Source organism: Bos taurus, chromosome 16, assembly GCF_002263795.3.
Source record: "Bos taurus isolate L1 Dominette 01449 registration number 42190680 breed Hereford chromosome 16, ARS-UCD2.0, whole genome shotgun sequence".
NCBI classification, from domain to species: Eukaryota; Metazoa; Chordata; class Mammalia; order Artiodactyla; family Bovidae; genus Bos; species Bos taurus.
In genome coordinates, this window is record NC_037343.1 from 40,454,234 (window position 1) to 40,721,035 (window position 266,802).

Here is a 266,802-nt window from a genome sequence, read left to right on the forward strand (position 1 = left end):
CACTTTAAATATTTACCAATTTATTTTGGGTACTTTATTTAGACAGAGAAATATTATTTTATAATTTCTGAAAATATTAACCAATTAATTTAAGATAATTTTATGAGATTTGAAAAATAAACAAAAATACTAAAATATAAACTATTATTCATAAACAAGTATAAGAAAAATGATTCTCTAACCAAATACTTTCTGAAGAAATGACTTGAAATTAATTGTAGCCTCAAAAATTGAAAAACAGTCTCATGATATGCAGAAGTCACATATTTTTTAAGACAGTGACTGGAAAGGTTTTTGTTTTCAACTAATTTGTGATTTTAACCAATTTGTTTTAGTGCAAGTCTTTTGGAGAAAGTTTAGTCATAAAGTCTATACAGGGAAGTCACTCATTTTACCAGATGTTGATACAAGGTCAAGTGACTTTCATGTATTTATGATTTCCAAAGTGACTAGTGAAATGTAGACATAAAGACCTTGGATGTGATGATGCGAGTCTTAATTCCCTTATCTGATGTGTTAGGCTTCTGGATGTCCCTGTATCATGTGATTACTTGCTTGTTGGGCAAAGAGGACATCCATGTATGGAGAGATGTTCCTTGATCACAATTTCATCACAATTTCCTGCAGTGGTCCAATCAGGCCTGAATGGGTGATGCAGAGGAAACTGTCTTACATGCTTTATATAAAAGATTTTGATGCTGTGGTCTGTGGATTGTTTCCTGAAGGAGAATAATAAGGTCAACCACAATAAAGCACTCAGGTGAACAAAATAGGGTCTGCACAAGCTGCAGAACAGATATGGGTGTGTCAAAAACTGAACAGATATGGGTGTGTCAAATACTATCGTATTATTTATATTCCAGATTCCGTTGGTGGAGACAGAGATGTAGAGATGTTGTTGCTCAATTGCTAAGTTATGTCTGACTCTTTGCCACTCTATAGACTACAGCATGCCAGACTCCTCTGTCTTCCATTATCTCCTGGGGTTTGTGCAAATTCATGTCCACTGAGTCAGTGATGCTATCTAACCGTCTTATCCTTTGTTTCTCCCTTTTCCTTTTGCCTTCAATCTTTCCCAGCATCAAAGTCTTTTCCAATGAACTGGCTCTTCACATCAGGTGACTAAAGTATTAAAGCTTCAGCTTCAGCCACAATCCTTCCAATGAATATTCAGGATGTAAGGATACTTAACTTGAAAAGTGTGAGAGACAGAGGCAGAGAGAAAGAGAGTGAGACTTGAGAAATCTTTATAGACTATTTTATTTAGTTCTCTCAGGCTCAATAACAGCAAAACTAGAAAGGACACTTGGGCAAATTCTGAGTCATAAAAATACTTGTGGCTGTACATTTCATATTACTAAATTAGAGCCTATTAGAGGTTTTATGACTAGTTCTTGGCAAAAAGATCAGAGAATGTCCTTTCATCTGCCAGTGCTAACTGAAAAGGCAGTAGATTTTTATAAGCAAAGGCAGCGGGCTGAGCATGTAAATTTCCTGAAGGGTGCCTTTGACATTTGCAAGTAAAACTCTGTTAGAAGCCTAGATGTGTCCAGTGAAAAACAATATGTGAGCTGTGAAACTGCAAAACAATGTTGTGGATCATTTGGTCAAGTCATTTCTTGATCCAGTCTCCATCAGTACTGCTATAATATTTACAAGATTACTCTATTGGGTGTTTTCTTTATTTTCTCTTCTTTGGATTGCTCATGAATTAAGATTTCCATAAAATAAAACTTTTGGTGATAGGAATGTAGTCATCATGGTTTTTATATTTATTACATTTTCTACTTAAAAAAATAACTTATGAGGGTAATGAATGCTTGATGTAGTAGTCAAGCAAATACAAGTGAATAGACCACTGTCTCCTTTGCCAGTCCTCTGCCAAATTTAACAGTATCTTTCCACGCCTTTCTTTATGTCCATAAAATGTATTACTTTGTAAAACTGGTGTGACATTCTTCTCATCCCTGTATACACTCCTTTTTGCAGTATGACTTTGTGGCTCCTCTCATTAAGAAGTCAAGTCCACTTCTTCACCCTTGAAGCTGGACTTGCCAGGAGTGAGTTCCCTTGATCATTGGGGCACGACTGACAAGACACTGGGAGATCAAAGGACAGAAATCTTTTGCCTTTGGGAATTTTCTGAGCACCACATGAGTTTTGTCACATGTATAGTTATGCATAGAGCTCCTCAAAACTATGAAACAAGAACAGTACATAGAGAAAGGATTTATGAAAAAAAAAAAGAAGAAGAAAAAATGGATTTCTGAAGTCTTTGCTTAACGAGGTGGGTGTTTTATCATGTTGTGTGATCTTAGGGAATTTATATGCAGTATAATCTCTTAAATTTCTTTATCTCTTTGTGCAAATATATGCTTTACTTTTCAAACTGAAGTAGAGTTGATTTGCAAAGTTTTGTTAATTTCTGCTGTAGAGCAACATGATTCAGTTATACACATATATACATTATTTTCTATATTCTTTTCCATATGGTTTATCACCAGGTGTTGAATATGGTTCCTGTGCTATACAGTAGGACCTTGTTGTTAATTCTATATGTAATAGTTTGCATCTCCTAACCCCAAATTCCCAGTCTGTCCCTCCCCGCTCGGCAACCCCAAGTGTGCTCTCTGTGTCTGTGAGTCTGCTTCTGTTTTGTAGGTAACTTCATTTTTGTCATATTCCACATAGAAGTGATAGCATATGATATTTGGCTTTCTCTTTCTGACTTGCTTTTCTGTATATGATAATCTCTAGTTGCATCCATGTTGTTGAAAATGGCATTATTTTATTCTTTTTTATGGCTGAGTAGTACGCTATAAACATGTACCAAATCTCTTGATCATCCCTCTGTCAGTCAGTGGACATTTAGGTTATTTCTATGTCTTGGGTATTGTGAATAGTGTTGCTATGAATATAGGGGGACATGTATCTTTTCAATTGTGGTTTTGTCTGAATAGATGCCCAGGAGTGGGATTGCTGGGTCACGTGTAACTCTATTTTTAGTTTTTTGAGGAATTTCCATATTGTTTTCCATAGTGGCTACAGCAGCTTATATTCCCACCAATAGTGCAGGATGGTTCTCTTTTCTCCACACCCTCTCTACCATTTGTTATCTATAGACTTTTTACTCATGGCCATTCTGAGTGGTGTCAGGTGGTACCTCATTGTAGTTTTGATTTGCATTTCTTTAATAATTAGCAATGTTGGGCATCTTTTCATATGGCTGTTGGTCATCTGTATGTATTCTCTGGAGGAATCTCTATTTAGTTCTTCCCTCCATTTTCAATTCAGTTTTCTGTTTTTTGCTGTTGAGTTGTTTGAGCTGTTTGTATATTTTGGAAATTAAACCCTTGTCAGTCGCATCATTTGCATAAGTTTTCTTCCATTTCAGTAGGCTGTCTTTTCATTTTGTTTTCCTTTGCTGTGAAAAATCTTATAAGTCTGATTAGGTCTCATTTGTTTATTTTTGCTTTTATTTCTATTGCTTTGGGTGACTGACCTAAGAAAACATTGGTACAGTTTATGTCAGAGACTGTTTGCCTATGCTCTCTCCTATTATGTCTAATGTTTAAGTCTTTTGTGCTTTACCTTTTAAAAAGTTGTCATGCTTTTACTTTTAAGAGCGCAAACATATGAGAATACATGACCCTCTTTTATTAAAAATGATTTTAATCCTTTTACTCTAGCTGAAAAGACAAAGGCATTATAGCTGTCATCTCTCACCTTTCTATACTCTGTTCTCAGTCTCATTTTCTCCTCCCAAGTTCCTGACATTCCCATAGTTGCTCAGTCTTCTGTTCTGTAGGGATAATGTAGGAGAGTGTTCTACTAAGTTAATTTATACTACTGTGATAGGAATTTATAGGATTATCTTTCTGATGTGGGTAACCTGAAGAGAGACTAGTCAGAGTTTATTACAAAAGCTTGAATTGATAATGGTGGAATTTTAGGCCAGAAATATCTGAAAGTTGAAAGTTTACATACAACCTCTTCCATCTCAACCAGTGTATCTCTAATACATTCTCAGAAATATACCTTCTCAGGAGCAGGTATTTACTGCTTTTCTTTACCTCAGGATTCAACCGGATATAACCAGAGATAGAATACTTTTCCATCTTATCAACAGAGGTGATACAAGAATAGAAAGAATCATAATAGGATATTCATGATTAGGGTCAGGATATTGATTACCAAACATAGTCAAAAGATTTTTTTTTGTAAGTGGCAAGAGAGAGAAAGAACCATGTGACTCAGCTAAAACTATGTACTATACAAATCTCTTCATATACTGAAGCTTCCTTGGTGACTTAGATAGTAAAGAATCTTTCTGCAATGCAGGAGACCCAGGTTCCATCCTTGGGTTGGGAAGATCCCCTGGAGAAGGGAATGGCTACCCACTCCCTTATTCTTGCCTGGAGAATCCCATGATTCTCCTCTCCCATTACAGAGGAGCTTGGAGAGCTACAGTCCATGGGGGTCTGCAAAGAATTGGACATAACTGAGTGACTAACACTTTCACTGAAGCATTGGGACTAATCAGGTCATTTTTTAAGATGTATGAAAAATTACAAGTGTCAACTCCTCATAATCTGTTCCTATCCTTTCTGGAAACTTATACCATCAACTTTCCTTTTCTCTTTTTCTTCAACTTTTCCTTCTCTACATCTTTTTTCTACTACTATGCTTTTTCTCTCTGAGCAGTTCTTTCAGTAACCTCTTTAATAATTCTTTCTTCACCCCCAGGTCATGAATATACATGGAATCAATGAAATATGTTGTGTGAAATAAAGATCATTTCACATTTTTCATATAGATGTTTAATTGCTCCAACATCATTTATTGAAAACAATATATTAATACTTTTCCCTACTTGTTATGAATCTAATGTCCATATAAGCATCTCTTAGTCTTATAATTCTTCTCTACTTGTTAGCTGTCTGATACCATCAGGGAGATTTACTTGGGGGTTGTCATTAATGTTCTCAAATTAAATAGCTCTTTTTTAAATTTGCTACTTAAAAAAATAGTCCCCAGTCTCTGCTGAAATTTTTGATAGTATCTATTCAGTTCAGTTCAGTCGCTTAGTCGTGTCTGACTCTTTGCGACCCCATGTATCGCAGCACACCAGGCCTCCCTGTCCATCACCAACTCCCGGAGTTCACTCAGACTCACGTCCATCGAGTCAGTGATGCCATCCAGCCATCTCATCCTCTGTCTCCCTGAAAATAACAAGCAGAATTATTCTAAAGTTGTGTTTGGCAACCATATTTAGAAGCATATTTAGAAGCATTATTTCTGTTGTTTCTCACCTGTGTTATCTCGTCTCCCCACACGTATGATTAATTTTTATTATCTGCTAGACTTTGACAAATTTCCTGTTTGAGGTCTAGGATAGTGTCGTCATTCTCAAGAGAGGTTTGTTTCTGTTAGGTTCCTGAGAAATTTGAAACCTGGCGTCACTGAAATCCAATATCAGGTGTTGATCTGATCTGAATCTGGGTTGGTTGCTGTATAAGGACCATTCTGCCCCTACTTCACCCTTACTCCTGAGGCATCCTGCCCAATCAGCGAGTTTGTAGGAACCATGCCCTTGGTGAGCCCTGTGCTCTTTCCAGAGAAATGGCGTTCTTCCACAACAACAACTTAAAAAAAAAAAAAAGTAAACCTTAATGTGAAAATCCCAAATATAAAATAGATAAAAGCAACAGTGCTCTGGTTGAAACTAGACAGTAGGGCCTGGGACATGAAATTACATCTTCTTAGTCTTATCATGTCTCCTAAGGTGGTTCCCAAAGTACCTCCAATGAATTCATCTCTTTTAAATATCTTTTTAAAAACCATCGAATTTTAGGGGGGGAAAAAAAGCACTTCAATCTATTTTTATAAAGCTGGGTGTGGTTGGCTCAAGAAAAGGCCTAAGCCATGCATACAAGCCCCTTACATCTAATTGGTTTTATTTACACCTGTAGTCTCAGGCTGCACCCTTAAACTCAGGCTTTTATGAATAAAATTTGAGCCAAAAGTAACAAGAGACACTGAAGGTACAGTTGGCTCAGTACAAACCAGAAGTAGTCAAATAACGCTAAACCTCATGTCCTTTATAGATGGACAGAATATTTCAGTTTTTATTTATCCATTTATGAAATACTTTTGAAGTACTTACAGTGTAGACTTTGAAGATACCATGATTAAAAAAGAAAAGTGTGCGATGTGTTTCTGATCTTCTAGGCTTCTACTTAACTATGTATGAAGGTTGGTTTTTTTTTGTATTATGCTTTAATGTTATGTGCAAACACCAGTCTCTCAGTAAGTCTATATTTTTATCTCTTCAGTAACACCTACACTTAAATTTCCCCTTTTTCCACTTTTTAAAAATCCAGATTCTTTATTTATTCACCTCTCTTATCAATGATACCACTTCCTTTGAAACCCCCTCGGACAGAAGCACTATCATAGTATCTAGAATCTCGGACAGATTCTATCATAGTGTCTTCTTTTGGGCCTGGGAAACCGTCTGCTTTCTTTGCTCACTCACAAATTCTTCTTGACTGTGCCCTTAGTTCAAAAGCCTTTACTCCACTGAAAGCCACGCCATCTATTGTACCACTCTTTTTACCATAAAATGCATGCAACAAGCAATTTCATGCACCATGTAATTTAAATAATATATTATGACTTGAAACTGAGTTTTCCCACTTTTATCACCACTTGTTATTGGCCCAGCTCAAGGTTGGGCTTTCCCTGGGGCTCAGTGGTAAAGAATCCACCTGCAATGCATGAGACATGGAGACACGGGTTTGATCCTTGGGTGGAGAAGACCTCCTGGAGAAGGGAAAGGCTACCCTCTCCAGCATTCTTGCCTGGAGAATTCCATGGATATGAAGAGCTTAGCAGGCTATAGTCCACGGGGTCACAAAGAGTTGGACACAGCTGAGCAACTAACACTCACTATAGTTAATAATGTTGTGTTAACTTCAGGTGTACAGCAAAGTGATTCAGTTATACATGTATCTACTCTTTTTCTAATTCTTTCTCCATTTAAGTTATTATAGAATATTGAACAGAGTTTCCTGTGCTATACAGTAGGTTTTTGTTGGATATCTATTTCAAATATAGCAGAGTGTATCATTTCAATCCCCAAATCCCAATCTATTTCCTGTACTCCCCCCAACCACCACCAATGTGAGTGTGTTTTGTAAATAAGTTCATGTGTATCATTTTAGTTCCTTTATTCTTTCTCAGCAGCTTCTGTTCCTATTCCCGTTAGAGACTACCCGGAAGTTTTCACTCTACACAAAGCCTCAGCAAATGACCCAGGTTCCTATTTCACTGAGAAAAGAAACACTATCAAGTAAAAATGTTCTTGGTTCAAACCTGGATCTTCACCTACCTTTTTCTTTTCCTGAAATGGAATAAAAATTTCTTCTGAATCACTAAGGTGATTCTTCTACATATATTTTTGATCCATTTCCTCCTGCATCCTTAGAGTTTTTCTTTTATCAGTAAGCTTCATTCTTGCATCTCTATTTATTTCCCTCTCTTTACGTAAGTTCCAAATACTCAACCCACAAAGATGTTTGTTATTTCCCCTTTCTGAAAAACTCTGTACCACCCAACTTTCTCCTCCTCTTCACTACTATTCTCTTTCCTACCCAGTTGATTAAAATAAGCCTTACTTGCCTCTTCTGCTCCTTTACCTTTCATACATTTTTACCCACTCAAATTTGACTTCTGCCTCTTTTGATCCAACCTTCTCAAAGGTCAACAGTGAAAAATCCTATTTCCCAAATCCAATGCCGTTTTTTTTTGCTTTCCTCATTCTTTGAATCTGGTTATGGTATTTAACAATATTGACCACTTCTTCTTTCTTGAAAGTCTGTTCTCCTTCAGCTTTAAGATAGATTCTGTTTCCTTTTATTCTCTTCCTGTCTCCTTGATCCACTCTCTCAACCTTCTCTTTCCACCTCTCGATTGTTGTTTATCAGAATTCCAACTTTGTTCTCTTCTTGCTCTTCACTCTTTCATGGAGTGTTTCCAAACATTCTCTTTTCAGCTCTCCCCTATATGCCTTAGAGCAGCAGTCCCCAGCCTCCAGGATCTTTATGATCGTAGGTAGAACTAAGGTAATAATAATAGAAATAAAGTGTACAATAAATGTAATGCACTTGAATCATCCTGAAACCATCTCCTACCCTGCTTCAGCCCATGGAAAAATTGTCTTCCACAAAACTAGTCATTGGTGCCAAAAAGGTTGGGGACTACTGCCTTAAAGCCTGTCTCGCCTTCTTTTGAGCTACAGCTCACCTCTAATGGCATACTGGAAATCTCTGTCCATTGTCTTACTCCTGCAGATATACCTCTACTCTCACTGGAACTCTTCTAAACTCTCCTCCATTCTTACACCCCAAAGAAACCTTAAAAGTCCTGTTTCTCATCTTACACTCTTTCTCTGTTTCTAGTCTCCTCATTACCTCCATTATCTAAGTTGAAAACCCTGGAATCACCCTCACTCCTCTTCTTTCCTCATTCCATTAAGTCAATAGGTCAGATCATCTCCATTTTGTCTTCGAAGCATTTTTTCTTTTTTTAATCAGATGTGACTTTCTACTTCCCCTTTGGACCCTCTTCATCAAGGCACCCCTGACTCTTTAACTTACCTGTAGGGTAGCCTTGATGAGTCCTGGCTTTCTTCACTCTAGAACTCTCTTACTCCTTCCTTCTCTCAAGTTGTATTTTTATACTATCTGACCCAAATAACACTCAGTTACTGGATTCTTCAAGGAGTTTATAACTACATAAAAAGTTATTCCCTTCTACTAATTAAATGAGCTATTAGTGTGCACATGACACTTGCATATCAGAATCTCTGAAATTAGTGTAGGGTTCATTAAGGATGCTTTAGTGTCTATAAGATGGACTTCCCTGGTGGCTCAGATGGTAAAGCGTCTGCCTACAGTGTGGGAGATCCGGGTTCAATCCCTGGGTTGGGAAGATCTCCTGGAGAAGGAAATGGCAACCCACTCCAGTACTCTTGCCTGGAAAATCCCATGGACGGAGGAGCCTGGTAGTCTGCAGTCCATGGGGTCACAAAGAGCTGGACATGACTGAGTGAATTCACTTTCACTTTCTTTCAGGGTCTATAAGATATAAAATGAGGATGCTTTAATATGAATCAATGAAACTCTGAAGTCATATTTACTTCTTATTGTGACTATTTATCAGTACTCTCTTCCATCAGAATTTTCCCAGTCATTTATTATAGGAGTGGGGGAAAAGCAAGGGAACCCTGCCCACCACAAACTAGACAATCAAGAGCTAACTCTTTTGAATTGTTTCTGTTAGAAAGTCTTTAAAATATTTGTTCTCTTCTCCATGGTTTGGAGACTTTTAAATTTGTATCCTTGCTCAAGAAAGCCTTAGAAAGTAAGGTATATGAATCAAAAAGATGAAACTTAGTTTTCCTATTTGTTAGAAGTTCTGATTGAACCACAGTATTGAGAAGAGGGTGCAATACATAAATCAAAGGACTTGAGATTTTAAGCAGAGGCTAATTATATGTAGATTCATTTGTGTTAATGACTGAAAGTTGACAGTTGGGATTCTAGTTTTTTTACTTTAACATAGTTTTCATAGATAAAGCAAAGCTCTGGTGGTGCTGAATTTTTCTAAAAGTCTACTTCTGATGTAAAAAAAAAAAACCCTGAATACTTAATAATACATGAATTAAGTATGGAATCTGAATAAAATTCAGTGTTCATTTTTTTTTACTCTGAATTATCTATTCTCATGTAACAGCATTCTACACAATTGCATCAACTTAGATCACAATAAACTTAGGGAAAAGAAAATAATGAAAGGATTTTATTTTGAATGAGATTTCATATCTAGATCTGGAACTATCAACTCAGTTATATCTGTTTATTGTGTGTGTGTGTTATAAGGTATGTACAGCTTCCCAGGTGGCTCTAGTGATAAAGAATCTGCCTGCCAGTGCAAGAGGCACAGGCAGGAGACTCAGGTTCAATACCTGGGTCGGGAAGATCCCCTGAAGGAGGAAATGGCAACCCACTCCAGTATTCTTGTCTGAAAAATCCCATGGACAGAGGAGCCTGCCAGGCTACAGTCCATGGAGTCGCAAAAAGTCTGACACAATTGAGTGTGCACATACCCACCCCCCTCCCCCCAACAACACACACCTCAGATTCATGAATGTGGAAGTCATTTGAAATGAATTTTTAAATACAAGTAAGTATTTTCACAGTGCTTTGAAATTTTGAACTGGCCGTGTAGGACTATAAAGCAAACAAATGATGTCTTCTCTAAAATATATGTTTGACATTAGGAAAGAAGTAATTTCTGGACATTCCATGCACTACCACCAGTGTGTTGAGCTCAAAATCAGGTTATTTAGTTTCTCTTCTATTAAATGTCATGATGAAATTGTGGTGCAGCATTGACCTTACAAAAGGTTTAAATACAATTCCTGTGGTAAAATTAAATAAACCTCTCTTGTTTCAAATGGGTTTCAGAATGTACACTAGCCAGTTTTAAGATCCAGTGACTAATACTTATTAATTTGTGTCTTCCAGTGACAATGTTAGTCATTGTGTCTTTGATTGTGTCAAGATACATAAAGCAGCTGTAGAATTTTTTAAAAACCAAATGTGGCAATGTTTTCATTCTGTGGCAATATAGTTTGTGAGACAAAGATTTTCGTAATTTCATATTTTGTATGATTCATCTAATTTTTCAGAAGACTGAACCCAGTGCAAATAGCAAATCATTTTCTGCTGTTTAAGCTTTTTTTTAAATTAGATAATGGAGCTGAATTGGTTTTTTGTCAATTGTATTTGAGATGGCAGCCACTTTAGAAAATGACTCAATTATACGAGACAATTTCAATTTCATGTGATTCACTGAAGACAAAATTGTCTAAAGATATTTCACTCAAGTATTCTGACAGTGGTATGATAGTATATGAGTTTTAGAAATTAACACAAACTAAAAAAGGCTGATAAGGGCAGTAATATTTGAAATGGAATTGAAAATTGTTCTTTTATGAAAGTAATATGTTGTACAAACGTATTTAATACATATGTTTGTCATAGGTTACCTCTTGGAAGGAGGGTGACTACTTTGGCTGAACTGTGACAGTATGCTAGCCCTAGAAAATAGCTTGAACCAGAAAATATATAATGAGATAATATTTTTATGGGCTGATATAATTATTTTAGTGAACCTTTAAGACTTAATTAAACTTATAAAAATCTTTTCATATATTCTTAAGAAGTGAAAGTTAAAGATTGGCCAAAGTATATAACCCTCTAATTAAAAAGAAATGCATTCTTTTGTGGCCATTGTTAAACATAAATATTGTTTCTCTGAGTTCATTTTTGAAATGCTTTTTTGTGGTTTTCAGAAGAATTCTTGAGGATCATTACTTTTCCTTCCCAATCCTTCAAGTTTGAATAATTTAATCTCCAGCTAGGGAAAATTTATTTATTAAAACTGAAATAGGGATTAAGAAATTTAGTCACAACCAATGAGTCTTTTGATGGAGAAAAATCTGAAGGGAAATTCACCATTAATTTTTAGACTAGTCAAGTCATAACTCTTATACCCATGGGAATTCCATTCTTGCCCTTAAGGACTTTTTACCCATCCGATAACATGTCTTCATTTAACATTGTTAGTCTGGATTGGGTTCTTCTTAAATGCCACTCCAATTTTAGTCTATCTAAATGAACGACTGGCTCTATATCCTTTTTGTTACCATAAAGAACATTTATTCCTTCTCTTTCTGAAAATCTTCATGAACTGGAAGCAGGTTTTCATTTTTTCACATCCTTACTGTGCTCCACACTCAAAGTGATATTATTTGAGTCCACAGGGTTTGAAAGCTGAACGGCCAACCTAGTATTTTAGAACATTCCTGAGATACTTTGCTCAGGAAAGTGGAACAAAGGGAGGTGGATTTCTGCTTCCTTGAATGGAATTGGTACTCACAGTGTTTCTAAAAAGCAAAAATACTTTGAGTTGAAATTAAATGGTGTTTTCATGGTTATTTATCTAGATGCTGAACTGCACAAACCTAAAATGTCAATCACCCAGGATGAAAACTTTATTGTTTATTATTTTGTATTTTATGGACTTTTGAAAAATTAATTTTTAAAATTGAGGTTTGGCTGGTGTAACAATATTGTACAATATTGTATTAATTACAGGTATATAGTATAGTGAATCACAATTTTTAAAGGTTATACTCCATTTATAGTTATTATATAATATTAGCTATATTCCTTTAGGGATGCTTTAAATCAAAGAATTTGGAATTCTTAAAGAACACCAAAAGTTGAGTCCTTTTGGAAATTTTCCTGATGTTTGGAAGAAACTAGCTATCTTTCTTAAATTGGAGAATGTTTTTCGGTTGCCTGGAGGGCTTTACCTATGCTATCCCCTTGATGTAGAATGATGCTACCTTTCACCTCCATCACCCAATTAATTTTTTGACACTTAAGATTCAGCTTATATATTGCTACCTTGAGGTTGCTAACTCATGACCCCTCAGCCTAAGTCCTGATTCTTGTTATATGCTCTTGTAGATCTTTGCAAACATTACTTGAGGCCCTTACCACAAGTAGTACTTGGCCATTTCTTTTGTATAAGTGATTAGTTTTAATGTCTTCCCCAATAAACTCTAAAGTTCTATCTGATTTGCTAATTCCACCCAGTTCCAACTGCCTAGTAGAGTACTTTGTATATATTGCAGATGCTCAATGCATATTTGTGACTAAAATGTAAGAACAAATATAGGGATGAAATACTTTCCCTCAAAATTAATGTGTGCTTTCCTGATTGTAAATTATGCATTTCTAATGGCTAATTTTCTCCAGATCTCTCTATACTCCAGCATCAATTTGTTCTAATCCATGAAAACCACACTTCAGGTGTTTCAATGACCTACTCGCTGCCAAATTTAGTATAGCTTATATATTATTTTAATCTCTTAAACTCCAATATAGTTTTGCATATGTTGAACTCCCAGCAACATATTGTTTTTAAAATGTAGATGCCTTCTTTTAAAATTGAAATATAGCTGATTAACAATATTGTGTTAGTTTCAGGTGGACAGCAAAGTATCAACATAATTTTTAACACTGGCCTCTGTTGCATGACTGTCTGCACTTCTCCTTTTCTGGTGATTCTTATCTACTCATATTAGAAGCTATCTTAGGTTAGATTTTTCATTCTAAGTAAGGGATTGGGGAAAATAGGATAGAGAGAGGGGAAGTAGTCAAGCAAGGGTAAAATTTTAGGCAAAGTACCCTAGAGAGTAGCTTAGTCTTATCCCAAGGGAAACTCTGGGGTCTGAGTTATGTAAGAGAGTTGTTCTTTCATTGCTCCTGCACTGGGCAGTCATGGGCTAACAGTGGTTGCTTCCCCAGGACTTTGGCTTTCTATCCTTACAGGAAAAACAGCTCTAGTAGCTAGAGGACTGAGGGGAATCTCATATATGGGCTCTAGAAGAAAGAGAACACAAAGCTGGTAAGGCTGCATAGAAACACAAGAAAAGACTGAAAGGAATCTGGGAAGAGCACCAACAGTATCTGTTATGGAGACTCAACCAGAAGCATCATCCCTATCAACGCGAACTATTTCTGTGCTCAATTGTGTATTCTGTAATTTTGGATCCATCTGTTCAGGGCTTCCCTGGTGGTTCAGTGGTAGAGAATCCGCCTGCCAATGCAGGAAATCCAGGTTTGATCCCTGGGTTGGGAAGGTTCCCTAGAGAAGGAAATGGTAACTCACTCCAGTATTCTTCTCTGGGAAATCCCATGGACAGAGGAGCCTGGTGGGCTTCAGTCCATGGGGTTGCAAAGAGTCAGATACAACTTAGCAACTAAACAAAAACAACCATCTGTTCAAAAAAGACATGCAAATCTACTTATCCTTCCCTGAACATTACCAGGCGGCTGTGCAGCACTGGAGTGGTGAGCGGCAGAGAGAAGATACCCTACGTCCAAGGTCAGTAGCAGCAGCCACGAGGAGATACCCCACGTCCAAGGTTATGTTAGGTCCATGAATCAAGGCAAATTGGAAGTGGCCAAACAGGAGATGACAAGAGAAAACGTCGACATTTTAGCAATCAGTGAACTGAAATGGACTGGAATGGGTGAATTTAACTCAGATGACCATTATATCTACTACTGTGGGCAAGAATCCGTTAGAAGAAATGGAGTAGCCATTATAGTCAACAAAAAAGTCCAAAATGCAGTACCAGGATGCAGTCTCAAAAGGGACAGAATGATCTCTGTTCGTTTCGAAGGCAAACCATTCAATATCACGGTAATCCAAGTCTATGCCCCAACCAATAATGCTGAAGAAGCTGAAGTTCAATGCTTCTATGAAGACCTACAGTACCTTTTAGAACTAACACCCAAAAAAGATGTCCTTTTTATTATAGGAGACTGGAATGCAAAAAGGAAGTCAAGAAACACCTGGAGTAACAGGCAAATTTGGCCTTGGAATACAGAATGAAGCAGGGCAAAGGCTAACAAGAGCTTGCCAAGAGAACACACTGGTCATAGCCAACACCCTCTTCCAACAACACAAGAAAAGACTCTACACATGAACATCACCAGATCGCCAAGACCGAAATAGATTGATTATATCCTTTGCAGCCAAAGATGGAGAAGCTCTATACAGTTAGCAAAAACAAGACTGCGAGCTGACTGTGGCTCAGATCATGAACTCGTGATTGCCAAATTCAGACTTAAATTGAAGAAAGTAGGGAAAACCACTAGACCATTCAAGTATGACCTAAATCAAATCCCTTACAATTATACAGTGGGAGTGAGAAATAGATTTAAGCGACAAGATCTGATAGACAGAGTGCCTGATGAACTATGGACGGAGGTTCGTGACATAGTACAGGAGACAGGGATCAAGACCATCCCCAAGAAAAAGAAATGCAAAGAAGTAAAATGGCTATCTGAGGAGGCCTTACAAATAGCTGTGAAAAGAAAAGAAGCCAAAAGCAAAGGAGAAAAGGAAAGATGTAAGCATCTGAATGTAGAGTTCCAAAGAATAGCAAGGAGAGATAAAAAGCCTTCCTCAGCGATCAATGCAAAGAAATAGAGGAAAACAACAGAATTGGAAAGACTAGAGATCTCTTCAAGAAAATTAGAGATACCAAGGGAACATTTCATGCAAAGATGGGCTCAATAAAGGTCAGAAATGGTATGGACATAACATAAGCAGATGATATTAAGAAGAGGTGGCAATAATACACAGAAGAACTATGCAAAAAAGATCTTCATGACCCAGATAATCCCAATGGTGTGATCACTCACCTAGAGCCAGACATTCTGTAATGTGAAGTCCAGTTGGCCTTAGGAAGCATCAGTATGAACAAAGCTAGTGGAGGTGATGGAATTCCAGTTGAGCTATTTCAAATCCTAAAAGATGATGCTGTGAAAGTGCTGTACTCAATATGCCAGCAAATTTGGAAAACTCAGCAGCCATTGGTCACAGGACTGGAAAAGGTCAGTTTTCATTCCAATTCCAAAGAAAGGAAATGCCAAAGAATCCTCAAACTACCACACAATTGCACTTGTCTCACACACTAGTAAAGTAACGCTCAAAATTCTCCAAGCCAGGCTTCGACAGTACGTGAACCGTGAACTTCCAGATGTTCAAGCTGGTTTTAAGAAAGGCAGAGGAACCAGAGATCAAATTGCCAACATCTTCTGGATCATCAAAAAAGCAAGAGAGTTCCAGAAAAACATCTATTTTTGCTGTATTGACTATGCCAAAGCCTTTGACTATGTGGATCACAATAAACTGGAAAATTCTGAAAGAGTTGGGAATACCAGACCACCTGACCTGCCTGTTGAGAAATCTGTATGCAGGTCAGGAAGCAAAGGTTAGAACTGGACATGGAACAACAGACTGGTTCCAAATAGGAAAAGGAGTGTGTCTGTATATTGTCACCCTGCTTATTTAATGTATATGCAGAGTATATCATGAGAAATGCTGGGCTGGATGAAGCACAAGCTGGAATCAAGATTGCTGGGAGAAATATCAATAACCTCAGATATGCAGATAACACCACCCTTATGGCAGAAAGTGAAGAACTAAACAGCCTCTTGATAAAACTGAAAAAGGAGTATGAAAAAGTTGGCTTGAATTATCCTCAATGGTGAAAAATTGAAAGCATTTCCTCTAAAGTCAGGAACAAGACAAGGGTGCCCACTTTCACCATTACTATTCAACATAGTTTTGGAAGTTTTGGCCACAGCAATCAGAGCAGAAAAAGAAATAAAGGAATCCAAATTGGAAAAGAAGAAGTAAAACTCTCACTATTTGCAGATGACATGATCCTCTACATAGAAAACCCTAAAGAGTCCACCAGAAAATTACTAGAAATAATCAATGACTACAGTAAAATTGCAGGATATAAAATCAACACACAGAAATCCCTTGCATTCCTATACACTAATAATGAGAAAACAGAAAGAGAAATTAAGGAAACGATTCCATTCACCATTGCAACGGAAAGAATAAAATACTTAGGAATATATCTACCTAAAGAAACTAAAGACCTGTATATAGAAAACTATAAAACACTGGTGAAAGAAATCAAAGAGGACACTAATAGATGGAGAAATATACCATGTTCATGGATTGGAAGAATCAATATAGTGAAAATGAGTATACTACCCAAAGCAATTTATAGATTCAACGCAATCCCTATCAAGCTACCAACAGTATTCTTCACAGAGCTAGAACAAATAATTTCACAATTTGTATGGAAATACAAAAAACCTCGAATAGCCAAAGCGATCTTGAGAAAGAAGAATGGAACTGGAGGAATCAACCTACCTGACCTCAGGCTCTACTACAAAGCCACAGTTATCAAGACAGTATGGTACTGGCACAAAGACAGAAATATTGATCAATGGAATAAAATAGAAAGCCCAGAGATAAATCCACGCACATATGGACACCTTATCTTCGACAAAGGAGGCAAGAATATACAATGGATTAAAGACAATCTCTTTAACAAGTGGTGCTGGGAAATCTGGTCAACCACTTGTAAAAGAATGAAACTGGACCACTTTCTAACACCATACACAAAAATAAACTCAAAATGGATTAAAGATCTAAACGTAAGACCAGAAACTATAAAACTCCTAGAGGAGAACATAGGCAAAACACTCTCTGACATACATCACAGCAGGATCCTCTATGACCCACCTCCCAGAATATTGGAAATAAAAGCAAAAATAAACAAATGGGACCTAATTAACCTTAAAAGCTTCTGCACATCAAAGGAAACTATTAGCAAGGTGAAAAGACAGCCTTCAGAATGGGAGAAAATAATAGCAAGTGAAGCAACCGACAAACAACTAATCTCAAAAATATACAAGCAACTCCTACAGCTCAACTCCAGAAAAATAAACGACCCAATCAAAAAATGGGCCAAAGAACTAAATAGACATTTCTCCAAAAAAGACATACAGATGGCTAACAAACACATGAAAAGATGCTCAACATCACTCATTATCAGAGAAATGCAAATCAAAACCACTATGAGGTACCATTTCACACCAGTCAGAATGGCTGCGATCCAAAAGTCTACAAATAATAAATGCTGGAGAGGGTGTGGAGAAAAGGGAACCCTCTTACACTGTTGGTGGGAATGCAAACTAGTACAGCCACTATGGAGGACAGTGTGGAGATTCCTTAAAAAACTGGAAATAGAACTGCCTTATGATCCAGCAACCCCACTGCTGGGCATACACACTGAGAAAACCAGAAGGGAAAGAGACACGTGTACCCCAATGTTCATCGCAGCACTGTTTATAATAGCCAAGACATGGAAGCAACCTAGATGTCCATCAGCAGATGAATGGTTAAGAAAGCTGTGGTACATATACACAATGGAGTATTACTCAGCCATTAAAAAGAATACATTTGAATCAGTTCTAATGAGGTGGATGAAACTGGAGCCTATTATACAGAGTGAAGTAAGCCAGAAGGAAAAACATAAATACAGTATACTAACGCATATATATGGAATTTAGAAAGATGGTAACAATAACCCGGTGTACGAGACAGCAAAAGAGACACTGATGTATAGAACAGTCTTATGGACTCTGTGGGAGAGGGAGAGGGTGGGAAGATTTGGGAGAATGGCAATGAAACATGTAAAATATCATGTAGGAAACGAGTTGCCAGTCCAGGTTCGATGCATGATGCTGGATGCTTGGGGCTGGTGCACTGGGACGGCCCAGAGGGATGGTATGGGGAGGGAGGAGGGAGGAGGGTTCGGGATGGGGAACACATGTATACCTGTGGCGGACTCATTTTGATATTTGGCAAAACTAATACAATTATGTAAAGTTTTAAAAATAAAATTAGAGGAAAAAAAAAAAAAAAGAAAAAGTTGGCTTGAAATTCAACATTCAGAAAACTAAGATTATGGCATCTAGTCCCATCACTTCATGGCAAATAGATGGGGAAACAGAGGAAACAGTGGCTGACTTTATTTTTCGGGGCTCCAAAATCACTGCAGATGGTGACTACAGCCATGAAATTAAAAGACGCTTACTCCTTGGCAGGAAAGTTATGAGCAACCTACACAGCATAGTAAAAAGCAGAGACATTACTTTGCCTACAAAGTTCCGTCTAGTCAAAGCTATGTTTTTTCCAGTAGTCATGTATGGATGTGAGAATCGAAGTATAAAGAAAGCTGAGTGCCAAAGAATTGATGCTTTTGAACTGTGGTGTTGGAGAAGACTCTTGAGAGTCCCTTGGACTGCAAGAGATCCAATCAGTCCATTCTAAAGGAGATTAGTCATGAGTGTTCACTGGAAGGACTGATGTTCAAGCTGAAACTCTAATACCTTGTCCACCTGACTCATTTGAAAAGACCCTGATGCTGGGAAAGATTGAAGGCAGGAGGAGAAGGGGACAACAGAGAATGAGATGGTTGGATGGCATCACTGACTCAATGGACATGAGTTTGAGTAAACTCTGAGAGTTGGTGATGGACAGGGAGGCCTGGTGTGCTGTGGTCCATGGGGTCACGAAGAGTCAGACACGAAGAGTTTATTCAAATTCATGTCCATTGAGTCAGTGACACCTTCCAACCATGTCATCCCCTGTCACCCCCTTCTCCTCCTGCTTTCAGTCTTTCCCAGCATCAGAGTGGCTCTTCACATCAGGTGGCCAATTATTGGAGCTTCAGCTTCAGCATCAGTCTTTCCAATAAATGTTCAGGGTTGATTTTCTTTAAGACTGACTGGTTTGATCTCCTTGCTGTCCAAGGGACTCTCAAGAGTCTTCTCCAGCACCACAGTTTGAAAGCACCTTCTTCAGTATTCAGCCTTCTTTATGGTCCAACTCTCACATCTGTACATGACTACTAGAAAAATCATATCTTTGACTATATGGACCTTTGTCAGCAAAGTGATGTCTTTGTTTTTTAATATACTGTCCACATTTATCATAGCTTTTCTTCCAAGAAGCAAGCGTCTTTTAACTTCATGCCTGCAGTCATTGTCTGTGGTGATTTTGGAGCCCAAGAAAACAAAATCTGTCACTGCTTCTACTTTTTCCCCTTCTATTTGCCATGAAGTGATGGGATATTATGCCATGATCTTAAGTTTTCTGCATGTTGAGTTTTAAGCCAACTTTTCTACTCTTCGCTTTTACCTTCATCAAGAAGCGCCTGGCATACTTGATTCCCATCCAGCCTGGTATTTCGCATGATGTACTCTTCACAGAAGTTAAATAAGCAGGGTGCCAATATAGTCTTAACAAACTCCTTTCCCAATTTTGAACCAGTCTGTTGTTCCATGTCTGGTTCTGTTGCTTCTTTACCTACATACAGGTTTCTCAGGAGGCAGATAAGGTGATCTGGTATTCCCATCTCTCAAAGAATTTTCCAGTTTGCTGCTCTTCACACAGTCAAAGGTTTTAGCATAGACAATGAAGCAGAAGTAAATGTTTTTCTGGAATTCTCTTGCTTGTTCTATGATCCAGTGGATGTTGGCAATTTGGTCTCTGGTTCCTCTGCCTTTTCTAAATCCACTGTGTACATCCTGAAATTTTCAGTTCACGTACTACTAAAGTCTAGCTTGAAGGATTTTGAGCATTGTCTTGCTAGCATGTGAAATGAGTGCAATTGCATGGTAATTTGAACATTCTTTGGCACTGCCCTTCTTTGGGATTGAAATCAAAACTGACCTTAGCCAGAAACAACTTAGCATCTCATAGCTATACTGCTCAAGTGAGATACACGAACATGATGCCTACTACCTGTGTTGAGTTCCTTCTATGTCAGCTCCTAAGTTGTTGCAAATCTTCTCAGAGTTCCACACCACCAGTGCCAACCCATGAGAAAAGAGTAAAGTAAATGCTGACTTTGCTTTCTGCCTTAGGGTGACTTACTGTCTGCTGGTGCTGAGGTTCATTTATTTCTCACCAGCATTCAGAAACTGTCATTTCCTTTTCTACCTGCAAGGCCTAATAATCACTTTTAAAGCCCTGTGTATTATTCATCACACATCTGCTTCTCAGATATGGGCCTGAAAGCTTGCTGAGGAACAGCTTCCAGTTTTCCTCTCTCCTTTCACTGTGGAGAAACTTAGAAGTTTGGCCATACTTTGTGATGGAAGGACAAGGAACTAGGTAAATTGCTTGAACTTGATAAGCTTTCAGATTTTTAAACTGTACTTTCATTCTTGAAGGATAAAAATGTTCTCACAGAATTTAACAAAGCATCTTATATTATTAAGGTTTTTATTGTTTGTTTTTTTTTTTTTTAATATTTGCTGTAGTCACTGTAGATACTTAGCAAAATGTCTCTGCTGTGGTGAGTGGATCTCCAGGATTTAGAGTTTCTGTTGTGGCTTTCACCTGGTGGGGTTACTACAGGACTGGGTCTTTTATCATGAATCCGTGTTACAAAATATATATTCAGTTGGGATATGGTAGTGGTACCTGGACAGTGGTGAGGAGTATGAAACAGAACAGAGGAGAGGGGAATGCTACTCTTGGTTTATCACCTCAACTGGAAGTGAATTCACTGGGTTTTATTACCAATGGTACTACAAAAAAAAAAAAAAAAAGAGTTTTCACTGACTACAAAGGTCTTAACTGTAACTCATGGAGGATTAGCAAAACTGTTCATTTAAGCCAGGAGTTGTACCTCATGAAAATGAATTTGTTCTGTCTTGATCCAGTGGTGGTGTTGGAAGGGCCAAGACTCAGGAGTCCAGACTTGATTATTTTCACACAGAATAGATCCAAATGCCACATAGTCAAGTAAAGTACAAATATGAGATTAAAATGAGCCTGTGCTCTGCTGGCCCTTTGAAGTTTAAGAAATTACTAACCATGTCCACTGTCCCAGGTGCCTAAAGAGATTCAAACACCCACAACTGAGTGCATTTGCCAGAGCTGCAAGCAGGTTTACATATTTTATGCCAAAACTTTAATGGCAGTGTCTCCCATCCTGAACTTCCATGGAAGCTCCCTCTCATCAATCTTGGTTCTTGTTTTACTCAAATCCTTAATTGAAAAAAAAAAAAAAAAAACAACTTTAGAGGGCAAAGGACAGAATATTTTTCTCACTCTTTTCATATTCCCTGGGTGACTAAATTCTCATTCAGCATGGGAGAGAATGTTTATTCCAGAACTGCTGGTGGTGGTCTAGAACGACTCCAGAATATTCCACCTACATCTGTGTAAAGGTTTTTGTGCCGTGACCAGATGATAAGGGTTGGAAAACAATGAGAAGCATGCCACTCAGCCTGCAGGAGGGTTGTGGGTAGCTGGGGCTGAGTCCTTCTGTGTCTACTTGTCATCTCAGCTCATCATTAGTCTGGCCTCTGAGTTATGCTTGGAAAAGACTGCAGCCACTGAGAATGCTCACAAAGATAACCTCTTGCGGTTTCTGCAACTTTGGCCTGAAGTCTAACTAAATCGTTTACCTAATGGAGGCCACATGTTGGCCCTTCTTGCCTGGGTGTGTGCCTCTTCAGCTGCATGGTAGTCAACTTCATCCAAAGATGGGGTTTGCCAAACTGTTATGCTATGAAGGGCCAGATACAGTTCTGAGTTTCTCAACCAAAACAAAAATGAATTAATTAATGACTCATGCTTTATACTCATTTCCTGAGGCACACCCTTTGTTTCTCCTCACTCTTGCCCTTATATCTTACACTCAATTTATTTTCTTGGTATTGTTTATGCTATTCTTCTTGCTTTTCTCGCTGCCTCTACCTTAGTTTTTTATATATACATATACATGTGTGTATAAAAAAATCCAGCTTCTCTCCTAAGCTTATAATGCCACTCTATTCACTTCACGTTGATTAGTTTGTGTGTTTGGTATTATTTAATTTTTTTAAAACCTTAATTTTAATGTATACTTTTTAGTCTTTTTCTTTTGGTTTCTGGATTGGATTTTGCTTAAAAAGGCCTGCCCTATTATAAAATCAACTTTTGTATTTTCTTCTGCAAATGGAATGAATTTTGATATAAGGGGTGAGGTAGCAATCTAGTTTTGCTTGATTTTCTTTTCTCTAAATGGCTGGCTGTTTATCTCAACGTCATTTATTGCATAATCCATCTTTCTCCGCTGACTCAAGTACCATCTTTTTCTGTTGTACTGATTTCCCTTGAGGATTTGGTATGGTTCTAGATTCTCTGTGCCAGTCCATAGATCTTCCTAACTCTACCAGAACCAGTAGTTTTCATCATTCTGGCTGAAATTCATTCTGTTATGCCCGTATCCAATATATTTATAGAGGGCCTACTATATAATTGACATTCTTCTGTGTGTTAGGATTATACTGATGACCATTTTAATCCCTAGTAATATTTCTTTTAATCTCTCATTATTTTTGTGGATGGGAATTCTTGGTGTAGAAAAAAAATTCTTGGTGTGTATCACTTTTTTGTTATCATATAAATTTGTTTGTTATCATATAAATTTTAGAATCAGTTTACCATGTTAAAGATAGTCTTCCTGGGATGTTTATTGGGGTTGCTTTGAATTTCTACCTTAGTTTAAGGAGAATTGGTATCATTTGAATATTACTTCTAGAAAATAATTTCCTATTGATTCAAGACTTCTATGTTCCCTTATAGAATTGCAAGCTTTGTTTAGATAGGACCTGCATATTTTTTGTTGAGTTTGTTTCTAGGTATTTGTCTCTCTTGTTTTTATCGTAGATGGTATCTTTTCCCCACTATAGTTTGTCATTTACCTCTGTATTGAGAAACTACTGATTGTTGTGAATTATTTAATCAGTCACTATGTCGATTTCTCTTAGTATAATATTTTTTAATCAGTCCCAATGTTTCTAGGTATGTATATATATATGTGTATATAAAAAATTGTAATTTTATCTGTTATGTTTTTTTTTTTTTTCTCTTGCCTAATTACTTGAGATTGTGATCCCAGTAATGATGTTGAAAATGGTTATCTTTATTCAGTTTCTGATTATAATGGGAACACTTTTAGTACCTTATCATGACAGGGGGTCTTGATTTGAGCTGTGAAACTGTTTTTCACAGAAGAAACTAATTCATTAATTTTTATTTTGAATTTTATTACCATAAAGTTGATTTAATTATTTTTTTCTTTTTGAATATAAATACAATGGATATATTCATAGATCTTTTTGTTTAAAACATCTTGTCTCTCTTCCATTATATTTTAGGTTAAATCATAAAGAGGTAAATTATGTGGCTGATTGCCACTAATTTAATTCTGTTTTGGCTTTTTTAAAAACTGTGTCTGGGATGTTAGCCAAAGAGTCAAATATTTTTCTCTCTTCTTATTTCCTTTGTCAAAATGAGCAAAAATAACTTTGTTTGTGTGTATGGATGGATGGATATAGATACATTCTTAAAGCAGCAATAAGACTAAAAATCAAAAGTCACAGTTAAAGATGTGCTGTTTTAAAAGCTTGTCAGTTTAAAATATCCTATTAGAAAGAATTCCACAGGACCTCTGGCCCAGATTTGCCTCCCCTATAAGTAAGACCCAAGAGTTGAGCACTAGTGTTTCAAATGTTTGTTTGCCTTCCTGGATCTAACATCAATAACAAAATTGATTTGAATGATTATTCAATAAGTATTAAACAGATCAGCTGGTCTGACCTTAAACCAAGTCACTTACAGATCTCACTAAGAATTCATTATCCAGTTTCTAAAACCTTGAAAATCAAATGGCAATCCACTCCAGTATTCTTGCCTGGAGAATCCCATGGATGGGGAAGCCTGGTAGGCTATGGTCCATAGGGTCGCAAAGAGTTGGACACAACTAAAGTGACTTAGCCTGTAGGGTAAGGGAGTTAGAGAAGGCAAGGTTCAGAAAAAGAACGAGACTGGCACTTTACAGATCACTTTTAATGAGGCGAGAAGGGGCAGAAGTCAGATTAGTGAGCTGCTGCCTAACCCAAGAAAAAAGTAAATATGTATAGTCTTATATGTGGAAAGCTACTGTCTTAAGGGGGCCTCTTCTCCAAGGTTGTTCGGAGTAGTTATCTCTTAAATGGCTGGGGCAAGGAATTTTGGAGATGAGCCAGAGGCTGAACCAGCTGGGAGCTGGGCTCAGCCTTAATGTCCATTTTTTTTTTTTCTTTCGGGTGAGAGAGTTCTTTGTTTTGCATAGAATGGTGGGGAGGACCTGGAGGGGAGTTTTAACTCCAGGCTATTTTGAGCCATAAAACTTTCCTTCATAGCACACGTGCACACAGAAGGCAGTAGAGAACTTCTCTGTAGGACATAATACAGTAAACTCCCAACAATATTTTTGGGTCATGTCTTCTTAGCTCCCGAGTTTCATTTATGGTGGTTAGTAAGAATCAGTCCTTCTCTCCAAATTCCCTTCTCTACAGTGTCTTGAGAGCAGTACTATTTTCTACTTGGTTCCTCCTTGCTAGTCTGACCCAGCAGCCTCTTCCTTCCCCCTTCTGAAAAGCCTGTTTCAGGAAAGGTGAAACTTCCCACCATCCTTGCAAAAGACAGTTTTTCAAGAGGGATAGTTCCTGCCACAATTCTAGCAAATAAAGTCTTTCATCACCTTAAAACTACATTATTGCTGTCACAGCCGCATTTCTACCTCTTAGGTAGGAGTTATCAAAGAGAAAGAAATACTGTGAGCCATCAGAGGGAGGAATAATTTCAAACAAGCACCTACTCATGCTCCTTCCTTCCTGGGAGCACTAGAAAGTTTTCATAGGCAACATTTTGAGGGACTTTTTGTATAGAAATTACCCTGATCACATAAAAGCATTCCTTCTATAGGCTACTCACTGGGACAAAGATATAGATTTAGAATATGGCATTCTATTGATACTTTGATCTTTCCCAAACCATTAATGTATTTCTTACAAATCAATGCTACTTTTATGTAAATAAATAAATGGTTGCTGTAGCTTTGATGCAGAACCTATTTGAAAAATTTTTGTGAAGTTCTCTGAATTTTAAACAAAAGAGATAGTTTTATGCATCATTTGAACTCTTGGGAACTTAATTAATTGATTTATTTTCCTATCAGGAATTCATAATTGAGGATAAAAGAAGTTACAGAGAGAGCCAATGGGTTTTTTGGATCCCATTATATCCAAACAAGACCAGAAGGAAAGAGTATTTTTCTCCCAACCCTTCTTCAGATGATGTTTTGTGTACTGCAGAGGAGAAAGGATAAATAAGCTGGGGAAAAAATGGCTTAGTGAGGAGTTAGGCTGGAGGAGGTACATTTAGTTGAATAGTGGAGATTGCCTCTTTATCCACTTTAGAGAAGCAATTTCCTTTCTCACTGGAGTTTGGTTACTGAGGAACAAGGCTTCCTAAGCAAGTACTTCACCCACCCCTTCCCCATGAGAGTGACTTCATCATAGGAAAGGTGTTCCATTATGTCACAGTGGGGTTCTCAGTCAAATCTGTGATAAGAAGTGGTTTATTACTGCAAAATGAAAACTGAGCTATTAAGAAGTGAAGCTGGGGACCTCTGAGAGCAAACTTGACTGTTCTCCCAGACATTATGTTTATTCCCTTTCAGTTCAGTATAGTTTAGTCGCTCAGTCGTGTCCAACACTTTGCGACCCCATGAAGCGCAGCACACCAGGCCTCCCTGTCCATCACCAACTCCCAGAGTTTACCCCAACTCGTGTCCACTAAGTCGTGATGCTATCCAACCAACTCATCCTCTGTCATCCCCTTCTCCTCCTGCCCTCAATCTTTCCCAGCATCAGAGTCTTTTCAAATGAATCAGCTCTTTGCAATCAGCTCTTTGCATCAGGTGGCCAAAGTATTGGAATTTCAGCTTCAACATCAGTCCTTCCAATGAACACCCAGGACTTATCTCCTTTAGGATAGACTGGTTGGATCTCCTTGCAGTCCAAGGGACTCTCAAGAGTCTTCTCCAACACCACAGTTCAAAAGCATCAATTCTTTGGTGCTCAGCTTTCTTTATAGTCCAACTCTCACATCCATACATGACTACTGGGAAAATCATAGCCTTGACTATAAACCATAGCCATGACTACTGGATAAACCATAGCCTTGATCTTTGTTGACAAAGTAATGTCTCTGCTTTTTAATATGCTGTGTAGGTTGGTCATAACTTTCCTTGCAAGGAGTAAGCGTCTTTTAATTTCATGACTGCCATCACCATCTGCAGTGATTTTGGAGCCTCCCAAAATAAAGTTATTCCATTTATTGGAAGCATTTGTTTCTGTAACTCCATCAAGGAAGCGAGAATCAGGCTTGACTCTAAATATTTCTTTTTGAAAATTAGTCAGTTAAAAATAGAATCATAGGAATTAAAAGAACTTCCAGGTTGTTTTTTTTTTTTTTTTTTAAACATTCCTGTATTTCACAATGGCCTTCCTAAACCCTTCCCCACATGTATCCTGTTTGCCCAAACACTGAGGATGTAATATCTCATGGTCTATTTCAGAGTTCAACATTGTCAAGAGCAGGGAAATACTCCCCAACCAATCTAAGTGTATTCAGTCCAAGTCTGCATTTTTTTCTACCTCAATGCTAGAGCTAATAAAATGATCTTAAATTGTAAAAATTTAGCAGAATAAAGGCCTTAAAACTCAAGTGTTTCCCAACCAGAATTCTACTCCAGGCTGATAAAGTAATGAATGTCTGCCATTGGCCCTAAGCACATAGGAGAAGAAAGGTTTTGTGGGAGAGGGCAAGAAATGACAAACATTCTCTACATGGACAGAGAACAGGCTCATTTAGACCAGTGGTCACCTATGCCAGGTTGACTTCTGGTGCCTAGAGAGCTACATTTCAGATCACTTGGGCTGCCTGTGAAGAATCCAAGTTTACAGACTCCCCTCTCCTACCCTGCTGCTGCTGCTGCTGCTAAGTCGCTTCAGTTGTGTCTGACTCTGTGCGACCCCATAGACGGCAGCCTACCAGGCTCCCCTGTCCCTGGGATTCTCCAGGCAAGAACACTGGAGTGGGTTGCCATTTCCTTCTCCAATGCATGAAAGTGAAATGTGAAATTGAAATCACTCAGTTGTGTCCGACTCTTAGCGACCCCATGGACTGCAGCCAGGCTCTTCCATCCCTGGGATTTTCCAGGCAAGAGTACTGGAGCGGGGTGCCATTGCCTTCTCCTACCCTAGATCCTAATTTAGTAGATCCATATTGTTGAGTGCTACTCTGAGTTCAGAATCTGTACTAAACCAACACCCCCTACCCTGGCCAATGTAGGAAACCTGCCTGTGTATCTAGCCCAGCTCTGCTTCCATGCCTCTAGTGATGGTGGTGAGCAAGGGGCGGGGCAGGGTGATGTCCATTACCTAATGAAGCAAGCAATCTCTTTTTCAAGCAATTGTAATTATTACAAGCTTTTCCATGCACTCATTTGAAATCAACCACTCCTTGACTCTCATTCATTGTTTTCACTTATATGACATAGAAGAGAGAGCAAGCAAATATAAGTCTCTAACAGATTAGCTCTTCAATGTTTGTTGATCATATGCCATGTTTTCTGTTTTATCTTTTTTCTTTTCTAACAAACAGAACAAAACAAATCACCATTCTCTGAAATCCAGGAAAAGGGAGTGCCTGGAACTCTCAGCCAGGACTTTCCAGCCTCACACCTTGATCCAGGTCACCAGTTAATTAGCCAACTCATAGTTCATTTTGAATTCATACTTGCTTGTTCAGAATGACTTTGTAAATGCCTCCCCTGTCCCACTCTTACTGTGTAATAAAGATCTAGGAAGTCTCAGATTTATCTTATGTTATCTTTGAAAACCTTTGCATCACCCCACATTCCTCTAGCTCTCTCAGCTTCAATGCTTTGGGTCTGAGTGGATATCAGAGCCTCAAGAAGTCCCTTGTTGAGGGACTGCAGAACCCTGGAGGACCTGAGCTGAGTCACAAGGTCAATTGGTATAGGTTTTACCCAGAATAAGTTACATATCCCCCATTCTATGAATTTTCTTCCTTCTCCCTTCTCTTTTGCCTACCTCTTATTTTCACATCTCAGCATAGATCTTACCTCCTTAAAACAATGCCCACACTGGGTAAGGTTGCCTACCCCATCATGTATTTCCATAGTATCTGTGTTAATCATAACAGCTACTACATAGCAGGGGCTTCCCAGGTGGGGCTAGTGGTAAAGAACCTGCCTGCCAGTGTAGGAGACCTAAGAGATGCGGGTTTGATCCTGGGTCGGGAAGATCCCCTGGAAGTGGGCACAACAACCCACTCCAGTATTCTTGCCTGGAGAATCCCATGGACAGAAGAGCCTGGCGGGCTACCATCCACAGGGTCACAAAGAGTCGAACATGACTGAGGTGATTCAGCACGGCACCACATAACTTGGAAATTATCCAAGTAGTTGTCTGGTGGCTTGTTATTACATTACAAATTAGCTCCTTGAAGACATGGACATTGTCTTATTTACCTGTGAACCTTAGATACTTTGTAACTGCTCAGTTAATAATTGCTAAATAAATAACTAAATGGATGGATAAGTAGATGAATGCATTGACCTAAAGAGAAGCTTGAAGAATTCTGAGTGAACAGAATTTGCCTTCCCCTTTCACTTTTTTGGGTGGTTTCTTAGCCTTTTCTCCAAATGGTTACTTGAGAGGTCTCCAGTTTTGTGATGAGGTGGTGTTCATTGCATTTATTATTTATTCACTTGTTTCCTCCATACATGGAGACTCCCAGGAAATACTGCCAGTAAAGTTCCCAAGCTGATCTAGAAAAGCAGCATTAACAATGCATTTAGTTTCTCACCCTTGATACTAAAAGTTGTCCTATTTTCCAGTCAGTAGGTAGGTTGGGAAATTTTTAAAGCTTATCCTAAACTCATCTTGACACTCCTAACCTTAATTAAATATTACAAAGTGTCCTATCTCCTGTCAAAGACACTCCTGTGATGGAGATCGATAGGCAAAATTCCTTCCATTCCTGTGTTGCCTGAGAACTCCCAAACTGTGTAAAGAATCTGGTATTTTCTCATTAGCAAGTGTTCTCCCATCAGCCATGCTCTTCCCACAGAGCTGCATTCTTCTTTGATGAGTAAAACATTCTTTTAATCATGTTCTGCCAGTGAGTCATTGGGACCCAAAGCAGTTTAGAGGAGAAATACAGAACTGAAGTTGGGCATGTGATTCTAAATATTTGATTTACATTTTATGTTGTGACTAAGTAGGCTCAAGGCATATTCCGGCAGAAAGCACCGCCTCCACCCAGAAAAATGAAATAGTTCTTGGGTCTTTCCTATTTATTCGTACCTTTCATGCCTGATATCTCTCTTCCAAAGTAATTTCCATTTAACATTTTCTCATATTTAAGTGACAGTGCTTAGTAAATTACAGTTTTAAAGTGAATTCATGAGAAGGATAACATATAAGCCAAAAAGTGACATGTAGAGAGATTATGAGATAACAAGTAATCTTAGTCTCACTGGGGATCAGTCCCATTACTTCACAGTCTCCTTAGTTAACTCAGAAAATAATCAAACCATACATCTCTAGTTTTACTTCCGAGTTCTTTTTTAGGACAAGACAACACGGTAAACTCAAAAGAATACAGAAAAATCAAATGCTATAAAGTATTCTATGATCTTGTTGCATCTTGTTCTTTGGCTTATAGTCATTGGAACAAATAATTGGCCATCTGGGGTTTACTTTATTTATTTTTAAATTAATTTTATTGGGGTATGGTTGATTCATAATATGTTAGTTTCTGCTGTACAGCAAAGTGAACCAGCTATGCTAATGCTAAGTCACTTCAGTCGTGTCCGACTCTGTGCGACCCCATAGACAGCAGCCCACCAGGCTCCCCCATCCCTGGGATTCTCCAAGCAAGAACACTGGAATGGGTTGCCATTTCCTTCTCCAATGCATGAAAGTGAAAAGTGAAATTGAAGTCGCTCAGTCGTGTCTGACTCATAGCGACACCATGGACTGCAGCCTACCAGGCTCCTCTGTCCATGGGATTTGCCAGGCAAGAGTACTGGAGTGGGTTATACATATACATATATCCACTCTCTTTTAGGTTCTATTCCCATATAACTAATTACAGAGGACTGAGTAGAGTTCGCTGTGCTACACAGCAGGTCCTTATTAGGTATCTATTTTATATATAGTGATGTGTATATGTCAATCCCAATCCCGCCCCCTCCCCTCTCCCTTGGTAACCATAAGTTTGATTTGTACATCTATAACTCTGTTTTTCTTCTGTATACAGGCTCATTTGTACCATCTTTTAAGATTCCACCTATAAGTGATGGCATATATTTGTCTTTCTCTATCTGACTTACTTTACTCAGTATGACTCTAGGTTCATCCATGTGGCTGCAGATGACATTACTTTGTTCTTTTTATGGCTGAGTAATATTCCATTATATATATGTACCATATCTCCTTTATCCACTCCTCCATTAATGGACATTTAGGTTACTTCTATATCCTGGTTATTATAAAGTGCTACAATGAATATTGGGATACACATCTCTTTTTGAATTACGGTTTTCTCAAGATATTTGCCCCAGAGTGGGATTGCTGGGTCATACGGTAGCTCTATTTTCAGTTGTTTTTTTTTTTTTTTTAAGGAACCTCCATACTGTTCTCCATAGTGGCTGTATCAATTTATATTCCCATAAACAGTGTAGGAGGGTTCCCTTCTCTCCACACCCTCTCTGGCATTCAGTGTTTGTAGATTTGTTTACTTTAAATGTCTGTCTTCCACTAAACTGTAAAGTCCAGGAGGACAGAGGCAGTGTTTGTTTACCTAGAATCTAAAACTGTGCCCTGTAGGTTGTAGGCACCCGGGAGTAATTGGTAAATGAATAGAACCAATTACTGTCTAGCATCTAGTTGAGAGAAAGCAAGCCTGAAGAGTTCCTTTTAAACCTCTGCAGTTATCCCATGGCAGGAGAGAAGGGCAGCGCAAAGAGCTCTACACCACTCTGTTGAGAGGACCCCTCCCACACCCCCAGTCTTCCTAGCTCCGTGCTCAATACTTCTCTTCACCTCGCCACTACACATGGCCTGAGGACTAAATGCAGGAAGGCACTGTGGTCAGAACTGAGTGTTCTTCTTCACCAAAGAGTCTTTAGGGCTTGCCTTCATGTTATTCCACATCTCCTCACGTTGCTCCATATTCCCTGCTTGAACTCCTTCTCCAAACCTCTCAGTCAGATTCCCCAAACCCTTCTTTTGGACTATGTTCTCACAGTCAAGCCTCAACAAAGACTCCTATATACACAACCTCTTTTTCCATTACTCCTTCATTCAGTTCAGTTCAGTTCAGTCACTCAGTCATGTCCGACTCTTTGTGACCCCATGAATCCCAGCACGCCAGGCCTCCCTGTCCATCACCAACTCCCGGAGTTCACTCAGTCTCATGTCCATCGAGTCAATGATGCCATCCAGCCATCTCATCCTTTGTTGTCCCCTTCTCCTCCTGCCCCCAATCCCTCCCAGCATCAGAGTCTTTTCCAATGAGTCAACTCTTCGCATGAGGTGGCCAAAGTACTGGAGTTTCAGCTTTAGCATCATTCCTTCCAAAGAAATCCTAGGGCTGATCTCCTTCAGAATGGACTGGTTGGATCTCCTTGCAGTCCAAGGGACTCTCAAGAGTCTTATCCAACACCACAGTTCAAAAGCATCAATTCTTCGGCGCTCAGCCTTCTTCACAGTCCAACTTTCACATCCATACATGCCCACTGAAAAAACCATAGCCTTGACTAGATGGACCTTTGTTGGCAAAGTAATGTCTCTGCTTTTGAATATGCTATCTAGGTTGGTCATAACTTTTCTTTCAAGGAGCAAGCGTATTTTAATTTCATGGCTGCAGTCACCATCCGCAGTGATTTTGGAGCCCCCCAAAAATAAAGTCTGACTCCTTCATTAGCTTGTCGTAATCAAAATCTAGGTCTCCTTTAGAGATTTCAATTCTTCCACATCCCTTGAAAGTGAAGGCAATTTTTTTTTCTTCCAACCTTTGTGCCATAGTGCTGGAGGTGAATATTTGATTCTTAGTACTTCCAAATATTGTTAACCATTCTTTTTAAACAGTTTTCTGAAAACACCTACCATTAGAGTCTATGCACATCCTCATCTATCTCCTAAGCTGTAGGTCTCTCCCTTTTTTCAGTAAGATTTCAATTTCTGTTTTTCCCCACTCCCACTCCTGTCAAAAATTCTGATGCCTCATTATCCACTGGAATAGTCCATCTTCTACTTGGTCTTCCAGTACCTTGATCTCATTTTCTGTGCTCCTAACCTCCACCACACCTCATCTCAGTCATTTACTCCTGTCTAAAACAGGACAGGAAGCCCAGACGGAGTCACTTACGATAAGCCCCATGTTACCAAGCTGAGATGGAACATATTTGCAGTTTTGACTGTTTCAGAAATGGACTCTTAAACCAGTAAATTAAGAATCTCTTGATCAGCACTAGTGAGCACCTGTGCCTGACAGACCCTTGCCTATCCCATAAGGGAAAGTGACCACACTACAACCAATCCACTCTTCACTGGTATGACTCTCTTGATCTTGCTCACTTCTGACTACAAAAGTCTTTCATTTTATTCAGCTCCTTGGAGCTCCTTTCTACCTTCTAGATTGGATGCTATCTGACTCATGAATCATTGAGTAAAGCCAATAAGATCTTTAAAGTCCACTCAGTTGAATTTTTTTTTTTTTTGACACTTCCTACACTTATACCCTAGACCATGTATTGGGATGGCCAAAAAGTTCATTTGAGTTTTCCCAACCCAATATTTTGCAAGCACTGAATCTTAGTCAAACTGTCTGATCACCACTCTTACATCTCCAGTTCAATTCCTCTTACTAGAGGAATTCAATTCAATCAATCAATTCAATTCAATCCAATTCAATTCCTCTTACTAGCCCTCCTCTACTCCCCAGAGATCCTTCTCCCATTCACCCTCTCCACTTCTCACTGCCTATTATCTCCTCCATAGCCAGTCTTCCCTCCTTACCCAAATTAGTTCATTGGTTTATTCTCATAATTACCTCTGGGATATACTTTTAATCCCTTGCCCCTTTAGGTTCTGGTTATGTTTACCAGGTTAAATCCAATTCTCCACCCATTTTTGTTTGCACCTGAGGTGGTGAATATGGTTGGAAAGACTATATAACTAGGCAGACTGATATGTTTGAAATTCAAGAGTATTAAATGACACGAGCACACTACACTTACCAGCAAGTCTGCTCCTGCTTTCTTGGGTCTTTAGTTCTTACCTTTTCCTCTCTCTTCAAATCTATAACAGCTCTATTCTTGCTCCCTCTTGACTGTTTACTGTGCCTGATATTTCACTGCAGAAATAAAGAGTAATCAGATAAAAAGCTCCTCATCTCTTCCCAACCAAATCTCTCTCCTCCCTGTGCCTTTTATACCCATAGAGTCTTGCCTCCCTACGTATTAAGAAGAATGCATTTTCTGTCCCCCTTTTTAAGACCAACCATTCCACCTGTGTCCTGGATCATTTTTTTTATTAATTCACACTGTGTTAGATTGATTGATGCTCTGCTATCTTAAGAGGGAATGATCTTCATATTGAGACCAAGACATCAAAACCTAAAGATTTTAGCCAAGAAGAATTGTAGGAGAAAATCCTCAGTGGAAATGGGGTTAATTATTTAAATAGACCTTACTCTGATGGCCCAAGTTTCATTTCCTCCTTGAGATTTTGTCATGTTTATTTTTGCAGCCACTACCTTATCCTATACTCAGAGGCCTACTGTTCCCCTAAAATTTTGATCTACTACTGCCACAACCAAAATTAATTTTGGTCTTGGCATAACTGAAGTGTACTGGATTTTCCCAAAGGTCTTTTACTAGAAACTAAAGAAAAATACCTTAATATTTTGTGACAGAATTTAGGTATAGAAAAGATACATTTGTTTATTCATTAATTCTTCAGCTATCTATTAAGTCTCCCATTATACTTGGCACTGAGGTTAAAGTCAAAGGTTTTAGCACATGGTATGTATTTGCAGATGGCTCTGAATCTAGGAGAGAAGACAATAAGAAAGAAACAAATAATTGCATAGAATTTAATAATATACAAATGTGGTGTAGTGGTTGGACAGATTGGGATTGATTTTCTGTACCTGAAGAAGCTGGGAAGGTGCATTGAGGGGAGGGTGTTTAAATTTGGAGAACGTAAGCAGGTCAGTGTAGATGGAGTATTGACGTGAGGCGGGAGAGATGAGGAAGGGACTAGGAAAACAGACAGGTGCCAGTCCTGGAAGATATTAAACATAATACTAAAGGGTTTAGACTTTATCCTGAATATGCAAAAGGAGATCTTGACTTTTTTAAGCATTAAAGTTTACATATTAGGTAGTTTTCATTTGTACGAAGACTATTTAGGAAGTCAAGTGAGAGAGATGAGGACCTAAACTTAAAATGTTTGAGTGATAGTGATTCAGTCGTGTCTGACTCTTTGAGACCCCATAGACTATAGCCTGCCAGGCTCCTCTGTCCTTGGGATTCTCCAGGCAAGAATACTGGAATGCATTGCTATTTCCTTCTCCAGGTAACATGTTTAGAAGTCTGAATCATTAGGTCCTAAGGAACAGTTGGATGGAGGAAGGAATAGTCAAGGATGACTTACCTGTTTCTAATGTGGATGTCTAGATGAATAAGGGAAGAATGCACCATTGAAAGGGATGAATAATTTCCAGTGGGAAGTGTTTTGACTACATCCTTTGTGAGACTAGCATTAGAAGTGAATTTTTTGCCTGCAAAAGAATCGTTTGTGACCTTTTCTCTAAACTGGATTAATGAATGACACTACCTAAAATCCATTGTGTGTACTATATTATTACGATTTTTAAAAACTAAGCAAAACTATATGCAGGATAATAAACCCATCACCATGACACCTGAGCACTTAGTGAAGATATCTGAAGACTCTTTCTAGAGCCTGCATCCAGACGAATACGATTTGAAAAATTCTATTCAAATTCTTCTTTTCTATCAACATTAGTTTAACAGTGTTGTCTTTTTAACTCATTACTCCAGGAAAGATACAACAGCCAGGCTTATGCAAACATGGTGAAATAAAACTTACAAAACTTGCTCAAAGCAGTTAATTTTCCTGAAGTACCAACTAGACATTTCTATGATCTTAGGGTGATTGTTTCCAATGAAGAAAATCAGATCATCTGAAAGATTTTAGCTGTGTCTACTATGATTATATAGATTGGGCCATAAAATTTGTCCTATGGCTACTGATCTTGAATCCCATAACTTGAATCTGATAGACAGGTATATGCTATCTGCCTATCCATTCATGCTATTACCCTTTATTAGGGAGATAGAAGGTGTTATACAAATGATAAACTCCATATGGAATTGATTAGAAGTATAAATAAAAATGAAAAAGTAAAGTGGCTTTGAAAATTTTAGGTGGTAAAATTATAAAAATAACATTAATAATAGTGCTTACTCTTTTCCAGGCAGTATTCAATGCTGTGCCTCTATGATCTTATTTAATCCTCACTATGATCCCATGGGCTAAGCACTATAACATCAGCTTTACACACAAAGCAGCTGGATTTAGTGAGGTTAAGTAACTCATTTCAAAGAAGCAGTCAATAAGCAGAAGAACTGTGATTTAACTCAAGGGTCAGTGGAAACCCCAAGAATTTAAGAAGAATGGACTTGAACCCAAGTCTTTGTTCCAGATTTGCAGTGTTGAACTGTACCTAAGACTAATCTTAGGGCAATGATATCAGCCTCCAGTAAGCAGGGCAGATACAAAGACATCAAGAAGATGTTTGTTATTTAGAATTCTTTACGAGGTACACACACATACACACACACAGATAACAGATGGAGTTTTTTCCTAGGAGATCTGGCAACCCTAAATTCTGACCACTAGTTAGGCCTCAGCATGACAAATGCTGGTCCTAATGTACTAAAAGATAGGATGCTTAAGTGTGATGTTTTCAAAGACTTTGCTTACATAATCTCTAAAAGACCTTTGTAAAATGATCTAGAGCCATGTAGTTACCTCTCACACTCTTAAATTACCAGATAAAATTCTTCATTTAAATTTAAATAATTGCTGAGTATGAAATTTCCAGTGCCCTATAAATATTGGCGTGAAGTGCTCAGTTACTCTGCCATGTCCTACTCTTTGTGACACCATGGACTATAGCCTGCCAGGCTCCTCTGTCCATGGAATTTCTCAGGCAAGAATGCTGGATCAGGTTGCCATTTCCTTCTCCAGGGGATCTTTCCAACCCTGAGATCAAACCTGTGTCTCTTGTGGCTCCTGCACTGTCAGAATCCTCCTGGATTTTTTACCGCTGTGCAACCTAGGAAGCATTACTTATAATTAAACTGTGAATTCATTCTTCCAAGTATATTCAGTGAAATCTAAATACCATAGTGGTTTGATACTGTCACCCACATTGAAATAGATGATCATGTTCTATAATACATGAAAGTTTTGTAATTATCTTTGAATTAATACTTCCTTTCTCACTGTTTTATCCTCATATAACCTATTTTAGCTTTGAAGGTCTCTCATTGATTACCCAATCATTTGTTTTTGTAGCAAATAGATGTATATAAATGGAAATTTCACTATTTAAAAACTTTCCTATACTTACCATACAGTTTATTAGTACAGAATGGTTGAAACATGAATATACAACATGTGGGATGCAATGTAATTGGACAAAATTTTGAACATTTTTACTTTTTAAAAGGGCTTCCCAGGTGACTTTAGTGGTAAAGAACCCATCTGCCAATGCAAGAGACATAAGAGATGTGTGTTTGATCCCTGGCCTGGGAAGATCCCCTGAGAAGGAAATGGCAACCCACTTCAGTATTCTTACCTGGAGGATTTCATGGACAGGGAAACCTGGCAGGCTATAGTCCATAGAGTTGCAAATAGTCAGACATGACTGAAGAGACTTAGCATGCACTTAAAAAAAAAGTAAATGGGAGTTTTTTATCCAATTGTTTCAGATATTCTGTTCATAGACAGATTTCTCAGTACTAGAATGAGACAAAGTTCATCAATTTACTCTTATTTTTTTGTTTGTAAATGTATAAGCACTGGGAAATCTTGTTCACGTGGTTATGTAGAAATGTCATTCAATTAATAATCCTCCTTTTGTGTTAAATGCCAATGTTTATATCAGGACATTAAATAAACAGTTTATTATGCTCTCTTCAGCAGCATATATACTAAAATAAAGTATTTAGTGATCTATCAGCTGACAGATTGGTTAAGTCTTCCTCCAATTTTGAAAAACTCAAAAAGCTGAAAACCATCCAACTTGCAACAGATCCGTCATAAACAGAGTCATTTGCTTTCTCAATACCAGCATCACTATTTTCAAATGTCTCTTTGTTTGTCACCCAGTAGTCTTTTATACTCTGGAGCAATGAGCCAAAGAAACTTTTGGATGGATAATGGGTGGTTCTTTCTTTTGCAAAGTGGACAAAGTTATTATGAAGAGGTAGATGGGAAAGAAAAAAAACTATGCTTTTTTCATAAGCATTTTATGGAAGCTGAGAATAAATTAGTGCTTTGAAACCATGTACATCTGCATATGCTCAGAAAGTTTTCAGACACCATCAGAATCTAGGCCACACTTTGAATCCCACTACTTCAGTGCCCATGCTTGTATACAGGAAAATCATGGTATTTTGGGTCATATGGGTTGTCTTTATTCCTAAAGATAGCTGAGTACCTAATTAACGTCATTTGAAGTGTGTGTGCATAAGTTGCTTCAGTCATGTCCAACTCTTTGTGACCCTATGGACTGTGGCCCGCCAGACTCCTCTGTCCATGGGATTCTCCAGGCAAGAATACTGGAGTGGGTTGCCAAGCCCTCCTCCAGGGGATGGAACTTGCATCTCTTGCACCTCCTGTGTTGGCAGGCGGGTTCTCTACCACTGGCACCACCTGGGAAGCCCCAGTTTGAAGGGTACCAGTATGTTTTTCTGGATTCTAAAATTCCCCCAAAGCAGTGGTTACTGTTACCCCTCTGAACAAAAACCTCTCAAGTATGGAACTGAAACTGACTGGAAGAAGTAATGGATAGTGTTTACTGAGTATGTATTATGTGCCAGATATTTAAAATTTTTGCATAAACTAAATACTACTTACAACCCTATGAAGTAGATGCTATTAGCCCTGGTGTACAAATGAGAAAAATTAAGGCACAGAAAAGTTAAATAACTTGCCCCTGGTTTCACCATTAGTTGGTAGAGCTGGCCTCCAAACCAGGCAGTTTGTCTCTGAAAGCTACTAAGCTTAACCACTAGGCTAAAAAACTCTCAATATTATTCCTATCTTTACACACTAGATTTCTTGGGTTAATTTTCTAGACATACTTTGGGGCTTTGAGAATAAGGGGCAGAGGACAGACCTGGATTTGGGTGTTTGTTTTTTGGAGGGAACTATAGGTAATGCTACAAAATGCAAGTCTGAGTGCAGTCTTTCAGTAAGGGCTGTGGACAACTAAATGGATGACTGAAGGTATTGAGTCTTGGGAAGGGAAGACGGGGGTTCAGAACCAGGGAAAGCAGACTTCAGAGAGAAAAAAGAGATAATGACTTTGTCATAATGGTTCTCTGCCTAGCCCCACCGGGAATTTGTTAAGCTAAGAGAGTAATGGTCCATTTGGTCAGTGACAGATGTTGAATATCTTGTGCATCTAGCTGCATATGGGAAACCTACAGGAAAGCCTGTAATGCTAGTTACTTCATTCACTGGACACTTGCTTAGTGATTGCAGCCCCTGTGCATAGACAGTAGCATACTCAAGATGTCCAAAAAAAAAAAAAAAATCAGGATTATAAATGCCTTAGATCATAAAGTGTGATAATCACGGTAAATTCCTAAATCAGGAATGTTTCTGTCTTAATTTCACACTGTTCCATTCTACTTGCCAGTAGCAAGTTTAAAACAAGCCAGGAAGGACCTAGTTAGATTAGATCACCTCATACTTTGGGGTGAATACTGAAAAACACAAACCTTAGGGCATGCCTTGGAGGTCAGAAAGTCAGCATTTGTGAGAACGAGAGAAGAAACAATTCCCAAGGTCTTGGCAGGAAATGTTTCGGCCATCTGGAATCACAGTTCTGCTGTTGCTGCACTGTATTTAACCCTTTATTAAAGTGTGGCTATTGTTTAGATGGGAAAAAAGATAAGCAGACAAATTAGCAACTGACCAGGGAGACTTGTGGGTTAGCATTTGAGTTTGTACCTGGAAAGAAACGAGAGGTTTGACAAGCTGCCTTCAGGTTCCCTGCTCTTTGTTCCTGGAAACCTCTTTTTGAGGGCCAGAATATTATAACAAGATTTTCTGATAAAGAGCCATCAAAGTCAAAGAACCAGAATAGATGATTAAATGTTAAACCCACCTAGAAAGTACATCAAGTAAGAAGGAATTCTTGCCTTTAGTGGTAACTAAACTGAAATCCTTGAAAGTCTAGAAAACCCCAAGTTAACCTAATTATCCCTGGTCATTGTGTACCCTTCTGTAAAACTTGGCAGAGGATTTAGGACAACACTAAAGTGAGTCTTAATCCATATGTTCTAAATATGAGTCAACTGTGACAAAGCTGTCAAAACCCTAACTGTCTTATTCTGGGCACAGGACCAAAACAAGGAGAACGACAGCATTGTATACCATGAAACAGTCAAGCCATTTGTTAAATGTTCGGTTTCCCTCTGGAATTTACATTTTAAGAGGGATATTGATCAATTGGGGGCATCCCAGGTGGTACAGTGGTAAAGAATCTGCCTGCCAATGCAGGAGACACAGGTTTGATCCCTGGGTCTGGAAGATCCCCTGGAGGAGGAAATGGCAACCCACTCCAGTATTCTTGCCTGGAAAATTCCATGAATAGAGGAACCTGGTAGGCTATAGTCCATAGGGTCACAAAGAGTTGGACACAGCTGATCACACAAGCACGCACATTGATCAATTGGAGCATATATAAAGGAATAGAACGATAATGATAGGGTCTTGGAAACAATGCACAGAAGAAACAGCTAATGACTAATGAGAAAACTTGATCTGGAAAGAGAAAAAGGAAGAATGCATATGGTTTCATGTTTGAAGGAATGTCATGTGGGAAAGGGGACAGACTCATTTGTGTTGACCTATATAGCAGGCAGATAGGAAAGATTTAGAGGCGGATTTAAAGACATGTTTGGAAAGAATTATCTTATAATTCAAACTTTTCAATTGTGGATTGGGTTGTCTAGTGAAGTAATAGGCTGGAGATGATCAAGGATAAGCTGTCATGGATATTACAGAATATTGCAGGGGTCCCTGCACTGGGTGACTTACATAGCACTGGCTCTCGAAACCTGGAACCTCTGCCTTCAAACCATTTATTTCTGACACAGATTTTTTTAATGAAAATTGCACTTGGAAACTCACTGTGTTTTTCTCTTTTACCTTAAAGATAAGCCCACTGCATGAGCCAAGTAAATCTTCTTGCTTATTGGGTTACACTTACTTATTAGAGAATATGAATATGGTTTGCAAATTAGCCTTCTATGGAAGGTGGGGGAGATATTATCTAAATTTGAATCACCTGTCATACTACATTCCAGGGTCCAAAGACTTCACAGTGAGCAAAAGGAAGTGGTTGATACTTTTCTTCAAAAAGATTTTTTTTCTATTTGATGGTTGGAAACATTCCTGCTCTGTGAAAGGATAATAAACTTTTAATACCCCTTTGCACACCAATATTCTATATTAAAAATATGTCTAGACTTCCCCTGAAGAGAAAAAGTTAAAATTTTACATAACTTCCTTCTCCTTCTGCCTCTGTAACTCAGCTTGCCCCTTGCAAAGTCTAGATCACGTAGGTCAGGTAGTCTCAGAAAGTGGGGACTTGTAATACTAGGAAATGGAGTTTATCTCACTCACCTTGTCCCGCTCTTCGCAATTGCCCAGCCCCTGCAAACCTGCTTAATCATGCCTGTCCAGGCCAGGCATCCCCCTCTCCATCTTGACTGCTATTCCCATGCGTGAGAAACCCAGCCTATTAACAGCTAGTGCTGCCCACTACAGCCTGTCTATAAAAACTCTGTAATCCCTTTGTTCAGGACTCAGAGTTTGGAGTGTTAACTCCTTTGGGCCCGCCAGCGTAAAAAAAAGTTAGAGTTCTCTAACTCTCAGACTGTGGTGCTTGGTTTCTCAAGTACTGGTTTCTGTAACACCCCTAACTAATTCAGATTTTATAACATGATACTAGCTAATGATTCAGGTTTACTAGCACCTTATAAATGATTAGTTTTTTTAAGGAAAACTTTATATACTATTATTCTTCAAAATATTTTATGGCATATGCATTTATTCACTTTTATATATTCATAAAATGTTTATTATCCTATTACATCTAGAAATACAGGAATGAACAAGACAAAAAATTCCCCTGTTTTTTGGGAACTTAGATTCTAGATGAGAGGTAACAGAAGAAAAACGAAGTCCTTAAGAAACAACATGCAGAAAAGTGAATGGATAGATATATACATTGATACATGTGCTTAGCTAGTTTTAAATGCTACATAAAGAGTATAACAGCAGCAGTGTAAGGATTGCTAACTGAGTATGTGCTCATGTTTCCTGCAAAAGTTAATGTTTGACTTGCTGCTGCTGCTGCTAAGTCGCTTCAGTCATTTCCGACTCTGTGCGACCCCATAGACGGCAGCCCACCAGGCTCCCCCATCCCTGGGATTCTCAAGGCAAGAACACTGGAGTGGGTTGCCATTTCCTTCTCCAATGGATGAAAGTGAAAAGTGAAAGTGAAGTCACTCAGTCATGTCTGACTCTTAGCGACCCCATGGACTGGAGCCTACCAGGCTCCTCCATCCATGGGATTTTCCAGGCAAGATTACTGGAGTGGGGTGCCATTGCCTTCTCCATGTTTGACTTGAGACCTAAATAAACAGAGAAAGTGAAAGTCACTCAGTCATATCCAACTCTTTGTGACCCCATGGACTGTAGCCCACAAAGCTCCTCTGTCCATAGGATTCTCCAGGCAAGAATACTGGAGTGGGTAGTCGTTCTCATCTCCAGGGGATCTTCCCAACCCAGGGATCAAACCTGGGTCTCCTGCATTGCACGTGGATTCTTTACCATCTGAGCCACAAAAACCATGTGAAAATACGGAGAGGACCTTTCTAGGCAAGTGAGCAGCAAGTGCAAAGACACTGTGGTGAGAAGGAGACTGACTTGTTGAGGAAAAGCAAGACCACGGTGACCAGAGGATAGTGCCTTGAAAGGGAAGATAGTGGCAGAAGAAGCAAGAAGGTACAGGGGAGCCTGAAGACTTGCAGGCTTTTGAAATAAATTTAGGGTTTATTTCAAGCACATTTAAAGTTATTAAGAGAGTTTTAAGGAAGGAATTATGTAATACAATGAGATATTCTTTTTGAAAGAATCTTTTGGCTTCTGTGTAGCAAGTAGATGGGAAGAAGGTGAGAGCCAGAACAAGGTATATTAGGCCACCATGCAAACATGTAAAAATAAAAATAAGCTCCCCAAGTGAATGTTAGGCCAGTTGTTAACAAGAACTATCATAATATTGTCCTCATAGAATAAATAAATATTTATTGATGAGTTAAGTGTCTGGGACTGAAGCCAAGCTCCTTGTTCTTTCCATGAATTGTGCCTTTTTATTTGGCTCCCGGCTAATGAAATTACAAGCGCTATGTACATTCATATTTTGGAAGACTTAAGGCAGAGAGCTGCTGCCTTTGAGAGGACATATGTTCAAAATTGGAACACGTATATCTCCAACAGATAGCTGTTTAACTGAAGGAAAATCCATGGATACAGAGGAGATAGAAGAGGTTGGTGGAAAGCAAAGCAGAAAGACACTTAAGGGTCATGGTCCCTTTAGCCCCCTGATGCTAACAATGCTTATGTTGCTCTAATTATTTAGCCTCAAGGCAGCTTCTGTGTCCTGTCATAACATTGCCTCCAGGTTCTCTGTACCTCTTCTAAAGGCTCTATGCTGACTGGTTGGCTTTGAGCTTCACAGCAGTGAAGCACTTAATCCAGTGCTTCTTGCCAGAGCAATGGTTTTCAAGTTCTAGCATGTGTCAGCATCACCTGCAGGTTTGTTAAAACACAGACTACTGGACTCCACCCCTAGAATTTCTGGTTCGGCAGGTGGGTCCCAGGAACCAACATTTCTGTGCATTTCCAGGTAATACTGATGCTCGAGGTCTAGAAATCATGCTTTGAGAATCTCTAGCCTTTAGGCGTAGAGTGTAGGTGAGGAATGAGATAGAGAATGACAGTGATTAGAGAAAACCCCTGTTTACAACACCTGTGCAATAGATACATATAAGATAAAACCAAATTAACTTGAACCTCAAAGGTATCTTAATTGGGGAAAATGTCAAAAGGAGGAATTACAGCTGAGAGAATGGAATACAGCTGGAAGAACGGTTTTACTCTTTGCTTGAAGATGGTAGCGGAGCTGAGAGCTTAGGGTTCTCGAATAATTACATGGAATCAAACTGCCCGTGAACAGTATGAAAAGGCAAAATGATAGGATACTGAAAGAGGAACTCCCCAGGTCAGTAGGCGCCCAATATGCTACTGGAGATCAGTGGAGAAATAACTCCAGAAAGAATGAAGGGATGGAGCCAAAGCAAAAACAATACCCAGTTGACTCACTGGAAAAGACTCTGATGCTGGGACGGATTGGGGGCAGGAGGAGAAGGAGACGACAGAGGATGAGATGGCTGGATGGCATCACTGACTCGATGGACGTGAGTCTGGGTGAACTCCGGGAGTTGGTGATGGACAGGGCGGCCTGGCGTGCTGCGATTCATGGGGTCGCAAAGAGTTGGACATGACTGAGTGACTGAACTGAACTGAACTTGAGTTAGAAATGTTAGGATCATCTGTCTCTTTCCTCTAGCCCAGTATTCATTGGAACAGTTTTTTTTAAAGCCTTTTTATTTTGTACTGAGGTATAGCCAATTAACAATGTTATGATAGTTGCAGCGATAGTTTCAGGTAAAAAGCTAAGAGACTCAGCCTTATGTATACATTATCTATTCTTCCCCAAATTCCCCTCCCAACTAGGCTGCCATGTAACATTGAGCAGTGTTCCCTGTGCTATATAGTAGGTCTTTGTTGCTTATCAGTTTTATATAGCAGTGTGTATCTATCCATCCCAAACTCCCTAACTATCCCTTCCCCACACCCTTTCCTCTAGCAGCCATAAGTACCACATCTCTTTTTATCCATTCCTTTGAGGACATCTAGTTTGCTTTTGGAAAACACTGATGCTTGGATTCCATGCACAGAAATTCTGATTTAACAGGTTGAGGATGTAACCTGAGCATCAGAATATTAAAGTGCTTTCCAGGTCATTGTACAGCCGTGTTCCAGCTTCTGCCTCTTTCTGTTTGCAATCACTGGCTGTCTTTACTCTGGTCCAATTCTTCATTTCCCAATGCGGAACAAGGTTGGCTTAGTCCTACTATTATTATTCATCACTGTCAGCCTAAGAATAGGAAAAAACAGCCAGAAAGAGGAATTCAGGTGCAACTGGACCAGCTGGATCAGAAGTGGCTCTCAGTTAGTGGCTCTAGAAAGTAAGATATTTTTAGATATTGGAGGAGGGGTCATTTAAAAAAAAAAAAAACCTCTATACAATTAACTGTTTAAATTATCATTTTATAAAAAATGATAGCAGTTTATGCTGTATAACACAGGGAGCCGAGCCCGGTGCTCTGTGATGACCTAGAGGGGTTGGATGGGAAAGGGGGGAGGGAGGCTCAAGAGAGAAGGGATATATATATGTATTGTTGTTGCTGTTTAGTCATTAAGTTGTGTCCAACTCTGCCACCCTATAGACTGCAGCATGCCAGGCTTCCCTGTCCTTCACTATTTCCTAGAGTTTGTGAAAACTCATCTCCATTGAGTTGGTGATGCTATCTAATCATCTCATCCTCTGTCACCCTCTTCTCTCACCCTCAATCTTTCCCAGCATCAGGGTCTTTTCCAGTGAGTCAGCTCTTCACATCAGGTGGCCAAAGTTTGGGAACTTCAACTTTAGCATCAGTCCTTCCAATGAATATTCAGGACTGGTTTCCTTTCGGATTGACTGGTTTGATCTCCTTGTTGTCCAAGGGACTTTGATGGGTCTTCTCTAGCACCACAGTGTGAAAGCATCAGTTCTTAGGCACTCAGCCTTGTTTATGGTCCAACTCTCACATCCATACATGACTACTGGAAAAACCATAGCTTTGACTATACAGACCTTTGTTGGCAAAGTGATGTCTCTGCTTTTATACTTATGGCTGATTTCTGTTTAGTCGCTCAGTCGTGTCTAACTCTTTGTGACCCTGTCCATGGAATTTTTCAGGCAAGGATACTGGAGTAGGTTGCCATTTCCTCCTCCAGGGGGTCTTCCTGTCCCAGGGATTGAAACCATCTCTTCTGTGTCTCCTGCATTGCAGGAAGATTCTTTTCTTTACCCATTGAGCTATCACATTGTTCTATGGAAAAAACCATCACAACATTGTAAAGCAAGTACACTCCAATTAATAATTTTTTTTTAATGATAGGAGCTTAGAATTCTTTCAAAAGTAATTACTTAGTTCTTTGGCCCATTTTTTGATTGGGTCATTTATTTTTCTGGAATTGAGCTGCAGGAGTTGCTTATATATTTTTGAAATTAGTTGTTTGTCAGTTGCTTCATTTGCTATTATTTTCTCCCATTCTGAAGGCTGTCTTTTCACCTTGCTTATAGTTTCCTTTGTTGTGCAGAAGCTTTTAATTTTAATTAGGTCCCATTTGTTTATTTTTGCTTTTATTTCCACTATTCTGGGAGGTGGGTCATAGAGGATCCTGCTGTGATTTTTGCCGGAGAGTGTTTTGCCTATGTTCTCTAGGAGTTTTATAGTTTCTGGTCTTATGCTTAGATCTTTAATCCATTTTGAGTTTATTTTTGTGTATGGTGTTAGAAAGTGTTCTAGTTTCATTCTTTTACAAGTGGTTGACCAGTTTTCCCAGCACCACTTGTTAAAGAGATTGTCTTTTCTCCATTGTATATTCTTGCCTCCTTTGTCAAAGATAAGGTGTCCATAGGTGCGTGGATTTATCTCTGGGCTTTCTATTTTGTTCCATTGATCTGTATAGAGACATTTCTCCAACGAAGACATACAGATGGCTAACAAACACACGACAAGATGCTAACATCACTCATTATCAGAGAAATACAAATCAAACCCACAATGAGGTACCATTTCATGCCAGTCAGAATGGCTGCGATCCAAAAGTCAACAAGCAATAAATGCTGGAGGTGTAAAACCCTCTTACACTGTTGGTGGGAATGCAAACTAGTACAGCCACTATGGAGAACAGTGTGGAGATTCCTTAAAAAACTGGAAATAGAACTGCCTTATGACCCAGCAATCCCACTGCTGGGCATACACACTGAGGAAACCAGAATTGAAAGAGACACATGTACCCCAATGTTCATCACAGCACTGTTTATAATAGCCAGGACATGGAAGCAACCTAGATGTCCATCAGCAGATGAATGGATAAGAAAGCTGTGGTACGTATACACAATGGAATATTACTCAGCCATTAAAAAGAATACATTTGAATCAGTCCTAATGATGTGGATGAAACTGGAGCCTATTATACAGAGTGAAGTAAGCCAGAAATAAAAACACAAATACAGTATACTAACGCATATATATGGAATTTAGAAAGATGGTAACAATAACCCTGTATACGGAGACAGCAAAAGAGACACAGATGTATAGAACAGTCTTTTGGACTCTGTGGGAGAGGGAGAGGGTGGGATGACTTGGGAGAATGGCACTGAAACATGTATAATATCATATGTGAAAAGAATCGCCAGTCCAGGTTCGATGCAGGATACAGGATGCTTGGGGCTGGTGCACTGGGATGACCCAGAGGGATGGTACAGGGAGGGAGGTGGGAGGGGGGTTCAGGATGGGGAACACATGTATTCCCATGGTGGATTCATGCTCATGTATGGCAAAACCAATACAATATTGTAATTAGCCTCCAATTAAAATAAATTAAATAAAAAAATATAAAAGTAATTATTTTCTGGTCTTAACATAGGTCATTAAAAATTTTTTTTTCAGTTGCCTTTGAGGCCCTGTTTTCGGGTGTATTCTTAACTTATTATAATAGAAAGCATTTGGGTTTTTTTCCCCTGTGTCACCACTTTTGCTAGCAAACCGTTTGTAGCATTTATATCTTATTAGTCTATCCTTGTCAGATTTCAGGCAACCTGAGAGATGGAAGGAAGGGGATAACAGGGAATCATCAAGACCTGGAAGCCCTCATGGACTTAGGCTGTGGTTAGGGTGCTTGCTAGAAATACACCAGAGAATGGAGGGTGAGTCATCACTAAGCTAAAACATGTTAGCTAGATAGCCATCAGAAGGATTTCCTGTTTGCCTCTGTGGGATGCAAATGAGAAATTCATCTTTTTGACTGATTTTACCCATTTTTATTGCAAATGACTCCATAGATGGGAGGTCTCTTAGCCCTCTATCAGAAGGCTCTTGCCCTGTTCACCCAAATACAGAAAGAAAGATGGGCCTTAGGATCATCCTTGATTGAGTCACTCTTAATGGATGAGTTTGACACAAGAAACTTTCCCCTTGAGTAGAGAAAATTGCCAGGCCTCCCCCATGGGGAACCGGGACTGGGAAAGACTGCTTCGTGCCCTTCTGCTGGGTCCTGCAGTCCCCAGAGGTTAGCAGTGGGGGAGAGAAGAGCACAGTTAGTTGCAAAAAAGACAGAGTCAATGCCACATTCAGAGATGCAGCTTTCTGAGCCCCACAGAGTACTGTGTCATTAAGATTCAGATCACACAGATTTCTCTGTCCAACATGCCTCAGAAATACATCAGATTTATTGATCTATCCTGGAAAAATGAGATGATTTAGACTGCTATTGACTTTTCAAATGAGATTCATATGCCATAAAAATCAGTTTTAAAGTGTACAGATAGTTTTTAGTATTTTCATCAAGTTGTGCAAGTATCAGTGCTATAATTCCAAAATATTTTCATCACCCTCTAAAGAAACTCCCATTCTCTCTCCCCTACATTCCCAGGAAACCACTAATATACTTTCTCTCCCTGTGGATTTGCCTAGTGTGGAAATGTCATACACATAGAATTGTACAACCTGTAGCCTTTCGTAACTTTTGTAACTGGTTTCTTTGGCTTAGCTTGGGATGTTTTCAAGGATCGTCTGTATTGCAGCATGTATCAGTATTTCATTCCTTTTATGGCTAAGTAATAATCCATTGAAGGATATACCACATTTTATTTATTCACACATCATTTAATGAACATTTTGCTACCATTTTTTGGCCATTATGTGTAATGCTGCCATGAATATTTGTGTACACATTTTGTATGTTTTCCTTTCTCTTGGGCATACATTAGAAGTGTAATTGCAAGAGTATATGGTTACTGTATGTTTCATTTTTGAGGAACTCAGACTATTTTCCAAAGTGGCTGTACCCTTTCACATCCCACTAGCAATGTCTGAGAGCTCTAGTTTCTCCACATCCTTGCCAACCCTGGTCGCTACTGCGTGTTTTAGATTATAACCATCCTAGTATATGTGGAAGTGGCAGCCAAGTGTGGTTTTGATGGCATTTCATTAATGACAGATGATGTTGAACTTGTTTATATATCTTTAGAGAAATGTCCACTTAAATTCTTTGTCTGTTTTTAAATCGAGTTCTTTTTATTGTTGAGTTGTAAGTCTTCTTTATATATTCTGGGTGCAGGTATCTTGTAGTATCTGCAAATATGTTCTCTCATTCTGTGACTTGTACTCTCAATTTCTTGGTGGTATTATTTGCAGCACAAAGTGTTTCTTTTTTTTTTTTTCACTTTTGATGTAGTCCCTTTTTTCTTCCTCTCTTCCTTTGTCACTTGTGATCTTGATGTCATATCTAAGAATCTACTTTCTAACCCAAAGTCATGAAGATTTAATTCAATTTTTGGTCTAGGAGTTTTGTTTTCACTTTGACATGTGAGTATATGATCTGCTTTAAGTTAATTTTCGATGTATAATGTGAGTTAAAGATCACATTCATTCTTTTTGCTGAAAATCTATCTACTACAAATGTATTGATTTATACGTGGGTCCTTTGCATTTCTGTATAATTTTTAGGGTTAGCTTGTCAATTAATGCCTTTTTTTTTTTTTTTTTTGCATTTCTTTTCCATGGGGATGGTCTTGATCCCTGTCTCCTGTACAATGTCATGAACCTCAGTCCATAGTTCATCAGGCACTTTATCTATCAGATCTAGGCCCTTAAATCTATTTCTCACTTCCACTGTATAATCATAAGGGATTTGATTTAGGTCATACCTGAATGGTCTAGTGGTTTTCCCTACTTTCTTCAAGTGAAAAAGTTGGCTTAAAGCTCAACATTCAGAAAACAAAGATCATGGCATCCGGTCCCATCACTTCATGGGAAATAGATGGGGAAACAGTGGAAACAGTGGCAGACTTTATTTTTTGGGGCTCCAAAATCACTGCAGATGGTGACTGCAGCCATGAAATTAAAAAACGCTTACTCCTTGCAAGGAAAGTTATGACCAACCTAGGTAGCATATTCAAAAGCAGAGACATTACTTTGCCAACAAAGGTTCGTCTAGTCAAGGCTATGGTTTTTCCTGTGGTCATGTATGGATGTGAGAGTTGGACTGTGAAGAAGGCTGAGCGCCGAAGAATTGATGCTTTTGAACTGTAGTGTTGGAGAAGACTCTTGAGAGTCCCTTGGACTGCAAGGAGATCCAACCAGTCCATTCTGAAGGAGATCAGCCCTGGATTTCTTTGGAAGGAATGATGCTAAAGCTGAAACTCCAGTAGTTTGTCCACCTCATGTGAAGAGGTGGACTCATTGGAAAAGACTTTGATGCTGGGAGGGATTGGGGGCAGGAGGAGAAGTTGGTGATGGACAGGGAGGCCTGGCGTGCTGCAATTCATGGGGTCACAAAGAGTCGGACACGACTGAGTGACTGAACTGAACTGAACTGTCAATTAATGCAAAAAAGGAGCTGAAATTTTAATAATTCTTTGCTTTTTCTCTTTGCTACCATATCTCTCTGATGCTTTGAAAATGATTTTTTTGTAATGTATCCAACATTTCCTAATTTTCACCATGAGGCCTTTGTCTTGCCTTGATCTACTACATCCTTCTTAAAAGTAAAAGTTCTCAGCTTATTTTTGTGGCTATATTGGTATCTCTCACATACAATGATCTTGATATAGGAGTGTTTGCATTTAAAATATAAATATGCCCTATATTTGAGTCATGTGTCTTCATCTAGAATGTGAAAATATATGTCTCTTCTACATTTACTTCTTGTAGGGAAGCCTTTTTTACTGCTTTTTCCTGACAGATATAACCATGAATGACATTTCTTCTTCTCATTTACACATATGATTTAATCATTTTTCATTTTTGCTATTCTTTGGGTCATAAAATCCCTATCTTTCTGACTATCAGAAATAATCAGTTTTTTCTCAGTAGGAAAAAGAAGTTAGAGGAAATGAAGTTTTGAAAGGGGAGCAGTTGCTAGTTTCAGGTTCTGAATGTCATTCTCATTCTGAGAGTAAGATTTCTTAAGCCTTAGGTTTCCTTCTATTCTCCCCACAATGAAAGAACTGCAATTCAACAGCAATCTTTGCATGATGCTATTTAATGTGTACAGAGCTGTCCCTGAGTCCTTCCAACCATGTGATCACCCTCAAACATATTTTTCAAACATAATTTTCAAACATAGTTTTAAATAGGCTAAATTCTAGAAAACTACAGAAGGAACAATCTCACACTTATTTTCTACAGTTCTTTTATTCAAGCTTTCCTTTTGAATTCAAGTATTTTCCCCACAATTTTACTGATAAAATCAAATGTAGTTAATATGTTTAAATAGTAGGCTTGTTAAATTATCAAATTATTTTTAAACTTATTCATTTAATGGTTTGTTGACATGTACATGCTTTATTTCAACAAATGTTTATTGAGTTCTGGACCCCGAGATACTTGTGATTCAAAGATGAATAAAATTTAGATCATGCCTGTGAGGAGTTAAAAATTTAGTGGGAGTGGGGAGAAATAGACAAAAAACATACAATTTTAAAATAATTTAGTGAACTCAATGATAGTACAAGGTGTTGTGGATCACTGACGAAGGACAGGAGTTGTTGTTGTTCAGTCACTTAGTTGAGTCTGACTCTTTGCAACCCCACGGACTGCAGCAAGCTAGCTTTCTCTGTCCTTCACTATCTCCTGGAGTTTGCTCAAATTCATATCCATTGAGTCATCTCATCCTCTGCAGTCCCCTTTTCCTCCTACCTTCAATCTTTCCCAGCATCAGGGTCTTTTCCAATGCTCTGGCTCTTCACATCAGGTGGCCAAAGTATTGGAGCTTCAGCTTCAGCATCAGTCTTTTCAATGAATATTCAGAGTTGATTTCCTTTAAGATTGACTAGTTTGATCTCCTTGCAGTCCAAGGGATTCTCAAGAGTCTTTTCCAACACCACAGTTCAAAACCATCAATTCCTCAGTGCTCAGCCTTCTTTGACTACTAGAAAAATTATAGCTTTGACTATTAGGGCAATTTAAATAATTCAATGAAGTCAGTGATAGTACAAGGTGTTGTGGATCACTGAAGAAGGACAGGAGTACTAAGGTGAAAAGAGAACCATGAGGCATTAAGGCCTTGGAAGGAGAGGAAGGTAAAAGCAAGAAAGGACCAGAATATTCTTGGCGGTAAAACTTAAGGGGAAGTAGTTCTGTTATCCTTAGATGGATACCTAGTGAAAGCTCAGTCATTGTAAAAAGGAACATCATCCCTTATTTTTTCACCTACTTCACAAAATTGTCTTGGAACCATTCAGTAGTCAGGTTTCTCTTTTTCTCTGATCAGTTCATGGGGCTTCCTTGACAGCTCAGTTGGTAAAGAATCCTCCTGCAATGCAGGAGGCCCTGGTTCGATTCCTGGGTCAAGAAGATCCACTGGAGAAGGGATAGGCTACCCATTCCAGTATTCTTGGGCTTCCCTTGTGTCTCAGCTGGTAAAGAATCCGCCTGCAATGCTGGAGGTCTGGGTTCAATCCCTAGGTTGGAAAGATCCCCTGGAGAAGGGAAAGGCTATCCACTCCAGTATTCTGGTCTGGAGAATTCCATGGACTGTATAGTCCACAGGGTCACACAGAGTTGGACACAACTGAGTGACTTTTACTTTCCCAGTTCAGTTACAAATTCTCTGATGCAGAAGATTCCTTGTCTGGGCAATGCATAGCTTATAATTAACAACCAATTATTGTACTCAAAAAGAAGGAAGGAAGGATGTCACTGCACTTCACTGAAGACCTCTAATCTTACCTTCTCAGTGAGTTTTATTTCCTTTCTGCCACTAGAGGGAAATGTCAACATTTTTTTTTTTTTCTTCCTATCACCAGAGGAAATCTTCCTGAAGAAAAGGCCCTGCCCCCATACAGCTGGAGCCTATTTCTCCTGGAGAATTTTCAACATGAATCACTGTTCATACTTTATCCAGCTAGGTTCTTGGAACATAAACTAGCATCTTAATAATGGAAGAAATATCACCAAATAACATAGCTCCATTTTAACTGTTCTCGTTATTTTCTCTTTTCAGTCCTTAGAAACCAAATTCTATTGTAGCTGCACCCTCTGTGTGTGCACACTGACACTCACACATGTACATACACACACACTCCATGTTGCAGGCTTGCAAGGAGGTATTTTCTCACTTTGTGCTTTAATCTCTTCTCAAATAAGACTGAGAACTCTGAGGGAAAGAATGCACATTTTCTTCCCCAGATATTCTTACTTAAAATGAACACATTTAAAAATATGTTTAATATTTTATCATATTATATCATAATATGATAAAATAAAATATGAGGTCCCTTAATCATAAAATATGATGTCCCTCCTAAGTTTTAGGAGGGACATCAGGATGGCCAAGGGGTCTAAAGTGAAAGTGAAGTCAGTTGTGTCCAACTCTTTGCAACCCCATGGACTGTAGCCTACCAGGCTCCTCCATCCGTGGGATTTTCCAAGCAAGAATACTGGAGGGGGTTGCCACTGCCTTCTCCAGGAGATCTTCCCCACCCAGGGACTGAACCCAGGTCTCCAGCATTGAAGGCAGATGCTTTACCATCTGAGCCACCAGGGAAATACTTGTTGTTCAGTTGCTAAGTCATATCCAACTCTTTGCAACCTGATAGACTGCAGCACACCAGGCTTCCTTGTCCGTCACTATCTCCTGGAGTTTGCTCAAACTCATGTCCATTGAGTCTATGATGCCATCCAGCCATCTCAATAAATATAAATAAAGCAATGAAGAACTCCTACTTTGGTAGAAAACAGGAATTTAAATTTAAATTTTTTGGTAACCAAAAAAGAAGATCATATTTGTGGTATGTCAACATCACTAGGGGGTGTCCTCATGGCTCAGATTGTAAAGAATCTGTCTGCAATGTGGGAAGGTTCGATTCCTGGGTCTGGAAGATTCTCTGGAGAAGGGAATGGCAACCTACTCTAGTATTCTTACCTGGAGAATCCCATGGACAGAGGAAGATGGCCAGATACAGTCCATGGGGTCTCAAAGAGTTGGACACAACTGAGTGACTAACACTTTCAACATCACTAGAGACCTGAAGGAAGTGAAATGCCAGAAAGGTCAACGTGTTTACTTTTTCCCTACCATTAATGAAAATTTGCTATTTGCTAGACACTGGTCTAAGATTACATGCATTATTTTAATCTTAAATACCACCCTATGAAGTAAGTAATAATACCACCCCATTCAGGTCGGATGAAACACAGGCTGGAATCAAGATTGCTGGGAGAAATATCAATAACCTCAGATACACAGATGACACCTCCCTTATGGCAGAAAGCAAAGAGGAACTAAAGATCCTCTTGATGAAAGTGAAAGAGGAGAGTAAAAAGCTGGCTTAAAATTCAATTCAAAAAACTAAGATCATGGCATCCAGTCCCATCACTTCATGGCAAATAGATGGGGACATGATGGAAACTGTGACAGACTTTATTTTCTTGGGCTCCAAAATCACTACAGATGGTGACTGCAGCCATGAAATTAAAAGACGCTTTCTCCTTGGAAGAAAAGCTATGGCCAATCTAGAAAGCATATTAAAAAGCAGAGACATTACTTTGCCAACAAAGGTCCATCTAGTTAAAGCTATGGTTTTTCTAGTAGTCATGTATGGATGCGAGAATTGGACCATAAAGAAAGCTGAGCACTGAAGAATTGATGCTTTTGAACTGTGGTGTTGGACAAGACTCTGAGGGTCCCTTGGACAGCAAGGAGATCAAACCAGTCAATCCTAAAGGAAATCAGTCCTAAATATTCATTGGAAGGACTGATGCTGAAACTCCAATACTTTGGCCACCTGATGTGAAGAACTAACTCATTTGAAAAGACCCTGATGCTGGGAAAGATTGAAGGCAGAAGAAGGGGACAACAGAGGATGAGATGTTTAGATGGCATCACTGACTCCATGGACATGAGTTTGAGCAAGCTCTGGGAGTTGGTGATGGACAGGGAAGTCTGGCATGCTACAGTCCATGGGGTTGCAAAGAGTTGGACATGACTCAGTGACTAAACTGAACTGATGAATTGCGTATTATATGTCCCTTGGGACTGAGCTTAACTATATTAAGGTAACTTAGGTAAGTTTCCACAGCTAGTAATGTGAAGACCTGAGATCTGAACTCAATTTTCTTTTCTTTTTCTCTGATGTATTGCCTTCTATTTATAAACAAAGTTCTAGACCTAAATCAAAGGGATCTCTGACTGTACTGCCAAAGTGCTCCCAACAGAATCCCTTTCCCTTTACTCCAATGGGTAGAGATAGAATATGGGAAAATTAGGCCAGTATTTCCAGTGTTGGTCCATCCTATAACTTGTTAGACTCAGACTTTGCCTATGATATGGTCAAAACAATCAGTGACTTAAAGTTCCGGGCCTCAGTTTTCTAATCCATAGACTAGGCTTAATGATTCCCATAAACTGGACTGCTGTTAGGTGCAACCTAGAGAATTTATGTAAAACTCTAGGACAGTTCCTTACTCTACCGTCATGTGCCCCCAGATATACACTCCTTCAGACAAGCTGCAAAAGATGATCTCCAAGTCGTTTGTATAGAATTCTCATGGGACCCAATCAAAATTCAGATTTCTGAGTCAATTAAAGTAAAATACAGTATAGAGCTTCCTCAAAAAATTGAAAAATAGAACTACCATATAATCCAGCAATTCTACTCTTGGATATATAGCCTGAAGAAATAAAAACACCAGTTCGAATATGTACATCCACCCCAATGATCACAGCAGCTGTATTTATATTTGCTAAGAGGTGTGTGTTAGTTGCTTAGTTGTGTCCAACACTTTGCGACCCCATGGACTATAGCCTGCCAGGCTCCTCTGTCCTTGGGGATTCTCCAGGCAAGAATACTGGAGTGGCATGTCATTTCCTTCTCCAGGGGATCTTCCTGACCCAGGGATTGAACCAGGGTCTCCTGCATTGCAGGCAGATTCTTTACCATATGAGCTACAGGGAAGTCCTATAATTGCTAAGATATGGAAGCAAATAAAGTGCCCATCAACAGATAAATGGGTAAAGAAGACATGGTATGTGTGTGTGTGTGTATATATATATGTGTGTGTGTATGTATGTATATATTCAATAGAATATTATTCAGCCATAAAAATGAAATTTTGCCATTTGCAACAACATGGATGGACTCAGAAGGCATTATGCTAAGTGAAATATGTCAGACAGGGGAAGACAAATACTGTATGACATTACTTATATGTGGAATCTAAAAAATTAACAAACTAAATGAATAATAATAATTTAAAAAGAAGCAGACTCACAGGTATAGAGAATAAACTAGAAGTTACCAGTGGGGGGAGGGAAGGGGAAGGGACAGTATGGGAATAGGAGGGAAAAGGGTTATTAAATGAAATCATATGTGTGAAACTTTGGAAAATTGTTAAGCACTATAGAATTTAAAGAATATTTCATTCAATAAAATAAGAAGGGTAAAATAAAGTTCCAAGGCTTCTCCATTTAGGTTTAGATAATTCATAAAAAAGGCCTAATTCAGTAAACAGCAAGGACTTTAAACTAGAAATTGATATAATCCTCCCTGCCTCTTAAAACACTATTTTTCCCCTCCTTACTACTGTTGGTTGCTCTCTCATAACTACAACATTCTTCATTTTACAGTTTGGCGGTGATTTTTTTTTAAAGATTAGTTCTCAAGTTTTTTCCATCATTTCTCAAGATGGAAATTCTTCAGTTTGAGGGTATCATTATTGTCTATTATTGTCGGTTTCATTTTGCACTGCCCTGAATCTTCACATGCAAAATCAATTTCATCTTGTCTAAAAATGGAACCTTTGAAAACATAACAGTTGGCAGCTTGCCTCCATTTCTAATATCTGAGACCACCTTAGTATATTGCAGCACCGTTGGAATCCATAACTTTGGAGTCTCAAGCAGAAAAACATACTTACCATTCTGCATATTAATCTTAAATTTAGCTGTTATTAAGCAAGAAAGATAAGGGTCAACAATTAGAGTCTTAGAGCTACATATGGGATTGCCAGTGTTTCAGATAAAGTGGAAATTTATAGAATCAGGTTTTCTTAATGTTTACAAGAACTTCTGATTATTTTGACCTTATTTCTTGATAATCTTTTCCTCTCTCTTGCTCTGTTTTCTTTATATGACCCAGAATTGAGAATTGGGCTTTTTCGTAGGTTGTTTCTGCATGGAATCTATAGAGAAATCTATATTTGCTGGCGGGCGGGGATGGCTGAGGCAGCCCTATACATCTTTGACATGATTGGTTACTGTACCTTGATCTGGTGAATGTCTGGTGCCTCCAGAGCAGGATGAATTTCTAATGGGGATGCAAGTTAGGGGGAGTCCTTGATCAGGGCCCAGATGCAGAGGTGTCAGGCTGGACAAAGAGTCTTGCTTTTTTCAGACATTTGCAGAGTATTTGAACCCACCCAGTCCTTGTACTAGGAACCAGATGGATCTCCTGAGTTGATAAGTGTCTTCACTCAGGTTCCCAAAAGCAGACTCTGAGACAGGTTTTTATGAAGGCAATTTATTGAAGATGTGCTCTCAGGAGAAGAGAAGTGGGATGCATGCGTGCTCAGTCGCTTCAGTCGTGTCTGACTCTTTGCGACCCTATGGACTGTAGCCCACCAGGCTCCTCTATTCAGGTAAGAATAGTGGAGTGGATTTCCATGCCCTCCTCCAGGAGATTTCCCAACTCAGGGATCAATCCCTCATCTCCTGCATAGAACAGGGAAAGAAAGTAAGGATCTGATCTCACTTGGAATTAACTTCAGTCTATGTCCCACAAGGAGTTCTGGAGCATGAATTATACCATGGTTTAGTTGCACTTTGAGGCAAGGGAGCCAGAACTATATAGTCCCTGTCAGTTACTGGTGGCGGACTGTCTTGGGGGAGGGATGGCTTCTCTCAGAGGGCGGTTCTCTGGAGAAAGAGCATCTGGGTACCCTTAGTGGTGATGCTCAGTGCTACTGGGGGATGGATGTGCCCACTCAGTGCAGGGGATGTGGCAGGCTGGCAGCAGCATCCACTGCAGTAAGAAATGTCTTTCTCTTCTCACCCTATCTTAAGAACATAAAAAAATGCAGGTCAGTTCCTTTGCTTTTATTTAAGGAATTAAAATGATGCTCTGAATATAAATGGGTGTCTACACTGTCAGCCAGAGAAAACCTTAGCTTTCAGCTGCAGTTGAAATCTTGATTTGCTAGATATTTGTGGTTATGCATATTTAAGAAATCCCAAAGTTATAATTTAGGTGGATTACCACAAAACAACAGCAGAAATTAGTTATATACACAAAAAGCTTTTCTTCATCACCTCCCACCTCTGCCAATACCAATTTTTCCACATAATATTCAACTTTACAAATCCACTCCTTTTACTTAGGATTATTCATTTTCTCACTCAGATGAGCCACATATTGTTTTCATAGAAGCTTGGTTCACAGAGACTGGGAGATGACTAAGGGATGAAATTGGCCTAGAGTCAGATGATAACTAGCAACAGATACTTGGAATAATCAGCTATGTATTCAACTGCCCAGCAAAGTGGAGACTATCTCTCGCCTTTAGTTCAACATTGCCGTGAGAGAAACAACGCAGTGACTCTATTTTTTTTTCCAGTTTTTGAAAGAAGAAGTGAAATTTTAGGTTTTCTATATAAATAACCCCATTTAAAATGTTAGAATAAATTCATATTTAAAATACTGTGGAGGCCTACTCTGTAGAGGTCAACATAGCCTCAAGTCCTGTGAAAGTCTGTCTGCCTGCACATTGCTATAAGATTTTAATCCCCTAGGATGAAAAATAGGAGTCTTATTTACCTTTGTATCATATCCAAGAGGGAGTTTTGCATTTAATACTCAAATATTTATTAAATGATTTGTTGAAAAATTGTGGAGACTCTTAGCATTTACCAACATTTAGGAAGATCTACAATTAATCTAGAATCACTGTGCTAAAACTGGAAAAGAGAGAAAAGATAGCATTCTTACCCTCCAGCAGCTCACAGTATATCTGACCAGATAAAGAGATATGGAGAAGATAGTCACAGTCTGTGGGGGTGAAAATAAAATAAAACAAAAAAGTGAACAGTTTCAAGGTCTTTGAGAGAAGCAAATACAGTAACACCTAACTGATGAAAGTAAATTTATCAATAGGAGCTAATAGAACAAAGTTTTGAACGACAAGTTGTAGTCAGCCTATCAGTGTACATATGGCAAAAAAGAAAGGCTTTCAAAGCAGAAGAAACTGTGTACAAAGCCATGGAACAGTGATAGTTCAGAAAGCTGCACCTTTGACTAGTACATAGAGTGAAGGATGAAAAGATAGGAGAGGACACATCAAAGGTAAATCAACAGCCAATTTGGGTTGGGAAGTGGGACTTACATGTCATGCTAGGAAGTTTTTCAAGACAGTGATGGAAAACTGCTGAAAAATCAAAAAAGGAAGAGGGTAGTATATTTTTCAGGAAGGCATATGAGTAGCTACAGTATGGCCTCAGCCTCATCCCCAACTAAGGCCTGCTAAGAGCAGTACCTCCCAGCCCTCTCTATGACTGGGTTCATAAAGCTGACACATCTGTCCTTGCAAAAAGAAGCATTTCCAGTTATCCAAAGTCCATCACGTGACCTTTGGTGTGACCCAGGGGCCTCAATGAAACAAGAACTTGGCATGGCATCACACTCACTTCACCACAGTGAGCTGAGTTGTGCTTATTGCTAATAGGAAGCAGAGAGGGGAAAAGGACTATTGCGAAATTTTTTGGAAGCAACGCCTCTGGCAACCTGGTATCCTTTGAAATGTCTAGGATACCCTTGTAGTGAATTGAATAGCTGGAGAATAAAGCTGAAAGAAAAGCACTTCTCTCTATCTTACATTTATTTTTTTTTTAAAGCAACTAAAAATGAGATAAAGACTTGAGTGTAAGACCTGAAAGCACAACACTCTTAGAAGAAAATATAATGGAGTAAGCTCCTTCATAAATGCATAAAGAAAGAAGAGATGGCAAGAAAACACAGAACAACTATACAAACAAGTTCTTAATGACCCGGGCAACCCCTGTGGTGTGGTCACTCACCTAGAGCCAGACAGCCTGGAGTGTGAAGTCAAGTGGGCCTTAGGAAGCATTACTACAAACAAAGCTAGGGGAGGTGATAGAATTCCAGCTGAGCTATTTCAAATCCTAAAAGATGATGTTATTAAAGTGCTGCATTCTATACGTCAGCAAATTTGAAAAACTCAGCAGTGGCCACAGAACTGTAAAAGGTTAGCTTTCATTCCAGTGCCAAAGAAGGGCAGTCCCAAAGAATGTCCAAACTACCAGACAATTGTGCTTGTTTTGCATGCTAGTAAGGTTATGCTCAAAGCCCTTCAACCTGCGTTCAGCAATATGTGAACCAAGAACCTCCAGATGTACAAGCTGGATTTAGAAAAGGCAGAGAAACCAGAGATCAAATTGCCAACATTTGGTGGATCATAGAGAAAGCAAAGGAATTCCAGTAAAACATCTACTTCTGCTTCATTGACTATGCTAAAGCCTTGGACTGTGTGGAGAACAACAAACTGGAAAATTCTTAAAGAGAGGAATACCAGACTATCTGTCTCCTGAGAAACCTATATATATGTGGGTCAAGAAGCAACAATTAGAACCGGACATGGAACACTGGACTGGTTCAAAATTGGGAAAGGAGTATGGCAAGGCTATATATTGTCACCCTGTTTATTTAGCTTATATGCAGAGTACATCATGCAAAATGTCAGGCTGGATGAATCATAAGCTGCAATCAAGATTGCTGGGAGAATATCAACAACCTCAGATATGCAGACGCCACTCTAATGCCAGAAAATGAAGAGGAACTAAAGAGCCTCTTGATGAGGGTGAAAGAGGAGAGTGAAAAAGCTAGCTTAAAACGTAACATTCAAAAACTTAAGATCATGGCATTCAATCCCATCAGTTCAGTTCAGTTCAGTCACACAGTCGTGTCCGACTCTTTGTGACTCCATGAATCACAGCATGCCAGGCCTCCCTGTCTATCACCAACTCCCGGAGTTCACTCAAACTCATGTCTATCGAGTCGGTGATGCCATCCACCCATCTCATCCTCTGCCGTCCCCTTCTCCTCCTGCCCCAAAATCCCTCCCAGCATCAGGGTCTTTTCCAATGAGTCAACTCTTCTCATGAGGTGGCCAAAGTATTGGAGTTTCAGCTTTAGCATCAGTCCTTTCAATGAACACTGAGGACTGATCTCCTTTAGAATGGCCTGGTTGGATCTCCTTGCAGTCCAAGGGACTCTCAAAAGTCTTCTCCAACACCACACTTCAAAAGCATCAATTCTTCGGTGCTCAGCTTTCTTCACAGTCCAACTCTCACATCCATACATGACCACTGGAAAAACCATAGCCTTGACTAGACGGACCTTTGTTGGCAAAGTAATATCTCTGCTTTTTAAAAGGGGAAAAAGTGTAAACAGTGAAAAATTTTATTTTCTTGAGCTCCAAAATCACTGTGGACAGTGACTGTGGCCTTGAAATTACAAGATGCATGTGGCTTGGAAGGAAAGCTATGACAAACCTAGACAGCAAATTAAAAAGCAAAGCTATCACTTTGCCAACAAACGTCCATATAAAAAAAAAGCATAGAAAGCTATGGTTTCTCCAGCAGTCATGTACAGATGTGAGACTTGGACCATAAAAAAGGCTGAGCACCAAAGAACTGATGCTTTCAAATTGTAATGCCAGAGAAGACTCTTCAGAGCCCCTTGGACTACAAGGAGATGAAGCCTGTCAATCCTAAAGTAAATCAGCCCTTAATATTCATTGGAAGGACTGATGCTGAAGCTGACTCTTCAGTACTTTGCCCACATGATGTGAAGAGCCAACTTATTGGGAAAGACCCTGATGCTGGGAAAGATTGAAGGCAAAAGGAGAAGGGGGTGGCAGAGGATGAGATGGTTAGATAGCATTACTGACTCAATGGACATGAGTTTGAGCAAACTCTAAGAGATAGTGAAGAACAGGGAAGTCTGGCATGCTACAGTTCATGGAGTCACAAAAAGTCAGACACAGCAGGTGAACTCACACACAAACTCCTTGATAGCAGTCTTGGCAATGATTATTTAGATTTAACACCAAAAGCAAATGCAACAAAAACAAACAAGTGGAACTATATTAAAAAAGCCTCTGGACAGCAAAGGAAACTATCTGCAAAATTAAAAGGCACCCTATGGGACTGGGAAAATATTTGAAAATCATGTATCTGATAAGGAATTAATACATAAAATATATAAAGAACTCAACTCAATTGAAAGATTAAACAATCTGATTAAAAAATGAACAAAGGAACCAAATAAACATTTTTCTAAAAGAGGACACATGAAAAGATGGGCAACACTACTAATAATCAGAGAAATACAAATCAAAAGCCCAATGAGGTGTCACTGCATACCTGTTAGAATGGCTGTTATCAGGAAAGACAAGAAATAACAAATGTTAGTAAGGATGTGGAGGAAAAAGAGACACTTGTGCATTGTTGGTGAGAATGTAAATTGGTACAGCTACTATGTTTAATAGTGTGGAAACCCCTCAAAAAATTAAAAATAAAACTACCATACAATTCAACAATTCTACTTCTAGGGTATATTTCCAAAGAAAATGAAATCACTATTTAGAAAAGATTTCTGTACCCCCGATTCATTGCAGCATTGTGCACAACAGTTAAGACATGGACGCAAGTATCCATCAACAGATAAAGGGATAAAGAAAACAGATAAATATATTTCTACACACACATATACACACAATTGAATACTCTTCAGCCATAAAAAGAAGGAAATCCTGCCATTTGTGGCAACAAGGATGGAACCTGAAGAGCATTATGCTAAGTGGAAGAAGTCAGAGAGAAAAACAAAAACTTACATTGGAATCTTAAAAAATAAAAGCACTCTTCTCTTAAATCAAAGATCTCCAGCCACTTGAAAATTGTAAACTGTTGACTCAAGAGCCAGAGGCAGATTTAATTGCCCACAAACTGTTGCCTGCAATATGTGAAAGCAATTTTTAAAAATTAATTGTCATTGAAAGACTGGCAAGTTAATGTTAGAATCCTCTACGTCTCTTGTAAATAATGCTACTGTGAACATTGGGGTGCATGTATCTTTTTGAATTAGTGTTTTCATTTTTTTCTGATTAAATAGCCAGGAGTGGAATTCCTAGATGATTTGCCAGAGAGGAGAGAAGTAGGGGAGGAGATAAAAATGGGTGAAGGGAGTTAAGAGATACAAACTACCAGTTACAAAATAAATGTCACAGGATTATAAAGTCATGGAGAATATAGTCAATATTTTATAACTACTTTCTATGGTGTGTAATCTATAAAAATATTGAATCACTATGTTGTCTACCTGAAGCTAATGTAATATTGTAAGTCAACTATATTTCATTTAAATAGTAATCTCCATGTCTGGTTTATGTTAAAAATCCTGAACTATCTGGAAATACTAGGCCCATTTTAGTATTTTAATTAATTGCTTGCCATACTTAAAACATGTCTTCAGCCATGAGGCTTAGTGTTCATATAGAAGTTAGAGAAGACATCCTGGGTAACAGAGACACTGGCATGATTCATTTGTTTTATGCATGCCTTTACAAAAAGAAAAATGTGTGTAAGTAATATAATGAACCAAGAAAACTGAAGTTCTAGTCTTACAGCATGCATGCTGAGTTGCTTCAGTCATGTCTAACTGTTGGCAACCTCATGGACTGTAGCCCACCACAGTTCTCTCTCCATGGGATTCTCCAGGCAAAAATACTGGAGTGACTTGCCATTCCCTCCTCCAGGGGAGTCTCTCTGACCCAGGGATTGAACCCATGTCTCTTACATCTCCTCATGGGCAGGCAGGTTCTTTACCACGAGCGCCAAGTTGCTCATAACCTACAATATCATTGGGATGAGAAGATTTGCCTTCCTAAATTCAGCTTTCCTATACATAACTCTTTGTGTGTTAACTTTTTTTATTTTTGGTGATATACACTTTGTTTTAGGGTCAATTTGAATTAGCGACCAAACAAGGTAAAACTTCACCTTTAAAAAAAAAAATCGAAGATGGTTACATAATTCATTTGCAAACTAATGTATACCTGAGACAACCAAATACAATTTAAGGCAATAATGGGAATATAGGAATTTTGTTGGTACCTTCCCAAAAAATAACACATAGTCAACTGTGAAAGGACATTATTTGTCATCAAGGATTAATTTGTGACTATAGGACATGCTGTTGTGAAATGTAGCTTGTATTAAGTAAAAAAGTTTTCCTGGAATCAAAAATGTTTATGAATGACAACTTATAGAAGCATGTCAGTTGTTTGAGCAGAAATGATGTGTACCAGTCAGGAATGACCATTTGGAAATGGAAATCTAACTGCACATATTTCTTATCATTTTGAAGACATAACTAAGAAACTATAGAAAAAGTTTTACGAAAATAATACCATCTTATATTTTGAATAATACCATCTTATTTTTGTACAGGCTTCCCAGGTGGCAAAGTGGTGAAGAATCTACCTGCCAGTGCAGGAGACTTGGGTTTGATCTCTGGGTCAGTAAGATCTCCTGGCATAGGAAATGACAAAATGGCAACCCACTCCAGTATTCTTGCCTGGGAAATCCCAGGGACAGAGGAGCCTGGTGGGATCACAAAGAGTCAGACACGACTAAGTGCACACGCGTGCACACACACACATATCTTATTTTTGTGGTGTTGATGAATACTTTTCCATTACTAAATAACTTTTGGGAGAGGCCCAGGAGGGGCACATCTCAGAAATGACTTCTTTATGTGTTGAGAATAGTCTTGATTTAATGCAGACTACCAAGAAGTACTAAGTGTGACTTGAAATAGTACTCTTATGAGTATAGTTGGTACTTGGTATTAATATTAGATTACAGTGAAACTTAAATCCTGGTGACATTGTTTTACAGAGACTGGGAACTCAAATCTGCCTACTACATTTTCTCAGAAATCATTTTGTGCTAGGAATTTAAAATCTCACCCAATGTGGATGTGGTTTTTGTTCTAGGAGCTGGACATGGCACTGTGCTGGAGCCTTAGACAATGCAATACTTGGCTTATGAAACATAATGTCTATAGAATGACAAATTAGGTGTCCTGGTCATTCATTACATAGTGCTAAAAACATGTTTTGACTTCTTGGAGGGAAAAAAAGACCTGACTTATTCCTGTTATTCAAAGGGAAATTCTAGAGAAAAAAAAAATGTATGGGTGAGGTTAGAGCTCCCTTTTAAGTTCACAAGTACATGGTAGCAAAGACAACTTAAGCTCGTCAGTTTAAGGTTCCTTCCCTCTTTCAGCAGACATGTAGATCAGTCCTGAAAAACTTACATAAAGACAGACATCAAGTTGCAGGAAAACATCATTTGTCCCACAGGTTTCTACTGCGATTCCATGATTCAGCCTGGTCCCTCAGTTCTTAGTCCATTCAAGTGTCTGTTGAACTTTCACTTCCTCTTATGTAAAGGCTGGCAAATTTCCTCATATATTCTGGGCCCCGTTGTGAATCATGTTTCTGCCAACAGATTGTCCTAAGAACTATGGCGTTCTCTTGCCTTGATCCACCACTTCTTAAGTCCTGTTCTCTGGCTCTGCTTTTTTTCCTGCAAGGTGTAGATTCTCTCTACTCCCCTAAATCTGCCAGGGGTCTTGCCTTCTCTCTGGGTCTCTTCCCAGAAGGCAGAGTATCAGACCTCTCTCTCTGGGGTCTACCCACTTGTTGCTGTAGTTGTTTAGTTACTAAGTCATGTCTGACTCTTTGCGACCCCATGGACTGTAGCCACCAGGATCCTCTGTCCATGGGATTTTCCAGACAAGAATACTGGAATGAGTTGTCATGTCCTTCTCTAGGGGATCTTCCTGACCCGGGAATTGGACCAGCATCTTCTGCCTTGGAGGCGGATTCTTTACTGGTAAGCCACCAGGGAAGCCCACCCCAATCTTTTTGGCACCAGGGACCAGTTTGGTGGAAGATGATTTTTTCACAGACCCAGAGAGAGGGGATGGTTTCAGGATGATTTCAAGCACAGTGCATTTATTGTGTACTTTATTTCCATTATTATTATATCAGCTGTATCATAGACCATCAGGCATTAGATCCCAGAGGGATCCCTGCCATACATCTCCCCAGCCTGGAGAAGCTTTTTCTTGTACTAGAGGGAATGTTATTCTCCAGTCCTGTTCCTCATACATTTTAGATGAACCCATAACTATCTGTTTCCCTTGCAGAGCTGAGGATTTTAGAAACAAAGCTAAGAAATAGCTCTCGGGATACTTTGGCTTTCTACCCTGTCCCATTCCTCCTCCAAGGCAATGAAGACAAAGGCAATAATTGGGTCTAGGAACTTTAGATGTAAGAACACAGGAATGGGATGGAGGGAGCAGGGAGGGGAAAGAGACAGAACACTTGTAGAACAAAAGAGAAGAGAAAGTTCAGAATACTGTTCCAGGAGACAGTATTTTAAAAGCACTCCAGATGGTCTGAAAAATTAACTAGTCAAAGGGCAGATGCTCCAGATGTCTGGAGGGGATCCTCCCAGGCCTTTTCTGTGTTATTACCATCCCAGAGCTCAGTGCATTCTGCAGCACTGTTATTTAAAATTAAAAGCAAAAAAGCTGTAAACACCCTCACTTGTGACTTGCCTTCCTTGAAAACAAGTTTCTCAATAGATTAACCATTGATTGCCAAAACACATTCCTTGGTCAGTTTTCCTGAGATGCCTCATGAAAATTAATTCTTTGCAGGGTTAATTTTCTCCCACTGCCAGGTTACTGTGAAACTTTCCACTGCCAGGTTTGAGCTGTTTATCCATGAGGAGTGTGGTAATTTGTCTCCATCCATCTGCCTATTTTACTCACTCAACATTGGATGGGCACACACACAAGGAAGTAGGAATATAAGTAAGGATTAAATATAGTCACTGCCTCCAAGGATTCAGCCTATTGAGGATGGCAAAACTATACACAGACAGTTTCAATATAGTGTGGTAAGGGCTCTGCCAGAAACTGCCCAAGGACTTCTCTATCTCAAAAGTAGCAGAAGAATCAAATAGCCAGTTACTCTACTAGCTATCAGTAGAGATAGCAGGCCTGCCTAATGGCTCAGATAATAAAGAATCTGCCTGCAATGCAGGAGACCTGAGATCCTGGGTTGGGAAGATCCCCTGGAGGAGGGGATGGCAACCCACTCCACTATTCTTGCCTGGAGAATCCCATGGACAGAGGAGCCTGGTGGGTTACAGTCTATGGAGTTGCAAAGAGTTGGACATGACTGTACAGTACTGGACAGTACAAGTACAGCTACTTGTACTCCTTTCCCTGGGCAATGGCAGCTATCCTAAAGATATTTTGTCTTTGTCAACTGCCTAGTATCTTTTATTTATTTATCTAAGTAGGCACAGGCAGAGAATTGAATTGATAATTCCCTTTAGTTCATGGATCATTAAGCAGTTAATCAGTCAACTACCAAGTCAGTTGTCAAGAGGCTTAGCCTAGCAAGCTAGCTGAAGACAGGGGCACACAGACTTTGCAATGGTAGTTTTAAATGAGAAGGTTAATCTTTCCTACTGTACATTGCCTACTTGCTTGAGTTGCTGATTCACCACTTTATTCCACAAAGGATAGAAGACCAGATGGTGAGAGTAACTTAGATCCTGCACTCACCAAGGTCAATAGTAATCCTTTCTGGGTAGTCTATTTGTCTAGATTTGAAACATTGAAGAGGAACACATACCTCACAAACACCAGTGTTAAACTGCTTTTGACAAAAACTTTTATTTCTAAAAACCTGAAGTATTTCTGAGCAGAAAAGGATTATCAGCTTAATTCAGAACATTTAAAAAATTCTATTATTGGAGTATAACTGCTGTATAATGTTGTGTTAGTTTCTGCTGTATAACAATGTTGATCAGTTACATGTATTCCCTCCTTCTTGAGCACCTCTCCCACCCCTCTAGATTGTCACAGAACACCTTGCTGAGTTTCCTGTGCTTTATAGCAGGTTCCCATCAACTATCTATTTTACACATGGGCTCCCCTGATGGCGCAGAAGGTAAAGAACCTACCTGCAGTGTGGGAGACCTGGGTTTGATCCCTGGTTGGGAAGATCCCCTGGAGGAGGGGATGGCAACCCACTCCAGTATTCTTGCCTGGAGAATCCCTATGGAAAGAGGAGCCTGGCAGGCTACGATCCATGAAGTCGCAATGAGTCAGACACGACTGAGCAACTAAGCACAGCACAGTGTATATATGCTGGCTCAGATGGTAAAGAATCTGCCTGAAATGCAGGAGACCAGGATTCAATCTCTGGGTCAGGAAGATCTCCTGGAGAAGGGAACCGCTACCTAGTCCAGGATTCTTACCTGGGAAATCCAGAGGATCCTGGAGGGCCACAGTCCATGGGGTCACAGATGAGTCTGACAGGACCGAGGGACTAACACTTCCAGTGCATATATGTCAATGCTACTCTCCCAGTTTGTCCTACCCTCCCCTTAACCTCACTGTGTCCACACGTCTGTTCTCTGGATCTGCGTTTCTATTACTGCTCTGCAAATAGGTTCGTTTGTACCATTTTTCTAGATTTCACATATATGTGTTAATATATGATATTTGTCTTTCTCTTTCTGACTGATTTCACTCTGTATGACAGAGTTTAGTTTTATCCACATCACGAAAAGGACCCAGTTTCATTCCTTGAGCTAAACAGTTCCACCTCGCCTTTCTTTCAGTCAGTTCAGTTCAGTTCAGTCTCTCAGTTGTGTCCATCTCTTTGTGACCCCATGGACTGCTGCACGCCAGGCCTCCCTGTCCATCACCAACTCCCAGAGTTTACCCAAACTCATGCCCATCAAGTCGGTGATGTCATCCAGCCATCTCATCCTCTGTTGCCCCCTTCTCCTCCTGCCCTCAATCTTTCCCAGCATCAGGGTCTTTTCAAATGAGTCAGCTCTTTGCATGAGGTGGCCAAAGTATTGGAGTTTCAGCTTTAGCATCAGTCCTTCCAATGAACACCCAGGACTGATCTCCTTTAGAATGGACTGGTTGGATCTCCTTGCAGTCCAAGGGGCTCTCAAGAGTCTTTCCCAACACCACAGTTCAAAAGCATCAATTCTTCGGCACTCAGCTTTCTTTATAGTCCAACTCTCACATCCATACATGACTACTGAAAAAACCATAGCCTTGACTAGATGGACCTTTGCTGGCAAAGTAATGTCTCTGCTTTTGAATATGCTAACTAGGTTGGTCATAACTTTCCTTCCAAGGAGTAAGCATCTTTTAATTTCATGACTGTGATTTTGGAGCCCCCAAAAATAAAGTCAACTACTGTTTCCACTGTTTCCCCATCTATTTGCCATGAAGTGATGGGACCAGATGCCATGATCTTCGTTTTCTGAATGTTGAGCTTCAAGCCAACTTTTTCACTCTCCTCTTTCACTTTCATCAAGAGGCTCTTTAATTCTTTTTCACTTTCTGCTAGAAGGATGATGGTGTCATCTGCATATCTGAGGTTATTGATATTTCTCCTGGAAATCTTGATTCCAGCTGGTGCTTCATCCAGCCCAGCATTGATAACTGCATATAAGTTAAATAAGCAGGGTGACGATATGCAGCCTTGATGTACTCCTTTTCCTATCTGGAAGTTTCTATTCTCTATCTCTGTCCCTCTCTTTCTATTTTGTCATAACTTCATCCTCAGAAAATCACCAGTTTGTTCTTTGGACCACATAATTTTACCATTATTCCTCTTGGAAGACTCTCTCTACCATAGGAGTTAATGTGTTGAGTTAATGGGAGTTAACGCACCATATGAGTTATTGAGTTATTCACAAAATAAGCATTTCTCTACTAAAGTAATGCTGTTTCTTTTTTTGACATGTCAGGACAAGTATAACTAAATGAAAATGAAAGGTATTGAAATGACATTCAATTCAAAAACATGTGTTATGTTACAGTTGTTTACATGTCTATCAGCTTTGTGAACCTGGAGTCTGGAGGAAGGAATGTGGACTTTGGTATTAAGTAGCTTTACGGGCTTCCCTGGTATCTCAGATGGTAAAGAATCCACCTGCAATGCAAGAGACCTGTGTTCGATCCCTGGGTTGGGAAGATCCCCTGGAGGAGGGCATGGCAACCCACTCCAGTCAGTATTCTTGTCTGGAGAATCCCTATGGACAGGGGAGCCTGGTGGGCTACATAGTCCATGGGGTCACAGAGTCGGACATGACTGAGCAACTAAGCACAGCACAGCACAGCTTTACTTTAGTTCCCTATAGAGTAATTCAGGAGCTATATATCCTTGGTCAAGTTCCTTAGTGTCTCTAAGCCTCAATTTTTTCATCTGTTAAAGCAACAAGTCATGGTGGCCTTGTGCTTTCTGCTTACTTTGTACTTGGCATCTCCCTCTACCCAACAAGCCTCTCCTTTCTCTCTACTTCCACTTACTCTGAATCCCACCCATCCGACAAGTCCAAGTTCTAGTCACTATTTCCCCAGTTGCTCTGGCCCACTGTGACCTCTGCTCCTTTGAACTTTCTAGAGTAAATAAATACTCCTTGTACTACTCAATTAGCACTTACCACACTACCTTTGTAAAACATTCTTAAGGAGAAAGGAAAAAGAGTGCAAGAAGTAGGTCTAGATCAAACTACTTTTTCACCAATTTTCTGGTTCAAGCCTCCATGAAACACATCTTGATCATTTTTTCCTTTGTAATTTAATTTAATTTATTTATTTTTGGCTGTTCTGGGTCTTTGGGACTGTGCATGGTCTTTCTCTAGTTGCTGCGAGCAGGAGCTACTCTCCAATTGCTGTGCATGGGCTTACTGCAGTGGCTTTTCTTGTGCGGAGCACAGGCCCTAGGGTGCCAAGACTTCAGGAGTTGCAGCACGTGGCTCAGTAATTGCAGCTCCCGGGCTCTAGAGCACAGGCTCAATAGTTGTGGCACTTGGACAGGGCTAGTTACTTCAAGGCTTGTGAGATCCTCCCAGATCAAGGATTGAACCTGTGTCTCCTGCATTGGCAGGTGAATTCTTCACCACTGAGCCTCCCGGGAAGCCTTATCTTGATCTTTCATTAGTCAGATAGATTGTTCTTAGATATTGCTCTTGGAATTCTTAGATATTCCATTGCAATTTCTCTGTCCATCCATCTAGTTCTAGGTTGAAAGGGGCGGCGGGGGAGGGTTAAAATGCCATCAGACACTGCTGTTCCACCAGGAATGTGAACCTTCTGATGCTTCCTTGCCATTTTCCTTAACCTACTCTGAACCAGGGGAATTATGAGTTTCTCCCCTTAACAACTGAGGTCAGTGTCACCATTACTGTCAAATGACAAAACAGACAAATTTGGCTAACCCAAGACCTGAGTTGCTGCTGCTGCTGCTAAGTCGCTTCAGTCATGTCCGGCTCTGTGCGACCCCAGAGATGGCAGCCCACCAGGCTCCCCTGTCCCTGGAATTCTCCAGGCAAGAACACTGGAGTGGGTTGCCATTTCCTTCTCCAATGCATGAAAGTGAAAAGTGAAAGTGAAGTCACTCAGTCGTGTCCGACTCCTAGCGACCCCATGGACTGCAGCCTACCAGGCTCCTCCATCCATGGAATTTTCCAGGCAAGAGTACTGGAGTGGGGTGCCATTGCCTTCTCCAAAGACCTGAGTTAAAACCTACAAATTTCCACCTCTGCTTGCCTTGAGCAGAAACCTTCTTCAAATCACTCAAAACTACAGCCAGTGCTGTTTTCTTGCTCTCAGCATTCTGACCAGGTGATTTTAAATGGTTATCCAAAAACTTTGCTCCATTTCAAAGCCCTTTTCCAGACAACAAACAACTTCTTCACTCTGGCTGTACATTTGGCTCTATTCCCTCTGTCTGGAACTGTGTTTCAGCTTTAGTTTGAAAGCAAGAGAGTTCCAGAAAAACATATATTTCTGCTTTATTGACTATGCCAAAGCCTTTGACTGTGTGGATCACAATAAACTGTGGAAAATTCTGAAAGAGATGGGAATACCAGACCACCTGATCTGCCTCTTGAGAAATTTGTATGCAGGTCGGGAAGCAACAGTTAGAACTGGACATGGAACAACAGACTGGTTCCAAATAGGAAAAGGAGTACGTCAAGGCTATGTATTGTCACCCTGCTTATTTACCTTATATGCAGAGTACATCATGAGAAACGCTGGGCTGGAAGAAGCACAAGCTGGAATCAAGATTGCCTGGAGAAATATCAATAACCTCAGATATGCAGATGACACCACCCTTATGGCAGAAAGTGAAGAGGAACTAAAAAGCCTCTTGATGATAGTGAAAGTGGAGAAAGAAAAAGTTGGCTTAAAGCTCAACATTCAGAAAATGAAGATCATGGCATCCAGTCCCATCACTTCATGGGAAATAGATGGGGAAACAGTGGAAACAGTGTCAGATTTTATTCTTCTGGGCTCCAAAATCACTGCAGATGGTGACTGCAGCCATGAAATTAAAAGACGCTTACTCCTTGGAAGAAAAGTTATGACCAACCTAGAGAGCATATTCAAAAGCAGAAACATTACTTTGCCAACAAAGGTTCATCTAGTCAAGGCTATGGTTTTTCCAGTGGTCATGTATGGATGTGAGAGTTGGACTGTGAAGAAGGCTGAGCGCCAAAGAATTGATGCTTTTGAACTGTGGTGTTGGAGAAGACTCTTGAGAGCCCCTTGGACTGCAAGGAGATCCAACCAGTCCATTCTGAAGGAGATCAGCCCTGGGATTTCTTTGGAAGGACTGCTGCTAAAGCTGAAACTCCAGTACTTTGGCCACCTCATGCGAAGAGTTGACTCATTGGAAAAGACTCTGATGCTGGGAGGGATTGGGGGCAAGAGGAGAAGGGGACAACAGAGGATGAGATGGCTAGATGGCATCACTGATTCGATGGACGTGAGTCTCAGTGAACTCTGGGAGTTGGTGATGGACAAGAAGGCCTGGTGTGCTGAAATTCATGGGGTCGCAAAGAGTTGGACACGACTGAGTGACTGATCTGATCTGGTTGAACGTTCTCCTTGAATCACATTCCTCAGGATGCCTAGTCCTTATCACAGTGTTCTACAGTGTCTTTTTTTGGATTGCATTGTTAAGGATGTCATCATTCCATTAACTGAAAAATTGTATTATTCTGCTTCTTATCAATGAACTCATCATTTTATATATATATATATATATATATATATACATACTTGGCCAGCATATTATGTCTCTAGGTCATGGAGTCTGTGCAGACTGGGTCTAATTTTTTTCTTCCTTGGGGATTTAGGAGCCTGTTAAACATACAGTATCCTGCTATATATATTTACCAATTGCTACAGTGCTACGTTTTCCTGGACAGTCCCTGATTCTAATACACTGTCTAAGCTTTATGTGCATATTTTTTATGTATAGGTCCTATTTTGAAGTTTGGAAACCTCAGATTCATATAATCTGATCCCAGTTTTCAAGAAACTTTCCATTCTGTGGTTTTAGGGCACAACCACAAAACAAAAACCAGAAGACTGTAAATAAAAAGGGTCAACCTGATCAAAACAGATAAGAGCATTATATCATTTCAGAGTCATTTAGGGTTGGGAAGGCAGGGAGATCTCACTTGGAAGTGATATCAAAGTCAAGGCCTTTGCATATATTTCTACTCATTCACATTTTTTAAGTAATACACTTGTTGACATCTTAGGGATATATTGTCTCAAAGTTTGGGAGATGTGATGGGCTTGAAGGAAGATGTTCCCAGCATGGTGAGTCTACTTTCTGTAGGCCTGCAGGCTGCTGGATGCTGACTGAGGCGTCTCGGTGTGGCCCACATGGCTCTGCATGGAGCATAGTCAATAGAGAGTCCTGTGCTTTCTACTCACAATGAGCCTGCTGTGAAGCAGAAATGATGACAGAGGTGGTAAAGCCACTGAGTTGGCTTACTCACTGGGAGGGTGAAATTCAAGGTCAGTCAGCTTCTGTTATCCTAGCAACCCGCCCCCACTTCCTCTTGGCAAATAAATCACACAACATGAAGTGTTTGAGTTAGGGGAGGACTGCAAGGCACTAAAAAGTTGGTTAAGAGGCTTCTGTTCTGACTCTGCTTCCATTGCATCAAGGTTCCTGGGCAATCCATTTATTTAGTCAAATAATTAGGGTGCTGGATGGTAGAGAATTTCTGAGCAAAGGTAGCTTTTTTTTAATACAGTCATAAAATTCCATTACATTCCATTGCCAAAGAAATATTAAGAACTTTGTATAGCTATAGAAAAAGCAACTAATTTTTTAAAGAGTCAACATTTTAAAGTCAGCAAAACAGAACAACTTTGCCCCCTGCAAAAGAAGGTGATTGGAGCAGATAGGTGGTGTTTTATGCTTTTTAAAAAGCGCTGATAGCCTGTTATCAATAAAATCTCATACAAAGCCATGATATATCAAAGGGACGAAGCAGAAACTGGTTGAAGTGGCAGAAACTGTCTACATAGCTTTTAAAACCTAAGCCGAAAAGTCTGTGTAGCTTCCCTTGCACAGAGCGTGAGGGCACTGCATAGCAGAATCTGAAACTGCTGGCCTCCACGCCTCCACACTGACTTCGGCTCTGACATTCCAAAAGGGAGCAATGTTCCCAATTTTTTTTTTTCTTTTTAACAAGGAAATATTTAATTCTACTTTTCTGGTGTGAATAAAAGGAAAAGGCAGTATGGACAAGGGCATGGTCATGTGTTAAGCAGCTTTCTTTTTGTTCTTCTTGTATCATGAAGGTTTGAGAGCAGACGAGAGGTAAAGGGAAGTTCTGTACCTCCGAGTAATCAGCTCTCCACTCTTCCATTAAGCAACAAAACAAATGAACATAAAGAAGATACACTGTGTTTCATGACCAGGCACTGGTCCTGTCTCCCTCACCCCATCCCCTCTCTCCATGAAAGAGTTGGGGGGTCTCTGAGCTCCTCTTTAAACCACACTGCTAAACCCTGGAAGGGTTAAGGCAGAAGATGGAAGTGTGGTCTCAGGGGGAGATGGAAGAGGAAACATCAGTGTATGAGATAAGGAACTTCCAAGAAGGCAGGCTGAGTGTTGACTTGGGAAGGCCAGTCTCTGCATACTTGGACATCTTCCTCAGGGCCCTAATGGTGGCTGGTCTTGGTCATCCTCCCCACTGTAAAGGCATGATATTAAGATCAATGAAATAATCCCTAGGTATACTCAGATTCCACAATATATGCTGTCACGAAGTGCATGATACCATGCAATTCACTAATTTTCACAGGCCCCAAAATGAGGGTTCCACTATCTACTTCACAGGAAGCCTACATTTCAGAAAATTTAAAGTACTATAAAAATGTACATAAGCCCTCTGGGATATCCTTTCCCCTCTCCTCTCATCTTTTGTATACTTTTCCTCATCGTCTTATCAAGAGATGGAGGTAAAGGAAAGGCATTATGTGAATTTGTTGGAAGAGGTAGGTAAAAGCAGAGGAGAATAACCATTCTTCCCTTTTAAACTCGCCAACTGCCATTCCATTCAAGTCCTATTTCTCTCTAGTTGAGGTGGATATTTGCGTCTTCTCTATTTCCTAGACACATACTACAAAAAAAGAACTTTGGAAGTTTCTAAGCATTAGACAAAGTATAAAGTAAAAATGTTACTTAGTTCAGAGAGAACTCAACTTATTTAATGAAAGCATAATGAGCCTGAGATGTATTGTTTTCATTCAACAAATTCCAGGAACGCATGTAACCTCATGCTAAATCCACCTTAAAAAGAAAGAAATGTCTTATTCAGTGTTAAGTCACTTATCTAGTTTGAAAGATCCACAGAAGGCTCTTACTATAATGAGGAATCTGTTGGAGAAATCAGGCATGATGTATGTACTACTAGTAAGAATTGGCTCTATTCTTAAAACCAGAAAATTAGCCATTAAAGAATGTATAGACCCATGGAAAAACATTTAGAGGGAAAGGAAACTTAGATGTGTAACAAACTATGACAAATCCAGTGACTTCAAACAACAATCACTTACATAACTCATGAAACTGCAATTTGGGCAGGGCTTGGTGGGGAAGACTTGTATCTGTTCCATGTGGCATCAACTGAGGCTTCCTAGGGCCTGGAGGATCCACTTGTAAGTTGGCATACTCACATGCCTGGCCTGTTGTTGGCTGGGAGCTCAGTGAGGGCAGGAGGCTGGAGATCTCTAGTCCCTTCCACTTGGGAGGCTCTATGAATTGCATAGTGGCAGGGTTCCAGAACTCAGAATCCTACAGGATAAGAAGTGGAAGCTTCTAGTTTCATAAGGCCTAGAACTAGAAATAACCACAGCAGCTTTTAAATTTAATTAGTCTAATTTGTTTATTTTTGCTTTAATAACTTTTACTCTAGGAAGGAGCAGAAATGAATCATGCCATCTGGAGAAGAGGGATGCTAATATGGGTAGGGAGACTGTGTAGGAAGCTTCTCTAAGTTGTGCCCTGACTACCTGTCTCTCCACTATGATCCAGGTCCTTCCCTAGGATTGCAACAACAAGATATCTGTGGGCCCCTTGGAAAGGGCTTGGGAATGGTCACGAGGCTGAGCCATCTGCCAACCAAGCCTATGTCTGTTGACCGTGGTCATCCTTTCATGGTGGCTGGATCAGTGACTGGTGTTGGTCACTGATCAGGACTGAAGGGTAAACAGGGCTCAGAGCAGGCCCTGCACACATGTGAGGAGTCTGTTTCTGGTGAACCTCCCACTTCCCAAGCTTTTGGCCTATTCCCCAGGGCCTTGATCTCTTTAGTCCCAAGATCCTCTTCTACAAATGAGGCAGGTTCTATACAGCCCTGAGGAGAATGGGGAATCAGTTAATAACTTGGCAGATGAGGGATTCAGTTCAAATATTAGTATTTGACCAAATCTCTCCCATCAACTCATGAGTTCACCTTTTCTTTAAAGGATTTCCAAAAGCCAATGTTTCAAGCCCAACCAAGAGGAGCACTGATACTCTTAACCAAAAGGATTCTCATTATAGCAAGAGTACTATAAACTTCCTCAGATATAGTCCCAATTTAGGATAGCATTTCTCTGTCAATTTGCCATCTCACAACATCCACTTCTGAATAGTCTTACACATCACCATGAGTTCAACATCTGTCCCAAGGAATGAGACCCAGAGATGGAGTTTAGAGAATGTTCTTTTAATAATAGGGTAATATATGTCCCATTGTTCCTATAATTAACATATGAATCTTACTTTTTTTCCAGTTTAGATTAATTCCACTAAACTGGAAATCTGTCACTCAAAATAGTCCCTGGTTCTTTATTTGCTGTTAAGCCAAACATAAATAATTGCTTCTCACTTTCCTAGAAAGTAAGAAGGGGGACATAAAGTCATCTCAAGGCATAGCCCCAGAAAACAGGCAAGTCTGGGAGTTGGCCTCTATCTTTAGCAACATTGGAGGGTGTCACAAGTGTTAGCATAGACTGCTGGGAGAATATGTCTCTGCAATATCCATGTATCCCCGCTGAGATTTCATCATGGTAGGTTCAAATTTTTGAGAAATAAAATATTATTTATAGATGTGAAATATTTTGTGCAGGCCACCACAATGGAGATAGGTTGGTGAGAGTTATTTCTGTAGAAATTTTTCTATATATCAGCAATAGTAATAATAGTAAATAATACAAATATTTCTTACAATGTGTCCAACATTATTCTAAGCACTTTCTATGTGTTTAGTCATATGATCTCTCCATCCTATAGGATAAGTATCACTGTCATTTCCATTTTATTGATGAGGAAACTGAAACTCAGAAAAGTTTAGTAATGTGCCCAAGACTAGTGGTAAAGAACACGCCTGCCAATGCAGGAGATGTAACAGACACAGATTCGATCCCTGGGTCAGGAAGATCCCCTGGAGAAGAAAATGGCAACCCACTCCAGTGTTTTTGCCTGGAGAATCCCATGGACAGAGGAACCTGGTGGGCTACAGTTCATAGGGTCACAGGGTCAGACATGACTGAAGCGACTTAGCATACACACACATAAGTAGAAGAGTCAGAATCTAAAAAAAATTAATATATAGCAATATTTTATATGGTTTTAATGTTACATATATGGTATCATGTTGAATGCATCCTTTATAACTTTCTTTGTAACTTTATATTTATGTTAATATGCATGGCTCTTATTCATTCATTTAAAGTGCTATACAGTACTTCATATGGAATATATTGCTATTCCACATTATGTTGATCTATTCTACTATTCTTGTCCCTGTTATGATTTATAATTTTTCCCTATTATAAAAATAGTGTATTAAACATAAAATATATTAAAAATTTGTATGAAAACACCAAAGACAGACACATATATCAATGGAAAACAATAGAAAACCAGAAATAAACCCACATACTCATGGTCAATTAATCTATAATAAAGAAAGCAAGAATATGTAATGGAGAAAAGACAGTCTGTTCAATAAGTCACATTGGGAAAACTAGACAGCTATTACATAAAAGAATGAAAATAGAAGCTGAGCAGCTACATGTAAAACAATGAAATTAGAACATTATCTAACATCATTCAGTTCAGTTTAGTTCAGTCGCTCAGTCGTGTCTGACTCTTTGCAACCCCATGAATTGCAGCACACCAGGCCTCCCTGTCCATCACCATCTCCCGGAGTTCACTCAAACTCACATCCATCAAGTCAGTGATGCCATCCAGCCATCTCATCTTCTGTTGTCCCCTTCTCCTCCTGACTCCAATCCCTCCCAGCATCAGAGTCTTTTCCAATGAGTCAACTCTTCGCATGAGGTGGCCAAAGTACTGGAGTTTCAGCTTTAGCATCATTCTTTCCAAAGAACACCCAGGGCTGATCTCCTTTAGAATGGACTGGTTGGATCTCCTTGCAGTCCAAGGGACTCTCAAGAGCCTTCTCCAACACCACAGTTCCAAAGCATCAATTCTTTGGCGCTCAGCCTTCTTCACAGTCCAACTCTCACATCCATACATGCCCACTGGAAAAACCATAGCCTTGACTAGACGGACCTTTGTAAGCAATGTAATGTCTCTGCTTTTCAATATACTATCTAGGTTAGTCATAACTTTTCTTCCAAGGAGTAAGCGTCTTTTAATTTCATGGCTGCAGTCACCATCTGCAGTGATTTTGGAGCCCAAAAAAATAACATCATATACAGAAATAAACTCAAAATGGATTGAAGACTGGATACTAAAAACTCCTAGAGGAAAACACAGGCAAAACACTCTTTGACATAAACTGCAGCAATATTTTGGGGGAGGGGAATTTGTTTTCAGCTATTCATGCCACTGTCACCCTAAGTCACTCCTGCTTCATTGCAGTGAAAGGCAAATCATCAGGTTCACTCCAAGGAAAATGTATTCTCTTTTTGCAGGCTTAGCTTTCTCCTTACCTGCAGTTCCTCCAACCAATCTCAATTCTCTTCATCCTTCAAAGAGCACTGCAAGGTTGACCTTTATTGAGGTTTATATGTTTTATAATAAATGTGTGCTTTATACATTTTAGTTCACTTAGTCCTTACAATAACCCTACATGGTTGGTATTATTATTATTATTATTTTCATTTTAGAGATGGGAAATTAAGTTTCAGAGAGATTAAGTTCCAGAGTTACACAGTATATGGCAGAATGAGTATTTGAGGGCGAGTCTGTGAAGAAGGCTGAGCGCTGAAAAATTGATGCTTTTGAACTGTGGTGTTGGAGAAGACTCTTGAGAGTCCCTTGGACTGCAAGAAGATCCAGCCAGTCCATTCTGAAGGAGATCAGCCCTGGGATTTCTTTGGAAGGAATGATGCTAAAGCTGAAACTCCAGTACTTTGGCCACCTCATGCAAAGAGTTGACCCATTGGAAAAGATTCTGGGATGCTGGGAGGGATTGGGGTCAGGAGGAGAAGGGGACAACAGAAGATGAGATGGCTGGATGGCATCACTGACTCAATGGATGTGAGTTTGAGTGAACTCCAGGAGATGGTGATGGACAGGGAGGCCTGGTGTGCTGCAATTCATGGGGTCGCAAAGAGTTGGACACAACTGAGCGACTTAACTGTTAATTGAATTCTAAAACTTCTGCTTTGTGACTAACCTATGTGGGCCCACCCATCATAAGAAGCATTCCCTAGTTACTTTGAGAACTAGAAATACAAAAATCACAAAGGAAAATACCTCTTAAACACATAACTAGGTCCTATTAATACCATGTGAAGAATCTTCATAAAATAATAATTATCAGAGGATACATATCTTGTCAGGGAGAAATGAATAATAATAGAAAATGAGTAAAACTTGGAAAAAATAAAGCTAAGACCTGCTTTGCTTCTTCAGGGTTCCTAAGGTATTTTTGTAGGTGTCCTTTCAGAATCTTCCCAATAATGTGTTAACACTTGTTTTGCCTTAACATCTGTGATAACTATCAGGATGGGACTTCCAAGCTATGACACTGAGAATTCCTACAAAGTACTGAATAATGACTGATTAATGAGAAGGGGATGTTGAAAATAACTATGAAGATAAATGCACCAGTTAAAGAGAATATAGGTCAGGAAGTGACATTTGGTGATTCCCAAGCTAAGACTTAACAGCCAATTAAGAGCAAAATAAAAGATGTAGAGCATTCTGGGGCTTCCCAGGTGGCACTAGTGGTAAAGAACCTGCCTGCCAGTGCAGAAGACTTAAGAGACTCGGGTTGGATCCCTGGGTCAGGAAGATCCACGGGAGAAGGGAATGGCAACCCACTCTAGTATTCTTGCCTGGGAAATCCCATGGCCAGAGGAGCCTGGTGGGCTACAGTCCATGGAGTTGCAAAGAGTTGGACACAACTGACGTGACTTAGCACTCACACACAGAGCATTCTAGACTTGGTAAACACCAGGAGCAAAGGGATTGAAAGCAAGAAATAGCATGGGATGAGTGATAACTACAAAGAATTTGGTTTTCCTGCACCATGAGTGAGAAAATTGAGGTTAAAAAGACACACAGGATTCAGAAAATGGAGTCCACTTGGGGGCACGTTAAGGAGTTTGCAGTTTATTTAGCCTGTGGATGGTGAAATGATATCAAATGATCTTAGACAAGTGATCTGATTATATTTGCATATTTAGGCAGATGGCTCTGATAAATGGGTAAGACTTTGAGGTAGAAACCCAGTAAAGAGACTACAGTTGACCCTTATACAAGCCAACCTTCCACACAGTCAAAATCTGAGTATGTCTTATAATCAGTCTTCCATGCCTGTGGTTCCTTCTTGCCTGAGGTTCCTCTTATCTACAGTTCCATTATGCACAGATTCAACCAACAGGGGATCCATGTAGTACTAATATTTACTATTGAAAAAAAATCTGCAAATAAGTGGACCCACATACTTCAAATCCATGTTGATCAAGGGTCAACTGCATTATAATCTTCCAGGAAAGACATGAGGAGGGATTGGCATAAATCCATGACAATGAAATTGAGAGTGGGGTAAACTAAACAGATGATTGGAAATTTGAATCCAAGACAACATCCTACAGGATGTACGAGTTCTGTGAGAAAAAGAATGATTTGGATCACAGGCTGGGGTTTCCATATTGGCTACTTAAGGGACAAAAACCTGCCTTGTCCCTTTCTCTCTTCTGATGCAGTGTGAGAGCTAGTTCATAGCATCTTCTCTCTTTACGGCCATGGCAGTTCTTTAGAAGTCTTGTCACCCTTCTTTGCCACAAAGCCTGGCTGGGAGACAATTCTGCTTTACCCCGGTAGATCTTCCTACCTCAAAAACCTCAGGAATAGGTACTGGGGTTTAGTCACACTCTCACTTGGAAAGATCCTCAGGAAGTTCAGACAAGTTGCCTTATCTTCTGCCCAGAGCTTGGCATCCCATGAGGCTGAATTCCTTTAAAAACAGGCCAATAAAAAAAGTGGCATTAACCCTTTCTCCAAAATAAGAAACTGTCTGGTATATAGCTAGGCGTCCGAAAAGAGACTCCAGGTGACACTTTAGCACTGCTAGCCCAAACTGTACTTCACTAAAGAAAAAAGAAAAAAAAAAACCATGTCAGCTACATCAGCATCTTTGTAACAACTAAAACTGTGAAAGTAGATGAGATCATTCAGAGTGAAATGTAGAATGAGAAAAGTGGCATGAAACCACCAACTTTTGAAATCCGTGGGCAAAAAAAGCTAACACTGAGATGAAAGTAACAGGAAAATCAACAGAATATTTAGTATACAAATCCAGGGGTAGAGCATTTTAAGAAAGAAGTTGTCATGAAGAGTCAAAGTTCTACTAAGCTAAGGTCACTGAAGAGTCCATTGTAATTGAATTTGTTGTTGTTAAGTCACTCATTCATGTCCAACTCTTAAGAACCACACGGACTGTAGCACTCCAGGCTTCCCTGTCCTTCACTATCCCCTAGAGTTTGCTCAAATTCATGTCCATTGAGTTGGTGATGCTATCTAACCATTTCATCATCTGCCACCCTATTCTCCTTTTGCTTTCAATCTTTCCCAGCATCAGGGTCTTTTCCATTGAGTCAACTCTTTGCATCAGGTGGCCAAAGTATTAGAGTTTCAGCTTCAGCAGCAGCCCTTCCAATGAATATTCAGGCCTGATTTTCTTTAGGATTGACTGGTTTGATCTCCTTGCAATCCAAGGGACTCTGGGGAGTCTTCTCTAGCCCCATAATTCAAAAGCATCAAATCTTTGGCACTCAGCCTTCTTTGAGGTCCAACTTTCATATCTGTAATGATTATTGGAAAAACCATAGGTTAGACTATATGGACCTTTGTTACCAATGTGGTGTCTTTGCTTTTTAATGTGCCGTGTAGGTTTGTCATAGCTTTTCTTCCAAGGAGCAAGTGTCTTTTAATTTCATGGCCGCTGCTGCTGCTGCTGCTAAGTCGCTTCAGTCGTGTCCGACTCTGTGCGACCCCATAGACGGAAGCCCACCAGGCTCTCCTGTCCCTGGGATTCTCCAGGCAAGAACACTGGAGTGCATTGCCATTTCCTTCTCCAATGCATGAAAGTGAAAAGTGAAAGGGAAGTTGCTCAGTCGTGTCCGACTCTTCGCGACCCCGTGGACTACAGCCTACCAGGCTCCTCCATCCATGGGATTTTCCAGGCAAGAGTACTGGAGTGGGGTGCCATTGCTTTCTCCAAATTTCATGGCTGCAGTCACCATCTGCAGTGATTTTGGAGCCCAAGAAAATAAAATCTGTCACTGTTTCCATTGTTTACCCATCTATTTGCCATGAAGTGATGGGACCAGGTGCCATGATCTTAGTTTTTTGAATGCTGAGTTTTAAGCCAGCTTTTTCATTCACCTCTTTCACCTCCATTAAGAGGCTCTCTAGTTCATCTTCACTTTCTACCATTAGGGTGGAATCATCTGCATCTCTGAGGTTGTTGATATTTCTCTCAGCAATCTTGACTCTAGCTTGCGATTCATCCAGCCTGGCATTTCATATGATGTACTCTGCATAGAAGTTAAATAAACAGGATCACAATATAAAGCCTTGTCATACTCTTTTCCAAGTTTTGAACCAGTGTATTATTCCATGTCTGGTTCTAATTGTTGCATCTTGACCTGCATCCAGGTTTCTCAGGAGACAAGTAAGGTTGTCTGGTATTCCCCTCTTTAAGAAGTTTCCACAATTTGTTGTTCTCCACACAGTCAAGGGCTTTAGCATAGTCAATGAAGCAGAAGTAGATGTTTTTCTGTAATTCCCTTGCTTTCTCTATGATCCAATGAATGTTGGCACTTTGATCTGTGGTTCCTCTGCCTTTTCTAAATCCAGCTTGTACATTTGGAAGTTCTTAGTTCATGTACTGCTGAAGCCTAGCTTGAAGGATTTTGAGCATACTCTTGCTAGCATGTGAAATTAATGCAGTTGTATGATAACTTGAACATTCTTTGGCACTGCTCTTCTTCAGGATTGGAATAAAAATTGACCTTTTCCAGTCCTGTGGCCACTGCTGAGTTTTCCAGATTTGCTGGCGTATTGAGTGTAGCACTTTCACAGCATCATCTTTTAGGATTTGAAAAAGCTCAACTAGAATTCCATCACCTCCCCTAGCTTTGCTTGTAGTAATGCTTCCTAAGGCCCACTTGACTTCACACTCCAGGATGTCTGGCTCTAGGTGAGTGACCACACCATCATGGTTATCTGGGCCATGAAGATCTTTCTTGTATAGTTCTTCTGTGTATTCTTGCCACCTCTTCTTAATTTCTGCTTCGGTCAGGTCCTTACCATTTCTCTCTCCTTTATTGTGCCCATCCTTGCATGAAATGTTCCCTCAGTTTAGTTCAGTTGCTCAGTCATGTCCAACTCTTTGTGACCCCATGAATTGCAGCACGCCAGGCCTCCCTGTCCATCACCAACTCTCGGAGTCTACCCAAACTCATGTCCATCAAGTCGGTGATGCCATCCAGCCATCTCATCCTCTGTCGTCCCCGTCTCCTCCTGCCCCCAATCCCTCCCAGCATAGCTCCAATTTTCTTGAAGAGATCTGTAGTCTTTTCCATTCTATTGTTTTCCTCTGTTTCTTTACATTGTTCATTAAAAAAGGCTTTCTTATCTCTCCTCGTTATTCTCTGGAACTCTGCAATTTTTCCCTTTTTACCTTGCTTTTCACTTCTGTTCTTTCTTCAGCTATTTGTAAAGCCTCCTCAGACAAACACTGCCTTCTTGCATCTTTGTCTTTGGGAGGATTTTGGTCACTGACTCCTGTACAATGTTATGAACCTCTGTCCACACTTCTTCAAGCACTCTATCTACCAGGTCTAATTCTTTGGATCCACTTGTCACCTCCACTGTATAAATCATACAGGATTTGATTTAGGTCATACCTTAATGGCCTAGTGGTTTTCCCTACTTTCTTCAATTTAAGCCTGAATTTTACAATAAGGACCTGATGATCTGAGCCACAGTCAGCTCCAAGTCTTGTTTTTACTGATTGTATACAGCTTCTCCATCTTTGGCTGCAAAGAATGTAATCAATGTGATTTCAGTATTGACTATTTGGTGATGTCCATATGTCTCTGGTCGTGTTGGAAAAGGGTGTTTGCTGTGATCAGTGTTTTCTCTTGACAAAATTCTGTTAGCCTTTGCCTTGCTTCATCTTGTACTCCAAGCCAACCTTACCTGTTACTCCAGGTAACTCTTGACTTCCTACTTTTGTTTTCCAATCCCCTATGATGAAAAGGACATTTTGGCGGGGGGGAGGTGTTCTAAAAGCTGTTGTAAATCTTCATAGAACCAATCAACTTTAGGCTTTTTGGCACCAATGGTCGGGGCATAGACTTAGAGTACTGTGATGATGAATGGTTTGCTTTGGAAACAAACCAAGATCGTTCTGTCGTTTTTGAGATTGCACCCAAGTACTCCACTTAGGACTCTTGTTCACTATGAGGGCTATACCATTTCTTCTAAGGGGTTCTTGCCCACAACAGCAGATATAATGGTCATCTGAATTAAATTTGTCCATCCCCATCCATTTTAATTCACCAATTCCTAAGGTATCAAAGTTCACTCTTGCTATCTTCTGCTTAACAATGTCCAATTTTCCTTGGTTCACAGACTTAACATTCCAAGTTCCTGTGCAATATTGTTCTTTACAGCATCAGACTTTCACTACCAGACACATTCACAACTGAGTGACATTTCTGCTTTGGCCCAGCTGCTTTATTTTTTCTGGAGCTTTTAGTAATTGCCCTCTGTTCTCTCCGAGTAGCATATTAGATGCCTTTCAACCTGGGGGCTCAACTTCTGGTGTCATATCTTTTTGCCTTTTCATACTGTTCATGGAGTTCTCATGGCAAGAATACTAGAGTGGTTTCCCATTCCCTCCTCCAGTGGGCCACATTTTGTCAGAACTCTCCACTATGACCTGTCTGTCTTGGGTAGCCCTGCACAGCATGGCTCATAGCTTCATTGAATTATGCAAGTCCCTTTGCCATGACAAGGCTGTGATTCATTAAGGGGTGTTCCTGGATACTGATGTGCTTAACAAGAGCTGTTTCAGTGGATTTGTTAGGGTAGGAGTTAGATTATATTAAATTGAGATTTTAATGGCCAGTAAATAAGTAGCTGAGAAGGAAATTAATCATGAGGTACACAGAGGGAGAAGTTGTGTATAAGCATGGATACACAGTGAAGCAAAGGAGCCAGTGAAGAGGGCAGGCTGAGGATGAAAGACAGAAACACTAACCGATGGAGCTGGTCCTCTGGGACACAGGAGGAGATAGGGTCCAAAGTACAGAGGAGTGTGTTTGCTTTGAGCCTGAGAAAGAACAATCTATTCTGCTCTACAAATAAAGAAAAGGGAGGAGAAAAATTATGAATGTAGGCAAGTATGTAGTAGATAGGAAGTTCAAATATTTCATGCATGCTTGCTTCAAATTTCTCAGAGAACCAAGTAGTTAAAGCATCTGCTTAGATGGGCTGGAGAGATATGAAGCTTTGAGATTGTGACACAGTCAGATCAAAGACAAATAAGAGAGTCAATATTTGTTATTAATTCTCCCACTGATATTATAAACAACTAGCATTGTGTAGCCACACGTTCTGGGAAACAAACTCACTCAGAAGGACAATGCAGTTTTTTGTTTTTTTTGTTTTTTTTTTTTTAATTTTTTTTTACTTTGCAAAATTGTATTGGTTTTGCCATACACCAACATGCATCCGCCATGGGTGTACACTTAACTAGGCTTAAGACATGAATCACGGGTTAACTTTGATTGTATCTTTCTTGTGCGGGCCCAAGGCAGAGTCTCCTCTTAGCCAAGGACCCGGACCAGTTTTTATAAAAACCTTACATCCCCTAAGCATAAGTGCCCAAACCCACCTCTCCAAATTCCCTGAAACTAGTCTGAACAAAGGAAAAAGAAAGATACAATCAAAGTTAACCCATGATTCATACGTCTTAAGCCTAGGTAGTTAACAGTGGACAATTATCAATAGGCCTGTGATCATACTCCAATAAGCATAATAGAATGTTATGATTCTATTTGGTTACACAGATAATTAGGGTATTCGACAGTCCTGGGGCTCTTCCTTCCAGAGGCCTGGTTTTCCAGTTGGTCCTTCCAGGGGCCTGTTTTTCCAGTTGGTATGTGTGAACACTGTAACTTTGGGTTTCATTTAAGTTAACTGAATCTCTACCACCAAATTTAATCACACGGTGGCCCACCACTTACATTATTCACCCCACATACACTCCACATGTCAGTATTTTTCATTTGTATGTGGCTTTTTTTCAGTATAAAGAAGTTTTTGATTGTTCTTCTTGTGGTAAGGAAAGGAAATACAGCTCTTTTGACAACTTTATTTTCTTTTGACAAATGTATCTAAAGTCAGTCCTATATAATTTTTGTTTATTTTTACATTAGAGGATAATTGCTTTACAATGTTGTGTTGGTTTCTGCCATACATCGACATGAATCAGCCATAGATATACATTTTCCCCCTCCCTCGTGAATCTCCTTTCCACTTCCCACCCCATCCCACCTCTCTAGGTTGTCACAGAGCAGAAATGTGGTGATAGAGAAGACTCTTGAGAGTCCCTGGATTACAAGATCAAACCAGTCAAACCTGAATATTCATTGGAAAGACTGTTGCTGAAGCTCCAATACTCTGGCTGCCTGATGCAAAGAGTTGACTTATTGGAAAAGACTCTTATGCTGGGAAAGACTAAAAGCAAAAGGAGAAGGGGGTGGCAGAGGATGAGATGGTTAGATAGCATCACTGACCCAGTGGACGTGAATTTGAGCAAACTCCAGGAGTTAGGGGAAGACAAAAGAGTCTGGTGTGCTACAGTCTGTGGGGTTGCAAAGAGTCAAACATGACTTAGCAACTGACCAACAAATAAAGAGGGTGATATTTTTTTTTAATGCCAGTGGATAAACTTCTATTCAGTTCTGGGACTGAGAACAAGTTAAAGAGAATGAAGAAAAATGGAAACTAAAACATTATGGAAACTTGGTTCTTGATCTCAAGTCATTTTCATGGAAATTGGAAGGGCAAAACTTATTCCCTAAACCAGGGATCCCCGACCTCTGATTCCCATAACTCATGATCTGAGGGGGAGTTGATGTAATAATAATAGAAATAAAGTGCACAATAAATGTGATGCCCTTGAATCATCCTGAAACTATCCCCCTGAAGACAATTTTTCGTGGAAACCAGTCCCTGGTGCCAAAAAGTTTGGGGGCTGCCACCCTAAACAATTAGCCTGTCAACAAACACTATTTAATAGAATTCCTAGTCTGTGCTTAAGTCTCAAGCAGAAGTCTTATGGCAGATTTTACAAAACTAGAATTTTACATTCATTTAAAGAGGAGTTGGCCTCTGAATGAAAGGTTCCTTTGATTAATGTCAAGTTAATTAATTTCTACTCAAGATTAATCAATTAAGAAAACAAAGCACTAGTCTGGTTTAAACAAATCTCATAAATAGAACAGTTTATATCTTTCTCACATAGCATTCAGATATATTGACTCGAATTTATACATGAAGAACCTTATTTAAATATGTTAGGCCATCAATAAGAATTTTTTGATCATTTATAGTGCCACAGGCCATAAATGCAAGGACATCTATTTCCAATTTGTTTCTATATGAAAACAAAGCAGGGGGGAAAAACACAAATGATGAAAATTGAAATGAAAAGAGGAGGATCTGAGAATCTGGATTTTAATTTGAAATCACTTTATGCCTGCTGCTAAGATTCATAAAGCTGAGTTGAAACTATGGGATACTGTAGACATCAGATCAGATCAGTCGCTCAGTCATGTCCTACTCTTTGCGACCCCATGAATTGCAGCACGCCAGGCCTCCCTGTCCATCACCAACTCCCGGAGTTCACTCAGACTCACGTCCATCGAGTCAGTGATGCCATCCAGCCATCTCATCCTCTGTCGTCCCCTTCTCCTCTTGCCCCCAATCCCTCCCAGCATCAGAGTCTTTTCTAATGAGTCAACTCGTCACATGAGGTGGCAAAAGTACTGGAGTTTCAGCTTTAGCATCATTCCTTCCAAAGAAATACACTGCTCTTAATGTATAGCTGCTTGTAACCATATCTAAGTCAAAAATCAACTTGTTAAAAAAGGAATTTTCAACCTCAAGGAAGCAAGACTTGATTTTTTATCTTGTCCTTCACGGGTATTAGAAGAGTTGTAAGGAGGCTGATGTCCTGAGCCAACCATTCCAGGTTCAGGAGGGAAGAAAGAATGTGAGAACAGGACTTGGTGGCTAGTGGTTTCAAACCCTTGGTCAAGAGAGTATTACTTTGGTAGTCTGATGGAGAGCAGGGAACAGGAAGAAGCAGCAGCATAAGAGAAATGCTGTCAGACCTCAGATGTCAGTGAATCTGGGGCAACAGTTCAACTGGCTGCATTTTCTTTCATTTAAAACACACATCTGCCCAGACTGGGCTGGGTGTTAACTTGTCTGGTAACAGGGCTGAGAGTCCTCAAAGAATTGGACACGACTGAACGTCTGAACTGAACAGAACTGAACAGGGCTGGAAAGAGAACCAGCTATTTTTCAAGGTCTTTTCCAGCTCTGAGATTCATCCCATCATTTGCTGCCAGGGGAAACACAGGCTGAGCACAGGGATCATCCAAGCATTGGTATAAGCACACCAGGGAGCATAGTTCTGGATGTGGACAGTCAGCAGAATGGAATTTGAGGAATGTGGTAGCACTAAAATGTGAAGCTAGAAAAGTTGACTTACATTAGAGAGATCATTGTTTAGATTCCTTAAGATTTTGAATACTTGAGGGTACACGCCTAGGTTAAGGGAAATGAGTTTCAGTGGAATTCAAATTGGGTCAGGCTTTTCCAGATGAAGCAGAAAATGCTAAAAGCCATAATGAGCCTAGAGGAACTGGGTTCAGAGTTTTCTTGGGTTCAAAGCTACTTCTGTGTTCCTCTCCTGGGATTTTGGAGAGCACATGGATAAATCAGGCAAGTGTATTCTCCTCAGTTCTGTCTCGTCTTAACAAAAAATTGAAGCGCCGGACATTAGAGCCCTCGGCGTGTCATAGCTCTCGGGTCTCAGACAGACAATGGTATAGCTCTCAGGTCTCGAACAGATCGTATTATAGCTCTTAGACAAATCAGTGTTATAGCTCCGTGTTACAGCTCTATTTTATTTAGAAAATAGCAGGAAAATCCACCCTCAAGGTGTGAGGGCATGCCAACCCAAAGACACGAAGAGAAGGAGTGGGGCGCGGGGGCGGGGCACGCCAGCATGCGGGAGAGACAGAGAGACAGAACGAGCACGCACACAGGACAGAGAGACCCCTGGCCATTTGGCTCCTCTTTTTATATGTTTTTTCCTCTCCCTGGGCCTGTCCTATGTAAATTGGGCTAGCCAGGAGTGCTGTTTGTTCTACCTAAGGTCCTCTCTCAGGTCCTCGGTCCTTGGACCTTCCTTTGTTCTATTTTCGCGGGCTTTTCCCTCCCTTGTCTTTTAGCTACCACCATTCTGGACTCCATTTCCTACTCTAACTACCTAATAGATATAAACCATCAGTGCAGAAAGAACACATGTAAACCTGCTTTGACATCCCTGCCTTGACCATGCTCAAAGTAGAAGCTTTTCCTCACTCCACCTCCTCCACTCCGTTGCATCTCAGCCCATTTTCATCACTTTGACTCTCAAACTCTCTTCTCTACCTTTGCCTTCTACAGCCTTCATCCAAACCATTTCACTTGGGTCCACTTCCCTTGGGCTCTTTGGAACATGACTTTGCCAAGGGGATACCCAAAATACAAATGCTTCTTTACAGAAAAACCTACTAGGCTTTTTTTTAGTCAATTAAAATATTCATACTTGTAAACCATATCTCAGTAAATCTGGTTCTCGGCAACCAAGATAAATCTTAGAAGTTTCTTTCTTTCTTCAGAGTTAATGATTTACATCTTCTCACTCTCCTTTTATAGCAACAATTGTGGGAAGTTTCCCTCGCCAAAGAGCTTGTGAGTGCCAATACAGTCAACTGTTGACTTTGAGTTTGTCTGATTCTCAGAGCAGATTGAAGAAATTGTTGTTGTTCAAAGCAAATTGACGCAAATTATATAATTTCCTTCCAGATGTGTGTGAATCTAAGCATTTCTTAGATAGACAGCAAGATGTCAAAATCATTCCCACTTGGATAAACAGGAACCTCTTGAATTTGGGGCAGATCATCCTCTCATTTTTGGCTCCACTGACACTCTAAAGACAACGAGAGCAGGCATCCTCCCATCGAGGGCAGCCCCTTTGAGCACTGATCTTGCCCTAAGTGTGTACCGTGTATAAATGGTTATGAAGATACACAAATCAATGTGTGCATAACTGATATGAGTTTAACACATGGGTTTCTGGATAGTTACAGTGTTTTGCTCCCAGAAGGAAATCACCAAAATTAATTCCAATTTTGTTTTTGTTTTTTGTTTTTGAAGAAACATCCCACAGTGCTGATTTGTTCTCTATTTCCCACAATCTACAGCAACAAGTGACTCATTTTAAAACTAGCTCTAGAGTTGCCCATCTAAAATAACTCAAGTAAAACACACACACACACACACACACACACACACACACACACTTGTGATGTTTGTCACAATTAATCAATCTTACAACACAATTCCAGAACAATTAAAAGTTAAATAAGATATAAAACTATAAGAATCTTAGAACAACAAATGTGTGGAAATTTTTATACTTCTCAAGTGGGAAAGGTATTACTAAGCATTGTATCAAAGGCAGAAAGCATTAAGAAAATGAACAATAGAATTGATTTCTGAAAAAAAATTAAAACTTTTACAAGGCCAAGAACTTTGCCAAATATTAAAAAATATAAATTAGGGAAAATATTTGCAATCCATAAAGAGCAGTTAACATATAGTTTTTCACAGTTGCATGCTAGACAAAGTCATGAGAAGACAATTCACAAAACAAATGTCCAGTAAACATATAAACATGTTTGACTTTACCAATAAAGCTTTCCTTTATTCTCCAATGGTTTACTTCTCTAGTATTAGCTTTAAAAATTTTTTTCATTATTAAAGAAAATAAAAAAGCAAACACTTTTCTTAAGCAGGTCTTTTGTTCAGAGGATTGAAGACCTCTGTGAGTAGATGGCAGCAAAGCCCAGTGAAATTTGGATTATTACTATTAATATTATTAGTGCTAGTGACATGGAAAAATGTAGGTTGTATCAGTGCTCACAGTTCCTTGACAGGCACTTAGGAAAAGCTCATCAAAAACAATTTAAGTCAGTTGGAAATTACATCAGTGAAATAAGGGTATGTATATTTTGTGTGTGTGTGGTGATGCCCTGTAGGACTCTAGAAGCTAGGAAACTACTGCTTTCATTATGACTCTGTTTGTCTCTCCTTCATTCCATCTTTAAAGTGGGCTTTTCTGTAAGACTGTGTTCTGAGTTTGTTTGGATCTTAATGTATTGTTTATTGTTAAATTTTCTTTCTTTGTGGGAGAGATGGGGACTGAAGGAAAGGTAATGTCAAGTATGTTATCATTTTATCAGAAAGCATGATTTAAGATACTTCAAGTCATGCATTTATAACCTTGCCAATGGATACAGTTGGAATTAGATGTGGCAGCAGCCAGATATGAACACTGAAGTGACTCCTGGAGAGAGAGTGGACTCTCGAGCAAACCACTGCGTTCAGAACCTGGCTCTAAGTATACTAGTACTGTAACTGCAGGGAAGTTATTTAACTTCTTGAAGCCTTAATTTCCTTATCTGTAAAAATGACTAAAACCAGGACTTGCTTCTTAAGTCTCTTGTGAGTCTTACTACTTGTAAGCACTAAAAATGGTATCAGAACAAAGTACGTGCTCAAAAGCTGTTAGTTACATACATATTTTCTTCAGTTTTCTGGGTTCAGAGATTTTTCTTCAATTCTCTGGCTGGCTGTCGTTCTTCAGATGTGAATACAGATTACAGGAAAGAGGAGAGTCATGCCAAGAAGTGAGAGACTGGAGAAAATGATGCATTCTCAGGAATCCTCTGAAGATGTTATAGCAGAAAGTTCAGAGAAAATTTAAAAACAACCCTGATCTCTTGGATAGAGATGAAGAAGAGCTTGGTTTGGACCAGCTGTTGGTCTTTTTGATGAAAGGAAATTCCATAGTGAAAGAGTGTTCTCTGGAGGCCTGGAAAGTTGAGAAAAGCATTGACTGCAGAAGGTCCTTGGGTGGAAGAAGCCTCACTCGGCTGTGAGGAAGGCACCTCCTTCAAGGAGCACAGATGCCATCTTCCCAATGCCTCCTGACCACTGTGGTTTTGATTCCAGGTCTTACCTTCTTTCTATCACCACCCGCACTCTCAGTCTCTCACTCCTTGCTGTAATTTTTCTCCATTGTAGTTATTCTAACGTATTTAACACTTGCTTGTGTATCCATTATTTAAGGTCAGTCTTTCTTCACTTGAAGTTAAGTTACACACGGGCAGAAAAGTGTGTCTTTTTTGTTCACTGATGCATTTCTAACACCTATACATAGTTGGGGCTCCTTAAATATTTGTTAAACAAATGAATGAATCACTGGATGAATGGAACACAGGGAGATAGAATGGTTTTAACACAGTTCCTCAGTTTTTCACTACTTGGGACACACATGCTTACAAGGCCCACCCTGACACAGCAGCTCATAGAGAGAGAAAGGAGAAAATTGAAATAAACAAATGGAAACAGAAGATAAATAGAAGCTCTGCTCTATAATGCTCTCAGTCTCATTCAAAAGGTGATGTTTAAACTTAGCCCCTTAAGGAAAATCCCTGCATCTCAACCTTCCCCTTCCCCAGTCCCTGAACAAAGCAGCGTAAAAAGGACTGTGCAAATCTTTGTTTGCTCTTAGCACCCAAAGAGGTGTATAAGAATGTATGGGAAGCAAAGCTGAGGATGAAGTTTTTCTCAGACACACCTCTTCCTTTGGGTGGAGATTGGTGTATGTGGTGTAAAACCTTAAGCTGTATTAAACAGAGCTGTGTGGGTTCCTCTAGGGGAGGTGCTCAGATTCTCAGAGTCCTGTCTTAGAATGCTTTATCCATTGACTATATCAATCTATCAGTGGGTTTCAACTGTAGTTTCCTTTGTGGTAAGTGCTGGTGAGAAAGTAGGATAGTTCAGTCTAGTTGTTTCTAGAAGATGAGGCCTGCCCATCACTGACCAGTGGAAAAACCCACAGTGAGGAAACAGTCCTGTATAAGGTCTGTATCTCTAAAATAATCAACTAACTGACTAACTAACAAACCCTTCATCTATCTAGCTAGATGACTAATAGGCAAACCACTCAGTAGCCAGAATAGAGCTGTTGAAGGCAACAATTCAAAGCCATGTATATATATGTGTATATGTACATGAGCTTCCCAGGTGGCGCTACTGGTAAAGAACCCACCTGCTAATGGAGGAGACATAAGATATGTGGGCTCAGTCCCTGGGTTGGGAAGATACCCTGGAGGAGGGCATGGTAACCCACCCTGCTGTTCTTGCCTGGAGAACCCCATGAACAGAGGAGCCTGGCGGGCTACAGTCCATGGCTTTGCAGAGTCAGACATGACTGAAGTGACTTAGCATGCGAGTATGCATGAATGCGAGTATGCATGAATGCAATTATGCACGAATGTCCCACTGCAGTACTCTTGACTGGAGAATCCCATGGACAGAGGAGCCTGGTAGGCTGCAGTCCATGGGGTCGCGAAGAGTCGGACACGACTGAGTGACTTGACTTTCCCTTTTCACTTTCATGCATTGGAGAAGGAAATGGCAACCCACTCCAGTGTTCTTGCCTGGAGAATCCCAGGGACGAGGGAGCCTGGCTGCCGTCTATGGGGTCACACGGAGTCGAACACGACTGAAGTGACTTTGCAGCAACAGCAGCATGCATGAATGTATATGCATGTTTGTGTGTGTGTGTGTGTGTGTGTGTGTGTGTATTGTTGTTGTTTTAGTCACTAAGTTGTGTCTGACTCTTTGTGACTCCATGAACTATAGTCTGCCAGACTCCTTTCTCTATGCATATATAGAGAGAGTTGAATTTCGTTAACTCATTAGCCATATACAAACTAGCCTAATTACCTCTGCAGCCTATTTCCTTCTAGTTAGATCACAAATAGATCACACAGCAATTAGGCTGTGTCTTTCATTGTTTTAACTTCTGCTTAGTTTTAACTTCTGCTTAGTTCCTGTCAGCCTATCTAACATATCTAAAATCCTTGGATCTTTTATGCACCAGTTTAATTTCTTGATCTGTGGCTTCATTCTGGGTAACTCTGGTTTCTCTTATGCCACCCTCCTCTACACAACACTTCTGCCCATATCCCAGAACCTTAAACTCAATAGTCTTGTCCTGCTCCAGGTTGGTTGTATTTTAAGTGGCTAGCACTGTCACACTGGACAAGTCATTTCTCTTTCTCAATTTCTTTTTTCATGTTTCTCCTCATTAACAATAGCTTCATCTTTCACATTCCTATGCTAGAATAATTGGGTTCAAAAAATAAAGTGACCCAGTCATTCCTTGTCTTTTTTTATTGGGATATAATTGCTTTACAATTTGCATTAGTTTCTGCTGTATAACGAAGTGAATCAGCTGTATATATACATATATGCCCTCTCTCTTGAGCCTCCCTCCCATCTCACTCCCAATTCCATCCCTCTAGGTCATCACAGAGCACTGAGATGAGTTCCCTGCACTTTATAGCAGCTTCCCACTAGCTGTCTATATGGTAGTGTACATATGTCAATCTCAATCTCCCAGTTAATCCCAGCATCCTCTTCTCCCTCCCCCTGCCCACATGTCCATTCTCTATGTATGCGTTTCTATTCCCGCCCTGCAAATAAGTTCATCTACCATTTTTTCCAGATTCCACATATATGCATTAATACATGATATTTGTTTTTCTCTTTCTGAGTTACTTCACTCTGTATGATAGACTCTAGGTCTATCCATATATCTACAAATGATCCGATTTCATTCCTTTTAGTGACTGAATAATCTTCCATTCTATATATGTACCAGAGAAGGAAATGGCACCCCACTCCAGTACTCTTGCCTGGAAAATCCCATGGACAGAGGAGCCTGGTAGGTTGCATGCAGTCCACGAGGTTGCAAAGAGTCAGACACAACTGAACGACTTCACTTTCACTTTTCACTTTCATGCATTGGAGAAGGAAATGGCAACCCACTGCAGTATTTTTGCCTGGAGAATCCCAGGGACGGGGGAGCCTGGTAGGCTGCCATCTATGGGGTCACACAGAGTAGGACACAACTGAAGAGACTTAGCAGCAGCAGCAGCAGCAGTAGCAGCTATATATGTACCACATTTTGTTGATCCATTCATCTCTCATTGGACATCTAGGTTGTTTTCATATCCTGGCTATTGTAAACAGTGCTGCAATGGACATTGGGGTACATGTGCCCTTTTGAATTATGGCTTGCCCAGTCATGGGATTGTTGGGCCATATGGTACTTCTGTGTTTAGTTTTTTAAGGAATCTCCACACTGTCTCCCATAGTGGCTGTATCAATTTACATTCTCGCCAACAGTGCAAGATCCTTTTCTCCACACTCTCACCAGCATTTACTGTTTGTAGATTTTTTGGTGATGGCCATTCTGACTGGTGTGAGGTAATTGTAGTTTTGACTTGTATTTCTCTAATAATTAGTGATATTGAGCATCGTTTCATGTGTATGTCTTCTTTGGAGAGATGCCTATTTAAGTCTTCTGCCCATTTTTTGATTGGGTTGTTTGTTTTTTTTTCTAATTTTAAATTATTTTTTCATTGAAGGATAATTCCTTTAACAGAATTTTGTTGGTTGCTGCCAACATTGCCATGAATCAGCCATAGGTATACATATGTCCCTTCCCTCTTGAACCTCTCTCCCATCTCCCTTCCCATTCCAACCCTCTAGGTTGTTACAGAGCCCTGGTGTGAGTTCCCTGAGGCATACAGTAAATTCCCATTGGCTATCTATTTTACATATGGTAATGTAAGTTTCCATGTTACTCTTTCCATACATCCCACCCTTTCCTTCCTCCCCCTCCCCATGTCCAGATATCTGTGTCTCCATTGCTACCCTTAAAATAATTTCATCAGTACCATCTTTCTAGATTCCATGTATATGTTTTAGTATATGATATTTGTTTTTGTCTTTCTGACTGTCTTCACTCTGAGTAATAGGCTCTAGGTTCATCCGCCTCATTAAAACTGACTCAAATGTGTTCCTTTTATGGCTGAGTAATATTTCATTGTATATATGTACCACAGATTCTTTATCCATTCAACTGTTGATGGACATCTAGGTTGTATTATAGCTATTGTAAATAGTGCTACAATGAACACTGGGCTACCTGTGTCTTTTTCAATTTTGGTTTCCACAGGATATATGCCTAGCAGTGGAATTGCTGGGGCATATGGTGGTTTTATTCCTAGATTTTTAACGAATCTCCATACCATCTTCCATAGTGGCTGTCCCACCAACAGTGCAAGAGGGTTTCCTTTTCTCCACACCCTCTCGAGCATTTATTGTTTGTAAACTTTTTGATGATGGCCATTCTGACCAGTGTGAGGTGATATCTATTCTATATAGTTTTGATATCAAAACTATTGTAGTTTTGATTTGCATTTCTCTAATAGTGATGTTGAGCATCTTTTCATGTGTTTGTTAGCCATCTGTATGTCTTCTTTGGAGAAATGTCTCTTTAGGTCTTCTCTCATTTTTTGATTGAGTTGTTTGTTTTTATGGTATTGATTTGTATGAGCTGCTTATATGTTTTGAAAATTAATCCTTTGTCAGTTGTTTCATTTGCTATTATTTTCTCCCATTCTGAGGGTTGGCTTTTCACCTTGTTTATAGTATCCTTTGCTGTATAAAAGATTTTAAGTTTAATTAGGTCCCACTTGTTTATTTTTATTTCCATTACTCTAGGAAGTGGGTCATGGAGGATCTTCCTGTGATTTATGTCATAGAGTGTTTTGCCTATGTTTTCCTTCAAGAGTTTTATAGTTTCTGAGTTTACATTTAGGTCTTTAATCCATTTTGAGTTTATTTTTGTGTATGGTGTTAGGAAGTGTTCTGATTTCATTCTTTTACACATAGCTGTCTAGTTTTCCCAGCACCACATTTATTGTATATTCTTGCCTCCTTTGTCATAGATTAGGTGGCCATAGGTGTGGGGTTTATTTCTTTCCTTGTCTTTTAAAGTTTTTGCTTTCCTCCTGTTTCCTACAAGGTAGAATCCAAAAGGTTTAGCTTAGAAGTTAAGACTCTTCAATATCTAATTTCAACCCACCATTTTATATTCTTCCTCTGCCCTCCCCCAATAACCTGTCTCTTATATTTTGCTCTTTGTAGTGTCACTTTGTTCTCTGAATACCGTAGGCCTTTTTACATATAGTTCGCTTTCTTTGTAATATCCTCCCCACAATATTTACATATTCATCTTTTAGAACTCCAGTTCAAAAGTCACCATCTCAGTATTTCTATACAACTTTGTTCATATTTCTATAATTACAGTTAGTACATCTCTTTCTTATAACACCACACATAACACTTCAGCAATATTCCAGACATTTATTGGACATCTATTAGTTTTAGGGACAAGTACTAAGTGCTAGAGATGCTGGTGATAAAAAATACCTCAAAAAAGTAAAGGAAGTCTCAGTCCAATGAAAAAAGTGACAAGTAATGAACACGGAGGGGAAGGCAGCAAGTCTCTTTTGAATGCAAAAGAAAAAGGGAAGTTTTTATGGCTGAAATGATAACTATTAACACATCTGTTTCCCAGTTCAACAAGGGCTGGCACTATATCCTGATTAGTTTCTGTCCCTAATAACTAGCAGTGTACCTGAAGCAGGCTTATTGAATTAATTAATTAGTAAATAAAAGAGGCAGGACTAAAGTGATTTGAAGTAACTTTCAAACTCTAAAACCATAAAAGCTATCTTTGTGGAATTCCATAATATATTACAAAGACAGTGCTTTATTTTATTTTTTTGAATTTTATTTTATTTAACTTCACAGTATTGTATTGGTTTTGCCATGTATCAAAATGAATCTGCCACAGGTATACATGTGTTCCCCATCCTGAACCTTCCTCCCTCCTCCCTCCCCATACCCTCCCTCTGGGTCGTCCCAGTGCACCAGCCCCAAGCATCCAGTATCATGCATCGAACCTGGACTGGCAACTCGTTTCATATATGATATTATACATATTTCAATGCCATTCTCCCAAATCATCCCACCCTCTTCCTCTCCCACCGAGTCCAAAAGACTGTTCTATACATCTGTGTCTCTTTTGCTGTCTCATATACAGGGTTATTGTTACCATCTTTCTAAATTCCATATATATGCGTTAGTATACTACATTGGTGTTTCTCTTTCTGGCTTACTTCACTCTGTATAATAGGCTCCAGTTTCATCCACCTCATTAGAACTGATTCAAATGTATTCTTTTTAATGGCTGAGTAATACTCCATTGTGTATATGTACCACAGCTTTCTTATCCATTCATCTGCTGATGGACATCTAGGTTGCTTCCATGTCCTCTATGACCCACCTCCCAGAATATTGGAAATAAAAGCAAAAATAAACAAATGGGACCTAATTAAACTTAAAAGCTTCTGCAGAACAAAGGAAACTATAAGCAAGGTGAAAAAACAGCCTTCAGAACGGGAAAAAATAATAGCAAATGAAGCAACAGACAAACAACTAATCTCAAAAAATATACAAGCAACTCCTACAGCTCAATTCCAGAAAAATAAATGACCCGATCAAAAAATGGGCCAAAGAACTAAATAGACATTTCTCCAAAGAAGAAAGACAGTGCTTTAAATTGAGAGATTAAAGTAAGGATTTCAGAACACAAGTTTTTTTCCAGTTTAGAAGTAGCCCTGAAAATAAGAGTAATACAAATTTCACACAGGGCTGCAAAAGTGAAGGGCAGAAAAGCCCTGAAGGAGAAGAGAGCAGTGAATCTAGGAAGTGCCTTGGAAAGAAAGGTAAAGGAGAGAAAGGAGAAAAAGATGTTGGCCCGTAAGACTAACTAAAGTTCTTCTCCGCTTCTTTTAAGGAAACAAATATGATGACACAAGCCCCGGGGGATGTATAGTCCAAGCTTTCAGTTTACTAGAAGTATAGGATTAGAGCAACAAGTTAAAACATTACCATGAGAAAACACACAGACACATCTAGAATATAGTACATTATATGTGTCTACGTACTGGTCCTATCTAAAAGTCAATTTCACAAAAACAAAACCAAACTAAAATGGTGTGAGATTGAAATTTTAAAGAAATTGAACTCTACAGGATGCTTGGGGCTGGTGCACTGGGATGACCCAGAGGGATGGTATGGGGAGGGAGGTGGGAGGGGCTTCAGGATGGGGAGCACGTGTACACCCGTGGCAGATTCATGTTGATGTATTAACCAATTAACCAAAACCAATACAATATTGTAAAGTAATTAGCCTCCAATTAAAATAAATAAATTTAAATTAAAAAAAAAATTTTTTTAAAGAAATTGAACTCTAGTCACAAGACATTTCTAAGGCAAGTGGAGCGATTTTGTTGGATATAAAAAAATACTATGAGATTACAGGTAATGTTTTAGGTATGTTCATGCTACTGTTTATGTAGAAGAATATTCTGATTTTTAGGAAATACCAGCAGAATAAGTTCAGATGAAATGTCATGATGAATTTAGTTTCAAATGAATTCAGGAGAGAGAGAGAAGCAAAATTTCCAAAATGTAATCAATTGGTATACCTAGTTGTATATATAACTATGTTTACTGAATTAGTCTATGATCTTCTCAATATCTTTGAAAGTTTTTAAAAACTAAAATATGAGGTAAAGAGAATAAAATATTAATAATATTTTATTATAAATAAAATTTATATTTATTATAAATAAAATATTTATAATAAATATAAATTTTATTATATTTTATATTTATTTATTATATTTACATTTACTTACATATTATATTTATTATATTTTATAATATAAAATATTATATATATTATAAATATATATTTATAATATATATTTTATTATAAAGTATTGATAAGGAAAATTTCTTAATGTGAAAAAGAAAAAAAGAAAAATCAGACCAAGTAGCCAACTCACTAATCCATTGAGCTATACTAATGGATTAATCTATTGGATTTTAGAACACAGTAATTCTGTCAGCCAAGTTCAAGCCTCTAGGGATCCTTCTTACACTTAGAGGAAACAATAGTTTTGTGATGAGGACTAAACTGAACAAGTTCTATAGCGTTTCAAAGAGATAAACTGTGACACCTGAATTACAAAGATACACACATCTCCAATTCGGATTTATGGGAAAGACAAATAGCTTTTGCAGGCTCAAGTTATGAAGGAACTCTCATGTGTATGTGTAAGTTTAAACAAACTGTGTATTAGATATAATGTATTTCACAGTATTTTCTATTAATAAAACTTGTTAATACAATTTTTCAACAAGTGCTTATCCTAAACTGTAGAAATTCCTAGGAGTGCTAAAATATTAGGCAAGAGAAGTCAGTCAGTCCTAACATATTAGGCAAGAGAAGTCAGTCAGTAATTTCCTCAAGAAAACCATGACCTTGAAATAGAGAAATGTATTTGAATGCTAATTAACCTGTGTTTCCAGAACCTAAGAAAAATTAACTGCTTCAGTTCAGTTCAGTTCAGTCGCTCAGTCATGTCCGACTCTTTACGACCCCATGAATCGCAGCATGCCAGGCCTCCCTGTCCATCACCAACTCCCGGAGTTCACTCAGACTCAAGTCCATCGAGTCAGTGATGCCATCCAGCCATCTCATCCTCTGTTGTCCCCTTCTCCTCCTGCCCCTAATCCCTCTCAGCATCTTTTCCAATGAGTCAACTCTTTGCATGAGATGGCCAAAGTACTGGAGTTTCAGCTTCAGCATCATTCCTTCCAAAGAAATCCCAGGGCTGATCTCCTTCAGAATGGACTGGTTAGATCTCCTTGAAGTCCAAGGGACTCTCAAGAGTCTTCTCCAACACCACAGTTCAAAAGCATCAATTCTTCGGCACTCAGCTTTCTTCACAGTCCAACTCTCACATTCATACATAACAACTGGAAAAACCATAGCCTTGATTAGATGGACCTTTGTTGGCAAACTAATGTCTCTGCTTTTCAATATGCTATCTAGGTTGGTCATTGGAGAAGGCAATGGCACCCCACTCCAGTACTTTTGCCTGGAAAATCCCATGGACGGAGGAGCCTGGTGGGCTGCAGTCCATGGGGTCACTAAGAGTCAGACACGGCTGAGCGACTTCACTTTCACTTTTCACTTTCATGCATTGGAGAAGGAAATGGCAACCCATTCCAGTGTTCTTGCCTGGAGAATCCCAGGGACAGGGGAGCCTGGTGGGCTGCTGTCTATGGGGTCGCACAGAGTCGGACACGACTGAAGTGACTTAGCAGCAGGTTGGTCATAACTTTTCTTCCAAGGAGTAAGTGTCTTTTAATTTCATGGCTGCAGTCACCATCTGCAGTGATTTTGGAGCCCAAAAAAATAAAGTCTGACACTGTTTCCACTGTTTCCCCATCTATTTCCCATTAAGTGATGGGACCAGATCCCATGATCTTCGTTTTCTGAATGTTGAGTTTTAAGCCAACTTTTTCACTGTCTTCTTTCACCTTCATCAAGAGGCTTTTTAGTTTCTCTTCACTTTCTGCCATAAGGGTGATGTCATCTGCATATCTGAGGTTATTGATATTTCTCCCGGCAATCTTGATTCCAGCTTGTGCTTCTTCCAGCCCAGCATTTCTCATGATGTACTCTGTATAGAAGTTAAATAAGCAGGATGACAATATACAGCCTTGACGTACTCCTTTTCCTATTTGGAACCAGTCTGTTGTTCCATGTCCAGTTCTAACTGTTGCTTTCTGACCTGCATACAAATTTCTCAAGAGGCAGGTCAGGTGGTCTGGTATTCTCATCTCTTTCAGAATTGTCCACAGTTTATTGTGATCCACATAGTCAAAGGTTTTGGCATAGTCAATAAAGCAGAAATAGATGTTTTTCTGGAACTCTCTTGCTTTTTTGATGATCCAGCGGATGTTGGCAATTTGGTCTCTTGGTCCTCTGCCTTTTCTAAAAGCAGCTTGAACAACTGGAAGTTCACGGTTCACGTATTGCTGAAGCCTGGCTTGGAGAATTATGAGCATTACTTTACTAGCGTGTGAGATGAGTGCAATTGTGCAGTAGTTTGAACATTCTTTGGCGTTGCCTTTCTTTTGGATTGGAATGAAAACTGACCTTTTCCAGTCCTGTGGCCACTGCTGAGTTTTCCAAATTTGCTGGCATATTGAGTGCAGCACTTTCACAGCATCATCTTTCAGGATTTGAAATAGCTCAACTGGAATTCCATCACCTCCACTAGCTTTGTTCATAGTGATGCTTTCTAAGGCCCACTTGACTTCACATTCCAGGATGTCTGGCTCTAGGTGAGTGATCACACCATCATGATTATCTGGGTCATGAAGATCTTTTTTGTACAGTTCTTCTGTGTATTCTTGCCACCTCTTCTTAATATCTTCTGCTTCTGTTAGGTCCATACCATTTCTGTCCTTTATCGAGCCCATCTTTGCATGAAATGTTCCCTTGGTATCTCTGATTTTCTTGAAGAGATCTCTAGTCTTTCCCATTCTGTTGTTTTCCTCTATTTCTTTGCATTGATCATTGAGGAAGGCTTTCTTATCTCTTCTTGCTATTCTTTGGAACTCTGCATTCAGATGTTTATATCTTTCCTTTTGTCCTTTGCTTTTCCTTCTCTTCTTTTCACAGCTATTTGTAAGGCCTCCCCAGACCACCATTTTGCTTTTTTGCATTTCTTTTCCATAGGGATGGTCTTGATCCCTGTCTCCTGTACAATGTCAGGAACCTCCATCCATAGTTCATCAGGCACTCTGTCTATCAGGTCTAGTCCCTTAAATCTATTTCTCACTTCCACTGTATAATCATTAGGGATTTGATTTAGGTCATACCTGAATGGTCTAGTGATTTTCCCTACTTTCTTCAATTTAAGTCTGAATTTGGCAATAAGGAGTCATGATCTGAGCCACTGTCCTTAATGGGAATTAAATGGTTGACCCTAAATTTCTTTTTATATTCTTGGCATTTGTTTCTTATTTTCCCTGGAAAGAGCTAATTGTTCATGCTGGCAGAGCATGTGTAGACTCCGACTCCTTGTCCTGGGAATAAAGAGTCATGAATGCGAACTTCCCATTGCTTCCTGTTGCATGCTAGAAGATGTTTCACTCTGAAATGCTCCTTCATATGACCCTGGAACTGGATTTGCTAAAATGCCTCCTTCCCCACCAGAGGGCATCAAGATTCACTGCTCACTGGACATTTCCCCCAGAACTGAGGCTTTCTAGGCTGTCAATGTTCTGTCAAGCCAGGGAAGACAGACTTCACCTGGAAAACAATGAGGGAAATTCTACTCATGTGAGTGGTTTTTCTCACACCAAAAACACATGTGCTTTGTTACTATTCTGTCTTGAGAAAGTGGAAGTTCAATATATCCCTTTGAAATTGAAATATTTGAGGAAAGTGATTAATGTCCATAGAAGCTAACTCAGCCTAGGAGGTGAGTTCTTTCCCATGCAAGCTAATCCTCCCTGATTTAAAACTTACCATCAAAGTCAAATGTTTGGGGCTCTATGTATATTCAAATATATATTATATATTGAAGTCAGTCATGTCCAACTCTCTGCGACCCCATGGACTGTGGCCTATCAGGCTCCTCTGTCCATTGGATTTTCCAGGCAAGGGTACTGGAGTGGGTTGCCATTTCCTTCCCCAGGGTATATTCCCAACCTGGGAATCAAAACCAGGTCTCCCTCATTGCAGGCAGATGCTTTACCATCTGAGCCACCTGGGAAAAGTCAAGTATATAAACTTCCAGTGCTCAGAGATTTTCATCTCTTATGGCTCTTCTGGCCCAAATTTTGTAACTAGTTGACAAGTATGGTGGTTGCACATTTCAAACAATTCATTTATCTTTAGTCCCTGGAACAGGGAACAGACCCCATGGAGAGACCCTGTGTCTGGCACCCTTACACCAGTTGTTGTGCTGGTTATTAACCTGGCCTGCCATTTGCCTCTGATAGCCAGCTCCCTCATCTGAAACTTAAGAGCTGGCCAGACTTCCAAGACTCTCCCTGAGACCCAGGGCAGGGAAAACAAAATGTCTATTTTCCAAATAGCTTCATTTGGTTACACAGTGTCTAAGTAAGAACAATGGCCACGATGAAGGCTTCTCAGTTTTGTCATGATCAGAAGGGAAAAGGTGAATAATGACATTGAGGCCACTGAGGGTTTGTCCTCCAAAACCGAATGTCTCCTAATTCTGCCTCTTCCCCCCACTGTCAAATCTCAGTTCACTATTCTTAAGCAGACCAGAGAATTCATCTTTATTCATTTTCATAGCTTCTTTAAGTTTTTTTATTCTCCTTTCCTGCATCCCAAGGAACAGATTGAGTTTTTGTCTGCTATTTCAGATGTTGTATACCCTATTTTTTTCTTATAACATTCATACTCTTATTCATATATCCTTATTAGTTGTTTCATGTGTTAATACTTCTATTTTACATTAAAATATTGTTTTATCTCCATATTAATCTATCATGTTGTCTAAATTTTAGTTCTGGGTTTGATGCTTCCCTTTTTGTTTTTCTCCGGTTCTAGGTTTTAAAAAGAGAACAATAGACTTTACCAAGATATTTGATTACATTCTTTTTTCATCTCTTGTAGCAATTCCTGGTTTCTCTTCTTTAGAAATTTCTTATTTAGAACTTTCTTCAAAAGCACATTCAAGGTAGTATCTTTATAAGGTAAACATGAGGCTGTGTATGCCTCTTTTTTATTAAGCCGTTTTTTTAAATGAAAATGTAACTTGATATAAAATTCTTAGTCCAAATTTCTTTTCCATCAATACTTTACATACAGAATTTCATTCTCTTTTTGCATTTGCTATTGCTACTGACAAATCTAACGACTACTTTGGGGGGAACTTGTGTCCTTCACTTGGAAGAAAGTACATCCAGAAACACTTTGTCTCCTCAGCAGCATTGAACCATGAGTAAATTGATGTCATTACCTAATTAGACCAAAACTTTGCTCTAACACCAATCTTTCCCCACACATTAAATGCCTATTTTGACTTAAGTACTGCTTTAGGCTGTTGGTATGTGAACATCCTCTTCCAAGAACACAAGAAAAGACTCTACACATGGACATCACCAGGTGATAAATGCTGAAATCAGATTGATTATATCCTTTGCAGCCAAAGATGGAGAAGCTCTATACAGTCAGCAAAAACAAGACCAGGAGTTGACTGTGGCTCAGATCATGATGAACTCCTTATTGCAAAATTCAGTCTTAAATTGAAGAAAGTAGGGAAAACCACTAGACCATTCAGGTATGACCCAAATCAAATCCCTTACGATTATACAGTAGGAGTGACAAATATATTCAAGGGATTAGGTCTGAGAGAGTGCCTGAAGAAGTATGGATGGAGGTTCATGACATTTTACAGGAGGCAGTGATAAAGACTATCCCCAAGAAAAAGAAATGCAAAAAGGCAAAATGGTTGTCTGAGGAGGCCTTACAAATAGCTGAGAAAAGAAGAGAAGCTAAAGGCAAAGGAGAAAAGGAAAGATATAAACATCTGAATGCAGAGTTCCAAAGAATAGCAAGCAGAGAGAAGAAAGCCTTCCTCAGGAATCAATGCAAAGAAATGGAGGAAAACAATAGAATGGGAAAGACTAGATATCTCTTCAAGAAAATTAGAGATACCAAGGGAACATTTCATGCAAATATGGGCTCAATAAAGGACAGAAATTGTATAGACTTAACAGAAGCAGACGATATTAAGTAGAGGTGGCAAGAATACCCAGCGGAACTATACAAGAAAGATCTTCATGACCCAGATAATCACGATGGTGTGGTCACTCACCTTAAGCCATACATTCTGGAATGTGACGTCAAGTGGGCCTTAGGAAGCATCACTATGAACAAAGCTAGTGGAGGTGATGGAATTCCAGTTGAGCTATTTCAGATCCTATAAGATTTGAAAGTGTTTCACTCAATATGTTAGAAAGTGCTGCACTCAATATGCCAGCAAATTTGGAAAACTCAGCAGTGGCCACAGGACTGGAAAAAGTCAGTTTCATTCCAATTTCAAAGAAAGGCAATGCCAAAGAATGTTCAAACTACCACACAGTTGCACTCATCTCACACACTAGCAAAGTAATGATCAAAATTCTCCAAGCCAGGCTTCAGCAGTTCGTGAACCATGAACTTCCAGATGTACAGACTAGATATAGAAAAGGCAGAGGAACCAGAGATCAAATTGCTAACATCCATTGGATCATTAAAAAAGCAAGAGAGTTCCGGGAAAACATCTACTTCTGCTTTATTGACTACACCAAAGCCTTTGACTGTCTGGATCACAACAAACTGTGGAAAATTCTTCAAGAGATGGGAATACCAGACCACCTTACCTGCCTCCTGAGAAATCTGTATGCAGGTCAAGAAGCAACAATTAGACCTGGACATGGAACAACAGACTGGTTCCAAATCAGTAAAGGAGTACATCAAGGCTGTATATTGTCACCCTGTTTATTTAACTTACATACAGAGTACATCAGGCAAAATGCAGAGCTGGATGAAGCACAAGCTGGAATCAAGATTGACAGGAGAAATATCAATAACCTCACATACCAGGTGACACCACCCTTATGGAAAGCGAAGAACTAAAGAGCCTCTTGATGAAAATGAAAGAGGAGAGTGAAAACGTTGGCTTAAAACTCAACATTCAGAATGGCACCTGGTCCCATCACTTCATGCAAATAGATGGGGAAACAATGGAAACAGTGAGAGACTTTATTTTGGAGTGCTCCAAAATCACTGCAGATGGTAACTGCATCCATGAAATTAAAAGATGCTTTCTCCTTGGAAGAAAAGTTATGACCAACCTAGACAGCATATTCGAAAGTGGAGACATTACTTTGCCAAAAAAGGTCCATCTAGTCAAGGCTATGGTTTTTCCTGTGGTCATATATGGATGTGAGAGTTGGACTGTGAAGAAAGCTGAGAGCTGAAGAATTGATGCTTTGGAACTGTGGTGTTGGAGAAGACTCTTGAGAGTCCCTTGGACTGCAAGGAGATCCAACCAGTCCATTCTGAAGGAGATCAGCCCTGGGATTTTTTTGGAAGGAATGATGCTGAAGCTGAAACTCCAATACTTTGGCCACCTCATGCGAAGAGTTGACTCATTGGAAAAGACTCTGATGCTGGGAGGGATTGGGGGCAGGAGGAGAAGGGGATGACAGAGGATGAGATGGCTGGATGATATCACTGACCTTGATGCACGTGAGTCTGAGTGAACTCCGGGAGTTGGTGATGGACAGGGAGGCCTGGCGTGCTGCGATTCACGGGGTCGCGAAGAGTCGGACACGACTGAGCGACTGAACTGATGCTGAAAAAGATTGAAGGCAGGAAGAGAAAGGGATGACAGAGGATGAGAGGTTTGGATGGCATCACTGATTCAATGGACATGAGTTTGAGCAAGTTCAGGGAATTGGTGATAGACAGGGAAGCCTTGTGTGCTGCAGTCCATGGGGTCACAAAAAGTCAGACACGACTGAGCAACTGAACCGAAACTGAATGTGAAAGTTTAAGTTTATCAAAACAAGCTCAGTTATGAGAAATCAATGGGCAGAACCTGCTCATATGATGCCAGGAAGTAGTAATGTGTCGCATACAATTCACTGTGGCAAAGCTAGCATGTACAGGCTAATAGAGACAGAGTAACAGCTAAGAAAAGCACTTGACTTCTAATTCAATATTCTCCCTTGAGGTAATCTCAAGACCCAAAACTGTGATGATACACAAGAGACACACCTTCAGAATGTCCTTGTGTCCCTTTCAGTAAGACTGTATGGACCTCAAATAAGGGATGTGGATAGTGTGATGCAAGTCAATGACCACTGTCAGTAGGGAGTCCTAGCAGTATAGCCAAACTACTATTCACTTATTCATTTATCTATCCATCCAGTCATCCACTCATTAAAAGCGGTCTTGTGTCTTTGCTGCATGTCAAGCCCTGTGCCATCAATATGCCAGGGCTATGAAAGAGAGCTTGACTATGTGGAGTTGACCAAATGGTGGAGGGGAAAGGTATGAGTCAAGGAGACTCACCAACGCATGCAAGCTCGTAAGTATGAGGAATGCTCTTAAGAAGAGAGTACATGTCCTTCAAACTGACCTGGTCAGCAGGACCAGGGAAGTTTACCTTGTAGAGGTGATGGCTGAGATTTGAAGGCTGCGCAAGAATTGAATAGACAATGACAGGAGGAGAGAATGCTCTAGGCAGAGGGTACATTATATGAAAAGAATGTGGCAGGAGGGATGGTTTGGAGTCCCAAGGACAGAAAGTAGGCCAATGTAGCCAAGACATTGAACTCACCAGGGAACACCCTGTGACACGAGGGTGGGAATGGGTGGGGATCAGAATGTGTGAGACCTTTTAAGCTATGTTAGGAATTTTGGTCTTTGCCCTGCAGGCAACGGAAAGCCTTGGGGTTTTTAAGTCTGGAAATGGAGGTGGGATGATCAGTGTTGCAAGTGGAAAATATTACTGTGGTTGTAACATGGAGGGTGTATTACTGTGGGAAAGTGTTGTCAATAGCAGCAGCTGAGCACTTCCAGGCATTGGAAACATGTAACATGTAACAAAGCTTTCTCACATATGTCAGTTTACCTTGCTTTGGAAGATCATTGCCTGTGTGTGTGCATCAGCATAAATTCCCTTTCCCTGATTAATTTTTTTTTTTTTAATTTTGGGCATTTGTAACTATGCTGACCTCTGTTTAGAATAGTCCATCTGCTATCATGCAGAGCTCTGATCTGGCCTCTTTAAATTAGGTTCCCTGTGGTTGATCACCTGAAACTCATGGCACTGTTTCCCTGAGGTAAGGTTTTTCATACCTAGTTGCTGTTGTTTAGTCGCTCAGTCGGGTCCAACTCTCTTGCGACCCCATGCACTGTAGTCTGCCAGGCTCTCCTAACCATGGGATTTCCCAGGCAAGTATATTGTAGTGGGTTGCCATTTCCTTCTCCAGGGGATCCTCCCAACCCAGGGATTGAACCTGCATCTCCTGCATTGGCAGGTGGATTCTTTACCACTAAGCCACCAAGAAACTGGCCTTCTCATATTTTAGGCTGTATCAAAAGCACTTGGAGCACTTGTTAAACCATAAACAGCTGGGCCCAGCACTCCCAAAGTTTCTGATTCAGTAAGGCTATGGTAGGAACCAATAATTTGCCTATTTAACAAATTATCAGGGGATATTGATGATGTTGGTCCAGGAACCACACTTTGAGAACCACTGCACCTAATGTGTTAGATCCCATCTGTGGCTGCACATTAAAATCACTTTGGAAGCCTTACCAGTACCAGTTTAGAGGGACCCCAGACCCAAAAATGTGAATATTCCCAGTGATTCTAATGCCCATACATTAGATTGGAAAACACTGATCTGGTTCCTTAGATGTTGAATACTAAGCCTTAAGTTGCATTACTCTGTCTCTTTTTCCCCTTTATTTCAAGCTAACTCATTGAATCCTAGCTATAAGGCAATTTGGAGCTTTCAACAGAAATAATTTTGAGATGCATACTATTTATGAAAAGTTTATCTGAGTTTTGTGTGCAACTATTTACATATTTATTTACGAAATGAGATCATACTATTCACACTGCATTTTAGTGTTTTTAAATATATTTTCCCACTCATCAACAAATTTCCATATTTCCATATCAACAAACAACAAAATACTCTTTATTTTTTTATTTGGGTATAGTTGCTTTACAATGTTCCATTAGTTTCTGCTGTACAAAGAAGTTAATCAGCTACATGTATTCATCTATACCCTCGCTCTTGAGCCTCCATACCACTTTCAAAATATCCCCTTTAAAACATCATTTTTAATGTTGATGTATTACCTCATTGTGTAAAGAACACAGTCTCTGAAAACAATGCTAGTGATATTCTTGAAAAGTACTAAAATTAGAATTACCTAAAATTAGGTAAATGAAATTTTTATTTTGATATTTCTGTTTTATATTGCCAAACTGATCTATAGAAAAATGTATACAAATTTATACTCTCTTGTGAGTGTCCATTTCCCCACACTTTAATCAACCTTTGTTAGTTATCACTAAATCTACTTTTTAATTTACTAGATGAAAAATTAAAATAGTTAAGAATTTTTAAAAGTTTAAAGTGAAAGTCACTCAGTCATGTCTGACTCTTTGCAACCCCATGAACCATACAGTCCATGGAATTCTCTAGGCCAACCTACTGGAGTGGGTAGTTAGCCATTTCCTTCTCCAGGGGATCTTCCCAACCCAGGAATTGAACTCAGGTCTCCCACATTGCAGGTGGATTCTTTACCAGATGAGCCACCAGGGAAGCCCTTTAAAAATTTATCTGAGTTTAATTTTAAAATGCCTACTCCTGGGAAGGAAAGTTATGACCAACCTAGACAGCATATTGAAAAACAGAGACATTACTTTACCAACAAAGGTTCGTCTAGTCAAGGCTATGGTTTTTCCAGTGGTCATGTATGGATGTGAAAGTTGGACTGTGAAGAAAGCTGAGCACCGAAGAATTGATGCTTTTGAACTGTGGTGTTGGAGAAGACTCTTGAGAGTCCCTTGGACTGCAAGGAGATCCAACCAGTCCATTCTGAAGAAGATCGGCCCTGGGATTTCTTTGGAAGGAATGATGCTAAAGCTGAAACTCCAGTACTTTGTCCACCTCATGCAAAGAGTTGACTCATTGGAAAAGACTGATGCTGGGAGGGATTGGGGGCAGAAGGAGAAGGGGACGACAGAGGATGAGATGGCTGGATGGCATCACTGACTCGATGGGTGTGAGTTTGAGTGAACTCCGGGAGTTGGTGATGGACAGGGAGGCCTGGCGTGCTGTGATTCATGGGGTTGCATAGAGTCAGACATGACTGAGCGACTAAACTGAACTAGCCAACATCCATTCGTTTCTCAGTCAACACAACTAATGAGAACTTACAGTGTATACTGCATGTGAGCATCATTTTGGTCTCTAAATTAATATTTTTGTGCACCTATGTGGGAGTGGTTGATAATGAAGGTACTATATGATCTTTTGATTGTTTCTATTTTCATCACATGATTCCCACTGGATATTACCATCCAGATCAGTGTATGTGTGTTTGTGTGAGTGAGTGTTTACAGTCATGACTCATGTCCTAAGAGGTGAACAACATTGGCTTCAGCAACTTAGATGCTGATGAAACCTCTATTATGCAATTTCCTGTAGCACAGATTGCAGTCAGCAGGACAGGTTTTCATGACTCTGCTCTCCACTCCCTGCTTCAACTGCTTCCCACAAAATGTTCCCACAAAACGAACAGCTTTATCCCTGCCATGCTAACTGCTCCACAGCCAGTTTCCACCCTCTTCAAATTTGTACTTGCTTCAGGGACTAAGGAGCCTGGTAGGCTACAGTCCATAGGGTTACAAAGAGTCGGATATGACTGAAGCAACTTAGCACGCAGCCTGCACACAGGGAAGGGTAGATTTCCTTTACTACATGATTTTGGTGTGCCCAGGGTAGAAAGCAGGAGAAAGATTCCCACTAGCCCAGCAAACTCCTTCTCCCAGTTTATCAGTTCTTGTCCCTACTGCTGTTGCCACATCTCACTGCTGAGGATCTCTCAAGGAAGCTTCCCAAGGCTCAGGGTGTGCTCTTTACCAAGGAAAGTTATAGCCCCGGAAGTTGGCTGGGCTTCAAGAGAGGGAGGATTTGGTCTATGCTGTGTCATGAGTTATTTCCAAATTAATACAAAGGGTAAAGCTCCTCACTCGGACAAGCTGAAAGGCAGCCTCTGAACAAGTCAAGCAGTTCAGCTGGGGGTCTGACATTACTTTGATCATTCTTGTCTTTGCTATCTTTATAGCAGCTTACCTAAAAGCATTTAAATTGATCCCACTGAAGCTCAAAAGATTTATGTGTATTTTTCATATGTGGAGAAACTTCCAGTTTGGAATAACCTGGGATTTGCACTGGCACACACCTTTCCTTTCGCCTGAAATATGCCTTCTAAACTTGAGAGATGGTGCTTCTCTTCATAAAATATAAGGTAGGAGTTGGTCACTATTACTCATCTCCATACAGAACATGACCTTTAGTATCTTTGATTCTTATAGGAGTCATTCCTTAAGTTTACCCTGAATCTATATTGCTATGTTTTCTCCTGACTGACATACCATGATAATCAAGAGAGTCAACCAAAATGATGTCCAGACATGTAGAAAAGTGATCAGTACTCAAAGGCACATATTCCAGACACCAGCCTGCAGGAAAGTGGTATGCTTCATAGGGTACTGTGGAAGAAGTTCGGACAGGACGATCTTTAAATCCTTTCCCATTCTAAGATTCTATGTGCTTAGAACTTCCCCATGTTAGTATTAGGGAAAGAAAATAAAAAGTTGTCCCTATTATCTTTTCTTAATTCTATGTCTAAACACTTTTTATTAATGTATGACTTACATAGAATGAAATACATGATCTTAAGTGTATAGCACTTAAGCACTTGGCTTCCCTCATGGCTCAGATGGTAAATAATCTTCCTGTAATGTGCAAGATGTGAGTTTGATCCCTGGGTTGGAAGATCCTCTGGAGAAGTGAGTGGCAACCCACTCCTTTCTGGAGAATCCTATGAACAGAGGAGCCTGTCAGGCTATAGTCCATGGGATCACAAAGACTCGGACTGAGAGACACACTCAAAGAATGAAATACATAGATCTTAAGTGTATAACATTTAAGCATAACTCTGATTAAAACTAGAATAAATAGCAGTCCTCATGAGAGGTTCTCTCATGCCCCTTTCTGATCACTATCTCAAGGATAATATCAATTTTATACTCTATCACCATAGATTAATTTTTGCCTATTTCTGAATGTCATATTAATGGAATCACACAGTATATACTCTTTCATGTCTAGCTTCTTCATGCAATATTACGTCTGTGAGATTCATTTGTATTGTTAAGGATGGCAGTGGTTCATTCTTTTTCATTTCTTGTATGCTGTATGAACATACCACAGATTATCTATTCTATGGGTGAATATTTGAATTGCTTTCAACTTTTTGCTATCATTAATAAAGCTACTTTGAACATTCTTAAAATATTTTGCTACACACAGCACTCATTCCTATTGGATATATAGCCTGGAATGGAATTGTGGTAGGATCATGTTTAGTTCAAAAGATATTGCCAGTTAATTTTCCAAACTGGCTTTACCAATTTATATGGCCACCAACAATGTAAATCTCCGTATTCTCACCAACATCTGATTTTACTGTCCTTTTAATTTAATTCAGTCTAGTGGGAGAAACTGGTATCTCTTTAGTATTAATTTGCCATTTCTTGAAGGCTGATGATGTTGAAACTTTTCATATGCTTCTCCAATTATTATTTTAAATAATTCCAATCAGGTTTTTCTCTCCATTACCAGTGGAACTGCTCTTGATAAGTAACAAATGGCCTCCATATTAGTTCTCAGTTCTTATCTTCTTGACTCCCCAAGTAAGATGGTAGGCACTGAGAGAGGGCATGAGAGGGCATCAGAGGGCAGACAGACTGAAACCATGATCACAGAAAACTAGCCATTCTTATCACACGGACCACAGCCTTGTCTAACTCAATGAAACTATAAGCCATGCCATGTGGGGCCACCCAAGACAGATGGGTCATGGTGGAGAGGTCTGACAGAATGTGGTCCACTAGAGAAGGGAATGGCAAACCACTTCAGTATTCTTGCCTTGAGAACCAATGAAAAGTACGAAAAGGCAAAAAGATAGGACACTGAAAGATGAATTCCCCAGGTAGGTAGGTGCCCAATATGCTACTGGAGATCAGTCGAGAAATAACTCCAGAAACAATGAATAGATGGAGCCAAAGCAAAAACAACACCCAGATGTGGATGGGACTGGTGATAGAAGCAAGGTCCAATGCTGTAAAGAGCAATATTGCATAGGAACCTGGAATGTTAGGTCCACAAATCAAGGCAAATTGGAAGTGGTCAAACAGGAGATGACAAGAGAGAACGTCGACATTCTAGGAATCAGCAAACTAAAATGGACTGGAATGGGTGAATTTAACTCAGATGACCATTATATCTACCACTGTGGGCAGAAATCCTTAGAAGAAATGGAGTAGCCATCATAGTCAACAAAAGAGTCTGAAATGCAGTACTTGGATGCAATCTAAAAAACAAAAGAATGATCTCTATTCATTTCCAAGGCAAACCATTCAATATCATGGTAATCCAAGTCTATGCCCTGACCAGTAACGCTGAAGAAGCTGAAGTTGAATGGTTCTATGAAGATTTACAAGACCTTCTAGAACTAACACCCAAAATAGATGTTCTTTTCATTATAGGGGAACGGAATGCAAAAGTAGGAAGTCAAGAAACACCTAGAGTAACAGGCAAATTTGGCCTTGGAGTACAGAATGAAGCAGGGCAAAGGCTAATAGAGTTCTGCCAAGAGAACACACTGGTCATAGCAAACACTCTCTTCCAACAACACAAGAGAAGAATCTACACATGGACATCACCAGATGGCCGACACCAAAATCAGATTGATTATATATCCTTTGCAGCCAAATATGGAGAAGCTCTATATAGTCAGCAAAAACAATACCAGGAGCTGACTGTGGTTCAGATCATGAACTCCTTATTGCCACATTCAGACTGAAATTGAAGAAAGTGGAGAAAACCACTAGACCATTCAGGTATGACCTAAATCAAACCCCTCACAGTGGAAGTGAGAAATAGATTTAAGGGACTAGATCTGATAGACAGAGTGCCTGATGGACTATGGATGGAGGTTCATGACATTGTACAGGAGATGGGAATCAAGACCATCCCCAAGAAAAAGAAATGCAAAAAAGCAAAATTGCTTTCTGAGGAGGCCTTACAAATAGCTGTGAAAATAAGGGAAGTGAAAAGCAAAGGAGAAAAGGAAAGATATACCCATTTGAATGCAGAGTTCCAAAGAATAACAAGGAGAGATATGAAAGCCTTCCTCAGTGAACAATGCAAAGAACTAGAGAAAAACAATAGAATGGGAAAGGCTAGAGATCTCTTCAAGAAAATTAGAGATACCAAAGGAACATTTCATGCAAAGATGGGGTCAATAAAGGACAGAAATAGAAGGGACCTAACAGAAGCAGAAGATATTAAGAAGAGGTGGCAAGTATACACAGAAGGACTATACAAAAAAGATCTTCACGACCCAGATAATCATGATGGTGTGATCACTCACCTAGAGCCAGACATCCTGGAATGTGAAGTCAAATGGACCTTTGAAAGTATCACTTTCAACAAAGCTAGTGGAGGTGATGGAATTCCAGTTGAGCTATATCAAATGCTGAAAGATGATGCTGTGAAAGTGCTGCACTCAATATGTCAGCAAATTGGGAAAACTCAGCAGTGGCCACAGGACTGGAGAAGGTCAGCTTTCATTCTAATTCCAAAGAAAGGCAGGGACAAAGAATGCTCAAACTACCACACAATTGCACTTATCTCACATGCTAGTAAAGTAATGCTTAAAATTCTCCAAGCCAGGCTTCAGCAATCTGTGAACCATGAACTTCCAGATGTTCAAGCTAGTTTTAGAAAAGGCAGAAGAACCAGAGATCAAATTGCCAGCATCCCCTGGATCATCGAAAAAGCAAGAAAGTTCCAGAAAAACATCTATTTCTGCTTTATTGACTATGCCAAAGCCTTTGACTGTGTGGATCACAATAAACTGTGGAAAATTCTGAAATAGATGGGAATACCAGACCACCTGACCTGCCTCTTGAGAAACCTATATGCAGATCATGAAGCAACAGTTGGAACTGGACATGGAACAACAGACTGGTTCCAAATAGGAAAAGGAGTACATCAAGGCTGTATACTGTCATCCTGCTTATTTAACTTATATGCAGAGTACATCATGAGAAACACTGGGCTGGAGGAAGCACAGGCTGGAATCAGATAGACGGGAAAAATATCAATAACCTCACATATGCAGATGACACCACCCTTATGGCAGAAAGTGAAGAACTAAAGAGTCTCTTGATGAAGGTGAAAGAGGAGAGTGAAAAAGTTGGCTTAAAACTCAACATTCAGAAAACTAAGATCATGGCAACCAGTCCCATCACTTCATGGGAAATAGGTGGGGAAACAGTGGAAACAGTGACTGACTTTATTTTTGGGGGTTCCAAAATCACTGCAGATGGTGATTGCAGCCATGAAATTAAAAGACACTTATTCCTTGGAAGGAAAGTTATGACCAACCTAGACAGCATATTGAAAAGCAGAGACATTACTTTGTCAACAAAGGTCAAGTTGTCTAGTCAAGGCTATGGTTTTTCCAGTAGTCATGTATAGATGTGACAGTTGGACTATAAAGAAAGCTGAGTGCCGAAGAATTGATGCTTTCGAAATGTGATGCTGGAGAAGACTCTTGAGAGTCCCTTGGACTGCATGGAGATCCAACCAGTCCATCCTAAAGGAAATAAGTCCTGAATATCATTGGAAGGACTGATATTGAAGCTGAAACTCCAATACTTTGGCCACCTGATGCGAAGAGCTGACTCATTTGAAAAGACCCTGATGCTGGGAAAGATTGAGGGCAAGAGGAGAAGGGGACGACAGAGGATGAGATGGTTGGATGGCATCACCAACTCAATGGACATGGGTTTGTGAACTCCGGGAGTTGGTGATGGATAGGGAGGCCTGGCATGCTGCGGTTCATGGGGTCGCAAAGAGTTGGACATGACTGAGCTACTGAACTGACTAACTGAACTGACTAACTCCCCAAATCACGCATCCTTTGTTTTCCTTCTACCCCACTGGCTATTCTTTATCAGTCTTTCTTTTTGCCAGTTCTTCCTAATCTCCCATCGTTTTAACACAGAAGTACCCTAATCAACTTCATCCCTCCTCTGACGCCAACCTCCTTCACCCCCTTTCCCTATTTTATTTTTGTTTATATTAATTATGACCATTTATAATATATATAGCATGCCAAGGTATTTATTGCTTTAGCCTTATCATAATAAGGGATGAAAGCTCCAGGAGGAAAGAAATTCTTGCCTCTTTTGTTCCTTTGATATTTTCCCTATATCTAGGACAGTCTCTGTCACATAGCAAGTACTTAATAAGTACTTGATGAATAACTGAGTGATGGACTGAGTGAATGAAGCAATAGAGGGGAAATGGTAAGAAGCATTGGAAAAATACATTCTCCCAAGAAATATTTAATGAGTGACTATTACAAACAGAGCCCTATTTGGACCTGTACACTCTAGACGGTATGACTTGTGTCACCAGAGTTCAAGTTTTAAAGGCAGGTGCCTTTGAGTTTATGAGTGGCATGAAATTAAAAGACACTTATTCCTTGGAAGGAAAGTTATGACCAACCTAGACAGCATATTGAAAAGCAGAGACATTACTTTGTCAACAAAGGTCTGTCTAGTAGAGAGGAATCAAATCCTTAAAAACATCTGTGGCAAGTGTCAAGATGACTCAAAGGAAAGCACCAGAAACAACTGCATAATCAGTTTACACTGCAGTGTAAACTGAGGATGGGTGTGGTTTGGCAGCATAGTGTTATGTCTCTTTATCCACCTCTACCAGAAGCTTCATTGGAACATGACAGCTTCTCAGTTGGTAGCTAGGGCATAACTGAAGCCAGCTGGAGCTTTCATGATGGGTCAGCTGGTAAAGAACCTGCCTGCCAAAGCCAGAGACAAAAGTTCGATTCTTGTGTTGGGAAGATTTCCCTGGAGAAGAAAATCGCAACCTCTTCCAGTATGCTTGCTTGGGAAATCCCATAGATAGAAGAGCCTGGTGGGTTACATTTCATGGGGTGGCAAAAAGTCAGATAAGACTGAGTGTGTGTGTGCGCGCACACACACACACACACAGCTGTAGGCAGCTAACAATCTGGACTAAATTCTAGGTTGTAAAACAAAAGTAGTTAGTAAGCTGGACGAAGTCTCTGTGGCCAGAACAAACATTCAAACAAGTTTAGCACAAAGAAAGGCCAAATCAGTGCGTTTAGAAATTCCTCTCTCAAAAAATTCCTGAGATCTCTGGACTTTGACCCAGGGAACGCCAAGAGATTAGAATACAAGTGAGAAATGCAAGCCCATGACAAGTCAAGAACAAAGTGGAAGGCATACACAATTGTGACATTTAGCAGTCATTTTTGGCTTCTGGGATCTATAGCCTGGATCTCCCAAAGGTCTTTGTGGTATCCAGTGCTGTGTTGGCTGGATGCCACCAACAGAGGCATATTCCTAAATCCTCACTGGAAACCTAAATCTGAAGACCAAGAACAGAATAAAGGGAGGTGGAAAGCTTTGCTGTCAAAGCTGGAGACTGTTTCCAAAATAGGCAGATTCTTCCTCAGATTCTTGGCTATCAGGCAAATTGTTCAAAGGTAGTAGATGTCAGCTCATGGCCCAACTCTCTTCCTCCAGAAGTACAAAAAGATATTTTGGCCAACAAGCCATTACATGAATGTTTCTGTTTAAAAATTAGTTATTCATTTTTTTATCTTTAGCTGCACTGGGACTTTGCTCCTGCACGCAGTCTATCTCTATTTGTGGCAAGTGGGGGCTACTCTTCATTGTGGTGCTCAGGCTTCTCATTACCATGGCTTCTCTTACTGTGGAACATGGCCTCTAGGTGTGCGGGCTTCAGTAGTTGTAGCACGTGGCCTCCGTAGTTGCGGCACATGGGCTCAGTTGCTCCGCCACTTGCGGAATCTCCTCAGACTAGGGAATGAACATGTGTATCCTGCCTTGGCAGGCAGATTCTTATCCAATGCACCAGCAGGGAAGTCCCTACATAAATATTTCTATTCTTGAGTTACTATGTTTTACCTTGTATGATGGATATATATGCACTGCAGTCATGTCTGACTCTTTGTGACCCTACAAACTATAGCCCAGCAGGCTCCTCTGTCCATGGGATTCTCTAGGCAAGAATACTGGAGTGGGTTGCCATGCCCTCCTCCAGGGGATCTTCCCAACCCCAGAGACTGAACCCGTGTTTCTTATGTCTCCTGCATTGGCAGGTGGGTTCTTTACCATTAGCACCACCTGGGAAGCCCCATTCTTCCCTTTAGATTATAATTAATGAGGACAATAGAAGCTATTGTTTACCCATCTCTAAATCTTCCCTCCTACCACTATGTCCACCTAATCCAGTGCCTTGAACATGGCTGAAATTCAAAAAATACTCTTGATTGAATGGAATTTCCCTCAAATGTGTGAGAATGCATATTACCCTTAGGGCATATTGAAACTCCTGCACTGTGATTTTTCTCCTATCTACCATCAGCACGACTGGACCAAACTGGTTTGCCCACACTTCCTGCCTAGGTAACTAGAGGTGAACTTTTGCTGACCTTAAATATTTGTCACCATCTCTTAAGATCCTTACATTCCTCACAAGATTAATGGAAATAAACTTGGGTTTATTAATGGTTGATAATTGGAAATATTTGGAAGTATCTGGGAAGTAAGCAGAGCCAGAGTATGTCCTATAAACCTCAAACATCTCTCTATAAATCTTAAAAATATCCTGCTTTGAAAATAAATTAAAAAGAGGTGTTGGGCAATTGTGTACTAAATTTCATTTAAATGAATCAATTTTTTCCCACGTCATTGAGAAGAAAATAACTGTAGACTTTCATGCAGTGGAGCAGAACTGAAACTCTTACTTCCCACAGTCATTTCTCAGCTATAAGTCATAAAATACAGTCTCTTTTCTGCCTATAATCTGTTTTCTTTCTTAAAGACACTTAAATTTTTTTTATTATATCTGTATTTCATCAGCAATATTTGATAAGAAAGGGAGCAGGGAAGAAGGAGAAGTAGGTAAAAAGGAAGCTTAGAGTATTAAGACAACCCCATAATAGAGTAGACTCTCACCTGGTCAGAAAATACTGGGGGAAAAAAAAAAACTGAAGAAACCGATGTAGAATGAGTTTGCCTTACTTTGAGATTTTAATAGCTATAGCTTTCTGTCACTAAGGAGAAAGTTGCTAAGGATTTTTTTTTCTGCCATACAAAATAAGCAGTACCATCTTTATTAAACTCTAAGGGTGGAAACAGTGATGGTCAATTTTATGTGTTAACTTGACTAGCCCACAGTACCTAGCTATTTGGTGAAACACTAGTCTAGATGTTCCTATGAAGTTATGTTTTAGGTAAGATTAGTATTTAAATTAATAGACTTTGAGTAAAGCAGAATATACCCCACAATATGGGTGGGCCTCATCTAATCAGTTGAAGGCTTTAGGGGAAAAAGAAAAAAAAAAAAAGACTGATCTCTCTTAAGGAAGAAGGAATTCTGTCTCCACACTGCCTTTTGAATTGAACTGTAACATCAAACTTCCTGTGGGTCTCCAGCTTACTGGCCCAACCTGCAGAATTGAGACTTGCAGGGTCACCACAATTATATGAGCCAACTCCATAAAATAGATTTCTCTCACATAGATAGATAAAGTAAAGGTATACATATAGATAAAAACCTGCATTTTATTCAGTTTCTTTGGAAAACTGTGACTAATAAAAATAAAAACCACACAGGTTAGCGTTGGACTTCTTGAAGCCAATAATACAGGTATTCGATACAAGTCAAAGATTAAATAAAGCACAGGTTACTTAGAAGATATTTTCTTGATTCTGAAAAGAAATGCTAGTCTACTGTGTATTATTTCTTGAAATGATACCTTCCCTGAAGCAGTTTCAATTGGAGCCCTTTCAACTCAGGTACACAATTCCTTGGATTGCCTTACTGTTATTATAGATCTACATTGACCAGAATTCAATCTTCAAAAATGTTATTACACATTAATACCTACTATGTGGGCTTCACAGGTGGCTCAGAGGTGAGGAATCCCCCTGCCAATGCAGGAGATGCAAGAGACCCAGGTTCAATCCCTGGGTTGAAAAGATCTGCTGGAGTTCAGTTCAGTTCAGTTCAGTTGCTCAGTTGTGTCCAACTCTTTGTGACCCCATGAATCGCAGCACACCAGGCCTCCCTGTCCATCACCAACTCCAGGAGTTCACTCAGACTCATGTCCATCGAGTCAGTGATGCCATCCAGCCATCTCATCCTCTGTCGTCCCCTTTTCCTCCTGACCCCAATCCCTCCCAGCATCAGAGTCTTTTCCAATGAGTCAACTCTTCGCATGAGGTGGCCAAAGTACTGGAGTTTCAGCTTCAGCATCATTCCTTCCAAAGAAATCCCAGGGCTGATCTCCTTCAGAATGGACTGGTTGGATTTCCTTGCAGTCCAAGGGACTCTCAAGAGTCTTCTCCAACACCACAGTTCAAAAGCATCAATTCTTTGGTGCTCAGCTTTCTTCACAGTCCAACTCTCACATCCATACATGACCACCGGAAAACCCATAGCCTTGACTAGACGGACCTTTGTTGGCAAAGTAACGTCTCTGCTTTTGAATATGCTCTCTAGTTTGGTCATAACTTTTCTTCCAAGGAGCAAGCGTCTTTTAATTTCATGGCTGCAGTCACCATCTGCAGTGATTTTGGAGCCCCCCAAAATAAAGTCTGACACTGTTTTCCACTGTTTCCCCATCTATTTGCCATGAAGTGGTGGGACCAGATGCCATGATCTTCGTTTTCTGAATGTTGAGCTTTAAGCCAACTTTTTCACTCTCCACTTTCACTTTCATCAAGAGGCTTTTGAGTTCCTCTTCACTTTCTGCCATAAGGGTGGTGTCATCTGCATATCTGAGGTTATTGATGTTTCTCCTGGCAATCTTGATTCCAGCTTGTGCTTCTTCCAGCCCAGCGTTTCTCATGATGTACTCTGCATCTAAGTTAAATAAGCAGGGTGACAATATACAGCCTTGACATACTTCTTTTCCTATTTGGAATCAGTCTGTTATTCCATGTCCAGTTCTAACTGTTGCTTCCTGACCTGCATACAGATTTCTCAAGAGGCAGGTCAGGTGTTCTGCTATTCCCATCTCTTGAAGAATTTTCCACAGTTTACTGTGATCCACACAGTCAAAAGCTTTGGCATAGTCAATAAAGCAGAAATAGATGTTTTTCTGGAACTCTCTTGCTTTTTCAATGATCCAGTGGATGTTCGCAATTTGATCTCTGGTTTCTCTGCCTTTTCCAAAACCAGCTTGAACAACTGGAAGTTCATGGTTCACATATTGCTGAAGCCTGGCTTGGAGAATTTTGAGCTTTACTTTACTAGTGTGTGAGATGAGTGTAATTGTGCGGTAGTTTGAGCCTTCTTTGGCATTGCCCTTCTTTGGGATTGGAATGAAAACTGACCTTTTCCAGTCCCGTGGCCACTTCTGAGTTTTCCAAATTTGCTGGCATATTGAGTGCAGCACTTTCACAGCATCATTTGCTGGAGTAGGAAATGGCAACCCACGGCAGTATTCTTGCCTGGAAAATTCCATGGACAGAGGAGCCTGCTGGGCTACAGTCCATGGGGTCACAAAGAGTCTGACACGATGGATTATGCATACACTCCTTTCCCCACTGACAATACTCTGTACTTGTAATAAAAATCTAAACTCCTTCTCATAGCCCATAAAGTTTTTCATAACTTAATCCCATCTTCCTTTCCATGATCACTTTCTCACTGTGCATCAACCACACTGGCTTTATTTCTATGCCCATTTATCCCATTCTCTTTCCTGATTCACTTATTTCCCCCTCCCTACAACACTTTTGGCTATCCATCATCCCATTTTTTCACCATTCAGGTTCACCTAAAATACCAGCTTCTCAGATGGACCTCCTCTAATCACTTCAGCGAGAAGAGCCACCTCTGACAAAATATATTTTCCCATTCTCACTGTTTCTCCTATTGCTACCTTTCCATATTTGTTTTCTTCCCAGTGCTTAACACAACATAAGCTGTGTTAGTAATCACCTGTTTATAGACTTCTTGTCTTTCTGATCCCATTAGAATATAAAGGGTTTTGCTGGTATCGTTCAAAATTTTGAGAACAGTGCAAACAGAATGAGTTACTCTTTGACATATTTTGGGTGAATGAATGAAAGCCCTAAGTGTTTCCTCAGAGCACTTATTGCTTCAGTTGACAGTGGAGAGTCACTTGTGGTCACCTCTAATCTCAGCCCCCTTATGGTGAATGGGTCCTGATCTCCACCTAATGTTTCTCATATTTTTATACTCAGTTTCTCCAATTTGGACATAGAGTTTCGTGTGACCCACATTTTCAATCAAGATATTAAGCAAATACCAAAGGAAATTTTTTTTTTTTTAATTTGTGCGGGAAGTGTGCTTTTTTCATAACATTTCCCCAGATAAAATGTTTGTTTATGACATTTCCCCAAAGAAAATCCATCCACTTAGTATGGGTGTCTGCCTATTTATGTCAAATGCAGCTGGTGTTCTGTAAAATTCATTACATAAACAACTATTTCCCTTCCCTAGAATTTTAACTACTAAAAGATCACCTTTCTTTGCTTAGGTGTACCCCAAATGGGAAAATAGGTGCAATTTACATTAAATAAAGCATACAATTACATTCTGTTAGGTTTCAAATATTTACACGAACTGTGAACCAGGAACATACCACAGCACTTTAAGGGTGTTTCTGCCTGACAACAAAATATTTCACTAATTCAGTTGAAATTTAGTCTGTCATGCTGTTTAGTCTCCACAATGATCATAGAAAAGCATGACTACTTGGGCCAAATTAATTGATTTTCCTAGAAATTGTGTTGTTTGAGGGAGGATATGGCAAATATATTATTTAATCTTGCACTTGCTTTTATTTTTTTTTCTTTTCTGAGACTCACTTCATAATCTTAATTATATCAATAATACTTAAATCATGGTTTTCTGAGCCTGTTTGTCTGCATTTTTTCCTTTCCTCTTCTTTTTTTATTTTCTTTGGGAACTGACATGAACTCTCCTTTATGAAGCTAGAGTTTGAAGAAGGCCTTCCTAGAGAAGGAGAATATATAAAATTCAATCTTGAGTAGCCCCTTCCAATAAGGATGTTAGTCTGTGCTCCAACCTTGTGGTAGAAATTCCCATGTCTCTAAATAGATAGATGATAGATAGATAAGCATAGAAATGTATAGAGATAGATGTATTTGAGTTAATTATACTCCTCAGAATGTACATTATTGTCATAGATCCATGATAGTCTCTTGCTTAATTTCATTCATTCTTTCATCCCTTTTCCACACCAGTTCTACATCCCTAGTATTCAAAAGTGTTTAATGTTTATCTTTTTGTAGGTATTGTTCTTACAAAATATCCATTTTATTAGCATGAATTTTCAACTTATGCTAGTTAGTTATTTACAGGTTCCACTCCTGTTTCTATCTTTTCTTTCTTTTTAAAAACTCAGCCATAACTTTTTTAGCATTCGTTTGTGGACACAACTTAGCAACTGAGCACAAGATTGAGCACATGGAGCTGTGGGCATACGTTATCTGTTATTTCTTTCACTGTGCAGTCCTTCACTGGGAATTCTTCACCTTCAACTTATCTTTCTCCTAAGATTGGACTCCAAGATTGCCTCTAATTTATACCACCAAAAGCGACACTGATGAGCTTTTTAAAAAATGTTCCCTTGTGAAACTGTGAGAATGTCTTTGTGTTGACATCCGAAAGTATGATTGCTTGGTCATAAAATATGGGGATATTTATTTGAACCAGGTTCTATTAGAGTGGTCTTTGCCACAGTCTCTACTCTCTTGGAAAGATCGCCCCATATCTCCATCATGGCTGGGCAATGTCCAGCTTTCTCCCTCTTTATTTTTTTGGCCAGTTTAACAAATGCAAAATGGTGTCTCATTGATTAATTTGCATTTCCCTGATTATTGCTGAATTTGGACATCTTTTCATATGCTTGTTAGCCTTTGGATTCCCTCTTTTATAAATGGCCTCATCATGTCCTTAGCCCATCTCATGATTGTGGGTTCTTGTCTTGTTAATTTTCATGTGCTTCTTTTCTTAAATATAAGGCTTTTGTATACTTCATCTATGTTGTGCATCCTTGAACAGAAAGATATAATTACTATATAATCAAATTCATCAATTATTTTGTTAATGATTTGTAGAATTATTTTAGAGGGAAGCATTGTTTAAGAATAGTTTCCCCAACTTCTAGGTCATAAGCATATTCGTTTACATTTTCTTGTGTGTACTTTTATAAATTTTGTTTTAACACTTGAGTCTGAATCCATCTGCAATCTACCATTTGCATTTACTATTAAAGAAGGAATCCAGTTTCCTTATTCTACATGTTGTAAGCCTGTTTTCTTAGCACCATCTACTATAGCATCTGCACTTTGCCCATTGATTTGCAGAACTGCCTTTGCTGTATATACATGAGTCTGTGTCTCTGGGATCCATGTTCTTAAAACTATTTTTATGACTCTGATTTTTTTTTTATTATTCTTAATAACTGATAGGTTAAGTCTTCTCTCTGTAGCCTTTTCTGAGATGTTAGAATTGTGTGTTTGATTCTTCAAAGGTGTAGATTAAAGCTTAATTGGGTTTACCCTGAATTTATAGATAAATGTGGAGTGAATTGGTTTCTTCATAACATTGTCCTCATATCTAAGATAATAGAATTCCTCTCCCTTTGTTCAGGGTATCTTCTAGAAATCTTGTGTAAGTTAATTTCTGATAACTTTTTGTTGTGATTGAGATAGACATCTTTTATTTAAATAGTATTTTCTATTTTATTACTGATGAAGAAATGTGTTCTTATTATTGTGACGTGATCTTGGACCCAGCAAACACATTGAACTCAATAGTTCTAAGAGTTAGTCTGTTTTTCCTTCTGGCTTACTTCACTCTGTATAATAGGCTCCAGAGGGATGGTATGGGGAGGGAGGAGGGAAGAGGGTTCAGGATGGGGAACACATGTATACCTGTGGCGGATTCATTTTGATATTTGGCAAAACTAATACAATTATGTAAAGTTTAAACATAAAATAAAATTAGAAAAAAAAATAAAAGAAGTGACACACACACACACACAAAAAAAGAGTTAGTCTGTCCCTCTGTTGATTTTTCTAGGTAAATAACCATATCACTTGCATGTCAAGTTTTATCTCTTTTCTTCCAGTCATTGAATTTACTTCTTTTTCATTCCAGGTAACATTCAGCAGTGTGTCTAGTACTGAGTGAAATAGTAACAGTGTATACTTGTCTTATTTCCAGTATTTAAAGGAATGTATCTAAGGTTTTTCCAATGACCACAATGTTTGTTCTAGATTTTTGGTATATAACTATTACCAAGTTAAGGAATTTCCTGGCTATTCCTAGTCCAAGTTTTCTAAGACTTTGTTTTTAATTATAAATAAGTGTTGAGTCATTCTTATCTCCTTTTGGAATCAAGACTACACTAAGCTCATAAAACAAGGTAGGCAATATTACTCCTTCCCTATTATCTGGAAAAATGTAAGTTAGAAATCAAATGGTAAATCAGAGTTTCTTTCCAATATGGGCAGTCTGGGATCTCTGGAAAGACACAGACTTTATTACATTACCAAAGAGAAGATTTATCTTTTTCAAATCAGTATTGGTTCTTGTTTGGTATCTTCTACCTTGGTAGGAGGGTGCCTACTGTTCTTAGTCATTGTTTTGCATAAACCAAGAGGCCTCTTAATGAAGGAGAAATTGGCATCCATTGTTGTTCAAACACAGTTTCTGTTCTCAATGAGTGGGAACATTGAGCAAGACTCTAAAGCTATCTCTTGAAGAGATGATTATTTTTGCCTCTGTGTTGCCCATAAGCATAATTACTCTGTTGGTTGAGGTAAGGAATAGAGGTGAGCACATTAAAAAAAATAGGAATGTGGTTAGTTGTATCTGGCAAAATGCCATCAATGAAGAAGATGGATAAACCATGCTGTGCTCTACTTCCAAAGATGCTAGTCTTCCAAATTTCTTCTTTTGATAATATCCACAGCCCAGTTTGCAAGAATTTCCAGATTCCTCTTTGTGATATTGAGGAAAGAATCCCAAAGATAGGACTTCAACAGTTCTAAAGATAAAGCTCAAAAAGTTGTGGTAAAACTTGTTAAGTGTGTGCTCACCCAACTCTGTACACTTTACATGGTGAAAGGAAGTAAAATCTTTTTTCCCATGAGCATTTGTTAGTTGAGGCTCCCTCTCCCATGTGGTAATCTGAAGCTAGATGAGGGCAGCCTTCTGATTGACAGTGATGTTGAGGTGAATATAGGAGTGTTTAGCTTTAGCTCAGGGCTATGGCATGAACTCCTGGTACTTTCTCTACTTGAGTTTATCTCCACCTTGAATTTACCTCTTTGTACTTCTATTCTTCAGGCAATACCATTTACACCACAGCAAAAGTAAGCGAGAGAGGGGTGAGGCTGAAGAAAGAGTTTCTTTAGGTCATTGTCCGTGCTGTTGAGTCAGTAAGTCAGGGTAGGTTTCTTAATTCCCAAAGGATCTGACCTTGCCAGCTGCCCACACTTGTTTCAGGTGACTAGACCTATGGATGGAACCTGGCATCATTGCTTGAAATCTCATAGTGAGCAGGAGAGAGAGAGGAAGGGGTGGAGGAGATCAGTTTTATTAGCAAGAGGGAAAACAACTGATTGCTGCTGCTGCTGCTGCTAAGTCGCTTCAGTCGTGTCTGACTCTGTGTGACCCCATAGATGGCAGCCCACCAGGCTCCCCCATCCCTAGGATTCTCCAGGCAAGAACACTGGAGTGGGTTGCCATTTCCTTCTCCAATGCATGAAAGTGAAAAGTGAAAGTGAAGATGCTCAGTCGTGTCCGAATCTTAGTGACCCCATGGACTGCAGCCTACCAGGCTCCTCCATCAATGGGATTTTCCAGGCAAGAGTACTGGAGTGGGTTGCCATTGCCTTCTCCAGAACAACTGATTATGTATGCTTAAACACTGTGCCTATAAAATTCCCATAATCTCTTGTCAGTGAGTTTCAATAAGAGGGTGCGCATAAAAGAACTTAGAAAAATATTAAGCCTGCATATGGAAGGTGGTGTTACTTTGATCTTGTCTTTACTTTTCCATCTTCCATTATCACTGATTCTTTGGCACTCAGCTTTCTTTATTGTCTTAAAAACAGTATATTTTTCAGTTGAATCTGATCTTGTGGCTTCATGGTATTGTTTTATTTTTTAATTTTGAAGTTAATTTTTATTAGAGTATAGCTGCTTTACAATGTTGTGTTAGTTTCTGCTATACAGCAAAGTGAATCAGCTCTTGTTGTTGTTCTGTCACTCAGTTGTGTCCGACTCTTTGTGACCCCATGGACTGTGCAGCACATCAGGCTTCCCTGTCCTTACTATCTCCTGGAGCTTGCTCAAACTCACGTCCATTGAGTCGGTGATGCCATCCAACAATCTCATCCTGGGTTGCCCCTTTCTCGCCCTGCCTTCAATCTTTGTCAGCATTGAGGTCTTTTCAATTAAGTAAACTCTTCTCATCAGGTGGCCAAAGTATTGAATCAGCTCTTGATTCAGTTTAGTTCATTATTCATCCATGTCCAACTCTTTGTGACTGCAGCACACCAGGCTTCCCTGTCTATCACCAACTCCCAGAGCTTATTCAAACTCATGTCCATTGAGTCAGTGACACCATCCAACCATCTCATCATCTGTCATCCCCTTCTCCTCCTGCCTTCAATCTTTTGCAGCATCAGGGTCTTTTCCAACAAGTCAGTTCTTTGCATCATGTGGCCAAAGTATTGGAGTTTCAGCTTCAACATCAGTCTTCCCAATGAACACCCAGGACAGATCTCCTTTAGGATGGACTGGTTGAATCTCCTTGTAGTCCAAGGGACTCTGAAGACTCTTCTCCAACATCACAGTTCAAAAGCATCAATTTTTTTGTGCTCAGCTTTCTTTATACTCCAACTCTCACATCCATACATGACTACTGGAAAAACCATAGCCTTGACTAGATGGACCTTTGTTGGCAAAGTCAAGTCTCTGCTTTTTAATATGCTATCTAGGTTGGTCATAGTTTTTCTTCCAAGGATTAAGCATCTTTTAATTTCATGGCTGCAGTCACCATCTGCAGTGATTTTGGAGCCCAAAAAACTAAAGTCTCTCACTGTTTCCATTGTTTCCCCAACTATTTGCCATGAAATGATGGGACCAGGTGCCATGATCTTAGTTTTCTAAATGCTGAGTTTTAAGCCAACGTTTTCACTCTCCTCTTTCACTTTCATCAAGAGGCTCTTTAGTTCTTTTTTGCTCTCTGCCATAAGGATGGTGTTATCTGCATATCTGAGGTTATTGATATTTCAGTTCTGTGTATACATATATCACTCTTTTTTGGATTTCCTTCCCATTTAGGTCACCCCAGAGCATTGAGTTTCCCTCGTGCTATATAGTAAATTCTCATTAGTTATCTATTTTATACATATAATTTTCTTTTTCAACCGGAAATTTCCCCAGCACTTCCAAATAGAAGGCAAAGAAATATGTTCCCACAATAACATAGTGCTTCAGAAAACACTGGAATTTGAACAAGCCCACTTGAGTCCTCTCTTGACAAGGTCACCCTGCAGCTATTTGTGATCTTAGATTATCAGAACTCTTGAGCTCTTCTAACAAGCATCTCCACCTTAACAAATTTGGCTGTAGATTTTTTCTTTATTTCTCCTCCATTCCTTTCTTTTTTTCTTTCAGGTAAGACAGATTTGTATGTTGTCTGCCAAATTAAGGAAAATCCTTCTAAATGTATTCACAATCATATTACTGTATCTTTAAAATCCAATTGTAGAAAATAATATTTAAAAAAGTTAAACTTCAAAATAAGGTGGTTTGCTTTTACTTTAACACCCTTCTATGGAGGAATTTTAACTATTCTCAAGGGAATGTTTCATGCAAAGATGGGTTGATAAAGGACAGATATGGTATGGACCTAACAGAAGCAGAAGATATTAAGAAGAGGTGGCAAGAATACACAGAAGAACTGTACAAAAAAGATCTTCATGACCAAGACAATCATGATGGTGTGATCACTCACCTAGAGCCAGACATCCTGGAATGTGAAGTCAAGTGGGCCTCAGAAAGCATCACTATGAACAGAGCTAGTGGAGGTGATGGAATTCCAGTTGAGCTATTTCAAATCCTGAAAGATGATGCTGTAAAAGTGCTGCACTCAATATGCCAGCAAATTTGGAAAACTCAGAAGTGGCCACAGGACTGGAAAAGGTCCGTTTTCATTCCAATCCCAAAGAAAGGCAATGCCAAAGAATGCTCAAACTACCGCACATTTGCACTCATCTCACACGCTAGTAAAGTAATGCTCAAAATTCTCCAAGCCAGGCTTCAGCAATACGTGAACTGTGAAATTCCAGATATTCAAGCTGGTTTTAGAAAAGGCAGAGGAATCAGAAATAAGATTGCTAACATCTGCTGGATCATAGGGAAAGTAAGAGAGTTCCAGAAAAACATCAATTTCTGCTTTATTGACTATGCCAAAGCCTTTGACTGTGTGGATCACAATAAACTGTGGAAAATTCTGAAAGAGATGGGAATACCAGACAACCTGACCTGCTTCTTGAGAAACCTATATGCACGTCAGGAAGCAACAGTTAGAACTGGACATGAAACAACAGACTGGTTCAAAATAGGAAAAGGAGTACATCAAGGCTGCATATTGTCACCCTGCTTATTTAACTTAGATGCAGAGTACACCATGAGAAACGCTGGGCTGGAAGAAGCACAAGCTGGAATCAAGATTGCTGGGAGAAATATCAATAACCTTGGATATGCAGATGACACCACCCTTATGGCAGAAAGTGAAGAGGGACTAAAAAGGCTCTTGATGAAAGTGAAAGAGGAGAGTGAAAATGTTGGCTTGAAGCTCAGCATTCAGAAAACAAAGATCATGACATCTGGTCCCATCACTTCATGGGAAATAGATGGGGAAACAGTGGAAACAGTGTCAGACTTTATTTTTTTGGGCTCCAAAATCACTGCAGATGGTGACTGCAGCCATGAAATTAAAAGACGCTTACTCCTTGGAAGGAAAGTTATGACCAACCTAGATAGCATATTCAAAAGCAGAGACATTACTTTGCCAACAAAGGTCCATCTAGTCAAGGCTATGGTTTTTCCAGTGGTCATGTATGGATGTGAGAGTTGGACTGTGAAGAAAGCTGAGCGCCAAATAATTGATGCTTTTGAACTGTGGTGTTGGAGAAGACTCTTGAGAGTCCCTTGGACTGCAAGGAGATCCAAACAGTCCATTCTAAAGGACGTCAGTCCTGGGTGTTCTTTGGAGGGACTGATGCTAAAGCTGAAACTCCAGTACTTTGGCCACCTCATGCGAAGAGTTGACTCATTGGAAAAGACTCTGATGCTGGGAGGGATTGGTGGCAGGAGGAGAAGGGGATGACAGAGGATGAGATGGCTGGATGGCATCACCAAGTCAATGGACATGAGTCTGAGTAAACTCCGGGAGTTGGTGATGGACAGGGAGGCCTGGTGTGCTGCAGTGCATGGGGTTGCAAAAAGTCGGACATGACTGATCAACTGAACTGAACTGAATGTTAATGACTCTCTCACACATATTGATTTAACATCATACAAAATACTTTCTCAGAAGTCTCATTTGAGAACTTCACATAGCCCTTAGGGTTGAAAGCCAAAGCAGGATTAATGATTTCTATTTTTCCAGAGATTAAATAGATGTAGAATGGTGACTAATGACCTAAGATGACACAAATTCCATTGGGCAAATCCAAGTCTTATACCACTAATTCATTTTCCAAGAACAACACTTCTCTGAGAGGAATTTAGCTGTATTAAGCAAAACTAAACTTGCAAAGTCATGTGATATGGGTACAAATAGTTTCACATACCATTTTCTCATCATCAAAACAAACTTGGCTGACAATGAGCAAAAGTGAAGTGTCCAGAAAGTTTGTCATTTGGGATTCTATCATTCTCCTTCATCCTTTCATCTCCATCTGGCTTCCCCTTCTCCCTTTCAGGTACCCTTTAGCCTTCTACTTGTTTCATACTTCTCCACTTATCCAGAAAGAAAAAAGAATTTCAAAGATCAGTGTGCTATTTTTCTGGCTGTAGAAAGTACATAAAAGGACAGTAAGGATAACCCCTGTGTATCCATCCCAAGGAGGGAGCACTCTTTATCCTTTTGGAGGAATTTTTGCATACATGTATGTATAACATGCACATGCCTCAAGAGGTAGGTTGAAGGAGCAGAAAGATGAGTCAAAAGATGTTCCTGATATCTAGTAAAAATAATAACCTTTATATATTATTTCTACCACTGGAAAACACAGCCAATCATATATTTATTCATGTAACACTTAATGCAACAATTTACTGAGCATCTACTCTGCATCTGTGATATGTTTTAAGGATCTAGCAGTACTCTTCAAGGTTGTTGGACTAGTCAGCCAGAAAAAAGTGAAGAATTACAATATAGGGTGAAAAAGAGCATAATAATGTTGGTAAGTACTATGTGTAATAGTGGTACAAAAGAGGAAGTATTTCCCTTGTGAGCTGGAAGTCAGCAAAGGGCTCTCAGAAAAGAGATATTTCAGCTGGAGCTGTAAAGAGGAATAAAACTTAGCCTGCCAGACATTCCAGGCAGAGAAAAACAGCACTTGCAAAAGCAGGAAGGTCTGAAATGAGTTGGCACACTCAAGAGACTATAACTAGTCCAGTGATGAAAAGAAAGAGTAGTGATGGGACAGACTGACAGTGATCAAGATCGTGGCAAGACAGTGTGTCATGACTTATGTCATTCTTTTCTGATCAGTATCTTTTTCCCCTTCAAGTGATGATGGCACCATGATTTTCTTTTCTTTGGGGAACCACACTTTTCCTACTCTTTATGATCTTGATTGGGCTATCTTTCATGGAAACCTCTTAGAGACAGACAATGACTCAAAACTACCCAGTTTAGGGTTCTGTTGGTTACAGTGATTAATTCAAAGCATATGACCCAAGCAGGCCAATAAGAGTTTTCTCTAAGATTTGATGTATGGCAATTGGGATAGTCTTCTTCCTTTGGAATCTTTAACTGTATAGATAGCAGCTACTGTTTCCTGCTGCATGCAAGTTGTAGGGAGCAAACACACTAAAGAAGGCAGAATCCAAGGATGCAGTGAGAGAGATCAAAAGAAATGGAAAGATGAAGCCCAAGTGATATCACTTGAGTAGTGTGCCCAAAGCTTTTGATCAATTCCTGTACACTCTCATTACCTGGGTTCTACATGAACAACTTTAAATTGAGTGTCCATCACTTATGATGAAGACAATCCTGATACGCAACCATTTTTAGCACATTGGACTTTATTATACAGGTAATGAAGAGGGTCCTTGAAAAGTCTGGAGCAATGACTAGATGTGTGTTTTAGAAAGTGTACGCTGGTGACTATGTAGAGAATGAGTAAGAGTAGGGATAGTCAGGGAACCTAGTTATAAAACTAGTATGAAAATCTAGATAAGACATCAGAAAGACATGAACTAAGGCAATACTAGTGGTTTTGAGTGGAAAGAATCCATTTTGAGGAAGATTGAAAATGTAGTCAACTAAGTAAGAGGTGTGAAGGGGGGGAGGAGGTATTCAGGGATAATGATTAGCATTCTTGCTTGATGTTTTAGGTTGAGTGGTTTTTTGGTTAACCAAAAGAGAGAATCCAAGAAGAGATAAATATAGGGGGTGGGAAGAAGTACGTTCATTCAGGGAAATTTTAAGTTGAAGATTTTATGGCACACTGATGTGGAGATGTCCAGTGGCAGTCAGTTAGATAGTTCTACCACTTCTGACTAAAGGCTGATCAGGAGATCCAGATTTGTATATCACAATAAACTGTGGAAAATCGTGAAAGAGATGGGAATACCAGACCACCTGAACTGCCTCTTGAGAAATCTGTATGCAGGTCAGGAAGCAACAGTTAGAACTGGACATGGAACAACAGACTGATTCCAAATAGGAAAAGAAGTACGTCAAGGCTGTATATTGTCACCCTGCTTATTTAACTAATATGCAGAGTACATCATGAGAAACGCTGGCCTGGAAGAAGCACAAGCTGGAATCAAGATTGACGGGAGAAATATCAATAACCTTGGATATGCAGATGACACCACCCTTATGGCAGAAAGAAGTGAAGAGGAACTAAAAAGCCTCTTGATGAAAGTGAAAGTGGAGAGTGAAAAAGTTGGCTTAAAGCTCATGATTCAGAAAATGAAGATCATGGCATCCGGTCCCATCACTTCATGGGAAATAGATAGGGAAATAGTGGAAACAGTGTCAGACTTTATTTTGGGGGGCTCCAAAATCACTGCAGCCATGAAATTAAAAGACGCTTACTTCTTGGAAAGAAAGTTATGACCAACCTAGATAGCATATTCAAAAGCAGAGACATTACCTTGCCAACAAAGGTCCGTCTAGTCAAGGCTATGATTTTTCCTGTGGTCATGTATGGATGTGAGAGTTGGACTGTGAAGAAGGCTGAGCACCAAAGAATTGATGCTTTTGAACTGTGGTGTTGGAGAAGACTCTTGAGAGTCCCTTGGACTGCAAGGAGATCCAACCAGTCCATTCTGAAGGAGATCAGCCCTGGGATTTCTTTGGAAGGAATGATGCTGAAGCTGAAACTCCAGTACTTTGGCCACCTCATGCCAGGAGTTGACTCATTGGAAAAGACTCTGATGTTGGGAGGGATTGGGGGCAGGAGGAGAAGAGGATGACAGAGGATGAGATGGCTGGATGGCATCACTGACTCGATGGACGTGAGTCTGAGTGAACTCCGGGAGTTGGTGATGGACAGGGAGGCCTGGCGTGCTGCAATTCATGGGGTCGCAAAGAGTCAGACACGACTGAGTGACTGAACTGAACTGGATTATAAGAGAATGCCAGAAGCTTTTGAGGTGGAAGAGATAACTCAGGGAAATGGTATGGAGTGAGAAGAGAAAATAAAGGACAAAACTTTGTAGAATGACAGCATCTAAGAGGTAGACTTGTAATGGGAACTGGAAAGGAGATGTTGGAGAGATGGAGGAGGAATTATGAAAGAGTGGTGTACCAGAAACCAAGCTATTGTCAATGGCATGAAGTACCTCGTGTTAGGTCAGTAAGATAAAGATTATAAAATATTCCTTTTTGACTATTTTGATGTCTCCTGTGACTGGCAAGAATACTGACTGAAGTGGTTTGCCATTCCCTTCTCCAGCAGACCATGTTTTGTCAGAACTCTCCACCATGACCCGTCTGTCTTGGATGGCCCTGCGTGGCATGGCTCCTAACTTCACTGAGTTACACAAGGCTGTGATCATTTTGGTTAGCTTTCTATGAATGTGGTTTTCCTTCTGGAGACTGTGGGATATAGTTCTTGCTTCTTATGTCTGCCCTCTGATGGATGTAGATAAGAGGCTTGTGTAAGCTTCCTAATAGGAGGGACTGGCTGTGGGGAAAACTGGATCTTACTCTGGTGGACAGGGCCATGCTTAGTAAATCTTGAATCCAATTTTCTGCAGATTTAATTGTTTGGCCTAAAGTGACTCAGTCCAAGGGAAGAGAAGCCCCAGCAAGATGGTAAGAGGGACAAAATCGAATTTGTAATAAAACCCCATAGTCACCAGAGATGCTTAGAGGGCTCATACCTACCTTGTGTGCATCAGGACCCAGAGACTCCACAGAGACTGAGACAGAACTGTGTTTGAGTGTCTCCTGAAGAGGTATGGGTCAGCAGTGGACTGCTGCGGAGGCAGGGGTTCTGGGACCGGTGAACCTTGGTATGGCATAAGCCCTCTTGGAGGAGGTCACCATTAACCCCACCATAGAGCCACCAGAACTTAACACAGGACTGGCACAAACAGAACTTTGTGTGTACCAGGACCCAGAAGAAAGGAGCAGTGACCCCACAAGAGACTGACCCAGACATGCCTGTGAGTGTCCAGGAGTCTCCAGCAAAAGCATGGGTGGGCGGTGGCCTGTTGCAGGGTTGGGGGCACCGGGAGATTGCCATTATCTTCATTACCTCCACCATAGTTTGGCCTCAGGTCAAATAACAAGGAGGGAATAGAGCCCCACCCTTCAATAGAAAATTGAATTAAAGATTTACTGAGCTTGGCTCCATCTATCAGAACAAGACCTGGTTTCCCCCTCAGTCAGTCTCTCCCATCAGGAAGCTTCCATAAGCCTCTTATCCTTCTCCATCAGAGGGCAGACAGACTGAAAACCACAACCAGAAAACTAACCAATCTGATTACATGGAATACAGCCTTGTCTAATTCAATGAAACTATGAGCCATGCCGTGTAGGGCCACCCAAGATGGACAGGTAATGGTGAAGAGTTCTGACAAAATGTGGTCCACTGGAGAAGGGAATGGCAAACCACTTCAGTATTCTTGCCTTGAGAATCCCATGAAGAATATGAAAAGGCAAAAAGATAGGGCACCGAAAGATAACTCCCCAGGTCAGTAGGTGCCCAATATGCTACTGGAGATCAGTGGAGAAATAACTCCAGAAAGAATGAAGAGACGGAGCCAAAGCAGAAACAACACTCAGTTGTGGATGTGACTGGTCATGGAAGTAAAGTCCAATGTTGTAAAGAGCAATATTGCATAGGAACCTGGAATGTTAGGTCCATGAATCAAGGCAAATTGGAAGTGGTCAAACAGGAGATGGCAAGAGTCAACATCGACATTTTAGGAATCAGGAACTAAAACGGACTGGAATGGGTGAATTTAACTCAGATGACCATTATATCTACCACTGTGGGCAAGAATCCCTTAGAAGAGATGGAGTAGCCATCATAGCCAACAAAAGAGTCCAAAATGCAGTACTTGGATACATTCTCAAAAATGGCAGAATGATCTCTGTTCATTTCCAAAGCAAACCATTCAATATCACAGTAATCCAAGTCTATGACCCGACCAGTAATGCTGAAGAAGCTGAAGTTGAACGGTTCTATGAAGACCTACAAGACCTTTTAGAACTAATACCCAAAAAAGATGTCCTTTTCATTATAAGGGACCGGAATGCAAAAGTAGGAAGTCAAGAAACACCTGGAGTAATAGGCAAATCTGACCTTGGAGTACAGAATGAAGCAGGCCAAAGTCTAATAGAGTTTTTCCAAGAGAACGTACTAGTCGTAGCAAACACTCTCTTCTAACAACATAAGAGAAGAATCTACACATGGACATCACCAAGAAGGTCAATACTGAAATCAGCTTGATTATATTCTTTGCAGCCAAAAATGGAGAAGCTCTATCCAATCAGCAAAAACAAGACCAGGGGCTGACTGTGGCTCAGATCATGAACTCCTTATTGCCAAATTCAGACTGAAATTGAAGAAAGTGGAGAAAACAACTAGACCATTCAGATATGACCAAAATCAAACCCTTATGGTTATCCAGTGGAAGGAACAAATATATTCAAGGGATTCGATCTGACAGAGTGCTTGAAGAACCATGGTTGGAGGTTCATGACATTGTACAGGAGGCAGTGATAAAGACCATCCCCAAGAAAAAGAAATGCAAAAAGGCAAAATGGTTGGCTGAGGAGCCTTACAAATAGCTGAGAAAAGAAGAGAAGTTAAAGGCAAAGGAGAAACGGAAAGATATACCCGTTTGGATGCAGAGTTCCAAAGAATAACAAGGAGAGATAAGAAAGCCTTCCTCAGTGATCAATGCAAAGAAATGGAGGAAAACAATAGAATGGGAAAGAATAGAGGTCTCTTCAGGAAATTTAGAGATACCAAGGGAACATTTCATGAAAAGATGGGCTCAATAAAGGACAGAAATGGTATAGACCTAACAGAAGGTATTAAGAGGTGGTAAGAATATACAGAAGAACTTTACAAAAAAAGACCTTCACAACCCAGATAATCACGATGATGTGATCACTGACCTGGAGCCAGACATCCTGGAATATGAAGTCAAGTGGGGCTTAGGAAGCATCACTTCAAACAAAGCTAGTTGAGGTGATAGAGTTCCAGTTGAGCTGTTTCCAATCCTAAAAGATGATGCTGTGAAAGTGCTGCACTCAATATGACAGCAAATTTGAAAAACTCAACAGTGTCCACAGAACTGGAAAAGTTTAGTTTTCATTCCAATTCCAAAGAAAGGCAATGCCAAGGAATGCTCAAAATTGAAGTTTCTCAGTCGTGTCCTACTCTTTGAGGCCCCAAGGACTATAGCCTACCAGGCTTCTCTGTCCATGGGATTTTCCAGGCAAGAATACCTGAGTGGGTTGCCATTCCCTTCTCCAGGGGATCTTCCCAATGCAGAGATCAAACCCAGGTCTCCCACGTTGCAGGCAGACACTTTACCCTCTGAGCCACCAGGGAAACCCAAGAATGTTCAAACTATCACACAATTGCACTCATCTCACAACGCTAGTAAAGTAATACCCAAATTTTCCAAGCCAGGCTTCAACAGTACATGAATCATGAAATTCTAGTAGTTTATCAAGCTGGATTTACAAAAGGCAGAGGAACCAGAGATCAAATTGCCAACATCCATTGGATCATTGAAAAAACAAGAGAGTTCCAGAAATACATCTACTTCTACTTTATTGACTATGCCAAAGCCTTTGACTGTGTGAATCAAAACGAACTGTGGAAAATTCTTAAAGAGATGGGAATACCAGACAACCAGACCTGCTTCCTGAGAAATCTTTATGTAAGTCAAAAAGTAACAGTTAGAACTGGACATGGAGCAATAGACTGGTTCCAAATTGGGAAAGGAGTACACAAAGGCTGTATATTGTCACCCTGCTTATTTAAATTTTATGCAGAGAATATCATGTGAAATGCCAGGCTGGATGAAGCACAACCTGGAATCAAGACTGCCGGGAGAAATATCAATAACCTCAGATATGCAGATGACACCACACTATGGCAGAAAGCAAAGAAATAAAGAGCCTCTTGATGAAAATGAAACAGAAGAGTAAAAAGTTGGCTTAAAACTCAACATTCAGAAAACTAACATCATGGCAACCAGTCCCATCACTTCATGGCAAATGGATGGGGAAACAGTGGAAACAGTGAGAGACTTTATTTTGGGGGGCTCTAAAATCACTGCAGATGGTGACTGCAGCCATGAAATTAAAAGATGTTTGCTCCTTGGAAGAAAAGTTATGACCAACTTAGACAGCATATTAAAAAGCCCAGACATTACTTTGGCAACAAAGCTGTGTATAGTCAAGGCTATGGTTTTTCCAGTAGTCATGTATGGATGTGAGAGTTGGACTATAAAGAAAGCTGAGCACCAAAGAATTGATGCTTTTGAACTATGGTGTTGGAGAAGACTCTTAAGATTCCCTTGGACTGCAAGGAGATCCAACCAGTCCATCCTAAAGGAAATCGGTCCTGAATATTCATTGGAAGGATTGATGCTGAAGCTGAAACTCCAATACTTTTGCCATCTGATGCAAAGAACTGACTCATTTGAAAAGACCCTGATGCTGGGAAAGATTGAAGGCGAGGGAAGAAGGAGACGACAGAGGGTGAGATGATTAGATGGCATCACCAGCTCAATGGACGTGAGTTTGAGTAAACTCTGGGAGTTGTTGTTGGACAGGGAGGCCTGGCATGCTGCAGTCCATGGGGTTATAAAGAGTTGGATATGAATGAGTGATTGAACTGATAACTGATTGGCTCAGTCCTGGAATCTATGGGCTCTATGGTAGGGCTACTGGTCACCTCCAAAAGGACTTATGCCAATACATGCTTCTCAAGACCGCTGCTTCCAGTGTCCCTTTCCCCATGGCAGGCGACTGCCAACCCACACCTCTGCAGAAGACCCTCAAATACCCACAGGCAGATCTGGCTCAGTCTCTTGTGAGGTTACTGCTCCTTTCCCCTGGGTTTTGTTTGTGCCCTACAGAGTCTCTGTTTCCTCCAGTTTATGGACATTCTGTAATTAAATCCTGCTGTCCTTCAAAGTCAGATGCCCTGGGGATTCCCAGTCCCTTTGCTGGATCCCCAGGTTGGGAAGTCTATGTGGGGCCTAGAAACTTTGCAGCAGTGAAAGAATTTCTTGGTATTATTGTTCTCCAGTTTGTGGGTCGCCCACCCAGTGATTACAGGATTTTATTTTTTCGTGATTGCACCCCTCCTACCATCTTGTTGTGGCTTATCCTTTGCTCTTCAACATGCGTTTTTTTTTTTTTTTTGGTGGGTTCCAACATCCTCCTGTTGATGGTTATTCAACAGTTATGATTTTGGTGTTCTCAGAGAAGATGAGTGCATGTCTTTCTACTCTATTTTGTGGGGAAAGACTGAAGACAGGAAGAGAAGGGGGCAACAGAGAATGAGATGGTTGGATAACATCACCAACTCAATGGAGATGAGTTTGAGAAAACTCTGGGAGATAATGAAGAAAAAGGAAGTGTGCTTCAGCTCATGGGTCACAAAGAGCCGGACAAGACTGAGTGACTGAACAACCTGTGACTGGACTCTGAGCAGTTTCAAGGGAGCATAGGAGCTGAGAAGATAAGACTTTTTAAGCAGAAGTGTGTCCATCCAATTTAGCCTTTCTCATATTCTCAGATACACTATTGTTTATATGTAGAATTTTGCTGCATTTTATACTATATAGAGGATATAGCAAGCAGGATTTTATGAAAAATATGTAGTCTTTTATTGTGAGGTCTATACTTCTAACATGGGCAATATCTTGTGTACAAGGATATGTCATAGATGATCTCAGAAACCCAAAAGACACATCTTCCAGAACCATCTAGTTACTATATTTGTGTCTGTTTATACTTTCACCTCAGGTACATCATGTCTCTCACTCAGGTTAAGTGCTTTAAACCTAATCAAATGATACTAGTTTACAAGTTAAAGAGATTGTTTAGAGTTATGATTAGCTATCTTTGCATGTGTACTCAGTCAGTCACTCAGTCATGTCTGACTCTTTGTGAACCTATGAACTGTAGTTCACCAGGCTCCTCTGTCCATGGGATTCTCCAGACAAGAATGCTGGAGTGGTTTGCTGTGCCCTTCTCCAGGGGAACCTTCTCAACCCAGGGATCAAACCCAGGTCTCACGCCTTCAAGCAGATTCTTTACCATCTGCACTACCAGGGAAGCCCGAGAATACTGGAGTGGGTAGCCTATCCCTTCTCCAGGGATCTTCCATTGCTGCCTTTGCCTCAATCCAAATATGCTCAAGTTGGGAACTAGATTAGGACTTAGAGCTATGTGTCTTTATACCTTCTTAGAGATATTGTGTGTGTAATCACACAACCACAGAATTAGACATGATGACTAAAAACATAAATGTTTGTATCTCTTAGTAGGACTATCTTTATATTTCACTTATTTGAATAGAGACTAGAAACTGGAGTTTACCTCCTTGACTTTTTATGCTCTAACCTTAGACAAGTCTTTTGTCCACTCTGTACCTCTGTTTGAGTGTCTGCATGCTCAGTTGCTTGAGTCATGTCCAACTCTTTGTGATCCCATGGACTCTAGCCCACCAAGTTTCTCTGTCCATGGGATTCTCCAGGCAGGAATACTGAAGTGGGTTGCCATTTCCTCCTCCAGAGGATCTTCTCAACCCAGGAACCAAACCCATGGCTCCTGCATTGGCAGATTCTTGACCACTGAGCTGCCAGGGAAGCCTATGTCTCTGTTTACTTATCTGTAGAATGGAGATAATGCTAGTGATTACCTTAGGGACCTTTCATGAAGATAATGTGAACTAGAATGTATAAAGCACCAAGGCCAGATTACTAGCACATAGCTGTTGCTCAATTAGTTTCTATTGTGTTTATCATTATCATTATTAATATTGTCACCAGAAGGAAAGAGATTTTTTTCTTGGAATTTTTTTGCCCAGGACTCCTATTATCTTCTCTGGTCCAGCTGAATGACACTGCTTGCAGGGCCTGTGATAGAACCCCTACACTAAGCCACAAAGTCTCAAGAAGCCTCCAGCCTTGATGTCAAGCTCTAGAGAGTGTAGCTTGCAGTATTTTTACCTTTGTACTCCCTATGGGTGATCAGGAAATGATAGATTTATAGAATTTTTTCCTTCCTTCTGTTGCTTATGGTTTAATTTTTTGCTAAACGGAAAATATTTTGCCACATGCCCACATCCTCAGGTTTATCACATCAGAGAGAAATGCTGGCAGCAGCTCTTACTTCTCCAGATGTGAGCTCCTTGTGTGGCTGTCTGCATGTTTCTGGTACTTAGAGCCACAGAACATCTCATTTCCAGAAATAACACTATGATGTACCAACACTAAACTTATTTCCTGTCTTGGGTGGGCCCAGAGCATTCCAGTAAATTCACAAGTGTATTGTAGACTGGGAAAGAATAGAAAACATACTTCACTCTTTTGCAAGGTTTACCAAGATCCATATGAATGAAACAGACTGACGTTGTGCTTTCATATGAAGTATTAAAGATCCCAGTGAAAGTCACTCAGCCATACTCCATTCAATTCTCCAGCCCAGAATATTAGAGTGGGTAGCCTTTCCCTTCTCCAGGGGATCTCCCCAACTCAGGGATCAGGCCCAGGTCTCCCATATTGCAGGCAGATTCTTTACGAGCTGAGCCACCAGGGAAGCCCAAGAATACTGGAATGGGTAGCCTATCCCTTCTCCAGGAGAACTTCCTGACCCAGGAATTGAACCTGCATTGCAGGCAGATTCTTTACCAGCTGAGCCACAAGGGAATCCCAAGAATACTGGAATGGGTAGCCTATCCCTTCTCCAGGAGAACTTCCTGACCCAGGAATTGAACCTGCATTGCAGGCAGATTCTTTACCAACTGAGCTATAGGCGAGGATGGAATGAACCAGCCAAGGGCCAAACATGACAGCATGTTTTGATATCCAGACTGTCTGGCTGAGAACTTCATAGCTCATTTATGCTCATTCCTCTGAGCATGGACATTTTTTTTTTCTTAGCAATCACAAGAAATAGAAACTTCAACAAGAAACCCATAAGCAAGCTGTGATATGCACTTGTAGTTACCAGGACACTCTCTGGAGTCCCAGTCACCATTATCATTGATAGCTTACGGGAAGGGTGTTGGATTTGTGATCTCCGAAGAAGATTTAGCTTCAGGACCAGAGACCAGGCTTGATCACTCAAGAGCTTTTGTGTAGCAGAGTTTTACTAAAGTATAAAAACGGACAGAGAAAGCTTCCAACATAGACATCAGAAGGGGGATGGAGAGTGCCCCAATCCCTAGTCTTAGCAAGAGAATTATATACTTTTTAATTGGTTATTACAGTAAATTAAAATGTCTCAAGGTTGTAAAGATCTTACTAGACCCACTCCCATAATATACATTTTAAGATAGCAGGATTAGTCAGAAGGTTTTCAGGAAGGAGAAACTTGTCCTCAAACAGGATACATTATTGTTATATAATCCTTACTAAGGAATGTAGGAAAAAAACATTTGTCCTTTACTCCTTGAGAATTCCAGACCCCTATCTTCTCCTTAAGAGCCCCAGATCCCTTTCTCCTCCTTGGGGACCACAGATTTCTTATCCACCTGCCTAGGAATTTACACTCTCATCATCATCCTCATCATCTCTGCATTTTCCCTCAGTCTTGAGTCTTCACTACTCCATCCGTTCTAGTTGTCTGATGCTGCAGGCTGTCACAGAGTCAATCAAGCAAGCCTCTATCTCAAGGGCCCAAAGATGGGCTGATCACTATGTACTTTCTGTAAGTGTAAATAAGTGTTAGTCGCTCAGCTACCTCTGATTATTTCTGTCCACAGGGACTGTACCCCATCAGGCTCCTCTGTCCATGTAAGTCTCCAGGCAAGAATACTAGAGTGGGTTGCCATTTCCTTCTCCAGGGGATCTTCCCAACCTAGGGATGGAACCTGGGTCTCCAGCATTGCAGTAGATTCTTTACCATCTGAGCCACCAGGTAAGCCCCTTATCGTGCACATAAAAGAGTTCTGTAATTAGTCCCTTTCTGTGCAGTCTGAAAGACAAAGTAAGCACATGCAGAGCAACTAAAAAACCATAAGGTATCTAAATGACAATGCAAACCTCCAAAATGGGAGTCCCAAAACAAGGGAGTTCAAAGTTAACTATAATTATGTGACCAGAAGAGGAATAATAGGAAGGAATAGGAATTCAGCTGAGCCATGGAGGATCAGCACATTTAGAGAAGGGAGGCAGAGATGTGTTTAGGTTGGTGAAAAAGTAATTGCGGTTTCAGGCTATGAATTTTAAATTATTATAACTGGGCTCAAATATATCTTTATTAATCAAGATAGGAACCATTACAGTCAACATATTTTTTGCCAATGAGAAATAAGTTTGTTTATTCCTGTAGCATTAAAATCTGTGTGTTGTGTCTTAGAAAGCATTTTCTTTTTAAAATTTATTTGTTTTAATTGAAGGATAATTACTTTACATATTGTGATGTTTTTTGCCATATATCAACATGAATTGGCCACAGGTATACACGTGTCCCCTCAATCCTGAACCCCTCCCTAGCCTATCCCTCTGCGTTGTCCCAGAAAATGGGCTTTCGGTGCCTAGCTTCATGCATTGAACTTGCACTGGTCATCTGTTTTACATATGGTAATGTACATGTTTCAATGCTATTCTCTCAAATCATCCCACCCTTGCCTTCTCCCACTGAGTCCAAAAGTCTGTTCTTTACATCTGTGTCATCCTACCTGCATGTAGGATCATTGGTACTGTCTTTCTAAATTCCACATATATGAGTTTATACACTGCATTTGTTTTTTCTCTTTCTGATTTACTTTACTCTGTGTAATAGGCTCAAGGTTCATCCACCTCATTAGAACTGACTCAAATGCATTCCTTTTTATAACTGAATAACATTCCATTGTTTATATATACCATAACTTCCTTATCCAGTCATCTGCCAATGGACACCTAGGTTGCCTCCACGTCCTACTTATGGTAAATAGTGCTGCAATGAACATTGGGGTACAAAGATGGCAGAGGAGTAGGTGGACATGGAGTACATCTCTCTATGGATATATCAGCAATACACTTCAAACACAGAAGTGCATGCAGAACACCAGCTGAGAGCAGACAGGAGTACCTGGCCAGCGGAAAAGAATATATAGACCCATGCAAAACTCGGTAGGACAAAGGAACTAGGGGGGGAAACAGGAGTATTAGTAGGACTGGACCTGCCCTCGGTGGGTGGGGAAACTGAAGCAGGGGTCCGATTCCCATATCAGGGCAATTGTCTGAGTCAGAGGAGAAACATTTAAGGCTGAATGTGAAAGAGCTGATCTGTGGTAGCCTAAATGGAATGAGAATCAGACGGTCCTTGCCACAGCCATACATTCCCTAGAGGGCGCAGTGGCTGGAAACTGGAGTTTAGGGATTGTGGAGCAATCCCTGGGTGAGGGCTGCTACTGACTTCGGAGAGACAGATCATGGGGATGTGAGGGAAGAGATTGTAGTGGGAAATGCCTGTGGAGGAAAGTCAGGTAGCCATGAAAGCAAGGCGATACTGCTGAGTCACGTGTAGGGGGTGGAGCCAACATCATAGCCTCTCTCCCCCCACATGCCAGCATTGGCAGCTCAACAATGGAGAGGCTGGCCCATCAAACGCCTGACACACTGAACTACAGAGTAGGACCCCGCCCAGGGTGCTCCTTTAAGTGATTGATGCACCAATCTACAGAGTAGGACCGCAGCCGCGGGCCCCTCTATGTGCCTGATGCGCCAAACAGCAGAGAAGGACCCCAGGCAAGAAAGCCCTCTAAGTACCTGAATAGGCAGAGCTACAGAGAAAGACTGGCCAAAGAGGCCTTCTGATCACCAGCTGCAAGAGGCTCAAAAAAAGACTCTGATAGGGCCATAACTCCTGCAGCGGAGGCAGTCTGTGTCCCTGCACACTTGGTGCTGCCAGAGTCCCTGCAAGCCAAACAGCTGCATCACCTTCACGCTCAACTCTCACTGGGGCAGAGCTGCCACAGGCAAAAAAATGTCTTGCACCTATGCGCACAGGGTCACTTCAGTTGTGTCCGACTCCTTGTGACCCTGTAGACTGTCGCCTGCCAGGCTTCTCTGTCAGGGACAAGGGTTCTCCAGGCAAGAATACTGGAGCATATTGGCCAATCCTGGTTGCCATACCCTTCTAGAGCACAGTATTTCCTGCTGCCCTAGCCGCCAACACCCCTGAATATCTGGTGCTGCCAGAACCCCTGCAACCCAAGCACCTGCACCACCTCCACATCTGGCCCTCACAGGAGTAAACCCAAGTCCTCCAGGGCAACCTCAGGAGCAAATCCCAGTGGATGACCCACATGCAGAGGTGGAAATAAAACCACACTTGAAATCCACAGGGCAAGTGTGACTAAGGAAGACGACCCAAAACCCTCGCACTTAATATACAAGCTGTATATTAAATGTGATTAACACGGTCAACTGGGCAGACTGTGGTGTGGAATATCTAAAAGATCAATGAGAGCTCCTTCAAAAGAAAATGGACTAGTTCTGATAGCTGTGGACATAGGCAAGAACACACAGGAGTAGGACCAGATTAGAATCTGAGCTGCCCCCACAGCAGGTCCAGAGATCAGCACAGTGTTAGAAGGCATCCTAGGGAGGTGAAATGGACTGTGACTCCCAGCAAGGGAAAGGACTCTGACAGCAGTGACGCAAGAAAAACATTTATTATTGTTATGTTTTGACTTATTTTGTAGATTCTTTTGGATTTTTTTTTCTTTTCTTTACTTTCCCCCCCTCTGTTGTAGTTGTTGATTTTATTGGCACTATGAAATCTAATTAGGAGAAGGCAATGGCAACCCACTCCAGTACTGTTGCCTGGAAAATCCCATGGGCAGAAGAGCCTGGTAGGCGGCAGTCCATGGGGTCACTAAGAGTCGAACATGACTGAGCGACTTCACTTTCACTTTTCAGTTTCATGCATTAGAGAAGGAAATGGGAACCCACTCCAGTGTTCTTGCCTGGAGAATCCCAGGGATGGGGGAGCCTGGTGGGCTGCCATCTCTGTGGTCGCACAGAGTCGGACACGACTGAAGCGACTTAGCAGCAGCAGTATGAAATCTAATTAAGCTTTTGAGGGTTTTTTTTTTTCTTTTTCATTTTTTTCTCAGTCACATTTTTCATTGTTAGTATAAACCTCTGCCTTTATGTTGGGCTTTTGCAGTTCTGGGGAGGGTTTATTTTTTTCTCTTTTTTAATTTTAATTTTTTAAACCTATTATTATTTTTCTACATTTATTCCTTTGCTGGCTTTTCCTACTGTTCTTTTACCCTTCCTATTAATCTTTAATATATGTAAATCTTCTTTATCAACCACTATTTAACTTTGGATATCTATTATTTCTTTCTTTTCTTTCTTTCCTTTAGTCTCAATATATTTGTTAGTTTTGTTCTCATTGCTTTATTCCCCAATTGGCACCTTGCTTTAGTTTTGTTTTCCAATGTGCTTTAGTTAGTTTTGTTCTGATAGATACAATTTTTGGTTTCCTTTGTTTATCAGGTCAATCTATTGTACTTTATTTTTGTTGGACTGTTTTGATTTTGCTTATGGGTGTATATGTATATTCAGTCACACTTTTTCTTGTTGTATGAACCTCTGCATCTGCTTTGGGCTTTTGCAGTTCTGTGGAGTTTTCCTTTATTTTTACTTTTTTCTTTCCTCTTCCTTATTTTTCTTTCTTTTCTCTTTTTTATCATTCTAACTTAAAATTTTTTAAACCTATTATATTTTTTATACATTTATTCCTTCATTTGCCTTTCCTACTGCTCTTTTTCCCTTGCAGTTAATCTTTATATAAATCTTCATCCTCTACCTCTATTTAACTTTGCATATCTATTCTTTATTTCTTTTCCTCTCAACATATTTGTTAGTTTTGTTTTCATTGCTTTAGTCCCCACTTGGCACCCTGCTTTAATTTTGTTTTGCAGTTTGTACTTTAGTTAGTTTTGTTCTTAACTGGTAGATATAATTTTTGGCTTCCTTTGTTTGTTGGGTCAATCTATTGTACTTTCTTTTTGCTGAACTGTTTTGATTTTGCTTTGGGTATATATGTATATGTGTATATTCCATTATTTTAATTATTTTTTGCCTGATTTTGTAACTGCAGTTTGCCTGGGGTTCATCTTTGGTTTCTCATTTTTGCATATTTGTGTTAATCTCACTTCATACCATAACAAGCCACTTGTAGAATCTTTGTTCCTGACCAGAGATAACACTCTGAGCCTTTGGAGTGGGAGCACTGACTCCAAGACCCTTGACTACCAGAGAACTAACCCTAGGGAGTATCAAATAGGGAGAGCTCACACAAAGGAAACCACTGGAATATAAGACCTGGCATCACCCAACCACCAATAGCACCCTGTGCAGGATGCCTCATCTAAACAACAAACAAAAGAAAATTACAAACCAAATCATCAGCAGACAGGATTACCACCTCACTTAGGCTTGCCCAACAGAGGAAAAACAAGCAAACAAGCAAAAACTCAGCACAAACTCACCCTATAAGAAGGTTACACAACCACTGGACCAACCTTAGAGGGCGGAAGCCAAAAGGAAGAAAGGATTCAAGACTAAAACCTGGGAAAAGGAGACCTCAAGCACAATAACTTAAAAAAAAAAATAACAAAAAGGCTGAGAAATACTACACAAACAAAGGAACAAACTAGAAACACAGAAGTCCAAATAAATGAAGAGGAAATAGAAAAATTACCTGGAAAAGAATTCAGAATAATGATAGTAAAGATGATCAAAAACCTTTAAAGCAAAATGGAGAAAATTCAAGAATCAATTAACAAAGACCCAGAAGAATTAAAGAATAAACATGCAGAGACAAACAACACAATTACTGAAATTAACAATATTCTTGAAGAAATCAATGGCAGACTATCTGAAGCAGAAGAACAAATCAGTGAGCTGGAAGATAAAAGGGTGGAATTAACTTCTAAAGAGCAGAATAAAGTAAAAAGAAAGAAAAGTACTGAAGATAGTCTCAGAGACCTCTGGAATCAATTGATATCAAATGAACCAACATTTGAATTAGAGGGGTCCCAGAAGAAGAAGAGAAAAAGAAAGGGTATGAGAAAATTTTTGAAGAGATTATAGTTGAAATTTTCCCCAACATGGAAAGGGAAACAGGCAATCAACTCCAAGAGGCACAAAGAGACCTATACAGGATAAACCCAAGGAGGAACACACCAAGACATATACTAATCAAACTAACAAAGACTAAACACAAAGAAAGAATATTAAAAGCAGCAAGGGAGAAGCAACAAAACATACAAGGGAAATCTCATATGCTTAACAGCCGATCATTAAGCAGAAACTGCAGGCCAGAAGGGAATGGCAGGATATATTTAAAGTACTGAAACGGAAAAATCTACAACCAAGATTACTGTACCTGGCAAGAATCTCATTCAAAATTGATGGAGAAATAAAAAGCTTTTCAGACAAGCAAAAGTAGAGAGAATTCAGTACCACCACACCAGCTTTACAACAAATGTTAAATGGACTCATATAATCAAGAAATACAAGAGAAGAAAAAAGATCTAAAAAATCAAACCCAAACAATTAAGAAAATGGCAATAGGAACATCAGATCAGTTCACTTCACTTCACTTCAGTCGCTCAGTCGTGTCCGACCCTTTGCGACCCCATGAATCACAGCACGCCAGGCCTCCCTATCCATCACCAACTCCCAGAGTTTACTCAGACTCATGTCCATCAAGTCAGTGATGCCATCCAGCCATCTCATCCTCTGTCATCCCCTTCTCCTCCTGCCCCCAATCCCTCCCAGCATCAGAGTCTTTTCCAATGAGTCAACTTTTCACATGAGGTGGCCAAAGTACTGGAGTTTCAGTTTTAGCATCATTCCTTCCAAAGAAATCTCAGGGCTGATCTCCTTCAGAATGGACTGGCTGGATCTCCTTGCAGTCCAAGGGACTCTCAAGAGTCTTCTCCAACACCACAGTTCAAAAGCATCAATTCTTCAGCGCTCAACCTTCTTCACAGTCCAACTCTCACATCCATACATGACCACAGGAAAAACCATAGCCTTTCCTAGATGGACCTTTGTTGGCAAAGTAATGTCTCTGCTTTTCAATATGCTATCTAGGTTGGTCATAACTTTTCTTCCAAGGAGTAAGCATCTTAATTTCATGGCTGCAGTCACCATCTGCAGTGATTTTGAAGCCCCCCCAAAAATAAAGTCTGCCACTGTTTCCACTGTTTCCCCATCTATTTCCCATGAAGTGATGGGACCAGATGCCATGATCTTCGTTTTCTGAATGTTGAGTTTTAAGCCAACTTTTTCACTCTCCTTTTTCACCTTCATCAAGAGGCTTTTTAGTTCCTATTCACTTTCTGCCATAAGGGTGGTGTCATCTGCACATCTGAGGTTATTGAGATTGCTCCCAGCAATCTTGATTCCAGCTTGTGCTTCTTCCAGCCCAGCATTTCTCATGATGTACTCTGCATATAAGTTAAATAAACAGGGTGACAATATACAGCCTTGACGTACTCCTTTTCCTATTTGGAACCAGTCTGTTGTTCCATGTCCAGTTCTAACTGTTGCTTCCTGACCTGCATACAGATTTCTCAAGAGGCAGGTCAGGTGGTCTGGTATTCTCATCTCTTTCAGAATTTTCCACAGTTTATTGTGATCCACACAGTCAAAGGCTTTGGCATAGTCAGTAAAGCAGAAATAGATGTTTTTTGGAACTCTCTTGCTTTTTCAATGATCCAGTGGATGTTGGCAATATACATCAATAATTACTTTCAATGTAAATGGATTTAAATGCTCCAACCAAAAGACACAGACTGGATGAATGGGTACAAAAACAAAATCCATATATATGCTGTCTACAAGAAACTCACTTCAGATCTCAAGACACATATAGATTGAAAGTGACAGGATGGAACAATATATTCCATGCAAATGAGAAGCAAAAGAAAGCTGGAGTAGCAATGCTCATACCAGACAAAATAGACCTTAAAATAAAGATTACAGGAGATAAGGAAGGACAGTACATAATGATCAAGGGGTCAATCCAAGAGGAAGACATAACAATTGTAAATATCTATGCACCCAACATAGGAGCACCTCAATACATAAGACAAACACTAACACACATAAAAGGAGAAATTGACAATAACACAATAATAGTAAGAGACTTTAACACCCCACTCACACCAATGGACAGATCATCAAAACAGAAAATTAATAAGGAAACACAAGTCTTAAGTGATACATTAGACAAGATGGATCTCATTGATATCTTCAGGACATTCCATCCAAATGCAGAAGAATACACCTTCTTCTCAAGTGCACATGGAACATTCTCCAGGATAGACCACATCTTGGGTCACAAATCAAACCTCAGTACATTTAAGAAAATAGAAATCATATCAAGCATCTTCTCTGACCACAATGCTATGAGACTAGACATCGATTACAAGAAAAAAATTGTAGGAAACACAAACACATGGAGATTAAAACACATTTCTAAATAACCAACAGGTTACTGAAGAAATCAAAAGGAAAATTTTAAAAATTCTAGAAACAAATGACAATGAAAACATAACAACTCAAAACCTATGGGATGCAGCAAAAGCAGTTCTAAGAGGGAAGTTTATAGCAATACAATCTTACCTCAAGAAACAAGAAAAACATCAAATAGACAATCTTACTTTACACCTAAAACAACTGGAAAAAGAAGAACAAAAAGAAAACACAAAATTAGTTTAAGAAATCATAAAGATCCAAGCAGAAATAAATGAAAAAGAAATGAAAGAACCAATAGTAAAGATTAATAAAACTAAAAGCTGGTTCTTTGAGAAGGTAAACAAGATTGACAAGCCTTTATCCAGACACATCAAGAAAAAGAGAAGAATCAAATCAACAAAATTAGAAATGAAAAAGGAGAGGCTACAACAGACGATGTAGAAAAACAAAGGATTGTAAGAGACTATTATGAACATCTATATGGCAATAAAATTGACAACCTGGAAGAAATGGACAGGTTCTTAGAAAGTTCAGTATTCCAAGACTGAACCAGGAAGAAATTGAAATTATGAACAATCCAATTACAAGCACTGAAATTGAAGCTGTGATCAAAAATCTCCCATAAATCAAAAGCCCAGGACCAGATGGCTTCACAGGAGAATTCTATCAAACATTTAGAGAAGAGCTATTGCCTATTCTTCTAAAACTCTTTCAAAAATTTGCAGAGGATGGAACACTTCCAAACACATTCTACAAGGCCACCATCACCCTGATACCAAAACCAGACAAAGACAACACACAAAAAGAAAACTATAGGCCAATATCACTGATGAACATAGATGCAAAAATCCTCAGCAAAGTTTTAGCAAAGAGAATTCAGCAACATATCAAAAAAATAAAAAGAAAAAAGAAAAAGAAAAACCACTCATGATCAAGTTAGGTTTATTCCAGGAATGCAAGGATTCTTCAATATATGCTTATCAATCAATGTGATACACCATAACAACAGATTGAAAGATAAAAACCATATAATCATCTCAATAGATGCAGAAAAAACCTTTGACAAAATTCAGCACCCATTTATGATTAAAACTCTTCAAAAACTAGGCATAGAAGCAATCTACCTCAACATAGTAAAGGCCATATATGATAAGCCTACAGCAAACATTATTCTCAATGGTGAAAAGCTGAAAGCATTCTCCCTAAGATTAGAAGCAAGACAAAGGCATCCCCTTTCACCACTATTATTCAACATAGTTCTGGAGGTCCACTACAGCAATCAGAGAAGAAAAAGAAATAAAAGGAATCCAGGTGGGAAAAGAAGTAAAGCTCTCATTGTTTGCAGATACCATGACACTGTACATAGAAAACCCTAAAGAGAATATCAGAAAGTTACTGGAGCTAATCAGTGAATTTAGCAAAGTTGCAGGATACAAAATCAATATGCAGAAATCACTTGTATTTCTATATACTAACAATGAAAAATCAGAAAGAGCAATTAAGGAATCAATCCCATTCATCATTGCAACAAAAAGAAATAAATATCTAGGACTAAACTTACCTAAGGAGACAAAAGAACTATACACAGAAAAGTATAAGACACCAATGAAGAAATCAAAGATGACATAAACAGATGGAGAGGTAGTCCATGTTCCTGGTTAGGAAAAATCAATATTGTGAAAATGACTATACTGCCAAATGCAATCTACAGATTCAGTGCGATCCCTATCAAATTACCCATGGCATTTTTCACAGAACTAGAACAAAAAATTTCACAATTCATATGGAAACACAGAAGACCCCAAATAGCCAAAGCAGTTTTGAGATAGAAGAATGGAGCTAGAGGAGTCAACCTTCCTGACTTCAGATTATACTATAAAGCTACAGTCATCAAGACAGTATGGTACTGGCACAAAAACAGAAATATAGATCAATGCAACAAGATAGAAAGCCCAGAAATAAACCCATGCACCTATGGGTACCTTATTTTTGACAAAGGGGGCAAGAATATACAATGGGACAAAGACAGCCTCTTCAATATATGTTGAGAAAACTGGACAGCCACATGTAAAAGAATGAAATTAGAACACTTCCTAACACCATACACAAAGAAACTCACAATGAGTTAAAGACCTAAATCTAAGACCAGAAACTATAAAATTCTTGCAGGAAAGCATAGGAAAAACCCTCGATGACATTAATCAGAGCAAGATCCTGTATGACCCATCTCCTAGAGTAATGGAAATAAAACCAAAGTAAACAAGTGGGACCTGGTTAATCTTAATAACTTTTGCACAACAAAGGAAACTATAAGCAAGGTGAAAAGACAGCCCTCACAATGGGAGAAATAATAGCAAATGAAACAAATGACAAAGGATTAATTTCCAAAATATACAAGCAGCTCATACAGCTCAATATCAGAAAAACAAACAACCCAATCAAACAATGGGGAAAAGATCTAAATGGACATTTCTCCAAAGAAGGCATACAGATGGCTAACAAACACATGAAAAGATGCTCAACATCGCTCATTACTAGAGAAATGCAAATCAAACCTACAATAGATATCACCTCACCCCATTCAGAATGACCATCATCAAAATGTCTACAAACAATAAATGCTGGAGAGGGTGTGGAGACAAGGGAATGCTCTTGCACTTTTGTCTGGAATGTAAATTGATACAGCCACTATGGAAGACGGTATGGAGATTTCCTTAAAAAAACTAGAAATAAAACCACCATATGACCCAGTAATCCCACTCCTAGGCATATACCCTGAGGAAACCAGGGTTGAAAAAGACTCATGTGCCCCATTGTTCATTGCAGCACTATTTACAATAGCTAGAACATGGAAGCAACCTAGATGTCCATCTACAGATAAATGGATAAAGAAGTTGTGGTACATATGCACAATGTACTATTACTCAGGTTTTAAACGGAATGCATTTGAGTCCGTTCTAATGAAGTGGATGAACCTAGAACCTATTATACAGAGTGAAGTGAGTCAGAAAGAGAAAGACAAATATCATATTCTAACACACATATACAGAATCTAGAAAAATGGTACTGAAAGATTTATTCACAGGGCAGCAATGGAGAAACAGACACAGAGAATAGACTTATGGACATGGGGAGAGGGGAGGAGAGGGTGAGATGTATGGAAAGAGTAACATGGAAACTTACATTAGCATATGTAAAATAGATAGCCAACGGAAATTTGCTGTATGTCTCAGGAAACTCAAACAGGGGCTCTGTATCAACCTAGAGGGGTGGGATTGGGAGGCAGATGGGAGGGAGGTTCAAAAGGGAGGGGATATATGTATACCTATGGCTGATTCATGTTGATGTTTGGCAGAAAACAGCAAAATTCTGTAAAGCAATTATCCTTCAGTAAAAAATTAAATTAAAAAAAATTGGGGATACATGTATCTCTTTCAATTATGGTTTCCTCAGGGTGTGTGCTGGGTTGCATAGCATTTGTATTCCCACTTTTTTAAGGAATTTCCACACTGTTCTTCACAGTGGCCCTACCAGTTTGCATTCCCACCAGCAATGTAAGAAGGCTCCCTTTTCTCCACACCCTCTCTAGCATTTATTGTTTGTAGACTTTTTGATGAAAGCATTTTCTTCCTCCTGTTGGTTGTGGAAGTGTTTTTCTCTGAAAAATGTTGTTGTGGTGCTTCAAGAAGTGGTAGTTGGTTGGTGAGAGGCCAGTTGAATATGGCAGATGAGGCAAAATTTCATAACCCAATTCGTTCAACTTTTTTGAAGCATTGATTGTGCAATGTGCTGTCAGGTGTTGTGGAGAAGAATTGGGCTCTTTCTGTAGACCAGTGCTAGCTGCAGGCATTGAAGTTTTTGGTGGATCTTATTGATTTACAGAGCATACTTCTCAGATGTAATGGTTTTCACTGGGATTCAGAAAGCTGTAGTGGATCAGACTGGCAGCAGACCGCCAACAGTGACCATGACCTTTCTTTGGTCCAAATTTGACTTTGGAAAGTGTTTTATAGCTTCTTCTCAGTCCAACCACTGAACTGATTATCATTGGTTGTCATATAAAATCCACTTTTAGTCACATGTCACAATCTGATTGAGAAATAATTTGTTATTGCATAGAATAAGAAAAGATGACCCTTCAAAATGATGATTTTTAAAAATTTTTGGTCAGCTCATGAGGCACCCACATATTGAGCTTTTTCAGATTTCCAATTTGCTTCACATGCCAAATGACCACAGAATGGTCAATGTTGAGTTCTTTGGCAACTTCTCATGTAGTTGTAACAATATCAACTTCAGTGATCCTCTCAATTGGTTGTCAACTTCTGTTGGCCGGCCACTGCACTTCTCATCTTCAAGGCTGCCATCTCCTTTGTAAACTTCTTGAACCACCACTGCACTGCATGTTCTTTAGCTGTTCCTGTCCAAAACCATTGTTGATATTGTGGGTTGTCTGCTGTTTTACAATCATTTTGAACTCAAATAAGAAAATCACATAAGTTTGCTTTTTTCCCTAACATTTCCCTAGTCTAAAATAAATATAAAATAAACAGCAAGTAATGTCATTAGCAAAAAATAAAATAAAATAAAACAAGAAATGCACATTAAAATGATTGATGTAGAACATCATTTTAACCACATTTCATTGTAACCACATTTATTTAAGAATGTATTCTAATATCAAACAGCAAAGTCCAACAATGCAAAACTGCAATTACTTTTGCACCAACTTAACATTAGTCTCTCAGTCGTGTAGGGCTCTTTGCAACCCCATGGACAGGCTCCTCTGTCCATGGGATTCTTCACACAAGAATACTGGAGTGTGTTGCATTCCCTTCTTCAGGGGATCTTCCTGACTCAGGGATAGAACCTGGGTCTCCTGTGTTGCAGGCAGATTCTTTATCATCTGAGCCACCAGGGAAGCCATTGCACCAGTGTTCCAAACAGTGGGAGCTAAAAACACAAAGGCCAAAGTGTGCAGAGTAGGTATTGAGAACTGGGACAGGGGAACCAGGGAGGGGTGAGACCAAATGAGAAGAGCAGAATGTTTTAGAAAGTTAAATGGCCTTCCTTGGAATCTAGCCATCCTTTCTTATGTCCACTTGTAAATCTCAGGACCTGTTTTGAAAGAGGCAACTGAAAAAACTGAAGGTATGGTTTAGGGAGCTGCAATCAGAGGGAACTATGCACTGCATCTTCCTTTTCGTCCTTAGGGCTGTGCTGAGGGAACTCCCATTTTCCCGTATTTGTCTCTCTCATCCCTGCCCCACACCAGTGCCAACATCCATCTTCAGGAAGAGCTGTTCACACCAAGGCAGGTGTGGCAAACCCAGCATGGTGCAGATCAGGAACAATGGCTCAGACTCTCAAACACCCATATGTGTTAAGTGCACAGCATCTGCCATCCTGGCCTCAGGCCCCAAAAGGAGGCTGCTTTCTAGGAAAGCTTTCACCAGTTGCTTTTCTGCTTCAAGATAGTAAAACTAGCATTCACCCCTCTGGGCTTTCATTTTAGTTCTCTTCCAATGCTTCCCTGAAGGAGGTAAAGGAGAGAATTCTTTCTCAATATTCTTTCAAACGAAAGCACACAGGCCCTTTTTCTTCCCCCACCAACCAGAATACAATTTCTCACTTACTTCTGATTCCTAATATAAGTCAGTAGCAAGGTTTATATGTATATTTCTCTGACTGAACTGTGATCTCCCCAAGGACAAGACATTATGCTACACGAGCCCCTTTCATCTTTTCACCCCAGTGTTCAACAGCCTGGCTGATGCCTATGGAGTATTTATCAACTGGAAAAAGAGAAAAGACCCCATAAGAGTTTCTAGACATTGTCCTGAAATTTTTTCTAAGACAAACCAGCTCATGAATGAATACTTGTATTCATGCACACTCCACCCAACTCAGGGCCATTAAACTCTTTAAATTTAGGTTAATGCTTCCTTTAAATGGAAAAAGATCAGATGGCCCCAGTAAATCATCAGATCTTTTCCAAAGTGGCAGCTAGCCATAAGCAAGGTCTTATGATCACACAGGGCAATTTTGCCAGAAAAGAGACTGGGGGTTAGGATACAGAGTTTCGGGTATTTATTAGGAAAGTAGGAGATGTTGATGCTACCTGGGGAAAGGCTTTATGTTTCTTATGATTGAGTGAAGGGCCCAGATTCTAGGAAAGTGTGCAAAAGACCACATTACTGGCTTCATGACCTATAATTGGGCTTCCCTTGTAGCTCAGTTGGTAAAGAATCTGACTGAAATACAGGAAACCTGGGTTCAATTCCTGGGTCAGGAAGATCCCCTGGAGAAGGAAATGGCAACCCACACCAGTATTCTTGCCTGGAGAATCCTATGGACAGAGGAGCCTGGCAGGCTACAGTCCATGTGGTCACAAGAGTTGGACACAACTTAGCAACTAAACCACCACCAATTGAGCAGGTTGCACAATTTTGCCATGTTCAAGAGACCTTGTTCTGATCGCTAGGAAACCATTCCTTCCCTCTAATACACACACACACACACACACACACACACCCCTTTCTATAGAGAAGAGAGAGCCATGAGCATTCTAAAACCAGATGGGGAGCCAAAGGAGGAAAAGAACAAAGCACTATGTGGATTTTTAAAGAAAATATGTGTCATAAATTAGTTGTTAAGAAACTTTAGTATTGTCTTAAAAGAAAATTCCTCAAAGTCTCTAAAAAGTAGCCAGAATAAAGCTGACAAATTTGTGGCTTTTTCTAGAGGCCCACTGTGTAAATCTTGAGAAAACACCCCACGCTGTTGACACAACTTTCTCCTACTGGGCCATTCCCTTCTATTCCTCTTTCCTTCCTTCCAGTACACAAACTAAGACTGCTTTCTTGAAATTTTCCTGAGCATCATTGTTTCTGTGTCTGTTAAAGTACTGGTTCTTATCTCATACAGGACCATCGTCATCTCTCCTGGGCGGTCACTGAATTCTCATGCCCACCGAACATTGTCTGTACACTACATATAGATGCATCACAAATACTTCTGAAAAAGCCATGATAGTGTACAGTAAGTCCCCTACCTACGAATGAGTTCTATTCCAAGCGCATATTTGTAAGTTCAATTTGTTCAAAAGTCCAACAATGTTAGCCTAGGTACCCAACTAACAAAATTGTTTATATAGTATTGTAATAAGCTTTATAATACTTTTCACACAAATAACGCATGAAAAACACAAAAAATAAAGGAAACATTTTTAATTTTACAGTACAGTACCTTGAAAGTTATAGTAGTCCCAGCTACTTCACTACTGCCTTTACACTGGCTTCCAGACATCCTGGGCTTGAAATAGAGACATTTCACGACTGTGCTCTATAGAAAACTGTAAAGTACTCAGAAAAGTACACTTGTAGAGTGTGCAAGCACACGACAATGGCATGACAGATGAACTAGCTTACGTGATTGGACATGCTCACGTTTTTGAAAGTTTGCAACTTGAAAGTCCGTATGTAGGGGACTTACTGTAAAATTAATTCATTTAAAAGACACCTTCTGTCATTTTTATAATCAGCAAATATTAAAGGTATCTACTTTTAAATTAATTTTTATTGAGGTGTAATTGACATATAACATATTAGTTTAAGATATGCAGCATAGTGATTTGATATTTGTATATGTTAAAAAGTGATCACAAGAAGTCTAATTAACATCCATCATCACCTAGCTACAATTTTTTTTCTTATGATGAGAATTTTTAAGATCTGTTTTCCTGGTGTCTTTCAAATATGCCTTAGTTTTCTTTGGACCTCAGTCTTTTTAATAACTCAAGGGCTAGCTAAAAATTAGCTTGTCCAAACTTGCCCAGTGTTTAAGAGGACACAGCATCCACTGGCAGTGTATTTAGGTCTGCTGGCAATTCAACAAAGAAAAGAGCAGAGAGGTGGAATGATATAGTCACAATGGCAAAATAAATTCCTATAGTTGGAGAACACAGATGGAGAACACAGATGCCTGTTTTGGCTCTCACACCACAACAGAGCCTTGAACCTCATGCTCTTTAGTACTCACATCCCCCATCATACACACACACACACACACACACACACACACACACGGAGTGCACTCACACACCCTCATCTCTATTTCCTTATCAGTGCCTTCTTTGGTTACCCAGCTCTCTGTCACCTCTCCTTTCTTTAAACACCCATAGATAGCAATTCCCACTTTGCATTTTATTATCTCAGTCTTCTAGAGTGTCATATAGAACTTTCTGTCTCTAACCAAATTGCAAAGTCCTTGAGGATCAGTGACTGTGATTATACAACAGTTTCCTTGGGACCTTTACCTGGTCCTTGTATTGTGTTGAACTTCTTTTCAGTACATGAAGGTAATGACTGATGGATTGTTTTAGATGAAGCCTCTTATTCTGCAGGTCTGTTTCACATCCTTATCTTAAGTGAAAATTTCTTAGATATAATGTCTCCTAGTTTCCCTGAGAGAAAACAGCTTGGAGAATTTACTACCACTTTCCCTAATGCAGCCAAAGAAAAGGTGACAAAACAAATTATACACAGTGGAGTTATGCAGAGGTTTCCCATCTGATTTTATTTCCCTTACTAAAATGTATCTTCTGTGTCATGCGACAACTGTGTCAGTGAGATGCAAAAGGCTTGGAAGTTGTCCTAGAACTTTAGAAAAGACAAGAAAATAGAAAACAAATGTTCTTCTTCAACAGCTCTGGTTTTAATCCCATGGGGGAAGCCTCAGCATCAGAAATCATGTGGGCACTCCATTTCCTGGTGATTACAGACATGCTTCTCAATGGCAGGTTTCCAAAAGATATTTCTGCCTCTTTGATATCAGTTGTAGTACCTTCTGATTGGGCCTCCAATTGGCACAGTGGTAAAGAACCTTCCTGCCAATGCAGGAGATGCAAGGGACACAGGTTCAATGTCCAAGTTGGGAAAATTCCCCTGGAGTAGGAAAGAGCAAACCAGTCCAGTATTCTTTGCCTGGAGAATCCCATGGACAGAAAAGCCTGGCAGGCTACAGCCCTGGGGGTCACAAAAGGGTCAGACACAACTGAGTGCACACACACATACACACACACCTTCTGCATGCAAGCTCATTCAGGCTAAGCCCATTTCCCAATTTTTTTCAGTTTTTCCTAGAGATTGGTTTTGTAGTACTCAATATACCTGATTAAATGACACCTTCATTTGTGATTTTTACTTCATAATAATTATGTAACACATTTTATAATTATGTTATGAAATATGGTATACATCATAATAGTTAATCTAAGCAATAACTCCCTTCCCACTACATGGTGTCTTGGAAGAATTCTGTCCCTTAACTGGAGCTTATGATCTGCATTGAGGAGTGAGCTAATATGACAGAATGATGGAGAGTTTAGCCTCAAAGTCAACCACCTGAACTTGCTGTCTGCCTTTGCTACTTATCTCTTGCATGAACTTGGGCAAGTGTCTTATCTTCTCCACGTCTCAGTTTCCTTATTTGGCATGGATTTGTTAAGAGGATTAAATGAACTGATCCACATAAAGTATTTTTAAAAGCTGCTGGTATACTTAATGTTCAGTAGATACTATTTATTATTAGTTATTCTCCTTGTCTAGCTCCAGAGGATATGTCAGTCACCTGGAGTTCTGGACACATTCTCTCTCAACTCTGAATTTGGGCCCTCCACCCTGAAACAGAGACTCTTACCTACCTCAGGAAGGTCAACAGAGCTCCCTCCTCCGTGACCTCATGTGGATGGATGCTGAACATCTTGTGTGCTGTGGAGTTGGAGCAGGAAGCAGTGCATGGGGCCCAGGGCTGCCAACTTGACTGAGTTCAAACAAACATCGTTGATCCCAGACACACTCCATGACAAGTCAGCAGTCTGCTTTGATTTCCTCTTTCCTCACTGCTTCCTTTTCAGTAAATCAGTAGTCCACACCAGACCATGGTATAACAAGATATTTTCTAGGGCTTCATAAAGATGATTAGTTTCTTAAATGTTACCTGATCAGATCAAAGTTAGTACAAATATTCGGAAATTCCATAGTGTTTTGCAGTGTGTTGTGTCCAATATAACCTGTAAAACAGCTTCAAGATGAACTTCTTGAACTTCTTGAGTGTTAAGAAATTGTTGTCTTATTTCTGTCGCTGATTCTGAGACTGCACTGGCTGGAGGACTTTAGGCAAATGACTTCCTTCTTGAATTTGGGCCTTCCCCAGAATAATCTCTGAAAAATAATATTCATTCCTACTCTACTATCAGAGATGGGCTAAAGACATGGCAAGAGTCACCCCACCCCTCAAACAAAAGGTGGGTGCAAGGAAATAAACATGTTCCCTGATTTGGCAACTTCTCAAGTCTATCTTTCTGTATTTCCATGATAAACTAATTAATAGAGAATTTGGATGAACTTGTGGCATCAAAAAAAAAATTTGGAAAGATGATCCTATTGTATGAGGAATGATGTTGTTTAATAAGGAATTACTTTCAGGATAGGATAACTTTAGGTGGGCGTTATTTTGTTAAAATTTTGCTGTGACTTGAATTAAGGTTTCAAAATGTAAATCTCAAATTATCCTGAGAACCCTCCACAAGGCTGTCAGTGATTTCCTAACTCTCATTCAAATCTTGAATCTTTGGCTAATCAGTATAAAACACATTTGTCCAAACTTAGAAGTCCCTGAGAATTCCAGTACTTTTTTTTTTTTTTTTTTACTTTGCAATATTGTATTCATTTTGCCATACATTGACATGAGTCCGCCATGGGTGTAATGTGTTCCCCATCCTGAACCCCCCTCCCACCTCCCTTCCCATCCCATTCCTCTGTGTCATCCTAGTGCACCGGCCCTGAGCACCCTGTATCATGCATCGAACCTGGACTGGCTATCTGTTTCACATATGATAATTTACATATTTCAATGCCATTCTCCCATATCATCCCATCCTTGCCCTCTTCCACAGAGTCTAAAAGACTGTTCTATACATCTGTGTCTCTTTTGCTGTCTCGCATACAGGATTATCATTACCATCTTTCTAAATTCCATATATATGCATTAGTATACTGTATTGGTGTTTTTCTTTCTGCCTACTTCACTCTGTATAATAGGCTCCAGTTTCATCCACCTCATTAGAACTGATTCAAATGTATTCTTTTTAATGGCTGAGGAATACTCCATTGTGTATATGTACCACAGCTTTCTTATCCATTCGTCTGCTGATGGACATCTAGGTTGCTTCCATGTCCTGGCTATTATAAACAGTGCTGCTATAAACATTGGGGGTACACATGTCTCTTTCAATTCTGGTTTCCTCGGTGTGTATGCCCAGCAGTGGGGTTGCTGGGTCATAAGGCATTCTATTTCCAACTTTTTTTTTTTTTTTAATAGCTAATCTTTTTTTTTTTTAATTTTTAAACTTTACAATATTGTATTAGTTTTGCCAAATATCAAAATGAATCTGCCACAGGTATACCCGCGTTCCCCATCCTGAACCCTCCTCCCTCCTCCCTCCCCTACCCTCCCTCTGGGTCGTCCCAGTGCACCAGCCCCAAGCATCCAGTACCGTGCATCGAACCTGGACTGGCGACTCGTTTCATACATGATATTATACATGTTTCAATGCTATTCTCCCAAATCTCCCCACCCTCTCCCTCTCCCACAGAGTCCATAAGACTGATCTATACATCGGTGTCTCTTTTGCTGTCTCGTACACAGGGTTATTGTTACCATCTTTCTAAATTCCATATATATGTGTTAGTATACTGTATTGGTGTTTTTCTTTCTGGCTTACTTCACTCTGTATAATAGGTTACAGTTTTATCCATCTCATTAGAACTGAAAAACTGGAAATAGAACTGCCTTATGATCCAGCAATCCCACTGCTAGGCATACACACTGAGGAAACCAGAAGGGAAAGAGACACATGTACCCCAATGTTCATCGCAGCACTGTTTATAATAGCCAGGACATGGAAGCAACCTAGATGCCCATCAGCAGATGAATTGATAAGAAAGCTATGGTACATATACACAATGGAGTATTACTCAGCTATTTCCAACTTTTTAAGGAATCTCCACACTGTTCTCCATAGTGGCTGTACTAGTTTGCATTCCCACCAACAGTGTAAGAGGGTGCCCTTTTCTCCACACCCTCTCCAGCATTTATTGCTTGTAGACTTTTGGATCGCAGCCATTCTGACTGGTGTGAAATGGCACTTCATTGTGCTTTTGATTTGCATCTCTCTGCTAATGAATGATGTTGAGCATCTTTTCATGTGTTTGATAGCCACCTGCATGTCTTCTTTGGAGAAATGTATGTTTAGTTCTTTGGTCCATTTTTTAATTGGGTCTTTTATTTTTTGGAATTGAGCTGCAGGAGTTGCTTGTATATTTTTGAGATTAATTCTTTGTCCATTGCTTCGTTTGTTATTATTTTCTCCCATTCTGAAGGCTGTCTTTTCACCTTGCTTATAGTTTCCTTTGTTGTGCAGAAGCTTTTAATTTTAATTAGGTCCTATTTGTTTATTTTTACTTTTATTTCCAATATTCTGGGAGGTGGGTCATAGAGGATCCTGCTGTGGTTTATGTCAGAGAGTGTTTTGCCTATGTTTTCCTCTAGGAGTTTTATAGTTTCTGGTCTTACATTTAGATCTTTAATCCATTTTGAGTTTATTTTTGTGTATGGTGTTAGAAAGTGTTCTGCTGCTGCTACTAAGTCGCTTCAGTCATGTCCAACTCTGTGCGACCCCATAGACAGCAGCCCACCAGGCTCCCCCGTCCATGGGATTCTCCAGGCAAGAATACTGGAGTGGGGTGCCATTTCCTTCTCCAATGTATGAAAGTGAAAAGTGAAAGCGAAGTTGCTCAGTCGTGTCTGACTCTTAGTGACCCCATGGACTGCAGCCCACCAGGCTCCTCCGTCCATGGGATTTTCCAGGCAAGACTACTGGAATGGGGTGCCATTGCCTTCTCCGAGAAAGTGTTCTAGTTTCATTCTTTTACAAGTGGTTGACCAATTTTTCCAGCACCACTTGTTATAGAGATTGTCTTTTCTCCATTGTATATTCTTGCCTCCTTTGTCAAAGATAAGGTGTCCATAGGTGCGTGGGTTTATCTCTGGGCTTTCTATTTTGTTCCATTGACCTATATTTCTCTCTTTGTGCCAGTACCATACTGTCTTGATGACTGTGGCTTTGTATTAGAGCCTGGTTGATTCCTCCAGTTCCATTCTTCTTTCTCAAGATTGCTTTGGCTATTAGAGGTTTCTTGTATTTCCATACACATTGTGAAATTATTTGTTCTAGTTCTCTGAAAAATACCGTTGGTAGGTTGATAGGGATTGCATTGAATCTATAGATTTCTTTGGGTAGTATACTCATTTTCACTATATTGATTCTTCTGATCCATGAATACGGTATATTTCTCCATCTATTTGTGTCCTCTTTGATTTCTTTCACCAGTGTTTTATAGTTTTCTATATATACGTCTTTTGTTTCTTTAGGTAGATATATTCCCAAGTATTTTATTCTTTTTGTTGCAATGGTGAATGGAATTGTTTCCTTAATTTCTCTTTCTGTTTTCTCATTGTTAGTGTGTAGGAATGCAAGTGATTTGTGTGTGTTTTTATATCCTGAAACTTTACTATATTCATTGATTATCTCTAGTAATTTTCTGGTGGAGTCTTTAGGGTTTTCTATGCAGAGGCTTATGTCATCTGCAAACAGTGAGAGTTTTACTTCTTCTTTTCCAATCTGGATTCCTTTTATTTCTTTTTCTGTTCCGATTGCTATGGCCAAAACTTCCAAAACTATGTTGAATAGTAGTGGTGAGAGTGGGCACCTTTGTCTTGTCCCTGACTTTAGGGGAAATGCTTTCAATTTTTCACCATTGAGGATAATGTTTGCTGTGGGTTTGTCATATATAGCTTTTATTATCGGAGAAGGCAATGGCAACCCATTACAGTACTCTTTCCTGGAAAATCCCGTGGATGGAGGAGCCTGGTGGGCTGCAGTCCATGGGGTCTCTAAGAGTCGGACACAACTGAGCAACTTCACTTTCACTTTTCACTTTCACGCATTGGAGAAGGAAATGGCAACCCACTCCATTTGTCTTGCCTGGAGAATATGTTGAGGTATGTTCCTTCTATTCCTGCTTTCTGGAGGGTTTTTTTTTATCATAAATGGATGTTGAATTTTGTCAAAGGCTTTCTCTGCATCTATTGAGATAATCATATGGCTTTTATTTTTCAATTTGTTGATGTGGTGTATTACGTCGATTGATTTGTGGATACTGAAGAATCTTGCATCCCTGGGATAAAGCCCACTTGGTCATGATGTATGATCTTTTTAATATGTTGTTGGATTCTGTTTGCTAGAATTTTGTCAAGGATTTTTGCATTTATGTTCATCAGTGATATTGGCCTGTAGTTTTCTTTTTTTGTGGCATCTTTGTCAGGTTTTGGTATTAGGGTGATGGTGGCCTCCTAGAATGAGTTTAGTTTACCTTCCTCTGCAATTTTCTGGAAGAATTTGAGTAGGATAGGTGTTAGCTCTTCTCTAAACTTTTGGTAGAATTCAGCTGTGAAGCCGTCTGGTCCTGGGCTTTTGTTTCCTGGAAGATTTCTGATTACAGTTTCAATTTCTGTGCTTGTGATGGGTCTGTTAAGACTTTCTATTTCTTCCTTGTTCAGTTTTGGAAAGTTGTACTTTTCTAAGAAGTTATCCATTTCTTCCAAGTTGTCCATTTTATTTGCATATAGTTGCTGATAATAGTCTCTTATGATCCTTTGTATTTCTGTGTTGTCTGTTGTGATCTCTCCATTTTCATTTCTAATTTTGTTGATTTGATTTTTATCCCTTTGTTTCTTGATGAGTCTGGCTAATGGTTTGTCAATTTTATTTATTCTCTCAAAGAACCAGCTTTTGGCTTGGTTGATTTTTGGTATGGTCTCTTTTGTTTCTTTTGTATTTATTTCTGCCCTAATTTTTAAGATTTCTTTCCTTCTAGTAACCCTGGGGTTCTTCATTTCTTCCTTTTCTAGTTGCTTTAGGTGTAGAGTTAGGTTATTTATTTGACTTTTCTCTTGTTTCTTGAAGTAAGCTTGTATTGCTATGAACCTTCCTGTTAGCACTGCTTTTACAGTGTCCCATAGGTTTTGGTTGTTGTGTTTTCATTTTCATTCGTTTCTATGCATATTTTTATTTCTTTTTTTATTTTTTATGTGATTTGTCAGTTATTCAGCAGCGTGTTGTTCAGCCTCCATATGTTGGAATTTTTAATAGTTTTTCTCCTGTAATTGACATCTAATCTTACTGCATTGTGATCAGAAAAGATGCTTGGAATGATTTCAATTTTTTGAATTTACCAAGGCTAGGTTTGTGGCCCAGGATGTGATCTATCCTGGAGAAGGTTCCGTGTGCACTTGAGAAAAAGCTGAAATTCATTGTTTTGGGGTGAAATGTCCTATAGATCTCAATTAGGTCTAACCGGTCTATTATATCATTTAAAGTTTGTGTTTCCTTGTTAATTTTCTGTTTAGTTGATCTACCCATAGGTGTGAGTGGGGTTTTAAAGTCTCCCACTATTATTGTGTTATTGTTAATTTCCCCTTTCATACTTGTTAGCATTTGTCTTACATATTGTGGTGCTCCTATGTTGGGTGCATATATATTTATAATTGTTTTATCTTCTTGGATTGGTCCTTTGATCATTATGTAGTATCCATCTTTGTCTCTTTTCACAGCCTTTGTTTTAAAGTCTATTTTATCTGATATGAGTATTGCTACTCCTGCTTTCTTTTGGTCTCTATTTGCATGGAATATCTTTTTCCAGCCCTTCACTTTCAGTCTGTATGTGTCCCTTGTTTCAAGGTGGGTCTCTTGTAGACAATATATATAGGAGTCTTATTTTTGTATCCATTCAGCCAGTCTTTGTCTTTTGGTTGGGGCCTTCAACCCATTCACATTTAAGGTAATTATTGATAAGTATGATCCCGTTGCCATTTACTTTATTGTTTTGGGTTTGAGTTTATACACCCTTTCTGTGTTTCCTATCTAGAGAAGATCCTTTAGGATTTGTTGGAGAGCTGATTTGGTGGTGCTGAATTCTCTCAGCTTTTGCTTGTCTGTAAAGCTTTTGATTTCTCCTTCATATTTGAATGGGATCCTTGCTGGGTACAGTAATCTGGGATGTAGGTTATTTTCTTTCATCCTGCCATTCCCTTCGGGCCTGAAGAGTTTCTATTGAAAGATCAGCTGTTATCCTTATGGGAATCCCCTTGTGTGTTATTTGTTGTTTTTCCCTTGCTACTTTTAATATTTGTTCTTTGTGTTTGATCTTTGTTAATTTGATAAATATGTGTCTTGGGGCATTTCGCCTTGGGTTTATCCTGTTTGGGACTCTCTGGGTTTCTTGGACTTGGGTGATTATTTCCTTCCCCATTTTAGGGAAGTTTTCAACTATTCAACTATTATCTCCTCAGGTATTTTCTCATGGTCTTTCTTTTTGTCTTCTTCTTTGGGACTCCTATGATTCGAATGTTGGGGTGCTTAATATTGTCCCAGAGGTTCTGAGGTTGTCCTAATTTCCTTTAATTCTTTTTTTATTTTTTCCTGTTTCATTTATTTCTACCATTCTATCTTATACCTCACTTATCCTATCTTCTGCCTCCCTTATTCTACTGTTGGTTCCCTCCAGAGTGTTTTTGATCTCATTTATTGCATTACTCATTATATATTGACTCTTTTTTATTTCTTCTAGGTCCTTGTTAAACCTTTCTTGCATCTTCTCAATCCTTGTCTCCAGGCTATTTATCTGTAACTCCAATTTGTTTTCAAGATTTTGGATCACTTTCATTATTATTATTTGGAATTCTTTATCAGGTAGATTCCCTATATCTTCCTCTTTTGTTTGGTTTGGTGGGCATTATCCTGTTCCTTTACCTGCTGTGTATTTCTCTGCCTTTTCATCTTGTTTATATTGCTGTGTTTGGGGTGGCCTTTCTGTATTTTGGAAGTTTGTGGTTCTTCTTTATTGTGGAGGTTCCTCACTTTGGGTGGGGTTGGACAGTTGGTTTGTCAAGGTTTCCTGGTTAGGGAAGCTTGGGTTGGTGTTCTGGTGGGTGGAGCTGGATTTCTCTCTGGAGTGCAATGAAGTGTCCAATAATGAGTTTTGAGATGTCAGTGGGTTTGGTGTGACTTTGTGCAGCCTGTATATTGAAGCTCAGGGCTATGTTCCTGTGTTGCTGGAGAATTTGTATGGTATGTCTTGCTCTGGAATTTGTTGGCCCTTGGGTGGTGCTTGGTTTCAGTGTAGGTATGGAGGCATTTGATGAGCTCCTATCAATTAATGTTCCCTGGATTCAGTTCTCTGGTGTTCTCAGGATTTGGACTTAAGCCTCCTGCCTCTGGTTTTCAGTCTTATTCTTACAGCAGCCTCAAGATTTCTCCATCTCTACAGCACCGATGATAAAACATCTAGGTTAGTGATTAAAAGTTTCTCCACAGTGAGGGACACTCGGAGAGGTACACAGAGTTACATGGAGAAGAGAAGAGGGAGGAGGGAGATAGAGGTGAGCAGGAGAAGAAGAGGGGGAATCAAAAGGGGCAAGAGCAAGCTAGCCAGTAATCACTTCCCTATGTGCTCTCCACAGTCTGGATCCCTCAGAGATGTCCATGGAGTTACACAGAGAAGAGAAGAGGGAGGAAGGAGACAGAGGTGGCCAGGAGGATAAAAGGGGGAAACAAAAGGAGAGAGATAGATCCAGCCAGTAATCAGTTCCCTAAGTGTTCTCCATAGCCCGGAACACATAAAGAGATTGACAGAGTTGGGTAGAGAAGAAAAGGGGAGGAGGGAGATAGAGGAGACCTGGTGGAGAAAAAGGAGAGTCAAAAAGGGGAGAGAGCAATCAGGCCAGTGATCTTGCTCCCAAGTAAAAATGGGTACTGAAGACGGGGTTCTTAAAGGTACAAAGTTGGTAACAAATACCAAAAAGAAAGATTAAAAATCTAGAGTAGACGTTTGATTCTCAAAAATACAATATTAAAAAAAGAAAAAGAAAACAAAGTCACAAAATTATAATATATAATATGAATTTTGCTTTAAAAATAGGGTCTTTTTTTGCAAGGTAATAGCGGGTTATAAAAATGAAAATTAAAGGAGTAATAAGGGACTTAAAAATTAAAGAAAAAATTTTAATTTAAAAAATGATAACAGTAAAAATATATCTAGGACTTTCTCTGGAGCTGTTGCGGACAGTGTGGGGTCAGTTCATTTTCTGATAGTTCCTTGGTCCAGGTTATACTTCTCAAGGTCTATAGGCCCCTTCCTATGTAGTTGGTGCTAACTACAGGGTTTTAATCTATTGTACCTGTCACTTCCAAAGTGGTTTCCTCTGTTTATTTTAGCTTCTTCTGTTTGCTGGTCTCTTCAGTGTCTAATTTCTGCCCTGACACAAGGGGGGCAGTGGTGGTCACTTTTTTTTTAGGCTCACTTGTTCAGTTGTGCTGTGGGGAGGGAGGAAAACTGCATACATATATCACTGGCGTGTGTGGGGAGTGCTCACAGTGTTTCAGCCACACTGGGTTTGCCTCCCCCCCTCGCCCTCCTCTGCCCCCCACCCCCCCACCCCCCCACCCCCCACCCCGGCTCATGGCATGTGTGCTTTCCCAGTCTACACTGCTCAGGCTCTAGGTTGCTCTGCCGGAAACTGTCTGATGCAGGCCCTGTGTTGCATGCACTCCCCAGGTTTAAGCCGCTCAGGTTCAGGTTCTCGGGTATTCCACAAAGGCGCAGACTTGGTTGGGCCTGTGTTTTGTGCCTGCCCCAGGTCCGAGCAGCTCAGGTGACCAGGTGCTTTGCAAGCACAGTTGCCCCCAGTTGAAGGCTGCAACTTATCGCCTCCCCCATCCCAGTGGCTCAGTTTTCTGGGTGTACAATGGGCGGGCCTTCTCATGTGTGCCATGTGTCTCTTCTGGGGAGCTGATCTCTGGCTGCGACCCTCCCAGCAGATGTCGACCATCCAGAACCCCAAGACGTCTTGGTTAGCAATGAAGTCTGCTTGCAGTTTGGTATAGAATGCCTCTCTAGGGCTGTGATTGCCTCCTTCCGGCTCTGGCTGCCCTCGCCTGCCTGTCTCCAGTGGGGGATAGGCCGGTCCGCAACCAGCTAGCTCTGCTTAGTCCTTTGTTCTGTGAGCGAGCCTGGCAGTGTCTTAGGTTAGGGCTTTTTGCAGGATAGCTATCCCACAGTCTGGGTTGCTACCACAAGCTAGTTTCCTCAGATTGCCTCGGGGCATTCAGGCTGAATCCTTACCCTAAGCCATGCAGCCTGCACCTCCCTGTCCAGTCCCTGCTTGCTAGTGGGCGATGCAAGCGTCTGGGCTGCTGCTCTGCTGGGAGTTGCTGTTAGGCACGTAATCTGTGGGTTTTAATTATTTACTTATTTTTCCTCCCGGTTATTTTGCCCTCTGAGATTCCAAGGCTCACCACAGACCGGCTGGAAAGAGTGTTTCCTGATGTTTGGAAACTTCTCTCTTTTTAAAGACTCCCTTCCCAAGACAGATCTCTGTCCCTACCTCTTTTGTCTCTTTTTATCTTTTATATTTTGTCGTACCTCCTTTCAAAGACAATGGGCTGCCTTTCTGGGTGCCTGATGTCCTCTGCCAGCATTCAGAAGTTGTTCCGTAAAATTTGCTCAGTGTTCAAATGTTCTTTTGATGAATTTATGGGGGAGAAAGTAGTGTCCCCGTCCTATTCCTCCACCATCTTCCAAATATTTTTTATTGAACTGCATTTGACATATAACATTATTACTTGATACATTTATATACTCTACTATAATTGACATTGTAACAACAATTAAGATCTCTATGTTGTTACATATTTATTATTTCTTTCTAGTGATTAGAATTATTAAGTTCTAGTCTCTTAGCAAGTTTGAAAGTGAAAGTGTTAGTCTCTCAGTCATGTCTAACTCTTTGTGACCCTTTGGACTCCTCTGTCCGTGGAATTGTCCAGGCAAGAATACTGAAGTGGGTACCCATTTCCTTCTCCAGGGGGTCTTTCTGACCCAGGGATTGAACCTGGGTCTCCTGCATTGCAGGCAGATTCTTTACTGTCTGAGCCACCAGGAAAGCCAGGCAAGTTTAATGCTTACAATACAATATTGTTGTTTGTATTCACTATATTGTGCATTAGACGTCTAAGGCTTGTTTGCTACTTGTTGCAATTGTACCCTTAAACAACATTTGTCCTAATATAAATATTTCTGAGGGCATTCTTCACCATAGATGAGAGACTGTCTTGCTAATAAGGGAAAAATAATAATAGCAAGTATGTGTGCATGCTCAGTCATGTCTGACTCTTTGCAACCCCATGGGCTGTAGCTCTCCAGACTCCTCTGTCTATGGAATTTTCCAAGCAAGAATTTTGGAGTGGGTTGCCATTTCCTCCTCCAGGGGATCTTCCTGACCCAGGGATCGAACTCCTGTCTTCTCCATCTCCTGCCTTCACAGGGGGACTCTACCATGGAGCCATCTGGTAAGCACAATAGCAAGTATATCCATTTGTAATGTATTAATAAGTTATTTTACATACATTATTTAATCCTCACAATATTGTGAAATAGTTATGGGAAACATAATTACCTCAATTTTATGCATGAGAGGAAAGAAAGAAGAAGAGGAATCAGTAGGGATTACAAAGAATATCCACCATCCATTTATACATCACTAGTGAATAACCACATGTGCCTATCTCTGGGAGTATATAGCAACAGACCAAATCTTTACAAAACCTATAACTTTATGAAAGTGACTGACAATTGATTTAATAACAATAAAATAATGTAAGTGCTGTGATATGGATCTCTGAGATCAAAGAACAGGTAGCCCTACTTTAAAAGTTGCAAAAGACCTCCTTAAATAATTTGCATTTTAGCAGATGTATAAGGGATGAGGAGTTAGCTTGATGAAAGGGAAGTAGGGTTGAGTACTCTTGTGGGACAGAATATCACGTCCCAAGAAACAGAATTAAGTGAAGACAAATTGCACTTATCAAGGAACCAAGAAAAAAAAATTTTGGCATGATTGTGTAAAATGTAAGCTGGGAAAGAGATAAGGCTAGAGAGTTAGACAAAGGACCAAAGTCATATCAGACCTTGTAGTTTATTTTAAGGACAATGATAAGACAAAAATTAGGGCAGCATGAAAAACTAGGATAGTAAAATATTTTGAAGGGATAATTTTAGGAATATAGTCAATCACAATAGCCCTACAAAGGAGTCAAAGAGTAAGAGGTCATTTGAGATATTATAGATGATGGAAACATTTCAGTTTGATGGTAGAGGTGTAACAAAAGCCCTATGTATGATTAAATGACAAGTAAATAGAGGCAAAGGGTATGTATATGGTTTGAAAAGTTCATCCCTCTCTTACTAGAGTTGATAGAAGTGTCAAAGGAAGTTTTTTCAAGATAGAAAATTTTAAATATGTTTGAAGACATAGGGGAAAGACTGTATATAAAGGTAGAACTTAAAGATATGATGAACTCATTAAAGATTAAGGAAGTAGTAATATACAGCATGGTGACTACAGTTAATAATATTGTATTCCATATTTGAAAGTTGCTAAGAGAGTGGACCTTCAAAGTTCTCATCACAGAAAACTGTTATGTTAAGTAGACTTCTTGTGGTAATCATTTTGTACTATATACAAATATCAAATCATTATGCTGTAGGCCTGAAATGAATATAATGTTATATGTATATTATATCTTAATTTTTAAAAATTAAGGAAGTAAGATATACAAGAAGAGTTATAATGAAATGCTTAGCTAAGCAAGAAGGCTCAGAAAAAAGATCTGTGTGCATATTTTTACAGCCCAAGTACCAAAGCCAATCCTACTCTTTGCCCTTCCCTGGCTAGTTAACCTAATAATAACATTCCTGGAAAGTTTTGTCTTTTTATCACTTGGTCTATCTGTAGTGGGACACTTTTCTGTTGGAAATTCACTTACTTGCATCTTTGAGATGATGTTAAGATAATATAAGAATTGCCAAGTCACATATCCTTAGCACATGAAAAGATAACATCAAAAATGAATTTTGGCTAATGGCTAATTTTCCATTCTCCTGATAAGAGGAAGTGCTCATATGCAATAAATGGGTATGGAAAGGTCTCCAGAATTTGAAGTGAGATGAGTCAGATCATTTTCATCATCACTGCAGCAACCAAAATGGAAAATTGTCAGATCATCATCTTCTACTAGGACATCATCAACCTTTCATCAAAAAGTAGAGGCTTCTTACAAGCACTGGCAAGAAAATGAAGCCACTTAATACTCCTTTCCCATGCCATCAACCTAACAAAAATGGGGTGATGGGGCTTTTCTTAGACATTTCAAGGGATTTGCTCTTCAGTTGCTAAGTTGAGTCTAACTCTTTGCAATCCCATGAACTGCAGCAAGCCAGGCTTCCCTGTCCTTCACTATCTCCCAGAGTTAGGTTAAACTCATGTCCATTGAATTCGTGATGCCATCCAACCATCTCATCCTCTGTTGTCCCCTTCTCCTCTAGCCCTCAATCAATCCTCCCTAGCATCAGTATCTTTTCCAAAGAGTTGCCTCTTTGTATCTGGCACAAAAGTATTGGAGCTTCAATATCAGTCCTTCCAGTGAATATTAAGGATTTATTTCCTTTAGGATTGACTGGTTGGATCTTCTTCTGTCCAAAGGACTCTCAAGAGTCTTCTCCAACACCACAGTTTGAAAAGTATCAATTCTTCAGTGTTCAACCTTCTTTATGGTCCAATTCTCACATCCATAACATGACTACTGTAAAATCCATAGCTTTAACTATATGGACCTTTGTTGGCAAAGTGATGTCTGCTTTTTAATATACTGTCTAGGTTTGTCATAGTTTTTCTTCCAAGGAGCAAGCATCTTTTAATTTCATGGCTGCAGTCACAGTCAGCAGTGATTTTGGAGCCCAAGAAAAGAAAATCTGTCACTGCTTTCCACTTTTCCCTCTTCTATTGCCATGAAATGATGGGACCAGATGCCATGGTCTTAGTTTTTAGAATGTTGAGTTTTAAGCCAGTGTGTTCACTCTCCTCTTTCACTTTCATCAAGAGGCTCTTTAGTTCCTCTTCACTTTCTTCCATTAAGTTAGTATCATCTGCATATCTGAGGTTTATATTTCTCCCAGCAATCTTGATTCCAGATTGTGATTCATCCAGCCTGGCATTTCACATGATGTACTCTGCATGTAAGTTAAATAAGCAGGATGACAATATATAGCCTTGTTGTACTCCTTTCCCAATTTTGAACAAGTCTGTAGTTCCATGTCTAACTGTTGCTTCTTGCCCTGAATACAGGCTTCTCAAGAAGCAGGTAAGAAGGTCTGGTATTCCCATCTCTTTAAGAAGTTTTCACAGTTTGTTGTGATCCACATAGTCAAAGGCTTTAGCATAGTCAATAAAGCAGAAGTGGATTTTTTTTTTTAATTCCCTTGCTTTTTTATGATCCAACTAGTGGTGGTTTAGTTGCTAAGTTGTGTTGGACTCTTGAGACCCCATGGACTGTAGCCTGCCATGTTCCTCTGTCCATGGGATTCTCCAGGCAAAAATACTGGAATGGGTTGCCATTTCCTTCTCCAGGGGATCTTCCCGACCCAGGATCAGACCTGAGTCTCCTGCATTGCAGGCAGATTCTTTACCAACTGAGCTACAAGGGAAGCCCATGATCCAACAAATGTTGGTGATTTGATCTCTGGTTCCTCTGCCTTTTTATATCCAGCTGAACCTATGGAAGTTCTCTGTTTATGTACTGCTGAAGACTACCTTGAATGATTTTGAGCATATCTTGCTAGCATGTGAAATGAGTGCAAATGTACAATAAGTTGAACATTCTTTGGCATTGCCTTTCTTTGGGATTAGAATGAAAACGGACCTTTTCCAGTCCTGTGGTCATTGCTGAGTTTTCCAAATTTGCTGGCATATTGAGTGCAGCACTTTCACACCAGCATCTTTTAGGATTTGAAATAGTCCAGCTGGAATTCCATTACCTCCCAAATCTTTGTTCATAGTAATGCTTCCTAAGGCCCACTTGAACTCACACTCCAGGATGTTTGGCTCTAGGTGAATGGCCACACCATCATTGTTATCCAGGTTATTAAGATCTTTTTTGTCCAGTTCTTCTGTGTATTCTTGCTACCACTTCTTTATCTCTTCTGCTTCTTTTAAGTCCTTGCTATTTCTGTCCTTTATGGTGCCCATCTTTGCATGAAATATTCCCTTGGTATTTGATTTTCTTGAAGTGATTTCTAGTTTTTCCCATTCTATTGTTTTCCTCCATTTCTTTGTATTGTTCACTTAAGAAATCTTTCTATTTCTCCTTGCTTATCTCCTAAACTGCATTTAATTTGGTATATATTTCCCTTTCTTCTTTGCATTTTGCTTCTATTTGTAAGGCTCCTCCAACAACCTCTTTGCCTGCTTACATTTCTTTTTTGGGGGGATGGTTTTGGTCATCACCTCCTGTACAGTATTACAATGTTAAGTGTTACAATGTTCAAGGAATTATGGAGTCAGATACCCTGGAAGATGCCATCTCAAAGTATTTCAGGACCTCCTACATCTTTAGATATAGATTCTTCTAGTCCTGCAATGGAAAAGTAGAGATTAAATCTGTGCCTTTGGCAGGCCACGAAAAAAGATATTGGAAAGAAAACTGGTTGTAGATACTGCAAATCTGGGCAGTAGACCTCATCCAGAAACTTCATTCAATACTCTAAATATCCTCAACATTCTCAAGCACTGGGCCAAGACCAACAGTGTGAAATTTAACAGGTACCGAGATTAACTCCTCAGAGTAGGGATTAATAGGTACAAACTACAATGTATAAGATAAATAAGCTTTAAGAATATTTTATACAGCCCGGGGAACATAGCCAAAATTTTCTAATAACTCTAAGTGGAGTAATATGTAAAAATATTGAATTAGTATGTTGTACAGCTGAAACTTATATAATAAATATTATGAATCAACTATACTTAAACTTTTTTGAGAAAGATTAATTCTTTCATCTAGGTTAAATACTATGAGTGCACATGAAAAAAAAACAGACATGAAGATCTGGGTTTTTTTAACTGACTGTGACTTTAAGATGAGCCAGCACAGCTAATAATGACATCTAATGCCACTTTAGGCATGATTAAGGAGAAGAGTGTTTTCACTGAGAGTAAATTATATCTTTTTACTTTTTACAGATCAACCCCAATTCTGAAGTGCTTTATTCCAGTGTAAGGATAACTACTCAACTGTGAGCAAGTAGAGGCATCCATGATCAGATTTACATACAAATTTACAATGTGCAAGTCTTTGTCACACACTGTAATACTGAGTTTGATCCCCATAATCATCCTATGAGATGAATATTGTTATACCAGTCTTAATAGATTACAGTGCTGAAATTGAGTGGCATTAAGTGCCTTGATCAAGGTAGCATGGTTACTAAGTGGTAGAGCCAGGTCATTGACTCCTAGACCTCCATTCTTTCATCTGTATCATCCTATAATAAACCATGATGTTTGACTGAGGGAGATAAGACTTGGTGGTTCTTGTTAATACTCTTCAAACATTGGAAGCTATTGAGAAAGCTATTAGACTATATTTAAAAAAAATTTTTTTATTGAAGTATAGTTGATTTAAAATGTTGTATTAGTTTTAGGTGTACAGTAAAGTCAGTTCAGTCAGTTCAGTCGCTCAGTCATGCCCAACTCCTTGCGACTTCATGGACTGCAGCATGCCAGGCTTCCCTGTCCATCACCAACTCCCAGAGCTTGCTCAAACTCATGTCCATTGAGTCAGTAATGCCATCCAACCAACTCATCCTCTGTTGTTCCCTTCTCCTCCTGCCTTCAATCTTTCCCAGCATCAGGGTCTTTTCCAATGAGTCAGTTCTTTGCATCAGATGGCAAAAGTATTGGAATTTCAGCTTCAGCATCAGTCTTTCTAATGAACATTCAGGATTAAGATATCCTTTGGGATTGACTGGTTGGATCTCCTTGCAGTCCAAGGGACTCTCAAGAGTCTTCTCCAACACCATCGTTCAAAAACATCAATTCTTCAGTGCTCAGCTTTCTTTATGGTCCAACTCTCACATCCATACATGACTACTGAGAAAACCATAGCTTTGACTAGATGGACCTTTGTTGGCAAAGCAATGTCTCTGCTGTTTAATATGCCATCTAGGTTAGTCATAGTTTTTCTTCCAAGGAGCAAGCATCTTTTAATTTCATGGCTGCAGTCACCATCTGCAGTGATTTTGGAGCCCAAGAAAATAGTCTGTCACTGTGTCCATTGTTTCCCCATCTATTTGCCATGAAATGATAGGACCAGATGCCATAATCTTCATCTTTTGAATGTTGAGTTTTAAGCCAACTTTTTAATTCTCCTCTTTCACTTTCATCAAGAGGCTCTTTAGTTCCTCCTCACTTTCTGCCATTAGAATGGTGTCATCTGCATATCTGAGGGTATTGATATTTCAAAGTATAGCAAAGTAATTCAGTTATATGTATATATATAGATATATAAGAATATAGGTAATAATTATATAGACATATATTTTTCATTATAGGTTATTATAAGATATTGAATATCATTTCCTGTGCTATATAGTAGGTCCTTTTGGGTTATCTTTTTTAAAAATTTTTATTGGGGTATAGTTGATTTACAATGCTGTGTTATTTTCAGGTGTACAGCCAAGTGAATCAGATATACATAAACATACATCCACTCTTTTTTCTAGATTCTTTTCCCATATAGACCACTACAGAGTATTGAGTAGATTCCCCCGTGAAGTATGCTGCTGCTGCTGCTGCTGCTGCTGCTGCTACTAAGTCACTTCAGTCGTGTCCGACACTGTGCAACCCCATAGACGGCAGCCCACCAGGCTCTGCCATCCCTGGCAGTATAGCAGGTTCTTACTAGTCATCTTCTTTATATATAGCAGTGTGTATATGTTAATCCCAAACTTCTAATTCATCACTCCTCTACCCACTTTCCCCTTTGGTAACCTTAGTTTGTTTTCAAAGTCTGTGAGCCTGTTTTGTAAATAAGTTCATTTGTATCATTTTTTTCAGATTCCACATATGAGATATCATATGATACTTGTTGCCTGATTTCACATAGCATGATAATCTCTAGGTCCATCCATGCAGATTTAGTCTTGAATGAGACAGCAGATAGATGTTAAGAGAACCGAGTGTTAGCAAAGCCTAGGTGACTATTACTGAAGGAGTAGAAAGTTGATGGAGAATTTAAGACAAAGCTAATAGAGCTAAAAGGAGTCAGTAGAATAAATTGAATTTCCTAATAAATCTTGAGTTATTTATAGCCTTCAGTGAAAATTCCTGAACAAGAGTTTGTGCAAATGTTTCCTTTACTCTCATTTTTTAAATAAACCTCTATTTTTATTATGAAAGCAGAAGTGGAAAAATGAGAAGGAGGATGCATTAACAATGACTCTGGAAAAGGAACCACTGATATGCCATCTGCCTAAAACTGTAGTATCGCATCCTCAAAGCCTTTTATGGGACATCCCAATCATTCCAAATCCATGTGAATAATGACAGAGAGTGAAGGATGAAAGGCTAACCTTTTATAGGATAACATTTGGATCTAGTGGTGCTATATCCATCCACACTCTTCAAATACTTTCTAATTCTTCAAAATATGTAAAATACCAAGTCAGTATGCCCTCTCTACCTAGCTCCAAACAGGCAATCAGAAACTTGGCTTCTAATTTCAGTTCTGCTGGGTACTTTCTTATTGGCCTTGGGCGAGCTTGCACTCAGGTTTATGTTAGTGTGACTCTTCAGGCCTGTGGCACCTCATGTAGAATTTATGAGCATATACTATGTAAAATGGATTAAGTGTACATGCCTGTTTAGCATCAGATAGACCTGATTTTCAGCAGTTCCCTGCCACTTAGAAGTCCCTCTAACTTCAGTTCCTTCATATGCTAAGTTTATGGATATGAAAATGCATGTGATATAATTATGTAAATTACCAATGAAGGGGGGATTCCCTGGTGGCTCAGATGGTAAAGAATCTGCCTGCAATGCAGGAGACCTGGGTTCAATCCCTGGGTTGGGAAGATCCCCTGGAGGAGGGCAGGGCCATCCACTCCAGTATTCTTGGCCTAGAGAATCCCCATGCACAGAGGCTGGCAGAAAACAGTCCATGGGGTCGCAAAGAGTTGGACATGACTGAGTGTCTAAGCACACACACCAGTGAAGTAGGTCACTGGTCATAATCTATATTTTGGAGAAGGCAGATTTCAAAAAACTTTAAACAAAGTTAGATGGAATGTAATGGAGTACACTTGGAAGGAGGACAGGGAGTGGATCAGTAAAGATGGGAAGCTATGGAAAAGACCTTGACACTGCAGTAGCATATCACTCAGATGAGTAAAGAAAGAAAGGCATATAGATGGATGTATGTGACTATACAAATAGTCTTTCTAATGGGCTCAGACCTAGAAGTGTATGAATAAAAGATGAGAGATGGGGCACATAACCAAGACAGTTTAGCTTATTTTTGACCATGCCATGAGACCTGTGGGATCGTAGGTCCCCAAAAAGGGATCAAACACAGGCCCATGGCAGTGAAAGCACTTAATCCTAACCACTGAACAAGCAGGGAATACCCCCCCCACCCTTTTTTTTTTTTCAAGACAATTTTAAAACAGTGGCCTAAACCTCCCAGAATAGAGTCAGGAAATCTGTAGCCTGGAATGAGCTAAAGTATATGGGAAAAAAAGAAAAAAAATCTGAAACAAGAAAAAGACTGTGCTTTGGGGTTTTGTTTGTTTAAAGAAGACTAAGAAGGAAAGTATAAGAGCCTGATTTGGGGGGGATAAAAGTGTCATGATGAATTTTATGGGAGAAACCTGAGTTTCTTAGGACCTCTTATGGAACACTTGTACCAAACGTTGAGCCTTTCATAGTTAAGGAGATATAACCTCATCTATGGAGATTTTGACTGTCCAGTAGGAAATAGGCATGCAAATAAATAAATTTAAAGTGTAAATATTTTTATTTATGTAAAAAATAAAATAAATGCAAAATATACTAAAATAACTATATTAATAGAGGCGGGTACAAAACCCAGGTGAAATATAAACCAAAAAAATCAAAATCTGCCTGGCTAGAGGAGGATTCCCAGAAAGAATGGCATTTAGACTGAGGCATCTCAGTCAATGAAATGCTGTACAAACTGAAAAAGATAACACAGATGTAAGATAATAATGTAGTCAAACTTCCTGTCATTCTGAATGAGTTTAGCCTCATTGACCCTGGTGAAGCCTTTCAGTTTGCTAAAAAACGTTTACTAAGGTTTCATAGTACCTGGCAAATTTTAGAGAACCAGAGAAATTGCAGAAGACTGAAAATTGATAAATATTATTTAGATTTTCAGTTTTAAGAGGAAAGATTCAATGGCAGACAGTGTTGTGGATTATTTGAAAGAACAGGCTGTGAATTTAGATTGCTAAGAGATTCTGGCTTTGCTCCTTACCTTGGTCAAGATTGTGTGACCTTAACCAAGCTATCGAGCAACTCTGTCCTTCAGTTTCCTCATCTATAAAATGTGAGACTAAGAGGTTATACTCAAAGAAATAGTAGTGAGCATTACAGGGAAAATGGTTGGAAGAATATCTAGCAGATGGTAAGTTCTCCATATTAGGAGCTGTTTTATAATAATACAAACTAGACCAAACTGGTAGGCCTTCAGATCAGATCAGATCAGTCGCTCAGTCGTTTCCGACTCTTTGCGACCCCATGAAGCGCAGCACGCCAGGCCTCCCTGTCCATCACCAACTCCCGGAGTTCACTGAGACTCACATCCATCGAGTCAGTGATGCCATTCGGCCATCTCATCCTCTGTCGTCCCCTTCTCCTCTTGCCCCCAATCCTTCCCAGCATCAGAGTCTTCTCCAATGAGTCAACTCTTCACATGAGCTGGCTAAGTACTGGAGTTTCAGCTTTAGCATCATTCCTTCCAAAGAAATCCCAGGGCTGATCTCCTTCAGAATGGACTGGTTGGATCTCCTTGCAGTCCAAGGGACTCTCAAGAGTCTTATCCAACACCACAGTTCAAAAGCATCAATTCTTCGGCGCTCAGCCTTCTTCACAGTCCAGCTCTCACATCCATACATGACCACAGGAAAAACCATAGCCTTGACTAGACGGGTCTCTGCTTTTGAATATGCTATCTAGGTTGGTCATAACTTTCCTTCCAAGGAGTAAGCGTCTTTTAATTTCATGGCTGCAGTCACCATCTGTAGTGATTTTGGAGCCCAGAAAAATAAAGTCTGACACTGTCCACTGTTTCCCAATCTATTTCCCATGAAGTCATGGGACCGGATGCCATGATCTTTGTTTTCTGAATGTTGAGCTTTAAGCCAACTTTTTCTCTCTCCACTTTCACTTTCATCAAGAGGCTTTTGAGTTCCTCTTCACTTTCTGCCATAAGGGTGGTGTCGTCTGCATATCTAAGATTATTGATATTTCTCCAGGCAATCTTGATTCCAGCTTGTGCTTCTTCCAGCCCAGCGTTTCTCATGATGTACTCTGCATATAAGTTAAATAAACAGGGTGACAATATACAGCCTTGATGAACTCCTTTTCCTATTTGGAACCAGTCTGTTGTTCCATGTCCAGTTCTAACTGTTGCTTCCTGACCTGCATACAAGTTTCTCAAGAGGCAGATCAGGTGGTCTGGTATTCCCATCTTTTTCAGAATTTTCCACAGTTTATTGTGATCCACACAGTCAAAGGCTATGGCACAGTCAATAAAGCAGAAATAGATGCTTTTCTGGAACTCTCTGGCTTTTTCCATGATCCAGTGGATGTTGGCAATTTGATCCAGCGGATGTTGGCAATTTGATCTCTGGTTCCTCTTGAACATCAGGAAGTTCACAGTTTACATATTGCTGAAGCCTGGCTTGGAGAATTTTGAGCATTATTTTACTAGCATGTGAGATGAGTGCAATTGTGCGGTAGTTTCAGCATTCTTTGGCATTGCCTTTCTTAGGGATTGGAATGAAAACTGACCTTTTCCAGTCCTGTGGCCACTGCTGAGTTTTCCAAATTTGCTGGCGTATTGAGTGCAGCACTTTCACAGCATCATCTTTCAGGATTTGGAATAGCTCAACTGGAATTCCATCACCTCCACTAGCTTTGTTCATAGTGATGCTTTCTAAGGCCCACTTGACTTCACATTCCAGGATGTCTGGCTCCAGGTCAGTGATCACACCATCGTGATTATCTGGGTCGTGAAGATCCTTTTTGTACAGTTCTTCTGTGTATTCTTGCCACCTCTTCTTAATATCTTCTGCTGCTTTTAGGTCCATACCATTTCTGTCCTTTATCGAGCCCATCTTTGCTTGAAATGTTCCCTTGGTATCTCTGATTTTCTTGAAGAGATCCCTAGTCTTTCCCATTCTGTTGTTTTCCTCTATTTCTTTGCATTGATCGCTGAAGAAGGCTTTTTATCTCTTCTTGCTATTCTTTGGAACTCTGCACTCAGATGTTTATATCTTTCCTTTTCTCCTTTGCTTTTCACTTCTCTTCTTTTCACAGCTATTTGTAAGGCCTCCCCAGACAGCCATTTTGCTTTTTTGCATTTCTTTTCCATGGGGATAGTCTTGATCCCTGTCTCCTGTACAATGTCACGAACCTCATTCCATAGTTCATGAGGCCCTCTATCTATCATATCTAGACCCTTAAATCTATTTCTCACTTCCACTGTATAATCATGAGGGATTTGATTTAGGTCATACCTGCATGGTCTAGTGGTTTTCCCTACTTTCTTCAATTTAAGTCTGAATTTGGCAATAAGGAGTTCATGGTCTGAGCCACAGTCAGCTCCTGGTCTTGTTTTTGCTGACTGTATAGAGCTTCTCCATCTTTGGCTGCAAAGAATATAATCAATCTGATTTCGGTGTTGACCATCTGGTGATGTCCATGTATAGTCTTCTCTTGTGTTGTGGAAGAGGGTGTTTGTTATGACCAGTGCATTTTCTTGGCAAAACTCTATTAGTCTTTGCCCTGCTTCATTCCGTATTCCAAGGCCAATTTTGCCTGTTACTCCAGGTGTTTCTTGACTTCCTACTTTTGCATTCTGGTCCCCTATAATGAAAAGGACATCTTTTTTGGGTGTTAGTTCTAAAAGGTCTTGTAGGTCTTCATAGAACCGTTCAACTTCAGCTTCTTCAGTGTTACTGGTTGGGGCATAGACTTGGATTACTGTGATATTGAATGGTTTGCCTTGGAAACGAACAGAGATCATTCTGTCATTTTTGAGATTGCATCCAAGTACTGCATTTCGGACTCTTTTGTTGACCATGATGGCTACTCCATTTCTTCTGAAGGATTCCTGCCCACAGTAGTAGATATAATGGCCATCTGAGCTAAATTCACCCATTCCAGTCCATTTCAGTTCGCTGATTCCTAGAATGTCGATATTCACTCTTGCCATCTCTTGTTTGACCACTTCCAATTTGCCTTGATTCATGGACCTGACATTCCAGGTTCCTATGCAATATTGCTCTTTACAGCACCAGACATTGCTTCTATCACCAGTCACATCCACAGCTGGGTATTGTTTTTGCTTTGGCTCCATCCCTTCATTCTTTCTGGAGTTATTTCTCCACTGATCTCCAGTAGCATATTGGGCACCTACTGACCTGGGGAGTTTCTCTTTCAGTATCCTATCATTTTGCCTTTTCATACTGTTCATGGAGTTCTCAAGGCAAGAATACTGAAGTGGTTTGCCATTCCCTTCTCCAGTGGACCACATTCTGTCAGATCTCTCCACCATGCCCCACCCATCTTGGGTTGCCCCACGGGCATGGCTTAGTTTCATTGAGTTAGACAAGGCTGTGGTCCTAGTGTGATTAGATTGACTAGTTTTCTGTGAGTATGGTTTCAGTGTGTTTGCCCTCTGATGCCCTCTTGCAACACCTACCGTCTTACTAGGGTTTCTCTTACCTTGGGTGTGGGGTATCTCTTCACGGCTGCTCCAGCAAAATGCAGCCATTGCTCCTTACCTTGGACGAGGGGTATCTCCTCACCACCGCCCTTCCTGACCTTCAATGTGGGATAGCTCCTCTAGGCCCTCCTGCGACATGGGTGTGGGGTTGGTCCTCCCGGCCACTGCCCCTGGCCTCGGGCGTGGGTTGCTCCTCCTGGCCGCAGCCCTTGGCCTTGGGTGTGGGGGCGTAGGGGCGTGGGGTATCTCCTCCCGGCCGCCCACCCTGACCTCGGACTAAGGTAGGCCTTAGTCACATCAAAGATTCCAAAGTAGAATGCTTAAAAGACTCATCATTGAAAAAGAAGTGGTGATATTTTGGGACCAGGGTGGGTTCACTGATAATATGTTCCTTAGGACCCCCACACATTTCCTGTTTTGGCATATGTGTTTTGCTGACAAGGGAAAGGGACTTTGTAGACCTAGGACGTGGATTTTACCAAGGAATTTTGCCATCTTTGTAAAAAAAGGTGGGAAAATGCAGACAGGGATACTGATTGATCTTCTGATTAGGCATGTGTTGATTAAAGGACTTTAATCCTTTAATCCACAACTAAGTGTTGATTAAAGAACTTTACCAATTACCAGGAAAGGAGATACACACAGAAGGCTTTGGTATACTCATGGAGGAGGAATTATGTGAGACACTGGGGAAGCAAGAAAAGTATATTCCTATTTTCAAGGAGGTTATAGTAGATTAGGGAAAATAAATACTTACACAAATACTGTAACAGCATATATATACTATACAATACTATAATATACAATGTGTCTGTATATACTATGCATATACTTTAATAACAGCATATACATACTTATATACACACTAAAATAACAAATATATATCCAGTACTATATTGCTTAGGGATTGTGGAAGGCAAAGAGGTCCCAGTGAAGCAGATACTTGAACGAGTTTTGAAGGCTTTTTTTTTTAACCTCGCTAAATGATTTTGAAGAAATACTTTAAGAATATTTTTTTAATTGAAGCATGGTTGTTTTAAAGCTTTGTGTTAGTTCTTCGTATATAGAATAGTGATTATATATCCTTTTTCATATTTTTTCCGTTACGGTTCATTACAGGGTATTGAATATAGTTTCCTTTGCTATACAGTAGGACCTTGCTGTTTATCTACTTTATATACATATATATATATAGCAGTTTGTATCCACTAATCCCAAACCACTAATTTATTCCTCCCCTACTTTCCCCTTTGGTAACTGTAAGTTTGTTTTCTATGTCTGTGAGTCTATTTGTTTTGTAAATAAGTCCATTTGTATCATATTTTAGATTCCCCATGTAAGTGATATGGTTGGTATGTGTCTCTTTCTGACTTACTTCATTTAGTATGATAATCTCTAGGTCCATATATGGTTCTGCAAATAGCATTATTTCTTTTTTACGGATGAGTAGTAGTCCATTGTATTTATATACCACATCTTTATTCTTTCATCTGTTGATGGAAGTTTAAGTTGTTTTCATATTTTGGCCATTGTAAATACTGCTGCAGTGAACATTGGGTGCATGTAGCTTTTCAAATTTGAGTTTTTCCCAGTTATATGCCCAGGAGAGGGATTGCTGGGTCATATGGCAACCCTAGCTTTTTAATGAACCTCCATACTGTTTTTCAGAGTAGCTATTCCAATTTACATTCCCAACATCAGCATAGAAGGGTTCTCTTTTCTCTACACCCTCTCCAACATTTGTTATTTGTGGACTTTTTAATGATGGCCATTTTGACTGGTGTGAGGTGAACCTCATTGTAGTTTTGATTTGCATTTCTCTAATAACTAGTGATGCTGAACATGTTTTCATGTGCTTATTAGCCATACAAATGTCTTCTTTGGAAAAATGCCTACTTAGGTCTTCTGCCTACTTTATGATTTTTTTTTAAATTGTTATTGAGTTGTATGAGCAGTGGGTATATTTTGGAAATTAAGCTCTTGTCATTTACATGGTTTGCAAACATTTTCTCCCAGACCATAGGTTGTCTTTTCATTTTGTTTATGGCTTCCTTTGCTATGCAAAAGTTTGACTAGGTCTCATTTATTTAGTTTAGCTTTTATTTCTATTTCCTGGGACGGTTGATCCAAGAAAACATTGCTATGAATTATGTCAGAGAATGTTCTATCTTCTCTTCTAGGACTTTTATAGTGTCATGTCTTATACTTAAGTCTTAAAGCTGTTTTGAGCTTATTTTTGTGTATGGTGTGATGGTATGTTCCAGCTTCATTGGTTTACATGTAGCTGTCCAGCTTTCGCAACACCACTTCCCAACCCACTTCCTAAAATATCACCTCTTCTTTTCCAATGTTGAGTCTTTTAAGCATTCTACTTTGGAATATTTGGTGTGACTAAGGCCTACCAGTTTGGTCTAGTTTGTAGAATTATAAAACAGCTCCTAATATGGAGAACTTACCATCTGCTAGGTATTCTTCCAACCATTTTCCCTGTAATGCTCACTACTATTTCTTTGAGTATAACCTCTTAGTCTCACATTTTATGGATGAGGAAACTGAAGGACAGAGTTGCTCGATAGCTTGGTTAAGGTCACACAATCTTGACCAAGGTAAGGAGCAAAGCCAGAATCTCTTAGCAATCTAAATTCACAGCCTGTTCTTTCAAATAATCCACAACACTGTCTGCCATTGAATCTTTCCTCTTAAAACTGAAAATCTAAATAATATTTATCAATTTTCAGTCTTCTGCAATTTCTCTGGTTCTCTAAAATTTGCCAGGTACTATGAAACCTTAGTAAACGTTTTTTAGCAAACTGAAAGGCTTCACCAGGGTCAATGAGGCTAAACTCATTCAGAATAACAGGAAGTTTGACTACTTATTATCTTACATCTGTGTTATCTTTTTCAGTTTGTACAGCATTTCATTGACTGAGATGCCTCAGTCTAAATGCCATTCTTTCTGGGAATCTTTCTCTAGCCAGGCAGATTTTTATTTTTTTGGTTTATATTTCACTTGGGTTTTGTACTCACCTCTAAATTATTTTAGTATATTTTACATTTATTTTATTTTTTACATAAATAGCCTCCAGCTTTGTTCTTTTCCTTCAGGATTGCTTTGGCAATTCTAGGTCTTTTATGTGTTGTTTACTAGTTGTGTCCGACCTGCAACCCCGTGGACTGTAGCCCACCAGGCTCTTCTCCATGGGATTCTCCAGGCAAGAATATGCGAGAGGATTGCCATTCTTCAGGGGATCTTCCTGACCCAGGGATTGAACCTGGGTCTCCTGCATTGCAGGCAGATTCTTTGCCATCTGAGGCACCAGGGAAAATCAGGGAAGGGTCTTTTATAGTTCCATGTAAATTTTAGGTTATTTGTTCTGGTTCTGTGAAAAATGTCATGGGTAATTTGATAGGGATCACATTAAATCTGTATGTTGTGTGAGTAGTATTAATTCTTTCAATCCAAGAATATGGGATATCTTTCCATTTCTTTGAATCATCTTTAATTATCAATGTTTTATAGTTCTCAGTGTATATGTCTTTTACCTCCTTGGTCAGGTTTATTCCTAGGTTTTTAAATATAATTTTAAGAGGGTTTTTTTTTTTTTTTACTTTCCCTTTCTGATATCTCATTGTTACTGTAAAGAAATGCAAAGATTTCTGCGTGCTAATCTTATGTCCTGTTACCTTACTGAATTTGTTATTTTTAGTTCTAGTACTTTTTGAGCAGAGCCTTTAGTGTTTTCCATATACAGTATCTTATTTTTCTGCATATAATAACAAATTTACCTCTTCCCTTCTAATTTGCATACATTTCTTGTCTGATTGCTGTGGATAGGACTTCCAATATTATGTTTAATAGAAGAGCATCCTTCTCTTAATTGAGCATCCTTCTCTTGCTCCAGATTTTAGTTGGGAGGCTTGAAACACTTTGTTATTTAAACTGCCAAAATTTCAAGACACATTTGATTATACTAATGAAAAAATTCTGTCCATTTATTGCTAAACAAAACTGTTTAAAATACTGAGACAGTTGTTTCAGTTAGCACTAAAATCATCCTTACAACCATGTCTTCTTGTCCAAGATCCCTATTTTGTTACTACTGCTTCTCTGTCTGAGCTCCTCCCCTCTCTGATGCTGCTGTCTCTTACAGACCGCTCCTCACCTGGGCTGTCTCAGTAGCCTTTCAGGTGGTCTTGCTCTGCCTCTCCAACACGTCCTTCACCATGGTACCTGAGCTACCATCTCTGAAAAAGGTCCCATCAAGCCAAAAACTTCTAAAATAAAAAACAAAAAGCCCATAAATAGTAAAGCAAAGATTCCTTGAACTAACACTCTAGCTGTTTGGGATTTGATTTCCTTTGCATTCCGTGTCAGTTCCCAACTCATATCTCCATCTATGACCTTCACTGAGCAAGGGGCTCACACATGCTCTCTTTCACACACCATGCATTTACTTACACTTCATCTCTGCTTAGAGACCTTCAACCCTTTCATCATATGAGAATTCAAATATTTCCCCCTTCTCTGATTTGGCTAGAATGTGTTATTCCTTATGCTTATTCATAGCACTTGTTTCATTGTATTGGATGATCTAGTGGAAAAAAAAAAAACTTGGCTAGGATTTGGATAATCTAGATTCTAATTCTTGAATATCTTCTTAACTTCACTGTGTCTATTTTCCAATTGCAACTGACGGGGCATTGATCATCTTTGTATAAGATACCTTTTAGCTCTATAACTCCTCAGAACTATATATTTGTGATTTGAATCCATCTATCTTCTACTAGGTGTAGTTTCTTAAATCACAATGTCTTATAAATCTTCACATTGATTGTAGCACCTGACTGCATTTTGTACCTAAAAAACCTTGGTGTAGATTAGTGGAATAAATGAGTGAATTAGTGAATGAATGATTAGATGTTTATATAATACAAATTGAGTCACTATTATGTTAGTAATTTAAATAAGATGTATTTAAATAAAGTATACTCTCCATTTGATGATGTTTATAGAGAAGATCTAAGATCACAGCCTTGTCTAACTCAATGAAACTATGAGCCATGTCGTGTAGAGCCACCTAAGATGAATGGATCATGGTGGAGATTTTTTGACAAAATGTGGTCCATTGGAGAAGGGAATGGCAAACCACTTCAGTATTCTTGCCTTGAGAACCCCATGAACAGTATGAAAAGGCAAAAAGATAGGACACTGAAAGATGAACTCCCCAAGTCAGTAGGTGCCCAATATGCTATGGGAGAATAGTGGAGAAATAACTCCAGAAAGAATGAAGAGACAGAGCCAAAGTAAAAACAACACCCAGTTGAGGGTGTGACTGGTGATGGAAGTAGAGTCCGATACTGTAAAGAGCAATATTGCATAGGAACCTGGAATGTTAGGTCCATGAATCAAGGCAAATTAGAAGTGGTCAAACAGGAGATGGCAAGAGTCAATATCGACATTTTAGGAATCAGGAACTACAATGGACTGGAATAAGTGAATTTAACTCAGATGACCATTATATCTATCACTGTGGGAAGAAATCCCTTAGAAAAAATGGAGTAGCCATCATAGCCAACAAAAGAGTCCAAAATGCAGTACTTGGATGCATTCTCAAAAATGGCAGAATGATCTCTGTTCATTTCTAAGGCAAACCATTCAATATCACAGTAATCCAAGTCTATGACCCGACCCGTAATGCTGAAGAAGCTGAAGTTGAGTGGTTCTATGAAGACCTACAAGACCTTTTAGAACTAACACCCAAAAAAGATGTCCTTTTCATTATAGGGGACCAGAATGCAAAAGTAGGAAGTCAAGAAACACCTGGAGTAACAGGCAAATTTGGCCTTGGAGTACAGAATGAAGCAGGCCAAAGGCTAATAGAGTTTTTCCAAGAGAACATACTGGTCATAGCAAACACTCTCTTCTAACAACAGAAGAATCTACACATGGACATCATCAGATGGTCAACACTGAAATCAGCTTGATTATATTCTTTGCAGCCAAAAATGGAGAAGCTCTACACAGTCAGCAAAAACAAAACCAGGAGCTGACTGTGGCTCAGATCATGAACTCCTTATTGAAAAATTCAGACTTAAATTGATGGAAGTAGGGAAAACCACTAGACCATTCAGGTATGACCCAAATCAAATCCCTTACAATTATACAGTGGCAGTGACAAATAGATTCAAGGGATTAGATCTGATAGACAGAGTGCCTGAAGAACTATGGACAGAGGTTCGTGACATTATACAGGAGGCAGTGATCAAGACCATCCCAAGAAAAAGAAATGCAAAGAGGCAAATATTTGTCTAAGGAGGCCTTACAAATAGCTAAGAAAAGAAGAGAAGCAAAAGGCAAAGGAGAAATGGAAAGATATACCCATTTGAATGCAGAGTTCCAAAGAATAGCAAGGAGAGATAAGAAAGCCTTCTTCAGTGATCAATGCAAAGACATAGAGGAAAACAATAGAATAGGAAAAACTAGAGATCACTTCAAGAAAATTAGAGATACCAAGGGAACATTTCATGCAAAGATGGGCACAATAAAGGACAGAAATGGTATGGACCTAACAGAAGCAGAAGATATTAAGAAGAGGTGGCAAGAATACACAGAAGAACCATACAAAAAAGACCTTCATGGCCCAGGTAACCATGATGATGTGATCACTCACCTAGAGCCAGACATCCTTAAATGCAGAGTCAAGTGGGCCTTAGGAAACATCACTACAAACAAAGTTAGTGAAATGATGGCATTCCAGTTGAACTATTTCAAATCCTAAAAGATGCTGCGGTGAAAGTGCTGCACTCAATATGCCAGCAAATCTGGAAAACATGGCAGTGGCACAGGCCTGGAAAAGATCAGTTTTCATTCCAATCCCAAAGAAAGGCAATGCCAAACAATACTCAAACTACCACACAATTGCACTCATCTCACACGCTAGCAAAGTAATGCTCAAAATTCTCCAAGCCAGGCTTCAACAGTATGTGAACCATGAACTTCCAGATGTTCAAGCTAGATTTAGAAAAGACAGAGGAAACAGAAGTCAAATTGCCAACATCCGCTGGATCATCAAAAAAGCAAGAGTTCCAGAAAAACACATACTTCTGCTTTATTGACTGTGCAAAAGTCTTTGACTGTGTGGATCACAATAAACTATGGAAAATTCTGAAAGAGATGGGAATACCAGACCACCTTCCCTGCCTCCTGAGACACCTGTATGCAGGTCAGGAAGCAACAGTTACAACTGGACATGAAACAACAGACTAGTTCCAAATCGAGAAAGGAGTGCGTCAAGGCTGTATATTGTCACCCTGCTTATTTAACTTATATGCAGAGTATATCATGAGAAACGTTGGGCTGGATGAAGCACAAACTGGAATCAAGATTGCTGGGAGAAATATCAAGAACCTCTGATCTGCAGATGATACCACACTTATGGCACAAAGTGAAGAAGAACTAAAGAGCCTCTTGACGAAAGTGAAAAGGGGAGAGTGAAAAAGTTGGCCCAAAACTCAACATTCAGGAAACTAAGATCATGGCATCTGGTTCCTTCACTTCATGGCAAATAGATGGGGAAACAGTGTCAGACTTTATTTTGGGGGGCTCCAAAATCACTGCAGATGGTAGGTGCAGCCATGAAATTAAAAGACATTTGCTCCTTGGAAGAAAAATTATGACCAACCTAGACAGCATATTAAAGAGCAGAGACATTACTTTGCTGACAAAGGTCCGTCTAGTCAAGGCTATGTTTTTTCCAGTAGTCATGTATGGATGTGAGAGTTGGACTATAAAGAAAGCTGAGCGCCAAAGAATTGATGTTTTTGAAATCTGTGGTGTTGGAGAAGACTCTTGAAAGTCCCTTGGACTGCAAGGAATTCCAATCAGTATATCTTAAAGGAAATCAGTCCTGAAGATTTATTGGAAGGACTGATGCTGAAGCTGAAACTCCAATACTTTGGCCACGTGATGCAAACTGACTTATTTAAAAAAGACCCTGATACTGAGAAAGATTTAAGGTGGGAGAAGAAGGGGACAATAGAGGATAAGATGGTAGGATTGCATCACCAACTCAATGGACATGAGTTTGAGTAAACCCCAGGTCTTGGTATGGACAGGGAGGCCTGGCCTGCTGCAGTTCATGGGATCACAAAGAGTCAGACATGACTGAACGGTTGAACTAAAGAGTCATTTTTGGAGAAGATATACATTACTTTTTCTAATACATATATTTAATAAACGCCAAAGCACAAGCTTACTTTTAAGGATGTGGTGAAAGCATTACTATGGTAAAGGAAGCTAATGTGCCCTAGGGTATTGTTTCTTAGGGAAATAGGATAATGAAATGACTTTCCTGATAGTGGTATGTGATAGTAGCCAACTTTCATGGAGCACTTGTTATATATGTACTTAGAATTTTGCATGGCTTATTTTACTTAAGTTTTTAAAAATGGAGAAGAATGGATATTAGATTATTTTGAGAGGTTGTTTGCAACATATGTATCTTTTATCTTGCTAATCATTCTAACCAAGAGCTAGGTACCATCTTTTTTGTTCATTCATTTCAATTTGTTGAGTTCTTTTAATGTTCCAAGAACAGTTTTAGGTGCTAGGTGCTGGAGATATAGCATTGAATAAATAAAATGCTTTTGTCTTGGGGCTTACCTTTTTGGAGAGGAAAGATAATAAGATAGATGTTAGATAAACAGGTTAAAATTTTAGGAATAAATCTAGCTCTTAAAATCAATGGCAGCCACCCTTCTAGTATCACTATGTATCATGAACATTTCATATATTAATTAGTATTGTAAACATAAATTTATTTTTGATTCAACAAATATTAAATTCCAACTATATATCAGACATTGGATAAATGACAGTGAACAAACAAGAAACTGAGTCTCAGAAAAGACAGAAATTTGTCCAAAATCCAAGTAATTGGTAAATGGCAAAACTGGGATTTTGAAAAAAGTATGTGAAGCTAGTGAAATAATCTTGGTCCACAGACAAGAGCCATAGCAGAAAAGAGGTCAGATTCTTTTTGAAAGTAAAGATTCTTTTTGAAGGTAAAGATTCATTTTGGTAAACTTGAATTTGAGATATTATACCCACAACATGAGACCGTCAAGTAGACAAGTGAATTTACAAGTCTGAAATAAAGGAGAACAACTTGTGCTAGAGATAAATATTTGAGAGCTGACAGCATACAAGTAGATAATGTAATATTGATTGTGGCAAAGCTTGTATGCTATAGATTGCCAGCATTCAATTGGCAAAGTTGTCACTAGGTTATAAAAAGTGAAGATCTTGACCTTTTCTCAGACTCAGAGGATAGAAGTTCAGGTGATTTTGTGATGAGAAATGGATTATGGTAAGCCTCATGGGCAACAAAACTTAGGGTTTTTTTGTTTGTTTGTTTTACTTTCTAAATTGTATTTATTTAGAAGCTTTGACTGTCTTTAAATACTTGGAGAAATATTCAGCTGAGATGCAAAGTTGTATGCCATAAAGCAGTGGTTCTTATGTACCTTAGCAAATGTGCATAAGAAAAACCAATGGATCAGAGCTAGTTAAAAATTTGATTCCTAGGGCTCATTCCTAGAAACATTTATTCAGTGGAATATGAATGGGGACTAAGGATTTTTTTAAGCTTACTGGATAAATCTGATGTAAAGTTTATAGACCTGACTTTGAAAAATTCTGCTATTGCTCACTGAACAAATTGTTCTGTCTTAGTATTGTAAAGATAGCTGCTCTTGGTGCATCTGCCCAGCAATCATTAAACCAAATAGGAATTTTTCCAGTTCTGGTGATGTGAGACAGGTAGCTTATTGACCCTTGACCCTTAGTGCAAGTTAATTAACAAGGTTCTTTTATTTCCTCAATTACTTTAACAATGTTCCTAAGAACAGGTTGATAGCGAAGGGCAGCATTTAAGAACAGTAGGTGATGAAATGGAAGACAATAAATAAAGGGAGCCTAAAGGCTTTGCCCACTGGAGTCTGTCATCCAAAGTACACATGATAATGCTAAATTCACACCAACACTCAAATTTGTGATTCATTTGTTCATTCAGCAGACAGTAAGAACTATGGCCCAGGCACTGCGGCGGACCTTGGACTCTAGTCACTGGATTCCTCTCAGAGACCAGCCCATTGGATAAGAGGAACAGTCCAAAAGTAGGTAGGGAAGATTTCCATTCTAAACCCACCGGTACACCACAGTCTGATTCTGTGTTGAGGCCCATTGTGAACAACATCTCCGTTCCACCACCACCCCACCACCCCCTGCGCATGGTGGTGGTGGTTTAGTTACTAAGCCATGTCCGATATCCCTGGACAATACCAAAGCTGGGTAGAAACAATCACCCTGGATGCTGAAATCTGAGATTTCCACATGCAACTGAAGAAATGAGAAGGCTGGTTTATTCTAATGGGGCCTGTTTGTTGAATTTTCATTTTTCTATTGTCCAACACTTCCTGAATTCCTTGAAGCAGATCCCATAAACCCTCAAGCCTGCTTCTCCAAGCAATGTAATGGGATTCACTAATACTGCTGTATTTCAGAGTAATAGCTCATCCAAAGTGTGTTGAACTCCTTAAAGTTGTTAATTGCTAACAGAAATCAGATTAAGATAAAATGAATGGAAGAGTCTGCATTTTACTATCTTGAGCATTTGTTTTAGAACTGTAGATAGAGCCTGCTTAGAGCTCAGCACTGTTTTGTTTTTTTTTTTTTCTATAAAAGTTGAACTATTTCCATCACACTTCTCTAATTTTTCTTGACTATGTTCATTTCTAACAGTTTTCTTAAGTCTAACTTCTCTGAGCAGTGATTTTCCTCATCATCTGCCTTTTTATTCAACTCTTATTGCTCTTTGTGATGATGTTGGGACTTTTTGTATTTCTGTGTTTTATTAAAGTTTTCCTAGATCCCTTTTTGACACACGAGAGTATAACTGGATGGTAATATGATTGGTACTTGAATATCAAAGTGAGACAATATTAAAGTGAGACAATATCAAATTGTCACTGCAAATATGCAGAATTTATAAAAGGAATGAAGGTAAGCTCCCTGTGCCACTCCTCTTAGACACTTTAGGAAGATCAAGGATGTAAATGAGGTCAGAGTCAGGAGGAGAGATTATGATAAAATTTATAAAGAGGGAGTAATAAAAATAGCTATCATCGAAAGACCACAAATAACAAACGTTGGCAAGGATGTGGAGCAAAAAGAACCTTCCTACACTGTTGGTGGGAATGTAAATTGGTGCAGGCACTATGGTGAACAGTATGGGGTTCCTCAAAAACCTAAACATAGAACTACAGTATGATCCAGCAATCCCTCTCCTATGTATACATCTAAAGAATCAAAAGCACTGATTTGGAGTGCATGTATCATTTCAATGTTCATAGCGGCATTATTTACAACAGCCAAGACATGGAAGTGACTCAAATGCCCACCAATGGATAAACGGATAAAGCTGTGGTTTATATATAGTGAAATATTACTCAGATGTCAAAAAGAATAAAATAATACCATTTGAAATAACATAACCATTATCCTTAGTGAAATAAGTCAGAAAGACAAATACTGTATGTTATCATTTATATATAAAATCTTTATAAAAAGCAAATGAATAAACAGAAATAGACTCGCAAATATGGAGAACAAACTAGTGGTTACCTGTGAGAAGAGGGAAGGAGGGGCAAGACAGAAGTACCAGATTAGCAAGTACAAATTACTATGTATAAAATAAATAAGCTAACAGGATACATTGTACAGCACAGGGAATTTAGCCAATATAATATCTTTCAGTGGACTATAATCTATAAAAATTTTGAATCACTATGTTGTTCACCTAAAAGTAACACAGTAAATCAAACTGTATCTCAAGTAGAAAACTTTTAAAAAATAAGTGTTTCATATGGGCAACAATATCTTTGATGTATAGTTACATTCTCTAGATCACAAACACTAGCCTGATAACCCACAGATATGTCAGTTATAGCCTGCTTACCAACATATACTTTATTATAGGTATAAAATTTAAACAACTATTTGAAGAAACAAGGAAACAGAGTATACATTGAAAAAAAAAAAAAAAAAACAACCCTGAAATCACAACACTAGGGAAATTTAAAGGTCATCTGTTGGTAGCTTTTGGTTGCAACTGTGGAGACCTCTGCTTGCCCTGAGAAATAACTAATAGGTGGGGCTATTTGTAAGGACTATGACAATTTCACTTTCTCCCTTGCCTATCCTGATTGTTCCAAGAACAAGGCAGGAACTGAGAGGCTTTATTGAGGAGAGTTTTACAAGCAGTGGTGTGCTGGTTAATAGACTTTCCAAAAAGAAAAGCCCTGATTGCCAATTCCCATGGTATAAATAGTCCCACCATAGCCAATTTCAAGGATGACTGTATTTCATAGCCAGAATGTGCAATTTTTGAAAATATAACAATCAGTTCTTAGGAGCAGGGATTCCCTAGTGGCTCATATGGTAAAGAGTCTGTCTGCAGTGCGGGAGACCTGAGTCAGATCCCTGGGTCAGGAAGATCCCCTGGAGAAGGAAATGGCAACCTACTCCAGTATTCTTTCCTGGAAAATCCCATGGATAGAGGAGTCTAGTGGGCTACAGTCCATAGGGTCACCAAGAGTTGGACATGACTGAGCAACTTCACTTTCTTATGAGCTAGTGCTGGCCCACTCCTGCACACTGCTGCTTATAACTCAACAATGATTAACACCGGCAAGTTTCCATAAATATATGTCGTATAACTTTAATTTCCTGAGAAAATACACAAATGCAAGAGGAACCAGGCATCCAAGTCTTTGGCCCAACAGATTGCATTAAAAAAAAAAAACAACAACAAAAAAAGAAATACTAAGAAGCACCTTGGCCTCAGGCTTAGTTTGCTCCTAAGCAGACAATACAAATATTTTTAAATTAGCTTTATACGGTGATATTATTAACACACTGTAGCTTTTTACAAATATCCATAAATATCTTAAATTGGGTTATCATGTAATCATATTACATACCTTTCAATAAGAACCCATAAGCAGCTAGTTAATTTTGTAGAGTCCAAAACTTTAGCAGACCATTATTGAGTTGAGTGCTATTCATTATTTTTGGAACTTAATACATTTGACCAAGACAGTCTCTACAAAGTGAGGAAGGGAGTTCAGTTGAAGTCAGTCCTGAACAATAGCCCATGCTCCCTGGTCCAGGTAAGGAAAGGAAAAGAAGTCTTTGAGAAAGGAAGGCATTGGTGTAGCTTCCCTCTATCTGCCAAGAGAATATATACCCCCTGAAGATCTAATCTGCTAAACTTTATAGACATCCACATGAGAGCAGAAATACCAACCCTAAAGCTAAAATAGTGTGATACAGTGGGAAGCCCATGGCCCCTTGTTAATCATTTGTTCTGTGGGGTGAAGCAAGTTACCTATGTTCCACCTGCCTCCATATTCTCAGTGTTATAATTGTGCCAAAATACCTGCCCCGTTAACTTTCTAGAGTTGCCATGTGATATATGAAAATACTTTGCAAACTGCCTAGCCAGCTAAAAATACGGAATCATGACATGAAAAAATACAGTACTGGTAATATAAATTTCTGTGGTTAAATCTTATGATTAGTAATGATTACTCTTTCTTTACCATCGGCCATGTTTAGGCACATAGACAAACAAGTTCTCATGAAGCCCTATGTAAAGGTTCAGAATGACCCTTTTGACCAGCTGGTTTTATAAAGCACCAAGCATCCTGAGTGTGATTAAATTAAGAAAAATTCCAGAATAAAGTGCATCCCACACCAATGCCACCTGTGTCTCTGTCCCCTCATGCCATCAAATGTAAAGTGGGGTAATGCTTGCATAGCAGTGGCCACCCTCCAAGTCTGACTACTTTTTTATTAGGAGGGTCTCAGAAGATAGGAATATGGGAAGAATGAAGTCAAGCAGTCCACAGTCCAGGTATATGAGAACAAGGGCAGACTACTGCCCTGGATCTTTTCTGCATACAAGATAAGACTCCTGTGGGAATAAGACTTCATTTTTCCACCCAGAGATTCAAGGGTTAAACAAAGACACTTGGAGAAGATTCTGTCCTCTAGCTACCCATATTCATTTCATGAACTAATAAAACTGTCTTTGCTGATCTAACATCAAGGGTTACCAAATGCCTTTTGTCCTTCTTCTGAGTCTCATTCAGACAGGCATGAGAAAAGAAAATTCACATGCAAGGAGTTCTGTTTCTGTTGATTTGTATACTCAGATGAACTGCAGAGATTGAAAATCTTCCTTGTCCAGCCTATGCACTGATGTCTCTGCAAGTGCTGAAGAGGATGAGGAGACCGAATCAAGTCTCTAGGAGATGAATTGGGGATTTGTAAGTAAAAAGATCCCCCAGTATGTCTTATTTTTCAGAACCTGATGCTCAGCATTGAATATCAAGTCTATTACATCTCCAGCGTGGAATTCGTAAGCCCCTCCTACATTCTGGATCATAGAGTTGTTGGTTAGAGCTTGTATGGGGTCTTCATTCTTACGCAGCTGCACCTCGAAAGGAGCTCGTCCCTTGTAGGCTGTATTGGGAGCCACTTGGCCATAAATTAAGTACAAACCATTCTGAAGTATCTTCAGCCTCCAGTCAGCTGTCTTATTCACACAAGAAGGCTCAGGAGAAGGCATTTGCCATTTTGAAGGTAATGGTCCTACAAGATATTTATAAGGGGGGAATAGGGGGAGAAACAAAAAGAAAAGCATAGTTATTTAATTATTTCATCATCTTCTTGATAATAGTTTCTTTCCTATTTATAGGAAAGGTCTATACTAGTTCTCTCCAACCACAATTTTAAGTATCTACCACTCCCTACTTTGAAGAAATTGCCTAAGTTTATCTCTTGCTTGGGGGGCTCTAAGAAAATAAGTTTGGAATAGGGAAATGGGTTAGGGAATAGGGAAATAGCACTGTATCATTTGTCAATCAGTATTTGTGAAATAAAAAGAAGAAAGGAATGGCACACTAGGATGGTGATGACAAGAGTTGGCAGTCCAGAAATGTATATTCATGTTTTTCTGTAGCAATACTATTTATTATGTATCACTTTATCAATGAGGCCTGCTCATCAATCTGTTTAAAATAGTGCTCTCCTGTCACTCTCTCTCTTTATCTTGTTTTAGTTTTCTTCATAGAAGTTGTCACCATCTAGCCTATTATAATTTAAGTTGTTTATTTATCAATCTTATACCTACTTGAATATAACATTTGAGGACAAAGGAAAAGTGAAGTTGCTCAGTCGTGTCCAACTCTTTGTGACCCCATGGGCTATAGCCTGCCATGCTCCTCCATCCATGGGATTTTCCAGGCAAGAGTACTGGAGTGGGTTGCCATTTCCTTCTCCAGAGGATCTTCCCCACCCGGCGATCAAACTCGGGTCTCCTGCATTGTAGGCAGACGCTTTACCGTCTGAGCCACCAGGGAAATCAAATATTCCTTTATTTTGTCCATAGCTGTATCTTCAACACCAAAAAGACTTCCTACTACCCAGTATATGCTGAATTAGGTGTACTGTGTCTAAATAATGGTGCTTCAGCTTATAGGTATGTGTCATTCAAGATTCACTTGAGATACTATTATCTAAATCCTTAGCAAATAGCTACTGGTAAATTAACTAGTTAATACATGGAAATTATTTGACTGTTTAAATAGAAGTATCCCTAGGTTATTGCTGTCATGGGGGATGTGAAAAGGATCAAGACTTTGATTTTTATGGAATTTACACATTTTCCTAATGTTCATTGTTTTTACACAAAGATGTAATTTCAGAATCCCAGAATGTGCAATAATTATCTGGTGTGTTCTCTAATGCTCCATAATTTTTGTTATGGGGGCAAAGCCTTTGTCAAATAATTAGAAAGAAACCTTGATTAAAAATATACTAAAAGAGATAACACATTGACTTAAATTCTTCTTTATATATAAATAACTGATATAAGGGTCTGAAGGAGAATGAAGGAGAGATCATCAAAGCAGAAAGCAAAGTCTCCCTGTTTCTCCATTGAATCCAGAGCCCAGTAAATTTCTTCCTGCTTGACCATGCTATAGATAATAGGCAAGTCACCAGGAAGAAGTATCACTGGTTTTCATGTTTAATTCTGTGATGGCGGGAGCCTCAACCTTAAAGTTGAGGTTCTCAACTTTTACCACATCAAGAGGGTATTTCAAACATATCATGAGGAGTTTCACTCCATTTACTAGAAAAAACAACAAATCAAAAAGGCAGAGACAAGTAAAATGAGATTCCCTATCCTCTCAAGTCAAGGAAGCCTGGCTATTTGTGCTGTACAGTAAAACGGCATTTGAAGTTGACTCTAGAAGTAGTCTGCTCTCAGCGGAAAATGGGTGTTTGATCTTAAACCAGTAAACAACCCCAAATGTATTCATTTTTAATTTTGTATGTATTCTAAAAAAATACCCAAAGGCTCAACTGTAAACCTTACTGTGTCTTCTAAGCAAGTACCAGGTCACTATAAAGGAAAGTGACTCAGGAGCTAAGAGGAGAGGTGAAAGGAGCAGAGAAGGGACCACTCCCCTCTCGTTTCTCATCTTTACACTTGGAAACAAAAATTGCACCCTACACTCACTCTAGTGGACACTAGCAATATGGGAAATGTGAGAAGGTCTCTGAGTCTGTCCCAGGGAAAAGTCGTAGAAATCTGAAACTTGTGCTTATTAAAACAATTAAAAACAGAGCTGAAGCCTCAGCTCCTAGACAACTACATGATTAACAGTTAAAAACAGTAGTTGTAGGATAACTAAAATAGAATGCATCCTTTCTTAGCGCTGGAGCTTGCCTTTTGCAGCAAATAGTAAGAAAAGTAAAAAGGAGGCCTATAAGACAGTTCAGTCCAGTCAGTCATTCAGTCGTATCTGACTCTATGCGACCCCATGGACTGCAGCATGCCAGGCCTCCCTGTCCATCACCAACTCCCAGAATTTACTCAAACTCATGTCTAAAACTCATGAGTCGGTGATGCCATCCAACCATCTCATCCTCTGTGAGACAGGTTACTCACCAAACTTCGCTACACAGGGTCCTTGGGCAGTCTGTAGGGGAAGAAGAGGAATTGGTCAGGATGGTGACAGTGTCACAGTTTTCTTGATTATTTAGAGGCTCAGATTCCTGAAGCAGACTTCTCTGCCCTAACCACATTAAAAAAAAAAAAAAAAAAAAATCCCTCCCTCCACCCTGTTTTGGATCTCTCTGCTTTCCTTTACAGATGACTGGCTCCTTCCTCTACCTTTCACTACACAGCTACCTTTTGGGTCTTCTAGGAGGAAGTTAAGAACTCCTTCTATCCACCTAATCTCCACCTATAGGACACCTATTTGATCTTGGATGCTCCTTCTCTTGGGCTATAGAAATTTTCTATATGTCTCTGCACCCCAGTGACTGCATAAGATGATCCACTGGCACGTGAGAAGAAACTAACAATTCCCATTTATATTTATTTTAAATAGAAAATTAAGCTATAGAAATATTTATTAATGTATCAGAGTGATAAAGTCTCCCCTATTTAATATTTAGATAATCATGCATCACACATAGTAATTGAGATAACCCTGAGGAGATCTCAGTTTCAAAATCTTGCAACACAAATTACATGCCACAGAAAGCTATCAGTGTGGTTGATTTTATAAGTACAGATATTTAAATACTAAAGGCTTTACGATACTTGGTAGTAAGATAAGGTATATCCACAAACATTTTTTGCAGGGGCCATGTAACAGTGCATTGGTTTTCTTGCAGCAAACTGTTTAAGAGACTTTTTGAGCTTAAACAGGATGCCAATTTTTTAATAGGATTTCTCTGGCTGCTATGCTAAATACATTAAAGAGTGGCAAGAGTTACAAGGTAAGAGATCAGTGTAAGCATCTAGGCAAGAAAGCATGGTGCCTCTGACCAAGGTACCAGCTGTGGAGATGGTGACAAGTGATTGGAAATTGAGTAAACAGGAGTTCCTGACATGGATATGGATAAGAAAATGAGACAAAGATGACACCAAAATCTGAGCAATTAGAAAGATAACACTGTTAATGACTGAAATGAGCAAGATTTAAGAGGAGTAAATTGGGGGAAAAGAATCATGAGTTCATTTTTTGGACATGTCAGATTTGTGATGAGTATTAGATACCCAGGTAGGAGTGTCAAGAAGGCGACTGGATCTATAAGGATGGAATTTAAGGAGTTCTAAAAAAAAAAAAAATTAATTTAGGAGCCTTCAGCATCTGCATGGTGAGTTAAGATATGAATCTATATAAGAGCATCAAATCAGTGATTATAGATAGGAAAGAGTATTGAGATATTGCAGTGTGTAGGGGTCAGGGAATAAGAAAGAACCCACAGAGGAGGCTCAGAAGGAAAGGCCACCTTGGTAAGGATTTTAATTATGAACTATGGAATTTAAGTTGTCTAAGGAAGGGAAAAAAATCATGAATGGAGTGAGGGACTATTAAGTTCTTTAAAAAGGAACTTTGCACTATTGAATGATGGAATTTTATTTAAATTTTATTTAAATAAATTTTATTTATTTATTTAAATTTAAATTAAATAAATAAAATTTATTTAAATTTTATTTAAAATTTATTAAAGTTTATTAAATTTTAGTGTCATAACATGGTAAGCGTACTCAAAGACGCAGTCTTCCATTTTGATCTATATGTGTTCAGGAGGTGATTTTTCAGTTATGACAGTCAAGACCATGAATCAAGGTAAATTAGACAATAACTTTCAATTTCTTGTATTAAAATGTGTTAAACTAAGATTAAGAAAATAAAAGAAACATTTATCAAATTACTAAAATACTATTTCAATTGTTTTATAAGTGTTTATATTATATAATTGCATATTATACAAATACAATATTTTGGTAAAAGCAAAATGTTTTTGCACTGTGAATAAACCACATTAAGCATATCACTTGGTTTATCCTTATAAACTTATATTGCATATCTTTTTAATATACAAAATATTATAATTTGTATAAGACTTAGCAGTTAGCATATATATTGGGATTGTAGTCAAGAATATTTTGTTGATAGAGTTTCTTAGAAGAGATGCTGAAATTCCATTTTGTTTAACCCATGTGATAGGGACTCCCTTAACTTCAATTTTCTCATTTATAAAATGGGGCAATCGCAGCACCTAGTCCATTTAGGTTGTTCATGTGCTTAAATGAGTTAAGTCTCATAAAGGATTTTGCCCAGATATTCTGTCTTGTCCTGCTTATTAAGTATTAGTGTTTTGATAATGATGTTGATTATAATGAAGGATGAAACAAACTTTATGTACCTATATATTATACTAGCATTGTAGGCAAGAGAAACTAATGTCATCTATGGTCATTGCTTCTTAAGAAGTTTATCACCTTTCTAGAAAGACACAAATCAACACATGAAGCAACTGAGTAACAATCTAAATATAAAAGCATGCCAAAAAATGTGCCATTGATAACATCTATGTTGTCTTCTGTCATGTATAAAGAGTGTGTGAAGAAACCTAAGGCCACAGAAAAATTAATTGGAGAAATCTTGGATGTTGCATGGTGGGCAGCTTTAATGTCCATTTAGAACTACAGAAACCAACGTTGTGATATTCTGTCATTATTGTCACAAGTGAAAATCTGTCTAATCACTAAAATCCTGTATTTGGCAGTGAGACACACTCTTTGGTTGAGGAAGTAGAATAGATAAGCAAGGAATACCCATTTTGTTAAGTCTTTATCTTCATTGTAAAGTCATTAATAATAATGGTATAAATATGAATCACTACTATCTACTAAGAGTCTACTATGGGTCAGGATTGTACTGTCTCTTAATTCTTACCACAACTCTATGAGATAACATTTTCATTTGCAGAAGAGGAAATGAGAAGTAGGAGGATTATGTAACTAGCCCAAGGTCACGCAGCTGAAAAAAGGCCAGGCTGAGATCCAAACAGCCTGTCTGAGTCAAAAGTCTCACCCCTACGGCTCCAGAGCAGTTTGTATTTCTAATCCTGGTGATGTTTGGAAGGAGTAAATATCCACTTATAAAGCAGTATATGAGTCCTGTTTAGTTAATTCATCTTTGCTTAGAAGGATCAGTGGCTCTTGTAACCCCATTTTGATTTAAGCTCAGATTTATGTAATTGGGTTAATAAGTAAACTTAATAATTATTTCTCCAAACCAACTCTAATCAAATCATCATTTGGAAATAGAATCTACTATGCTTATAAATACATGCAAAACTTCCCCTTTTGAAAGTATCCTTCGTTTCACTGAAGCAGGGGACTCTCCTGAATATTTGGTTTCTTCTTTTTTTGTTTTTTGCTATGAAGGTATTTTTTATTTTTTAAATTATTTATTTTAATTGGAGGCTAATTACTTTACAATATTATAGTAGTTTTTGCCATACATTGACATGAATCAGCCATGAGTGTACATGTGTTCCCCATCCTGAATCCCCCTCCCACCTCCCTCCCCATCCCATCCCTCAGGGCCATCCCAGTGCACCAGCCCTGAGCACCCTGTCTCATCCATCGAACCTGGATGGGTGAACATTAGGTTTCTTAAGAGATAATTTCTGTAAGGTTATTTTCATGTAGGGGGTGGGGGACCATCTCCTTGGGCTCATAACTGATTCTTTCAGTGAGATGTCTTCTGAAAGAGAGGGAAGAAAGAAAAAAAGAATCCTCCCACGGAAGTTTTTGTTGGTTTAAAAAGATCTGAGTCTTCCTGTCTAACACTTTTTGAATTAGTGCCTAGAGAGGTTGGAAAGTGGGATTTTGTATACAATAACCAGAGTGGAGATGAAAACAATGTAAACTCCAAGGTCATAGAGCATTATAAGGAGGTGGAAGTGGCTACCTAGTAATGACTCATCACCCACAGTCATTCAGTCGTCTTTTCCAAAAATACTAACCTGTGGCCAATAGGGAAAGAGAAGTGCGGGAAAGTGGAATATGGAAGCTAATATCATTGTACCATCAGCCAGTCATTGGCTTTTCCCATGGGAACAAAGCTTCCATGGCACCCTGTCAGGACAATATCCTGAAAACTTTTCAAAATTCCCCAAATTTGGAACAAACTCTGGGCTGTTTCTTTAGAAGCAGAACCTTTCACTGGGTAGCTGCATGTTGTCTAGAAGAGGGAATCCCAGAATAAGAGCTCAGACACAGGGGCCTCATCAAGTTCAACGTTGGCAAGAGGTGTCCTAAATGCCTCTGGGAGTATGAGACCTCCTCCTTCCCTTTGCAAGAGCAGCTGTGTGCCTCTGAGAAAGACACTTCTCTTCTCTCCCAGGCAGAGTCCCCAGTCACATGCAGGAACTGATGACACGGAAAACCTACCCTATGTTTTTCAATGTCATCAGGCTAATAGCATGTGGAGTGGTTTTGAGAAGGAAAAGGCACTTCCAAATTTAAGTTGTTGCTATTCTCACCCTTCCCTTTCTTCAGAAATTGAAACAAAGAATTCCTAATGACTTTTCTTCCTGCTGCTCAAAGCTTCACTGTCCAGAGAGTTCAGAGGTCTGCTTGAAACATTCCTTGAGACACTGGGGGATGTGGTCACAAATTCCTTTCTTGTACACCATTGTGTACAGTTACAAAATACAAATTAATGGGCTACTGTGTAAAAACTTGGCCAAAGCTCTGCTTGCCCTAGGTTAACATCAGCATCTTCTCTGTACTGTTTCCTCCTGTATCTTTTCTCAGTTGCTTTCAAATATCTTTAGTAGTAGAACCATATCTTTGAAATCTTAACTGGTCAATCTGTCCCTTAGAAAAATGTTTCTGCAGTCACTGTTTTCAGATGTACCCAGGAATTGGCTAAATCCTAAATTAAATAAGGCATTTATGTTCTTTCTGATCAACACTATGTAAACAACAGTCAGAAAAAAACTTTTACTAAGAATCTAATGGATCTCCATTCTCTCCCCTAGACCCATAATTTGGAGTAGAGCTCAGTGGGAAATTCCCGATAAGCATCAGGGGCTTCCCAAAAAAGAAAGTACTTCCTCCTTCCTCTGTGAAGCCTTCCCTGATCAACCTAGCCCGAAGTCATTGCCCCCCTCTTGACTCCCTTTATGTTCTATACCACACTTAGATAAAGTATTAATCACTGTATTTTATGGCTAGAAGGGACATGATGATGAACAAATCCATTTCCCTACCACCACTTTTCAGATGAAGAAGCTGAGAACCAGAAAGATTAAATGTCTTTCAAATGCATACAGCTAGTTATTGAGAGACCTAAACCCAGAATTCGTATCTTCTTACTCCTAGTTCAGTGCATTTCTCTTCTCAAAGAGACTACACCATCTATTACTTACCTTACTTGTCTCTTTCTTTCAAAGCTCTAACAATATTGAGTGACAATGCTAACAACTAGACTTAACAAAAGAAAAGAGGAGTACAATACATTGTAACCTTAGATTCTGTTGTCTCCTTACCTTGAGTGGAAGAAAAGTAAAGATTAGTGCACTGAAGGAGCAAAGTAATAGCACAATAATTACTGTTGAGTAGAAGAGCCATTGTTTCCAGGATGGTCTCTGTGCTCCTTGAAGACTTGAATGGCTTAAAGGCATATTCTCCATGTGGCTCAAACTCATTGTCTGCAGGAATGAGAGCTGTGGAAAGCAGAAATTCACGAGTGACGAGCACATGGTGCAACTAGTCAGTTTTGTAGAATAGTATGCTAATTAGTAGTGGGTGTGAGAGGCGGGGTTTTCCTCCTGATTCTGTGTGTTGGAAAATGATACTTCTAGGCTAAGTGCTGACTCGCACTTGGCACTAGGCCCAATGCACAGGGCTAAAAGCCAATACAAACACAGAGGATTAAAAGAAGAAAACAAGGGAAGTTAAAAGGGGAAAAAACTATTTCCTAAAACAAGAACAACTACGGAACTGGGCAGTATTACAAATTATTTCCAGATAATTACTTTTTGTAAGGAAAAAATAAAGTTCAAGATTAAGCCCTATTATACTCCAAATGTGTATGTGTGAGGCAGTAGATTAGGGAGACTGGGATGCAAGGTTTGGAAAAAATAGTTTCATGGATTTCTAGGGCATAAAATGTGTTCATTCGAAGATAATCTCTAGAAAACACCAAGTGTATTACTAGAATTTAATTTTTAAAATGTCAACACAACAAGCTTAATTCTTTTATATCTCACCATTTTGAAACTCTGAAAATTCAATGCTGGCATCAAATAGAAATAAAATTATCATAAAAAGATATTTTATTGCACCCTGTCCTCCAGTCTGAGCTTACACTCTATTCCAAAAACCTGAAGTTTTCATCCTGGAATCAAAAATACTGATTTATTGCAAAATTGAGGAAGTCTCCTGGTTCGCTGTACTCAATCTTTCCATCTGTTAAATGGAATACCTGCCTTCTCCACTCACCTCTTCCCCTGCCGCCCCACACATAATATTAGAATTATGTGCTAGAAGGAATAAGCGTTTTTAAATCAGACAGACCTGAGAGAGGCAGTTCTTATCTGCTCAGTGGCCATCAGCATATTCTTCATTTCCTTCGTGGTAAAATTAGAGAAAATTTCTACTTCATAATGCTTTTCTGAGAATGAAAGAGATGTAAAGTTTTGGCTAAGAAGTGTTCCATAAGTGCTTCTCTCTTCACCCTTCTGAGAGAGGTTGTCAAGACTAAATCAATTATGAAATCCTAGAAAAGAATGATTTTTAAAATATTTACCATAGGGTGTAATTCATCTGATGTTCTTTCAAATAAAAATAGGTAAAGTATTTTGAAGAAAAAATTTCTAAGAATCAAAGTTTTTTTTTTTTTTTTTTTTAATTAGGGGAAAAGCCTATCGAACATCCTCATTTCTGAAAGAAGATGCTAAGGATAAGAGAACTTGAGGACTTCCCTGGTCATACAGTGGATAAGGGAGAAGGAAATGACAACCCACTCCAGTATTCTTGCTTGGAAAATCACATGGATGGAGGAGCCTAGCAGCCTACACCCCATGGAGTTGCAAAGAGCCGGACACGACTGAGCAACTAACACATACAGTGGATAAGAACCCACCTGCCGATGCAGGGGACATGGGTTTAATCCCTGGTCTGGGAAGATTCCACATGCTGCAGAGCAACCAAATCCTCTGTGCTCCAGCTACTGTGCTCCACACTGTAGAGCCTGGGAGCAACAACTACTGAAGCCTGTGTGCCTAGAGCCTAGCTCCACAATAAGAGAAACCACTGCAATGGGAAAACTGTGTAACACAGAGAGTAGCCCCTGGTCACCACAACTAGAGAAAACCCACATTTAGCAACAAAGACCCAGAACAACCAAAAACTAAATAAATTTAAAAAGGAAAAAAAAAACCTTTGAAAGGTGTATCACACCATTAATGACTGGTGACAGTGGAGTGGGGACCTGGGCCTAGAGATACTGTCTTATAACCCATTTTTTTTTTTACTACCACACTAATTGCCGCAATATTTCTCACTGAGTTATCAAATTTAACTTGGCCCAGATATCTCTGAAGAAGAGTCACTGAGTCACATGGGAATAATTTTTCAATACTGCAATGTTTTGTGGCTCTGTCTAGGATGCTGTGATTCAGAGAAGAATAATAAACTGACTCTAGAAGATATTGATTCATTCTACCCATAACTCTTCTCTTTATCATGTCTGAAAGGCATAAACACCAGCACAGAATTTAAAATTGACTACTGAAAAGGCAGACTATTTCCTTCCTGCTTCTCTGATTTGTTCCTTCTCCTGATTCCTCTCCAACTTTTAATTGGAATTGCCTCTGCTTACTCAATTCAGTAAATATTTCCTTAAATGAGGAACTGTTCCAAATATAATCCAGCTCCTTCTTCTGCCTTTAACCAAGGTTAGGCTCTCAAATATCCTGACTATTTCAACCTTCTAAACATATCTTTAAAGTATGACATGCTTATCTCAAGAAGAATATATTCCAAGCACTAGGAACTATACTCAATATCTTGTAATAAACTATAATGGAAGAGAGAATGTTTAAAAAATGGAATATAAATATTTGTATATATATGTGTAACTGAATGACTTTATTGTATAGCTGAAACCAACACAGCATTGTAAATCAACTATATTTCAATGCAATTTTTTAAATAAAGAAATTAAACTTGGAACCAAGAAAAGAGCAAGAGACATATTAAAAGAAGAGAGCTATAAAGAACTACCCAGTATGGGTAGTTCGGTCAACTAATTCCACAGAGGAGAAAATGAGGTCCCGAGAAAGAAGGAGACATACACAAGGTCACAGAACAAAACAGTGACAGAAGTAAAGTAGAATCCAGTTTGTTCCTTCCAAAAGAAAAAATAAAAGAATACATTCCAGGACTTCTTTCCACGAAACAGTTTCCAAAATGAATACCTTTCAGGTTAGGACAAGTGGCAGTAGGGAAGACTTTCAGGACTCTAAATTAATGAGTCATCATTGGTATCTTTTGGCTACACACTCTCAGAATTGACATGTCAGGATCCTACAAGAAGGATATGAACACTGAACACATGAAGCTTCTGTATTTATGGCCTGACACTGGCTCAGATACTTGGAATGAATTTTTTAAATTAAGTTCAATTAGCAAATCTATGCTGAATATTTACTCTCAGCCAACTACTGTGCTAAGGGCTTTGAGAGGTATTTAAAAAAAGGCACAGCTGTCAAATAATTTGCTGCCCAACTGGATTTAAACCGTACATATAGGGAGACAGAAACCCAAGTGAATGCTAGAATACAGAGCATCAGCAGACACAGATCTAAAGGAGCTAAAATAGTTGAGAAGACAGGTTGGAAATTATTGTTTGACCAGAGAAAAGAGGGAATTCTTTCTTGAGAGAGTGGTAAAAGTTGAGGTATGAGCATTACATAAATGTTAGAAATTTTTAAATGTGAACAAGTGACAGCAGACCAAACTTTTGAATGGATCTGGTAGTCTGATTCAAGAGCTGACAAATGAGGAATTTCAGAAAAACAAGTAAAAAAATGTTTTCTATATTTTTCAGATTAGAAACAGCATACAAGTTACGACTGATTAAGCAACTTTGTATTCACAGTTCTTTTGAATTCAGAATGAATTAGATACATAGAAACTTGGCTATGGTTCAGTCATTGACTGAATCACACTAAAACAAATTGGGCACCTAGGATGTGCCTTCTCTGTGCACAGTTACATTAGAATAACAAGCAGCCCTGTGTTGACATCACCATATATACAAATAATGACACTGACATTCGAGAGCATGAATCATTTGCCCACACTGGTAGAACAGGGATTGAATCCCCAGGTATTGGACTCCAAAACACTTTTTCCACTCTTGGTGCTGAAATTTATCCAGTAGTTGCTGTGTAAACCGCGTGGGATGCATATTGAAATCTGTGAGAGAGTATTATATGGACATCAGATTTCTCCAAAATCCTGTATTACTGAGGTCTGCACTCCCTACCACATGCCCTCTATACACCAAGCCATGCTTAGTTACTCATTCATGTCTGACTCTTTGCAACCCCATGGACTGTAGCCCACCAGGCTCCTCTGTCCACGGGAATTCTCCAGGCAAGAATACTGGAGTGGGTTGCCATGTCCTCCTCCAGGGGATCTTCCCAACCCAGGGACTGAACCCAGGTCTCCCGCACTGCAGGTGAATTCTTTACCATTTGAGCCACCAGGGAAGCCAATACACTCTTTGCCATGGCTTTTATGCTTGTGATAATGTATGGTGTAGCATATTTAATCAGAAATATTCCATGTGCCAGAATTCACAACTGCACAACTGATTTTGTCTACTGTGGATTTCAGAGTATTTACTGTTATGACAAATAAGGCCCAGTTGACTTGAAGATACTACATAAATAGATGACTGAATTGTTATTTAGTTGCTAAATTGTGTCATATTCTTTTGCAATCCCATGAACTGTTGTCCACCAGGCACTTCTGTCCATGGGATTTCCCAGGCAAGAATACTGGAGTGAGTTGCCATTTCCTTCTCCACATAGATGATATATGATAGAAAATAAACAGACATGATACATAAATATGGTTTTAAACTTGGAATTTATGAAGACAACAAGTCTCTGTTAAGACTGGTAAATGTCTACTCTGTAAAGAATTCTGCACAGAAGACCTTGGTGCTGGGAAAGATTGAAGGCAAAAGAAGAAAGGGGTGGCAGAGGATGATATGGTTGGATGGTATCACCGACTCAATGGACATGAATCTGAGCAAACTTCAGGAGATGGTGAAGGACATGGGAGCTTGGCATGCTGCAATCTATGGAGTCACAAAGAGTAGGACACAACTGAGCAACTCAACAGCAACAACACTATACATAAGTAAATACATATGTACATATAGAAATACATGTTTACATATATATACAAATTTACATATTATATGTACAATAAATTCTACAAGATACATGTCAATCTCCAGATCATAAGAGTATGATCTCTTATGGAACTAATAAATAATTAGTTCCTCTCTAAGGAACTAATAACAACTCTAACCAGGGTGGCCTAGGAAACAATTTTAATTAAAACTATGTTTTTCTTCCATGACTTGGGGACCCTCTTCTATACCCCATATTATCTTGTTCTGTGCTGTTTTACATGTTGATTTTTTTGGAGTCCTTACCAAATTCTTCATTGTTTGTCTATGTTTTACTGACTCAAGTGCAGCCTTTAAGCAGCAAGTCTATTGATCAATTTCCATGGAAGCCTTCCTGTGCTAGTTTCCTGCCTAAGCACTAATCTTTAAGAAAGGCTGTGTCAGGTAGTAGGTGCCTGTCTAGCCTGAGTCTTTTATGTGAGTGGTTTGTTGTTGTCTCATGTGTGTGTGTGTGTGTGTGTGTGTGTGTGTGTAAGGGGCGGGGGGCAGTTCTCTCTAGGCTAACCAGTATTGTGTCAGTGTCTTGGCCATAAGAGAAGCATCTTAAGCACATTTTGATGGGAAGGATTACTTCCTGCTTGGCAACTAGACCAAAATAAATTTTCCATTATGTAGTATGGCATGATACTTCCTACTTAAAACCATTAACCACCACCCCAGAAGCCATAATGGAAGGGATTTGGTATTAAAGCCTATATTGCTCAATATCAAATGGATCACCAGAGAACTCTATTTCACCTATCAACCTAATTGAAATAAAAGGGTCTTAATATTCCTGAGACTAAGCATCACCAAATCTCCTGGATTTCTTGGGCAGCTCTGGCAGAGGAGGGAGTAAGGAGGTATTTTTCCCTTTACAATTCAACTTATTTTCTTCATTTGACAAGCTACCACATACACACTCCACCAGTGAAGAACAATCAGCACATTCACTGCACTCAACACCTAACTGTAACGTGTTCATACAGAAATCAATGAGATACTTCCTCTTCCGGTTTCCCATTTTTAATCCTGGTCTTACACCATCCAATTCAGATTCTCTGGCTCAAGGCTTGGTTTGTTGGTTTTCGCACTGAGAACCTACATGAGTAAAGGCAGGTTTTGACTTTTATATATGAAATGAATCCAAAATACAGCAAAAGGATGTTATCCTCCTCACTCATTTAGAAAACATCATTGACTGCCTTCTATGTACCAAGTATGTTAAGAACTTAGTACTGATAGAAAAGGGCCAGTCCTTATCTTCAAATTTCTTGCTTCTTTTTGGTTTGGTTTGGTTTTCACAGGTAGCTAGAGAAAGAGACAATATACAAAGCAACATGGGAGAAGTATGTAGGAGGATAAGAACCAAATACCCGACCTCACTCAGGTTAAGGGCAAGTTTATAAAGGAGTCAGTGCCTAGGCTGGTACATCTAAAGAGACATTACCAGATGAAAAAACCTCATAATATCCCCTTCCCCTAAGCTAAGTAAATTTGTATTAATTTACTAATATGTTATATACTGATAATTTGCTATATTTAATATAGTATAATAGATACGTATATATTATGTATGCTATATAGTACAATGTATAAATATTGATTTTGTGTGCATATGTGTCTGTGTAGTTTGACAGCGTTTCAGGCACTTTACTTGGCAATGGAGAAATCAGAAAGAATATGATAAGACCTCCGATCTTAAAAAATTCATTGTCTGATAATTGCTGGTTTTTTAACATTTGAGTCTCCATGGAAAACAGGTTTCAATTTCAAGACAAGTTTCACTTACTGCTTTTTCAGAGAATGATTTTATATAACTTTCCCAATCTCCTAAGTGAGAATTTCCAAGGCATCTGGAGTTGCTCAGGCCAAGAAACTCATCCATCTTGTTTGATGACTCGAGCCCTGACTGAATACAGTAGGATGTCCCACTATAAAGAGGAAAGTTCAGGCTGATACACCAATGGAAAAAAACCTGAATCATAGACAATGCTGTGGAATGCTGTTTGATGAAATGGTGCCAGCTGAGGTAGCAAGCAGTTTCCATTTGCTAAATAAAGAGTAAACATCCCTGAAGAGTTAGCTATGAGCATTAGGAAAGATAAGGCTTAAATTATTTCAGATCTTTCATCATCCAGCAAGCCTCAGGGAAATCTCTTTGGCTGAAAGTAGGGATGTTCTCCACCCAACACGTACACAGCCTCTTACATCCTCTCCTGGTTCCTCATCTCATGAATTCCTAGATTATGTCATGAATCAGCTGCTCGAGTGTCGGTTTCTAATGTAAACCATAAAAAAGAAAAGTATAAAGAACAAAACCAAGCGAAACCAAAACAATCACAAAACTACTAAAATTCAAATCCGAATCTAATTCTAAAACCTATTTTTTTCATTCTGTCTTGATGCATCAATAAGTACCTGAACTTGGCTTTAGTAGTGGGAGGATTTCACAGTGAGAAACGATTTACAATGTTAAGGATTCTTATGTGCTTCATTTCTGAATATGATATCTACTAATACATCTTTTGAAGAAAAAGCTCTTACTGAATTGTCTTATCTTTTTCAAACAGGCACAATTTTTTGCTTTGTCTTCGATTTCAAATTCTTTCTTTTTATTCCTTCTTAGTCTCAAAATGACTCAGGTTTCCAGATGGAGAAGGAGTTGAAATGAAATTTTAAATTAGGATAAAAATAGAACTTGCTATTTCCACACTATTTCCAGCCAAAAATTTCCTTAAGCAATTTTTCTTAGCAAAAAGAGAAAAAGAAGCCCTTTATACTTCAATACAAATATACACACACACACACACACATATATATATAGCATACATTTATTTTTAATTTTATCCTTTGTATTAACGAAGGATGAGAGTAATAATAGAGTGAGATAGAATATTAATTAAAAGAGAAATTTAGAGCCAAGTCACGTTGTGAGAACCCAAGGATGGGATAGCTGAGTTTCTATGTAGAAAATAGAAGTCCCAGAAGGCTTAAAGAGAAGATAGATAGGACAGTAATTGTGGTACAGGTGACAGATGATTTCAACAACTATTAGAATCATTAATGAATATGCTGAAAACACAAAGACTGGTGTGCATATTCTCCTGGTAGTAACAATGTTGACAGCAAGCACAGCATCAAGAACAGCTGCCTTTGATTGAGCACCTTCTCTCTTTTAAGTAGGAATTGATCAGTTCAGTTCAGTTCAGTCACTCAGTGGTGTCCAGCTCTTTGCAACCCCATGAATCTCAGCACGCCAGGCCTCCCTGTCCATCACCAACTCCCAGAGTCTACCCAAACTCATGTCCATAGAGTCGGTGATGCCATCCAGCCAGCTCATCCTCTGTCGTCCCCTTCTCCTCCTGCCCCCAATCCTTCAGAGCATTATGGTTTTTTCCAATGAGTCAACTCTTCGCATGAGGTGGCCAAAGTATTGGAGTTTCAGCTTCAACATCAGTCCTTCCAATGAACACCCAGGACTGATCTCCTTTAGGGTGGACTGGTTGTATCTCCTTGCAGTCCAAGGGACTCTCAAGAGTCTTCTCCAACACCACAGTTCAAAAGCATCAATTTTTCAGCGCTCAGCTTTCTTCACCATCCTACTCTCACATCCATACATAACCACGGGAAAAACCATAGCCTTGACTAGACGGACCTTTCTTGGCAAAGTAATGTCTCTGGTTTTAAATATGCTATCTAGGTTGGTCATAACTTTCTCTCCAAGGAGTAGCGTCTTTTAATTTCATGGCTGCAATCACCATCTGCAGTGATTTTGGAGCCCAAAAAAATAAAGCCTGACACTGTTTCCATTGTTTTCACATTTCCCATGAAGTGATGGTACCAGATGCCATGATCTTAATTTTCTGAATGTTGAGCTTTAAGCCAACTTTTTCACTCTCCTCCTTCACTTTCATCAAGAGGCTTTTTAGGTCCTCTTCACTTTCTGCCATAAGGGTGGTGTCATCAGCATATCTGAGGTTATTGATATTTCTCCCGGCAACATTGATTCCAGCTTATGCTTCTTCCAGCCCAGCGTTTCTCCTGATATACTCTGCATCTAAGTTAAATAAGCAGGGTGACAATATACAGCCTTGACGAAATCCTTTTCCTATTTGGAACCAGTCTGTTGTTCCATGTTCACTTCTAACTGTTGCTTCCTGACCTGGATACAGGTTTCTCAAAAGACAGGTCAGATGGTCTGGTATTCCCATCTCTTTCAGAATTTTCCACAGTTTATTGTGACCCACACAGTCAAAGGCTTTGACATAGTCAATAAAGCAGAAATAGATGTTTTTCTGGAACTCTCTTGCTTTTTCCACGATCCAGCGGATGTTGGGAATTTGATCTATGGTTCCTCCGCCTTTTCTAAAACCAGCTTGAACATCTGGAAGTTCATGGTTCATGTACTGTCAAAGCCTGGCTTGGAGAATTTTGAGCATTACTTTACTAGCATGTGAGATGAGTGCAAATGTGCGGTAGTTTGAGCATTCTTTGGCATTGCCTTTCTTTGTGATTGGAATGTAAACTGACCTTTTCCAGTCCTGTGGCCACTGCTGAGTTTTCCAAATTTGCTGGCATATTGAATGCAGCACTTTTATAGCATCATCTTTCAGGATTTGAAATAGCTCCACTGGAATTCGATCACCTCCACTAGCTTTGTTCATAGTGATGCTTCCTAAGGCCCACTTGACTTCACATTCCAGGATGTCTGGCTCTTGGTAAGTGATCGCACCATCGTGATTATCTGGGTCGTGAAGATCTTTTTTGTACAGTTCTTCTGTGTTTTCTTGCCACCTCTTCCTAATATCTTCTGCTTCTGTTAGGTCCATACCATTTCTTTATCAAGCCCATCTTTGCATGAAATGTTCCCTTGGTATCTCTGATTTTCTTGAAGAGATCTCTAGTCTTTCCCATTCTGTTGTTTTTCTCTATTTCTTTGCATTGATCACTGAGGAAGGCTTTTTTATCTCTCCTTCATATTCTTTGGAACTCTGCATTCAGATGGGAATATCTTTCCTTTTCTCCAAGGAGTGGCGGCTGCCTGGGCACAGGAGGGCTAAGAGCAGCTACTCCACGTTCAAGGTCAGCAGGGGCAACTGTAAGGAGATACCCCTCACTCAAGGTAAGGAGCAGCGGCTGTGCTTTGCTGGAGCAGCCATGGAGAGATATCCCGCGTCCAAGATAAGAGAAACCCAAGTAAGACAGTAGGTGTTGTGAGAGGGCATCAGTGGGTAAACACACTGAAACCATAATCACAGAAAACTACCCAGTCTGATCACACAGACCACAGCCTTGTCTAACTCAATGAAACTCAGCCATGCCATATGGGGCTCCTCAAGACGAACGGGTCATGGTGGAGAGGTCTGACAGAATGTGGTCCACTGGACAAGAGAATGGCAAACCACTTCAGTATTCTTTCCTTGAGAACCCCATGAACAGTATGAAAAGGCAAAACGATAGGATACTGAAAGAGAAACTCCCCAGGTCAGTAGGTGCCCAATATGCTACTGGAGATCAGTGGAGAAATAACTCCAGAAAGAATGAAGGGATGGAGCCAAAGCAAAAACAACATCCATTCGTGGATGTGACTGGTGATAGAAGCAAGGTCCAATGCTGTAAAGAGCAATATTGCATAGGAACCTGGAATGTTAGGTCCATGAATCAAGGCAAATTGGAAGTGGTCAAACAGGAGATGGCAAGAGTGAACGTCGACATTCTAGGAATCAGCAAACTAAAATGGACTGGAATGGGTGAATTTAACTCAGATGACCATTATATCTACTACTGTGGGCAGGAATCCCTTAGAAGAAATGGAGTAGCCATCTTGGTCAACAAGAGTCTGAAATGCAGTACTTGGATGCAATCTCAAAAACGACAGAATGATCTCTGTTAGTTTCCAAGGCAAACCATTCAGTATCACAGTAATCCAAGCCTATGCCCCAACCAGTAATGCTGAAGAAGCTGAAGTTGAATGGTACTATGAAGACCTACAAGACCTTTTAGAACTAACACCCAAAAAAGATGTCCTTTTCATTATTAGGGGACTGGAATGCAAAAGTAGGTAGTCAGGAAACACCTGGAGTAACAGGCAAATTTGGCCTTGGAGTACAAAATGAAGCAGGCCAACGGCTAATAGAATTTTGCCAAGAGAACACACTGGTCATAGTAAACACTCTCTTCCAACAACACAAGAGAAGATTCTACACATGGACATCACCATCTGGTCAACACTGAAATCAGATTGATTATATTCTCTGCAGCCAAAGATGGAGAAGCTCTATACAGTCAGCAAAAACAAGACCGGGAGCTGACTGTGGCTCAGATCGTGAACTCCTTATTGCCAAATTCAGACTTAAATTGAAGAAAGTAGGGAAAACCACTAGACCATTAAGGTATGACCAAAATCAAATCCCTTATGATTATACAGTGGAAGTGAGAAATAGATTTAAGTGACTAGATCTGATAGACAGAGTGCCTGATGAACTATATAGATGGAGGTTCGTGACATTGTACAGGAGATGGGGATTAAGACCATCCCCTGGAAAAGAAATGCAAAAAAGCAAAATTGCTTCTAAGGAGGCCTTACAAATATGTGTGAAAAGAACAGAAGCGAAAAGCAAAGGAGAAAAGGAGTTGATCAGCCCATAATAACTACTTGACCATCCTGATTTGAAGTCAACCAAGGTGAACGACACTTTTTAGGTTCAGAGTGGGAAACATCATCAAAATTGTATTTATTTGAACACATAAAGCTTGTGGTTTGCAAGTGAATGGAGGAACAAGAAAACTAACATGGCATGGGCTTCTGAAATCAGTGAGCTAAGGAAAGGAGAAATGGTTACTGTCTTTCCAAGTCCAGCCTGCCTTTGTTTACCTCAGTCTCATACAATGACTTAAAACTAGTGGACAGGGAGAGGCAAAAACTTCGCAGCTTATACTTCCCTGCAACATTTTGAGGTAGGAAAAAGCTTCAGGAGAGCACCTTGGTGAGACAGAAAGAGCTCAGCCAAGCTGTCAAGGCTTCCAGATTCTGGGTTTGGTTCTTTTCACTTAGCTACCATATGTGATATAGAACATATGGAGGAAAAAAAAAAAAAAAAGACCTCTTTGGGCATTAGTTCATCTGTTAAAAAAATGTAAAGTGCATTTCAAACTCTAAAACCCTATAAAAATGTGACATACTTGGTAAGCTTTCATGCCTTTGCTACTCCATACTTTACGACTTATTTTTTCTGTTAGTTTCATGTGTGTTTCTGCACAGAATCCACCCCCCATCACACACAGATACACACACGCACACTATAGTTCTATTCATTTCCCACCACATAATAAAGTAGCCAAAATTCTTAAGTACTTATTTAGTTGCTATGTTCACACACAATGAAAATGGCAGAAAATTTGGACACTTTTGAATCTGAAGTTGAAACCAAGCATAACCCTATTCCTCCAGCGCTCGGCGCTGACACCACCTAGTATAATGTAAAGGCCCTTTTGTGTCCCCTGCCTCTCCTTTGTAGAAAAGTTAAAATCTTCCAGGCATCCTTGAGTCACAAAGGAGCAGGTTCAAGCAGTTAATTTGTAAAGGAGCTCTATTTAACTGGCTTAAAGAAATGTAAGTGCTTACAAATCAACAAATTCTAAATACAAGAGAAACTAAGCTAAATAAATTTCAGGTTCATGTGAACTGGGAAATATTGAATATGACTGTGTAAGTTTGTTAATCTAATTAGTATAGACATACCTTAGAATCATCAACCTTAAGTATAACACATCTTATTATGCCAAGGTTTAATATAAGCTAAATAAAATCTTGTTTTATCTGCTACAAATTTGTCAGCAAGGGAAAGTAACTTGATATGAAGAAATTTTAAGGAAAAAAATACAAATAAGAGCTTTAGGTGAACTTTTTGGGAAGTCTAGGAATGTCTTGGAGAAGGTGATGGCACCCCACTCCAGTACTCTTGCCTGGGAAATCCCATGGATGGAGGAGCCTGGTAAGCTGTAGTCCATGGTGTCTCGAAGAGTCGGACACGACTGAGTGACTTCACTTTCACTTTTCACTTTCATGCATTGGAGAAGGAAATGGCAACCCACTCCAGTGTTCTTGCCTGGAGAATCCCAGGGACGGTGGAGCCTGGTGGGCTGCAAGAGTCAGACAGGATTGAAGCGACTTAGCAGCAGCAGCAGGAATGTCTACTTAAGAATAATCTCTTCAAGTATTTAACAACTTAAAATTTAGAGCTGTGCTAAATAAATTTACATGAAGGAAGTTTATTGAAAAATGAGACAATTGCTAAATAAGATACTGAAACATTAATTACTGGACACTGGCTTCCTTTTACAAAGAAACAAAAACACATTAGTAAATGTGGCTGGTGCCACACTATTTTCTGTAAGAAGAACATTTTTTAAGAAATTATTATTTGGGTTTATGTTTACCAATTTATTATATGCTGCTGCTGAGTTGTTGCTTCAGTCGTGTCTGACTCTGTGCGACCCCATAGACGGCAGCCCACCAGGCTCCCCCGTCCCTGGGATTCTCCAGGCAAGAACACTGGAGTGGGTTGCCATTTCCTTCTCCAATGCATGAAAGTGAAAAGTGAAAGTGAAGTCGCTCAGTCTTAGCGACCCCATGGACTGCAGCCTACCAGGCTCCTCTGTCCATGGGATTTTCCAGGCAAGAGTACTGGAGTGGGGTGCCATTGCCTTCTCTGAAGTGATGGTATAGAAAGTGATAAAAATGTTTGTAGAAAAGGGACCCTAAGAGTTTTGTGCATGGCCAGGATAGGCAAAGTTTAAAATAAGTTTAATTGAGAAAATAAATTTTGAAAAATAAGGTGGTACAAAACTTGAATTTGGGCTTTTACCTCCATTAAGAGGACAAGATTTTTTAAAATATTGAACTGCCTTTGATAACAGATTTTAAGTTCTTTACCTTTTAAGTAATCTGCTCTGTATTTGCCTTTTAAATCTTATATTGTTACTTTACCTCAATGGATAGCTGTCTCACAGTGACCTGTGATCCTATCTGACTGACTGTTCTAAACCCTTTTAGTTATTTTTATGATAAAACTTCTCAAGTCAAATCGTAATGAAGCTTCTTTGACATTTAGCTTACTTTGGGATGCTTCAGAGGGTCCCTGAAACACCACAAAGGGAAATATTAAATTCAATAGATTGGCAGGTTAAATTACATGTTGTTATTGTTCTTCAGTCACTAAGTCATATCTGACTCTGAGACCCCATCAACTGCAGCACACCAGGCTTCCCTACCTTCATTATCACTAGTCATGGCAAACACCCTCTTCCAACAACGCAAGAGAAAACTCGACACATGGACATCACCAGATGGTCAATACTAAAATCAGATTGATTATATTCTTTGCAGCCAAAGATGGAGATGCTCTATACAGTCAGCAAAAACAAGACCTGGAGCTGACTATAGCTCGGATCATCATCTCCTTATTGTAAAACTCAGATTTAAATTGAAGACAGTAGGGAAAACCAATAGGCCATTCAGGTATAACCTAAATCAAAACCCTTATGTTTACACATGGAGGTGACAAATAGATTCAAGGGATTAGATCTGGTAGACAGAGTGTCTGAAGAACTATGGACAGAGTTTTGTAACATTTTACAGGGGGTGGTGATCAAAAGCTGCTGCTGCTGCTGCTGCTGCTAAGTCGCTTCAGTCGTGTCTGACTCTGTGCGACCCCATAGACGGCAGCCCACCAGGATCCCCTGTCCCTGGGATTCTCCAGGCAAGAACACTGGAGTGGGTTGCCATTTCCTTCTCCAATGCATGAAAGTGAAAAGTGAAAGTGAAGTCGCTCAGTTGTGTCTGACTCTTCACGACCCCATGGACTGTAGCCTACCAGGCTCCTCTGTCCATGGGATTTTCCAGGCAAGAGTACTGGAGTGGGGTGCCTTCACCTTCTCCGTGATCAAAAGCATCCCCAAGAAAAAGAAATGCAAGAAGGCAAAGTTATTGTCTGAGGAGGCCTTACAAATAGCTGAGAAAAGAGAAGTGAAAGGCAAAAGAGAAAGGGAAAGATATAACCAACTGAATGCAGAGTTCCAGAGAAAAGCAAGGAAAACAAAACAAAGAAACAGAGAAAATGATAGAATGGGAAAGACTAGCGATCTAGTCAAGAAAATTGGAGATGCCAAGGGAATATTTCATGCAAAGATGGGCACAATAAAAGACAGAAATGGCAAAGGCCTAACAGAAGCAGAAGAGATGGAAAGAATATACAGAAGAACTATAAAATGGTCTTAATGACCCGGATAACCACGATGGCATGACTACTCACCTAGAGTTAGACATCCTGCAATATGAAGTCAAGTGGGCCTCAGGAAGCATTAACAACACAAACAAAGCTAGGGAAGGTAAAGGAATTCCAGTTGAGCTATTTCAAACCCTAAACGATGATGCGGTGAAAGTGCTGCACTCAATATGCCAGGAAATTTGGAAAACTCATCAATGACAACAGGACTGGAAAAGGTCAGTTTTCAATCTAATCACAAAGAAATTAAATGCCAAAGAATATTAGAGACTACCATATAATTGCACTCAACTCACATGCTAGCAAGATTATGCCCAAAATCCTTTAAGTTAGGCTTCAGCAGTACATGAACCAAGAACTTCCAGATGTACAAGCTGGATTTAGAAATGGCAGAGGAACCAAAGATCAAATTGCCAACATTTGTTGGTTCATAGAAAAAGCAAGGGAAGTAAAAAAAAAAAATCTACTTCTGCTTCATTGACTACACTAAAGCCTTTGTGTGAATCATAATAAACTGTGTAAATTACATGGGAAGTATCAAATGAGTAATAAATCTTCTAAGGTTATGTCATATGGTAAATATTATTACTAAAATAGATTCTCTAAAAATTATATGGAACTCCTAACATTCTTGTATGTCCTGCTAAAATGTCAATCATAATTCTAGTTATTATCTTCAAGTGTTTTATATCACAGCAATAACCAAGTTACTTTGTCAATTGCATTGTAATCAGATTTTAAACATGCCTTAAACTTTTTGTCATTATAGAACACTCATGTGAAAGTGAAGTTGCTCAGTCATGTCCGACTCTTTGTGACCCCATGTACTGTAGCCTACCAGGCTACTCTGTCCATGGGATTTTCCAGGCAAGACTACTGGAGTGGATTGCCATTTCCTTCTCCAGGGGATCTTCCCGACTCAGGGATAGAACCTGGGTCTCCCACATTGTAGACAGACACTTAACCACCTGAGCCACCAGGGAAGTCATAGAACACTCATGCTTTCACTCTAATGCCTTTGAAAAATGCTTCCTCTTCAAGAAGATTTAAAGAAGGGCTTTTAGCTAAATACAAGTATCTGACCTTCAGATTATAATGCTGAACTGGGTAAGATATCAGAGAATTCTAGTAGAAAACGTGATGATTTCATAAGATATAAACAAAAGGATTGAATGAACTGATGAATAAGGTTATCATTTTATGGTTTCTGCAAGAATACAGAAGAACTGCACAAAAAAAGATCTTAATGACCCAGATAACCATGATGGTGTGGTCACTCACCCAGAACCAGACATTCTGGAGTATGAAGTCAAGTGGGCCTTAGGAAGCACTGCTGCCAATAAAGCTAGTGGAGTGATGGAATTCCAGCAGAACTATCCTAAAAAATGATGCAATTGAAGTGCTTCACTCAATATATTAGTAAATTTGGAAAACCAAGCAGTAGCCACAGGACTGGAAAAGGTCAGTCTTCATTCCAATTCCAGAAGGGCAGTACTACAGAACGTTCAAACCACCAGACAGTTGCACTCATCTCCCACGCTAGTAAGGTTATACGCTAAATCCTTCATGCTAGGCTTCAGCATTACTTGAACCAAGAACTTCCAGATGCTCAAGCTGGGTTTAGAAAGGGCCAGAGGAACCAGAATTGCCAACATTCACTGAATCATAGAGAAAGCAAGGGAACTCCAGAAAAACATCTACCTCTGTTTTCATTGATTACGCTAAAGCTTTTGACTGTGTGGATCATAATAAACCGTGGAAAACTCTTAAAGAAATGGGAATAACAGACCATCTTACCTGTTTCCTGAGAAACCTGCCTGCAGGTCAAGAAGCAACAGTTAGAACAAAGTATGGAACAACTGACTGGTTCAGGATTGAGAAAGGAGTACAAGGCTCTTTATTGTCACCCTGTTTATTTTAAATGCAGAGCACATAATGCAAAATGCTGGGCTGGGAGAGCAAGATTGCTGGGAGAAATATCAACAACCTCAGATATGCAGATGATACCACTCTAATGGCAGAAATCAAAGAGAAACTGAAGAACCTCTAAGTGAGGGTGAAGAAGGAGAGTGAAAAAGCTGACTTAAAACTCAATATTAAGAAAACTAAGATCATAGCATCCAGTCCCATCACTTCATGGCAAATAGAAGGGGAAAAGGTGGAAGCAGTGACATATTTCCTCTTCTTGGGCTCTAAGATCACAGCAGATAGTGACTGCAGTAATAAAATTAGAAGATGATCACTTTTTGGCAGGAAAGCTATGACAAAATTAGTGTGTTAAAAAAGCAAAGACATCACTTTGCTGACAAAGGTCCATATAGTTAAGGCTATATGGTCTTTCCAGTAGTCAAGTATGGATGTGAGACTTGGACTATAAAGAAAGCTGAGCACTGAAGAATTGATGCTTTTGAACTATGGTGTTGGAGAAGATTCTTGAGAGTCCCTTGGACTGCAAGGACATCCAGCCAGTCCATCCTAAAGGAAATCAGTCCTGAACATTCATTGGAAAGGACTGATGTTGAAGCTGAAACTCCAATACTTTGGCCACCTGATGCGAAGAACTGACTCATTTGAAAAGACTCTGATGCTGAGAAAGATTGAAGGCAGGAGGAGAAAAGGATGACAGAGGATGAGGTGGTTGGATGGCATCACCAATTCAATGGACTTGAACTTGGGCAAACTCTGGGAAATGGTGAGGGACAGGAAGCCTGGTGTGCTGCAGTCCATGGGATCACAAAGAGTGACTAGTGACTGAAAAACATCAACATCTGAAAAATTACTGATTTAAATTTGTGTTTTCCAACTGTATCAGAAATCTTCCCCCCAAAGTAACTATACAGTAATTTGGAAAATTATATATTTGTAAGCAAAACTTAAACATTTCTCTTTTCCTCTCTGTCTGTTCTTTCTAGAGACAGGGACTGCTTAGGTTCCCAACAGCTTATCAGGTAAATTGGGAAGGCTATCTCACTTACAAGTACCTAAAATTTCAAGGTACTTTAGGGACCTTAAAAAGGGAGGAATTCACCTAGATCTGGAAAGCAAAATCTATTACAAGCCCTTGGTGTGGCTTTCCCAGACCTAAGAGTTCTTTTAAAAGTTCAATTTGAGACTCCTTATTAAAGTTTCAGCAAGAGCCTATATAATCAGTTGTGTGTGTGTGTGCTTCGTTGTGTCCGACTCTTTGCCACCCCATGAACCTTAGACTGCCAGGTTTCTCTGTCCATTGAATTTTCCAGGCAAGAATACTGGAGTGGGTTGACATTTCCTCTTCCGGGGGATCTTCCTAACACAGGGATCTAACCTGAGTCTGCTGCATCTCTTGCATTGCCATGCAGATTATTTACCACTGTGCTACCTGGGAAGCCACAAGATCAATTACAGTTATATAAACCTTCAGGCCAAGTTCATTGAAACCAGATGGAAATTTGGTTCTCTCTCTTTGTTAAGAGAACACAGTTTTCTTGGAAGGCTGCTTTTAATAACAGACTATGCAAATTTCTTTGCCTTTATGATTTATATTTGTTGTTAAAATTCTCTGCTATTTTGGTAAAGTAGACAAGTATTATTTCAAAATGACCAATGAAGTTTATCACACATGTAGATAAAGCTCATTCCACTTCCACAAAGATTAACCCCCTATGGCTTCCCTAGTGGCTCAGTGGTAAAGAATCCCTCTGCCATGCCAGAGATGCTGAAGACTCAGGTTTGATCCCTGGGTCAGGAAGATCTCATACAGAAGCATATGGCAAAATAAGCCAAATAAGCCCATTCAGCACAACTGTTGAACTTGTGCTCTAGGGGTTGGAGCTTCAACTACTGAACCTAAAAACCAAAAATACTGAGGCCTGAACACCCTACAGCCTGTGCTCTGAAATAAGAGAAGCCACCACAATGAAGAGCCCATGTCCTAGAGCTAGAAAGTGGCCCCCACTCTGTGCAACTAGAGAAAAACCCATGCAGGAATGAAGAACAGCAAAGACAAATTTTTTTTAAAAAAGTCAAAATAGAGTAGCTGTGGTTCAGACATCCAAGGAAATAATTAGGTGACAATAGGATCTTTGTCAAATCCTTGTATTGTTAAGAACTTGAGTTTTCTGAGCTCTGTCAGATTTGGGATGCCAAAAGCCATTCTCAAAACAATGGCTCCTAGCACCTGGTGACAACAACCTTATTTTTAAAGGTCTCCTCTTATAACTCTGCTCAGTTGGTAAAGAATCTGCCTGCAATGCAGGAGACACCAGTTCAATTCCTGGGTCAGGAAGATCTGCTGGAGCAGGGATAGACTCCCCACTCCAGTATTCTTGGGCTTTCCTTGTGGCTCAACTGGTAAAGAATCTGCCTGCAATGGCGGAGACCTGGGTTCGATCCATGGGTTGGGAAGATCCCCTGGAGAAGAGAAGGGCAGCCCACTCCAGTATTCTGGCCTGGAGAATTCCATGGACTATATATCCACGGAGTCACACAGAGTCCGACATGTCTGAGTGACTTTCACTTTCACTTTTCTTATAACTCTTATATGTTTAGACAATGAAATTGCTAAAACTGTATGTTAATAAAGAGAGAAAACCCTTGTGTAACAACCAGTAGCCACATTAATGAATAAAACCTACATGGATAGGCCGAGACAATTGAGTACTGGGGTACAGGTCACCCAAGAGTATCAAGTCTACATTAGGATACACGCTTATTTTTCTAACAAGTGTGATCTCCCTGGTCTATTTGGATTCAGGTTGTCACTACAGCAACTACTTCTATTAATAACTGAGTCAAGATGGACTCATTACACTGAACAGGATAACCCAGCAACTGACCCTATATTGTCACATCAAAATTGTATCCAACAAACTTGGTTCTTATTCCTGCTTCAACATCTAGTTACAGAAATTCTCATACTGATCTTTGCATGATATGTAGTTCTATATGGGATCAGTGATGAAAATGGTGCAACTCTAGATATGGGAAGAAGCAAAAGATGGAATACTTCCCTGAACTATGAGAATTTAATAAAGACAGGTAATCCAGAGAATTTTGGATACTGTTTTATGACCAGGTCCAGTAACAGCACATTGAGTGGCCCATCAACAAAAGTCTTCACCACATCTGGGAATGAGCATCCCCAGCACCAAGGAACACAGAGTCATGAAAAGCCCTGAAACCATGGCCAATGTTCTGACCCTGAAGGGCTCCCACCAACTGAAAATTAGCACTTGCCATGTACCTCTACAAAGATTAAATCATGGCCACTACAACTGTGCACTATCCACACACTCTGATAGGTGTTCAGGTTAGACATCAAGAATGAGGCACTCTGTGCTCTGGAAATCTGACAGAGCAGGCCTTCAGGTATGTAGACACTTTCAGGAGAAGATTTTATGAGCCCAGATTCTCGCATTTTCTCAGACCTAGAGAAACCCTAACATCATTGACAGTGACATTTGTTTTGGCTATGAAGGGGAAAATTACAATCGAGAGTGAAAATAGAGTAGCTGTGGTTCAGACATCCAAGGAAATAACTAGGTGACAGTAGAGTGCGATTTCAGAAAAGTCCTTGAATTGTAAAGAAATTGACGTCTCTAAGACGCGTCAGCTTGGGATGCCAACAGCCATTCTCAAAACAGTGGCTCCAAGCACCTGGTGACTACAACCTTATGTTTAAAGGTCTCCTCTTGTAACTGTTATAAGTTTAGACAATGAAATTGCTTTAAATCATATGATAAGAGAGAAAACACTTGTGTAATGACCACTAGCCAAATTAAAGGTTATAAACTACTTGGATAAGCCTAGAGAACTGAGTTTCTGGGTACAAATCTTCAGAAAGTGTTAAGTCTATATTAGGATACATGCGTAGTTCTGTAAGAAGGACTACTAAGACCTCCCCTGTCTATTAATATTCAGGTGGTCTCTTTGCCAACTACTTCTGACTGAGGCCAAAAGGCTCCCTTCCTTTACCCAGAATAACACAAGTACTAACCCTATTTGGATCACAATAAAACTAGATATCAAACATAAGTTGGTTCTTACTCCTGCTTTGACCTCAGTTATAATAAATCTTTTACTGCTCTTTGGATGATATGTAGTTCCATATGAGATCAATGAGAGTCACAGTGTAACTCTAGATATGGGAAGAAGAAATAAGATGTAATACTTCCCTGGACCACAAGATATTAATAAAGACATGTAGTCCAGAGAATTTTGGATATTGTTTTATGGCCAAATCTAGAAACAGCACACTGTGTAGCCTGTCAACAAAAATCTTCATCTGTGGCATTGAATGATCCCCACACTGATGGAAAAATGGGCATGAGAAGCTCCCAAACTATGGCAAGTTGATGACCCTGAAGGGCCTCTGCCAGCTGAAAATTGGCACTTGCCATTTACCTCTACAAACATTTAATCACAACCAATGCAGCTGCTCACTTTCAACATCGCCCAAAAGGGGTTCAGACTGGAATTCAGGAATGAGGCTCTCTGTGCCCTAAAAATCAGATGGAGCATGCCTTCAGATAGGTAGACAAGAAGACATTATGACCCCTAATTCTTACATCTTCTCACACCTTGAAAAACACTAATTTCATTGACACTGACACTTGATTTTACTATGGGAAAATTACAATCAAGAGTCAAAAAGGCCTTCCCTGGTGGCTCAGTAGTAAAATAATCCACTTGCCAATGCAGGAGACACTCGTTCTTTGTCTGATCCTGGAAGATCCCACATTCCCTGGAGCAAAATAAGCCCGTTCACCACAACTGTTGAGTGTGTGCTCAATGGCTCAGAGCTTCAACTTCTGAGGCCAAATGCCACAAATACTGAAGCCTGAATGCCCTACAGTCTGTGCTCCACAGTGACAGAAGCCACCTCAATGACAAGCCTGGGCACTGGAACCAGAAAGTAGCCCCCACTCACTACAACTAGAGAAAAACTCATGGAGAAATGAACAATTCAGCCAAAAAAAAAAAATTAATAAAATTTAATAAAAGAGTCATAATAGAGTAGCTGTGGTTCTGACATCCAAAGAAATAACTAGGCAACAACAGGGATGTGAGCTCTGACTACTCCTTGTATTGTTAACAACTTCAGCTTTCTGAGCTCTGTCAGATATGATATGCCGAAGCGATTCACAAAACAATGGATGCTAGTACCTGGTGAAGCAACTTTATTTTTAAAAGTCTCCTCTTCCAAGGATTATATATTTAGATGATGAAATTGCTAAAACCATATGTAAATAAAGAAAAAAACACTTGTATAATGACAAATAGGCACATTACTTGTTAAGACCTACTTGGATGAGCCAAGACAATTTAGTACAGGGTATGAGATGCCTGAGAGTGTCAAGTCTACATGAGGATACATGCTTATTTTTCTAACAAGGCTGATCTCCCTTGTCTATTAACATTCAACTAGTCACTCGGCAACTGCTTCTATCAATAACTGAGTTCAGATGGCCTCATTCCATTGGACAGGAACACTCAGGCACTGACCCTTCGATAATAATCGAAATTATTATCCACTGTAACTTGGTTCTTATTCTGCTTTGAGCCCTAGTCACAGTAACTCTCTTACTGATCTTGTAGCATGATATGTAGTTCTGTATGAGATCAGTGATGGTAACAGTGTGACTGTAGAGAAGAAGCAGCAAGATGGAATACTTCCCTGGACCTCTAGAGTTTAATAAAGATGGATGGTCCAGAGGATTTTGGATACAGTTTCATGGTCATGTCCAAGAGCATCCCATGAGTGACCTGTCAATGGAATTCTTCCCCAAACCTGGGAATGAGCATTCCCAGAACTGAAGGACAAAATGGTCATGAAAAGCCTTCAAACCATAGCTAAATAAGTGACCCTGCAGGGGCTCTGCCAACTGAAAAATGGCAATTGCCATCTACCTCTGCTAAGTCGCTTCAGTCGTGTCCGACTCTATGCGACCCCATAGACGGCAGCCCACCAGGCTCCCCCGTCCCTGGGATTCTCCAGGCAAGAACACTGGAGTGGGTTGCCATTTCCTTCTGCAATGCATGAAAGTGAAAAGTGAAAGTGAAGCCACTCAGTTGTGTCCAACTCTCAGCGACCCCATGGACTGCAGCTCACCATGCTCCTCCATCCATGGGATTTCCCAAGCAAGAGTACTGGAGTTGGGTGCCATTGCCTTCACTGCAGCTGCTTACCTTCAACACCCCCTGAGAGGAGTTCAGGGTGGATACAAAGGAGTGAAGAACTCTGTGATCTGGAATTCTGACAGAGCAGGCCAAGAGATAGACAATCTCAGGAGAAGATGTTCTGAGCCCTGATTCTTGCCTCTTCTCATACATAGAGAAACACTAATTTTGTTGAAGCAACACTTCTTTTGGCTATGAAGGGAAAATTACACTCCAGAGTCAAAATAGGCCTTCCCAGATGGCCCAGTGGTTAAAGAATCTGCTTGCCAATTCAGAAGACACGGGATCCATGGCTGATCTCGGAAGATCCCACATTCCGAGGAGCAAACTAAGCAGGATCACCACACTAGGGCTTGAAGCTTCCTCTGCTGAACCCAAGTCCCTCAAATACTGAAGCCTGAATGCCCTACAGCTTCTGTGCCACAACAAGAGGAGCCACCACAATGAGAAGCCTGCATACTGGAGCTAGAAAGCAGCTCCCACTTGCTGCAAATAGAGAAAAACATGTGCAGGAATGAAGAGCGGCTCAACCATAATAAATTAATAAATCTTCTTCAAAGAAGAGTCAAAATACAGTAGCTATGGTTCGGACATCGATGGAAATAACTAGGTGATAATAGGGGTGTGATCTCTGACAAGTCCTTATATTGTTAAGAACTTCAGTTTTTTAACAAGTGGTGTTGGGAAAACTGGTTAACCACCTCTAAAGAATGAACTAGAACAATTCCTAACACCATACACAAAAATAAACTCAAAATGGATTAAAGATCAAAATGTAAGACCAGAAGCTATAAAACTCTTGGAGGAAACTATAGGCAGAACACTCTCTGACATAAATCACAGCAAGATCCTCTATGACTCACCTCCCAGAGAAATGGAAATAAAAACAAAAATAAACAAATGGGACCTAATTAAACTGAAAAGTTTTTGGACAATGATGGAAACTATAAGCAAGGTGAAAAGGCAGCCCTCAGAATGGGAGAAAATAATAGCAAATGAAACAACTGACAAAGAATTAATCTCCAAAACACACAAGCAACTCATGCAACTCAAAACTAGAAAACCGAACAACCCAATCAAAAAGTGGGCATAAGAACTAAACAGACATTTGTCCAAAGAAGACATACAGATGGCTAATAAACACATGAAAAGATGTTCAACATCACTCATTATTAGAGAAATGCAAATCAAAACCACAATGAGGTATCATCTCACACCATCAGAATGGCCATCATCAAAAAGTCTACAAACAATAATGCTGGACAGAGTGTGGAGAAAAGGGAACTCTCTTACACTGTTGGTGGGAATGCAAACTGGTGCAACCACTATGGAGAACAGTGTGAAGATTCCTTAAAAAAACTAGGACTAGACCTGCCATATGACCCAGCAATCCCACTACTGGGCACACACCTCTTTCAATACACCAGAATTGAAAGAGACATATGTACCCCAATGTTCATTGCAGCACTGTTTGCAATAGCTAGGATATGGAAGCAACCTAGATATCCATTGGCAGACAAATGGATAAGGAAGTTGCGGTACATATACACAACAGAATATTCAGTTCAGTTCAGTTCAGTTCAGTCGCTCAGTCGTGTCTGACTCTTTGAGACCCCATGAATCCCAGCACGCCAGGCCTCCCTGTCCATCACCAACTCCCGGAGTTCACTCAGACTCACGTCCATCGAGTCAGTGATGCCATCCAGCCATCTCATCCTCTGTTGTCCCCTTCTCCTCCTGCCCCCAATCCCTCCCAGCATCAGAGTCTTTTCCAGTGAGTCAACTCTTCGCATGAGGTGGCCAAAGTATTGGAGTTTCAGCTTGAGCATCATTTCTTCCAAAGAAATTCCAGGGCTGATGTCCTTCAGAATGGACTGGTTGGATCTCCTTGCAGTCCAAGGGACTCTCAAGAGTCTTCTCCAACACCACAGTTCAAAAGCATCAATTCTTTGGCGCTCAGCCTTCTTCACAGTCCAACTCTCACATCCATAAATGACCACTAGAAAAACCATAGCCTTGCCTAGACGGACCTTTGTTGGCAAAGTAATGTCTCTGCTTTTCAATATGCTATCTAGGTTGGCCTTAACTTTTCTTCCAAGGAGTAAACATCATTTAATTTCATGGCTGCAGTCACCATCTGCAGTGATTTTGGAGCCCAAAAAAATAAAGTCTGACCCTATTTCCACTGTTTCCCCATCTATTTGCCATGAAGTGATGGGACCAGATGCCATGATCTTTGTTTTCTGAATGTTGAGCTTTAAGCCAACTTTTTCATTCTCCACTTTCACTTTCATCAAGAGGCTTTTGAGTTCCTCTTCACTTTCTGCCATAAGGGTGGTGTCATCTTCATATCTGAGGTTATTGATATTTCTCCAGGCAATCTTGATTCCAGCTTGTGCTTCTTCCAGCCCAGCATTTCTCATGATGTACTCTGCATATAAGTTAAATAAGCAGGGTGACAATATACAGCCTTGATGTACTCCTTTTCCTATTTGGAACCAGTCTGTTGTTCCATGTCCAGTTCTAACTGTTGCTTCCTGACCTGCATAAAGGTTTCTCAAGAGGCAGGTCAGGTGGTCTGCTATTCCCATCTCTTTCAGAATTGTCCACAGTTTATTGTGATCCACACAGTCAAAGGCTTTGGCATAGTCAATAAAGCAGAAATACATGTTTTTCTGGAACTCTCTTGCTTTTTCCATGATCCAGCAGATGTTGGCAATTTGATCTCTCAGCTATAAAAAGGAATACATTTGAGTCAGTCCTAATGAGGTGGATGAAAGTGGAGCCTGTTATACAAAATGAAGTAAGTCAGAAAGAAAAACACAAATACTGTATATTAACACATACATATGGAATTTAGAAAGACAGTAACGACCTTATATGCAAGGCAGCAAAACAGACACAGATGAAAAGAAGACTTTTGGACTCTGTGGGACAAGGCAAGGGTGGGATTATTTGAGAGAATAGCGTTGAAACATGTATATTACCATATGTAAAATAGATGACCAGTGCAAGTTTGATGTATGAAGCAGGGCACTCAATGCGGTGCTCTGGGAGAACCCAGAGAGATAGGGTAGGAGGGCAGTGGAAGGGGGTTTCACAATGGGGGGACACATTGCACCAGTGGCTGATTCATGTCAATATATGGCAAAAATATCATCACAATATTATAAAGTAATTATCCTCCAATTAAGATAAATTAATTTTTTTAAAAAACTTCAGTTTTCTGAGTTCTGTAGATTTGGGATGGCAAAAGGCATTAGAACAATGGCTATGGAAGAGAACAAGATGGTGGAGGAGTAGGTGGATGTGGAGTACATCTCTCTCCATGGATACATCAGCAATACACCTTCAGACACAGAAGTGCATGCAGAACACCAGCTGAGAGCGGACAGGAGGACCTGACCAGTGGAAAAGAATACATAGAACCACACAAAACTCAGTAGGATGAAGAAACTAGGGGGGAAAACAGGAGTATTAGTAGGACTGGACCTACCCTCAGCAGGTGGGGGAACTGAAGCAGGGGTCCGATCCCCACAGCTGGGCAATTGTCTGAGTCAGAGGAGAAACATTTAAGGCTGATAGTGAAACAGCTGACCTGTGGCAGCATAAATGGAATGAGAATCAGACGGTCCTTGCTACAGCCATACATATGCCAGGCAAGAACACAGGTCTCCTGGAAGGGGCAGTGGCTGGGAGCTGGAGTTTAGGGATTGTGGAACAATCCTAGTGCAAGGGCTGCTGTTGACTGCAGAGAGACAGATTGAGGGGATATGAGGGAGGAGATCGTGGTGGAAAATGCCTGTAGAAGAAAGCCCGGGCAGCCATGGAAGGAAGGCAGTACTGCTGAGTCATGCGTAGGGGGTGGAGCCATCACTATAGCCTCTCTCTCCCCACACACCAGCATTGGCAGGTGAACAATTGGAGAGGCTGGCCTGTCAAACACCTGACCACTGAACTACAGAGTAGGACCCCACCCAGGGTGCTCCTTTAAGTGACTGATGCACCACACTACAGAGTAGGACTGCAGCCACGGGCCCCTCTATGTGCCTGACGCGCCAAACAACAGAGAAGGACCTCAGACAAGGGATCCCTCTAAGTGTCTGAACAGGCGGCGCTATGGAGAAAGACTGGCCAAAGAGGCCTTCTGATTGCCAGCTACAAGAGGCTCAAAAAAAGACTCTGATAAGGCCATAAGTCCTGCCGAGGAGGAAGTCTGTGTCCCTGCACACTTGGCACCACCAGGGTCCCCACAAGCCAAGTAGCTGCATCACCTTCACACTCACCTCTCACTGGGGCAGAGCTGCCACAGGCAAAAAAAAAAAATCTTGTGTTTATGCACGCAGGGTCACTTCAGTCCTGTCTGAGTCTTTGCCACCCTGTAGACTGTGGCCTGCCAGGCTTCTCTGTCAGAGAAGGGGTTCTCCAGGCAAGAATACTTGACTGTATTGACCAACACTGGTTGCCATACCCTTCTAGAACACATTTCCTGCTACCCTAGCCGCCAACCCCCATGAGTACCTGGTGCTGCCAGAACCCCTGCAATCCAAGCAGCTGCACCACCTCCACACCTGGCCCTTACAGGGGCAAACCCAAGCCCTCCAGGGCAGCCTCAGGAGCTAAACCCAGCGGACAACCCACATATAGAGATGGAAATAAAACCACAATTGAAACCCAGGGGCAGTGTGGCTAAGGAAGAAGACCCAAAAACTTCCCGCAAGCTGTACAAGCTGAAGATTAAATCCACATGATTAACTAGGCAGACTCTATGTCTATGAAATATATAAAAGGACTTTGAGAGCTCCCACAAAAGAAAATGCACTAGCTCTGATAGCTGTGGACACTGGAGGCAAGAACACAGTAGGGATAGGACCAGATTAGAATCTGAGCAGCTCCCACAGCAGGTCTAGAGATCAGTACAGTTTTGGAGAGCATCCTAGGGAGGTGAGGTGGACTGTGATTCCCAGCGTAGGAAAGGACTCTGACACCAGAGACTCAAGAAAAACATTTATTATTCTTATTTTTTGACTTGTTCTGTAGATTCTTTTGGATTTTTTTTCTCTTTTTTTTCCCCTTTTTCCCCTCCTCTGTAGTAGTTGTTGATTTTATTGGCACTAAGAAATCCAATTAACATTTTCAGCTTTTTGTTGTTGTTGTTCTTTTTCTTCAGTTGGATTTTTTATTGTTGTCATAAACCTCTGGCTCCATGTTGGGCTTTTGTAGTTCTGTGGAGTTTTTTTTTTTTTTAATTTTTAATTTTTTAAACATACTATTATTTTTCTACATTTATTCCTTTGTTTGCTTTTCCTATTGTTCTTTGCCCCTTGCAGTTAATCATTAACATATATAAATCTTCTTTATCTACCGCTATTTAACTTTGCATGTCTATTCTTTCTTTCCTTTCCTCTCAACATATTTGTTAGTTTTCTTTTCATTGCTTATTCCCCAATTGGAAACTTGCTTTAGTTTTGTTTTCCAGTTTGTGCTTTAATTAGTTTTGTTCTGGTAGATATAATTTTTGGTTTCCTTTCTTTGCTGGGTCAATCTATTGTACTTAATTTTAGTTTGACTGTTTTGATTTTGCTTATAGGTGTATATGTATATATGTATATTCAGTCACACTTTCTATTGTTATAAACCACTGCCTCTACATTAGGCTTTTGCAGTTCTGTGGAGTTTTCCTTCTTTTTCCCTTTTTTCTTTCTTCTTCTGTTTTCTTTCTCTTTTTTTATAATTTTAATTTTTTAAAACATTATATTTTTTCTAATTTATTCCTTCATTTGCCTTTCCTACTGCTCTTTTCCACTTGAAGTTAATCTTTAATGTATATAAATCTTCTTCATCTACCTCTACTTAACTTTGCATATCTATTATTTCTTTTCTTTCTTTCCTTTCCTCTCAACATATTTGTTAGTTTTGTTTTCTTTGCTTTATTCCCCACTTGGCACCTTGCTTTAGCTTTATTTTCCAGTTTGTGCTTAACTTAGTTTTGTTCTTAACTGGTAAATATAATTTTTGATTTCCTTTGTTTGCTGGATCAATCTACTGTACTTTATTTTTGTTGGACTGTTTTCACTTTGCTCACGGGTGTATATGAATATGTGTATATTCCATTATTTTAATTATCGCCTGATTTTGTAACTGCCATTTGTTTGGGGTTCATCTTTGGTTTCTCACTTTTGGATATTTGCTTTACTTTCCCTTAATGCCATAACAAAACACTTGTGGAATCTTCATTCCTGACCAGAGATCAAAAACTGAGCCTTTGGAGTGGGAGCACTGACTCCAAGACCCTAGACTACCAGAGAACTAACCCTAGGGAGTATCAAATATTGAGAACTCACACAAAGGAAACCACTGGAATACAAGACCCAGCATCACCCAACCACCAGTAGCACCCTGTGCAGGACACCTCATCTAAACAAACAAAACAAAACTACAAACCCAATCATCAGCAGACAGGAGTACCACCTCACTTAGTCTTGCTCATAAGAGGAAAAACAAACAAACAAAACCCAGCACAAATCTCACCCTATACGAAGTTCACACCAACCTCTGGACCAACATGAGGAGGGCAGAAACCAAAAGGAAGAAAGAATTCAACCTTCTTCAAGAAAAGAATTCAATTTTCCTTGAAGCCTGGGAAAATGAGACCTCAAAAACAATAACTTTTAAAAAATCAGAAGGCAGAGAAATACTACAAAATGAAGGAACAAACTAGAAACACAGAAGTCCAAATAAATGAAGAGGAAATAGGAAAATTACCTGGAAAAGAATTCAGAATAATGATAGTAAAGATGATCAAAAACCTTGAAAGCAAAATGGAGAAAATGCAAGAATCAATTAACAAAGACACAGAAGAATCAAAGAATAAACATGCAGAGACAAACAACACAATTACTGAAATTAAAAATATTCTAGAAGGAATCAATAGCAGAATATCTGAAGCAGAAGAATGAATCAGTGAGCTGGAAGATAAAATGGTGGAAATAATTTCTGAAGAGCAGAATAAAGTAAAAAAGAATGAAAAGAGCCGAGGACAGTCTCAGAGACTTCTGGGACCATATCAAATGAACCAACATTTGAATTACAGGGGTCCCAGAAGAAGAAGAGAAAAAGAAAGGGTATGAGAAATCTTTTGAAGAGATTATAGTTGAAAATTTCCTCAACATGGAAACGGAAATAGCCAATCAAGTCCAAGAGGCACAAAGAGTTCCATACAGGATAAACCCAAGGAGGAACATGCCAAGACACATACTAATCAAACTAACAAAGACTAAACACAAAGAAAGAATATTAAAAGCAAGGGAGAAGCAACAAGTAACATACAAGGGAAACCCCATATGCTTAACAGTTGATCTTTCAGCAAAAACTCTGCAGGCCAGAAGGGAATGGCAGGATATATTTAAAGTACTGAAAGGGAAAAATCTATAACCAAGATTACTGTACCTGGCAAAGATCTCATTCAAAATTGATGGAGAAATAAAAAGCTTTTCAGACAAGCAAAAGTTGAGAGAATTCAGTACCACCAAACCAGCTTTACAACAAATATTAAATGGACTCATACAGTCAAGAAATACAACAAAAGTAAAAGGATCTACAAAATCAAGCCCAAACAATTAGAAAATGGCAATAGGAACTTATATATCAATAATTACTTTAAATGTAACCAAACCAAAAGACACAGACTGGCTGAATGGATTAAAAAAAATGAGACCCATATATATGCTGTCTACAAGAAACCCACTTCAGATCTCAAGACACATATAGACTGAAAGTGAGAGGATGGAAAAACATATTCCATGCAAATGGAAAGCAAAAGAAAGCTGGAGTAGCAATCCTCATATCAGACAAAATAGACCTTAAAATAAAGATTACAAGAGATAAGGAAGGACACTACATAATGATCAAGGGGTCAATCCAAGAGGAAGACTTAACAATTGTAAATATCTATGCACCCAACATAGGAGCACCTCAATACAGAAGACAAACACTAACACACATAAAAGGAGAAATTGACAATAACACAATAACAGTAGGAGACTTTAACACCCCACTCACACCAATGGACAGGTCATCAAAACAGAAAGTTAATAAGGAAACACAGATACATTAGACTAGATCGATCTTACTGATATCTTCAGGACATTCCATCCAAATGCAGAAGAATACACCTTCTTCTCAAGTGCACATGGAACATTCTCCAGGATAGACTACATCTTGGGTCACAAATCAAACCTCAGTACATTTAAGAAAATTGAAATCATATCAAGCATCTTCTCTGACCACAACGGTATGAGACTAGACATCGATTACAAGAAAAAAAATGTAGGAAACACAAACACATGGAGATTAAACAACACATTTCTAAATAACCAACAGGTTACTGAAGAAATCAAAAGGGAAATCGAAAAATTTCTAGAAACAAATGACAATGAAAACATGACAACTCAAAACCTATTGTGAAGTCGCTCAGTCATATCCGACTCTTTGTGACCCCATAGACTGTAGCCCACCAGGCTCCTCCATCCATGGAATTTTCTAGGCAAGAGTACTGGAGTGGGTTGCCATTTCCTTCTCCAAGGGATCTTCCCAACCCAGGGATCAAACCCAGGTCTCCCACATTGTAGGCAGATGCTTTACCGTCTGAGTCACCAGGGAATCAAAACCTATGGGATGCAGCAAAAGCAGTGCTAGGAGGGAAGTTTATAGCAATACAATCCTATAATTGTAACAAAAGCAATACAACAATACAGGGTTGTATATATATATATATATATATCAAGAAACAAGAAAAACATCGAATAGGCAACCTAGAACAACTGGAACTTACACCTAGAACAGCTGGAAAAAAGAACAAAAAAAACCCCAAAATTAGTAGAAGGAAAGAAATCATAAAGATCTGAGCAGAAATAAATGAAAAAGAAATGAAAGAACCAATAGTAAAGATTAATAAAGCTGGTTCTTTGAGAAGATAAACAAAATTGACAAACCCTTAGCCAGACTAATCAAGAAAAAAAGAGAAGAATCAAATCAACAAAATTAGAAATGAAAAAGGACAGGTATCAATAGACAATACAGAAATACAAAGGATTATGAGAGACTATTATGAACAACAAAATGGTTATAAAATGGATAACCTGGAAGAAATGGACAGATTCTTAGAAAAGTTGAATCTTCCAAGACTGAACAGGAAGAAATAGAAATTATGAACAACCCAATTACAAGCACTGAAATTGAAGCTGTGATAAAAAAAATCTCCCAAAAAACAAAAGCCCAGGACCAGATGGCTTCACAGGAGAATTCTATCAAACATGTAGTGAACAGCTAATGCCTATCTTTCTAAAAGTCTTTCAAAAAATTGCAAAGGAAGGAACACTTCCAAACTCATTCTATAAGGCCACCATCACCCTGATACCAAAACCAGACAAAGACAACACACAAAAAGAAAACTATAGGCCAATATCACTGATGAACATATATGCAAAAATCCTCAACAAAATTTTAGCAAACAGAATTCAGCAACATATCAAAAAGCTCATACACCTTGATCAAGTTGGGCTTATTCCAGGGATACAAGGATTCTTCAATATATGGAAAACAAACAGTGTGATATACTATATTAACAAATTGAAATATAAAAACTATATGATCATCTCAATAGATGCAGAAAAAGACTTTACAAAATTCAGCACCTATTTATGATTAAAACTCTTCAAAAAATGGGCATATCAGGAACCTACCTCCACATAGTAAAGGCCATATATGATAAGCCTAGAGCAAACATTATTCTCAATGGTGAAAAACTGAAAGCATTCCCCCTAAGATCAGGAACAAGACAAGGGTGTCCACTTTCACCACCGTTATTCAACATAGTTCTGGAAGTCTTAGCTACAGCAATCAGAAAAGAAAAAAAAATAAAAGGAATCCAGATGAGAAAAGAAGAATGAAAGCTCTCACTCTTTGCAGATGACATGATACTGTACATAGAAAACCCTAAAGAGAGTATCAGAAAGTTACTAGAGCTAATCAGTGAATTTAGCAAAGTTGCAGGATACAAAGTCAGTACACAGAAATCACTTGTATTTCTATATACTAACAATGAAAAATCAGAAAGAGCAATTAAGGAATCAACCCCATTCACCATTGCAACAAAAAGAAATAAATATCTAGGAATAAACTTACCTAAGGAGACAAAAGAACTGTACACAGAAAAGTATAAGACACCAATGAAAGAAATCAAAGATGACATAAACAGATGGAGAGATAGTCCATGTTCCTGGGTAGGAAGAAACAATATTGTGAAAATGACTATACTGCCAAATGCAATCTACAGATTCAATGCAATCCCTATCAAATTACCAATGGCATTTTTCACAGAACTAGAACAAAAAGTTTTACAATTCATATGGAAACACAAAAGACCCTGAATTCCCAAAGCAGTCTTGAGATAGAAGAATGGAGCTGGAGGAGTCAACCTTCCTGACTTCAGATTATACTACAAAGCTACAGTCATCAAGACACTATGGTACTGGCACAAAAACAGAAATATAGACCAATGGAACAAGATAGAAAGCCCAGAAATAAACTCATGCACCTATGGGTACCTTATTTTTGACAAAGGAGGCAAGAATATACAATGGAGCAAAGACACCCTCTTCAATAAATGGTGCTGGGAAAACTGGACAGCCACATATAAAAGTATGAAGTTAGAACACTTCCTAACACCATACACAAAGATAAACTTAAAATGGATTAAGGACCTAAATGTAAGACCAGAAACTAGAAACTCTTAGAGAAAAACATAGGCAGAACACTCCATGACATAAATCAAAGCAAGATCCTCCATGACCCACCTCCTAGAGTAATGGAAATAAAAACAAAAGTAAACAAGTGGGACCTGGTTAATCTTAAAAGCTTTTGCACAGCAAAGGAAACTATAAGCAAGGTGAAAAGACAGCCCTCACAATGGGAGAAAATAATAGCAAATGAAACAACTGACAAAGGATTAATTTCCAAAATATACAAGCAGCTCATACAAGTCAATACCAGAAAAACAAACGACCCAATCAAAAAGTGGGAAAAAGACTCTGTAGACATTTCTCCAAAGAAGACCTACAGATGGCTAACAAACACATGAAAAAATGCTCAACATCACTCATTATTAGAGAAATGCAAATCAAAAGTACAATGAGATATCACCTCACACTGGTCAGAATGGCCATCATCAAAAAGTCTACAAACAATAAATGATGGAGAGGGTGTGGAGAAAGGGGAACCCTCTTGCACTGTTGGTGGGAATGTAAATTGATACATCCACTATGGAGGATGGTATGGAGATTCCTTAAAAAACTAGGAATAAAACCACCATATGACCCAGCAATCCCACTTCTAGGCATATACCCTGAGGAAACCAAAATTGAAAGAGACACATGTATGTCATTGTTCACTGCAGCACTATTTACAGTAGCCAGAACATGGAATCAACCTAGATGTCCATTGACAGATGAATGGATAAAGAAGTTGTGATATACATACACAATTGAATATTACTCAGCCATAAAAATGAATGCATTTGAGTCAGTTCTAATGAGGTGAATGAACCTAGAACCTATTATACAGGGTGAAGTGAGTCAGAAAGAGAAAGATAAATACCATATTCTAACACATATATACAGAATCTAGAAAAATGGTACCGAAGAATTTACTTACAGGGCAACAATGGAGAAACAGACATAGAGAAAAGACTTATGGACATGGGGAGAGGAGAGGAGAGGGTGAGATGTATGGAAAGAGTAACATGGAAACTTACATTAGCATATGTAAAATAGATAGCCAACTGGAATTTGCTATATGTCTCAGGAAACTCAAACAGGGGCTCTATATCAACCTAGAGGGGTGGGATGGGGAGGCAGATGGGAGGGAGCTTCAAGAGGGGATATATGTATACTTATGGCTGATTTATGTTGATGTTTGGCAGAAAACAGCAAAATTCTGTAAAGAAATTATCCTTCAATAAAAAAAATTAATTAAAAAAATAATAATGGCTGCTAGCATCTGGTGACTACAACCTTATTTTTAAAGTTCTCCTCTTCTAACTCTTATAGATTAGACAATAAAATTAAAATAAAACATTTGTGTAATGACCTATATAGCCACAATATGGGGAACACAAAATTGGATAAGCCTAGACAGCTGTGTTCTGGGGTACAAGTTGCCTGGCAGTGCCATGTTGACATTAAGATACAAGCTTATTTTTCTAATAAGGATGATTACTCTTGGCTTTAGTATTCAGGTTGATACTGTGGCAACTAATTCTATTAATAACTGAATCCAGATGGCCTTATTTCATTGGACAGGAACACCCATGCACTGACCCTCTATTAGCCACAATCAAAATGTTATCCAATGTCACTTGCTTCTTATTCCTGCTTTGACCCCTTAATAACAGTAATTCTCTTATTGATCTTTGCATTTTGTTTAGTTCTGTATGAGATCAATGAGGATAACAGTGTAACTCTATATATGGGAAAAGCAACATGGACTACTTCACTGGACAGCAAGAGCTTACTTACGACAAGCAGTCCAGGTAATGTTGGATACTGTTTTATGGAAAGGTCCAGGAACAGCCCATTGAGTGATCTGTCAATGAAAACATTCCCCAGAGCCTGGAAAGAGCATTCCCAGGACCGAATGACTAAATGGTTATGAAACCGTAGTCAAATATATGACCCTGAAGTGGCTGTGCTGACTGAAAATTGGCACTTGTCTTGAACCTCTACAAAGATTAAATCATGATCACTTCAGCTGCTTACTTTCAACAACTCCTAAAAGGAGTTCTGGGTGGACATCAGGAGTGACTCATGCTGTGATCTGGAATTCTAACAGAGCAGACTAAGAGACAGATAATTTCTGCAGACAACTTTCTAAGCCCTGATTCTTGCATTTTCCCATACTTAGAGAAACACTGATTTACTTGACAATGACACTTCTTTGGGCTATGAAGGGGAAAATTATAATCAAAAGTCAAAATAGGCCTTCCCTGGTGGCTCAGTAGTAAAAGTATCCACCTGCCAATGTAGGAGATATGAGTTCTTTGCCTGATCGCCAAAGATCCCATATCCCCTGGAGCAAAATAAGCCTGTTTGCATATATGGAGTATGTGCTTTAATGCTCAGAGCTTGAGAGTCTAACCCCAAATGCCACAAATACCGAGGCCTCAACACCTTACAGCCTCTGCTCAGCAACAAGAGAAGCCACCACAATGAAGTCTGCACACTGGAAATAGAAAGCAGCCCCCTCCTCACTGCAACTGGATAAAAACCTGTGCGGGAATGAACAGCTCAGCCCAAAAACATTAATAAAGTCTTCTTAAAAAGAGTCTTAATAGAGTAGCTGTGGATCAGATATCCAAGGAAATATCTAGGTGACAATAGAGGTGTGATCTCTGACAAGCTGTTGTATTGTGAAGAATTACAGTTTTCTGAGCTCTGTCAGATTTGAGATGATAATACTCATTCTCAACACAATGGCTGCTAGCACCTGGTGACAACAATCTTATTTTAATCCTCTTGAAACTCATGTGTTTAGGCCATAAACTTGTTATAACCATATGTTACTAAAGACAGAAATCACTTCTATAATTATCAATAGCACCAAATTATTAAAACCTACTTGGATAAGCCTAGACTTCTGAGTACTGGGGTACCAGTTGCCTGACATTCATGCTTATTTTTAGAACAAGTATGATCTCCCTGGTCTATTAATACTCATGATGTCACTTCTCAACTATTTCTATTAATAACTGAGTCTAGATGGCCTATTCCACTGGACAGGAACGCCTATGCATTGACCATTTATTGTCCACAATCAAAAATGTTATGCAACGTAACTTGCTTCTTATTCCTGCTTTGACCCCGAGTCACAATAATTCTCTGACTGATCATAGTAAGTTATATAGTTCTTTATGTGATCGATGATGATAATGGTGCAAATCTAGATAGGGCAAGAATCAACAAGAAAGAATACCTCCCTGAACCACAAGAGTTCAATAAAGACAGGTAGTACAGAGAATTTTGGAAATTGTTTATGGAAAGGTCCAGGAACATCCCATTGAGTGACCTGTCAATGAAAATATTCCCCACAGATTAAATCATGGCCAGGGCAGCTCCCACCTTCAGCAACCCCTGAAAGAAGCTCTGGATGGATGTCAGGATGGAGGCACTCTGTGATCTGGAATTTTGACAGAGCAGGCCAAGACAGACAATTTCTAGAGAAGTCTTTATGAGCCCTGAATCTTCCATCTTCTCATACCTAGAGAAACATTAATTTCATTCACAGTAACACTTTTTTTTTGGCAATGAAGAGAAAATTCATATTAAGAGTCAAAATATGCCTTCACTGGTGGTTCAATATTTTAAAAATCTGTCTGCCAATCCAGGAGACACCAGTTCCATGCCTGGTCAGGAATGATCCCACGTTCCACGGAGCAAACTAAGTGTGTTCACCACAACTGTGGAGCCTATGATCTAGGGCTCAAAGCTTCAACTTCTGAGCCCAAATGCCACAAATACTGAACTTCCTACAGCCTGTGCTCTGCAACAAGAGAAATGACCACAGTGAGAAGTCCGTGAACTGGAACTGGAAATTAGCCCCCATTTGCTGCAACTAGTGAAAAACCTGTGTAGGAATGAAGAATAGTTCAGCACAAAATATTAATACAATTTTCTAAGAAAAGACTCATAGTAGAGTAGCTCAGGTACAGACATCACAGGAAATATCTAGGTGACAATAGGGATGTGATCTCTGACAAGTCCTTGTATTGTGAAGAATTTCAGCTTTCTGAGGTATAGCAGGTTTGAGATCCTAAAAGGCATTCTCAACACAATGACTGCAGGCACCTAGTGATATCAACCTTATTTTAAAGGTGTCCTCTTGGAACTGTTATATGTTTGGACAATGAAATGGCTTTAACCATATGTTAATATAGTGAGAAAACTCTTCTGTAATTACCAATAGCACAAAATTGTTGAAACCTACTTGGATTAAGCTAGACTTCTGAGTATCAGGATACAAGTCGCTTGACATTGTCAAGTCTACATTAGGATACAAGCTTATTTTATTTTACTAAAGGTATGATCTCCCTGGTCTACTAATATTCAACTTGTCAATCCTCAACTACTTCTTTTAATAACTGAGTCCAGATGGCTTCATTCCATTGGATAGGAACACCCATGCACTGACCCTCTATGGTCCACAATCAAAATCATTTTGCAACATAACTTGCTTCTCATTCCTGATTTGACCAAGGCTATAATCATTCTCTTACTGATCATTGCAAGTTATGTCATTCTGTATGTGATCAATGATGATAACGGTGTCACTCTAGATAAGGGAAGAAGAGATAAGAAAGAATACTTTCCTAAACCATGAGAGTTCAATAAAGATAGGTAGTACAGAGAATTCTGGATATTGTTTATGGAAAGGTCCAGGAATAGCCCATTGAGTGATCTGTCAATGAAAATATTCCCCAAACCCTGGAATGAGCATTCCCAGCACCAAATGACTAAATAGTTGTGAAAATCTTCCAAATCATAGTCAAATTATGACCCTGAAGGGTCTGTGTCATCTGAAAATTGGCACTTTCAATGTGCCTCTATAAAGATTAGGTCACAGCCACTGCGACTGCTTCAACACCCCCTGGAAGGAGTTCTGGGTGGACATCAGAAGTGAGTCACTTTGTGATCTGGAATTCTGATACAGCAGGCAAGATACATAATTTTTGGAGAAGACTTTATGAGCCCTGATTCTTGCATCTTCTCATAGCTAGAGAAACACTGGTTTCCTTGACAGTGACACTTCTTTTGGCTATGAAGGGGAAAACTAATCAAAAGTCAAATAGGTCTTCCCTGCTGGCTCAATAGTAGAATCCACCTGCCAGTGTGGGAGATAGCAGTTCTTGCTTGATCTGGGAAGATCTCACATTCCCTGGAGCAAAATAAGCTCGTTCACCACAATTGTGGAATCTGTGCTCTAGAGCTTTGAGCTTCAACATCTGACACCAAATGCCACAAATACTGAGGCCTCAATGCTCTACAGCCTGTGCTCAGCAACAAAAGAAACCACCATAATTAAGCTGGTGCACAGGAACTAGGAAGTAGCCCTCACTGGCTGTAACTAAGAGAAAAAAAGGTGCAGGAATGAAAAGCATTCATCCCAGAAAAATTAATAAAGTTTTCTTAGAAAAGAGTCATAATAGAGTCACCGTGGATCAGATATCCAAGGATATAACTAGGTGACAGTAGGGGTGTGAGCTCTGACAAGTCCTTGTCTTGTAAAGAATTTCAGCTTTCTGAGTTCTGTCAAATTTGAGATGATAATAGATTTGAGAATTGTCTCAATTTGAGAATTGTCTCAACACAATGACTGGTGACAACAACCTTATTTTTAAAGGTCTTCTCTTGGAACTCATATGTTTAGACAGTGAAATTGCTATATGTGCGTGCTCAGTCGATTCAGTTGTGTCTGACTCTTTGTGACCCCATGGACTGTAGCCCAACAGACTCCTCTGTGCCTGGAATTCTCCAGGCAAGAATGCTGGAGTGGTATGCCATTCGCTCCTCCCAGGAATCTTGCCCACCTAGGGATCGAAACTGCGTCTCCTATATCTCCTGCATTGTAGGTGGCTTCTTTCCTGCTGAGCCACCAGGGAAATGCAAAATAGCTATAAGCAAATATTAATAAAGGCAGAAAATACTTGCATAATGACCAGTACCCCTTTCATGGTGAAAATCTACTTTGGTAAGCCTAGACACCTGAGTACCAAGGTACGAGTCATCTGACAGTATCAAGTCTACATTAGGATGCACACTTGGTTTTCTAACAAGGAAGATTTCCCTGGTCTATTAATATTCAGGTTTTCAGTACTCAACAAACTCTATTCACAATGGACTCCAGATGGCCCAATTCCATTGGACAGAAACAACGAGCACTGACCCTCTACTGACCACAATCAAAACTGTTATGCAATGTAACTTGCTTCTTATTCTTTCTTTGACTCCAGGTCACAATAATTCTCTTACTGGTCATTCCAAGTTATGTAGTTCTGTATGTGATGGATGACGATAACAATGTAACTCTAGATACGGGAAAGAGCAACAAGATGACATATTTCCCTGGACCAGAAGAGTTTAATAAAGACAGGTCATGCAGAGTATTTTGGATATTCTTTTATGGAAAGGTCCAGGAACAGCCCATTGAGAGATCTGTCAATGAAAATCTTCCCCTAACCCAAGGATGAGCATTCCCAGCACCGAAAAACTGGTCATGAAAAGCCTCCAAATCATAGTCAAACATATAACCCTGTGGGGCTGTGACGGCTGAAAATTGGCACTTGTCATGTGCCTCTACGAAGATTAAATTCTGACTCACCTTCAACACCCCCTGAAAGGAGTTCTGATTGGGCATTAGATTGAGGCACTCTGATCTGGAATCCTGACAGAGCAGGCCAAGACAAAGACAATTTCTAGAGAAGTCTTTATGAGTCCTGATTCTCCCATCTTCTCATTCCTGGAGAAACACTATGAATCTTTTCATTGACAGTAACACTTTTTTTGGCAATGAAGAGTAAATTCATATTAAGAGCCAAAATATGCCTTCACTGGTGGCTCAGTATTTAAATTATCTGTCTGCCAATCCAAGAGACACCAGCTCCATGCTTGGTCAGGGATGATTCCACATTCCATGGAGCAAACTAAGTGTGTTCACCACAACTGTGGAGCCTATGCTCTAGGGCTCAAAGCTTCAACTTCTGAGCCCAAATGCCACAAATACTGAAGCCTGAATGCCCTACAGCCTGTGCTCCACAACAAGAGAAGCCACCACAATGAGAAGTCCACACACTGGAACTAGAAATTAGCCCCCACCTGCTGCAACTAGTGGAAAAACCCATGCAGGAATAGAGAACAGCATAGCACAAAAAAATTAACAAAATTTTCTAAGAGTCATAGTAGAGTAGCTCAGGTTCAGACATCCAAGGAATTATCTAGGTGACAATAGGGGTGTGAGCTCTACAAGTCCTTGTGTTGTTAAGAATTTCAGATTTCTGAGCTCTGTCAGATTTGATATGCTAACAGGCACTCTCAAGACAATGGCTGCAGGCAACTGGTACATCAACTTTATTTTTAAAGGTCTCTGCTTGCATCTATTATATGTTGGGACAATGAAATTTCTATAACAATATGTTAATAAAAAGGGAAAACTCTTGTCTACCAATAACACAAAAGTGTTAAAATCTACTTGGATAAAGTTAGACTTCTGAGTACCAGGGTACAAGTCGCTGGACACTTTCAAGTCTATATTAAGATACATGCTTTTTTTTACTAACAAGTTTTATCTCCCTAGTCTCATAATATTCAACTTGTCAATCCTCAACTACTTCTATTAATAATTGAATCCAGATGGCCTCCATCGGACAGAAAACCCACACACTTACCACAATCAAAATTGTTATGCAACATAACTTGCTTCTCATTCCTGCTTTGAACCCTAGTTACAATAATTCCCTTAATTGATGGTTGCAAGATACGTCATTCTGTATGGGATAAATGATGATAATGGTGTAACTCTATATAGGGTAACAAGCAACAAGAAAGAATACTTCCCTGAACCACAAGAGTTCAATATAGACAGGCAGTATGGAGGATTTTGGATACTGTTTACGGAAAGGTCCTGGAACAGACCACGGAGTAACCTGTCAATGAAAATATCCCCCAAACCCTGGAGTGAGCATTCCCAGCACCAAATGACTAAAATGGTCATGCAAATCCTCCAAACCATAGTCAAACCCTGAAGGGGCTGTGCCACCTGAAAATTGGCACTTGCCATGTACCTCTACAAAGATTAAATCATGGCCACTGGAACTGCTCACCTTCAACAGTCCCTGAAAGGAGTTCTGGATGGACATCAGGAGTGAGCCACTCTGAGATGTGGAATTCAGAAGGCAATGGCACCCCACTCCAGTATTCTTGCCTGGAAAATCCCAAGGACAGAGGAGCCCGGTGGGCTGCAGTCCATGGGATCGAGAAGAGTCGGTCGCGACTGAGTGACTTCGCTCTCACTTTTCACTTTCCTGCATTGAAGAAGGAAATGGCAACCCACTCCAGTGTTCTTGCCTGGAGAATCCCAGGGACGGGGGAGCCTGGTGGGCTGCAGTCCATGGGGTCGCGAAGAGTCCAACACGACTGAGCGACTTCGCTCTCACTTTTCACTTTCCTGCATTGGAGAAGGAAATGGCAACCAACTCCAGTGTTCCTGCCTGGAGAATCCCAGGGATGGCAGAGCCTGGTGGGCTGCCATCTATGGGGTCGCACAGAGTCAGACACAACCGAAGTGACTTAGCAGCAGCAGCAGCAGCAGGCTAAGAGATAGATAATTTCTGGAGAAGACTTTGAGTCCTGATTCTTGCATCCTCTCATAGCTAGGGAAATGCTTTGACAGTGACATTCATTTGGCTATAAAGGGGAAAATTACAATCAAAAGACAAAAGAGAACTTCCTTGGTGATTCAGTTGTAAAAGAATCTGTCTGTCAGTTTAGGAGATAGGAGTCATTACCTGATCTGGGAAGAGCTCACATTCCCTGGAGCAAAATAAGCCCGTTCGCCACAAATGTTCTAAGACTCAGAACATGTAACGTCTGACCCCAAATACCACAAATACTAAGGCCTCAACATGCTTCAGCCTGTGTTCCACAACAAGAGAAGCCACCACAATGAAACCCACGCGCTGGAACTAGAAAATAGCCCCCACTGACTATAACTAGAGAAAAACCAGTGCAGGAATGAAGAACAGGTCAGCCCACCCAAAAAAATTCATAATATTTTCTTAGAAAAGAGTCATAATAGAGTCACTGTGGGTCAGACAGCCAAGGAAATAACTATGTGACAATAGGGATGAGATTCTGACAAACTCTTGTATTGTGAAGAATTTCAGCTTTCTGAGCTCTGGAAGATTTGAGATGATAACAGCCATTCTCAACACAATGGTTGCTAGCACCTGGTGACAACAACCTTATTTTTAAAGGTCTCCTCTTGGAACTTTTGTATGTTTAGACTGTGAAATTTCTATAACCATATATTAAGGAACAGAAAAATCCCTTGTGCAATAGCCCCATTAATGGTTAAACCTACTTGAATAACACTAGACTTCTGAGTTCAGTTCAGTTCAGTCACTCAGTCATGTCCAACTCTTTGTGATCCCATGAATCGCAGCACTCCAGGCTTCCCTGTCCATCACCAACTCCCAGAGTTCACCCAGACTCATGTCCATCGAGTCAGTGATGCCATCCAGCCATCTCATCCTCTGTCGTCCCCTTCTCCTCCTGCCCCCAATCCCTCCCAGCATCAGAGTCTTTTCCAATGAGTCAGCTCTTTGCATGAGGTGGCCAAAGTACTGGAGTTTCAGCTTTAGCATCATTCCTTCCAAAGAAATCCCAGGGCTGATCTCCTTCAGAATGGACTGGTTGGATCTCCTTGCAGTCCAAGGGACTCTCAAGAGTCTTCTCCAACACCACAGTTCAAAGGCATCAATTCTTTGGCGCTCAGCTTTCTTCACCATCCTACTCTCACATCCATACATGACTACTGGAAAAACCATAGCCTTGACTAGACGGACCTTTGTTGGCAAAGTAATGTCTCTGCTTTTGAATATGCTATCTAGGTTGGTCATAACTTTCCTTCCAAGGAGTAAGCGTCTTTTAATTTCATGGCTGCAGTCACCATCTGCAGTGATTTTGGAGCCCCCAAAAATACAGTCTGACACTGTTTCCACTGTTTCCCCATCTATTTCCCATGAAGTGATGGGACCGGATGCCATGATCTTCGTTTTCTGAATGTTGAGTTTTAAGCCAACTTTTTCACTCTCCTCTTTCACCTTCATCAAGAGGCTTTTTAGTTCTTCACTTTCTGCCAGAAGGGTGGTGTCATCTGCATATCTGAGGTTATTGATATTTCTCCCAGCAATCTTGATTCCAGCTTGTACAAATGCCTGACACTGTCCTCTCTACATTAGGATACATGCTTATTTTACTAACAAGTATGATCTCCCTGGTATATTAATATTCAAGATGTCACTCAACAACTTCTATTAATAACTGAGTCCAGATGGCCTCATTCCATATGATAGGAACACCCATGCGCTGACCCTTTATTGTCTACAGTCAAAATTGTATTGCAACATCACTTGCCTCTTATTCCTGCTTTGACCCCTAGTTACAATAGTTCTCTTACTCATCAGTACAAATTATGTAGTTCTGCATGTGATCAACAATGAGATCACTGTAACTCTATATATGGGAAGATGCAACAAGATGGAATACTTCCCTGGAATACAAGAGTTTAATAAAGACAGGGAGTCCAGAGAATTTTCAATACTGTTTTATGGAAATCTCCAGGAACAGCCCATTGAGTTATCTGTCACTGAAAATCTTCCCCAAGTCCTGGAGTGAGCATTCCCAGCACCAAGGTAAAAAATTATTATGAAAATCCTCCAAACCATAGTCCATATATGATCCTGAAGTGGCTGTGCTGACTGAAAATTGGCACTTGCCATGTATCTCTACAAAGATTAAGTCATGGCCACTGCAGCTTTTACCTTCAACAACCCCTGAAAGGAGTAGTGGCTGGACATCACAAGTGAGGCATTCTATGATCTTGAATTCTGACTGAATAGGCCAAGAGATAGACAATTTCTGAAAAAGCCTTTAGGAGCCCTGATTCTTGCACCTTCTCATACCCAGAGAAATACTAATTTCCTTGACAGTGACACTTCTTTTGGTTATGAAGGGGAAATTTTTTTTTTTAATCAAAAGAGGCCTTTCCTGGTGGCTCAGTTGTAAAAGAATCTGCCTGTCAATGCAGGAGATATGAGTTCTTTGCCTGTCTCTGAAGATCCCACATTCCCTGGAGTAAAGTAAACCATTCGCCACAACTGTTGTGTGGAACCTGTGCTCTAGGGCTTGGAGCTTCAATATCTGAGCCCAAATGCCACAAATATGAGGCCTGAATGTCCCACAGCCTGTGCTATACACCAAAAGAAGTCACCACAGTGAGAATCTCACACACTGGAACTGGAAAGTAGCCCCCACTCACTGCAACTAGAGAAAAACCAGCGCAGGAATGAGGAGCAGCTCAGCCAAAAATATTAATAAAATTTTCTTAGCAAAGAGTCACAAAAGAGTAGCTGTGGTTCAGACATCCAAGGAAATAACTTAGGAGACAACAGGGGTGTGATCTGACATGTCCTTGTTGCCAGAAAAGAAATTTAGTTTTCTGAGTTCTGTCAGATTTGACATGATAACAGCCATTCTCAAACAATGGCTCTTACTTAGCACCTGGTGACAACAACCTTATTTCTAAAGATCCCCTCGCATAACTCCTATGTTTAGACAATGAAATTGCTAAACCATATCCTAATAAAGAGAGAAAACACTTGTGTAATGACCAATACCCCATTAATGGTTAAAACCTACTTCTATAAGCATAGATACCTGAGTTCCGGGGTACAAGTCGCCTGACAGTGTCAAGTCTACATTAGGATGCATGCTTATTTTTCTAACAAGGAGGATTTCCCTAGTCTAATAACATTAAAGTTGTCACTCCTCAACAACTTCTATTAAGAACTGAGTGCAGATGGCCTCATTCCATTGGACAAGAACACCCACTCACTGACCCTCTACTGTCCACAAACAAAATGGTTATGCAAAAGAACTTGCTTCTTATTCCTGCTTTGACCCCTAATTTCAATAATTCTCTTACTGCTCTTTACATGATATGTAATTCCATATGAGGTCAATGATGATACTGGTATAACTGTAGATATGGGAAGAAGCAACAAGATGGAACACTTCCTGGACCACAAGAGTTTAATAAAGACAGAGGGTCCAGAGAATTTTGGATATTCCTTTATGGAAAGGTTCAGGAACAGCCCATTTAATTAGCCAATCAATGAAAATCTTCCCCAAACCTAAGAATGAGCATTTATAGCACCAAACAACTAAATGGTCATGAAAAGCCTCCAAACCATAGTCAAATATCTAACACTGAAGGGTCTGTGCTGCCTGAAAATAGGTACTTGCCGTGTACCTCTACAAAGATTAAATTATGGCCACTGCAGCTGCTCAACTTCAACAACCCCTGAAAGGAGTCTGGGTGGACATCCGGATTGAGGCATTCTGTTATCTGGAATTCTGAAAGAGCAGGCCAAGAGATAGATAATTTCTGGAGAAGACTTTATGAGCCCTGATTCTTACATCTTGTCATACCTAGAAAAACACAAATTTCATTGACAGTTACATTTTTTTTTTAGCAATGGGGCAAATTAAAATCAAGAGTCAAATCAGGCCTTCCCTGGTGGTTCAGTATTTTAAAAATCTGTCTGCCAATCCAGAAGACACCAGTTCCATGCCTGATCTGGGAAGATCCCACATTCTGCACAGCAAAGTAAGCGCATTCACCACAGATGTGGAACCTTGCTCTAGGGCTTGGAACTTCAACTTCTGAGCCCAAATGCCACAAATACTGAAGCCTGAATGCCCTACAGCCTGTGATCCACAAGAGATGCCACCATAATGAGAAGCCCACGAACTGGAACTAAAAAGTAGACCATACTCGCTGCAACTTAGAAAAACCCATGCAGGGATGAAGAACAGCTCGGCCCAAAAACTTAATTAAAAAAAATTTTTAAGGGTCACAAATAAATATCACAATAACATCACCATGGTAATTGATATGTACAAGGTTTACTGTTATAAAAAAAATATGAATGCTAATTTTCCACAGATTTTAAAATATGAAAGTTTTTCAGTAGATACTTTGGAAATTTTTTAAATGGCAAAAAATGTAGACTTAACAAAGTGTACAAACCCTTAGAAGGAACAATAATTGAAATCCCTTAATAAATATACTTTCTTTAAAATAACAGTATATAACAGTAGAAATATTTGAAAATCCAGAAAAATACAATAGTTAAAATCACACATAACCTAAACATAACCACTGTTAACATGTAGATTTTATTCTTACTCTTTTTTTCTGTATCTGTGAAACAAATAAGATTGACAGTCCAAACACAACAATTTACACACAAAGAAAGATTTATATTTCCAATAAATATTGCTTAAATTTGCCCTTTATTGCAGTCTCACCCACTTACCCACCACTCCCTACCCCACATACCTATACATGTAAGTGGTGTCAACTGGAAGAGTGGTGGTACACATGTTGCCTACTTTCTCTCCATTTCACATTCCCTGGGCCTTGGCCCACCAGTTCAGCATGAAGACAGAGAGGACACATGTGAAGTGGTGAGGAGGGAAAACTGACAAGGTCATTAGTGGAAGTCTGGCATTACTTTGTTGGGCTATAATCCCTTTGAGTTACTTGTTAATGGTTGGAATATGTATTAGTTTCCTATTGCTGCCATTATAAATGACTGTTATTTATACTAATAATATATAATATTATTACCTGTGCTCCAAACTGGACATAATGGTTATTCGAATGTGAGAAGAGGGCTTGTTTAGAACAGATGTGTAAGCTCTAACTAGACTTCCTTTTGATACACTGCAAGTTTCTACAGCTGAGAGGGAAACTGCCTAAGGATTATATGAAGAGGGCTGTTCTGCTGCTGTCAAGGTCTAATTATTACATGTTACAGTTCTTCTTCTTTGTACTTGAGAAAGCATCTCAGTATGTTCTGGTTTCCTGCTCAGGGGAAGCTTTTAACCCAAAATAGGCTATTACAGGTCTTAGCTTATGACAGGAATCTGGTTACCAGCAGTACCAATATCAGAGAGGTCAGTATTAGACAAAAAGTCACCCTTCAGTTCTTCCCTTTCTTAATCTTGAGTTAGCCAGTTCTTAGCATCCTCTAAAATTTAACCAACCACAACTTCCTAGAGAAATCATCCCTTGACCTTTTCACCTTAGTTAAGTGCCTCTTCCATTTGTTCCCAAACCTCATCATATTTATCCACATTATAGCTCTTACCACCCCACAGTATAACCATCTGCTTACTTATACATCTTCTCCATTGGAATGTAGGACTCTATAGGTGATTTTTTTAATCTCTTTACATCCAAAAGCTACCCAAGGTCAGGGTCACAGACAATGCTTAAAAAACATTGGATGGATTAGTGGATGGGTAGATGAATAGCTCTACTAACATTAGACCATCACAGAGTAGCAACCAGACTAGACTCTGATCCTAAGGCTTGATTTTGTAAGTGTCCGGAAGCATTTAACAGGAGGCTTCCTGTGTGCTGTTTTGGATCTGTCAGGAATTCTCTGTTCCTTATTAATTCCTGAATATTCAGGAATTAAGAGGAGAGGCAAGCCTCTCCCAGGACTGAGGAATCCAGGCATTTCCTATGTTAGTTTTTCTATACAGTGATAAGTACCCTCTTCCTTTTTATGAACCATATGGTAAAAGTGATTATTTACAACTCTCTCTCTCTTTAATATGGATCGCCTATGTTTTGTAAGTCTGGAATTTTAGTCTTTATCTTTGCTGAGAATAACTACAGTATATATGCCCACACCATGTTGATTAAAACACCTTTGCTGCATCAGAGCTCTGGTTCCTGTGTCTTTCTTTCTCTTTCTTTCTTTCTCTCTCTCTCTCTCTCTCTCTCCCCCTCTCTTTTTCAGGCTGATCCCCTGGAGTGCAGAGGCCCTCTGAGTTCACTTTCCTGCCCAGGCTTCTAAGACCCTCTCGAGAAGACGCTCTGCACCTTCACCCCATCGAGAGGGCACCTGAGGCCTCCGGGATCAGAGCAAGCCCCGTGCCAGGGGCTTTATTGGCTTTCTGTGTAAACCAAGGAATATCAGCCTCTTTCTCTCCTTTACTTTCTTATCATTGACTCCGGACCACCAGGTTCCAGTCCATTAAAGGACCTCAACAGTAAGTACCATGTTCATCCCATTCTACCTCCACGAATCAGAATCAGCTATGACTAGGGCTAAATCTATGCTGAAATGTCCACTTCCCATTTTGCTTAATCATTTTTCCCCTTAGCCCGGTGACACCAATAACAACATTTTTGTTTTTCAAGCTAAGATCTGGTGGTCTTATGGCTGGCAGTAATGCCCATGGCTGGCCTCTCTAGCCTTTGAGATACTGAGTGCCAAGAAAAGGAAGCAGAACAGTGCCTGTGCTTATCAGGTTACCTAAAGTTTGTCGTATAAACAGCATGACTCACATTGGTCTTGTCTAAACTGTACACTCTTCCTATGATTTATAATTAAAAGGATCTTACTAGACACCCTGTAGACATTGACTGATTACACTGTACATCTGTTTCCTGATGTATATCAAACCATGTTGTAATGTGAATGCTGCCACAAAACCACATCCTTGTTAAAGAAGTAAACACAGAGTAGATTCTTACCAAGAGGGATGACCATGATCAAGTCTTCTCTAATGGAATGAGCATCTGGCATGACTTCCAAGCAACTCTTGAGTTTGTTGTCAGTTTATAATTGTAGTGTTGCCTACTCCTTCCTTTTACCTACCTGGGGTGTTGTACTTTTTCCCATAATACTATTTATGTCTCTATATTAAACTGCAAGCCTCTGAGGGGCTTGGACAGTGTTTATATCTACAGTGTCTTGCATGGTGTAGATGTTCAGTAAATGTGCATGGGAAGAGTGAGTGAATAAGTAAGTGAAACAATATATTGATCTTCTTTGAGTTAAATATTTCATATATCTGAATTATCTTTCCAACTAGGAATAAGCATGCCCACAAGCTTTTACACATTCTGTCCTTTATTCTTTAATGGCCAAAACATATTGAGGGGGTGATAGGCCTGGGTTGTAAGGTAAGTACATTCTCTAGTTTTGGATCAGAACAACATTAACTGGCTCCTTCTATAGTCAGATCCAACATCTTGATCTCCTTAGAACCATTTCTGTGCTTGATTCTTTTAAATCTGACTGATAAAGTATATAAACATGAGTTTACAAATTTGGATTTAGATAAAAACATGAAAATATATTTTCAAGGCAGAAATCTCTAATACCCTTAAGATGGAAGATTGAATACAAAAGGAAGTTTAAAAAACAAAGCTAAATGGAATTCATATGATGAAAAAAGGGGAAATTCTGGCCTTCAATTTCTTAGCCATTAAAGCATCACTTGAAACTGCAACAGTAAACAAAAGGTGACAGAAACATGGCTAGAAGATACACATTTTAAGAAATGAGAAAAACCAGCTTGAAGATAACATTTGCAGGAATATTTTCCTTCTGTTCAACTCTTCAAATATGATTTCATAAAGCCTGAATGTTTCAGCCCTTTGCTAAGTTCTTTGGTGAACTATCATTCAATTTTCACTGTTTTGAAACCCAGAGTTGTCATTCCATACAGTTTCTCTGTTCAGGTGAACTCTCTGTTGCCACATGTAATACTGCTTCTACACCATCATTCTATCATTCAAAGTTCAATTATCTTGTCTTAGTTATTATCTTATTTGACATCTTCATAGACTTTACCATTATTAACCCAAATTCAAAACCCTCTTGGTTTCTAGGCTACCATTCACTTCTGGTTTGCTGTTTGCCTTTTGTCTCATCTTCATGGATTCTTTCTTGATTTCTCTTTAAAACTAGGGTTCACTGGGATTCAGTCCTAAAGTCTCTTTTCAGATTACAAGATGTCTCTAAAGAAAGTGATGTCAAGCAAGAAGGCAGACTAGAAAGCTCCAAGCTCTCATTCCCCTGCAGAACCAAGTAGACAAATATAGACTGATAAGAAATAGTTTTATTGGATCTATAGAAATGAGTCAAATATCTACAGCAATCAAGGAAAGACTCAAAAGTTATACACTTAACATACAAAATTTTGTGGTATTTTGCTAACTCTTTGTCCCATCCTCTCCCATTCACCAATGCATGCATTCAGAAGGCCATCACTTCAATCCCTCTCTCCTCTTTTGGGACAGAATTTAAAAAGTAGAACATGTTTGCAATGTTCTGAGAGTTCCTGAAAGATAAGTTTCTATCTTACCTAACATAAATCTCAGAGAGAAACAGAAGCATACTTGGATATCAAGTTGAAGGCCACTGAAAGCTGTAGCAGGCACCTTAGTGCACAAGAGATGGAGAGGACTGCAAACTCACAGATGGCAGAAGAAAGAGATTATGAGCAAAGTAATATCACAGAAGGTCTAAGACTCCAAGAAAAAGCAAAGGCGTCTCAGGGAAATTCAAACATTTTAAAAAGTCATGTAAAGGCAGTTTGACAGTTTCTCATAAAAATTAAACATACTCTTACCATATTACCCAGAAATTGCACCCCTTGATATTTATCCAAAGGAATTGAAAACATATCCACCCCAAAACCTGCATGTGGATGTTCCAGTACTTGGAAGAAACCAAGATGTCCTTCAAGAGGAGAATAGGTAAATAAACTGTTGTACATCCAGACAATGGAATTACTTCCAGCACTAGAAAGAAACTATCAAACCATGTAAACACATGGAGAAAGTTCAAATGCATATTACTAAATGAAAGAAGCCTAGCTGTAAAAAGCTATGTACTAGATGATTTCAAGTAAATAACATGCTGAAAAAGGTAAAACTACAGAGACCCTAAAAACATCAGTGGTTGTCTAGGAGGCTGTGGAATGGAGGTAAAAATAGGCAGAGCACAGAGGATTCTCAGGACAGCAAAAATAAAATATATTATCATCATGGATATATGTCATTATACATTTATCCAGATCCAGAGACTGTCCAACACCAAGAATAAAACCTAAGGTAGACTCTGAGTAATTACATTCTGTCAATGTAGGGTCATCCTTCATTTTATTTTTTTTTTTTCACCTTTCATTTTAAAATTTGTCATTCTGCAAATCTGTTTGCAGAGCAGCAATGGAGATGCAGACATAGAGAATGGACATGGACAAGGGTGGAAGAATATAGGGAGAGGGTGAGAAAAATGGAGACGAGTAGCATGGATACATATACACTAACATATAAATAGACAGCCAATGGGAATTTGTTGTATGACTCAGGGAACTCAAAATGGGGCTCTGTAATAACATAGAGGGGTGGGAATGAGCAAGAGGTGGGAGGGGGATTCGAGAGGGAGGGGGATATACATACACAGAGGAGAATGAAAAAGTTGGCCTAAAGCACAACATTCAGAAAACTAAGATCATGGCATCTGATCCCATCACTTCATTGGAAATAGATGGGGAAACAGTGGAAACAGTGTCAGACTATTTTGGGGGGGCTCCAAAATCACTGCAGATGGTGATTGTAGCCATGAAATTAAAAGACACTCCTTGGAAGGAAAGTTATGACCAACCTAGATAGCATATTCAAAAGCAGAGACATTACTTTGCCAACAAAGGTCCGTCTAGTCAAGGCTATGGTTTTTCCAGTGGTCATGTATGGATGTGAAAGTTGGACTGTGAAGAAAGCTAAGTGCTGAAGAATTGATGCTTTTGAACTGTGGTGTTAGAAAAGACTCTTGAGAGTCCCTTGGACTGCAAGGAGATCCAACCAGTCCATTCTAAAGGAGATCGGTCCTGGGTGTTCTTTGGAAGGACTGATGCTAAAGCTGAAATTCCAATACTTTGGCCATCTCATGCGAAGAGTTGACTCATTGGAAAAGACCCAAGAAAAATAGAAATGCTGATTTTATAACTTTGATCTCTATAGCCGCCAAATGGAATTTTCCTTCACCCAAGGAGGTGGTAAGATGTGGTAAAGATATTAATAATAAACATTAAAGTTGTCTAAGAAAAAAAAAAAAGGAAAAGACCCTGATGCTGGGAGGGATTGGGGGCAGGTGGAGAAGGGGACGACAGAGGATGAGATGGCTGGATGGCATCACTGACTCGATAGACATGAGTTTGGGTGAACTCCGGGAGTTGGTGATGGACAGGGAGGCCTGGCGTGCTGCAATTCATATGGTCGCAAAGAGTCGGACACGACTGACTGACTGGACTGAACTGAACTGAAGGCTAATTCAAGTTGATATATGACAGAAATCAAACCAATATTGTAAATCAATTAAAAATAAACTTTTTTAAAATAAAATCTGTAATTCTAACAAGTGATTTTGATAATGGGGAAAGATATGCATGGGTGGAAACAGGTGACATATGGCAAATCTCTGTGCCTCCCATTCAATTTTGTTGTAAATCTAAAACTGCACTAAAAAATAGTATTTTTAAAAAACACCCATACATACAAGAGAAAAAGTCCATGCACAGACTCAGGAAAGATGAATGCACAGTCTGAGAATACTTCAAGTCTTCATGCCAGGCTGATTGGCAAAGGTCTTGGCATTGAGTTAGTCCCCAAAGACAGGGAGTTGTGACTATTGTTTCAAATGCTTAATTCTCAACAAAATGAAAACACAACATGCCAAAACATATGTGATCAGGAAAAGGGCAATCTTAAAGGAAATATTTATAGCTGTAAGCAAATTAAAAAAGGAAAATTTCCAAATCAACCATCTAAAATTATACCTTAAGGAACTACAAGGAAAACAAACTAAACCCAAGGTTAGCAGAAGGAAGGAAATAATAAGGACTAGAGCAGAGAGAAGCAAAATAAAGAATAAAAAAGCAATAGAGAAAAATGAAACCAAGAGTTGGTTCATTTTAAAAAATTAACAAAACTGATAAATTGTTATCTTGGTTGACTAAGAAAAAAGAAAGACTCAAATAACTAAAATTAGAAATGAAGGATCAGACATTTCTACCAATTTTATAAAAAATATAAAGGATTATGAGAGTGTACTATGAACAACTGTACATAAATAAATTGAATAACCTAGGTGAAATGGACAAAAATCTAGAAACACACAGCCTAATGAGGAAATAGAAAAATATAAGCAAACTGGTAACTAGTAAAGAGATTGAATCGATAGTCAAAACCCTCTCCAAAAGAAAAGCTAAGGACCAAATTACCTCACTGGTGAATTCTATCAAACATTTAAATGATGAACACCATCCCCCTCAAACTCTTCCAGAAAACTAAAGAAAAGGAAATATTTCCAACTCATTTAAAGAGGGAAGCAGGGCTTTGCTATCAAAGCGAGGCAAATTCACTACAAGACTACAGACTCATATTCCTGATGAGCAGCAATGTAAAAGTCCTCAATAGAACACTAGCAAACAGAATTCACCAGTTACTAAAATAATTACATGTCAAGATCAAGTGGTATTTCTTCCTGGAAGGTAAGGATTATTCCAGTATGAAAAGCAATCAGTGTAATACAGGATGAAGGGGGAAAAGCACATGATCATTACAACTGATACAGAAAAGGCATTAGACAAAATTCAGTCCTTTCATGATAAAAACACTCAAACTAGGAGCAGAAGAAAACGGCCTCAACATCATAAAATTCATATACGAAAGGTCCTAGCTAATATCGAACTCGACAGTGAAAGAATCAAACTGTTTTATCTAAGATCAAGAACAAAACAAGGTTGTCCATTTTCACTACTTTTATTCAACAAAATACTGGAAGTTCAAGCCAGAGCAATTAAGGAAGAAAAATATAAAAGGCATTCAAATTGGAAAGAAAGTAGTAAAATTATCTGTCCTCAGACAACATGATCTTATTTTACAGAAATCTTTAAAGATTATGCACACATATCCTAACTTGTAGAATAAATAAATTTTAACAAATAGTTCTGATAGAAGAAAACAAAATTGCAGGACACAGAATCAATACACAAAAATCATTTGCATTTCCATACACTAACAGAGAACAATTCTAAAAGGAAATAAGGAAAACAATTCCAGGTAATAACATCTAAAAGAATAAAATACTTGGAATAAACATAACCAAGGAGATAAAAAATTTGTACACTGAAAACTACAAAATTACTTAGAGACATTAAAGAAGATGCTAACAAATAGAAAGATATTCAATATTCATGAACTGGAAATTTAATATTGTTCAGATGTGAAAACTACCAAAAGAGATCTACAGATTCAATACAATTTGTATCAAAATCCAAATGATGGTTTTTTTAAATTTTATTTTTGCAGAAATAGAACAATGTATCTTAAATTCATTTAGATACTCATATCAGATAAAATAGACTTTAAAACAAAGGCTGTGCAAAGAGACAAAGAAGGTCACTACATAATGATCAAAGGATCAATCCAAGAAGAAGATATAACAATTATAAATATATATGCACCCAACACGGGAGCACCACAGTACGTAAGACAAATGCTAACAAGTTTGAAAGGAGAAATTAACAATAACACAATAATAGTGGGAGACTTTAATACCCCACTTACACCTATGGATAGATCAACTAAACAGAAAATTAACAAGGAAACACAAACTTTAAACGATACAATAGACCAGTTAGACCTAATTGATATCTATAGGTCATTTCATCCCAAAACAATGAATTTCACCTTTTTCTCAAGCGCGCATGGAACCTTCTCCAGGATAGATCACATCCTGGGCCATAAAGCTAGCCTTGGTAAATTCAAAAAGATAGAAATCATTCCAAGCATTTTTTCTGACCACAATGCAGTAAGATTAGATCTCAATTACAGGAGAAAAACTATTAAAAATTCCAACATATGGAGGTTGAACAACACGCTGCTGAATAACCAACAAATCACAGAAGAAATCAAAAAAGAAATCAAAATTTGCATAGAAACGAATGAAAATGAAAACACAACAACCCAAAACCTGTGGGACACGGTAAAAGCAGTCCTAAGGGGAAAGTTCATAGCAATACAGGCACACCTCAAGAAACAAGAAAAAAGTCAAATAAATAACCTAACTCTACACCTAAAGCAACTAGAAAAGGAAGAAATGAAGAACCCCAGGGTTAGTAGAAGGAAAGAAATCTTAAAAATTAGAGCAGAAATAAATGCAAAAGAAACAAAAGAGACCATAGCAAAAATCAACAAAACCAAAAGCTGGTTCTTTGAAAGGATAAATAAAATTGACAAACCATTAGCCAGACTCATCAAGAAACAAAGGGAGAAAAATCAAATCAACAAAATTAGAAACGAAAATGGAGAGATCACAACAGACAACACAGAAATACAAAGGATCATAAGAGACTACTATCAACAATTATATGCCAATAAAATGGACAACGTGGAAGAAATGGACAAATTCTTAGAAAAGTACAACTTTCCAAAACTGGACCAGGAAGAAATAGAAAATCTTAACAGACCCATCACAAGCACGGAAATTGAAACTGTAATCAAAAATCTTCCAGCAAACAAAAGCCCCGGTCCAGACGGCTTCACAGCTGAATTCTACCAAAAATTTAGAGAAGAGCTAACACCTCTCCTGCTCAAACTCTTCCAGAAGATTGCAGAGGAAGGTAAACTTCCAAACTCATTCTATGAGGCCACCATCACCCTAATACCAAAACCTGACAAAGATCCCACAAAAAAAGAAAACTACAGGCCAATATCACTGATGAACATAGATGCAAAAATCCTTAACAAAATTCTAGCAATCAGAATCCAACAACACATTAAAAAGATCATACACCATGATCAAGTGGGCTTTATCCCAGGGATGCAAGGATTCTTCAATATCTGCAAATCAATCAATGTAATACACCACATTAACAAATTGAAAAATAAAAACCATATGATTATCTCAATAGATGCAGAGAAAGCCTTTGACAAAATTCAACATCCATTTATGATAAAAACTCTCCAGAAAGCAGGAATAGAAGGAACATACCTCAACATAATAAAAGCTATATATGACAAACCCACTGCAAACATTATCCTCAATGGTGAAAAATTGAAAGCATTTCCTCTAAAGTCAGGAACAAGACAAGGGTGCCCACTTTCACCATTACTATTCAACATAGTTTTGGAAGTTTTGGCCACAGCAATCAGAGCAGAAAAAGAAATAAAAGGAATCCAAATTGGAAAAGAAGAAGTAAAACTCTCACTATTTGCAGATGACATGATCCTCTACATAGAAAACCCTAAAGAGTCCACCAGAAAATTACTAGAAATAATCAATGACTACAGTAAAGTTGCAGGATATAAAATCAACACACAGAAATCCCTTGCATTCCTATACACTAATAATGAGAAAACAGAGAGAGAAATTAAGGAAACAATTCCATTCACCATTGCAACAGAAAGAATAAAATACTTAGGAATATATCTACCTAAAGAAACTAAAGACCTATATATAGAAAACTATAAAACACTTTTGAAAGAAATCAAAGAGGACACTAATAGATGGAGAAATATACCATGTTCATGGATTGGAAGAATCAATATAGTGAAAATGAGTATACTACCCAAAGCAATTTATAGATTCAATGCAATCCCTATCAAGCTACCAACAGTATTCTTCACAGAGCTAGAAAAAATAATTTCACAATTTGTATGGAAATACAAAAAACCTCGAATAGCCAAAGCGATCTTGAGAAAGAAGAATGGAACTGGAGGAATCAACCTACCTGACTTCAGGCTCTACTACAAAGCCACAGTTATCAAGACAGTATGGTACTGGCACAAAGACAGAAATATTGATCAATGGAATAAAATAGAAAGCCCAGAGATAAATCCACGCACATACGGACACCTTATCTTCGACAAAGGAGGCAAGAATATACAATGGATTAAAGACAATCTCTTTAACAAGTGGTGCTGGGAAATCTGGTCAACCACTTGTAAAAGAATGAAACTGGACCACTTTCTAACACCATACACAAAAATAAACTCAAAATGGATTAAAGATCTAAACGTAAGACCAGAAACTATAAAACTCCTAGAGGAGAACATAGGCAAAACACTCTCCGACATACATCACAGCAGGATCCTCTATGACCCACCTCCCAGAATATTGGAAATAAAAGCAAAAATAAACAAATGGGACCTAATTAACCTTAAAAGCTTCTGCACATCAAAGGAAACTATTAGCAAGGTGAAAAGAC

General features: G+C 39.4%; 1 protein-coding gene and 2 long non-coding RNA genes across 7 annotated transcripts; 1 reads left to right on the forward strand and 2 right to left on the reverse strand.

The window, feature by feature from the left end:
* The first annotated feature begins 286 nt into the window (after positions 1-286).
* On the forward strand, positions 287-209,915 carry LOC132342129 (uncharacterized). Of its 3 annotated transcripts, none has more exons than XR_009490844.1 (6): positions 287-2,287; positions 145,183-145,337; positions 173,363-173,444; positions 196,034-196,136; positions 200,390-200,667; positions 209,827-209,915. It is a non-coding gene; the product is annotated as an uncharacterized lncRNA (long non-coding RNA). The 3 variants fall into 3 exon arrangements; XR_003029724.2 differs by having other exon boundaries at positions 293-2,287; positions 196,034-196,140; XR_009490843.1 differs by having other exon boundaries at positions 1,674-2,287; positions 196,034-196,140; positions 200,238-200,667.
* On the reverse strand, positions 20,882-76,526 carry LOC132342464 (uncharacterized). Its single transcript, XR_009490845.1, has 3 exons — positions 76,318-76,526; positions 33,752-33,867; positions 20,882-21,585 (listed from the first exon to the last, which is right to left on the reverse strand). It is a non-coding gene; the product is annotated as an uncharacterized lncRNA (long non-coding RNA).
* TNFSF18 (TNF superfamily member 18) lies at positions 197,549-209,831 on the reverse strand. 3 transcript variants are annotated; one of them, XM_059875571.1, is made up of 4 exons: positions 209,489-209,831; positions 208,459-208,635; positions 203,042-203,072; positions 197,549-200,676 (listed from the first exon to the last, which is right to left on the reverse strand). In XM_059875571.1, the coding sequence occupies exons 2-4, from the start codon at positions 208,615-208,617 to the stop codon at positions 200,330-200,332; spliced, it is 537 nt and encodes a 178-aa protein (XP_059731554.1). In that variant the 5' UTR covers positions 208,618-208,635; positions 209,489-209,831; the 3' UTR covers positions 197,549-200,329.
* Positions 209,916-266,802: the final 56,887 nt, after the last annotated feature.

Bases quoted from the DNA above. Each gene is read 5' to 3' on its own strand.
- TNFSF18 (XM_059875571.1), bottom strand. From the start codon at position 208,617: ATGAGTTTGAGCCACATGGAGAATATGCCTTTAAGCCATTCAAGTCTT. The intron at 203,073-208,458 runs GTAAGGAGACAA...CTTCCCCTACAG, and splicing joins TTACTTTTCTTCCACTCAAG to ACTGCCCAAGGACCCTGTGT. The intron at 200,677-203,041 runs GTGAGTAACCTG...AATATCTTGTAG, and splicing joins ACCCTGTGTAGCGAAGTTTG to GACCATTACCTTCAAAATGG.